The sequence below is a fragment of the Hyperolius riggenbachi genome, chromosome 6 (assembly GCF_040937935.1).
Source record: "Hyperolius riggenbachi isolate aHypRig1 chromosome 6, aHypRig1.pri, whole genome shotgun sequence".
NCBI classification, from domain to species: Eukaryota; Metazoa; Chordata; class Amphibia; order Anura; family Hyperoliidae; genus Hyperolius; species Hyperolius riggenbachi.
Window position 1 is genome coordinate 81,871,906 of NC_090651.1, and position 285,846 is coordinate 82,157,751.

A 285,846-nucleotide genomic window follows, 5' to 3' on the forward strand; every position below is an offset into this window, starting at 1 on the left:
ATTGATTTCCTTTTAAGCTATACCAGTTGCCTGGCAGACCTGCTGATCTATTTGCCTGCAGTAGTGTGAATCAAACCGGAAACATGCATGCAGCTAATCTTGTCAGATCTGACAAAAATGTCAGAAACACCATGCTGCATGCTTGTTCAGGGTCTAGGGCTAAAAGTATTGGAGGTAGAGGATCTGCACGCTAGCCAGGCAACTGGTATTAAAGAAAGAAATTGTATGGTGTTTGCGCTCCCCTGGAATGTGATCCTAGTATTATCTGGGACAAGTGTAACACTGTCTAGATGGCCCGCTATACTGTGGGAGAGGTATTACCGCCCTGTAACAGTTGTAATGTAGTAAAGCGCTCAACACCTATCAGTGATTCATACAATATATAGATAAACAGTATAATATGCAGTAAACAGCAGCATATGACTACTTTTCTTATAGATCATATAGTCCAGCATAAAAATTCCACTGCGCTGACACCAATCCAGACACCAAAGTAGTGTAAAATCCGCTCACCAGATCCTATTGCTGATTGGTTACGATCAGCAGAAATAGCTCAATGACAGAACGAATCCTCACGATCCTTAGCACTTCTTCCCAGTGATGACTCAAAACAAACACAGAAATGCACATAGCGTAATCCTGTTTCTTACTGATGACACTTTTTCCTTCACCAGTGTAAAAGTCACTGTGCTCACACTGTGCAGTAACTCTCCTTAGTGTGCAAATTTGAAAGCTTACACGCTCACCAGATGCATTTGCTGACCCAGCGACAGACCAGCTTCAAACACTTTTTATCTATGCAGTCTTCAGCCTTATCTCTCCTATGTGCGATACAGCTTCCTTAAAAACTCAAAGCACAAGCAACCATAGCGTAATACCGTTTAATAGCTAAAACAATTGTACAGTAGTGCACTCACATTGAATAAAAGTTAATGCACATATAAAAGTCCATAGGACGTCCTCACCGCTGCTGCTCCGAGATCAGCTTCTCCACCACCAAAGTACAGTGCATTTAAACCACATATGTAATTTGAGACGGATTATCTACGTCCCGCAGCGAGTGGACGGCGCTCGCCGCTCGCTCCTGCTCGGGTACTTGTCGCTGCCCATTAGCGACGCTGTTCCCATTAATTGATCTAAGTCCCTGTTTCAATGGTCAATGATCGCCGGCATCAATAAGATGCCTGTGGTCACTGTAATACTGAAAGTTACACAGCCACTCATAACTTCCTGTTAGTGTACTAATAGTATGCGCAGGAAGATTATGCTCTAGGACAGGGGTCAGGAACCTTTTTGGCTGAGAGAGCCATAAACGCCACATATTTTAAAATGTAATTCCGTGAGAGCCATACAATATGTTTCAAACTGGGACAGTAGGGCTCACGTCCCTGTTGCCATGGTGATGTGTATACAGTTGATCCTCCGGGCAGCAGAAGTGTCAGACATCTTCAGCTTCTCTTGGGTTTCAGCAACATCAGCAATTTCCTGAGAGCCAGGCAGGAGAAATACCGACTAACAGCTTGTACAATTACCTAGCTGACTTGGGGGTTGATTCACTTTGAAGGACTAGATCCCCACACTTTGGCCCAATAGGCTGCCTGTCAAGTGACAGGCAGCCTATTTGCCCAATCAAAGTGCAGGGATCTCGTCCTACAAAGTCACTGGACCGGACAGGGTCTAGAGTGGGACAATTGGAGCAGCTGTTTGTTTTGGGGTAGGGTGAGTAAGTAGTGCATGCTACAGCAGTAGCGTGCCTACTTTGAACATTTTACGTGTGCTGTCACACTAAGCTGTGCTGCTTAAGTAGTGTAGCTTAGTAAATCAACCCCTGCTGATTTGTATGTGAGCCAGATGTAGCCATCAAAAGAGCCACATCTGGCTCCTGAGCCATAGGTTCCCTACCCCTGCTCTAGGACATCTTGCTGCCAAATAGTAAAATTACACCTACATACATTTTTCAAATAAAAAGACCTAAACATACCACACATATACCTCTAAAATAAACCCCTTACCTCCCACACTCTCCCATAGTTATCCAAATAAAATATGTTCATTAAAAAAAGACAATAAAAATATACATAAAAAGTAATCTTAGGGACTGAACTTTTTTTAATATGTATGTGAAGAGGTTATATTAACCTCCCCGGCGTTCTATTGAGATCGCCAGGGAGGCTGCGGGAGGGTTTTTTTTTAATTAAAAAAAAACTATTTCATGCAGCCAACTGAAAGTTGGCTGCATGAAAGCCCACTAGAGGGCGCTCCGGAGGCGTTCTTCCGATCGCCTCCGGCGCCCAGAATAAACAAGGAAGGCCGCAATGAGCGGCCTTCCTTGTTTTGCTTAGATCGTCGCCATAGCGACGAGCGGAGTGACGTCATGGACGTCAGCCGACGTCCTGACGTCAGCCGCCTCCGATCCAGCCCTTAGCGCTGGCCGGAACTTTTTGTTCCGGCTACGCTGGGCTCAGGCGGCTGGGGGGACCCTCTTTCGCCGCTGCTCGCGGCGAATCGCCGCAGAGCGGCGGCGATCAGGCAGCACACGCGGCTGGCAAAGTGCCGGCTGCGTGTGCTGCACTTTATTTGAAGAAAATCGGCCCAGCAGGGCCTGAGCGGCAGCCTCCGGCGGTGATGGACGAGCTGAGCTCGTCCATACCGCTCAGGAGGTTAATGTTATTTTTGAAATTATGGGCTTGTAATTAGTGATGCAAAACTGAAAAAAATGCACCTTTATTTCCAAATAAAATATTGGCACCATACATTGTACTAGGGAAATATTTTAAACATTGCAATAACCGGGACAAAGGGGCACATAAAATGTGTGGGTTTTAATTAAGGTAGCATGTATTATTTTAAAACTATATTGGCCAAAAATTGAGAAATAATTATTTTTTATTTTTCCTGTTAAAATGCATTTAGAATAAAATAATTCTTACCAAAATGTACCACCCAAAGCAATTTATTGGCGAATGAATGGGAAAGGTGAAAACTGCTTTGGTACAGAAAGGGAAAAACCCTCAGTAGTGAAGTAGGTAACATTTTTTTTTTCCTGTTAATGGAAGCCACAACCATGCATTAAACTACCCTAACTCCCCCCCCCCCCCCCCCCCCCCCATGCACAATAATGTTTGCGGTGAACAGAGCCCATTTGCAGAGCACATTGTGATTTTACTGTGAGCCAGTCTTTTGCTGTGTTGGTGTTTGACTATTGAACATTGTTCCGAATCTTGAACATTACCCGAACAACACACTTCAGCACCGTTCAACAATGAATCTGTGGACAGTGTCTGCGGGAGTTCGCTTCATGGCGTATTTTACATGGCTCCGAGACTTCCTCCGTCCGAAAGCTGAAAGGAGGAAGTATCGGAGTCACGTACAACACACCGTGAAGCATAAGTAAGTACATACATAGTGCTGAATGGTGCTGAAATGTGGCATTCAGGTGAATTCGTAACAATGCTCCGAATCCAAACACCAACACCAGCTGTGTGAGTTGCTGCACATGGTATGCGATAAACATAGTAACATGAAAGTCCATAGACTTTCATTTTAACATTCACAATACAGCAGTGAGTTGCTAAGCAGTTCATTTCAACGCACCGTGAGTGATTAAAACACACTGCAGCAAATAGTAATGCATGCTATGTGCATTCCAGCTCATGGGTCATGCAGATAAGCCCCATGAATCAGCTGGTTTCTTTTCCTTCTACATCATTTCACAGTGGTTTGAAAATGCAGTAAAACACATGGAAATGCATGGAAATGCGCAATAAAATACACAAAAAACACTGACAATGCATGTGTTTTACATGCATTTTAATGCATTTCAAACGCATTTACTAGTGTGAATGAGCCCTTAGGGATTCAGCTGCAGCAGCATGGGCACAACGTAACGACTGCTAAGGTTGTGATGTAATAACCAAGGCTAATGAAGCCAGGACAAAATCTCCTACCTTATGTGTCCTGACCATGTAGCCCTGTTTCTGCTGAAAGCTGAATGATTTATTCTTTGATTAAAAGCTTACAAGTAACCACACTTGAAGCTCTAGTTGAGCCTCCCACTTTTAATGCATATCATAGTAAATTTATATTAATTAGTATTGCATGTATTGCATGTATGTACTCTTTTTTTCAGTGGATATGTTGAAAGTAGCTGGATTAATTAATCCTGGAGCTGTGTTTTTTTGCCCAAAAAGGCAGAGCTGCTTTACTAGCGCAGGGCATATCACCTGACTCCACCCACCTCCTCCCTGTGCTGCTGAGAGATTAAAGTTAGCCATACATCTAACAATTTGGCTGTGCGATCGACTATTCGATTTGAGGGAATCAAGTGTTTTCCAGAATTCCCAATTGATGAAAAGTGTCTGATTTCATGTTGAATCGACCAGCTTAGTCGATCGAGTAGGATGCAAGATATCGGTCGATCGCACAGGAATTGACTACTGTTGATATGTCATTAGATCGACTCTGAATCAATTTTTACATTCAGAGCATGGAGACACAACATTGGTCAAATCGAACGTGAAGGTGAATCGCATAGGATATCGTTTGTAGTGTGTGGATTACTAGTCGATCGACTTTCGATCAACCATACTGTAGTCGATTCCTTAAAGGATACCTAAGGTGACATGTGACATGATGAGATAGACATGGGTATGTACAGTGCCTAGCACACAAATAACTATGCTGTGTTCCTTTTTTTCTTTCTCTGCCTGAAAGTGTTAAATATCAGCTATGCAAGTGGCAGTCCTCAGTCCTGACTCAGCCACTTGACTACAGTGTGACCCTCACTGATAAGAAATTCCAAGTATAAAACACTTTCCTAGCAGAAAATGGCTACTGAGAGCAGGAAAGAGATAACAAGGGTCAATAGTTCATAGATTTTAGCTCTGGCATACTTCAATGAATGTGGCATTGAGCAAAAACAATAAAACAGTTTAAACTTAAAAAGTAGATTTAAACATAAAATAAAACTGTGGAATATCTTAAAAAGTCATTGTTAGGAGAAGGAAGATAGATAAAATCATTTATTTCATTCGTTTATTATCGCCTCGGGTGTCCTTTAATAAAGTTGATCGCTTTGTCGATTGAATCAGAATCACTAGATGTATGGCTACCTAAAGGGCTCTTTCACACTAAGACGTTGCATTTGATGCGACGTTAAAGTCGCACAACGTGCCCCTAATGCAACGCCTGTTGGTTTTGAAGTTGGACGTTATTTTAAACTGCGTTATGTGTCTCTTGGTGCGCCATTTTCGTTGCATACTGATGGAACTAAAACGGCGCATGCGTCACATTTTTTAAAAAAAAACGCATTGCTGAGCATGTGCAGTCCAACACAGCTAATAACGCTTATAACGCACAGCATGCAGCACTTTCTTTTATTGCTACACGTCTTTTTGACTAGCATTGTAGCTCAGCAGTCTCACCACTTTCCTCAAATGTTTTCCTATTTAGAGCTATTTCACACTGCAAGCTCTATATGTGATTTTCTGATAGCCAGTTATTTAAAAATTGCTTTGGCTATGTGATCTATGTCAGCTGTGTGTAAGGTAAAGACACGCTGTCTGTAAAAAGCAAATTTGCTGTAAAATCGCTTGCTGAAAAATCACTACAAAATCTTTCAGCAATTGCAATTGTGTTTGGCGATTTTCAGTGTGAAACAGCCCTGAGTGTGCAATAAAACTTTTAACTAAACTACTTAGGAGCTGCGGCAATGACAAGACTAGTAAAGTCTAATTGTCACATTTATATGTTCATATCGGATTCATATCGGATTCACCTGGGGAAATATGATGCAAATTGTAATCATGAAGTGGGAAACCACATCTGCACTGGGCCATCAAGAGGAATAAAACACTGTTTCCTAATTATGCCTATGCCTTCCAAGGGCCAGCCTTTGAAGAGCAAAAATGAACACAGAACAGTCTGCAGGTTTCATGGAAGAGAAAAAAGAACATAGAAGAGGCCAGGGGCGTTTCTAGGTTCCTGGAAGATCCGGGGTACCCCTGGGCACCAAGAGGGAAAGACCGTACGGCAAAAAATGGGCGTGGTCATTCTGTGGGAAAGGGCCAAATGTACATGAACATAGCAGTGGTGTAACTTAAATATATTCAATAGGTAGTATTTCACATAAATAAGCCCCTCACCTGGCTTCTGTCTTATATTCGGCTGGCTGGCCTATGTGCTGTACTTGGCTGGCGGTTATGCTGAGCTTGCTGGTGGTGATGCTGGGCTGCCTGGCTGGTGGTGATGCTTGGTGCTTTGCTGGGTGCTAGGCCTGGGGCTTAGCTGGGTGATTTGCTCGGGGCTTTGCTGGGGTGGGCAATTTGCTGGGGGCTTCACTGGGGTGAGGGCATTTTTGGGCGCTTTGCTGGGCTGCGGGCTTTACTAGGCTTTGCTGAGCTGGGAGCTTTGTTTGGCTGTACGATTTACTGGGCTGGGGCCCGGAGGCTTTGCTAGGCTGAAGGGTTTGCTTTACTGGGGGCTGTGCTTTGCTGGGCTGGGGCCCTGGGGCTTTGCTTTGCTGGTGTGGGGTTTTGCTTTGCTGGGCTAGGACCCTGGGGCTTTGCTTTTCTGGTCTGAGGGCTTTGCTTTGCTGGGCTGAGACCCATCGGCTTTGCTTTGCTGGGACCGGGGGCTTTGCGTTGCTGGGTCTTCAGTATAGGTAGGTAGGTATAGGGGCCTTCAGTATAGGTAGGTAGGCATGGGGCCTTCCGTATAGGTAGGTAGGTATGGAGTCCTCAGTATAGGTAGGTAGGTATGGGGCCTTCAGTATAGGTAGGTACAGGCTCGGACTGGCCCAGCGTAGGGTCGAGGGAAATCCCGCTGGGCCTTTTAAAAACTAGGTGATGGCACCGGTCATGTGGTGATGGCCTCCTCTCTGCACTCCTCCGTCCAGTGGCAGAGATAAAGCTGCAGGGGGGCCCTTACACGCGCACAATCTGTGGGAAACATTGCAGGCAGTGCACAGCTCTGTGCTACTTCCTGATCCGTGGCACTCCTCCCCCGTCCGGCTGCAGAGCGGCAAGTTTGGATGTGAGAGAAACACACAGCTTCTCATCCAGCCATGGATCTGCACAGCAGGGGGGAGAGAAATCTGAGTGCTGCAGCTGGAAGCTCCTCTAGCAGGGAGAGGTGACAGCAGAGCTGATCGCTGTGTGTATCAGAGAGAAGTGCTCCCTATTGAACTGCAACTTGTTTCACAGAGTGCACATCAACAGCCCAGCACAGAGATCGGCAACTTATTATGTCTCTGTCTAGCCCTAGCCCTGGGTAATAGGTTCAAGGGCTACAGCTTGTAAAAGTGTACATTGTGTACATGTAATTTTTATCCGTTAATATTCACAAAAGGTGGTCCATTTGTGGCCAGTCCTCAATACTAGCATACCTATGAGGTACGCAGAGCAAAGTGACCCCATTCTGTGCAAGTAAAGGATGTCAAAATAATGCTGGCTGTAATTTTTTTTTTTTTACTGAATTTCCCTCAGTGTGAACAGGTATGTATCAGTAATAGAAAGAAGAGTCAGACATGATGAGGGAATGATGCAGAGTGTGCTTCACTCTGTTCAACTTCTAGCCTGAAAAAGCCCTTAAACTGCACCTAACATTTTACAGCCATGGGCACACCATTCTGTTGGCAATTCTTGTTATTTCCCCAGCTATTACTGGGGAACATGCCTGACTTTTCCATGGGGCATTTTTTTTTTTGGGGGGGGGGGGGGGGGATGTCTGCATCAAAATATTAAAATTGTGTGAGTAATGACTGTATCCTATTTCATTTACTGACAATTAAAAATCTGAAGGGGGAGGCCCTCAATGCTTTAACCCCCCCTGGCGGTAATCCCGAACTGAACTCGGGCTCCCTTTTAAGAGCTGGAAGTGGTAAACCCGAGCTCACTTCGGCCTGGCCAAATCCGCTGCACCTATTGGCTGAATTGGTCCCGTGCGCCATCAGTGCTGCACAGCGGGACCCAAGCTTCTCCCCCCCAGCTATTAGTCTCCTCTTTGGCCGCCGGGATCCCCATATCTCCGCTCTGATTCCGGGGACGCGCCGGCCAGGTTTCTACCTGTGGCAATTATTGGTTGCTATGGCGACCATTGCCATGGCGACCATTGTTTGCTATGGCGCCCTTTGCCATGGCGATAATTGGTTGCTATGGCGACCATTGGTTGCTATGGCGACTGTTGCCATGGCGAACAATGACATGACGTTTATTGGTTGCTATGGTGACCATTGCCATGGTGACTATTGGTTGTTATGGCGACCGTTGCCATGGCGACCATTGGTTGCTATGACGACCATTGCCATGTCGACTATTGGTTGCTATGGCGACCGTTGCCATGTTGACTATTGGGTGCTATGGCGACCGTTGCAATGGCGCCTATTGGTTGCTATGGCGACCGTTGCCATGGCGACTATTGGTTGCTATGGCGATCATTGCCGTGGCAATTATTGGTTGCTATGGTGACCGTTACCATGGCAATTATTGGTTGCTATGGCGACCATTGCCATAATAATTATTGGTTGCTATGGTGACCATTGCCATGGCGACTATTGGTTGCTATGGTGACCGTTGCCATGGCAATTATTGGTTGCTATGGCTTCCATTGCCATGGTGATTATTGGCTTCTGTGGCGACCTTTGCTATGGCGATTATTGGTTGCCATGGCGACTATTGGTTGCTATGCCAACCCTTGCCATGGCGACTATTGGTTGCTATGGTGACCGTTGCCATGGCAATTATTGGTTGCTATGGTGACCATTTCCATGGTGATTATTGGTTGCTATGGCGATTATTGGTTGCCATGGCGACTATTGGTTGCTATGCAAACCGTTGCCATGGCGACCAATGGTTGCTATGGTGACCAATGCCATGGCAATTATTGGTTGCTATAGCGACCGTTGCCATGGCGATTATTGGCTGCTATGGCGACGGTTGCCTTGGCACTTATTGGTTGCTATGGTGACCGTTGCCATGGCGACTATTGGTTGCTATGGTGACCATTGCCATGGTGATTATTGGTTACTATGGCGACTGGTGCCATGGTGACCATTGGTTGCTATGGCGACCGTTTCTATGGCAAATATTGGTTGCCAAGGTGATTATTGGTTGCTATGGCGACCGTTGCTATGGCGACCATTGGTTGCTATGAAGATCATTGCTATGGTGACCGTTGCCATGGCGATTATTGTTGCTATGGCGACCGTTGCCATGGCGACCATTGGTTACTATGGCGACCACTGGTTATGACGACCGTTGCCATTGGTTGCCATGGCGATTATTGGTTGCTATGGCGACCATTGCCATGGCGATTCTTGGTTGCTATGGCGACCATTGCCATGGCGATTCTTGGTTGCTATGGCGATTATTGGTTGCCATGATGACTATTGGTTGCTATGCCAACCATTGCCATGGCGACTAATGGTTGCTATGGTGACCAATGCCATGGCTACCATTGGTTGCCATGGTGACCATTGCAATGGCGGCCTTTGGTTGCTATGGTGACCGTTGCCATGGCAAATATTGGTTGCCAAGGTGATTATTGGTTGCTATGGTGACCGTTGCCATGGCGACCATTGGTTAATGTGGCGACCATTGGTTGCTATGAAGATCGTTGCTATGGTGACCAATGCCATGGCGATTATTGGTTGCTATGGCGACCATTGGTTGCTATTGTGACCGCTGCCGTGGCAATTGTTGGTTGCTATGGCGACCGTTGCCATGGCAATTATTGGTTGCTATGGCAACCATTTCCATGGCGACTATTGGTTGCTATGCCAACCATTGCCATGGCGACTGTTGCCATGACGACTAATGGTTGCTATGGTGACCGTTGCCATGGCGACCATTGGTTGCTATGTCGACCGTTGCCATGGTGATTATTAATTGCTATGGCGACCATTGGTTGCTATGGTGACCGTTGCCATGGCGATTATTGGTTGTGATGGCAATTATTGGTTGCTATGGCGACCATTGCCATGGCGACCATTGATTACTATGGTGACCGTTGCCATGGCGATTATTGGTTGTCATGGCGATTATTGGTTGTCATGGCGATTATTTGTTGCTATGGCGACCGTTGCCATGGCAACCATTGGTTGCTATGGTGACCATTGCCATGGCGATTATTAGTTGTCATGGCGATTATTGGTTGCTATGGCGACCGTTGCCATAGCGACCATTAATTGATATGACACCTGTTGCCATGGCAATTTTTTCCCCCCTTTTAGCTAAAGTTCCTATTTAAGCGCTTCACCTTGAGCAATTTTCATCTGTCAGCACTCCTTCCATTAATTTGCCTTTAACTTTATTACTACTTATCATACAACAAAACAATCTATACCTAGGTTTTTTTTGCCACCAATTAGGCTTTCTTTTGGGGGTACTTTTTGCTAAGAATTATTTTATTCTAAAAGTGTTTCATCAGGAAAAAGAAGAAAAAAAATTGAAAAAAATCATTATTTCTCGGGTTTTTGACCATTATAGTTTTAAAATAATACATTCTACCATAATTAAAACTCACACATTGTATTTGCCCATTTGTCTAGGTTATTGCAACATTTAAAATGTTTCCCTAGTACAATGTATGGTGCCAATATTTCATTTGGAAATAAAGGTGCATTTTTTTCAGTTTTGCGTCCATCGTTGATTACAAGCCCATAATTAATAAAGTAATATACTGTCTTGACATACATATTAAAAAAGTTCAGTTTCTAAGGTAACTAATTATGTATTTTTTTTTAAATAAATTGCTAACTATTGGGGAGTGTGGGAGGTCAGGGGTTAATTTAATAAGTAAAAATAGGTTGTTTATTGAAAAAAAATGCAGATGTAATTTTACTATTTTGTGGTGTGATTCATACATTACTGCAGCCAAATAGATCAGTAGTGCTGCCAGGCAACTGGTATTGTTTAAAAGGAAATAAATATGGTAGCCTCCATATCCCTCTTGTTACAGTTGTCCTTTGAGGACCTCATATGTAGAGTGTAGAGTGACCTGAGGGACTGAGTGTGGGAAGGCCATACTCCTTGCAGACACCAGCTCCTCTCCACAGGGGAACATTAACCACTCTGCGACTGCCTAATGCCGATCGGCGTCAAGCCCTGGGGGCGATGATTAGCAGTCTCTGCTCCATAAACAGCCTACCAGCCGCAATCAGAGCTGACAGGCTGTAAATTTAAAAAAAAAAAGGCCCGCAAATACTTGTACAGCGCTGCAATCTAGTGCAGCGCTGTAAGTGGGACAGCTCTGTCAATGAGCTGTCCCCATGAGAGGCTCACAATCTGATCCATCTCATAGGCTGATGCCTATGAGAGGTGATCACAGGGATTGGTTCATTGGTTTATAAAAAAAAATACAATAGAATTAATAAAAAAAAAAATCGCAGCAGCAATCAGATGTCACCAACAGAAAGCTCTGTTGGTGGCAAGAAAAGGAGGCACGATTCGAAATCGCAATTTTTGACAGAAATCGTGCAATTCAATCTTTTCCTAAAATCGTTCAGGCCTAGTAGGTAGGTATGGGGCCTTCAGTATAGGTAGGTAGGCATGGGGTCCTCAGTATAGGTAGGTATGGGGCCTTCAGTATAGGTAGGTAGGTATGGAGTCCTCAGTATAGGTAGGTAGGTATGGGGCCTTCAGTATAGGTAGGTAGGTATGGGGCCTTCAGTATATGTAGGTAGGTATGGGGTCCTCAGTATAGGTAGGTAGGTATGGGGCCTTAAGTATAGGTAGGTAGGTATGGGGTCCTTAGTATAGGCAGGTAGGTATGGGGCCTTCAGTATAGGTAGGTAGGTATGGGGTCCCCAGTATAGGTAGGTAGGTATGGGGCCTTCATTATAGGTAGGTAGGTATGGGGCCTTCAGTATAGGTAGGTAGGTATGGGGTCCCCAGTATAGGTAGGTCGGTATGGGGCCTTCATTATAGGTAGGTAGGTATGGGGCCTTCAGTATAGGTAGGTAGGTATGGGGTCCTCAGTATAGGTAAGTATGAGGCCTTCGGTATAGGTAGGAAGGTATGCGGCTTTCAGTATAGGTAGGTAGGTATGGGGCTTTGTATAGGTAGGCAGTTAGGTATGGAGCCTTCAGTACAGGTCCTTCTAAAAAAATTAGCATATTGTGATACACTTCATTATTTTCTGTAATGTACTGATAAACATTAGACTTTCATATATTTTAGATTCATTACACACAACTGAAGTAGTTCAAGCCTTTTATTGTTTTAATATGAATGATTTTGGCATAAAGCTCATGAAAACCCCAAATTCCTATCTAAAAAAATTAGCATATTTCATCCAACCAATAAAAGAAAAGTGTTTTTAAAACAAAAAAGTCAACCTTCAAATAATTATGTTCAGTTATGCACTCAATACTTGGTCGGGAATCCTTTTGCAGAAATGACTGCTTCAATGCGGCGTGGCATGGAGGCAATCAGCCTGTGGCACTGCTCAGGTGTTATGGAGGCCCAGGATGCTTCGATAGCGGCCTTAAGCTCATTCAGAGTTTTGGGTCTTGCGTCTCTCAACTTTCTCTTCACAATATCCCACAGATTCTCTATGGGGTTCAGATCAGGAGAGTTGGCAGGCCAATTGAGCACAGTAATACCATGGTCAGTAAACCATTTACCAGTGGTTTTGGCACTGTGAGCAGTTGCCAGGTCGTGCTGAAAAATGAAATCTTCATCTCCATAAAGCTTTTCAGCAGATGGAAGCATGAAGTGCTCCAAAATCTCCTGATAGCTAGCTGCATTGACCCTACCCTTGATAAAACACAGTGGACCAACACCAGCAGCTGATATGGCACCCCAGACCATCACTGACTGTGGGTACTTGACACTGGACTTCAGGCATTTTGGCATTTCCCTCTCCCCAGTCTTCCTCCAGACTCTAGCACCTTGATTTCCGATATGACATGCAAAAGTTGCTAATGTTTATCAGTACATTACAGAAAATAATGAACTTTATCACAATATGCTAATTTTTTGAGAAGGACCTGTATAGAGAGAGGGGGGAGAGAGAGTGAGAGAGAGGGGGAGAGAGATCATAGCTCTGGAGTGATTAGTGAGGGGGAATGAAACAGCACAAAAGATATTCTCTTACCTAAAAGAATGCCAGGCATGTGTGCACTGTGCAGACAGAGTCCCCATCCTGTGACCTGTTCTGCCTGGCTGCATCTCTCCTGCTTTTAAATCTTCCCGGGCTGGGAGGAAGAGGAGACAGACAGACATGTGGAGGAGAGGAAGCTGCCTCTCCACCAATAGGAAGCCTGCAAATCCATCCTGTGTGGCCAATCGGAGGATGAGGCAGTGCACTCTGTATAAGGCAAAGTGCCTGTGATGTTACAAGATGCCGCCAGCGTTCTCTTAATCATCGGCTGCCAAACATTCGGGGCACTTGCGTCGGCACCCCAAAAGGTTAAATCCGGGTACCATTACGTGAGGTTCTGGAAAGTGCCCAGAATAAACCCCCCTAGCGACGCGGACTGTCACACGCCTGGAAGAGGCTGCAGGTTTCATGGAAGAGGAAATGAAACATAAAAAAGACTGCAGGTTTCATGGAAGAGGAAATGGAACACAGAAGAAGCTGCAGGCTTCATGGAAGAGGAAATGAAACATAGAAAAGACTGCAGGTTTCATGGAAGAGGAAATGGAACACAGAAGAGGCTGCAGGTTTCATGGAAGAGGAAATGGAACACAGAAGAGGCTGCAGGCTTCATGGAAGAGGAAATGAAACATAGAAAAGGCTGCAGGTTTCATGGAAGAGGAAATGGAACACAGAAGAGGCTGCAGGCTTCATGGAAGAGGAAATGAAACATAGAAAAGGCTGCAGGTTTCATGGAAGAGGAAATGGAACACAGAAAAGGCTGCAGGTTTCATGGAAGAGGAAATGGAACACAGAAGAGGCTGCCGGTTTCATGGAAGAGGAAATGCATAGCTGTCCCTCTTTCGGAGGGACTGTCCCTCTTTGGGAGCCTTGTCCCTCTTTCCTCCTCATTTGTCCCTCTTCCAGGACTTTGTCTTTCTTTCTATGTAAATATACAGTATGTATTTCTCTACTGAAAAATGTGTTTAATTGCCTTTAAACTTTATTCCCATCTTTTAAATTGATATATCTCTTATTTTCAAATGTTAATACGAAGGGAAATGCACCAGGATAGAAAGGACCAGTGTGTATTGAATTATTATACAACATATTTTTCTTATGAAATCTTTATGGTATGCGTGACTAAGGGTGTGCTGGGGGTGTGATCAGGGGTGTGGCAGGGGCGTGGTTTAAGTGTCCCTTTTTCTCATCTCAAAAAGTTGGGAGGTATGGAAATGGAACACAGAAGAGGCTGCAGGCTTCATGGAAGAGGAATGGAACATAGAAGAGGCTGCAGGTTTCATGGAAGAGGAAATGGAACACAGAAGAGGCTGCAGGTTTCATGGAAGAGGAAATGGAACACAGAAGAGGCTGTAGGTTTCATGGAAGAGGAGATGAAACATAGAAGAGGCTGCAGGTTTCATGGAAGAGGAATGGAACATAGAAGAGGCTGCAGGTTTCATGGAAGAGGAAATGAAACATAGAAGAGGCTGCAGGTTTCATGGAAGAGGAAATGGAACACAGAAGAGGCTGCAGGTTTCATGGAAGAGGAAATGGAACACAGAAGAGGCTGCAGGTTTCATGGAACAGGAAATGGAACACAGAAGAGGCTGCAGGTTTCATGGAAGAGGAAATGGAACACAGAAGAGGCTGCAGGTTTCATGGAAGAGGAGATGAAACATAGAAGAGGCTGCAGGTTTCATGGAAGAGGAAATGGAACATAGAAGAGGCTGCAGGTTTCATAGAAGAGGAAATGGAACACAGAAGAGGCTGCAGGTTTCATGGAAGAGGAAATGGAACACAGAAGAGGCTGCAGATTTCATGAAAGAGGAAATAGAACACAAAATAGGCTGCGGGTTTCATGGAAGAGCAAAAAGAACACAGAATAGGCTGCGGGTTTCATGGAAGAGCAAAAAGAACACAGAATAGGCTGTGAGTAAAAAAGAAACAGAGGCGCCAGTAGGATAAAATACACTAAAAAGTGTATAAGTTGCAACGCGTTTCGCGGGCAAATTCCCGCTTCATCAGGCAATAAATCACCGGAGCAAACAACAGCACGGGGTCGAGACCGAGCTTGGCACCTCTGTTCACAGAGGTGCCAAGCTCGGTCTCGACCCCGTGCTGTTGTTTGCTCCGGTGATTTATTGCCTGATGAAGCGGGAATTTGCCCGCGAAACGCGTTGCAACTTATACTAGGAGTATGTGATTAAAAATTTTTTTCCTTTGACCAAGAATTGACAGTACCTGCGTCTGTTTTTGGGATTTGCTGGTCCACCACCGCTTCCCGAGATTTTTAAACTTTTTAGTGTATTTTATCCTACTGGCGCCTCTGTTTCTTTTTTACTCATTAAGATTCCACCCTGGGTGGAAGGGTGATATACCCTATTTTTCCTTCCGTCTACAGAGAGTGACGTTTTATTCCTGAGTGGGGACAGGCTTGTTCTCCCCACCTGCCTTCACAGTGGTTGCCTTGGTGGTAACCCTGGTTTGTGAGTATAACACTTATACTTTTCATTTAACCCACTAATTCCAGTGCATACTACACTATATTGGGCTCTCGGTTATTTGTTTTACAGAATAGGCTGTATGTTTTATGTAAGAGCAAAAGGAACACATAAGAAGCACAAGCAGCATAGAGCAGAGTGAGGGGAACAAACAAGGTTCAGCAGATGACATGGAAGAGGCTGTAGGAAACACAATACAGAAGAACAGAAAACACAGAAGAGATGACAGGGAACATGGAAGTCACAGCAGGACAGTGAAAGAGGCAGCAGTGAACACATAAGAAGCAGAAGGTAACATTAGCACAGCAAAGACAGTACAGCACACATAAAGGCAGTGGGGACCTTGAAAAGATACTAGACCAGTGTACATGATAGTCTGAGGAATGTGGAAGGGACATGCAAGAGGCAACTCAGCAGAAAACGTGAAAGAAGACTGAAGACAAAATTGAAGCAACTGCAATAGGAAGCATGAAAGAGAGATAAGAGAACAGAAGAGGGCAGAGGCAGTGAGGAACTCAGAAAAAGAAAGATGATGAAAGAAATAGGATAAAACTTTGGAACACAAGTAGAACAACAACCACTGAGGCTGAGTTATACATGCAAGGCAAGCAAAAGTCAAGCAGTCACCCAGGGTAAGCAATTAGGTTTCAGCTGTTAAAAGAAACTAAACAACAAGGATTCTGATTGGAAGATCTGGACCATTGTCCAGATCAGTGGTTGGAAAATGATGAAAGAGACAGCAGGAGACACAGAAGACATGGGAGGGATAATAGTGAATGGAAGAGAGGGCAAGGAAAGGTCAGAGGTGTTATTCATCCAATTTCTTCCTCTTCAGGAACAGTGGTCTATTTCTGGTCTCTTTAGCTGGGCATGGGACATTCTCTGCATTCCTGCAAAAAGCTATGGAAAATCAATCATTTTATTTCAGTGAAGGGATCTGATATAGACTAGACTGACTAGACCCTGGAATTTGCGCTCTAAACACAATCCAATATTCCAGTGTGAAGGTGAAAGCATCCATCTGTAGGTGTGATTTAGGCCCAATTCACACAGTCAGCAGGCAGTGAATTCACTGTCAGCTGCTCCCATGCACTAGCCAGGCACTTGCTAATACTCCTCATGGGCAGTGGAGAAACATCTGCCACACAGAGTCACATCTGACTGGGTAACTGCCCTGCGTATCCAATGCTGACACTTGTGGAGTTACAAACACTGCCATTCAACTACATTGCATTGGTGGTCTGCAGATAGGTGGCTGAACTGCCCAACAAGGGTGCACTTCAGCTTAGGGATTACAGATTTCAATCCCTTGGCTTGTTCTTGTTGTAACTGCCTAAACAGTAATATGGCATACTGACAGTGTAAGCTGTTAAATGATTCTGTATACTTGGATACTATGAGTTGCGCCCAATCACTACTGCAACTGTGCACTGCTCCATTGAAATGAATAAGGTGAAAGTACATGCACACTTTTCTCTGTACATTGTTGGCTATTGAACAGCTGTAATTATTGGCCATCTGCACATTCGTCAAATAAACATGCAGTGCAATAGCCAGCAATGACCACTGATGACGCTACTGTGCATAAGAGTTCACATGTGCGGTGCAATGTGTCAAAATCTGGACTTAAAGAGGAACTCCAGTGAAAATGTTATAAAAAAAAGTGCTTCGTTTTTACAATAATTATGTATAAATGATTTAATCACTGTTTGCCCATTGTAAAATCTTTCCTCTTCCTGATTTACATTCTGACATTTATCACATGGTGACATTTTTACTGCTGGCAGGTGATGTCAGTGGAAGGAGATGCTGCTTGCTTTTTTGGCAGCTGTGAACAGCTGTTATTTCCCACAATGCAACAAGGCTCCCACAGTGTGATGTCAGCACCATGGTACTGACGTCACACTGTGGGAGGGGTTTCAACACTATCAGTCACTATCAGTCATACAGAGCCCCCTGATCCTCCAGCCTCTGCTCTTCAGATGCCCTTTTAATATTAAAGGGGACCCTTCAGGTTTCACCTTATATCCCCCATACTGTCACCCGACCTCAAATTGTTCATATCACTGGACAAGAGTATTTGCTAAGTGGGGGGAGGCTTTACCCCCTGATGTTATGGACCATGTGGGCTGGTATTGTTCAGAGGGTGGAGCTTCATGCTTGTGGACACTGAATACCAACGTGAATGGGAGATAAGGAGTCAATGTTATCAGTGGGGGGACAGTGTTTTTCTTATTTATAACAAAAAACAATCCCCTAAAATTGCAGGGTTGTTTTATAAACATTTTCTGTGACAAATCATGTTAGAAGATGTTTAAAAAACATTGCTTCATATGTCAAATAGGATTGTGCAGCAGCCTATTGACAAATATATTCATTATACTTATAGGGTCCCAGCTCTGGAACGGTGGGCCACAGGACATTAGGGGAAGCCTCTGGCCACACCAGAAACAAGCATGCAGCTCATTTTGTGAGATCCTACAATAATGTCAGAAAGACCTGATCTGCTGAATGCTTGTTCAGGGGCAGTGGCTAAAACTATTAGAGGCAGAGGATCAGCAGGATAGCCGGACAACTGGTATTCCTTAAAGGGAAATAAATATGCAGCCTCCATATCTTTCTCGCTTTAGGTGTCCTTTAACCTATGATTTATCTTTCCTTAGGCCTGATGCACAAAGGGGTAGTAGCCATAGTAAAGTAGTTTTGGTAACATTACATTACTATGCTAACGTGCCTTACAGTAGCAATGTGCATATTACCCTGGTAACACGCATATCGCTAATAGTGTAACGGGTGCTGCTTCCTGGCGTTATGGAATATACTCACATAGGGATCTTCCAGGGATCTCTGTCACCCAAGGGATCCTGTACCTATTCCTGCCAGGCGACTGATGGCGCTGTACAGACACTTTAGAAAAATGAGTAAGCGCTTCAAATAATGCTTGCATGTCATAATGGAGTCTTTCAACCTGCATAAGATGCAACAAAATCCCCCCTTCAGGTGGGAACTCACTGGATGTGGCGACCTTCAAGGCCCGTAATCACCCCTGGGGTATAGGCCACCCCGCATCCTCACTGGCAATCCACCATCAGTGTTTCTCCTTAAGCAGACAAACTGTCGGTTTCAACAGTGAAAAGTTTTATTTATACACTCCAAGAAATTGTGCAACGTGTTTGACATGCGTAACCCTGCTTCATCAGGTAGTAAAAAACGGAGTATACAACAGATCCTATGACTCTTAGAATCAAACACGCTGTGGAAGGTTTAAGCCCCTTTTCCGGCTGCTTGTCCTGCAGTCACGTTGTACCAACGTAAAGCACAACAGAGACTCTTCTACCTCCGCCAACTGAGAAAGTTCGGCATGACTCAAGAAATTCTAACCAACTTTTACTCCGCCACCATTGAGTCGATCCTCTGCTCTTCCATCTTGGTGTGGTATGCTGGCGCCACAGTCAATGATAGGAACAAACTGCAGAGGGTCATCAGGTCAGCAGAGAGGATCATTAGGTGCCCCCTCCCCTCACTTGCCCTACTTCACAGCAAAAGACTAAAAACCAGGGCACTGAGGATTGCAAATGACTCCTCACAACCTGGCCACCGCTATTTCAGCATCCTGCCCTTGGGACGGAGACTACGAGCCATCTCCACTAAAACCACGAGACATAGGAACTCGTTCTTCCCCTCGGCAGTCAACCTCCTAAACTCCCTCCACGTTCTACCATCAAAGCAAACGTCGACGAGCGGCGAGGCCGGCGGCGCTACGGCTGAACAGCCTACCAGCCCACAAGACTAACGGACTTTCGACATCGTAGGGACACACTGGGATTGAAATGTTTTTTACAATGTTGTATTAATCTGATTTTGCCTTCTATGCACTCTCTCTTTCTCTTTCCTCCTTCCTCTTTCTATGCACTCTTCCGGAGCCATTGTATTGTATTGTGCCAAAAACAATTCCAGGCATGTCCCCTCATGCTTGGCGAAATAAAAGGATTCTGATTCTGATTCTGATCTTCCACAGACTGCTGTACAGACACTGCATCAGCCCTTGGCTAGCGATGCATCTGTTTGCTATGGAGAGGGGTGCAGGGACGAAAATCAGAATGAGCAGAGTGGTTTCCGGTGGGCGGAGGAACGAGGAGAACAATGCGGTTGTGCGGTGTTCGGGAGTCAGGCATAGTTAAAGAGCCGACATGCCACTGTACACATGCTGGTGTGATGCCTGCCACTCAGTTAATGCCCACCACGCTCGAGGTCAGACCAGCGTGGGTATGCAGCTTTCATACTAGTATTATGTACCATCTTTTCCTGCATCAGGCCCCTTCATTATTAATCTCATCAATTAGCCTTCATTATCTGTTTATCTAATAAATAATTTGAGATGAGGAAACTTTGTGAATCAACCCCATAGTATCTGAATAGGGAATATGGGCAATGGGCACTTGAACAGGCCACGCATGCAAAGTCGCGCACATCGGAACTGCTAGCAGTTGAATAGAAGAAGTCCAGAGGACGCCGAGGAGCCTCACAGGTTTGGGAAAGCCCCAGGTAAGTTCAGTTTGCCCCAGGTAAGTTCAGTCTATGTTCAGAATCCGATTCAAGATACTGTGTCTGGCCTACAAATCTGTCCACAATGACTTCCCCCCGCATCACCCAATCCCATGCACGCCTCCAGGACTTCTCAAGAGCTGCTCCAACACTATGGAACTCCCTACCTCCCCCCATTAGGGTTTCTCCCTCCTTCAACATCTTCAAGAAGGCCCTCAAAACCCACCTTTTCACTCTGGCCTACCCCCCTCACTAGTGCTCTAAACCCGCAGCTGAACTCTGGTCCCCTACCTTTTGTGTCCCCACCTCTCCCTCTAGATTGTAAGCCTTCGAGCAGGGCTCTCCTCCTTGCGTCTACCTGATCACGCACACCCATCCTATGGATCTGAGTGAACTCTTGAGTAAACTCGACTTGCCTAATCTCCATGCTCCCATCCAGTGACTAAGAATTACCTTGTACTCATACTGTGCTGCGTGACCTGGTTTGCATGTATTCCTGTATTGTCTTATTGCTGTATGTCCCCCCCTAAATATTGTCTGTAACCTTAACTAATGTACAGCGCTGCGTAATATGTTGGCACTTTATAAATACAATAAATAAATAGTTAACATTCTGCAGTACAGTTATCTGTCAGTGTTTTGATGCTGAACAGAAGTTGATGCTGCTGGAGCTGTCCTTACATTGACCTTTGTTTTTTATATTTTTGTGCTGTTACGTGTCAGTAATACAACAACGTGCATCACTCATGCTGATGGATTAATATCTTTTGGCATAAACTAGCGCTTTAGGGGGGTGCATGCACTTGAATGTGGTGTCGCTGGAGAGTGTATTGGCACTAGTTTGATATGGAAGTGTTGTCATTTTAATTAAACACCAGTTGAATGATGTCACTATAATGTGATTTTAATTGGCGTATAAAACAAATGTTTAATTTCATACTGTAAACACTGAGCTGAGGTCATACTATTTTATTTTTTTCAACAGAAGTTGTACTGTTCCACATAGCAGTGATCAAAACACAGGAAAGAGTCAACTAGTGATGGTCTTGGACATGGTGAACAGGGCCGGGCCGAGGCATAGGCTGGAGAGGCTCCAGCCTCAGGGCGCAGTGTAGGAGGGGGCACACAATTCATTCAGCTGTCATTCCTAATTGTGTTTGAAGCAGAAAGAAATAAGAAAAGGAGATACATAGAAGTGACTACAAGTCAGATAACTAGAGATTAAGGTGTTGGGGGCCCTGGGGTGCCTCTTAGTCTAATAGCAATCAGTGTGTGACGGCTGGGGTGGAGGGATGGAGGGGCGCACTTTGGTGTCTCAGCCTTGGGTGCTGGAGGACCTTGTCCCGGCTCTGATGGTGAATGATATTAGATGGCAGAGTTAGAGCCTTGACCTCAGATGTTGTGAAATTCTGTGTCATGATATAAAGCAGGCTGCTACGGCCTAGTTCACAGTGCTCAGTTGTGTAGCAGATTCAAGCAGAATAATTCTGCATGTCCACTCACTGCCCATGCAATTCTATGAGCCTGTTCACAGTAATGCATTGCAACCGATCGTGTTATTTTAACTCGCTGCATGCAGGCTATGTATTAAAGGGACCCTGAACAGAAGAAACAAATAGCATACTGAACTTACCTGGGTCTTCCTCCAGGCCCTCATAGCCCGTGAGGTCCCTCTGCATCCTTTTGGGTCCCTCCGTTTGACCCCTGGGGGCTCCGTTAGCACGTGTTTTCGCCAGGAGTCGTGCGCATGGTCGGCCCTTCCGCGCAACCGTCTCGCTTTCACGTCCATCGCCTTGACTGTTCTGTGCACTTGCGGGTTATTCTTCAAGAACTAAGCATGCGTAGAACACTCGAGGCTATGGACATGCACACGGGCCACGTATGCGAAGTCATGCGCTATCGGAGGCTGGGGAAAGCCCAAGGTGAGTTCAGTTTGCCATTTTTTTCCTCTGTTCAGGGTCCCTTTTAAAGTCTATGTCCAGTCTCCATTGCAGTTCACACATATTTTAACATATTGCAACTGACCACTGTGAACCCAGCCTGACAGCTTCGGTAACATTTTGGCTGAGGGTGCTGCCGATAAAGGAGGTGCTGAAAAGTATTGAGTGGAGAAATGTCTTGACATGCAAACCTCCCGACTCAAGAAGTGTAAATGGTGTGAATAAATAAATCCCACTATCTGCAGATCAGTTAGCCTGCGGCTGTGTAAAGCTGCTTACATACGCACAATAGTTTTCACTCAGTCATCAGGACTTGATCTCTTGGGCTGAGTCCTGTACAAATGCCTCACTCTGCTAGTGCTGAGCAACGTGTCTCTCCCTGCGGGGAAAAACCCAACAGCTTTGGTCAGCACCACCAAATTCAGATAATTTTGAATATTCAGTTATATGACCACCCTGTGCAAAGGGCCACTGTGCAATTATGGGAGAAATAGTAGTCAAAAAGTCCCAAAAGGGTGGATGTAGTCAACAGTCCTTTATTAAAAATACAGAAGACACTTAAAAGGGGGGAGGCGTGACTGGGAATGGGAGCTGCGTAAACAATGTGCTAATGCTGCATACTTAATGAATGGTTACAGGTGATCCCCAAAATAGATACATTCCAGCAGGAGGGATAAGGAGCAGGGGCTTAACTAGACTTAATAGCCCCCCCCCTGCAAAAATGTTAGCACGGGGCCCCCTTGGTCCCTGAACCCCATGCAGGTCACGTGATCGGCGTCATCACACTGAAGAAGCCCACGTGATGTGGGCGTAACGCGTATGTGGGCGTGGCTAGCTGCGGATGGCTGACAGGACGCTGCCTTGCTGCACACGTGGGTGAGAGCTCGGCGTCTGTCTCCTGGCTGCTGAGACCGGGTACCTGGCTGTTGCGGGACGCCGCAACATTGCTGTAAGCATTTATACAATTGGAGAAGGTAAAGGCATGTGTCACCGCTGTGCGGATGTCAGAAGACAAATCCTTACTGTAAGTGGTTGTGGTTGCCGCACTGAGGCCGTGCATGGCTGTTCTTGATCTTATAGCCATCGGCTTACAATACAAGGGGACTTTGTATTACAGGACTGTGTCTGAAGTTATGGACAGTTGGCTATTGATGAAGTAGCATCTGATGTTGAATTCACTGACCCGTTGGAAACAGTTGTATCAGAAGAGTCACATTAGCAGGCCTGGAGAGTCTGGACATTTAGACGCAATCCCACAGTTTCTACACAAGTGCAATCTGAAGAGATCGGCCGATCTTGATTGTGTGGATGTGGTATAACTGTTCGTGTGTGTGTGCTCAGGAGCGCTCCTGTGATGATAGCCTATGCAGTCTTTTATGGGGACAGGTTTTTGGGTTAGGGGATACTAGTTGGTTTCGGGAAGTGTCACAATTGATCCAAATAAAGTTTTGTAATTTTATAGTTCTATGAGTGGCGGTCACTCTTTTTTGTGCCAATGGCAGCAGAATGTTCTGCTGTGTGTGAAGCAGTGTCTGGAAGCAAAAAAAAAATGACACGCTCCCCCTACTCTGCACGGTAGGGCAGGTTTTGTGAGCAAACGGGGAGGTTTTTTTTTTTGCCAATTGGCGGCACTTGTGTTTTGGGAGAGGGGGGAGGAGGAGGAGGCCCCAAGCATCTGGGCCCCCTGCGTTGGGTGATTGTTACACCTATGATAAGAAGGTAAACCATGCACTCAGGGTTTTTACTTGAAAAAGATCCAGTGTTCTTCTGAATTTTAACAACATTAAGTTTTCCCCAACCTTGTTGACCTCTGTAGGGATCCTCCAGTCAGATCCTGGTTCCCTAGGCAAAGGGACGTCCCACAGTGGCTGGAGAGTGTACTGGTTAAGGGCTCTGCCTTTGGCAAGGGCGACCAAGGTTCGAATCCTGGTTAGGGTAAGTACTTAATCAGTAAGTCCTTGAGCCAGACTTCCTAACACTGCAGGGTGGCCCTCCCTTAGTGGCTGCAGCTCTTGAATGCTTTGAGTCCAACATGAGAAAAGCGCTATACAAATACTAGGATTACACAGCGGCTTCACTCTTTTCCCCCTCTTTTCTCCATAGTGAAGTATACACTGCATGGCTGGGAACAAAAAAGCATGTCTGTACAGGATTCATTCCAAAGCTGCCTCACAATTCAATCAGTGAACATTGTTTCGGGTGACAGATGGAGCAGACGTGTACTTGGCTTTAACTAATCAGCTGCCAGATCATAACTAGTAGCTGCCATTTGCCAGAATGGCTTCTTCTCCCTACATCAGCTGAGGACTTTCTGCTCCTCACTAGACTAAACAGGAGGTTCAACAAACTTTTGCTGTGATTAATCTTGCTTGTTTAAAACATTTATTCAATGAATACGTTGATATGTAAGACCACCTTTATACTATTATGGCTTCAGTTGGCTATCTATGGAAAGATGCGCCACCTTGGATGAAGACACGTCTGCCCATCTTTAAGAATAAATGCCAGGTGACCTGTGCACGTGACACGTCAATACATGGTATAGCAGGAAGGCTATCATAGTATCTGCACATGTAAATGCTGGGTGACCATGTGACTTTGAGTGAGTTCCTCACTTACTAGAGGAAAATGTATACCCTTAAAGAGATACTGAAGCGAAAAAAAATTATGATATAATGAGTTGTATGTGTAGAACAGCTAAGAAATAAAACATTAGGAACAAAGACAGAAGTCTAATATTTTTTTCAGTACAGGAAGAGTTAAGGAACGCCAGTTTTTATCTATGCAAAAGAGCCACCGAGCTCCACGACTTTCAAAGTCGCAGAGAGCTCTGTCTTCTGAAGCTTATTATCTCAAGTGTCTGTCAATGTAATCTCTGCAGAAAAGGGTTCAAAAGTTCACTGGCCTGCTCTGTAAAATCATTTAGAATGCCGAGTAGTGTGTAAACTGCAAATATTAAAGAATGATGCAATGTTATAAAAAAAAACAACAACTATATAACTGAAAATAAAACATGAGACTATTTTCCGCTTCAGTGTCTCTTTAAAGCAGACCTGAACTCAGAACTTCCTCTCTGCTCTAAAAGATAACAAACAGCATAATAACATTAAAAGAAAAACACGTCTTTGCTACAGCTGATAAAAATCCTGCAATAAATCTGCAGTGTGTCTACTTCCTGCTTTCATAGAAGTAAACACAGAGTTAACATCCTGTGTTTACAAATTAGCTGCATTGACAAGGCAGCAGATATTCCTAAGCTGACACAGCTGAGAGATCAAATTACAGTTGTGATTAGACACAGGTGAGGGGGAATTAAGCTGGCTATACTCTTTAAATACATACAGGGTGCATTTCTCTAGGTTTCCTTCTGTTCTGTGCAAGAGTTCAGGTCCACTTTAACACCCCCATCCCCTCTCCCACAGTCACTTCCAGTCAGGACTGAGTGAGCCACTTACATACCTGATATTTAACTCTTTCAGGCAGAGAAAGACAAAAAGGAACACAGCCTAGTTATTTGTGTGCTAGGCACTGTACATACACATGTCTATCTCATCATGTCACATGTCATCTTGGGTCCTTTAAGATTTGCAAAACTGGCTCCTGTGTGAATGGCATATGTAGCTTGGTTGGACTGAATAGCAGTCCATAAATCGTTCATTCTCCCCCATTCCATCATCACCCGCAGGTGGTAGTCAGGGATGAGCTGAGAAGGGGCAGCAGCCAATGCTCTCTGCTGCTGACAGATTAGTGGGAGGTGTACTGGCTCAGGTGATCTGCTTAGTCCCACTATTCTGGCAATGAGGAGCTACTGGAAGCAGCCTGCCAGAAACCACCCAGGTACTTTCAATAGATTTATGGCAGACAGTACCTGACATGCAGTGCACAAGACATCATCACTGGTAATTAATGCAACTTTACTATCATAATCATTAAATAAACGGGAAGCTGAGCTGGGGCTGGAGGTTTTAAATGTTCTGCGGTGGCTGTAATTACAGCTTTGTTCACACTTTATGATCCCTCTGTGATGATTTGAAAGAAAAGGTGTCATTTATGTAGTGACTATAGCTGTTGACACACAGCTTTCATGACCAGCCTTGTGCTGCCCACTAGACACAGCCTGCTGCCCTTCCTTGCAGGGACAGCCGATGCAGAATCCATTCACAACAATAACACTCAAGGCATTTTCATCTCCATCTTTTATGTATAAAAATAAGACAATACACAAGTAATTGTCGCAAGTACGTCTCGTTCTAAAATAAAAAACAGATTCTCAGGCTCAGACGCTGACAATGGAAACCACTGAAAGAGAATATTTTTAAAGTTTGCTATTCAGAGATTTCAGTCTCAAAATAAATTCGATCCGCAAGTCCCAAAAGACAGAATATTTTCCTTGCTCTGAATAATCTGCAGCATAAATCCAGCTGGAAAAGGAATGAAGCCATCGAACGCTGGACCAGATGCTGCTGTTATTGGGCCAGCCAGTCTGACGTTAACACATTACAATCCTGCATCCAGAGTGCTAATGCATGGCGTCATGCTGGAACGGTATACAATGTGGAAAACAGACTCCTTTCCTTCAGCATTCCTCCTATTTTACTCCTCATTACATTGGTATAAAGGGATCTTCATAGTGCTTTTAGGGGATATTTCTGTGTGATCATGTGACGTGTGCTTGAGGCCCCCTCCACATTACGTAGCTCATCAGAGCATCTCATAGTGCTGCTTTTCACAGTACCTGCAGGGATAATATTTGGGTGATCATGTGACATGCCTTCTCTCATCATGTAGTAGGTTGCAGCTTTTCACAGTACCTGCAGTGATAAGGCTTGGGTGATCATATGGCCTGTGTCCAAGTGACACTCCTGCCCTTATGCTCGAAGAGCAATGGTACATGGTCATGTGACTTGTGCGTCTTACAATTCATTACATAGTATACCGGAGAAACAATCACAGTACCAGCGCATGTAAAGGTTGAGTGATCTCTTAAAGGATACCCGAAGTGACATGATGATATAGACATGGGTATGTACAGTGCCTAGCACACAAATAACTATGCTGTGTCCTTTTTTCTTTCTCTGCCTGAAAGAGTTAAATATCAGGTATTTAAGTGGCTGACTCAGTCCTGACTCAGACAGGAAGTGACTACAGTGTGACCCTCACCGATAAGAAATTCCCCTTTTTATCCCTTTCCTGCTCTCAGAAGCCATTTTCTACTAGGAAAGGATTTTATAGTTGAAATTTCTTATCAGTTAGGGTCACACTGTAGTCGCTTCCTGAATGAGTCAGCCACTTACATACCTGATATTTAACTCTTTCAGGCAGAGAAAGAAAAAAAGGAACACAGCATAGCTATTTGTGTGCTTGGCACTGTACATACACATGTCTATCTCATCATGTCACATGTCACTTTGGGTATCCTTTAAGAGATCACTCAACCTTTCCATGCGCTGGTACTGTGATTGTTTCTTCATGTATCCATTAACCACTTGATGATCGCAGTGTTAAACCCCGCTAAAGACCAGGCTGTTTGCAGCACTGGGCTGTGCAGGCTTTTCAGCCTCCTGCACAGCCCAGCTAAGAAGTATGGCGATCAGACTCACCTCCTATTTTTGTCCCTAAGGGGACATGCTGCCGGAAGTGTCCGATCGCTGTTGTCACCATTTTTTTTTCTCAGCCTGTATCAGCCTGTTTTTTCTCTCCCTCCCTCCTCCCCTCCGGGCAGAGAGTTGAACAGGATGTCGATCCGACCTGTTCTCCACCTCTCTTAGGGATAAGCCTATGAGAGGACGGCGATCCCTGGCCAATCAGAGGCCGGGGATCGCCGATCTCGTACAGCACTGCCGGGGACCGCAGCGCTGTACGCTTGTAAACAAAGGGGATCGGCGGCTAGCAGGCTACTCAAGGAACTCCGCTCCGTGAACGGGCAGGGAACAATCGCGCATGTGCGTGGCCGTTCCCTGCCAAACTGCTGCTCCAGGACTTGACGCCAATTGGCGTTGGGGCGGTCCTGGGGCTGCCGCTGTGGTCACGCCCATTGGCGTGAGGCGGTCATCAAGTAGTTAAAGGGAAGGTCCAAGCAAAAAAAAAAAATGAGTTTCACTTACCTGGGGCTTCTACCAGCCCCATGCAGCCATCCGGTGCCCTCGTAGTCACTCACTGCTGCTCCAGTCCCCCGCTGGCAGCTTTCTGACCTCGGAGGTCAGGGCCGAATTGCGTACATTTTTACACATTCCCGCTAGTGCAGGAACATTAACGCATACATTTTTACGCGTTAGTGGTGCAACGAGTAAATTTTTGTTCCTGCACTAGCTGGAATGCGTAAAAATGTACGCAATGTGGCCCTGACCTCCGAGGTCAGAAAGCTGCCAGCGGGGGACTGGAGCAGCAGAGAGTGACTACGAGGGCACAGGATGGCTACATGGGGCTGGTAGAAGCCCCAGGTAAGTAAAACTCATTTTTTTTTTTTTGCTTGGACCTTCCCTTTAAAGAGAGTCTGAAGCCTTAAAATTTCCCCTTTTTAATAGCCAGTCCTCTTTAGCATTAATGCCATAGCTTAAATGCCGCATCGCTGTGGCAGAATAAGGTTTTATCCCCCAAAATCCTGGGGCAAAAATCCACGACTTTCCGGATCGTGGATTTTGCTGCCAGGGGGAGGCAGAGCTTTGCGCTCCGCCTCTCCCAGCGGACTGAGAGGAGCGGGAGGAGGTGGAGATTGCCACAAGTAGAGGCAGAGTTACTGCACAAAGCTCTGCCTCTACCAGGAAGGAGCCCTGAATTTTGCCCCAGGGATTTCAGGGTGATTATGGCCTCGTTCTGACGCGGGTATTCGGCGATTCCGCTATGGCATTAATGCTGAAGAGGACTGGCTATTAAAATCAGGTAATTTTTTAGGCTTCAGATTCCTTGCCATCTAGAGCATACATGTCAAACTCTGACCCGCAGAGCCATCAAATTTAGCCCACAAGTGGGTTCCCCACTTTGTATTATGTTTCGCCCACTGTAGACAACCAGGGAGACTATATTGGACTTTATCACCAGGGAAGCAAAATTGGGAAGGGAGGGGGAAAGCCCTAGACTCCAGGAAACTGTATAGGGAAAGGAGTGGGGTCACTAGGCAGCAGGGGACTGTTTAGGGCTCTTACACACTAGGAGCTGTTCTGTCTGTTTTGACAGAATGCCCTTAGGATGCGGTAAGAAAGGTAACATGAAAGTCTGTTGACTTTCATGTCATTGTTCACATTAGACAAGAGTGTTGCATTGTAACTAGAACTAGTGCCACTGATACACGTCTAACCACAACTTCCCAATGCCATGCCGTCAGGTTCGTGCACGCGTTAGCTAGTGTGAAAGAGCTCTTAGAGGTCGACCACTAGATACCAGGGAACTATTTAGAGGTGGGAGAGGGACCACTAGACACCAGGGAACTGTATAGGGGAGGGAGGAGGGCCACTAGACATCAGGGAACTGCATAGTGGAGGGAAGGGGCGAATAGACATTGAGGTTGGCCTGACATTTGGTCTAAGTGTTCAGTTTTGGTCCACTTTGTGTTTGACACCCTTGATGTAGAGTCAAATGTATATCCTGTCTTCCCTGTGCTTCAGTCCTTTTTTCTGCAGCAGCCCTCTGATTTTATGTGCTTCCCCCCTATAATCACCTCCCCTCATCCATGTTCAGCAGGTACCCTCTTACATCTCTATTGCCCCTGCCGTGTTCAGGAGTTCTCTTTTTAGGCCATGGCAATGGGGCCTTTTCCACGAGTCGAGTCCTATCACTAACCAGAAACCATGACTTTTCTGCTTTCCTGGGTAATGATGCAAATGTTTCACAACTTTGCGCAAACAGACCTATCAGGCATTGCCCGCGTTACGTTATAAAATAGAATGCCTGTTATCATGCTGACTAGAAATATCAGAAGTGCGTGGTGAGAAAGTTTATTCAGCTGCCGTTTCCAGGAAATGACCGGATATTCACAGGAGGCCCGATAGCAGCTCTGCAAGTAAATCTGTATCTGGATGGACATGGCAATACACTGTGCTCCAGTCCAATAAGCTGACCACAGGCCAACACATGCCCCACAGCAAGCTAACAAATGCCCCACCGCAAGCCTTTCTTCACCAGCCTTTTTAGGTAGCCACCGGGGCTTTTAGAGCTCAGGTCCTGGAAAATAAATAGAATGAGATGCTGGTGTCTGCAGTCCGAGAGGAGAAGGACAATGTGACAGGTCCTGTGGAAGACGTTTCTGCAGGTTCCTGAATACTCCATGTTCCTGAATGTTCACATTGGGCCCCGCATCAGTGGCAGATCCTCTCTGTCATTTCTCTCTATAAAGGAAACACAAATATTTTGTAATTATCTATTCTACACCCTCTATGGCTACAATAAGATATCTGAGCTACTATTATTATTATTTAGCATTTATATAGCGCCGACATCTTCTGCAGCGCTGTACAGAGTTTATCATCTTGTCACTTGACTGTCCTTTAGAGGGGATCACAATCTAATCCTTACTATAGTCATATGTCTATATGTATCGCAGTCTAGGGCCAATTAACTTATCTGTATGTTTTTGGGGTGTGGGAGTAAACCGGAGTGCCCGCACGAAACCCACGCAGACACGGGGAAAACATACAAACTCCTTGCAGATAGTGCCCCGGCTGGGATTCAAGCCATGGATACAGCACTGCAAGGCGAGAGTTTTAACCATGACGCAACTAGATGAATTGTAGCGAACAAACAAACATTTCACATTAGAAACAGACCCCGTATGTCTGGCCACAGCTACTCACTGAAACATTATTATTGATTTATGTAGCGCCAGCATCTTCTCATACATCACTGTCTCTGCATCTCAAGACTTGAATGCATCAACATATTTGTTTTAACACGTGATAAGCCACCTCTGTCCAATTGTCGCCTTTTGCCCCTTACACACACTAGATAAAACTCAGTAGTGGTCAATAATAACTGTGTCTGCCAAGAATCCAGCGTGTGTTCAGCAACCCCCACCCCTCTCAACCACACAGCCAATGACCCCAATGACCCATCTGGTGGCCAAAAGCATTGTTCTCTACACCTACTCCACCCACCGCATGACATCACTCCTGTGCCGATTAGCTTCACCCTTTCATTGCATAGGAACAGAACATGTTGCTAGCCTGCTGGCTAACAACAAATCTGTCAGACTCCGCCCTGCCATGTCACAGAGGGATCGGGTACAGCTGTACAAACACTAGATTCTTAACAGAGGCTGCCCCGACTGACTGCCTCGGCTGAGCACCTTCTAGTGTGTGCACAAGGCTTTGGGCTATTTTTAAATGTAGAGATAGTTATACATGCATTAGTGAATAGATCAAAAACAGAAGTTGGAGGAGCACTCATCCATAGGAAGGAGCTGTTGTGTGCCCAAGCCTTGGATCCCTGTATCCTCAGAATCCTCAGTAGTCAAATGTAGAAAGGAGGCTGGCACCACCAGAAGTAGAAAAGTAAAAATTAGCTCTTTATTGATCAGTCATAAAATGATAGCATGGTCAAAAATAACATGCTATCATTTTATGACTGATCAATAAATAGCTAATTTTTACTTTTCTACTTCTGGTGGTGCCAGCCTCCTTTCTACATTTGCATTAGTGAATAGAAATGTGGAGACCACAGGTGTCAAACTCATGGCCCCCGGACCAAATTTCTCACTATTACTATATAGGCCCCTCTCACTATTGTATGTGGCCCTTAATTCAAACGAGCATCATTGTAAGCAGTTGAAGAATGACATCACACTGTCCTCTCATCCAAAGGAGCACACCAGTGACAGTGTTTCTGGTTTAAACCGCTTGAGCCAGCAACAACTGACGGGACCCCCAGCAAAATTAGCACGGGCCCCCTCCTTGAAACCCCCCCCCCATGTGGCTGGTAAATTGCATGCGCACACACAGAAACGCACTCCCTCCCCTTTTCTGTTCTACCTGGCAGCTGCACACACTGCTTGCATACCTCCAGCTCCCGATCATGTGATATGCATTCAGAACCAGAGGTATGCAGCATAGAGCAGGTGGCTATCAGGAAGAACACAGGAGACCCGAAGCAGCGCTGTAGAAGGTAAATATTAAACTGCTCCACTGCACTACTCTGCAGCAGGGGGAGGAGCGAGCTCCCATATCTCCCCGGCCCGCCCGTCACTATAGTTACGCTACTTAGTTTAAGACTGTTTAATAAATGTTAAATCTTAATAAGCAATTTGGCCCACAACTTTGACCATGTTTTAGATTTTGACCCATTACGTGATTGAGTGCGACACCCCTGGTGTAGACGGATGAGGTCTGATGCGTGTGCAGCTTGCTAAGCTAGGGGAAATATCAATTAGCTGTGTTGGATTTTCTGGCCAATTAGTACTGCAGCAGGAGGCTTCCTGATCCTTCTCTCCCCCTCCCTCATTTCCATAGCATAGAGCTGAGCTTCTGGCTGTATGAGGATCGTTATGTAGGCTGAACAGGATAGTCATGTCATGCTTTGCATGGGTTTAACTGTTGTCTTCAGTCTATAAATAGTTTTACAGCAGCCTGTCCATATTATCTCTTTGCCCAATACATACACAGCACAGCGAGAACCTGTTACATCAGCAGTGTCTGTTCTGCAGATAGCTCAGTCTGTGTCACTATCTCTGACCAGCTGAATGTATGAGGAATGTGTGAGGAATGCGGGATGTCAGGGACACAGCTGGGTTCTTTGTAGTGGACAGGCTCAGTTGCACAGAATGGGTGCAGGAAAGCACGTAAGCATGGGGCAGAAGGTAGTGCTGTAGCACAGAATGCTGAGGAAAGCTGGGTGAAGGGAAAACGGGCTGGTGTGCTTTTTGCAGTGTTCAGCATGCTTTAGTTACTGCACAAAATACATCATTTCAGCCAAAACCTTCTTTCTGTTGTGGATAAATTGGGGTGAGGTTGGAACTAGCGGTCGAACCTGAATACTACAGTAAGTAGGTTACCACTTTGGAGAAGAGGGCTCTGGGAAATAAAGTAAGATGGGAGGAGTCAAAACCTGATAACCTGTCAAAATCTGATAACCTTTCCACATTGATCTTATGCCTGGTACACACACGTGAGATTTTCTGGCAGATTTACTGTCAGATCGATTATTTCCAACATGTCCAATCTGATTTCCAATCACTTCTATTGAAAATTGATTGGAAATCAGATTGGACATGTTGGAAATAATCGATCTGACAGTAAATCTGCCAGAAAATCTCATCATGTGTACCAGGCATAAAAAGTGTTTTTATTTTTAGTTTACGTCGCCACTGAAGGGCCTTCCCTTACTTCCTGTACTTTTAAACAAATTGTGTGACACTTAAAGGATACGTCCAGGCAGTTTAAAAAAATCAAAAGCCACTTACCTGGGGCTTCCACCAGCCCCTGGCATCCGTCCTGTGCCCTCGCCGCAGCTCAGGTGGCTCACGGTGTCCTCAGCTGCAGGCCGGCTTCCTGGTCAGCTTCTTCTGCGCTCCACAGCGCGGGTCACATGGTCTGGCCGACGTCATCAGGACTGTACTGCGCAGGCGCATAACTACTGATGGGCCACCTGAGCTGCGGCGAGGGCACAGGGAGGCTGCCAGGGGCTGGAGGAAGCCACAGGTAAGTGGATTTAGATTTTTTTAAACTGCCTGGATGTATCTTTTAATGCTGTTCTCCTGCCAGAGTGATACTGAGTTTGAAATACAAACATTTCTTCCAAGCCCATCTGTAGTTAAAGAGTAACTGTAGGGAAAATAACGTAAGAAATACAACTGCTTCTTCTTTTTTTTTTTTTTTTTTACAATATTCATTTATAAATTTAGGCAGTGTTTGTCCATTGAAAAATCTTTCCTCTCCCTGATTTAATAGAAATTTATCACAGGTGACAACATCTTTAGCCCTGTCAGGTGATATCTGCGGAATGTTCCAATTCCAGTACAAAATATGCCTGGTCTCCCAGAATGCTCTGAGGGGGAATTCAACATACTGTAGCTAATCAGCCTAAGATAAACATTACTGGGAGGGCAGGGCTACATTCAATATACAGCAATATATAGGGTCTCTGATGCTGAAACCAGAAAAAGCAGACTGGGGTACCTGTTCATGCATAACCATTATAACTTGGAACAGCGTTTTTCAACCAGGGTTCCGTGAGAATCCCTCAGGGGTTCAGCAGCATTTTGCCTCTTCTGCGGGACAGATTGGTCCCGCTTTCCCCTTCCGTGGGGCAAAAAATAGTCCCACTGATGCGACCGGCGGATTGATTCAATCCGCAGCACATCACACCGCTCTCTTTCATGGCAGTTTTTGCGCCCTTCATTGTTGAGAACAGCGAGCGTGGTGGAAGTAAGGAGGAGAAGACGGATGGAGGAAGAGATGGCTGATGCAAAGAGGAGATGGAGACCGAGGTGGTCACTGGGTGAGCATCTTCTCTCGGGGTGTCAGTGTGCACTGTAGTGTGTCAGCGCTTTGGGTGCTGATAGCCGACACCTGGAGTCCTGTGCAGCTGATGGACACTTGAGACTGCACAAGACTCCGGGGGCCGGTTGTTACTTCCCCCGCACGCTGACACATAGAGACTGAGGGCCCCTATTCCTGCCTACCTATACTGGTAACAACTATGCCTAGTTTCCTATACTGGGGTCCCTATTCCTGCCTACCTGTACTGGAAACACCTATGCCTAGTTACCTATACTGGGGGCCCCATTCCTGCCTACCTGTACTGGGAACACCTATGCCTAGTTACCTATACTGGGGGGCCCTATTCCTGCCTACCTATACTGGGGGACCCTATTCCTGCCTACCTATACTGGGGGGGGGGGGCCTATTCCTGCCTACTTATACTGGGAACACCTATGCCTGGTTTCCTATACTGGGGGCGCTATTCCTGCCTACCTGTACTGGGGGGCCCTATTCCTGCCTACTTATACTGGGAACACCTATGCCTGGTTTCCTATACTGGGGGCGCTATTCCTGCCTACCTATACTGGGGGACCCTATTCCTGCCTACCTATACTGGGGGGCCCTATTCCTGCCTACTTATACTGGGAACACCTATGCCTGGTTTCCTATACTGGGGGCGCTATTCCTGCCTACCTGTACTGGGAACACCTATGCCTAGTTACCTATACTGGGGGGCCCTATTCCTGCCTACCTATACTGGGGCCCTATTCCTGCCTTCCTATACTGGGAACACCTCTGCCTGGTTACCTATACTGGGGGCCCCTATTCCTGCCTACCTATACTAGAAACACCTATGCCTAGTTACCTATACTGGGGGGCCCTATTCCTGCCTTCCTATACTGGGAACACTTATGCCTGGTTACATATAATGGGGGCCTTATTCCTGCCTTCCTATACTGGGAACACTTATGCCTGGTTACCTATACTGGGGGCCCTATTCCTGCCTACCTGTACTGGGAACACCTATGCCTAGTTACCTATACTGGGGGGCCCTATTCCTGCCTACCTATACTGGGGCCCTATTCCTGTCTACCTATACTGGGAACGCCTATGCCTGGTTACCTATACTGGGGGGCCCTATGCCTGCCTTCCTATACTGGGAACACTTATTCCTGGTTACCTAAACTGGGGGGCCCTATTCCTGTCTACCTATACTGGGAACACCTATGCCTGGTTACCTATACTGGGGGCCCCTATTCCTGCCTACCTATACTGGAAACACCTATGCCTAGTTACCTATACTGGGGGGCCCTATTCCTGCCTTCCTATACTGGGAACACTTATGCCTGGTTACCTAAACTGGGGGGCCCTATTCCTGTCTACCTATACTGGGAACACCTATGCCTAGTTACCTATATTGGGGGGCCTATTCCTGCCTAAAGGTACAGGGAACACCTATGCCTAGTTACCTAAACTGGGGGGCCCTATTCGTGCCTACCTATACTGAGGGCCCCTACTCCTGCCTACCTATACTGGAAACACCTATGCCTGGTTACCTATACTGGGGGACCCTATTCCTGCCTACCTATACTGGGGGGCCCTATTCCTGCCTACCTATACTGGGAACACCTATTCCTGGTTACCTACACTGGGGCCCCCTATGCCTGCCTACCTATACTGGGAACACCTATGCCTGCCTACCTATACTGAGAACACTTATTATTATTGATTTATAAAGCGCCAACATATTCTGTGGTGCTGTACAAAGTAAGAAACAAGATACAAAATACAAAAATGATACAAAATACAGAATACAAAATTATGCTTATTTTGCCTGGTTACCTATACTGGGGGCCCCTATGCCTGCCTACCTATACTAGGGGAGGGGCCCCTATTCCTGGCAATTTTTCTCGGCATCATTTTCATGCAGGGGTTCCCGGAGATTTGAAAAAAAAGGTAAGAGTTCCTCGGCTCAAAAAAAATTGAGAAAGGCTGACTTAGAAGATATGAAGACTACGACCCTTGAGTAAACTGAAGATGTGCTCTGGCTTATTTGTATTTATACTAGGCAACACACTTTTTTTTAAGGCTCTTTCTGGACAAATAAAAAAACATCTGATCTAGCCAGCACAAGTCTAGTCTCTCTGAGGAGTGTCTCATGTAACAAGTGGTCTAAACTCTAGCTCAGCTGTATCAAGTTAAGTGACACTGACCCTTTCCACTGTCTCCAAAACTTTAAACAAAAGTTTGGTCTGGAATCTTAGCAGAACAGAAATGGATGGCAGTGTTTTGACTTTGCCATCAGTTAGTGATTGTTATGCACAGTATTCCTGGACTTTGCAATGCATTTATGATTCAGATAATTATATAACCATACAGTGACATATTGACAGCTGTGATGTCGCCTCTGTTCTGCATTGTGTATTACTGTTGTTTTTCTAAGTACCAACATAGTCTGCTGCCATTTGAAAACTCTCCTAATGCCTGAGACCTCTTGAAGGTAACCTATCATAGCAGTGCTACCACTGGTGACTTTTATTGATGTACTGTATTTTTCAGCATATAAGACAGAAATTTTCTCTCCCAAGAATGGGGAGATAGAACCACTGACCTGCCATGATGTCGGAGACTCCCTGTATTCTCACCATGCCTCCTGCACTCCGTGTCTTCCTGCGCTCCATATGAATAAAGATAAAGCAGCAACAGCACAGCTCACCTAATCCAGCGGAGCCCACAGCAATCAGAGAGCTCTCCTATCTCTCACTGCTCCCCTAGTGTTCTGCTGGTGGGTATTATGGGGTTCATTTACATGCTGCAGGACTTTGCACATGCTCAATAGCATTTGTATGCTATTTTGATGGGTATGCTAAAATGTTGGAACACCTGCTTCTGCTGATAACGCAATCAGCAGAAGCCGGCACTAGGGGGGGCCGTGAGGGAGAGCAGAGGATCTCTGTTTGCCGCTGGATTAGGTAAACTGTACTGCCGCTGCTTTCTATTTATTCATGGGGAGTGCAGGAGGACATGGGGAAGCAGAGAAGACACATGGGGGACAGAAGGGGAAAAACGGGGGAGCTGAGGAGACACATAAGGAACAGAAGGGGACACACGGGGGAGCTGAGGAGACACATAAGGAACAGAAGGGGACACACGGGGGAGCTGAGGAGACCCATAAGGCGACACATGGGGACAGAAGGGGTGTCAGGGTCATGCGGCAATGATCTCACTTGGTCTGGGGGTCCTTGAGCTATCCTCCGTGCAGCCTGGCCGGATTGCTGCGGGGGAATCGGAGCGCCGTGGTTTGCCGCGGGTCGCACTTCCGGGTCGGGCTCTGGGCGGAAGCATCTGTACGTGCGCATGCGTCCCTGGCGATGGTTTGGTCTCTGTTGCCAGGAGACGTGTGGGCGGAAGCGGCGTCTGGCATGTTGTATGCGTGCGCGGCGGCAGGCGTACGTGATGACGCATGCGTGGCGCCAAATCCAATTCCAGAGCCGGCCCCCCTGCAGTATAAAAGGCAGCTGCTCACAGCACTCTGCGCTGATCTGTCTGTCAGCTAGTGTGTCTGTTCGCCAGTCCTGTTGTTATATTCCTGATCCTCCTGTTGCTGACCCGGATTGTCCTGACTACTCTTGATCTCCACTCCTCTGGTTTGACCTCGGCTTGTTTCTGGACCTCCCTGTCTGCTGCCACCCCCGACCCGGATTGTTACCCGTCTTGACCCTTTGCTGCCTGCCTCTGACCCGGATTGCCTAAACGTGCTGAACCTGTGCTGCCTGCCTCTGACCCGGATTGCCTAAACGTGCTGAACCTGTGCTGCCCGCCTCTGACCTGGATTGCCTAAACGTGCTGAACCTGTGCTGCCTGCCCCTGACCCGGATTGCCTAACACTCTGAACCTGTGCTGCCTGCCTCTAACCCGGATTGTCTAAACACTCTGAACCTGTGCTGCCTGCCTCTGACCCGGATTGTGTAACTACTACATCCTCCTGTTATCTTCCACTCAGAGACATTTCAAGACTCACCTCCACATCGGGGTGTCCCCTGTTCTCCTATCCACTGTTAGGGAATTCTGGAGTGCAACCTGGTGAACAATAGGCAGCTGAAAGTCCATCGTCCCTTGCGGGGCGCTCTGGTGAACACCCGTGGGCACTTAGACTCTGCACTCTAAGGGTTCTCTCACCTCAGTGGAGTGGTCAACAGAGCACCACCGTAACAAGGGGACACATAAGGTACAAGAGGGACACAATAATTGGGGGAGAACATCTATGAGACGCTTTCGGACCATGGACGCACCAGGTTTAGTATATTTTTTTCCCTGGCTTTTGCCCTCTAAACCGAGATGCATCTTATAGTCCGGAGCGTCTTGTATGTCGAAAAATACAATAGCTAGTTGGCCTTGGTATTGTGCTTATCCTGTAGTTTCACTACTAAAACGCTTATTAGTAGCATGTTGGACAAGGGCAGATATATACTTGTTCCACCTCTAGGCCAACGTTCTTGTGGCTTTCCGATCTTCATTAGTCCTAGCCTATTCTGTGTACAGCCCCCTTTTCCATGTGTAACAACCATGCACAGTAGACCGGGTTTCATTTTCATCTCTCTTGGGTAGCATCTCTTCTCTGCCATGTGCTGCTCCCCACATGCAGGCTCCCTTTTCTATTTGCAGCCTTATCTCCCTTGTGCAGCAGCCCCTCTTTCATGTCCAGCTGCCCTCTTGGACAGCAGCCACCCAAGACCTGGGCCTTTGTACACTTTCCAGAATTCAAGGCCTGGTGCTGGAAATGGGAACTTTCAACATAAAAAATGCTGGCAGGGTAATTGTATGCTGTCCTGAGGCACATCACTACCCCAACATCACAGCTCTGTGTAAGAACAGTTTCAATACCTTAAAAACTGGCAAAAACTACTAAAGTCTATAGGGCTGCATAGAAACTTGTGATTTTCTGTAACTTTTTCAACAACATGATTTATGTATTGCAGCAGTATTCAACAATGCATCAGGCTTTACAAATAGGCCAGTTTTTCTTCATGTGATCTACAGCAATGAAGTTATATGAGGCAAACTTTAAGGCAGTGCATGTTTAGCAACAGATATTTTTATTATTATCTCACATGATGAAGCTGGCTACTTTGGCGATACTTGTTGGGATTAAAATAATAATTAAAGAGAACCTGTACTGAGTAAAATTATTTAAAATAAACACATGAGGTAACTTCAAATGAACATTACATAGTTACTTTGCCATCAGTTCCTCTCAGAAGCTCACAATTTTCTTCTTACAGTGATCCCTTCCAGTTCTGACAACATTTTGTCAGAACTGAAATATATCAGTTGCTGTCAGTTATATATCAGTTGCTGTCAGTTACAGCTGAGAGGAGAACTGATGTGTCCATGTTTCCCTATGGCTCAAGTGGGCGATGTTACAGTTTAACAATGTACTGACCAGGAAGCTGTTATTGGGTAATAGCCATTTTCAAAATGGAGGACGGAGAATTCCATTGATCACAGTGGACAAACAGGATGCAGGAGAGGAAAAATAGATTGAGGAGTAGAATAAACAGGAGGTAAGTATAACTTGTGTATGTTTATTTTGACTTTTAATGTTCAGTTCAGGTTTTCTTTAAAGAAATAAAAATAAACTTACAGAGTGTCATCAATGAAGTGGCAAGGTAGTTACCTCAGACTGAACCCAAGAGGGTGCCTGTCAATTTTACTCTAGCATGTCAAACGCGGACCAAATCTGGCCCTCAAAGGCATACAATTTGGCCCTCAAGTGGTATCCCCACTTTGCATTATGTTTGGCCCACTTTAGACCACCAGGGAAGCTATATTGGAGGTGAAGCCCTAGAACACCAGGGAAGCCAAATGGAGGAGGTAGGGGAAAGCACTTAACACTAGGGAACTGTATAGGGGAGGGGGAGGCCTCTAGACACCAGGAAACTGCATAGGAGAGGGGGGTCACTAGACACCAGGAAACTGTATAGGGGAGGGAGGGCCCCTAGACACCAGGGATCTGTATAGGGTGTTGGAGGTGGCCAGTAGACACTGAGGTTGGCCCGCGACTTCGTCCCAGTGTACAGTTTTGGCCCACTTTGTACTTAAGTTTGACACCCCTGCTCTAGCTAGAGTACTCATCCCCCACCCTAGCAGAAAAGGCAGTCAGCCCCATCTCTTACACCCACACATCTGGTGGTGACCAGGGAGAATGCTAAGGCAGGTTCATACTTAATCACTGTGTAAAACTGAATGTTTTTTTACATTAAAATTTACGTTCACATGTCAAATTTTTGCACCCCTTTTTTACGGTAGCTAATAAAAGACAATAGGAATTCACATGCTATGTGTAAGAGTTTTTTTTTAATGCGTTCGAAAATATTAATGCAGTTGTAACAAAAGTGTGATTCTCCATTGACTTTCATTAGATGTGTGGCGAACATGGTTTCTTTTAGCACATTGGCAATTCACATGCGTATTTTCATAAGTATGAAGCCTACCTTAGAGTGACCAAGTGAATTCGTGCTGAATAGACGTAAGGGGACGACCTACAAGAAAATATGCCTGAAGCTCTACCAGTGGTTGTCTTAGGGACAACTCAACCTTGTGAGTAATATCCTAATGCAGGAGTGACATAACAGTATTACACTAAGTCTGGCTCCCTGGACTTTTTGTTTTGTTAGCCTGGAGTTTAGCTTTATTGTGCTGCTGGGCTGAAAGCTTGTGCCCTCCCTTTATTCTATTAATCACTCACCATGTGTCTGAATAGGGAGAATCAGGAAGGGTGGATTGCAACAGCTGACACAAAGCTTCCCCATTCATACAAGCATTCATATCATTTATTTGGCTACACAGTATGATGCGGGCTATTAGTGGTTAATGTACATCCTGGGAACAGTGCACATGTGACTCACTGAACTGTGCAGGTAAAAGCTATTACTCACTCAGCACCTGATCAGAATGAGTTACACAATCAGCTTGCTACTCTTTCTCATCTGCTGACAGTGGACTTCTGGTCAAAACTTTTTAGGATTGAGTGGAAAAAAGTCTCATCACTCTACAACACTGGGATTCCTTCTCAAGCGCAATCATTATAAATATAATTAGAGTAAACGGCAGATAAAATATCTATTTCAACATAAGTTAAAAAAAAATGCACCACAGGGTGCTATTTGAAAACAAAATGTGTTCGGAGCATGTGCACCAAAAAAGTTATTAAGGACATTGCAGAGTTCTGAAAAAATGTGGCGTATAAATCATTCAGTGTTGGACTGGGAGGTGGGAAAGCTGAGGAAATCCACTTGCTGGCCCAGCCGCAGTAATCAGGTGTTGCTGCTCACAGTGAAGACTTGCTGCAGGCTTCTATTGGGAGTGATAACACAGGGTAAGGGCTGGGCCACACTAGCTCCGGGTGCGGGACGCATCCGCGGTCCGGGCTCCGATTTTCAAAACCCGGAACGCAAACGGATCCGTGCTGCCTTTTTTGCAGCACACGTTTTGGATCCGCTTGCGTGTTTTTTGTTTTTTTTTGCTAGAGGGGGTAGCAGCCAGGACGGGGGGCTGCGGGCAAAGCGGCGGCCAGGGGGGGTCACATCCCCCCCCCCTTGCTCACCTGGGTGCCCCCCGTCCCCGCTCCCCCTCCAGCTCGCATATAATGTAATAATTTGTACCTAATGAAGTTCGGCGAGCCGGGCACTTCCGCCCACACCGCTCGCCGTCACTTCCTGCAATGTCGCCCTCTGTATTTCAGTGAGCGGCATCGCAGGAAGTGACGGCGAGCGGTGTGGGCGGAAGTGCCCGGCTCGCCGAACTTCCTTAGGTACAAATTATTACATTATATGCGAGCTGGAGGGGGAGCGGGGACGGGGGGCACCCAGGTGAGCAAGGGGGGGATGTGACCCCCCCTGGCCGCCGCTTTGCCCGCAGCCCCCTGTCCTGGCTGCTACCCCCTCCAGCATGGCGGCCCCCTCCTTCACCATGGGACACTGGAAACTGATCCGTTTCCAGTGTCCCAAAATGTCAGTGAAGAGGGAGGCCCGTTTCCCCATTGATTTTCACTACCCGTACGTGTATACGGGTCCGTGAAAAATGCTGCAAGTCCGGACTCAGCGTTCCGGGTTTAAAAACGTATTCCGCGGATCGCACGCGGATACGTTTTTAACTTGAGTGTGTACTGTTCCTATTTTTAACATTGGTATCCGTGGCTACGTTTTTCGTCCGGGACAAAAAACGTAGCTACGGATACGTTTTTAAATCAAGTGTGAACTAGCCCTTACTGCTGCTTGGCCAGCAGGTGGATTTCCTCAGTTTTTCCATTCCCAGTCCCACACTGTAAGCATTCCTTCAGTGAAATGCATCATCCTTTAAGTGTCCAATAAATTGAATATTTCTTACTATTATTTCACACTGTTCACAGTTAATAATTCTAACATTTGTATAGCACTTTTCTCCTGTTGGACTCAAAGCGCTCAAAAGCTGCAGCCACTAAGGGCACACTCAGGGGGCCACTTCTTACCAGGGCTGTGGAGTCGGTACAAAAATCCACTGACTCCGACTCCTCAGGTTAGGATTCCACCGACTCCGACTCCTCTAATTTGCATATTACAATTTTGTTGATTGAAAGTATGTAACATGAAATGCATCTCTTAACTGCCAAAGCTTAGGAATTTTAAAATACAACTGAAGTGAGAGGGATATGGAGGCTGCCATATTTATTCCCTTTTAAACAATACCAGTTACCTGGCTAGTCAGCTGATTTTCTGCCTCTAATACTTTTAGTCATAGACTAAAACTAGTCCTTGGTAAGAGTACTTGTAGAAGACAGGAACAAAGAACATCTATCAGGCCCTAGGCAATGTGACTGTGGGTACATGTAAGAGTGATGTGCAGGTACTCTGCAGGAGAATGAGGCTATTCTTCCTCTATTACACATTCTTCATGCACAATCTGAACCAGGTTTATGGGTGATAGACAACACCTCTATGTTCAATGTGCACAACATTCTCAGTGGATTCCCTGCAGCTCTGTGGGGAGTGCATATGTAGAGTATAGTACTACTGTGTAACAAAGTAAACCTGAGACAGATGAAATTAAAGTTTTATACATACATGGGGCTTCCTCCATCGCCCTTCAGGCTAATCAGTCCCTCGCTGACCTCCTCCGCCACGTGGATTTTCTGCTATGGGTCCAGGTACTTGAGCCAGTCGTGTGTAGTGCGCATGCACACACTCCGCCGCTGGGAGCATACTACACCTGCGCAGCACTATTGTGCAGGTGCAGAATGTTCCTGGCTGTAGGAGCGGCACACAGCCGGACTGCGCTGACTGGCTGAATTACCGGGACTCATAGCAGAAGATCCAGGTGGCGGAGGAGGACAGCGACTTGATTAGCCTGAAGGGGGCTGGAGGAAGCCCCAGGTAAGTATTAAACTTTTCTTTTCATCTGTATTAGGTACCCTGTAATTTGTAGTCACTAAACCACAACATATCAAATGATTTGATTTCATGAGCAAAGGGAGTGCATGCATTTGCATAAACCAGCATCAATGCAGAATTATTTCCATCTCATTGACCATCTCTATTAGTGACACGGCTACACATCAGGCTTTATTCTTACAGCATAGATATTATTCAGTATAAGTATATATATATATATATATATACATATATATATATATATATATATATATATATATATATGATTCCTGTGTACACATCTCATATATACTGTACAGTCACAATCAGATATGTACTGTATATCTAACTTTAAAAATACGAGGACTGCTTTATTGAAGCAGCACAAGTAACTATTTTTGATAAGTTTATTTCATTTTTGTGGACTAAGCACAGCTATTACTGTATATATAAATTATTTATAATGACTATTATCTGAGAAATAGAACATAATAATAATAATCCAAACATTTGTATAGCGCAGTGGTTCCCAACCTTTTCCAGGTCGTGACACATCACGACAAATATTCAGATATCCGTGACACGTCACATCATGCCAAACATTCAGATATACATGACACGTCCCGTATGATAGAAAAGATTCAGTAACAATCTGCTGATGCTGCAGGCACAATGAGGGGCTCAGTAACAATCTGCTGATGCTGCAGGCACAATGAGGGGCTCAGTAACAATCTGCTGAAGCTGCAGGCACAATGAGGGGCTCAGTAACAATCTGCTGATGCTGCAGGCACAGTGAGGGGCTCAGTAACAATCTGCTGATGCTGCAGGCACAATGAGAGGCTCAGTAACAATATGCTGATGCTGCAGGCACACTGAGGGGCTCAGTAACAATCTGCTGATGCAGCAGGCACAATGAGGGGCTCATTAACAATCTGCTGAAGCTGCAGGCACAATGAGGGGCTCAGTAACAATCTTCTGATGCTGCAGGCACAATGAGGGGCTCAGTAACAATCTGATGATGCTGCAGGCACAATGAGGGGCTCAGTAACAATCTTCTGATGCTGCAGGCACAGTGAGGGGCTTAGAAAATCTGCTGATGCTGCAGGCACAATGAGGGGCTCAGTAACAATCTGCTGATGCTGCAGGCACAATGAGGGGCTCAGTAACAATCTGCTGATGCTGCAGGCACAATGAGGGGCTCAGTAACAATCTACTGATGCTGCAGGCACAATGAGGGGCTCAGTAACAATCTTCTGATGCTGCAGGCACAGTGAGGGGCTCAGAAAATCTGCTGATGCTGCAGGCACAATGAGGGGCTCAGTAACAATCTGCTGATGCAGCAGGCACAATGAGGGGCTCAGTAACAATCTGCTGATGCCGCAGGCACAATGAGGGGCTCAGTAACAATCTTCTGATGCTGCAGGCACAATGAGGGGCTCAGTAACAATCTGCTGATGCTGCAGGCACAATGAGGGGCTCAGTAACAATCTGCTGATGCTGCAGGCACAGTGAGGGGCTCAGTAACAATCTGCTGATGCTGCAGGCACAATGAGAGGCTCAGTAACAATATGCTGATGCTGCAGGCACACTGAGGGGCTCAGTAACAATCTGCTGATGCAGCAGGCACAATGAGGGGCTCATTAACAATCTGCTGAAGCTGCAGGCACAATGAGGGGCTCAGTAACAATCTTCTGATGCTGCAGGCACAATGAGGGGCTCAGTAACAATCTGATGATGCTGCAGGCACAATGAGGGGCTCAGTAACAATCTTCTGATGCTGCAGGCACAGTGAGGGGCTTAGAAAATCTGCTGATGCTGCAGGCACAATGAGGGGCTCAGTAACAATCTGCTGATGCTGCAGGCACACTGAGGGGCTCAGTAACAATCTGCTGATGCAGCAGGCACAATGAGGGGCTCAGTAACAATCTGCTGATGCTGCAGGCACAATGAGGGGCTCAGTAACAATCTTCTGATGCTGCAGGCACAATGAGGGGCTCAGTAACAATCTTCTGATGCTGCAGGCACAGTGAGGGGCTCAGAAAATCTGCTGATGCTGCAGGCACAATGAGGGGCTCAGTAACAATCTGCTGATGCTGCAGGCACAATGAGGGGCTCAGTAACAATCTACTGATGCTGCAGGCACAATGAGGGGCTCAGTAACAATCTTCTGATGCTGCAGGCACAGTGAGGGGCTCAGAAAATCTGCTGATGCTGCAGGCACAATGAGGGGCTCAGTAACAATCTGCTGATGCTGCAGGCACAATGAGGGGCTCAGTAACAATCTGCTGATGCTGCAGGCACAATGAGGGGCTCAGTAACAATCTACTGATGCTGCAGGCACAATGAGGGGCTCAGTAACAATCTTCTGATGCTGCAGGCACAGTGAGGGGCTCAGAAAATCTGCTGATGCTGCAGGCACAATGAGGGGCTCAGTAACAATCTGCTGATGCTGCAGGCACAATGAAGGGCTCAGTGACAATCTGCTGATGCTGCAGGCACAATGAGGGGCTCAGTAACAATCTGCTGATGCTGCAGGCACAATGAGGGGCTCAGTAACAATCTGATGATGCTGCAGGCACAATGAGGGGTGCTCAGGTGTATAGTGGCCCCAGTATATGTACCCAGGTGTATAGTGGCCCCAGTATATGCAGCCAGGTGTATAGTGGCCCCAGTATATGCAGCCAGGTGTATAGTGGCCCCAGTATATGCAGCCAGGTGTATAGTGGCCCCAGCATATGCAGCCAGGTGTATAGTGGCCCCAGTACATGCAGCCAGGTGTATAGTGGCCCCAGTACATGCAGCCAGGTGTATAGTGGCCCCAGTACATGCAGCCAGGTGTATAGTGGCCCCAGTACATGCAGCCAGGTGTATAGTGGCCCCAGTACATGCAGCCAGGTGTATAGTGGCCCCAGTACATGCAGCCAGGTGTATAGTGGCCCCAGTACATGCAGCCAGGTGTATAGTGGCCCCAGTATATGCAGCCAGGTGTATAGTGGCCCCAGTATATGCAGCCAGGTGTATAGTGGCCCCAGTACATGCAGCCAGGTGTATAGTGGCCCCAGTACATGCAGCCAGGTGTATAGTGGCCCCAGTACATGCAGCCAGGTGTATAGTGGCCCCAGTATATGCAGCCAGGTGTATAGTGGCCCCAGTATATGCAGCCAGGTGTATAGTGGCCCCCCAGCTGGAGCGGAGCAGCGCAGCAGAGAGGAGCATTGGGCAGAGCAGCGGGGAAGGGCGGACGTTTCCCCCCTACTTCCCTCACCTTGGGGCTCCTCTCCCTGGCTCTCCCCTCCATAACATGGCGGCGGCGGTGGCTGGCAGCGGTGGGCGGGACTTACCTCCTCCAGTGTTTCGGCGAGTGGACGCTGTGCCTATGCGTGCAGCTAGTCTGGTCTAGTGAAGACCAGACTAGCTGCAAGCACGCACAGCGTCCACTCGCCGGTACACTGGAGGAGGTAAGTCCCGCCCACCGCCGCCGTTGCCAGCCACCGCCGCAATGTTATGGAGGGGAGAGCCCAGACGAGCAGGGGGAGCAGAGAGCCGCGACACATAGCTGGTGCTGCCGCGACACATAAATGTGCCGCGGCACACCGGTTGGGAACCTCTGGTATAGCGCTTTTCTCCTGTTGGACTCAAAGCGCTCGAGCTGCAGCCACTGGGACACGCTCAGGAGGCCACCCTGCAGTGTTAGGGAGTCTTGCCTTGAACTCTTTACTGAATAGGTACTGACCCTAGCCAGGATGAAACCCTGGTCTCCCATGTCAAACATTTTATCATATTTTCTATTTTCATTACAGTTTAAATTCATTAGGAGTCGGTGCATTTTCTCCCGACTCTGACTCCAGGTACCCAAAAATTGCCCCGACTCCAACTCCTCAGCCCTGCTTCGTATTGAAGAGGTACTGACCCTAGCCAGGATTTGAACCCTGGTTTCCCATGTGAAAGGCACAGCCCTTAACCAGTACACTATCCATGGGTTTTTTGTATTCCTCAGAGTGAAACCCACCATACTGCAAGGAAGATTCCTTTATGTCTGCAGGGGAGACGGAGTTCTCCAAAAGCATGTTACAGGGGTTGACTTTCAGCATCTCAGCCTTTTAAGTAGCATTTCTTGCACCAGCTATCCAAGTCTCTGGAATATTACACTATATTGGTGCTCCTGGTTTCTCTTTTTTTTTCTTTTTCATTTCCTGGAGTCAATTTGAACTTTATTCACTAGATACACCTGTTTTCCATAATCTGAGAAAATGTAGTGATTGAAACAGTCACACCAGATTAGTTGTCCTTTGTAGCTGTGAGGTATTTGGCCTGCAGTCATCCATTAGTCTCCTGTAATCACAAGTCCATACAAGTCAGCCAGTCTCACTGGTCACACTGGCTTTCCCAAGGCTGTTGATATGGCCACATGATCGCAGCTATTAATGATCATGCACAGTGGTATAGCTAAGGAGCTCTGGGCCCCGATGCAAGTTTTACAATGGGGCCCCCCAAGCTATATATAACAATTGATACGACCAAAACCTGCCAATGACAACCACAGTGTCAGAGGTGCAAGAGGGGGATGGGAAATAGTTTGTTAATGATTACTACTATTCAAAGTATCTATAGAAGTGATTATTATGAGCACAGGACCAATATTGAGCTAATACTGCAGTTGACGGAGGGCTCTTCAGGGCCCCGGTGCCGTGGCAACCTCTACAACCCCTATTGCTACGCCCCTGATCATGCAGCCATACTAGCAGCCTTGATGTACCAGTGCACTGACCAGTGTATTTGAATAAAGACATCTAATTTGGTGAGACCGCTTCAGTCGCATCAGGTCATATGTGATTTAATAATGGCAATGTAATCCCTGGCAATGAATAAGAAAATGTACATTTGTCTGCATTATTCCAGGGCTGTGGTGTCGGAGTCAGAGCAATATTTGGCTACCTGAAGTCAGAGTTGGGAAAAAATGCACTGACTCCAACTTGTAATAAATTGTAAAAATATGATAAAATGTTCACTATGTGAGATAACAGTCATCATAAATAACTTCCATATACAATAATAGCAGAGCTTGATCCACAAAAATGAAATAAACCAATCAAAAACAAGTGACTTGCACTGCTGCAATAAAGTCATAAAGTCAAGATATACATATCAGGTTGTGACTGTATATGTGATACATACACAAGCATCCTTTATGTATAGTAAATAACATCTTTGTTGTAAGAATACAGCCTAATGTGTAATTGTGTCACTGGTAGGGATGGTTAATGAGATGTAAATAATTCTGCGTTGATGCAGGTTTATGCAGATTTTGTATAAAAATGTAAGCACCCCTTTTGCTCACGAAATCAATTAAATTGATATGTTGTTAAATGTGGGGCTTGAGACTACAAATTAAGTTATACAGTTGTACTATCCATATACACTCCCCACAGAGCTGTTGTGAATCCACTGAGAATGTTGTGCACATTGAATGCAGAGGTGTTGTCTATCACCCGTAAACCTGGTACAGCTCGTGCATGAAGAATGTGTAATAGAAGAAGAAGGGATACGGTAGTTTTCAATTCTATTTAGTAGCTACTCTACAACTATATCCTACTTTAAGTTAAAGTGTATCTCTGCTGTACATAAATAACAATTATGCTTAAAAGTTAGAATGTCCCAATACATTGTCTGTTTAATACATATCACTGTACCCCGTATGAGCTGGGTTCCAGTGCTTAGATCTGCCCCCTTGCGGAAAATGGCCTTGGCCTTTTATATATCTGATCTGGAAAAGGCAGAGGTCTTTTTTGCCAGGTGGCAGCAGGGCTACACGCTTGAACCCGGCTGATAAGGAGCCCAGGTAAATCTTAATATATAGACGACATGCTGGAGCATTCACGTTGGCAATGACAGGCTGGGATTTCTTACAGGTTAGTGTCAGCTTCCTGGCCAGGATCTTTTTGTTCTCAGAAAAGAGCAGATGCCAACTTAAAGTCTATGGGAATTGATTATAAAAAAAATAAAAAATCAGCCAGATACTTACCTAAGGAGAGGGAAGGCTCTGGGTCCTATAGAGCTTTCCCTCTCCTCTCACTGTCCCCTCCACTAAGCACTGGCTGCCCCGTTTTTAATTCCCTGTCGCAGAGGACTTCGGAAGTCTTCGGGAGACAAATCCTCCCGAAGACAGACAGCTCTATACTGCGCATGCGCAAGTGCGCGTGAGAGGGCGCTCGCATGTGCGCAGTATGAAACAGCCCATCTTCGGGAGCACCTGGGCTCCCTAAGACTTCAGAAGCGGCAGAGAGAGAAGTATTTGACCAAATTGGTCAAATACAGCTACAGAGGGAGCCAGCGCTGGAACAGGGACCAAGAGAGGAACGGGAAGCCTCTATAGGACTCAAAACCTTCCCTCTCCCTAGGTAAGTATCTGGATGATTTTCTAAATAATCAATTCCCATTGACTTTAATATAACTTTAAAATTCCTAAGCTTTGGCAGTGATTAAATGCCTTTCATGTTACATACTTTCAATCAATAAGATATATGCAACTTAGAGGAGTCAGTGGAATGAATCAGAGGACTTTTGTACCGACTCCACAGCCCTGCATTATTCCCCAGCTCCTGATGTGCAGACACCTCTGAGAGTCCATGGTTCTCTGCACATTGAAGTCACATGCCTGCCTGGGAATTGAGGCTGTGGAGGTGTACTAAACCAAAAGACTGCAAATTGGTTTGGGTGAATGTACACATTGACTTGTGTGTGAGGGTCTTGAGATGTCAATGAATGAAGGCCCAGAGGAATAATTGTGGCCATGAACAAGCCTCAGTATTGGGCCAACCTTCCACAAGCACCTTCATCAGAAGAGCCGTCAGATATACTCACGTGGCTTACTACAATGGAAACAAACATTTCTGCCTCACTCTTTCCTTACCAGCGGCTCCAGTTCCCGGTGGTCAATCAGGCTGAACTCTGTGATGAAATAGTAGAAATGTTTATAGCAGGTGTTGACATGTGCTTCTGCTCCCACACTGATAATGGCATCGAAGTGATGAATGTACACGTGGACAAAAACCCGGAACAGGCGCGTCAGAATCTTGTTACAAACTTGCTGGAAATTTTTGGGAAAGGGCACCCCTGTGAATGTCACAAGAAACAGAGACTTATGAGCCATTGTTTAAGTGTCACATCATTTTCCCCATGTAAGATCGCCTTCAAAGCCAGAAGGTCCCAATATTATAACATCAATCTGCTGGATTCTTATGTCTTCAGACAAATGTGAGCTTTGAATGTCTGTGGGAATGCTACATGCTACAGAGCTAATTATACAAGCTGATAAGGTAAGAAGCAGAGCTCCAAAGATTTACCTTTTATGTCAAACAAGGATCTAGCTGATATGAATTCTATTTTAAAGCGGACCTGAGCTCTTGCACAGGAGACAAGGAAACACAGAGAAGTCCACCCTGTGTGTGTTTATAGAGAACAGCCTGTCTGAATCTCCCTACACAGCAAGTAATGAGCTAGTGTAATTTGAGCTGTCTGCCGATTCTGAAGATACTAAGAAGTAACCAATCTGCAGAATCTCAGTAGTAGTTCTATAAGCCTTTTCTCGTATTACTGTATATTAGGTTATTATATTGTTGCTCATCTTTTAGAGCAGAGAGGAAGTTTTGATTTCAGGTTCACTATAAATATCCTGGTTTCTGCATCATAAACACTTCCTATAGCTATATAGTGCTGTATGTTGGAATGTGGCCACGCCCTCCCACTGAGGCTTAGCCTAGTCTGTTTATGTGGAATTCTCCCCTCAGAGCATTCTGGGAGACCAGAAATCTTTTCTACTGGCTTTAGAACTCTCAGTAAACAAACATTCTGCAGAGATCACCTGTTAGTACTAAAGATGTGACCAAAGATTTTACAATGGGCAAACACTGACCAAATAATGTATAAATAAATATTGATAAAAAAAAATAAGCAAATCTATTCATTACATTATTTTGACTACAGTTCATCTTGAAATTAAAACTATAAATCGGTTTTACCAGCAATTAATATCACTAGTTCTTAATATTTTGTCCTACAGAACATTTATTTTTGAAGGGTTGCTCTACACATAGTAAGTGTGCAGCACAGACAGAGCGGCCTTAAAAAACAGCTAGATATAGCCATGGAGGTCTGTATAGCAGAAAACGATGAATGCTGCACAGACTTTGGATGTTAAAGTGTACCAGAGGCAGAGCTGTCAGTATACTAAGATTCAATACTTATCCAGGGCTTCCTCAAGCCCCATAAGCACGTGTGAGTCCCTCGCCGTCCTCCCGCGGTCTGCCGTTCATCCGCAATCAACCCCGGTTACTGGCTGTGTCATGGCAGTCGTGGTCTTCTGCGCATGTGAGGAGGTCCCGCGCATGCGCAGAAGACCATGACTGAGCCCGTTATGGAGGATGATCGTGGCTGAACAGCAGACCGTGGGAGGACGGCGAGGGACTCACACGTGCTTATGGGGCTGGAGGAGGCCCCGGGTAAGTATCAAATCTTAGTTTACTAACAGCTCTGGTTTACTTTAAGCTGCAGCCTGTTAAAATCAATAGGCTGAGTCTGAACCGCATGGGGGGGTGGAGATGAAGAGTGATAAGTGATTCTCCTGAAGACTCGTAATGCCACATCTGATTGAGAAATGGATGCGGCAGCCCAGTGGAGAAATGTGCTGAACTGCCTCCAAACACAGCAGCAAAGGACAAATTGCATTAGGAAAAAAACAAATGCAAGGTGCATCAGAAGTGCAGTTCAAATGTAAGGAGACAGACCCATGTACTCTAGTCCTTACAGCTAATCCAGCAGCCTATTCCGATCAGCCAAAACATGTAAACCACCTGCATAATGTCATGCAGGTCTCCCTTATGCAACCACAAAAAGCTCAGACCCATGGGACATGAACCCTCCCAGACTATGCCCTGTGGTATCTGACACCAAGATGTAAGCAGCAGATCTTTAAACTCCTGTAAATTGTGAGGTGGGGCCTCTATGAGCGCAGCACATCCCACAGATATTCTCATTGTCAGAATTATTTCATCTTCTAAACCAACACATGAGTCATTAGATTAAGCCACTTCTTCCATTGCTCCATAGCCCAGTTCTGATGCTCACCTGCCTATTGTAGGTATTTCCTGCAATGGATGCAATGGACAGGGGTCACCAGTGGCTCTCTGACTGGTCTGAAGATGCACAGACCTACAGTATATACACTCAGCTAAAGGATTATTAGGAACGCCATACTAATATGGTGTTTGACCCCCTTTCGCCTTCAGAACTGTCTTAATTCTACGTGGCATTGATTGAACAAGGTGCTGAAAGCATTCTTTAGAAATGTTGGCCCATATTGATAGGACAGTATCTAGCAGTTGATGGAGATTTGTGGGATGCACATCCAGGGCACAAAACTCCCGTTCCATCACATCCCAAAGCTGCTCTATTGGGTTGAGATCTAGATACTGTGGGGGCCATTTTAGTACAGTGAACTCATTGTCATGTTCAAGAAACCAATTTGAAGTGATTCGAGCTTTGTGACATGGTGCATTATCCTGCTGGAAGTAGTCATCAGAGGATGGGTACATGGTGGTCATGAAGGGATGGGAATGGTCAGAAAAAATGCTTAGGTAGCCCGTGGCATTTAAACTATGCCCAATTGGCACTAAGGGGCCTAAAGTGAGCCAAGAAAACATCCCCCACACCATTACACCACCACCAGCCTGCACAGTGGTAACAAGGCATGATGGATCCATGTTCTCATTCTGTTTATGCCAAATTCTGACTCTATCGAGACTCATCAGACCAGGCAACATTTTTCCAGTCTTCAACTGTCCAGTTTTGGTGAGCTTGTGCAAATTGTAGCCTCTTTTTCCTATTTGTAGTGGAGATGAGTTGTACCCGGTGGGGTCTTCTGCTGTTGTAGCCTATCCGCCTCAAGGTTGTGTGAGTTGTGGCTTCACAAATGCTTTGCTGCATACCTCGGTTGTGACGAGTGGTTATTTCAGTCAATGTTGCTCTTCTATCAGCTTGAATCAGTCGGACCATCCACCTCTGACCTCTAGCATCAACAAGGCCTTTTCGTCCACAGGACTGCCGCATACTGGATGTTTTTCCCTTTTCACACCATTCTTTGTAAACCCTAGAAATGGTTGTGCGTGAAAATCCCAGTAACTGAGCAGATTGTGAAATACTCAGACTGGCCCATCTGGCACCAACAACCATGCCATGCTCACAATTGCTTAAATCACCTTTCTTTCCCATTCTGACATTCAGTTTGGAGTCCAGGAGATTGTCTTGACCAGGACCACACTCTTAACCACTTCGGGACCACAGTCTTTTCGCCCCTTAAGGACCAGAGCCTTTTTCTCCATTCAGACCACTGCAGCTTTCACGGTTTATTGCTCGGTCATAAAACCTACCACCTAAATGAATTTTACCTCCTTTTCTTGTCACTAATACAGCTTTCTTTTGATGCTATTTGATTGCTGCTGCGAGTTTTACTTTTTATTATATTCATCAAAAAAGACATGAATTTTGTCAAAAAAATGACTTTTTTAACTTTCTGTGCTGACATTTTTCAAATAAAGTAAAATTTCCTATACATTTGAGCGCGAAAGTTATTCTGCTACATGTCTTTGATAAAAAAAAAAACATTCAGTGTATATTTATTGGATTGGGTAAAAGTTATAGCGTTTACAAACTATGGTGCCAAAAGTGAATTTTCCCATTTTCAAGCATCTCTGACTTTTCTGCGCACCTGTCATGTTTCATGAGGGGCTAAAATTCCAGGATAGTACAAATACCCCCCAAATGACCCCATTTTGGAAAGAAGACATCCCAAAGTATTCAGTGAGAGGCATGGTGAGTTCATAGAAGATTTTATTTTTTGTCACAAGTTAGCGGAAAATGACAGTTTGTGACAAAAAAAAAAAAAAAAAAAAAGTTTCCATTTCTTCTAACTTGCGACAAAAAAAAATGAAATCTGCCACGGACTCACTATGCTCCTCTCTGAATACCTTGAAGTGTCTACTTTCCAGAATGGGGTCATTTGTGGGGTGTGTTTACTGTCCTGGCATTTGGGGGGTGCCTAATTGTAAGCACCCCTGTAAAGCCTAAAGATGCTCATTGGACTTTGGGCCCCTTAGCGCAGTTAGGCCGCAAAAAAGTGCCACACATGTGGTATTGCCGTACTCAGGAAAAGTAGTATAATGTGTTTTGGGGTGTATTTTTACACATACACATGCTGGGTGGGAGAAATATCTCCGTAAATGACAATTTTTTTATTTTTTTTACACACAATTGTCTATTTATAGAGATATTTCTCCCACTCAGCATGGGTATGTGGAAAAATACACCCCAAAACACATTATACTACTTCTCCTGAGTACGGCGATACCACATGTGTGGCACTTTTTTGCACCCTAACTGCGCTAAGGGGCCCAAAGTCCAATGAGTACCTTTAGGATTTCACAGGTCATTTTGAGAAATTTCGTTTCAAGACTACTCCTCACGGTTTAGGGCCCCTAAAATGCCAGGACAGTATAGGAACCCCACAAATTACCCCATTTTAGAAAGAAGACACCCCAAGGTATTCCGTTAGATGTATGGTGAGTTCATAGAAGATTTTTTTTTTTTGTCACAAGTTAGCGGAAATTGATTGTAATTGTTTTTTTTCACAAAGTGTCATTTTCCGCTAACTTGTGACAAAAAATAAAATCTTCTATGAACTCGCCATTCTCCTAACGGAATACCTTGGGGTGTCTTCTTTCTAAAATGGAGTCATTTGTGGGGTTCCTATACTGCCCTGGCATTTTAGGGGCCCTAAACCGTGAGGAGTAGTCTTGAAACCAAATGTGGCAAAATGACCTGTGAAATCCTAAAGGTACTCATTGGACTTTGGGCCCCTTAGCGCACTTAGGGTGCAAAAAAGTGCCACACATGTGGTACCGCCGTACTCAGGAGAAGTAGTATAATGTGTTTTGGGGTGTATTTTTACACATACCCATGCTGGGTGGGAGAAATATCTCTGTAAATGACAATTATTTGATTTTTTTTACACACAATTGTCCATTTACAGAGAGATTTCTCCCACCCAGCATGGGTATGTATAAAAATACACCCCAAAACACATTATACTACTTCTTCTGAGTACGGCGATACCACATGTGTGACACTTTTTTGCAACCTAGGTGCGCTAAGGGGCCTAACGTCCTATTCACAGGTCATTTTGAGGCATTTGGATTCTAGACTACTCCTCACGGTTTAGGGCCCCTAAAATGCCAGGGCAGTATAGGAACCCCACAAGTGACCCCATTTTAGAAAGAAGACACCCCAAGGTATTCTGTTAGGAGTATGGTGAGTTCATAGAAGATTTTTTTTTTGTCACAAGTTAGCGGAAAATGACACTTTGTGAAAAAAAAAACAATACATATCAATTTCCGCTAACTTGTGACAAAAAATAAAATCTTCTATGAACTCATCATACACCTAAAAGAATACCTTGGGGTGTCTTCTTTCTAAAATGGGGTCACTTGTGGGGTTCCTATACTGCCCTGGCATTTTAGGGGCCCTAAACCGTGAGGAGTAGTCTTGAACCCAAATGTCTCAAAATGACCTGTGAAATCCTAAAGGTACTCATTGGACTTTGGGCCCCTTAGCACAGTTAGGCTGCAAAAAAGTGTCACACATGTGGTATCGCCGTACTCAGAAGAAGTAGTATAATGTGTTTTGTGGTGTATTTTTACATATAACCATGCTGGGTGGGAGAAATATCTCTGTAAATGACACATTTTTGATTTTTTTTACACACAATTGTCCATTTACAGAGAGATTTCTCCCACCCAGCATGGGTATGTGTAAAAATACACCACAAAACACATTATACTACTTCTCCTGAGTATGGCGATACCACATGTGTGACACTTTTTTGCAGCCTAGGTGCGCTAAGGGGCCCAACGTCCTATTCACAGGTCATTTTGAGGCATTTGTTTTCTAGACTACTCCTCACGGTTTAGGGCCCCTAAAATGCCAGGGCAGTATAGGAACCCCACAAGTGACCCCATTTTAGAAAGAAGACACCCCAAGGTATTCCGTTAGGGGTATGGTGAGTTCATAGAAGATTTTATTTTTTCTCACAAGTTAGTGAAAAATGACACTTTGTGAAAAAAACAATAACAATCCAATTTCCGCTAACTTTTGACAAAAAATAAAATATTCTATGAACTCATCATACACCTAACAGAATACCTTGGGGTGTCTTCTTTCTAAAATGGGGTCACTTGTGGGGTTCCTATACTGCCCTGGCATTTTACGGGCCCAAAACTGTGAGTAGTCTGGAAACCAAATTTCTCAAAATGACTGTTCAGGGGTATAAGCATCTGCAAATTTTGATGACAGGTGGTCTATGAGGGGGCAAATTTTGTGGAATCGGTCATAAGCAGGGTGGCCTCTTAGATGACAGGATGTATTGGGCCTGATCTGATGGATAGGAGTGCTAGGGGGGTGACAGGAGGTGATTGATGGGTGTCTCAGGGGGCGGTTAGAGGGGAAAATAGATGCAATCAATGCACTGGGGAGGTGATCGGAAGGGGGTCTGAGGGGGATCTGAGGGTTTGGCCGAGTGATCAGGAGCCCACACGGGGCAAATTAGGGCCTGATCTGATGGGTAGGTGTGCTAGGGGGTGACAGGAGGTGATTGATGGGTGTCTCAAGGTGTGATTAGAGGGGGGAAATAGATGCAAGCAATGCACTGGCGAGGTGATCAGGGCTGGGGTCTGAGGGCGTTCTGAGGTGTGGGCGGGTGATTGGGTGCCCGCAAGGGGCAGATTAGGGTCTAATCTGATGGGTAACAGTGACAGGTGGTGATAGGGGGTGATTGATGGGTAATTAGTGGGTGTTTAGAGGAGAGAATAGATGTAAACAATGGATTTGGGAGGTGATCTGATGTCGGATCTGCGGGCGATCTATTGGTGTGGGTGGGTGATCAGATTGCCCGCAAGGGGCAGGTTAGGGGCTGATTGATGGGTGGCAGTGACAGGGGGTGATTGATGGGTGGCAGTGACAGGGGGTGATTGATGGGTGATTGACAGGTAATCAGTGGGTTATTACAGGGGAGAACAGATGTAAATATTGCACGGGCGAATTGATAAGGGGGGGGTCTGAGGGCAATCTGAGCGTGTGGGCAGGTGATTGGGTGCCCGCAAGGGGCAGATTAGGGTCTAATCTGATGGGTAACAGTGACAGGTGGTGATAGGGGGTGATTGATGGGTAATTAGTGGGTGTTTAGAGGAGAGAATAGATGTAAACAATGGATTTGGGAGGTGATCTGATGTCGGATCTGCGGGCGATCTATTGGTGTGGGTGGGTGATCAGATTGCCCGCAAGGGGCAGGTTAGGGGCTGATTGATGGGTGGCAGTGACAGGGGGTGATTGATGGGTGATTGACAGGTAATCAGTGGGTTATTACAGGGGAGAACAGTTGTAAATATTGCACGGGCGAATTGATAAGGGGGGGGTCTGAGGGCAATCTGAGCGTGTGGGCAGGTGATTGGGTGCCCGCAAGGGGCAGATTAGGGTCTAATCTGATGGGTAACAGTGACAGGTGGTGATAGGGGGTGATTGATGGGTAATTAGTGGGTGTTTAGAGGAGAGAATAGATGTAAACAATGGATTTGGGAGGTGATCTGATGTCGGATCTGCGGGCGATCTATTGGTGTGGGGGGGTGATCAGATTGCCCGCAAGGGGCAGATCAGGGGCTGATTGATGGGTGGCAGTGACAGGGGGTGATTGACGGGTGATTGACAGGTGATTGACAGGTGATTGACAGGTGATTGACAGGTGATCAGGGGGGATAGATGCATACAGTACACGGGGGGGGGGGGGTCTGGGGGGGGTCTGGGGAGAATCTGAGGGGTGGGGGGGTGATCAGGAGGGAGTAGGGGGCAGATTAGGGACTTAAAAAAAAAATAGCGTTGACAGATAGTGACAGGGAGTGATTGATGGGTGATTAGGAGGGTGACTGGGTGCAAACAGTGGTCTGGGGGGTGGGCAGGGGGGGGTCTGAGGGGTGCTGTGGGCGATCAGGGGGCAGGGGGGGGGGAAATCAGTGTGTTTGGTGCAGACTAGGGTGGCTGCAGCCTGCCCTGGTGGTCCCTCGGACACTGGGACCACCAGGGCAGGAGGCAGCCAGTATAATAGGCTTTGTATACATTACAAAGCCTATTATACACTGTTGCAGCGGCGATCCGGATGCCAGTAACCCGCCGGCGCTTCCGAACGGCCGGCGGGTTACGGCGAACGGGGGGCGGAGCCAGTCCCCGGCGGCTGATCGCGTCACGAATGACGCGATCGCCGCATAGCCACTCCCGCAGCCGCCCCCGCCGATGGGCGTATTGCGGTCGTTTGGGCCCAGACTTTGCCGCCGCCCATCGGCTGGGGGCGGTCGTTATGTGGTTAAATGCATTGAAGCAACTGTCATGTGATTGGTTGATTAGATAACTGCATTAATGAGAAATGGAACAGGTGTTCCTAATAATCCTTTAGGTGAGTATACTGTATATGCAGTAAGCTGCTCTGCACTGTGTGTTCTGACCTCCCATAAACAACATTAAAGTGACCCCAAGGTGAAAAAAACAACAGATTCTTAGCTATTTAGAGGGAAGGCTCTGGATAGTGCAGAGGCGTCCCGTGTCCTCCTCACCCCCACTGTTTCCATGCACGGACCTCTTGAACATATCAGACAAATGTGGTATTGCACAAGTGCCGCAGTACTCCCGCCACTTTCATACACATCAAGGAGCGCAACCATGAACTAAAAGCGGGTTCCGGCCAGCGGCACTAGAGTGGAGGAGGACACGGAAAGCATCTCTACCATCCAGAGGCTTCCCTCTTCTTAGTTAACTATCTGCTTTTTCTGTACATCACTGAGCCTTGAGAATCAATGACTTGCTTGTTCACCAGTTGTCCTTGTTTAATATGTACTAACCACTGTTTACAGGGAGCACCTTATAAGTCCTGCCCTTTGGGAGATGTTTTGACCTAGTTGCTTGGATCCTTATGCGTGCCCAATTTTCCTTTCCTGCTTCCAACACATCACCTTTAAAAGGGCCTATTCAGTCTGTGTCATGATATTTCTCACCCCTTGACAATTGTCATTATAATGAGATAATCAATGTTTTTAGCCTGTCAGGGGTTTAAAAGAGGAACTTTTGCGAAAGGGGAAAAAAAATAAATTAATACATTGCAGAGAGGAAACGAGATCGAGAAATGGATATTTTCCATGTAATTTGTTGATGTTGTTTGATCCACAATGAGCCTGCAAGTCATCATCTTTACTACTGGCAGACAAGAAAAAAAGACAGCACCAACTGCCATTATTTATTGCCATACCCACTAACATTACCATAGGCTATTTTTTTTTAATAGATACACATATTCACAAAGGGAGATACTCATTGCTTGGCAGTTGGAAACAGCTGCTATTTCCCACAATGCAACACGGTTCACAGACAGGAAACTCCCAGGACCTAGGTCCTGACACCACACTGTGGGAGGGGTTTTACCACAATATCAGCCATACAGATGACCCTGATGATCTATTTGAGAAAAGGTAAAGATTTCTCGGGGGAAAGGGGGTGTCAGCTACTGATTGGGATGAAGTTCAGTCCTTGGTTACAGTTCTTCTTTAAAGAGGAACTGCTGCGAAAATCTTAACAATTAAAACACATACAAATAAAAAGTACATTTCTTCTAGAAGAAAATGAGCCATACATTACTGTACTTTTCTCCTATGTTGCTGTCACTTACAGTAGGTAGTAGAAATCTGACATTACCGAAAGGTTTTGGGTTTGTCCATCTCTTCATAGGGGATTCTCAGCATGGTCTTTATTCTTTATAAAGACATTCCCTGAAAAAGATTTATACAAAGATGCTGGCCAGCCTCCCCGCTCGCTGCACACTTCTTTGGCAGTTGGATGGAGCAACTGCAATTCACTAAGTGCTTTTAAAAATAAAGAAAACCCTGGGAACCCCCCATGAGAAGATGGGCTACTCCAAAATCTGTCGGTAATGTCAGATTTCTACTACTTACTGTAAGTGTCAGCAACATAGAAAAGTAATTTATACTTTTTATTTATTTATACATTTTACTCTGGAAGAAACATACTTCTTATTTGTATATGTTTACATGTATTTTAAATTTTAACATTTTCACGACAAAGGTCCTTTACGTTGTGGATGATCCTTGTATACAGAAATAAAATGATAAGCATTGTCAATGAATGCCTATATATGGCTAAGAAAACATTAATAGAACGTCTGGCTTTAATAAACTATTTTGGGTGAATTGTTTTATACAGTTGTTAAACCATTAATTAGTTTCACTTGTATAAGTCAGTTATTAATTAGTATATTGTCCTATATGAATTGCATTAGAAATGTGTAAGGCTTTAATGAACAACAAATGCTTTACAAGCTTGAAGTTGAACTGATGTGGCTGGTAATACCCTGTCTATGTTTAGGGTTATGTTATCATTATTATTGCTAAAATGCTAATTGTAACTGCGTCTTCTCATGCTGGTGCATCCCCCACCAGCTACACAGGATTTCCTCTCTGACATCCTCCTCCTCCTCAATAAGCAGATAACATGTATGTAGAAACACACAGAGAGCTGAGCTTGCATGTACATCTAATACACATAATCCAACTGCAGGATTGGATACAAAATGCATTAGCATGGAGTTTGTCTCCTGATGACATTAGTGTGATGATATGTGTGTTGTAGTCTTTGCGGCAGATGTGTGATGAGTGTTTCATAATACAAAGACGGGCCAAAACTGGAACTGTGCAGTGAAAAACATGAAGCTACAGTATTTTGTTCCTCTCAAGTGAAAATATGGTGGGTGTGAAGGATAGGTGTCCTCTAATGCAGAGACGGATCATCCACAAGGCAACCCCAGGCAGTTGTCTACGGCTTGAAGAAAGTCCAGGGGCCTAGTGGATGCTACCCCCCTCCCCCCACCACCAAATCTTACTAAAAAAGCCAGGTGACAAAAACATGCTAACTTTGCGACCCATTTCGTCTTAATCCTTTTATGCCCTAATGTTGTTGGGCTTCCCTTCAGCGATCCAGTGTGTTGAATTATTGCTGAATTAATGCTAATACACACGATGCAATTTCCAGTCTGACTGACAGGGATTGGATGATTATTTCCAACATGTCTGATATGCTCCCATTCCATAACGGCATACCTCCCAACTTTTTGAGACAAGAAAGAGGGACACTTAAAGGGAACCAGAGATGAACGTTTCACACAAAATAAACATATCAGTCGATAGCTTGTAAAGAATAAATGCTCTACCTGATAATTTCGCCGCTCTGGTGTGAATTTTTTAGTGTTTTTTATCCATTATTGCTCCAGGAAAAATCAAATATGGCTGCCGGCTCATATCCCTTCTGCTTCCGGGTTATGAGTTGTTCTGGATGTGCTGTCTAGGCTATATGAGACTAGGCTGCTATCTAGGCTATATGAGAGAGGCTGCTGCAGCCTTTCATCTGTGTGCTTTCATTTTGGTATGATGTGCAGCTGCCTGTAGGAAGTGTCTCTCATAGGAATGAAACTGCAGTCATCATCATTATCTATGCAGACAGAATGCACACAGAGCACACAGATCCTATTGCAGCCACACTTGTCTGTTTCAGAGATTCTCTCTCAGCAGCAGCAGCCCCTCCCATGTCATCGCAGCTCTCAGTATGCAAAGCAGGAAATCTGAGCCAGGAGGTGGCAGGCTTGGGCTTGAAAAGACTCCACAGAAGAGTGACTCAGCTATAATGATTCCAGGTCAAACCTAGACTGAGACAGTCGGGGATTCTTATCACAGCTAATAGACTAATTAAGCAGATAAGAATGAAACTAAAAGCAGGGTAGGTGTTTACTGTCATGTTCCCACTGATAAATGTAATAAAATACATGAGGGTGCTTCGTCTCTGATTCTCTTTAAACCTGCCACACCCCTGCTCAACCCCCTGTCACACCCCTAGTCCCGCATACCATAAAGATTTCATAAGAAAAATATGTTGTTTTATAGTTCAAACCCTTTAAAATTAGTAATATATCAATTTAAAGAATAGGAATAAAGTTTAGAGTCAAGCAAACACTTTTTTAATAGAGAAATATATATATTTACATAGAAAGAGGGACAATGTCCTGAAAGAGAGACAAATGAGAAGGAAAGAGGGACAGGGCTATCAAGTTGGGAGCTATGCATAACGGGATTGATTTTGCAGATTTATCACAGGAAAATCGATCCGTTATCGATCGGTAGCAGTTTGGACAAGTACACATGATACAACTTCCTGTCTGATTACCTGTTGATCGGACAGGAAATTGAATTGTGTGTACCCAGCATTAATGTCCTTGCAGCATTGCCTCATGCTTGTCCTCCCCCTCTCGCCACAAGACAGAAGAGGCTGCTTGGCAGATAGCTTATCAGTGTGTCTCTGTCCCTAAACTGTTGTCTGGAACAACTACTATCTATCCTATCAGGAGACATTTATTTAGAGTGTGTACGTAGTGGACCTAAACTCAAAACTTCCTCTCTGCTATAAAATATAAGCCACAGCATAATACCATTAAAGAAAAACATTTCTTTTTTACAACCTATAGAAATCCCCCCCGCCCCCCCAAAAAAACCCTGAAAAGTTAACTTCCTGGACATTCCTGGGAGCACAGAAAGTGTTAACCTTCAGTGTTCACATATTATCACAGAACCTGGCACACCACAGCACAGCTCACAGCCCTCATTAAGGGCCAGTGCACACCAAAAAGCTCAGTGCTTTCTGAAGTGATTTTTTCTAGGCAATTCTAAGCATGTACCTAGCAATTTTCTAATCATGCCTAGTAATTTTTGGAGCGTTTTGGAGTAGCGATTTTATTTTGTTACAGTAAAGCTGTAACTGTACAGCTTCTGTAACAAAAACGCTTGGAAAATCGCTCTGATCTAGCACTTTTCAGAGCGATTTTCCACTTTCCTATACTTAACATTGAGGCTGAATTGCTTCAGAAATCAGCAGAAATGCTGCAGGTCCTGCGTTTGCGTTTGGGAGAAAATCACTGGTGTGATCCATCCTATTCAAATACATTAGCCAAGCGCTTTGAAAGCGCAAGCGTTTTTAAAACCGCTCAGAAGCGCTCTTGGTGTGCACCAGCCTTTACACTTGCTGATAAGGAATAATTAGACGGGCTGATCTCTCTAAACACAGAGTTAATTTCTTAGCAACTACATGTGCTTTTATTGTATGCTATGCAAGAGTTTGGGTCTGCTGTAAAGGGTACCTGAACTATATGTTTAGTCCTCATCCTAATTAGAACTAGGCTGTTTTCTTTTTTCTTACTTCAAGGGTTGAGAATCCAGAGCTGTAAATAACTGCTTCTCTGCAGTCAGACTGTTATGTAACGCTCTCTGACAACTAACTAAAGGCCGTAAAAAACTCTGTGTAGGTGAGAAAGACGTAGCTGAGTGTAGGTAACAGATTATAACTTCAGTAATCTCTGGTGAGCCTGGACTAACAACTCATTTAGGCCATGGATCAGGTCAATTGGGCATGGGGATCTGCAGGTACCTAATAGATGCCTGTATAAACAACTGGAAGTCAGGCGCCCAAGCAGGGAGTTGAACATCCGAAGCGGTTAGTAGCTGATTGGCTACTACATAGGAAATAATGGTTGTGGACTATTGGCTACAACTAGAGGTTGCTTGGGCACCGGGGACAGTTTTAGGAATGAAAAGAGGGAGGTTAGTTTTAGGCACTTCAAGCCGGGTTTCACACTGCGGATTGGTGGCAGCAGTTCGGTCCGGGGGCTGCACCACCAAAACCTGGCCATCGGGGATTACCATAGTATAGTATGCCGACAAGCAGGAATTGATACTCACTTCCTGTGGCCAATGCAATCACGTCTGCGGAAGCATATTGCAAAAAATACGCTTCCGCGCATGCATGACATGTAAAACCTGCAGCAGGTTTTCACACTGACACGCGTCGCCATAGATTTAGTTCATGTAAGATTCCTCCTCTGCATACACGTGCGCCCCATGTGGTTTCCTGGTAAGGGCACACGTGTGTGACATCACATGCACACCCTTAGTAGGAAACCACGCGGGGCACGCGCGTGTGGACAGCGGAGTGCGCCTGGAGCAACAGAGGGACAAGCGGAGGCCGCGGACAGATAATGCATACCTTGCACTGGGCACCGGGGGACATTTATCATTAGGGGAAACAGCACCGGGGGTTGCACTGCGTTCATCGATTGTCACGAAATTGCATGCCGTTCCCACGGTGCACCTGATCAAGCAAGTTGACCAAACATCTTGCAGCATGCGTGATTGAAAATACAACCAATTTTCGCCACTTGGTGGCACAGATTTTCATCCAATTCGATTATAATGATCGAATCGGATGATCGATTGGCCGCCAATTCGCCTGATGTATGGCTACCTTGATATTTCATAGCAGTACCCGTGCTCTTACATGAACTACCCATTCAGGAAGTGGAGTACTGGTGCACTGGCTGTATTTCCTGCTCTGGTCAGCATTTCTACCGCCTCATTCTCAAGATCAACAAGCAAGCTTTTTCTTTCCATTTCCTGTTTATTTGGAGCAACTGCCAGCTGAATAGTAACCACGGATATTAGTTTATATGTGAAAATATTGTTCATACTTTAACGCTTAGCACTTGATGTTTGAAAAGCTTACCTCCCCGTATTACATTACTTTGTATTATGTATACCGTAATCCCAAAAGAATGTTTCTGATTTGGCCAAAAATCTGAGAAAGACTGCATGTACTGAGGTCATGGTGTTTTCATAGTAACTGGTCATATCTTTGTGTTTTAAGCACTCAGAACCACAAATAGCAATTCTGCTCAATCACCAGGAAAATGCTGCATGCAGTAAGTTTGCAATCAGCGGAAATCTTAAACGCGCCACAATTGCCACAGTGTGAGCAATCCCATAGGATGACATGTGCTGCAGCGTTTTGCTGATCGCAGGATATCAGCAAAGCATAAAATGCGGCCTGAAAGAGGAACTCCAGTGAAAATAATATAATAAAACAGCTATTTCACACAATGCAACAAGGTTCACAGACAGGAAACTGCCAGGACCATGGTCCTCACAGTTTCCTGTGGGAAGGGTTTCACCAAAATATCAGTCATACAGACCCCCCTAATGATCGGTTTGATAAAAGGAATAGATTTCTCATGGGAAAGGGGGTATCAGCTACTGATTGGGATGAAGTTCAAGTCTTGGTTACGGTTTCTCTTTAAAGCAGCCGAGTGTGAATGAGGTTGCCGCATATTAGGCGATCTGCCCCCAGATGGAACATCTATTGCCTGGTCACACACTGCACACCGTTTTTGGAAATCGTCCTGCTATGACCTCACTATATGCGGCAGTGTCATGTGGTACAGGCGTTTGCGGTGACGCCGGACACAGGAGGAGGACACTAGTCAGGGGGTCCATCGGTCGGACACTGAATGCTGTTACCAGGTCGAGCCCTTGCGACACAGATTTTCCATCATCCCCAATTGATCCCTTTGACTGATTTTGGCCAAAATATCAATAGAAGATCGATTGGGTGGCTGTTAAGCTTGGGGGTGTAATCTCCACAGTCAGCATACAACACATAAGCTGACGTGAAGGAGGTACACACACCAGCACAAGGAATCAGGATATCCCCAGTTTAGTGGAGGAGAGGACTGACTCCAATAGGAGATTGTGGTGCACAGAGCCGGTGCAGATCTGAACAGCCACAAACACTTTCGTAATAACGTCTCAGCGCAAAGTAGCGCTGAGCGCATAAACCAGGACTGAGGAGATCAGGAAAGGTAGACAGAATGAACGCTTGCTAGCTAGCGATTACTTAGCGACAGCAAGCGTCCAAAACCAGACAGACTGGAATGAGGCAGCCAATGCGTTGCGGCGATGGCGTGCCTCACAAAGACAGGACAGGAGAGACAGGAAATAGCAGGATCGAGATAGATGAACGTAACACAGATAAATATACAATAAGTATGTTTTCCTAGCGTATTACAATTACAGCTATCAATGAAACTATTCGTAACGTCTGACTAACATATGTATATATTGGCAATGAACCGATATATGACATAAGCAGGAACTCTGACTAAGACTGAAGTAATACAGGGAACAGGACTCAGAAGGATTCGCTATCTCTTCGCAGAGATGAACGCAATCCACAAACAGGACCAGGAACAGGATTCAGAAGGATTCGTTATCTCTTCGCAGAGATGAACGCAATCCACAAACAGGACCAGGAACAGGATAACTAGCTCAGCACGGGTGTTCACGATACGCGCAAACTACCAAAACGTGCTGGAAAACTGACTAACTGAACATAGGAAATAAACAGTTCGTGTACGTATATATCAGCGACACTGATATATTAACGTAACACAAATACAAGGAAAATAACAAAATGCGCAAGTATGCGTATATATTGGCGATGAACCAATATATGACACAAGACAAGCAAGTAGCAATTTCTAGAACAAGAGCAGAACTAGGAGGACTCGCTGACCCCTTCGCAGGAGTCAGCGCAGTCCACACGGACCAGGAACGAGGTGGGGCACGAGCAGAGTAACAGATAGTCTGAAACTATGATAGCCCATGAGGCATTGCAGGAAGCAGTTCTTTATACTGAGGTCATCCAATGGGAGCAGACCTGCAGATTCCCACACAAGTGAATGGTAATTAATCACAGGCTGATAGCAGGAAAAGGCAGACAATGATATGCAGCCTGCAGGAAAGGGACCGCCCCTCCACTGCAGCAGACAATGTTTGTTTACACAAAAGCATATTAAACTGTCATAAACTTCAGAGCGACTGCAGATGGAATCAGCAACTAGTTTAAGTGCAAACCAAACTATGCAAGCAAATGCATGTAATGACATTAGAACTGCTTGGTTTGCAATACCAGTGCAGTCAGCAGTAAACGCTGCAGAAGCGATCATAACAGTACCCCCTCCCTTAAACGCGGCCTCTGGACGCCTATGAAAACTGACATATTTCTCCTGAACCACCCAAACCAAAAAATCAGAAGTGGGAAATCCAGCAAACTGATCTGACTGAAAATTCATGAAGGTCGGATCCGTCCGACAAAACCAAATTCCCGAATCAGTCTCACCAAAACTAGACCAATTGGAACCAGAACCTACCGAACCATGCCCGTCAGCACTACAAGCCTCAGTGTGACACCCATCAGAACCACGACTTCCAGAAAACAACCCCAAGAAACTCTCTGCGCGATACCCACCGCCTTCCAAGGACTGTCCAAAAACGCCAAAGCCTTTGCAATGCCCACCGGAACTGTCCCTACCAACACAAAACCCACCGTTGAACCAGTCCAAGGTACCAGGACAAGTTTCCTCAGAGATCTCCCAGAACACTTGGAAGCTCCAAAGAGATCCCCACAGGTCAGAACGCCCCTTAGGCTCACATGGAGAACTATCAAGAACCCCTATGGAACCCAGGGCAACTCCAGAGTCAGGGTCACAAGGACAAACATCAAGATCAGGGCTTTTAGGGACCAGAACCATCTCCGGGCATGCAGGCCAACCGGCAACATCAGAACATGTCTCCACTAGGGAAGCACGTGAGCACGCTAACACAGACACATCTGGGCAGTCTGGCATACGAAGCACATCTGGGCACACCGGCACAAGAGAAACCTCTGGGCATGTCAAGGAACTGCGAACCTCAAAGTCAGTCAAGACAGGACCGAAACCAGAACTGGGCAAAAAAAATTCATCATGACTAGACTTCATAGTTACTGGATTCTCACTAAAAACTGCAGGATCAGACTTAGATGTCGCTGATTCCAGCAGGGTTATTAACAAATCATGTTCAGGGGCATTTACAAGACAGGGCAAATCTTCTGATGTATGCACTGAACTAGACAGGGTTCCCATAGCTTCTTCTGGACTAGACAGAGACTCATCAAATACACTGGACTGGAGCTCATGAAGGGCAGCAAAACAAGTCAATATTGCAGCAATCCCCACTGAACTAGGCAAAACTGAGTAACTCACTGGACAGGAAGGGGGCTCTGGAACTTCTGCCACACCGGCCAGAGAACCAGAATTTTCCAGGATACAGGGCTGGGTTTCAGAAACACTCATTAACCCGGACTGAAATTCTGAGATTTCTATTATTTTTTCCAGCGAGTCAGAATTATCCATGTTACAGGGCAAGACTTTTGAAACATTCAGAGGACAGGGCTGGAGTTCCTCGGCTGTTACAACACTGGAGAGGGACTCAACAACATTGGTTAAATCAGACTGTGTACAGGGCAAGGTATCTAACACACTTGCTGACAAGGACAATATTTCAATGACCTCTGCTTCGCTGGGCAGAAATTCATCAAGTTTTATTAGAGCAGACTGTAATTCCAAAACAGCTGCTAGACAAGTGAATATTACTGCAACACCAACTGAGGTAAGCAGTGCCTCAGACTGTTCTGCTAGAGGGTTTGAAGTATCCAAAGTACTGGGTGAAGCATAAGACTCTGTGACCACAGCTTCACTGGACAGGATCACCGAACAGTCCACACTGCAGGGCAAAACCATGGAAGCACCTGCTGGACAGCATAATGATTCTGTGACCTGAGTTTCATTGGAGAGATCTACTGCACAATTCATGGTACAGGGCAAGTTCACTGGAACATTTTCTGAACACGGTAATAATTCTGCGATTTCGGACTCACATAGCAGACGCTCTGAGTTATTCATGAAACTAGAGTGAGGTGTAGAAACAGGAAGATCAAAACACAATGTTTGCGCATCTAAATCACCATTCAATTGTGAAATTGGAAAATTCAGATGCTGGGGTTCTGAGATTTCTGGACAGGATTGTTGGGACTCAGAAACTGATGTAGTGCATCTATTGGCATCTGCTGGATCAGACAGGAGTTGAACTTTATTAACACAGGTAATTTCTGCAGAAGTGTTTGCAGAGACAGGTAAGATTTTTCTGGTGTCTGTTTCACTGAACAAAGATTCATGAGTACTGGCTAGGCTGGACTCAGAAGTCAGCAGGACCTCTGGGTCCTCTGCTGAGAAAATTGTGCAGGGCAAGATTAAGGAAGTATTAGTAATTTCTGTTTTACTGGGAAGTAACACTGAGTTATCCATGGTACAGGGTGGAATTACAGGAACTTCGATTTCACACAAAAGGAGCTCTGAATCACTCGCTGAATCAGCCAAAGGTGCTGAAGCAGGCGAGTCCTCAGGAACTGAGGAAGTGGAACAATCTCCACTTGACAGTGTGTCTTCCCTGGTATCAACTGATTGAATCGCATAAAAATCGTCCAGAATCATTCTCCACACATCGATCAATGGAGCCACAAAGTCATACCCACACACACCAGTTTTTATTAGGTTATAGGCAGACTTAATGCATGCATTCAATACTAATTCACTTTTTGCACTGTAAAACTGACAAAATGAACTTGCATCTTTCTTCCATTCATAGACCAGAGCTTCCATCTCTCCTTTCTCAAATGGAGGATCCCATGCATATTTAACAGCTGAGCATTCCGGCTGATCATAGTTTGCAAATGTGTTAGTGGCAGAAACATACATTGGGTTATTTAGCAGGTGATTGGCCGATTTCTTATTCCTAAGGATCTCCAATACCTGTAGCAAGTATTGAACTGTAGTGTATGCAAATTTCCCTTGCTGCACGAATAAATTGATCTGTTCAATACTCTGTAATATATCTTCATAATCATATTCAGATAATTCATTTAAACAAGAACTTTTATTTTCCCTGGCTAGCAATGAAAGTTCATTAGTAGTTTCATAGGTCCATTTGACTCCCCTGAATGGTGACTGAATTTCATTATCTACTACTGGCGGAGTCTCATTACAGATCTGATGCGCAGTCGCCAAGGGCAACGACTCCGCTGATTGTAACGCTTTTCTTTTGGAGCGTTTACGTTTGGCTTTAGACCCTGCTGCCTTAGCAGAAGAAAAGTTATCAGAACAATTATCTGCTTGCTGATTATTTTTGTAGGCAGTAGAAGGAGCAGCTGATTGACAAGCTGCCAGGAGCTTATCAAAAGGGCTAGGCAAATCGGTTTTGCGCAGCCAGTTATGGATCACAAACGCTAGAAATTCCAGTGGTCTTTCTTTTAAATTGGTATGATCCAAGACATCGTAGGCCCACTGAAACAATCTTCCCTTAAATAAAACATAAACTAGCTGGGGGGCCCACGTTGAAACAGGAGTAGCCTGGAGCTCAGGATTGGCCAGGAACCTGGCACATTCAGAAAAAAACTCATTTTCTGTTTCAGAATTGAGCTTCTCAAATTTCTTAAAGGAACAGGAACCATAACAAACAGTGTCATTTTTGCTGGGAACCCCCCCCACAATGGGGATTGGTAATGGGGCTATCATAATGTTAAGCTTGGGGGTGTAATCTCCACAGTCAGCATACAACACATAAGCTGACGTGAAGGAGGTACACACACCAGCACAAGGAATCAGGATATCCCCAGTTTAGTGGAGGAGAGGACTGACTCCAATAGGAGATTGTGGTGCACAGAGCCGGTGCAGATCTGAACAGCCACAAACACTTTCGTAATAACGTCTCAGCGCAAAGTAGCGCTGAGCGCATAAACCAGGACTGAGGAGATCAGGAAAGGTAGACAGAATGAACGCTTGCTAGCTAGCGATTACTTAGCGACAGCAAGCGTCCAAAACCAGACAGACTGGAATGAGGCAGCCAATGCGTTGCGGCGATGGCGTGCCTCACAAAGACAGGACAGGAGAGACAGGAAATAGCAGGATCGAGATAGATGAACGTAACACAGATAAATATACAATAAGTATGTTTTCCTAGCGTATTACAATTACAGCTATCAATGAAACTATTCGTAACGTCTGACTAACATATGTATATATTGGCAATGAACCGATATATGACATAAGCAGGAACTCTGACTAAGACTGAAGTAATACAGGGAACAGGACTCAGAAGGATTCGCTATCTCTTCGCAGAGATGAACGCAATCCACAAACAGGACCAGGAACAGGATTCAGAAGGATTCGTTATCTCTTCGCAGAGATGAACGCAATCCACAAACAGGACCAGGAACAGGATAACTAGCTCAGCACGGGTGTTCACGATACGCGCAAACTACCAAAACGTGCTGGAAAACTGACTAACTGAACATAGGAAATAAACAGTTCGTGTACGTATATATCAGCGACACTGATATATTAACGTAACACAAATACAAGGAAAATAACAAAATGCGCAAGTATGCGTATATATTGGCGATGAACCAATATATGACACAAGACAAGCAAGTAGCAATTTCTAGAACAAGAGCAGAACTAGGAGGACTCGCTGACCCCTTCGCAGGAGTCAGCGCAGTCCACACGGACCAGGAACGAGGTGGGGCACGAGCAGAGTAACAGATAGTCTGAAACTATGATAGCCCATGAGGCATTGCAGGAAGCAGTTCTTTATACTGAGGTCATCCAATGGGAGCAGACCTGCAGATTCCCACACAAGTGAATGGTAATTAATCACAGGCTGATAGCAGGAAAAGGCAGACAATGATATGCAGCCTGCAGGAAAGGGACCGCCCCTCCACTGCAGCAGACAATGTTTGTTTACACAAAAGCATATTAAACTGTCATAAACTTCAGAGCGACTGCAGATGGAATCAGCAACTAGTTTAAGTGCAAACCAAACTATGCAAGCAAATGCATGTAATGACATTAGAACTGCTTGGTTTGCAATACCAGTGCAGTCAGCAGTAAACGCTGCAGAAGCGATCATAACAGTGGCCATGATTCTCCTTTGATCCAATAAAAGGTCAATTGGTCAAATAATGTATGGGCACCCTTACTGGGAAACTCAGTTATGATAAAAGTGAATACCAAGATAATAATGGGAATGTGTATAGTATGTGAATCCCCTGTACATAATCCTGTCTGTGTATTTCTTTCACCTTCTTAGGGCCCTTTTCCACGAGCAATCCCAATTGCTAAACGCTAGCGATTGTGCCTTGTCACTATTTTTTAATGTGAACGCGATTTTGCATACGCAATGCACTTGCAAAAATCGCTGTAAAAATCGCTCCGAGATGCGATTGCGCTTTTGTAAAAATCGAATCGCGGCAGTGGAAAACACCTACTGCAATTCCTGTGTTAAAGTGGCAACCCTAGCAATTAAAAAATTGCTAGTGATTTGCAATTTTGCGATTCAGCATCACAATCGCTGTAAGTGGGAAAGGGCCCTCATGCCCTGTACACATGCCAGACGAAACTCAGCTGAGGTAGCCGATAACGACCACCTCTGAATTTAATCCAGCATGTGTACGACAACCCACGACCCCTCTAGACTGCTCGGCTGAGACATGGCCAAAAGCACTGCTCTCCCTGCGTACCCGATCACACGACATTACAATAGCGATGCTCCATCATACCCATGCCCCCGTGCATAGCAACAGTACAGATCGCTAGCCTGCAGGCTAGTGATACGTCTGTCAGCCTTGTCCCTGCCATGCCACCCAAGGGATCGATCACTGATCCCCTCCGGGCGACACTGATTTATCGTGCACGGTCATTTAGAAGTGTAGCATTTGCTCAGTTAGAGAGTGACAAAAACCTCTTCTAAGAGGGAAACCAGAATCCAGCTGAAGCTACATTATGTTTTCTTTCTATACGGAGCTGTGTTCTTGGCTGGCTGAAAAGTTTGCCATGAATCCTAACTTTCAGACAAGTACTAAGTGGTGGCAGCACTTTCTCATTAAATGGCTTAACATATTACCAGTCGCTTGGTACTCGTTATTTCACAGTCCATTAAATAAATTGATTACAGAATGTGTCAGTGGAATAGATGTCAGACAGCCAGTCATAAGTATGGAGCGTGATTTAGAGGCCTCCAAGACTGCATAACAGATGTTGCCTACGTATAGCTCTGCGCTGCGCTCTTGGCTTCCTGTACTGTACTAGAAGGGACCTCTCTCCTATTTTATCAGGGTTTTCTTGAATCGTTTCAACTATCACAGCCATCCATTGCCTAACTTCATGCAAGGACACACCTGTACCTGACCATACTCATACTACCTGACTGCTGCACAATCTCAGCAACATCACAAAATAAAAGCACAAGTGACTGTCTATGAGCGGATGTGCCAAGAAAAGTAAGTCTGGACTTGTGGGCAGAGCCCAGCAGGCCCTTCAGCAAAACTGAGCTGGCCGGGCCCGCTACACAAGCCTTCATTCCCCCACCCCACCCCACCCTGGATTAAAATTCTGTCTGGGCCCCCCCTGCACTAGCTTATCACCGCCACCCCCTTCAGAGCGAGCAGAGCAAGGCAGCAGCGTACATTACCTGTTGTCTCCGAAACTAGCTACATGTCCTCTTCACTCCTCTCTTCAGCCACGCCTACTGTGCAACTCTTTCCGGCTCCCTGATGCACATCACATGACATACAGAGAAGGAGTTACACTGTACAGTGCAGCTGAAGAGAGGAGTGAAGAGAAGTGTAATAGCTCCACCAACAACAGATAATGTATGCTGCTTCTGCTGCCACACTCTGCATCTCACAAAGGCGGACCCCCTAAGCCCCTGGGACCCCTGCAATGGTGGGAATGATGTATTGTTTTCCAACTGACAGACTTAAGTCTTGTACACTATTAATGTCTCCTTTAACGGTTGTTGCTTGATTACAAGGTCAACAGTTCTGAGAACGAATGCTGTGCAGACACGCTGTTCAGCTATAACCGAGCAGGATGTACTGTCAGTGGTAATAGGAGGCCTCATGACGTAGGCATGGGATGCGTGGCGGGGATGCGCCGTTTTGAGCACTCCTATAAAGTTTAGAGATGCGGTTTTCTCGGCAATATAGGTATGCACATTGGAGGTTCAGGAATTGCCCTAAGTACCCCATGATATATTTAAATGACATTTTTTATCGTAACAACCAACGATTTATACAGGAAAATCATGATGATTAACAACGTTGCCCAAACTTTTGCATCCCACTGTATATCCTTTAGCGTTTTCCATCAGGTCTGCTCTTATTTCCAGGATCATGGTTGGTAGATACCCCTCTCACTCTGTTCCATTCGTTCTGGGATGGTTTCCAGTGTGTATAAATACTAGGAGGGTTTCCTCTGTCTCATTTGCACAGCTCCAAAGTTTGATAAAGTGCTGTCGCTGGACAAGCTGGCTTATTTCTTCTGCTCTGGATGAACTTTTAAAGGACCACTATGCAAAAAAATTTAAAATACATGTAAACACATCCAAATAAGAAGTATGTTTCTTCCAGAGTAAAATGAGCTATAAATTACTTTTCTCCTATGTTGCTGTCACTTACCATAGGTACGGTAGTAGAAATCCGAAGTAGGAGAGTAGTAGAACCGACAGGTTTTTGGCTAGTCCATCTCTTCATGGGGGAGTCTCATCATGGCCTTTATTCTTTATAAAGACACTCCATGAAAAGGATTTATATAAAGATGCTATCCAGCATGCCTGCTCACTGTACACTTTTTTGGCATTTGGACAGAGCAACTAACTACCAGTAAGTGCTTTTGAAAAATAACAAAAACCCTGAGAATTCCCTTGAAGAGCTGGACTAGCCCAAAACCTGCCGGTTCTATCAGATTTCTATTACCTATTGTAAATGACAGCAACATAGCAGAAACGTAATTTATGGCTCAATTTACTCTGGAAGAAATGTACTTTGTATTTGTATGTGTTTACATATACTTAAAATTTCATGATTTTCAGGATAGTGGTCCTTTAAAAAATTTCCCATGGATTGGCAACAGAGGATTGGATTGATATCCTTCAGAATGTCCCCTTGGTCTCTACAAATGCCTCCCAGAAACTTTCACAGCTTAACATCTTGCATAGGAACTTTCTAACTCCCAAGAGGCTTTTCTCTATGGGTTATAGAGGCGATCCAATATGCCCCAGGTGTTGTAGAGATCATGGGGACTTACTCCATATGTTATGGCGATGCCCAAAACTTTATAGATATTGGGGGCAAGTACTAGACATCATTGATACTGTTTCTAAACAACGGATGAATGGAAGTGTAGAACTTTGTATCCTGGGTTCATTGGTGGGTTTAAGTATAAAGGAAGATGTGCAAATTATGATAATCCGTCTACTATTCCAAGCAAGGAAATTAATTTTAATACATTGGAAGGATTCAAACCCCCCGAATGTTGAAACTTGGATTAAACAAGTAAATACATATTTAAAGTTGGAGAAATAATATACCAACATAGGAAATCTCGACAGAAATTTGACAAGATTTGGTCGGGTTGGCTGGATACCCCGGGCTTTTCTTTAATCCACGATAGATTGTTTGCTGGTCTTAATTGAAATCCCTAGTATAATACAGCTGCAGAAAGCAGCATTATGAAGGGATATACTAATTTTTTCAGTATCCTGTATAACCTTGTTATGAAAACTGCTTCATGGTCAATTTAATGATTAACATTACAATGCTGTACTGGATATGTGATATATCTTTATGTTGATTGTATTATTTTATTATGTTTTATAAAGGCTGTTTAAAAAAAAAATTCCCATAAAATAGGTTCTGACCCACACCTATTTTTGCTTCCTTTACTCAAGTACACCTCTGATCCCATGCCCCTGTCTTTGTTGTGAGACACTAAGAGTTAGTCCTCAATTTACCCCCTTTTTACCATTCTAGACCCTAAGAGAGGCTAGTATGCATTACACCCCACTGAGGACACAAATAATTAATCACAAACTGACTAATCACAAAACTCCATGCATGTGTAAATAGACCCTTAATCTACACAGTGCCTGTAGGTCTATCTTGCCTATGCATGTTGTATAACTTCTATTTCTGTTCATTCATTCACAACCACCCATTACCTGTTCTAGTGGGAAATATATCTTCATTGTTTATCAGAGTTTCAATCCACTCCATTAGCATGTTCATGTATAGAGGAGCCGAAACTTTAGTGGGCTTCTTATACCTCAGTTCATCTTGCCACCTGTACTCATACTTTGAACCCCCAGACATAACTGGGCAACTCCTTTCATTGCAGAACTCAGACATGGTGCCATATATCAGGTTTATCCTATTGAAAAAGTCCACCACATGAACTGCAATCCAATCATTGATGTTTTCCCCAGGAGGAAGGTGGACCACTGTCTTCAGGTCAAGGCCGGACTTCAGGGAGGCTTGGGCCTTTTTGTACAGCTCAAATCGTTGTGTTCCTGGCTCAAACTTCTTTCGAGGACGAAATGTCCTGTCCTTATTAAACACCTGGGTAAGGCATAGAGCCATTTCCACTAAGGCGAGACACCATAAGTCTAGGCTAGAAGCAATGAAGGAAGTATGCTATGGGAAGGTCGATGATGTTAAACTCAAGAGGAACTGTGAAAGCTTGTTTTTTGAAATTCAGTAGAGGAAGTCCGGGTTGAAGTCTCTGGAAGCGATTTGACAATGCGAAAAATAAAGGATCTGGAGGTCAATAAAGGATGGGAAGGCCTGTGGCTCAGAGGTTTATAGACAGAATGAGGAGTGATGGCTCTAGAGTTTAGTAGATGCTGTGAAGAGTAGTACTGTGGAAGTAAGTAGCCTGCATGAAGGATTATGGTCTATAGTTCGGTGGAGGGTGTGAGAGAAGATGGCTCAGAGGTAGAGCATCGAAGGGAGACGTCTCTGACCATACAGACAGAAAAAGGACAGATACGTTTCTTCTACATTCTGGAATAAGTCATTTGGTCACTCTTGTGCAGCATTTGTCTTTATTCTTCCCCATATAGAAGCCGTTTTTCTGAAAGAGAAGAAATACAATTTCAGAATTGATGTCTAAAAATAGATTATCATCAAGATGAGGTTTCTTGCAAATAACTGAAGAATTATTTCCAGGCATGCAATATATCTACATGTAGGTTTTTTTGGGTGTGCTTAATTACACAAGATGTAAGGGTTACCACCAAGTAAGACAAGGGGGAGAGAATAGAGACTGTTATGGCTTCAGCTGCAATAGTTGTATCTTCCATTCCCCCCCCCCCCCCCTGGAATATGTGCGGCAGCAGGGTGAGCTGTCTTTTGGCTCTCCCTGTGCCATAATGATGGGAACTCACAGTGTGTTAGTCACAACGAATATATAGGTGGGTTAGACAGGCTAAACGCCCTAACTACATATAGGGTGCATTTCTCTCTGTTTTCCTTCTGTCATGTGCAAGAGTTCAGTTCCACTTTAAGTCCAGAAAGAGGAAATCAGTTGCCTTACCTAAAAATGCTGTTCCAATAGTCAGCATTCCTAAACCAGTGTATATAATTGATAGGCATTGCCTAGCAGACAGATGCCCCATCCCTTCAATACCTATTTATTGTACTCTACAAAGCAGTGTGGAAAATGTGTCAGTGCTACATAAATACATAATAATAAGTGATGACTGAATCTGTAATAGTATATACTACAGCAAGACTGTCACAATACAGCTGTCACTGTTGTGCTACAGACTTCAATGACTCCACTGATTTCCCCATGTTTTCTTGACATGAATCATTACATATATCACCTTTGTCACCAGATGACTCAATACAGTACTACTATATATACATATTGCTCCACTTTCCAATTGCCTTTGGCCTGGTTCACACTAGCAGAAAACAAAGTTCCGTTTATTAAGAACTGCACGGATCAGCAAGACTGCAAGCAGATGCTATGCAAAGCAATATAATCCGTTCACATTGGTCTATTCATAACAGATCTGTTCATTCCGCTCCAACAAGCTGAACATGCAAGGCTGTGTGGTCCGCAATTTCTCCGGATTGGACATGCGAAGAGAATGCCTACAGAGTGAATGGACGCCCAGTTTCGAGATGAAAAGCAGGTCGGGCACCAGTTAATCCTTCAGTGCAATTTTAATCCATGAAGATACAATAAATGACATCAAAAAGGGGTGAACAGGACGGCCTGACAGCCGTTTTGCAGGTATCCCTGCTTCGCCAGAGGCCAATTTATTGCAGGGAGACCAACCAACTAAATGACCAACTCATTTACATACTGCGCACGCAAGGGGAATGGCGGACTGCATGATATGGCCGCATTCAGAACAATTGCACGTTGTTCAAAAGACTTGTACACACATGGCCAACTTCACAATATCAGTCCAACAGTCGTGTGAGTTGATCTGCTGGATGGATCAGACAAACCGCCTCTTATTTACATAAATAGATTGTCTCGCACATACTATGGTATCAAACAATATAATGTCTTTGGAGTGCTGCAGCAGGAGAAAAGGGGATGGCGCCCCTACAGAACATATACATACAGAAGCTGCCACATCCTATGAAATTCTTTACTGTCCCATGTAAAATTTTAAGACAACGTTTTGTAACCATGTAGGGTCCCTTTATCAAGGCAATGTGTGCTCTAGGACAGTGTTTCTCAACATTTTATTGGTATGTACCCCTTTTAAAACCCTGTACTCACCAAGTACCCCCTAGCATAGTACACTTTATCACAAGTACCCCTTGACAAATATATATTTAATCGTAGTACATTATAATTGGTTCTAAACAATTTCCAAGCATTTCCTATTGCTTTTAATTAGCTAAAATACTTATTTGGTGGTGTTTAAATAAGATTTATCTTTTTCTAAAACTCTAAATTTGTTATTCTTGGTTTAGTATATAAAGCCCGAGTACCTCCTGAAACCATCAGAAGTACCCCCTGGGGTACGCGTACCACACGTTGAGAACCAACCATCTGTCCGCTGCAGAACTGGCAAAAAAATAAGAGTTTTACTTACCTGCAGGGGGCTGGCAGAAGCCCCAGGTAAGATAAACTTTTATTTTTTTGGATACCTCAGTTCCGCTTTAAGCACTCAAGTGAAGTGATGCCCACTAAGTGAGTGGCCCACCACAGCAAACCACCTGTTATCAGTCGCTTGTTCCTTCATTTACCACATGTACAAATGTCCAACAGACCAAATTCAGATGATTTGTTGGACGCGTTTGTACAAGCCTTGAAAACTGTACATTACAGTATACAGATCTCTGCAGATTACATCAAATTACTGGCGGCTTTCCCAAATTCTTCTCATATCTGAGTGACTCATTTTAAAGGGAAAATAAACTTTTATTACTCTATTATTAGGGCCCGTTTCCACTATTGCGGTGCGGAATCGCCGCATATCACCGCTGACAAAATCGCATGTGGATGCGATTCCGCATGCGTTTTTGCCGCGATTTCGCATGCGATTTTGCATAGGCAGGGTATAAGCGATTTTAACCAAGTCACTGCCTGTGTCAATTTACATTACTTTTAATGCGAAATCGTGGCAAAAAATGCATGCAAAAAACGCATGCGATTTCCCTATTAAATACATTGCCTGCGATTCTCCTGCATTCCACACGTAGGCGAATTCTGCAGGGTCTACCGTGCAGAAAAATCCTGCACAGAAAAACGCAAATGAAAACTGACAAGTGGAAACAATCCCATCCACTTGTATTGCTTATGCGAATCCGCATGCGTTGTCTGCATGCGGATTCGCGCTAGTGGAAACGGGCCCTTACACTTGTGTCAAGCAATACACGTGTTTCTTTCTCTTGATACTGAATATGTCTTTCAATAAATAAAACCATAGTGTTACACGGTTAATTTCACATCAACTTCACTGCCTGTGACACAGGAGACCAGAATTAGAATCTCAGCTCTTCCTGTTTAGTAAGCCAGCACCTATTCAGTGAGGAGACCTTGGGCAAGACTCCTTAACACTGCTACTGCCTATAGAACGTGTTCTAGTGGCTGCAGCTCTGGCGCTTTGAGTCCATCAGGAGAAAAAACGCAATGTAAATGTTATTTGTCTTGTGTAAACTTGACATGCTCTTTAGCAAAAGTAATATTCCACTAGAGGTCAGATCAGGGCTGTGGAGTCGGTACAAAAATCATCCGACTTCGACTCCTCATTTTATGAAACCACCAACTCCGACTCCAGGTACCCAAAATTACTCCGACTCCTCCACTCCAACTCCTTAGTCTAATTTTTACAAAGGCTATGGATTGGTTCAAAAATCATCAGACTCCGACTTCTCAGTTTACTGAAACCACCAACTCCGACTCCAGGTACACAAAATTGCTCCGACTCCTCGACTCCGACTCCACAGCCCTGGGTCAGATTGCAGTAAAGGTGGCCATACAAACATAAATGTGGCAAAACAATCAATCACTCTCTAATTGGAAATTAATCAGAGAGGTATGGATTCCTACCACACACACATCAATTTTCAAAAGATTTCAGCAGGCAATCTACAGAAATCTATGGAAGCGCAGCCTTGCTCTGATCGATGCAATACAACACCATAGGCTGTCAATCTACCGCCGCTCGTGCCCCGCCCCCTAACAGTGGAGATTTTCTGCCGGATTGATTTTAATCCAAAATCAATTAGAATCCCGATCAATGGGACATGTCCTTCTATATATTCCCAGCTGACACTTTTGCACGGGGTGGATGAAGCAGGATAGATGGGACCAGTGCCAGGACAAGGCTCTCCAGCATCCGACACAGAGATGCTAAAGTGCACCTCCCTACATCCATCAGATAAGCTTGCATGCTTACTTGCTTTGTCCTCAGGTCCCTTCCCCATTACTTGAAAGTCATTGGCTCAAGCTGATATAACTCCACCCCTCTTTAAAAGTGATACTTAAGCCAACTAAAAAAAAGATTTGCTTACCTGGGGCTTCTACCAGCCCCCTGCAGCTGTCCTGTGCTCACTCTGATCCTCAACGATCCTCCGTTCTCCCGCCGCTGTGCAGTTTTGGGTTTCGCCGACTGGGAGTATCCTTGCTCCCATTCCCTTCCTCAATAGCGCTCTGCGCAGGATGCTATTGTGGATGGGAACCCGGTGCAGGCACAGGACAGCTGCTAGAAGCCCCATGTAAGTGAATCTCTTTTTTTCTAGTTGGCTTACATATCACTTTAAATCAAATTCTGCCTGCAACTGTTTCACCTACCCAGCCAGACTCACCGAGAGTGGTGCTCCCTGTTAAAGCACACCTGAAGTGAGAGGAATATGGAAGCTGCCGTATTTATTTCCTTTGAAACAATGCAAAGTGCCTGGCATCCTGCTGACCTTTTCTTGCATCAGTAGTGTCTGAATCACACACCTGAAACAAGCATGCAGCAGATGCCGTCAAACTTAAAGGACAGCTATAGCAAGAGGGCTATGGAGGCTGCCATATCTTTTTCCTTTTAAACAATACCAGTTGCCTGGCAGTCCTGCTGATCATCTGCCTCTAATACTTTTTGCCATAGACCCTGAACAAGCATGCAGCAGATCAGGTGTTTCTGACATTATTGTCGGATCTGACAAGACTAGCTTCATGCCTGTTTCAGGTGTAATTCAGACACTTCTGCAGCCAAATAGATCAGCAGGGCTGCCAGGCTACTGGTATTGTTAAAAAGGAAATAAATATTGCAGCCTCCATATTGCTCTCGCTTTAGTTGTCCTTTAAGTCAAACATCTGATCTGCATGCTTGTTCAGGGTCTATGGCTACAAGAATTAGAGGTAGAGGATCAGCATGATAGCCACGCAATTTGCATGGTCTAAAAGGAAATAAATATGGCACCCTCCATATCCCTTTCACTTCAGGTGTCATTTAAACTACCTCCTGCCCCGATCTTCCATACAGGATTACATGTCTACACACTCAGCAGTCCATCTGACAACACCACTAGTATTAGTGAGATGCAAATAATGCCTGCATGCCTGAAATTTGCATCCCATCAGCCATCTCTAGTGAACAGTGATGTGTCAGCTCAGACTCCACCTGTCAGCACCAGCCATTTCTATTGGTCAGCATACTGACAGCACGGAATGACAAAGTGGCTGGGCTGTGCTAGGAATGGCATGTCTGTGATGCACAGTTGTTTCTGGAGGCTCTGATTCAAAAGCATCCCCCTAACCTCTCCTCACTGCTTCACGCAAGGCTGATGCCTCTGTTGCCTGTGCTTTGGCCTGGGCCTGGGCAGGACACTATGAGGGCACAACAAAAAGGACAGACTCTGAAGAAACACACCTAGAACAACCGACAAAAGGAGGACACTGTACAGAGAGCTGATAGTGTAACGACACTGTGACAATCACTCTAACACGGCAGCGCTGTGTCATAGCGGATAGCACTGTCGCCTTGCAGCGCTTGTTCCCACCCAGCCTATCTGCACAGAGTTTGTATGTTGTCTATGTTGGTTTCCTCTGGACACTCTGGTTTCCTCCCACACTCCAAAAAACATACAGATAGGTTACCGGTAATTGGCTTACCCATAATTTGGCCCTAGACTTCAATGGACATTTGACTATGCTAGCGATTAGATTGTGAGCTCCTCTGAGGGACAGTTAGTGACATAAATATGTACTCTGTAAAGCACTGCAGAAGATGTAGGCGCTATATAAGTAATAATAAAGAGATACAGTAAGGCGCACAAAATTGGAGGAAGAATCTTGGGCAAATTTGGGTATCGAGTGGAGCAACAACTTCGAAGAGGTAATGCTGTGAGAAGTAATATACCAGTACTCCAGAATGACTGTGGGTTACAATATACTGCACCACCAGATGGGGGTTTTGTTTGTACAGTGGCAACACAAAGAATACACTTCTCCTTTCTGAGGAAACTTTTTAGAATACAAATAAGCTACTCATCAGAAAAGTGGAACATTCTAGAGCTTCATTGTTGCTGGATGATATTATGTGTGCATCCCCATGTGGCTGCAGCTATCCTGAACCTTTTACTGTTCACCCCCTGCCTCCTCAGCTGTGTCTGACTATTACTAAAAGGGAGAAATGACACAACTGACATCACTTTGTTCAGTCTCGATATTACACATCAAAGGACCAGTGATGTCACATGATTTCACTGATGTCTGACAGAGCTTTACTGTGCATAAATAGGTGTCTGTAATGCAGAGTGGGTGTAGGTTTCTCAGAAGGTAGTTGCATTGGTTATAGCTGCTAAATGGTTATCTGTGAGATTCTTCAACACTTTTGCAGGGAAGAAATGTTTTCTTGTGATTCATTTCATACATTTACAGTAGTTACCCATGAGATAAAATCTAGGGTCATCCACCTACGGTACTCACGCATCATTGTGTCCAGTGGAGCTCCTCTCAGAATCACCTGTGTGAAAGTAAGGTAACCACTAAGGATACAATTAACCGAACGTTTACGAACAATTCTTCATATGAACGATCGGAAATTAAATGGAAAAAAATCACCTAACCAATCCAATCAGAATGACGAGATTGATCCGAAATTCTGATAGATTTAATTAATCTGATCGGATTGGTTAAAAGATTTTTGTTCATTAGTGGTCCCAAATGAACATTTCCGATCGCTCATATGAAGAATCAATCATAAACGATTGTTCGGGAAATTGTATAGTTAACAGCCACCTTTAAGCCGCATCTACACGAGTAGATGCGGCCGCGATGCTCCTTATCAATCGAGCCGCTGATGCGGCTCGATTGATAAGATCCGACAGGATGGATCTCCGCACCGCCGATTCCCTGCTCGCTCCCCGCGAGGGGACAATGGCAGGGAATCGAGCGGAAGATAAGCGGCGCCGGCGGGGACGAGCGGGCAATCGAATGCGGTGCACGCGCGGCGAGCGGGGACGCGGCGGGCACACGGAAGAGGCGATCTGAGGCTTTAGGATAACCAGAGACACACTGTAGCTGTCATTACAGATCCTGTTATAGGATTTCGGCCTGGTACCCACTACAAAAAGCTTTCGCTAATCGCAATCACTAGTTTTGTGTGAATAGTTTGTAAGTGATTTCATGAGCGTTTTCTGTAGCGATTAAGTGTAATCAATTCGCCAGTGGTTGTGTAGCGATTAGCATTTTTAATTCCGATTGGTCCTTTCAATTGATTTTAATTTTGTTAGTGTGCAGTAATGTAAAAATGCTAGCAAAATCGCTCTGTACAGGTTTTGATGAGCGATTACGCCAGTGTTTATATACTTTACATTGCAGAAAAGCTGAAGCTGAACACGAAAAATGCTGCATGTCCTGCGTTTTGGTAATCACAATCGCTCCAGTGGAATTTGGCCCATCCATTAACATTAGCTGAGCGTTTAGGAAAATCGCTAGCGGTTTGAATAGCTTCCTAAACGCTCAGAAAATTGCTCTAGTGGGTTTGAGCCCTCTCTGTGATCTCCCCTGTCACCCCAGGGGCAAAAACTGGGAATACATTCCATTAGACTCTGTATGTAGCTTCCCTGTGTGCTGTGAGTGGTTCTGCCCCTCCTGAGGGTGACAGATGAGGAGGAAAACATCAGCACTGGCTCTAACTTCCCTGTTTGTGTCATCTGAGGTTCTGCCTTTCCCCAGGCGACAAGGTAAACCAGCAAACCATATCTACTGTAAATGTTGTGTCCTGTGACTGCCCTGCCCTTTCTGGGGTACCACAAGGGGAGAGAAACGGGCAGACTTCTTAGTTGCACCCACTGCTGCCTGTGCTGACTGAGGCCACGCACTCGAGGGTAATAGTGAGAGAACCCTCCACATCTTGTCTGTACTTACTTAGGTGTATCTGTTAATTGCCTCCGCTCCTCCTCAGAAGATGCTGTCTGCAGATTTCCCAGGGAGCCCCGAGAATGTCTGACCCCTCTAGAAGTACGAGAGAGTGAGGGAAGTAACGTGGTTCCAGTTCTGCTCTCTGCTGCTCTGAACTTCTGCGAAGTTCACTTTAATCCACCTCAAGAGTTTTCTCAGCAAGTGACATCACATCCTCCCTATCCTCCCCACACAATGCGCTGTATATCACTGCATGTTACATCCTGCCCGTCTTCCAGCTCACTGCACACACTCCATCCTTCTCTCCATTCAGCACAGGACATGCTACATACTAAGCTTCATGCTACATACATTGTACCTATCAAACTCTGCATGCTGCATCCTCCTCTCTATTCAGCACAGGACATGCTACATACTAAGCTTCATGCTACATACATTGTACCTATCAAACTCTGCATGCTGCATCCTCCTCTCTATTCAGCACAGGACATGCTACATACTAAGCTACATGGTACCTATCAAATTGCATGCTACCTCTTCCTATCCATTCAGCACAGTACATGCTATATAGTAAGCTTCATGCTACATTCTCCCTCACACCCTGCATGCTGCATCCTCCTCTCCATTCAGCACAGAACATGCTACATACTAAGCTTCATGCTACATTATCCCTATTACACTCTGCATACTACATCCTCCTCTCCATTCAGCACAGTACATGCTACATCCCCCATCCTCCTATATGCTACATTCCCCATCCTCCTATATGCTACATCATCTCCTCTCAAATACAATACACACAAAACACACTGCTACATACACCACATCTACTCAGCACAATACATACTCCATTCTACGCCTACTGAACTAACTCTGTCTAATCAGAACAATAAATACTCCATTCTTCTCATGCTGAACACTACACCCTCTCCATCCACTCAGCACAATAGACACGGAATGGTACATTCTCATCATCTCCCTAATGCTCTACACTGCATGCTACATCTTCCCCAACCCCCATACCTGTACACAGACAGCATGCTGCACAGTGCATGCTATGCTCCCCCACCCCCCCTCGCCAAACACAATACACACTAGGCACATTGCATTCTATATTCTCCCCAACACAATGGCAGCTTACACAGTCCATGCCACATTCTACCCCCAACACAATATGCGCTACGCCTACACACAGTACACAGTGCATGCCATATTATCCCCCAAGCACAGTACACACTATGCGCATTGCATGCCACATTCTACCTCCAACACAATACAGCCTACACATAGTGCATGCCACATTCTTACCCAACTCAATACACCCTACACACATTGCATGCCCCATTCTCCCCTGAATAAAATACACACTATGCACACGCCTGCCACATTTTTAGGCAACACAATACACACAATGCAGCCTACACATAGTACATGCCACATTCTACCACCAACACAATACACCCAATACAAATTACACCCCACTTTCTCCCCTGAATACAATACACACTATGCACACTACTTGCCACATTCTCCTCCCCCCCCAATACAGCCTATGCATGTTGTATGCCACATTCTCCCGCAACACAGCCTATGTGTAGTGCATGCCACATTCTTCCACAACACAATGCAGCCTACACTTTTGCATGCCACATTCTCCCACAACGCAGCCTACGCATAGTGCATGCCACATTCCCACAACGCAGCTTACGCATAGTGCATGCCACATTCTCCCACAACGCAGCCTACGCATAGTGCATGCCACATTCTCCCCCCAACACAATGCAGCCTATGCATAGTGCATGCCACATTCTCCCCGCCAACATAATGCAGCCTACACATAGAGTATGCCACATTCTCACACAACACAGCCTACGTGTGGTGCATGCCACATTCTTCCCCCAACACAATGCAGCCTACACATAGTGCTTGCCACATTCACTCACAACACAGCTTACGTGTAGTGCATATCACATTCTCCCCCCAACATAATGCATAAAGTGGCTGCAAATAACAATTTTTTTTCTCGTGTATAATCTCCCGTTTGCTATAAAACCTCCCCTTTACCTCCATTAGCTTCCTGTGCTGTAGCACAGACTTGGCTAACCCTGAGGATACAGGACTAGTTCAGGGGTGCTGAGGAAAGGACACAAAAGAGTTCTGGATTCCAGAGTCCAGCAGAGATTACTCCTCCTCCCCTTCCTTAGTGACCTCACAGTCCGAGCCAAGAAGAGTCACCAGGGCTCCAGGAGTCCTAGTGAGAGAGTCCCAACTCCAGGAATGCACCAGTTGTCAACACTTTTGAAAGACTTCTCTGACAACCAGGCGGGAATGGAGGTATGCATCTGGTGGCTCATCTTCTGGTCTGCATGCATGAGCGTAACAATCACCCCTGTGAGCCCTGCTATCACAGGGGGACCCAGAGGCTTTGGGGGCACCTCCACCTACCTCTCCCCAACCCTAAGTGCAGCCAATTTGCAAAAAAAACTCAACGTTCGCTCACAAAAACCATGTGCAGGAGCGTGTGTAATTTTTCCCTGCTTCCAGACGCTGCTTCACAGCAGAACACCCTCTGCTGCCATTCACCAACTTCCGATCACGTGACCTGCATGGGGTTCGTGGACCAAGGGGGCCCCATGCTATCATTTTTGCAGGGGGCCCTATTAAAGAGACACTGAAGCGAAAAAAAATTATGATATATTGAATTGGTTGTGTAGTGCAGATAATTACTAGAACATTAGAAGCAAAGAAAATATTCTAATATTTTTATTTTCAGTTATATAGTGTTTTTCATAACATTGCATCATTTTCTAATATTTGCAGATTACACACTACTAAGCATTCTACATTTTTTACAGAGCAGGCTGTGAACTGTTGACCTGTCTTCTGCAGAAGAAAAAACAATACAGTCACTGACAGTTGAGATAACAAACTTCAGAAGACCAAGCTCTCTGTGACTTTGAAAGTCCTGGAGCTCAATGGCTCTTTTGCATAGATAACAACTGCAGTTTTTTTTTAACTCTTCCTGTACGGGAAACAATATTAGACTTATGTCTCTGCTCCTAATGTTTTATTTCTTAGCTGTACTACACATACAAATCATTACATCATCATTTTTTTTGTCGCTTCATTAAGTCTAGTTACGCCCCTGTCTGCATGCTGACTGCTTTCAATGCCACCTAAAAGTTGGAACTTATCCTAATGATTCACATTTTATTACCCAAGAAGTGGCATTCAGTTCACCCTGTTCTTCTGTGGACAGGCAAAAGAGCAGTTCAACTGTCCATGAAAACAAGGCATCAGGAGAAAAAGTGAACCGAATAAGGGCCAAAGAATTTATCAGCAAAGAGGCTCTGTTGGGACCTATGATTCCATCAATGCAACACTGCACTTCAATGCAGGCTATATTCCCTATCCACCTACCATAATACACACAACATCAGCCCCGTTTCTATGGACGTGCGGAGCATGCAATCGCCTGGGGTGCTGGATTGAGCAACAGGGGGGCGCAGCTGCAGGGAGAGCGGGCATAGTAGTCATAACTCACCTTCCTTCAGCCGATCCCCCACAGCTTCAATCTCCTTCCTCTCCCAATGTCCGTCGCATGGTAACAGTGCCCCCTGTGATGACGTGACCGCATGTCATCATGGAGCACTGTTACCAATGAGACAGATGCCGTGAGAGGAAGGAGATTGAGGCTGCATGGGATCGGCGGAAGGTGAGTTATTCCTGCTATGTCCGCTCCCCTCCGTTGCGGGGCACCTACCTATCTAACCTATACTGCAGGCACCTACCTATCTAACCTATACTGCAGGCACCTACCTACCTAACCTATACAGAGCACACCTACCTATCTAACCTATACTGCAGGCATCTATCTATCTAACCTATACTGGGGGCACCTACATATCTAACCCTAACTGGTGGCAACTATACAGGCTACCTTATACTGGAGGCACCTATGTTTTTACACCCTCGCCCTGGTTAAAATTTAGCCTAAAAACTGCCCTGCACTACATGCTACATTCATTACATGCTACATCTTGCCTCTCTCACCCAACACATTACACACACTGCAAGCCCACGTCATGCCTTTCAGTTCAAACAATATCCACCAAATACTATGCATGTTACATCCTGTTGCTCTCAAGCTGTATTACTACAACTAAGGAAAAGGTAGCAGCCACACTGCAGCCTAATCCTGGCCACAAATGGGTTAATTGAGACTTGCTGGTACAAATTGATCAGGAAATGGCAATCAATGCGGAACACTGCAGCACTCCTCACACTACCTTGCTACAGTTGAGTTGCTTTATGCAATACATGACTATAACTCAGCCTTCGAACAACCCACCTCTCAATTAATCACTGCCAGTCATATGGTATGACTAACAAACTATTAGCCAGTAAGATGGGGGTAAACACATTGCTAGCAGATTCAATTCAAGTGACTGAATCTGGCAAAATGTTTGATTCCTGTACTGTGTAGCTACCATAAAGGATAGGTGTGACAGATCTGATTCTCAGCCAACCTGTGACTGTTCAGCCTGCTGCCCCCTACTTAAGGTGCCCATACATCTAGCAATATATAGTCATATGGACCAAGAGACAGATATCGCTAATTGAATCTGCCCATACACTGCAAGCCGATTCCTAATCGATTTCAGCTTGGAATGTTTTGGGTATTGGCCTTGTGTGGTATTGTTTTGGGTATCACCACCGATGTTGCTTGGCCACTGCTCCCACAAATGTTAATGTGCACGCCTGATGCCCGTGCATTCAAATCTCACCTGCCCCAGCTGTCACGACTGTCCAGCTGCTCCCGGTCTTGTACACTGCTTCCCCATGAGCGCTGCCGTCACAAAAATGTATGTCTGTCCTAGCTTTGACAAAGGGGACCAGACTGGCCCCAAAACGATCGTTGGTGTACAGTCAGATGCTTGTATGTGTGTGATGGGACAATAAACAATACACAGTCCCTGCTCAAGTCTGTGTATGGTTCTCTCCTTCGATTTTGTGGATCAGCATCCGCTGGATATAAGGTGTGTGACACAGAAGGAGATGCTGGGCAGTAGAACAAGGAGTGAGCAATGAGAGGATGGATGGACGGACAGGTGAGGACAGATAGAGGGGAGCACAACAAAAGATGAGTGCAGCACAGTACGGGGAGCAGTGGAGTACAGCACAAGACCAGGGGTAGCACAGGATGGGGGAACACAGCACAGCACAAGACCAGGGGTAGCACAGGACACAGGGAATACAGGACAGGGGAGCAGTGGAGTACAGAACAGGGCCATGGGTAGCTCAGGAAGGGGGGAACACAGCAGAGGATGGGGGGCACAGGACAGGGGAGAACAGGACTGGGGGTGTAGCACGGGGTGGGGAAAATGGTTGGTGACAGGGGGCCTTGGGCAGAAAAATGTACAAACCAGCCCCTATAAAGCTGAGCGCCAAAGAATTGACACCTTCAAGCTGTGGTGCTGGAGAAGACTTTTGAGAGTCCCTCATTCATCTTTCTCCCCGCTCTTCCTTTGCTGCTCCTCTCTGTCAAGCTCTTCATTGGCTACCAATTAACTAGAGGATCCAGTTCAAACTCTTAACTCTAACTTAAAAAGCTCTCTACAATCTTCTTCCTGTGTACATCTCCTCACTAGTTTTCAGATACCAACCCAATCACAATCTCAGATCTACACATGACCTTCTATTTTCCTTCTCTAGAATCACCTGCTCACATTCTATACAAGATTTCACATGTGCTTCACCCTTCCTCTGGAATCCTCTGCCACAACACATCCATTACTCCCCAACCTTTAAACATGCCCTCAAAACTCACTTTTTCCATCAAGCATACGCTCTACCTTAGGCCAGTTCACCTGTTCACCTCTGGCCAAGTTGTACTTCCTACCAGATAACCTAAAACACACTGCCTCTAGGTACGAATATTACATACTACCCAACCTCTTGTTTCCCCCCATTCCTTTATATTGTAAGCTCACAAGGACAGGGCTCTCTCACCTTTTTGTGTGTTGGATTTTGTTACACATTTATTCATATTAATTATGTTTATGTCATATTCATTATGTCACTGTAGTTACCAATTCTGTACTTTGTACCGATTCTGTATTTTATGCATTGGTGTACACCATTGTCTGTATTATTTTGTACCCCACGTTTGTTTTTTCACTTTGTACAGCACCACAGACAATGTTGGCGCTTTATAAATCAATCATAATAACCAGGATGAGGAAAAAGAGGTAAGGAGAGCACAACCTAATACTTCAGAGATCAGTTTTAGTAATTAAAAGGATGCACGGATCTTTTTGTGACCTAATTTCTGTCTCAGGCACAACATCCTGTCACTAGCCAGTCACAGGTTAATAAATACAAACTGCAAAGAAGAAAGACACCCACATGGCTTACTTACATATGTACACACATTTTATTACTTATCAACAAACATCTAATGTCAACTTAATTGAAGTTATTAAATACACAATGCAAGGTGTAACTCATTATAACCATAACATACAGCCACCACCTGTGCACCTCCAGGTACGTAAAGGAAAAAATGTGTAACAATACATGGCAAAAATAATAATTCTGGGAGTGGAAAAAGCAATACATTGCTGCTGATACCTTAGAAATAGAGAACAGGCTCACTCCTGCTTTTTGCTATGTGCATTGAACCACTAAAGTACTGGAGTCTCCTGATTCATGGGATAAGGGGGGCAGCGAAGCAGTGAATCAGGGCGCATACGGCAAGTGGACTTTGCCATAGGTGCCAATGTAATATATTGGTATTTGGGCACAGGACCGGAGTGGAAATATAGGTAAATAGCGAGTGTTGATACAGCGCCCACTATACATTGGATACCCAAATGCCGAAATGTATAGGTGGCTATATTGGCACCTGAGAATTTGCAGGTTTTTTTCTATTTTATCTCGTACGTGTGTGTGCGTGGGGGGGGGGGGGGGTTTGGGGGTTATTAAGGGTTACGTAGGTAGTTTTTTGTGCAGGGGTGGTGGGTTCAGGTTAGGCGCTAGGTAGGTAGTTTGTTCAGGGGGGGGGGGTGTTAAGAGATCAGCATTAGATAGGTAGTTTGTGTGAGGGGGGGTTCAGGGTTAGGCATCAGGGGGGAGGGTTCCGTGTGGGAGTAGGCTTACCTTTGATCATAGTAAAATATTGGTATTTAATACTTTTGAGTGTGGGGGGGGGGGGAATTCGTGTTGTTAAGGGTTAGGGGTTTTGCAGGGGGTTGGGTTGTTAGCAGGGCTGTGGAGTCGTGGAGTCGGAGTCGGGACAATTTTGGGTGCCTGGAGTCGGAGTCGGGAAAAAATGCACCGACTCCGACTCCTAATAAATTTAAACTGTAATTAAAATAGAAAATATGATAAAATGTTCTATTTCTAAGATAATAGTCATAAATAATTTATACATACAGTAATAGCTGTGTTTAGTCCACAAAAATGAAATAAACCAATCAAAATTAGTTACTTGTGCTGCTTCAATAAAGCAGTCCCCGTATTTTTAAAGTCAGATATACATATCTGATTGTGACTGTATATATGATGTGTACACAGCAATCTCATATATACTAAATAACATCTATGCTGTAAGAATAAAGCCTGATGTGTAGCCGTATCACTAATAGAGATGGTCAATGAGATGGAAATAATTCTGCGTTGATTCTGATTTATGCAAATGTATGCACTCTCTTTGCTCATGAAATCAAATAATTTGATATGTTGTTAAAATTTGGTTTGGTGACTACAAATTAAATGGTACCTGAGAAGGATGAAAAGAAATGTTTTATACATACCTGGGGCTTCTACCAGCCCCCTTCAGGCTAATCAGTCCCTCGCTGTCCACCTCCACCACCTGCATCTTCTGCTATGAGTCCTGGTAATTCAGCCAGTCAGCGCAGTCCGGCCGCATGCCGCTTCCACAGCCAGGAGCGTTCTGCACCTGCGCAATAGTGCTGCGCAGGTGTAGTACATTTCCGGCGGTGGAGTGTGTTCATGCGCACTATGCCACACTGGCTCAAGTACCTGGACTCATAGCAGAAGATCCAGGTGGCGGAGGAGGACAGCAAGGGACTGATTAGCCTGAAGGGGGATGGAGGAAGCCCCAGGTATGTATACAACTTTAATTTTATCTGTCTCAGGTTTACTTTGTTACACAGTAGTACTATACTCTACATATGCACTCTCCACAGAGCTGCAGGGAATCCACTGAGAATGTTGTGCACATAGAACACAGAGGTGTTGTCTATCACCCATAAACCTGGTTCAGATTGTTCATAAAGAATGTGTAATAGAGGAAGAATCTCCTTATTCCCCTGCAGAGTACTTGCACATCACTCTTACATGTACCCACAGTTACATTGCCTAGGGCCTGATAGATGTTCTTTGTTCCGGCCTGTACCTTTTACAAGTACTCTTACCAAGGACTAGTTGTAATCTATGACTAAAGGGAATAAATATGGCAGTCTCCATATCCTCCTCACTTCAATTGTCTTTTAAAATTCCTAAGCGTTGGCAGTTAAGAGACAAATTTCATGTTACATACTTTCAATCAACAAGATTGTAATATGCAAATTAGAGGAGTCGGAGTCGGTGGAATCTTAAACTGAGGAGTCGGAGTCAGTGGATTTTTGTACCGACTCCACAGCCCTGGTTGTTAGGGGTTAGGTAGGTAGTTTGTGTGGGGGGGGGGGAGGGGGGGCAGTTCACGTTAGGCGTTAGCTAGGTATTTTGTGTGTGTGCGGGGTGGTTCAGTTTAGGCTTTAAGTAGGTAGCTTGTGTGTCTGGGGGGGGGGGGCAGTTTAGGCATTAGGTAGTTAGTTTGTGTGTGTGTGTGTGTGTGTGTGGGGGGGGGGGGGTGTTTAAGAGATGGGCGTTAGGTAGCTAGTTTGTATGGGGGGCGGTTTCAGGGTTAGGTGCCAGGGGGAATATTCTGTGTGAGAGTAGGCTTAGGTTTGATCATAGTAAAATCAGGGCCGGCGCTACCATAGAGGCAAAAGGGGCAATTGCCCCAGGGCCCCAGAGCTTGTAGGGGCCCCCAAGGTGTCCCTCCCCCTATTTTAACTGTTGCTCCCCAGGGCCTCTGTAGAGTCTTTGGCAGAGTAGCGTCTCATCTGTGCTGGCGGGGAGGTGAGACCCTACACTGACATAGACTCTGCAGGGCCCCAGGGAGCACAGTTAAGTTGGGAGGTGATTGGGGGAGGGTCAACAGCCAGCTCAGGGGCCCAGGGGGGAAATTTGGCTGCAACAAAGGGCCCTTAATGATGCTTTTTGGTCAGGGGGGGGGGGGGGTGTCTGTTGGGGCTAATTGTGCCCTAAGGCCTTATTGTTACTTGAAACAGGCCTGAGTAAAATATTGGTATTTAATATTTAAGTACTGATATTTTACCCTTTTATAGTAAAATATTGGTATTTAATACCGATATTTTACTATCAGCTTTACTGGACGACCAAAGTTCCAGGCGCCTTTATGCATATGACACTGTTGCCGCACTGTGATATAGCCTCATATCTGCGGTGCTCCCAGTCCCATCACATCACATAAATCAAGTGTAAAACCACCCTCAGCCACCCTTACTCTGTTATGATATTACGCAGATCACAATAGCAAGCCCTTGTCACGTAATGGAACACTAGTTTTCATAAATCAAGTCCAGTTTTGCGTTATTATTATCACTTATAATAATAATCGATAGTAAGTTAGACTTGAAAGCTAATCTAATGTCTCCAACCAAAAGAACAAGACTGCCACCTGGTGCTGAAATAGAGAACTATAACTGCATGCTGCTGTCAGAAGTTCATTTACCTTTACAGTTTATACAGTATATTATATGAAATTACAGATTATAGGACTTTCACTTGACAAATATTCACCTCCTACAAAGGAGGAAGATTGCTTTTCACACCAGCTCATATTAAACATACGTGTTGCAGCAAACATGGATTGGAGTTTTAAACATTGCATATTATGTGGCAAACATGCACAACTATTGCCTATCATATCCTATCCAGTGGCGGACATACGGCCGTGCAAGCGCACAGGGGCCCCTCAAGCTCCGTTTTTGAGGGGCCCATTATGTATTGCAGGCGTTTTTTTTTTTGGTTTTTTTTTAGTTTTTTTTTATCCCCGGGGGGCCCGACTCTTATCACTCCCTCACCTCGGCGGGCCCCCTCCTGTTATGCTCGGCGCCTAGCGGGAGATACAGCTATTGTCTCCGGGCTGCAGCAGACACTAGAGCACCAGCCGCCTGTCCACTCCTGTCTCCTCCTCAGCAATACCGCTCTGCACTACTTCCTGATTCAGTGCGTGCAGAGCGGTATTGCTGAGGAGGAGACAGGAGTGGACAGGTGGCTGGTGCTCTAGTGTCTGCTGCAGCCCGGAGACTAATAGCTGGCTGTATCTCCCGCTCGGCGCCGCGCATAACAGGAGGGGGGCCCGCCGAGGTGAGGGAGTGATCGGGCCCTCCTCCCAGCCTCGGCAAATAGTCCACCCACCAGGTAATCTTATCTTTCACCCTCCCAGACCGACCAGCCCGCCCCCCAGGTAATCCTACAGCCCGCCCCCCCAGGTAATCCTACAGCTTCACCCCCCCAGGTAATCCTACAGGCCCCCCCCCAGGTAATCCTACAGCCCCCAGCCCAGGTAATCCTACAGCCCGCCCCCCAGGTAATCCTACAGCTTCCCCCCCCCAGGTAATCCTACAGCCCGCCCCCAGGTAATCCTACAGCCCACCCCCAGGTAATCCTAAAGGCCCCCCCAGGTAATTCTACAGCCCCCCCCCCCCCCCGGTAATCCTACAGCCCACCCCCAGGTAATTCTACAGCCCCCCCAGGTAATCCTACAGCCCACCCAACCACCCAGACCCAGGTATTCCTACAGCCCACCCACCCAGACCCAGGTATTCCTATAGCCCAAAGGACCCAGGTATTCCTATAGCCCAAAGGACCCAGGTATTCCGATAGCCCACCCACCCACCCAGACCCAGGTATTCCGATAGAAGACCCAGGTAATCCTATAGCCCACCCACCCAGACCCAGGTAATCCTATAGCCCACCCACCCACCCAGGTAATCCTATAGCCCAAAGGACCCAGGTATTCCTATAGCCCAAAGGACCCAGGTATTCCGATAGCCCACCCACCCACCCAGACCCAGGTATTCCGATAGCCCACCCACCCACCCAGACCCAGGTAATCCGATAGCCCACCCACCCACCCAGACCCAGGTAATCCAGAGCCCACCCACCCACCCAGACCCAGGTAATCCTATAGCCCACCCACCCAGACCCAGGTAATCCTATAGCCCACCCACCCAGACCCAGGTAATCCTATAGCCCACCCACCCAGACCCAGGTAATCCTATAGCCCACCCACCCACCCAGACCCAGGTAATCCTATAGCCCACCCACCCAGACCTAGGTAATCCTATAGCCCACCCACCCACTCAGACCCAGGTAATCCTCCACCCACCCAGACCCAGGTAATCCTCCATCCCACCCTCACAGGTAATTTTATTAGCCCACACACCCACCTACCCTCCCGACCAGATAATCTTTTAGCTCACCCACCCTCCCAACCAGGTAATCGTTTAGCCCACCCACCCACCTGCAGCACTTTACAGAGTACATCGTTATGTCGCTCACTGTCCTTTAGAGGAGCTCACACTACTCCTACCATAGTCATAGTTGAATGTCTTATATTTTATTATGTATTTATATAGCTCTGACATTTTCTGCAGCGTTTTAACAGAGTACATAATCACGACACTGACTGTGCTCAGAGGAGCTCACTATCTAATATCTTCTATATGTATAGTAAATAGCGCATAATTTTTTATTAGGGAGACAGGGCTTTACTCAAAGTTCCCTGTTGATGTCAACTGCTGAATTAACTGCTGCTAAGTTCATGTACCCGTCATCGCACGTACGATTGCACGTATTTTCTGGGCATATCTGTCGACTTGCTTGCACGTATTTTCTGGGCATATCTGCCGACTTGATTGCAACGTATTTTCTGGGCATATCTGCCGACTTGATTGCACGTATTTTCTGGGCAGATCTGCCGACAAGATTGCACGTATTTTCTGGGCATATCTGCCGACATGATTGCACGTATTTTCTGGGCATATCTGCCGACATGATTGCACGTATTTTCTGGGCATATCTGCCGACATGATTGCACGTATTTTCTGGGCATATCTGCCGACATGATTGCACGTATTTTCTGGGCATCTACCAGCCCCCTTCAGGCTAATCAGTCCCTCGCTGTCTACCTCCACCACCTGCATCTTCTGCTATGAGTCCTGGTAATTCAGCCAGTCAGCGCAGTCCGGCCGCATGCCGCTTCCACAGCCAGGAGCGTTCTGCACCTGCGCAATAGTGCTGCGCAGGTGTAGTACATTTCCGGCGGTGGAGTGTGTTCATGCGCACTATGCCACACTGCTCAAGTACCTGGACTCATAGCAGAAGATCCAGGTGGCGGAGGAGGACAGCAAGGGACTGATTAGCCTGAAGGGGGATGGAGGAAGCCCCAGGTATGTATACAACTTTAATTTTATCTGTCTCAGGTTTACTTTTGTTACACAGTAGTACTATACTCTACATATGCACTCTCCCACAGAGCTGCAGGGAATCCACTGAGAATGTTGTGCACATAGAACACAGAGGTGTTTGTCTATCACCCATAAACCTGGTTCAGATTGTTCATAAAGAATGTGTAATAGAGGAAGAATCTCCTTATTTCCCCTGCAGAGTACTTGCACATCACTCTTACATGTACCCACAGTTACATTGCCTAGGGCCTGATAGATGTTCTTTGTTTCCGGCCTGTACCTTTTACAAGTACTCTTACCAAGGACTAGTTGTAATCTATGACTAAAGGGAATAAATATGGCAGTCTCCATATCCTCCTCACTTCAATTGTCTTTTAAAATTCCTAAAGCGTTGGCAGTTAAGAGACAATTTCATGTTACATACTTTCAATCAACAAGATTGTAATATGCAAATTAGAGGAGTCGAGTCGGTGGAATCTAAAACTGAGGAGTCGGAGTCAGTGGATTTTTGTACCGACTCCACAGGCCCTGGTTGTTAAGGGGTTAGGTAGGTAGTTTGTGTGGGGGGGGGGGGAGGGGGGGCAGTTCACGTTAGGCGTTAGCTAGGTATTTTGTGTGTGTGCGGGGTGGTTCAGTTTAGGCGTTAAGTAGGTAGCTTGTGTGTCTGGGGGGGGGGGGGGCAGTTTAGGCATTAGGTAGTTAGTTTGTGTGTGTGTGTGTGTGTGTGGGGGGGGGGGGGGGGTGTTTAAGAGATGGGCGTTAGGTAGCTAGTTTGTATGGGGGGCGGTGTTTCAGGGTTAGGTGCCAGGGGGAATATTCTGTGTGAGAGTAGGCTTAGGTTTGATCATAGTAAAATCAGGGCCGGCGCTAGCCTACCATAGAGGCAAAAGGGGCAATTGCCCCAGGGCCCCAGAGCTTGTAGGGGCCCCCAAGGTGTCCCTCCCCCTATTTTAACTGTTGCTCCCAGGGCCTCTGTAGAGTCTTTGGCAGAGTAGCGTCTCATTCTGTGCTGGCGGGGAGGTGAGACCCTACACTGACATAGACTCTGCAGGGCCCCAGGGAGCACAGTTAAGTTGGGAGGTGTTGGGGGAGGGGGTCAACAGCCAGCTCAGGGGCCCAGGGGGGAAATTTGGCTGCAACAAAGGGCCCTTAATGATGCTTTTTGGTCAGGGGGGGGTGTGTCTGTTGGGGCTAATTGTGCCCTAAGGCCTTATTGTTACTTGAAACAGGCCTGAGTAAATATTGGTATTTAATATTTAAGTACTGATATTTTACCCTTTTTATAGTAAAATATTGGTATTTAAATACCGATATTTTACTATCAGCTTTACTGGACGACCAAAGTTCCAGGCGCCTTTATGCATATGACACTGTTGCCGCACTGTGATATAGCCTCATATCTGCGGTGCTCCCAGTCCCATCACATCACATAAATCAAGTGTAAAACCACCCTCAGCCACCCTTACTCTGTTATGATATTACGCAGATCACAATAGCAAGCCCTTGTCACGTAATGGAACACTAGTTTTCATAAATCAAGTCCAGTTTTTGCGTTATTATTATCAACTTATAATAATAATCGATAGTAAGTTAGACTTGAAAAGCTAATCTAATGTCTCCAACCAAAAGAACAAGACTGCCACCTGGTGCTGAAATAGAGAACTATAACTGCATGCTGCTGTCAGAGGTTCATTTACCTTTACAGTTTATACAGTATATTATATGAAATTACAGATTATAGGACTTTCACTTGACAAATATTCACTCCTACAAAGGAGGAGAGATTGCTTTTCACACCAGCTCATATTAAACATACGTGTTGCAGCAAAACATGGATTGGAGTTTTAAAAACATTGCATATTATGTGGCAAACATGCACAACTATTGCCTATCATATCCTATCCAGTGGCGGACATACGGCCGTGCAAGCGCACAGGGGCCCCTCAAGCTCCGTTTTTGAGGGGCCCATTATGTATTGCAGGCGTTTTTTTTTTTTTGTTTTTTTTTTAGTTTTTTTTATCCCCGGGGGGCCCGACTCTTATCACTCCCTCACCTCGGCGGGCCCCCCTCCTGTTATGCTCGGCGCCTAGCGGAGATACAGCTATTGTCTCCGGGCCTGCAGCAGACACTAGAGCACCAGCCGCCTGTCCACTCCTGTCTTCCTCCTCAGCAATACCGCTCTGCACTACTTCCTGATTCAGTGCGTGCAGAGCGGTATTGCTGAGGAGGAGACAGGAGTGGACAGGCGGCAGGTGCTCTAGTGTCTGCTGCAGCCCGGAGACTAATAGCTGCTGTATCTCCCGCTCGGCGCCGCGCATAACAGGAGGGGGGCCCGCGAGGTGAGGGAGGTGATCGGGCCTCCTCCAGCCTCAGCAAATAGTCCTCCCCACCAGGTAATCTTATCTTTCAACCCTTCCCAGACCGACCAGCCCGCCCCCCAGGTAATCCTACAGCCCGCCCCCCCAGTAAATCCTACAGCTTCACCCCCCCAGGTAATCCTACAGGCCCCCCCCCCAGGTAATCCTACGCCCCCAGCCCAGGTAATCCTACAGCCCGCCCCCCAGGTAATCCTACAGCTTCCCCCCCCAGGTAATCCTACAGCCCGCCCCCCAGGTAATCCTACAGCCCACCCCCAGGTAATCCTACAGCCCACCCCCAGTAATTCTACAGCCCCCGGTAATCCTACAGCCCACCCCCAGGTAATTCTACAGCCCCCCCAGGTAATCCTACAGCCCACCCAACCACCCAGACCCCAGGTATTCCTACAGCCCACCCACCCAGACCCAGGTATTCTATAGCCCAAAGGACCCAGGTATTCCTAATAGCCAAAGGACCCAGGTATTCCGATAGCCACCCACCCACCCAGACCCAGGTATTCCGATAGAAGACCCAGGTAATCCTATAGCCCACCCACCCAGACCCAGGTAATCCTATAGCCCCACCCACCCAGACCCAGGTAATCCTATAGCCCAAAGGACCCAGGTATTCCTATAGCCCAAAGGACCCAGGTATTCCGGATAGCCCACCCACCCACCCAGACCCAGGTATTCCGATAGCCCACCCACCCACCCAGACCCAGGTATCCGATAGCCCACCCACCCACCCAGACCCAGGTAATCCTAGAGCCCCACCCACCCACCCAGACCCAGGTAATCCTATAGGCCACACCCAGACCCAGGTAATCCTATAGCCCACCCACCCACCCAGACCCAGGTAATCCTATAGCCCACCCACCCAGACCCAGGTAATCCTATAGCCCACCCACCCAGACCCAGGTAATCCTATAGCCCACCCACCCACCCAGACCCAGGTAATCCTATAGCCCACCCACCCACCCAGACCCAGGTAATCCTATAGCCCACCCACCCAGACCTAGGTAATCCTATAGCCCACCCACCCACTCAGACCCAGGTAATCCTCCACCCACCCAGACCCAGGTAATCCTCCATCCCACCCTCACAGGTAATTTTATTAGCCCACACACCCACCTACCCTCCCGACCAGATAATCTTTTAGCTCACCCACCCTCCCAACCAGGTAATCGTTTAGCCCACCCACCCACCTGCAGCACTTTACAGAGTACATCGTTATGTCGCTCACTGTCCTTTAGAGGAGCTCACACTACTCCTACCATAGTCATAGTTGAATGTCTTATCATATTATTATGTATTTATATAGCTCTGACATTTTCTGCAGCGTTTTACAGAGTACATAATCACGACACTGACTGTGCTCAGAGGAGCTCACTATCTAATATCTTCTATATGTATAGTAAATAGCGCATAATTTTTTATTAGGAGACAGGGCTTTACTCAAAGTTCCCTGTTGATGTCAACTGCTGAATTAACTGCTGCTAAGTTCATGTACCCGTCATCGCACGTACGATTGCACGTATTTTCTGGGCATATCTGTCGACTTGCTTGCACGTATTTTCTGGGCATATCTGCCGACTTGATTGCACGTATTTTCTGGGCATATCTGCCGACTTGATTGCACGTATTTTCTGGGCATATCTGCCGACAAGATTGCACGTATTTTCTGGGCATATCTGCCGACATGATTGCACGTATTTTCTGGGCATATCTGCCGACATGATTGCACGTATTTTCTGGGCATATCTGCCGACATGATTGCACGTATTTTCTGGGCATATCTGCCGACATGATTGCACGTATTTTCTGGGCATATCTGCCGACATGATTGCACGTATTTTCTGGGCATATCTGCTGACATGATTGCACGTATTTTCTGGGCATATCTGCCGACATGATTGCACGTATTTTCTGGGCATATCTGCCGACATCATTGCACGTATTTTCTGGGCATATCTGCTGACATGATTGCACGTATTTTCTGGGCATATCTGCCGACATGATTGCACGTATTTTCTGGGCATATCTGCCGACATCATTGCACGTATTTTCTGGGCATATCTGCCGACATGATTGCACGTATTTTCTGGGCATATCTGCCGACATCATTGCACGTATTTTCTGGGCATATCTGCCGACATCATTGCACGTATTTTCTGGGCATATCTGCCGACATCATTGCACGTATTTTCTGGGCATATCTGCCGTCATCATTGCACGTATTTTCTGGGCATAAGGAAATAAATATGGCAGCCTCCATATCACTCTCACCCCGGGATCACTTTAAATTACAGTTAGCTCTGCCCTTATCCGGTCATTGCCACGCCCATTTTTTGCCGCGGCGCTACGTGCCGCAGGTTCTATCCACACCCATTTTTTGCCGCAAGTTATAGCCACACCCATTTTTTGCCGCAGGTTATAGCCACGCCCATTTTTTGCCACCTCCTAATATTAAAAACAGCCACTTACCTTAACGTCCATTGGGTTCTGCTACATGCACATTAATTTTCTCATGGAAAGCATTTTGTGCAGTTTGTATCCTTTGGAGGCAGGTGGTGGATGGCTTGCTCCGGTGGTGTGAACCCTGGAGTGAGTGCGCCTGTCCTCCCTCCCCCCCCCTCTGGAGTGCTGTATGTGAGCCAGCCCTGAGCTCTAAAGCTCGGGGTGATCCATGCTTCTCTCCTTTCTCATGTGGTGCCCCCAAATTAATGCGCATGTAGCAGAACGCAATGGACGTTAAGGTAAGTGCCTGTTTTTAATATTGGGAGGTGGGTGCAGACGGCTCTCCCCGGCGCTGGCCACACTTGGGGGGGGGGTCGTCCACGCCACCCAGCCTCCCCCTCCGGGGTGCCGCTGTGGTTTCCAGGCAGTGAGAGAGCCTGGGACCCTGCGGTCCTCCCAGTTGTATAAAAAGGGGGCGTTGGGAATCCTCCCCGTGGCGCTCCTGGAGGCCTGGAGCACACCAAAAACTGCTAGCAGATCCGCAAAATGCTAGCAGATTTTGAAACGCTTTTTCTTATTTTTCTGTAGCATTTCACCTAGCATTTTGCGGTTTTGTAAAGCGTTTTTGGTGTAGTAGATTTCATATATTGTTACAGTAAAGCTGTTACTGAACAGCTTCTGTAACAAAAACGCCTGCAAAACCGCTCTGAACTGCCGTTTTTCAGAACGGTTTGCGTTTTTCCTATACTTTACATTGGAGGCAGAAACGCCTCCGCAATCCAAAAAATGCCTCACCTCGGGAGTATGCGTTTCAGCAAAACGCCTCCCGCTCTGGTGTGCACCAGCCCATTCAAATACATTACCCAAGCGTATCCGCAGCCGCAAGTGGATCGCAAAACGCTGCCGAACCGCTCTGGTGTGCACTAAGCCGGATAGTGCTAATGTAGCATGTAGCAGGGTGACTGCTTTGTGGTATTGGTTTGTGCATGCATTTGCATGAGCATTGCCTCATGAATAGCCAATTAGGCCAGATTTGCAATGTCAGACTTGCTAGGGTAAGGCCTCTTTTCCATGGACTGTGAATAGGCAGTGAAATGGCTCTCAAACTCTCACAACTGCTCACTGCTGCCGGGTAACTGCTCACTGCTGCCTGGTAACTGCTCGCTGCTGCCTGGTAACTGCTCGCTGCTGCCTGGTAACTGCTTGCTGCTGCCTGGTAACTGCTTGCTGCTGCCTGGTATCTGCTCACTGATGCCTGGTAACTGCTTGTTGCTGCCTGGTAACTGCTCACTGCTGCCTGGTATCTGCTCACTGCTGCCTGGTAACTGCTTGCTGCTGCCTGGTAACTGCTTGCTGCTGCCTGGTAACTGCTTGTTGCTGCCTGGTATCTGCTCACTGCTGCCTGGTAACTGCTTGCTGCTGCCTGGTAACTGCTTGTTGCTGCCTGGTAACTGCTTGCTGAGCACACAGCTCAACAGTCCGTGGAAAAGAGGCCTTAAACTTGGTGTTTGAGCACGCATAAATGTTCTCATGCAAAGTACTTCTTCTTCTTGTTTGAAGGTTGAGGCACTTAGTCTATTATATATATAGATAGATATCCCGTCTGTTATTTCTCTGTAGTCACAAGTCTGCTCTTACTACAGCTTATCTATGTGCCTTTAGCATGGGATGCCATCACCATTCAAGATCCTTCATAAACTAGCAACTCTCACTGACTGCTGTGTACCATTAGAAGGAGCTCTAGTCTCTGAGTCATGTGTCAATACATTTATCAGAATCATTTTATTTTCGCCAAGCACGACTGAGTCGTACCAGGAATTGGGCTTGACAGAATGCAGGGTGTAAGTATAGGAAAGGACACACAATAGAGATAACAGAGATAACGGTAGCATAAAACAAATACAGCAATTACATAATGAAAAAATTATTCACAAAATGTATAGAATTCGACAGTGCAGACGTGCTTAAAAGACGATTTCAGCTAGTAGGGAAAGAACGGCCTAAGGGGGAGGCAGATGGAGAGCTAGGGGAGAGGGTGTCAAGAGAGTCAAGAGAGTTCAGTGAGTTGACCGCTGAGGGGAAGAAGCTGTACCTGTGCCTTGAGGTCCTGGTGGAGATGCAGTCAATAGTGTTTTACAGTACGGCTCGCATCATACAACTAAAACTAAAAATAACATCCCACTTGGACAATTCATTAGGTTGAAACGTAACTGCTCTTCTATTGAAAATTTAGAACGAGAGGACATGCTGCTCAAGATGAGATTACAACAAAGAGGGTACATGCAGGTGTATAGAAGTAGCCATGAGGAGGACTAGAGCAATACCGTGCACCCAACTAACCCCCAAGAGAAAACAGACATCATACTACTGACTACACCCTATAATACTAACTGGCAAAACTGTATAATATTGTACAGAAACATCTTGGATACTTAGGAGTGATCGAGATTTGTGCCCCTATTTGTTGGAAAATCCAAATATAACTGCAAAAAGATCGCCCACTCTCAGGAATATTTTATCTAGAAGTCACTTCCAGAGACCTGAGAGGTACCTGAGCATAAAAGGGAGTTATCCCTGTGGGAATTGTTCTGTGTGTCTGTGATGATCCGCTCAGCTGGCTGCACAGGCAGACAGCTGTTTGTCCATTCCTCTAGTCTGTGGGCTGCAGGTCTCTGGAACAGAGACCTGTCTTTCCATTGCAAGTTTCTGGTCTGTTCTCTTGCTGGGGAATTTGCATACATTCGTTATGCAAATCCCCTACCTGCCTTCTTTGATGACTGGCACTATAAGAGCTTTATGTTTCCCAGAAGGCTTTGCTGGTCATTTCCTTTCCATGGTCTGTTCCTGATGGACACTGCTGGAGTGTCAGCCATTGCTATCTAGTATAGATAATTCCTGGGGGTTGCTTTAGGCTCCCCTTCTAGCCCAGTCAGGTTGTATTATCTGTATTGCCTGTTCTGTCTTGTCTTGCCTGTTGCCATTGTCTTGTCCCAAAGGTGGTCGACAGGAAATGGTTCTGATCTCTGTTCTTGGAGTATAGCTGGTGCAGCGGTTGCTACCAGCTATCTCTTCTGTTCTGTCTCCTGGGATCGCGCCAGCTACTTTTCGCTAGCGCTGGGGATCCTTCTGTTCTGTCTTCTGGGATCGCGCTAGCTACTTTTCGCTAGCGCTGGGGATCCTTCTGTTCTGTCTCCTGGGATCGCGCTAGCTACTTTTCGCTAGTGCTGTGGATCCTATCTCTCGTTTGTCCCTGTTTTCGTGTGTCTGTCTTGTCCGCTACGCTTGCTGGAGGCTCGGTGAGGTAACCGTTAAGCAAGCGCTCGCGTCCTCTGTTTCATGTTTGTCTGTTAATGGTTAGTTAGGCGTGCTTGTCTCTATTGTGCTTATCACGTGGAGATCGCGCATAACCGCGTGCACTGTTGCGAATGAGTGCGGTGTTCGCGGTTAGCTAGCGTTTGTTATTTTCCGTATCTTCTCATTGTATTATTTGCTGTGTCTTTGCTACCCTCGTATTCTATTCTGATCTGCCTTGTGTCACGTCTGGCGATCGCACCTCTCGCGATCGCGTTCCTATTTCGTATCTGCTGTTGTGTGTGCGCGGTCGTGGAGTGGCGACTGGATTGGCGCACACACATACAACCTGTCCCTTTGCTCGCTCTCATTCGCAATTGCCTCTCTTGCGATTGCGTTCTGCGCTTCGTACAATTCCTGTCTGGCACTTGTGGAGGTACAGAGGATTGGTTCCTCTGCACTCCCCAGCGCCATCTGCCGACAGGAATTTCCCTCTACAGGTTCGTAGCACCTTTTGCTGGGTGCCTGCAAATATACGCTTGTGGAGGATTTCCGCCGTGTCAGCGCACGCGTTGTGCGCTGATCACGGAGAAAGTTCCACAATCGTTACAGTGTCGTTTTATGATTCCTACTAAGGAGATACTCCGTACTTCCAATCAGAAAAAAAATCATCATTTATGATTTCATCAATTGTAAATTAGAGTTGGGCCGAACCTCCGATTCGCGGAAGGTTCGGTTCGCGTTAAAGTTCGCGAACCGCAATAGACTTCAATGGGGATGCGAACTTTGAAAAAAAAAAATAATTATGCTGGCCACAAAAGTGATGGAAAAGATGTTTCAAGGGGTCTAACACCTGGAGGGGGGCATGGCGGAGTGGGATACATGCCAAAAGTCCCGGGGAAAAATCTAGATTTGACGCAAAGCAGCGTTTTAAGGGCAGAAATCACATTGAATGCTAAATGACAGGCCTAAAGTGCTTTCAAACATCTTGCATGTGTATACATCAATCAGGTAGTGTAATTAAGGTACTGCTTCACACTGACACACCAAACTCACCGTGTAACGCACCGCAAACAGCTGTTTGTGTAGTGACGGCCGTGCTGAACTGGTGCGCACCATGGCGAGAGTGCAGGTTTTGGTGGCTTTACAGCCCATATGGTCGCCTGGCTGATGTAGCTGAATGACAGAACAGTGACTGTCCAGCTGATCAAATTTGGTCTGACCACAATGAGGCAACAACCTTATTATCGTGGGTGTGCCCCCCGAGACACTCATCTAGGCGCCGGAGAGAGCTGCTCCAGTGTGACTCTCCGCTTTGAGACAAGACATGTCTAAGATGGCGTGACAGCGTCGTACCTGGCATGCAGCATAGGCCCTGCGGAGCTGGGGCTGTGTAGCTGGAGAGGAGAACTGCCACTCAGCCAAGGAGGAGGAGGACAGCGAAGAGCATGTAGCAGGAGGAGAGGAGGTGGCAGGAGGCCTGCCTGCAAGCCGTGGAGGTGTCACAATTTGGTCCGCTGCGCCCTGCTTGCCATCGTTCACCACCAGGTTCACCCAATGGGCTGTGTAGGTAATGTAGCGGCCCTGCCCGTGCTTGGCAGACCAGGCATCCGTGGTCAGGTGTACCCTTGACCCAACGCTCTTCGCAAGAGATGACACCACTTGCCTCTCAACTTCACGGTGCAGTTGGGGTATGGCCTTTCTCGAAAAATAAGTGCGGCCTGGCATCTTCCACTGCGGTGTTCCGATGGCCACAAATTTACGGAAGGCCTCAGAGTCCACCAGCCGGTATGGTAACAGCTGCTGAGCTAACAGTTCCGCCACGCCAGCTGTCAGATGCCGGGCAAGGGGGTGACTGGCCGAAATTGGCTTCTTCCGCTCAAACATTTCCTTCACGGACACCTGACTGCTGCTCTGGGCAGAGGAGCAGGAACCGCTCAAGGGCAGAGGCGGAGTGGAGGAGGGTGCCTGTGAAGGTGGAAGGGAGAAAGCGGCAGAAGCAGATAATGCACCTGATGGAGGAGGAAGAGGAGAAGGAGGGTGGCTTTGCTTTTGTGTGCTGCTGCTGCTTTTGCTCACGTGGCCATCCCATTGCTGTTTGTGCCTTTTCTCCAGGTGCCTTCGTAAGGCACTTGTCCCTACGTGAGTGTTGGCCTTTCCACGGCTCAATTTTTGTTGGCAGAGCGAACAGATGGCTTTGGTCCGATCTGAGGTACACACATTAAAAAATTTCCACACCGCTGAGCCACCCTGGGATGTGGGCACTATGGGGACCTCAGCAGCTGATGCTGAAGGGCAAGTTGGCTGGCTGTACATAGGTGGCGATACATGGTGCCGGACTCTGCCACCAGCTGTTTCTGACGAAGAGCTGCCCCAGCTTCTTTCAGCAACTTCTCTCCTCCTACTACTCTCTGACTCCCCCTCTGAACTGTCCCCCTCTTCATCTCCTCTATTGGGAACATACAGAGGATCCCTATTACCGTCATCATCATAGTCATCCTGCCCAGCTTCGCTTGCCTCAGACAAATCCAAACTTGCACCATCAGTAGGTCCTTCATCCTCCTGACACGTTACATCCATAGTGTTGCCGCGTAACTCAGACATATGAGCTGGTGAAAATTAATCTGGCTGTAACAACAATGGTTGTGCATCAGTGATTTCACCACTAAATAATTCTTGCGAAGTGTCAAATGCAGCGGAAGTGGTGCTAGTAGTAGCGCTGGTGGCTGAGCAAGATGAGGTGTTCTGTGTCGCTAAATACTCAACCACGTCCTGACAATCTTGGGAGGTGATGGGACGTGCCTTCTTCCGAGCACTGTACTGTGGGCCAGGTCCACACGAAATTACATTTACACGACCTCGCGCAGACCTGCCGGGTGGCCTTCCTCTGGCTCTGGCACTACCTCTTCCTCTACCTGTTTTGTCCATATCGGGTATGCACGGAGTGGTATATCACACTGCGTGCACTCACATAGGTAGGTGGGTTCACTTAACTGCACAGGTATGCGCACTGATGCGGTGGGTTCACTGAACAGAACAGGTATACAGTGGCGGGTTCACAGAACAGGTATGCAGTGGCAGGTTCACTGAACACAACAGGTATGCAGTGGCAGGTTCACTGAACACAACTGGTATGCAGTGGCGGGTTCACTGAACAGGTATACAGTGGCGGGTTCACTAAACAGAACAGGTATACAGTGGCGGGTTCACTAAACAGAACAGGTATACAGTGGCGGGTTCACAGAACAGGTATGCAGTGGCAGGTTCACTGAACACAACAGGTATGCAGTGGCGGGTTCACTGAACAGGTATACAGTGGCGGGTCTACTGAACAGAACAGGTATGCAGTGGCGGGTTCACTAAACAGAACAGGTATACAGTGGCGGGTTCACTAAACAGAACAGGTATACAGTGGCGGGTTCACTGAACACAACAGGTATGCAGTGGCAGGTTCACTGAACACAACAGGTATGCAGTGGCGGGTTCACTGAACAGGTATACAGTGCAGTGTTCTCCCCAGAAATTTTTTCCAGCCGGGTGGCATGAAAAAGTAGCCGGGTGGGGCATAACCGAGGGAATGCAGGGCCAACTCTGCTTACAGCATAGGAGGAGAATGAGCAGGAAACGTGACAAATCAAAACCTGGAAAATGTACTTCACTTTGAGGTGGCAAACCTCCACTCAATCCATTGCTGTGTACAACAAATGCTAGATCTGGCATAAGACTGTTAAAAAATTGGCGTTAGATCTAAACAGAGGAGCATGGCACTTTCCATCATTATAAAAACTGAAGTAGTCCACTGACAAGGCATGATCCTCAACAGATTACTGGTGGTTCCCTGTGTACAAAACAGGGTGGGGAGATTGTACAGCAAAGTCCCTAGTAACCGGCGGGGATCACCTGATGCTGGTTACATGTGCTTGCTGGTTGCTTGAGCAACCGGTCGAAATGGCACAAACCTCCCCCTGCAAGTACTTACCAAGCCTCCAGCGATCTCTGGCGATCTCCCTCTATCTCCCCGCAGGCTCAGAGCAGCTTCCGGCTTCCGTGGCTTTCTCTGTGCACGGAAGCTGGAGTGTCAGCTGACCTGCATCAGGTCATGTGACAGGCTGGCTTCCCTACACAGTGGGCTCTATTCATAAAAAAGATGTGGCGAAAAAACTCCTGGAGGGAAAATACCGCAGCGGTATTTTACACTTCTGGGTGGTCATTCAAAAAAATCTTGAAAGCTGCGATGTAAGAGCGGAGATCTCCCGCTGAAAGCTGGCGGTAAGCTGTCGGAAGGCATGCGGAAACACTTCAGCCGGCAGAGTCCCTCCGTGCACTGCTCTCTCTGGGAGGTCTGTCCCATTCACTTGTATGTAATCCGCAAAATCAGAGGAAGCGGTATTTCCCGTCCACATACCGCTTCCTCTAATCTTTATGAATGGCCATTTTGTTACTTTTTTCTAGATTAATCTAGAAAAACACTGGAGAAGGCGGAAATTTCTCGCTCTGCTGGGGGATTGTAGATTTTCATGCGGGAACAGCTTTTATGAATGCCCACTTTGCTAAATGGACGAGAAAACCCGCTGTTTTGAGCGGAAAACTTGCGGTAATGGTTTATGAATAGAGCCCAATGTTGGAAGCTGATTAGAGCCAGCAGGGAGATAAAGGGAGACTGCCAGACATCACTGGGGCCTTGGTAAGTCTTTCAAAGCCTGCCTGCACTCACAAAAAGCCCCCCAACAGAGGTCCCTGTTATCACTCAGGCAGGACGGTTAGATGAGACTTTTGGTTGCCTGAATTCCAGATAACGGGGACTGTGCTGTATGTTGAATTTGTAAGTTGCGTCGTGTGTTGAACTTAGTGAAATGTGAATAATCCTTTCGGACAACTTGGTATTTGGACATTATAGAATAAAACCGGTTTTGTGGTTGTTTTCAGAGTGGTATTACAGTGCTTTTTATTTTATTTGCAGCTACATAAATCCCGCTGACAGTGCAGGTGAAAGACCTCATGTAGTCAACACATGTCCAGAGTTATATGTATTGGGCATTGTTAATGGTACTGATTGACCACAATCATTCAGTTAATGTTTTTGGGGTCAACTCCGCTACCAATTATCTGATGGTAAAGTTTTCCTTGCTGTTTGTGGACCCCATTGTTTCCGGCTGAATGCATTAATTAGATCAAGAATCATTGTGGAACTACAAGGTTCAGTGTGTCCTACAGATCAGATCACACTGAGAAGCTGCAAATTCCCACACAGATATGAACTGTTTTTGTTTTTTTGTGAAAATGCAAAGCACAGCATGGTCTGAAAGGACATGCTAGCCCTTGTGATTTCAGAGGTTTATTAGTGTAAGGGTTAAAATAGGTGGGGGGAGGGGAGAATAAACGTCAGGACAGAGCTTTATGAGTGCAAACTAACCTTACTCTACTGAGGTCACTGCTGGGCTGCCAGCTACATGCCTTTTGCCTGTACCTTTCAGATCAGAAGGTTTTTTTCCCCTTCAGTGCTGCTGTCCGTGAACTCCGTTCTCCAGGCACTTAAAACATCTCGCTCTCTGCAACTAGCCCCGGAGCTGCTCCGTGTCTTGTGACAGCCGGGGGAGGAGGCGAGTGATTGCCGGCACTTCCAAACTCCTCTCTACACTCCTCTAAACACAAGTGCAGTATTTTACAGAGACGGGCAAGTTAGTACGCAAGGTATTTAGTGGGGAGGGTGAGAGAAAGAGAGACAATTGACCTAGTGACGCAACTGTGAGGAGGAAAGGAGGCTCCGAATTACAAAACCAAACGATTATAGTTTGCCCAGCCCTGCCTTTGCCACACAGGCACCAGAATCCTTTCTCTGTCACAGACTGCATGTAATATGCCTCGTTCCTGAAGAACACTCTGCAGTCAGTAGTAGAAATGGTCCCGCCTACTGCCGAGCCAATGACTGTACGAGCCCGCAGGAAAGCAGATCTAGCCCAGCGTGTGACGCAGCTGGGCGGGGGCGTATCTTACCCGGGCGGCCCGCCCACCTATTTGATCCTAGGGAGAACACTGCAGTGGCGGGTCCACTGAACAGAACAGGTATGCAGTGGCGGGTTCACTGAACAGGTATACAGTGGCGGGTCCACTGAACAGAACAGGTATGCAGTGGCGGGTTCACTGAACAGGTATACAGTGGCGGGTTCACAGAACAGGTATGCAGTGGCAGGTTCACTGAACACAACAGGTATGCAGTGGCGGGTTCACTGAACAGGTATACAGTGGCGGGTCCACTGAACAGAACAGGTATGCAGTGGCGGGTTCACTGAACAGGTATACAGTGGCGGGTCCACTGAACAGAACAGGTATGCAGTGGCGGGTTCACTAAACAGAACAGGTATACAGTAGCGGGTTCACTAAACAGAACAGGTATACAGTGGTGGGTTCACAGAACAGGTATGCAGTGGCAGGTTCACTGAACACAACAGGTATGCAGTGGCGGGTTCACTGAACAGGTATACAGTGGCGGGTCCACTGAACAGAACAGGTATGCAGTGGCGGGTTCACTAAACAGAACAGGTATACAGTGGCGGGTTCACTAAACAGAACAGGTATACAGTGGCGGGTTCACAGAACAGGTATGCAGTGGCAGGTTCACTGAACACAACAGGTGTGCAGTTGCGGGTTCACTGAACAGAACAGGTATGCAGTGGCGGGTTCACTGAACAGGTATACAGTGGCGGGTCCACTGAACAGAACAGGTATGCAGTGGCGGGTTCACTGAACAGGTATGCAGTGGTGGGTTCACAGAACAGGTATGCAGTGGTGGGTTCACAGCACAGGTATGCAGTGGTGGGTTCAATGAACAGGTATACAGTGGCGGGTCCACTGAACAGAACAGGTATGCAGTGGCAGGTTCACTGAACAGGTATGCAGTGGTGGGTTCACAGCACAGGTATGCAGTGGTGGGTTCACAGCACAGGTATGCAGTGGTGGGTTCAATGAACAGGTATACAGTGGCGGGTCCACTGAACAGAACAGGTATGCAGTGGCAGGTTCACTGAACAGGTATGCAGTGGTGGGTTCACAGCACAGGTATGCAGTGGTGGGTTCACAGAACAGGTATGCAGTGGTGGGTTCACAGCACAGGTATGCAGTGGTGGGTTCGATGAACAGGTATACAGTGGCGGGTCCACTGAACAGAACAGGTATGCAGTGGCAGGTTCACCGAACAGGTATGCAGTGGTGGGTTCACAGCACAGGTATGCAGTGGTGGGTTCACAGCACAGGTATGCAGTGGTGGGTTCACTGAACAGGTATGCAGTGGTGGGTTCACAGCACAGGTATGCAGTGGTGGGTTCACAGCACAGGTATGCAGTGGTGGGTTCACAGCACAGGTATGCAGTGGTGGGTTCACAGCACAGGTATGCAGTGGTGGGTTCACAGAACAGGTATGCAGCCAGACAGGAACAAGTTAAGCCTAACTAATCTTTCCCTGAGAGACAGTCTGCAGCAGCTCGCCCTACTCTCACTAACGCAGGCAGCACACGAGTGACTGTAATGGCCGCCGCTGCCTGCCTTATATAAGGGGGGGTGGGGCTCCAGGGGCTAGTGTAGCCTAATTGGCTACACTGGGCCTGCTGACTGTGATGTAGAGGGTCAAAGTTGACCCTCCATGTGCATTATGGGGCGAACCGAACTTCCGCAAAGGTTCGCCTGCGGGACGCGAACGCGAACCACTGAAGTTCGCATGGAACCGTTCGCAGGCGAACCGTTCGGCCCAACTCTATTGTAAATCTACTGATTTATTTGTTGCAATGTCCATGCCATAAACAATACATAGGTCAGACCAAAAATCAGCTGAAACTGCGGCTACGAAAACACGTTTCAACAGTCAAGTTAGCCCAGAGAGACTATGAACATGGGAAACGCCTCACTCCAGTGGCGGCACATGCCTTACATAGTCACAATGCATCCCTCAAGGGATGTAAGTTTTTTTGGAATCCAATAGGGAATTAGAGGAGGTGATTTGGTCACCAAACTCCAAGTCCTCAAGAATAAGTCCAAAAGATTTTTGCACTTATGAACTTAGATGGATACATGATATGAGGACTCTTAGTCCGCATGAACTCAATGAGGTATTCTCATTTGGTTGTTTTTTGCCTCAATGAACGACGGTCTCTTTGTCTCTATCTTCATGCTCTCTTTCTTGTTTCTTCTATATATATTCTTTGTACTTATTGATGGAATTGCTCCCTAGTCCCTAGGTCAGGTGGACTAGTTTCTAGTCAATCCCTTTTTATTACAAACATTCTGATGTTGTTTTTTTCCCTTTCTAGAAAGATATTTTTGTCTCAAACTCAACTTGATATATTTTGTGGACATGTTCCAGCCATTAAGACTCAGTGCAACTGCAGAGTATTTGTTGTAATTTGTTGTTACCTCAGTGTCACTTTCTAATATTATGGCCTTCCATCTGGTGTTACACACTTGTGTGGTTCACTTTTTATGTTTCACTATGTGTTATGTTGAGTGTTTCTGGTCTGGTTGAGTAGACCGGTTCACTTTACTATGCATCACAGGTTCACATACGTGTGTAAGGAGCAGAAGTGAGTACAGTCCCCACACATTTGCACTCAGAATGGTTTTTGGTTCATTCACTGATTTGACTTGGTTGGACATTGTGGTTTATTTCACTGCAGTGTTGGTCGATGGAAGTGATTTAATCGATTGACATATTAGTATGACTTTACTTACACTTCTGTATATATTTTTATATTTGTTCATTTTTCATTAGATTATGGTTATCTATAATGTATTTGACACTTTAATTGGCACCGGACACTTTTGCAATGACACTTTTATGTTGAAATTGATGAAGCACTTTCATCATGAAGAATTGAAGATTTTGGAACAAAAAGAAAAAAGGAAGACTACCTCAATATTTAAATGTTTACAAACAATTTTTGCACTTCACTTTTTTTTTCACTGTGTTTGTTTTGGTTGTTTTTTTTACTTATTTTTCATATTTTTTTGGATTAAATAGTTGATTTGCATTATTTGCACAAAAAATGTTGTAAGCACTATGCAATTTATCTGTAAATATTTTCATTTTCACAGTATTACCTTGAATACAGAGCAGGTATAATATATTGTTCAACACTAGATGGAACTAATATAAATTATTGTTTTATCAGACACCTACAGATCTGTTTTTCTTGTTTTTCTTTCCTTTTTGTTTTATATTTTTTTATATATTTTTTATATTCCTTAAACACTGTGCTGTCAAGATTGTTCTTTATATAAGCATTACTTTATTTTTCTTTATCGATTTAATTGTCTGTGTGGCCAGCGCTCATGTCTATATTCCTTCGCTCTGCGCTGTCCTCTATTGGTAGTTATCTGTCACATGATCCGCTAGAACGCTCTGTCAGAGAGTCCTGCGGCATCGCATCAGGTTGCGAAGGACTACTGGGTAGATCGCGAAGGACTTTTGAAAATAGTACGCCGGACGCTGACTATGCAGCATTGGCGTATCATCTACGCTCTACGCAGAGCAGCACACAGCCTATCAGAGGAGGCGAAGGGAGAGCCGGGGGCGGGCCTTTTACCTCGTTACTTTCCGGGCCCACCCACTTCCTCCCCAGCCACTGCTCAGCCTCCCTCTTCTGCACTCTCGTCTCGGGATTAGAGATGCGAAGTTCGGATCTTTTCAATGAACCGGATGATTCGAATCGGATCATTGAAAAGATCTGGTGGTGGTTTCACAGAACAGGTATGCAGTGGTGGGTTCACAGCACAGGTATGCAGTGGTGGGTTCAATGAACAGGTATACAGTGGCGGGTCCACTGAACAGAACAGGTATGCAGTGGCAGGTTCACCGAACAGGTATGCAGTGGTGGGTTCACAGCACAGGTATGCAGTGGTGGGTTCACTGAACAGGTATGCAGTGGTGGGTTCACAGCACAGGTATGCAGTGGTGGGTTCACAGCACAGGTATGCAGTGGTGGGTTCACAGCACAGGTATGCAGTGGTGGGTTCACAGCACAGGTATGCAGTGGTGGGTTCACAGCACAGGTATGCAGTGGTGGGTTCACAGCACAGGTATGCAGTGGTGGGTTCACAGCACAGGTATGCAGTGGTGGGTTCACAGCACAGGTATGCAGTGGTGGGTTCACAGAACAGGTATGCAGCCAGACAGGAACAAGTTAAGCCTAACTAATCTTTCCCTGAGAGACAGTCTGCAGCAGCTCGCCCTACTCTCACTAACGCAGGCAGCACACGAGTGACCGTAATGGCCGCCGCTGCCTGCCTTATATAAGGGGGGGGGTGGGGCTCCAGGGGCTAGTGTAGCCTAATTGGCTACACTGGGCCTGCTGACTGTGATGTAGAGGGTCAAAGTTGACCGTCCATGTGCATTATGGGGCGAACCGAACTTCCGCAAAGGTTCGCCTGCGGGACGCGAACGCGAACCACTGAAGTTCGCATGGAACCGTTCGCAGGCGAACCGTTCGGCCCAACTCTATTGTAAATCTACTGATTTATTTGTTGCAATGTCCATGCCATAAACAATACATAGGTCAGACCAAAATCAGCTGAAACTGCGGCTACGAAAACACGTTTCAACAGTTAAGTTAGCCCAGAGAGACTATGAACATGGGAAACGCCTCACTCCAGTGGCGGCACATGCCTTACATAGTCACAATGCATCCCTCAAGGGATGTAAGTTTTTTTGGAATCCAATAGGGAATTAGAGGAGGTGATTTGGTCACCAAACTCCAAGTCCTCAAGAATAAGTCCAAAAGATTTTTGCACTTATGAACTTAGATGGATACATGATATGAGGACTCTTAGTCCGCATGAACTCAATGAGGTATTCTCATTTGGTTGTTTTTTGCCTCAATGAACGACGGTCTCTTTGTCTCTATCTTCATGCTCTCTTTCTTGTTTCTTCTATATATATTCTTTGTACTTATTGATGGAATTGCTCCCTAGTCCCTAGGTCAGGTGGACTAGTTTCTAGTCAATCGCTTTGTATTACAAACATTCTGATGTTGTTTTTTTCCCTTTCTAGAAAGATATTTTTGTCTCAAACTCAACTTGATATATTTTGTGGACATGTTCCAGCCATTAAGACTCAGTGCAACTGCAGAGTATTTGTTGTAATTTGTTGTTACCTCAGTGTCACTTTCTAATATTATGGCCTTCCATCTGGTGTTACACACTTGTGTGGTTCACTTTTTATGTTTCACTATGTGTTATGTTGAGTGTTTCTGGTCTGGTTGAGTAGACCGGTTCACTTTACTATGCATCACAGGTTCACATACGTGTGTGAGGAGCTGAAGTGAGTACAGTCCCCACACATTTGCACTCAGAATGGTTTTTGGTTCATTCACTGATTTGACTTGGTTGGACATTGTGGTTTATTTCACTGCAGTGTTGGTCGATGGAAGTGATTTAATCGATTGACATATTAGTATGACTTTACTTACACTTCTGTATATATTTTTATATTTGTTCATTTTTCATTAGATTATGGTTATCTATAATGTATTTGACACTTTAATTGGCACCGGACACTTTTGCAATGACACTTTTATGTTGAAATTGATGAAGCACTTTCATCATGAAGAATTGAAGATTTTGGAACAAAAAGAAAAAAGGAAGACTACCTCAATATTTAAATGTTTACAAACAATTTTTGCACTTCACTTTTTTTTTCACTGTGTTTGTTTTGGTTGTTTTTTTTACTTATTTTTCATATTTTTTTGGATTAAATAGTTGATTTGCATTATTTGCACAAAAAATGTTGTAAGCACTATGCAATTTATCTGTAAATATTTTCATTTTCACAGTATTACCTTGAATACAGAGCAGGTATAATATATTGTTCAACACTAGATGGAACTAATATAAATTATTGTTTTATCAGACACCTACAGATCTGTTTTTCTTTCCTTTTTGTTTTATATTTTTTTATATATTTTTTATATTCCTTAAACACTGTGCTGTCAAGATTGTTCTTTATATAAGCATTACTTTATTTTTCTTTATCGATTTAATTGTCTGTGTGGCCAGCGCTCATGTCTATATTCCTTCGCTCTGCGCTGTCCTCTATTGGTAGTTATCTGTCACATGATCCGCTAGAACGCTCTGTCAGAGAGTCCTGCGGCATCGCATCAGGTTGCGAAGGACTACTGGGTAGATCGCGAAGGACTTTTGAAAATAGTACGCCGGACGCTGACTATGCAGCATTGGCGTATCATCTACGCTCTACGCAGAGCAGCACACAGCCTATCAGAGGAGGCGAAGGGAGAGCCGGGGGCGGGCCTTTTACCTCGTTACTTTCCGGGCCCACCCACTTCCTCCCCAGCCACTGCTCAGCCTCCCTCTTCTGCACTCTCGTCTCGGGATTAGAGATGCGAAGTTCGGATCTTTTCAATGAACCGGATGATTCGAATCGGATCATTGAAAAGATCTGGATCTTTGATCCAAATCTCGGATCATTTTACTATGGAAGCATTCGGGAGTGAAATGAATAGCAGGACAGGTCTTTCCCTGCGGTGGACAGAGAAGGGGAGGGGGGTGGACACACAGAGAAGAGGAGAAGATGGACAGAGAAGGGAGGAGGGACGAGCAGAGAGCAGAAATGTTTGTTTGCACACAATACCCACATGCTGCAATCATATGCTTTACATATATTTCACCTATATGTTCATCTGTATACTTTGAAAGCAAACATCGCACAGTGAAAGAAAGCATTCCCAGAAGTGAAGTGCAGCTGTTTAGAGCAATGCAGGAGGATCATATTGCCCTGCAATCACAGTGCCTGCAAAGTTACTGAGCTGTGCTGAGCCAAAAGCTTCCAATGTGTTCACTGTGCACAACTACGGAACAGACAGCCTATAATGAGCAGCACATTATAGCCAGTATGTGTGCTCTACACACATATCTGGCAGTGGCACCCATGTCTCCTCTCTCTCATCTACCTGTCCCTGGCTCCCCTCCAACAGAGCGATCCATCTCTGCTCTGCTTCCAGGACCCCGCTGCCCGCTGAGAGGGGGGCGTGTCGCTCCTGGCCCCGCCCCTTTTGCGATCCGAATCACTCATTTTGATGATTCGGATGATTTGACTCACAAAAGAGATTCGGATCAAAGATCTGAATCGTTCATGATCCGGACAACACTACTCGGGATCCTTCTCACTGTTGCTGATTGCTGGGCTCTTAGACCTTAAATCAGCTGATGCTGTTAGGTCTCTGAGCCCGGTATGCAGCCCCAGCGAGAGGGATCCCAGTGTGTGGAGGAGAGCAGCGGCTGCAGAGGAAGGGGACAGCCGGTAGAGGGGGGTGGGGGGCACATGCCTGGCTATCTATACTGGCCACATGCCTGGCTATCTATACTGGCCACATGCCTGGCTATCTATACTGGCCACATATCCCTGGCTATCTATACTGGCCACATGCCTGGCTATCTATACTGGCCACATGCCTGGCTATCTATACTGGCCACATGCCTGGCTATCTATACTGGCTGCATGCCTGGCTATCTATACTGGCCACAGATCCCTGGCTACCTATACTGGCCACATAACCCTGGCTACCTATACTGGCCACATGCCTGGCTATCTATACTGGCCACATGCCTGGCTATCTATACTGGACAGATATGCCTGGCTACCTGTACTGGCCACATATGCCTGGCTACCTATACCGGCCACATGCCTGGCTATCTATACTGGGCACATATCCCTGGCTACCTGTACTGGCCACATATGCCTGGCTATCTCTACTGGCCACATATGCCTGGCTATCTCTACTGGCCACATGCCAGGCTATCTATACTGGACACATGCCTGGCTACCTATACTGGCCACATATCCCTGACTACCTATACTAGACACACATCCCTGGCTACCTATACTGGACACATATCACTGGCTACCTGTACTGGCCACATATCCCTGGCTACCTATACTGGACACATATGCCTGGCTACCTATACTGGCCACATATGCCTGGCTATCTATACTGGCCACATATCCCTGGCTACCTATACTGGCCACATATGCCTGGCTACCTATACTGGCCACGTATGCCTGGCTATCTATACTGGCCACATCCCTGGCTACCTATACTGGCCACATATCCCTGGCTACCTATACTGGACACATATGCCTGGCTTGCGCAGAAAAAGTGGGATCAGCGCATCACCAGGCCGCCTCTGAATGGCCTCAGCTCAGAGATGCGCTGAGCCCCCCCAGAGACTACAAACGCACCTTGAACCCAAACAGAGGCTCTGCATATACACCAAAGAAAAACTAACAAGTGGGAGCAGCTGACCAGAATTAAATCAAACATAGCAAAGAAATGAACAGCGCTACTCAAAAACAGATGAATGCCCACCTGCAAAAAAGTGCAGACCCCACTCAGGGGATACAAATACACAATGAGCACACATACAACCTGTCTACCACTTGGAAGAATTGCGCAGAAAAAGTGGGATCAGCGCATCACCAGGCCGCCTCTGAATGGCCTCAGCTCAGAGATGCGCTGAGCCCCCCCCAGAGACTACAAACGCACCTTGAACCTTGGTTCCCACTTTTTCTGCGCAATTCTTAATTTTACTGGTAGCGCGCCCAGGCTATGCATATGCATAGGTAGGATTTAGTTAGTGTTAGGTCCCCTCCCATGGAGGAAAGACTTCTTCGACAGTGGGAGGGACGAGTACCTAACAAATTGCATGCAAGCTGTTAGTGGAAACTAACATCCTCCAAGTGGTAGACAGGTTGTATGTGTGCTCATTGTGTATTTGTATCCCCTGAGTGGGGTCTGCACTTTTTTGCAGGTGGGCATTCATCTGTTTTTGAGTAGCGCTGTTCATTTCTTTGCTACATATGCCTGGCTACCTATACTAGCCACATGTACCTGGCTACCTATACTAGACACACATCCCTGGCTACCTATACTGGACACATATCACTGGCTACCTGTACTGGCCACATATCCCTGGCTACCTATACTGGACGCACATCCCTGGCTACCTATACTGGACACATATCACTGGCTACCTGTATTGGCCACATATCCCTGGCTACCTATACTGGACACATATGCCTGGCTACCTATACTGGCCACATATGCCTGGCTATCTATACTGGCCACATCCCTGGCTACCTATACTGGACACATATCCCTGTCTACCTATACTGGACACATATGCCTGGCTACCCATACTGGACACATATGCCTGGCTACCTATACTGGGGGCACCCATGCCTGGCTAGCCTATATTGGGGGCACCTATGCCTGGCTACGTATACTGGGGGAAGGAAAGTCCGCTTGATATTGTGGTAGTAGGGGGAAGAAATCTTCCTTTGCCCAATCATGACCCAAGCATCTGAAACATGAATGCAGCTATACATGTTACAGTGCCACATCAACCCAACATGAAGACAGCGTGTTTCGGACTGTTGGTCCTCACCAGTCCATGGCAGGGATAGATGTGGCTCTATGGGATAGGAATTGGACCAGTAAAACAGAATACCCAAGTATCTAAAACAAGCAAGTAGCTATACATTTAACAGCGCCACATCAACCCAACATGCAGACAGCTTGTTTTGAAAAAGGTTGTTATAAGCTATAGGCTTGCAATACACCATCTCTTCTGTTTTAGGAATGTAAATTATACTCTATATTTAGGAACCATTTCCATTTGAGAAGCAGTTTTTGTCCTCCTAGTTGTTAGAGGCAGAGATAAAAAAAAAAAATCTGACGACATTGGGAAATGGAGTACCATATATACATTTGTATATGGTTAATGGACTTTGCCAAGTTACTGAACTGGTGAGCAGATAAAGAAATAATTCTATAGTTGAGGCAAATTGCTGTTGACCCCATGTTATTTTAGGTATCAAAATAACATGATTATTCATATTTACCATGGAAGCCAGTGAAGAGTAGGGATTCTGGAGGAGATTCCATATTTTGGGCTGCCATCTTCCTCTCCAGCTGTAATCTATTCTTCATGTGTTGATAGGAAGCTGCTGATCTTCAATCTGTGTGGCCTCTTCCCAAGAGGAGAAGTCCTCCATGACTTGGGACTTGTTGATCTTCAGCTAGCAGCAATGACACAGATGAGTGGAGTTTAGTTCCCAGAAGTTCAGTTCCTCCATAAGCACTGCCTTACACATATTATCTGAGCAGTGGAGATGTTTTGTCCTGTAGTGGTCTAATATATACCCAAATACCTTGGGGTGGCAATCAAAGAAGAACTCATTGAGCTGATGGTCAAAGTTACCAACCTCATTGGGTGACAGTTCAGCCAGGGTGGCCAATTTTATTCCAGGGAAAGAAAGCAGTGTGGAGGCATAAGTTTCAAACCTGATCCCTCCAACATTAATTACCAAACGCCTGGATGAAGAATCCATATTAGACAGTCAGCTCACCTTCTGTGAAGAAACGTCAAAAGCAATCACTGCATAGTCCATAATAACATGTTAGTAACAACAAAAAACAAATCTCAGCAATTTCATTTGCATTGAAGGCCATTCTTGTCATCAGGTGTCTTTGAGGTATACTGTATTAAGGTAAATGTGATGTAACTCGGAAAAACAAAAAACGAAAAGCTATTACGGAAAATATTGATCTTTCAACCAATTATACAAAACATGAACAGATATGCCATCTACTACTTTCTTTTGGCCATGTACTTCTTTCTTTTTATGCCTCCTTAATGGCAAACATAGCCTCCTGTGGCCAACACAATACCATTTGTATGTAGGTCAGAATCAATTAACCCTTTGCACATTAAAATGCAAAAGCATTCATGCAAATCAAGCATCCAGGAACCATTGCTATACCAGAGCTAAGTTAAAAGCCGCTGTCTTTGTTACAAGAGAATACTGTAACGATCGGTGTCAGCACACAGAGAGAATCTGATTATTGATAATCTGCAGAATCATCAACAATACAGATGTATACCTGATTATGGATGATCTGCAGAATCACCAATAATACAAGTATGACTAACCTCTGGACACCTAATAAAGTGTAAGTGTTTGGTGAAACTGTAGGCTATCTCCCGAGAAACGGGAGATATAGGCAGCTCGGCCAAGAACCACCTGAGGGGCAGGTGTCCCTGGGCAGTCTCCTTGATAGTGAGAACCTGGCAACCAGGGATAACAATAATCAGATGGTAGACTGTACTGTAGCCAGGGGACTCCAGAGGAAGAGTCCACTGGCTGCTAACAGGCCGGACTCTCTGAGGAGCGGGAGTCCTGGTTGCAGCTGACACTTGGTGGAATGGTGTCACTGCTAGTACAGATAGACTGAGCACTCAGGGTGAGTGACAGCCTGGAAGGTCAGGCAGGCCAGGTCGGTAACACACGAGCAGATGAGGTACAGAGACAGAAGACTGATTCTGTAACCGGGTACAGGCAGGGTCTGGCAACAGGTAGGCAGATATGCAGAGGTACCGAATCAGAGAGCAAGAGAGAGGTCGAAAGAGCAAATAGTCATAACATACCCTGTATATAATAGAGTCCTAGCCTGGGGTGTGAGGTCCTTGGTCTCGAAACCCAGGAACTAGTCTAGAGTATAACACAGCAATTACACAGTATCCCTAAGCTTGGGTGTGAGGTCCTTGGTCACAACACCCTGGAACTGGTCTAAAGTATAGCACAGCAATGACACAGTATCCCTAAGCTTGGGTGTGAGGTCCTTGGTCACAACACCCTGGAACTGGTCTAAAGTATAACACAGCAATGACACAGTATCCCTAAGCTTGGGTGTGAGGTCCTTGGTCACAACACCCTGGAACTGGTCTAAAGTATAACACAGCAATGACACAGTATCCCTAAGCTTGGGTGTGAGGTCCTTGGTCACAACACCCTGGAACTGGTCTAAAGTATAACACAAGCGTAATCTGGCTAAGTGTGAATTCCCAGGTCCTCCGGGTTCTAACACACTGTGGGATCTGACTGGTCTGAGTGCTCACACGTAAGTATTCGCAACGGCAGACAACCAGCAACTGACAGGCAAGATGTATATATAGTGCATCGCTCCTCAGCACCGCCCAGCACCACTCAGCCATTCACCCACTGCGCTGGGATCAGCTAATCGTCCTGATCCCGGGACCTCATGCAGCCTGGGACAGGCTGCGTTAATTTTCTGGTGAAATGTTTGCCCGCATTGCGTTAATTTTCTGGTGAAATGTTTGCCCATATTGCGTTTATTTTGTACTGACATGTTTGCCCGCATTGCGTTTATTTTGTACTGACATGTTGGTGAAATGTGCTCCCATTGCGTTTATTTTCTGGTGAAATGTTTGCCCGCATTGTGTTTATTTTCTGGTGAAATGTTTGCCCGCATTGCGTTTATTTTCTAGTGAAATGTTTGCCCGCAGGGCGTTTATTTTCTGTTGAAATGTTTGCCCGCAGTGCGTTTATTTTCTGGTGAAATGTTTGCCCGCATTGCGTTTATTTTATGGTGAAATGTTTGCCCGCATTGCGTTTATTTTCTGGTGAAATGTTTGCCCGCATTGCGTTTATTTTCTAGTGAAATGTTTCCCACATTGCGTTAATTTTCTGGTGAAATGTTTGCCCGCATTGCGTTTATTTTCTGGTGAAATGTTTGTCCGCAGTGGATTTATTTTCTGGTGACATGTTTGCCCGCATTGGGTTTATTTTCTGGTGAAATGTTTGCCCGCATTGCGTTTATTTTCTGGTGAAATGTTTGCCCACATTGCGTTAATTTTCTGGTGAAATGTTTGCCCGCATTGCGTTAATTTTCTGGTGAAATGTTTGCCCGCATTGCGTTAATTTTCTGGTGAAATGTTTGCCCGCATTGCGTTTATTTTGTACTGACATATTTGCCCGCATTGCGTTTATTTTGTACTGACATGTTGCCCGCATAGCGTTTATTTTGTACTGACATGTTGCCCGCATTGCGTTTATTTTGTACTGACATGTTTGCCCGCATTGCGTTTATTTTGTACTGACATGTTGCCCGCATTGCATTTATTTTGTGCTGGCATGTTGCCCATTGCGTTTATTTTCTGGTGTCCGGGGTAACTGCTACTGCAGTTATTATTTAATGGTCATAGATGGCTATGTTTTCTGCTTTGTTGTTATGGTATACTATTAGCATCACACAGTTTCTGCACACCCATGATGCAAAGTCTCGTTTGACCACATCATGGCGTAAACACTGCTTTCTTATGCCTCGCTGTTACATCATTACGTCAGCCCCGCCCATACAATATCATGACCACACCCATTTTCCGCCGCTGCACGCTGAGCGCGCCGCAACCCCCCACCCCCAGTGTTCGTCACTCCTCAGTCCCCCCACTCCCCCCCCCCCCCCCCGTCCCAGGTTGGACCCACAAAAATCTGGTCACTCTAACTAAGGCAAATTACAGCAGAGGTCAGCTGCTTCTATACCCCAATCTAAACCACACCCTTCACCTAAACACCAAGCCCCCATGTGAATGGGAGATGACAATTTGCGCCTATAAGAGAGGTAATCAAGTCTTGTGAGTCAGGCATCTGTTGTCTCTACTCCTCTTGTTGCATCCTGCTTAGACAGGCAGCGTCCAGCTGCATCAAGGGAGATAACAGGATTTTCTTCCTTGTAAAAAATTTAATAAGCAGCCACACTAGATGAGGCCTGAAAAATTGAGCAGTTACCTACTAAAAAATTGAATAAGCAGCCACACTAGGTGAAGCCTAAAAAACTGAGCAGGTACCTGACCAAAATCTTGAATATGTAGCCATACTAATTGAGGCCTGAAAAATTGAGCATCTATCTGCCAATTAAATATTGGAATTTAAGCATCTGTATGAGACAGAGGCCAGAAATAAGGGCGATAATTTGAGGGGGGGGGGGGGGGGGGGTACAGCCAATAGAAGTAGGAACAAACGCCATGCTGAGTGGTGGCAGACAGTACAGGATAGCTGTGCCTGTGGCAAGGGCAGACATGAGGCTTGGAGTAACTGACGTGCCAGGATAATAATGTGTAAAAATCCAGTTACATTAGTAGCGTATTACATGTGCGTGTTGTAACCTTCTAGTATCCACGACTCGGTCATTTTTATAAATGTCAAGTAATCGACTCTGCTGTGTGTTACGCTACTTCACTTGTCTGTCACAATCCCTCCAGATGCACTGAATGTCCCTTCTGACAGGACACTTGAGGCAGGGAAAGCGAAAAGCTCCATGGCAAATGCGACAACTCAGCCCACATGTCAAGACTGCACACTTATAAGTCCAGTGGCTTTCCGAGGGTGGATCCAGAAGCACCCTGGTGAGGCATTATACAGACGACGGACCTAATATCGGACACATCATCAGCCACATCATCAGCAGCAGCAAATCGCCCTGTTCCTGACAGAGGGGGAGTGTTCCTGGCATCACTTTGGCTAGAAATGGCTCTTCTTGTGCTACTACCACCCTGAAAAGCAGAATAAAGCATGTGTTTTAGCTTGGTGTACAAGTGCTGCATTTGGCCACCCTCAAAGAGTCTGATAGCATGTCCCTCATTTTCTGCTAGTACCGAGGGTTGCCACCCTGTACAGGTACGGTTCCTTCATGGATTTGATACGGTGGTCCATCCTTAGACACTACTGCATGAACTGCCCCATTCTAATTAGGTTTGAAGCAGAGGACTGACTGCAGCTCATGTTCCTCATCTAGGACAACATCCCCCCCCCCCCCCTGAGAACCCTGCTTCTCTTGCTCTGCCTCACTGACACAGACGTCATCCTCTTCCCCCCTCAGTCTTATCTTCAGACTACTCCCTCAGCCCATGTACAGCCATTGACATTGGCCTCTCTTCAAGTGGCAACAGCATAAGCTCATCTTCCTCTTCTTTAAGGATACAACACATGACGCGCTCCCGAAAAAAATGTTAGACATGATGTCACTGATGCGGCCTTCACTGCGACTGACCAGATTAATGGTCTCCTCAAAAAATGCAGCAGTCTGCAGACATTGCAGATGAACACAAATTGCTTCATGTAAAAATACCCCATCTCCTCAGAGACTGTCTCTCCCGCACAGTTGAGTTTAAATTAAATGTACAGGACACTGTAAATTATTATTCGTTTTTTATCACACAATGGGCTTGATTCATAAAGCGGTGCTAACTGTTAGCACGCTTGTGAAAAGCCGCTTAGCTTGCCTAAACATACTTTGCGCGTGCTAATTAGCGCTCGCGCACTAAGTTTCACGTTCTAAGTTTAGCATGGGTGCGACGTTTTAGGGCGCATCCAATGTGCCGCTTTGGGCGCATCGGGTGCGCCGTTTTCGCCGCACCCGGTGCGATATTACTAAACTTAGCGCACAAATGCAAAACTTAGCGTGCGAACTGATTTAGCTTGGTGTGTGCTAACTACTTAGCACCCTAGATAGCACGCCCATAATCGCCATGGCAACCAATAATCGCCATGGCAACCAATAATCGCCATGGCAACGATCGCCATAGTAACAAAGGGTCATCATAACAACGGTCGCCATAGCAACTAATAATCGCCATGACAACCAATAATCACCATGGCAACGGTCGCCATAGCAAAAAATAATCACCATGGCAACCAATAATCGCCATGGCAAAAGCCGCCATAGCAATCAATAATCGCCATGGCAATTGTCGCCATAGCAACCAATAATCGCCATGGCAATGGTCGCAATAGCAACAAATAATCGCCATGGCAACGGTCGCCATAGCAACATTTAATCGCCATGGCAACGGTCGCCATAGCAACCAATAGTCGCCATGGCAACGGTCGCCATAGTAACCAATAATCGCCATGGCAACGGTCGCCATAGCAAAAAATAATCACCATGGCAACCAATAATCGCCATGGCAAAAGCCGCCATAGCAATCAATAATCGCCATGGCAATTGTCGCCATAGCAACCAATAATCGCCATGGCAATGGTCGCAATAGCAACAAATAATCGCCATGGCAACGGTCGCCATAGCAACATTTAATCGCCATGGCAACGGTCGCCATAGCAACCAATAGTCGCCATGGCAACGGTCGCCATAGTAACCAATAATCGCCATGGCAACGGTCGCCATAGTAACCAATAATCGCCATGTCAACGGTCGACATAGCAACCAATAATCGTCACAGCAACCAATAATCGCCATAGCAACGGTCGACATAGTAACCAATAATCGCCATAGCAACCAATAATCGCCATGTCAACGGTCGCCATAGCAACCAATAATCGCCATGTCAACGGTCGCCATATCAACGGTCGCCATAGCAACCAATAATCGCCATGGCAACGGTCGCCATAGCAACCAATAGTCACCGTGGCAACGATGTATTTTGACATCCTTTAGGCAATCTTGCACACTGCAAGTGATTCCGATTCAGATTCCGCTTTTTAATCAGTTTTTACATCAGATTCAGATTCCGATTTGCAGTTTGCTCCATGCACACTGCAAATCGGAATCTGAATCGGATGTAGAAACTGATTAAAAAGCGGAATCTGAATCGGAAATGCATGCAGTGTGCAAGAGGCCTTATTTGCACAGTATGGGGCCACTTTGCTCTGCATACATCATAGGTATGCTAGTATTGAGGACTGGCCATAAAAGGACCACCTTTTGTGAATATTAACAGATAAAAATTACATGTACACAATGTACACTTTTACAAGCTGTAGCCCTTGAACCTATACACAGGGCTAGGTAGAGGCATAATAAGTGACTTAGCAACCAATAATCGCCATGGCAACGGTCGCCATAGCAACCAATAATAGCCATTGCAATGGTCGCCATAGCAAGCAATAATCACCATGGCAAGGGTCACCATAGCAACCAATAGTCGCCATAGCAACGATCGCCGTAGCAACCAATAATCGCCAAGGCAACGGTCGCCATAGCAACCAATAATCGCCATGGCAACGGTCGCCAGAGCAACCAATAATCGCCATGGCAACGGTCACCATAGTAACCAATAATCGCCATGGCAACGGTCGCCATAGCAACAAGTAATCGTCATGGCAACAGTCACCATAGCAACCGATAATCGCCAAGGCAACGATCGCCATAGCAACAAGTAATCATCATGGCAACGGTCACCTTAGCAACCGATAATCGCCAAGGCAACGATCGCCATAGCAACCAATATTCACCATGGCAACGGTCGCCGTAGCAACCAATAATCGCCATGGCAACGGTCGCCATAGCAACCAATAATCGCCATGGCAACGGTCGCTATAGCAACCAATAATCGTCATGGCAACGGTCACCATAGCAACCGATAATCGCCATAGCAACCAATAATCGTCATGGCAACGGTCGCCATAGCAACCAATAATCGCCATGGCAACGTCGCCATAGTAACCGATAATCGTCATGGCAACGGTCGCCATAGCAAGCATTAGTCGCCATGGCAACGGTCGGCATAGCAAACAATAGTCGCAATGGCAACGGTCGCCATGGCAACCAATCGTCATGCACCGGCCGGCATAGCAACCAATAATTGCCATGGCAGCGGTTGCCATAGCAACCAATAATCACCATGGCAACGGTCGCCGTAGTAACCAATAATCGCCATGGCAACGGTCGCCATAGCAACCATTAATCGTCATGGCAACGGTCACCATAGCAACCGATAATCGCCATGGCAACGGTCGCCATAGCAACCAATTATCGCCATGGCAACGGTCGCCATAGCAACCAATAATCGCCATAGCAACGGACGCATAGCAACCAATAATCGCCAAGGCAACGGTTGCCGTAGCAACCAATAATCGTCATGGCAACGGTCGCCATAGCAACCATTAGTCGCCATGGCAACGGTCGGCATAGCAAACAATAGTCGCAATGGCAACGGTCACCATGGCAACCAATCGTCATGGCACCGGCCGACATAGCAACCAATAATTGCCATGGCAGCGGTTCCCATAGCAACCAATAATCACCATGGCAACGGTCGCCGTAGTAACCAATAATCGCCATGGCAACGGTCGCCATAGCAACCAATAATCGTCATGGCAACGGTCACCATAGCAACCGATAATCGCCATGGCAACGGTCGCCATAGCAACCAATTATCGCCATGGCAACGGTCGCCATAGCAACCAATAATCGCCATAGCAACGGACGCATAGCAACCAATAATCGCCAAGGCAACGGTTGCCGTAGCAACCAATAATCGTCATGGCAACGGTCGCCATAGCAACCAATAGTTGCCATGTCAACTGTCGCCATAGCAACCAATAATCGTCATGGCAACGGTCGCCATAGCAACCAATAATCGCCATGTCAACTGTCGCCATAGCAACCAATAATCGTCATGGCAACGGTCGCCATAACAACCAATAGACGCCATGGCAACAGTCATTATAGCAACCAATAGTCGCCATGGCAACGGTCGCCATAACAACCAATAGACGCCATGGCAACAGTCATTATAGCAACCAATAGTCGCCATGGCAACGGTCGCCATAGCAACCAATGATTGTCATGGCAACGGTCACCATAGCAACCAATAATCGCCATGGCAACAAATAATCGCCATGGCAACCAATAATCATCATGGCAACGGTCGCCATAGCAACCAATAATCGCCATGGCAACAGTCGGCATAGCAACCAATAATCGCCAAGGCAACGGTCGTCATAGCAATCAATAATCGCCATAGCAACCAATAATCGCCATGGCAACGGTCGCCATAGCAACCAATTATCGCCATGGCAACCAATAATCACCATGGCAACCAATAATCGCCATGGCAACGGTCGCCATAGTAACCAATAATCGCCATGGCAACGGTCGCCATAGCAACCAATAATCGCCATGGCAACTGTCGCCATAGCAACCAATAATCGTCATGGCAACGGTTGCCATAGCAACCAATTATCGCCATGGCAACCAATAATCGCCATGGCAACGGTCGCCATGACAACCAATAATCGCCATGGCAACGGTCGCCATAGCAACCAATAATCGACATGGCAACGGTCGCCATAGCAACCAATAATCACCATGGCAACGGTCATCATAGCAATTAATAATCGCCATGACAAAGGTCGCCATAGCAACCAATAATCGCCATGGCAACGGTCACTATAGCAACCAATAGTCGCCATAGCAACCAATAATCGCCATGGCAACTGTCGCCACAGCAACCAATAATCGCCATGGCAACGGTCGCCACAGCAACCAATAATCGCCATGGCAACAGTCGCCATAGCAACCGATAATCGCCATGGCAACGGTCGCCATAGTAACCAATAATCGCCATGGCAATGGTTGCCATAGCAACCAATAATCAACATGGCAACGGTCGCCGTAGCAACCAATAATCACCATGGCAACGGTCATCATAGCAACTAATAATCACCATGACAAAGGTCGCCATAGCAACCAATAATCGCCATGGCAACGGTCACTACAGCAACCAATAGTCGCCATAGCAACCAATAATCGCCATGGCAACTGTCGCCATAGCAACCAATAATCGTCGTGGCAACGGTCGCCATGGCAACAGTCGCCATAGCAACCAATAATCACCAAGGCAACGGTCGACATAGCAACCAATGATCGTCATGGCAACGGTCGCCATAGCAACCAACAATTGCCATGGCAACGTTCATTATAGCAACCAATAGTCGCCATGGCAACGGTCGCCATAGCAACCAATGATTGTCATGGCAACCAATAATCGCCATGGCAATTGTCGCCATAGCAACCAATAATCATCATGGCAACGGTCGCCATAGCAACCAATAATCGCCATGGCAACAGTCGCCATAGCAACCAATAATCGCCAAGGCAATGGTCGCCATAGCAACCAATAATCGCCATGGCAACGGTCGCCATAGCAACCAATAATCGCCATGGCAACCAATAATCGCCATGGCAACCAATAATCATCATGGCAACGGTCGCCATAGCAACCAATAATCACTATGGCAACAGTCGGCATAGCAACCAATAATCGCCAAGGCAACGGTCGCCATAGCAACCAATAATCGCTGTGTCAACGGTCGCCATAGCAACCAATAGTCGCCATGACAACGGGTGCCATAAAACCAATAATCGCCATAGCAACCAATAATCACCATGGCAACGGTCACCAGAGCAACCAATAATCGCCATGGCAACGGTCGCCATAGCAAACAATAGTCGCCATGGCAACTTGCACAGAATGGGGCCACTTTGCTCTGCATACATCATAGGTATGCTAGTATTGAGCCATAAAAGGATCACCTTTTGTGAATATTAACAGATAAAAATTACATGTACACAATGTACACTTTTACAAGCTGTAGCCCTTGAATCTATACACAGGGCTAGGCCGAGGCAGAGGCATAATAAGTGACTAGGGCAGGTGGCCGATCTCTGTGCTGGGCTGTTGATGTGCACTCTGTGAAACAAGTTGCAGTTGAATAGGGAGCACTTCTCTCTGTTACACACAGCGATCTGCTCTGCTGTCACCTCTCCCTGCTAGCTGCAGCACTCTGGTTGAGAAGCTGTGTGTTTCTCTCACATCCAAACTTGCTGCTCTGCAGCCGGACGGGGGAGGAGTGCCACGGATCAGGAAGTAGCACAGAGCTGTGCACTGCCTGCAATGTTTCCCACAGATTGTGCGTGTGTAAGTGCAGAGAGGAGGCCATCACCACATGACCGGTGACATCACCTAGTTTTTAAAAGGCCCAGCGGGATTTCCCTCGACCCTACGCTGGGCCAGTCCGAGCCTGTACCTACCTATACTGAAGGCCCCATACCTACCTACCTATACTGAAGACTCCATACCAGCCTACCTATACTGAGGACCCCATACCTACCTATCTATACTGAAGGCCCCTATACCTAGCTATCTACTGTATACTGAAGGCATCTATACCTAGGTACCTATCCTGAAGGCATGTATACCTAGCTACCTATGCTGAAGCAAAGCCCCCCGGCCCAGCAAAGCAAAGAACCCAAGCCCCAGCCTAGCAAAGCCCTCAGCAAAGGTAAAGCCCCTGGGCCCCAGACAAGCAAAGTCCATAGCCCAGCCTAGCAAAGCCCCAGCAACACAAAGCCCCCGGTCCCAGAAAAGCAAAGCCCCTGGGTCTCAGCCCAGCAAAGCAAAGCCCCCGGCCCAGAAAAGCAAAGCCCCAGGGCTCCAGCCTAGCACAGCACAGCCCCCAGCAAAGCAAACCCTTCAACCTAGCAAAGCCTCCGGGCCCCAGCCCTGCAAAGCGTACAGCCAAACAAAGCTCCCAGCTCAGCAAAACCTAGTAAAGCCTGCAGCCCAGCAAAGCGACCAAAAATGCCCTCACCCCAGTGAAGCCCCCAGCAAATCACCCAGCTAAGCCCCAGGACCAGCACCCAGCAAAGCACCAAGCATCACCACCAGCCAGGCAGCCCAGCATCACCACCAGCAAGCCCAACATAACCACCAGCCGAGTACAGCAGCACATAGACCAGCCAGCCGAATATAAGACAGAAGCCAGGTGAGGGGCTTATTTATGTGAAATACTACCTATTGAATATATTTAAGTTACACCACTGCTATGTTCATGTACATTTGGCCCCACCTATGACCACGCCCACTTTCCCACAGAATGACCACGCCCAGGTCTTTCCCTCTTGGTGCCCAGGGGTGCCCTAGATCTTCCAGGAACCTAGAAACGCCCCTGCACAGCATGCTCATTTTCTTACCAATCTGAGCATTCTCTCTTCCTTCCTTGTTTTGTCTTCTTGAGTAGGGATGGTCAAAGAGATACAAATCATTTTGAGTTGATGCAGGATTATGGAAAGTTTTGTATGCAAATTTATGCGGTTTGAAAATGGACCAGTCAAATATTACCTCAGCAGGATTTGATTGGTTGAAGGGACTCCGAGAAGTAGCTAAAAACAAAATCGGAACTTACCTGGGGCTTTCTCCAGCCCACCGTAGGTCGGGAGGTTTACACAGGCATGCGCAGTACTGTCACGCCGGCCGCCGTGATTACGCTTGGCGGGCAGCGTGATGACGAGCATCATCCTTCAGGAAGTGTCAGCCTGACATTCGGCCCCGGTGTCGCCCATCGTGATTTCTTCGGAGGGACCAGGAGAGGAGCCAAGAGGACGCCCAGGGACTTCCCGACCTACGGTGGGCTGGAAAAAAGGCCCAGGTAAGTTCCAATTTTATTTTTAGCTACTCCTCGGAGTCCCTTTAATGTTTAAGCTGTATACATTTGCATAATGCTGCATCAACTCCAGTGCCAGTTGCCTGGAAGCCCTACTGGTCTCTTTGGCTGCAGTAGTGTCAGAATAACACAAAAAAACAAGCATGCATGCCTGTTTAGGGTCTATGGCTAAAAGTATTAGAGGCAGAGGATAAGCAGGATAGCCAGGCAACTAGTATTGCCTAAAAGGAAATATGTCAGCCTCCATATCCCTCTCACCTCGGGTTGTCTTAAACTACCTAACGGCCGTGTCACGCGTGAACGTGGCGGCTCCCCCAGGACTGCGCAACGCCAATTGGCGTTAAGTCCTGGGGACGTGATTTGCACGGGATCGCACACACCGTTGCGCACGCATCCCCGCTTGAATGCTCTGCTATCAGTGGCGATCGCCGCTAGCAGACTGTTATAGGGTGAAACCGCCATCTATTTACATTGTACAGTGTTGCGATCTACGGCAGTGCTGTACTGGGGACAGCCATGTCACCCAGCTGTCCTCTGGGGAGGCACAAGAGCGATCGGCTCTCATAGGCTGATGCCTATGACAGCTGATCTCTGTCATTGGCTGGCGGGAAGAGATTGGATGAAAAAAATAGAAAAAAAAAATTATTGAAAAAAACAACAACAAATGTATACATAAAACAAACAAACAAACGCCTTTATAGTTTTATGAATGGGTGGTTCCTGACTTCTTACATAATAGTCCCACCTCACCAAGGGCGTAACTAGAAATCACTGGGCCCCCCTGCGAAAATTATGATGGGGCCCCCCTCCCCCTCTGCACAGGTAAACTGAAAACCAATCTTATTCAAGTGGCTAGTGCACACTTGAACGTGTTTTCCCCATGCAGAGAAACATCACTACTGAACACTGAATAGGGACTGTCTACAAATCTTTGTCTGCAAAACTTCTTTGTCTGCTGGGCAGATGCAGTCATTAGAATAATTGTGCAGAGAGCATAAAGTTTTTTTTCCTCTCCGTGTCCTTCGTTGTCAGTATCTCAGGACAGGGAAAATAAACTTTTACCCCCATGGGGCCCCCTGTGGCTTCTGGGCCCCCTGCAGCTGCTTCCCTTGCAGAGTCTATTGTTACGCCCCTGCACCTCACCCAATTACAGTGGAAGATAAGTGACGACTGCAGACTTAAAAGTTTTGATTTATGCAACTTTTGATTCATCAACCTACAGTCTTGGTAACTTTCATGATTATACTTGTCTACACGGTGTTTATACTCTGTATTTTACATTGAGACAATGTTAATAGTTTCTCATCTTATGATGCTGATGTTCGCAGACTATTCCTACAAAACTTCTTGTTACTGTATGTTTTATTACTCTCAACATTAATAAAAATGATTGGAACACAAACAAACAAACATCGCAGGAGCTATCAGAGCTCACCAACAGCAACAGGTAGAAAATAATTCCAATTCTATAAGCATTGTAACTAGCTAGAAGGAGGCAAGCTGTGCCCAGTCACAGGTAGCTGTAGACAGTTCTAACCTGTGACTACATTTCCCTCCTCACCCTCCATGCAGGAGCCGCCTCTGGCAGGGAGAGGGTTAATCTCTGCCAGCTGCTGGGAAGAGCCACAGAAAAGGATTGAATTAGGAGTGGAGGGGACCACCCAGTGGCGTAGCTAAGGAGCTGTGGGCCCCGATGCAAGTTTTACAATGGGGCCCCCCAAGCACTCTATACATAACAATTTATACAGCGCACCAAAATCTGCCAATGGCAACTACAGTGTCAGAGGTGCAAGAAGGGGATGGGGAACAGTTTGTTAATGATTACCACTATTCAAAGTATCTACAGAAGTCATTATTATGAGCATAGGACCATTAGAGAGCTAATTCTGTAGTTAAGGGAGGGCCCTTCGGGGCCCCTCTGGCCCAAGGGCCCTGATACGGTCGCTACCTCTGCACCCCCTATTGCTACGCCCCTGGGACCACCCAAGCAGCAGAGGAGCAGACAGCCACCCTCTCCCGGGAGTCTGTGTATGTTTGTGTGATAATCGCCATGGCAACGGTCGCCATAGCAACGGTCGACACAGCAACCAATAATCGCCATGGAAATGTCGCCATAGCAACCAATAATCGCCGTGTCAACGGTCGCCATAGCAACCAATAATCGTCATGGCAACGGTCGCCATAGCAACCAATAATCGCCATGGAAACAGTCGCCATAGCAACCAATAATCGCCATGGCAACGGTCGCCACAGCAACCAATAATCGCCATGGCAACGGTCGCCACACTAACCAGTAATCGCCATGGCAACGGTCGCCATAGCAACCGATAATCGCCATGGCAACGGTCGCCACAGCAACCAATATTTGCCATGGCAACGGTCGCCATAGCAACCAATAATCGGCATGGCAACAGTCGCCATAGCAACCAATAATCACCGTGTCACCGGTCGCCATAGCAACCAATAGTCGCCATGGCAATGGTCGCCACAGCAACCAATAATCGCCATGGCAATGGTCGCCATAGCAACCAATAATTGCCATGGCAACGGTCACCCTAGCACCCAATAATCGCCATGGCAACGGTCGCCATAGCACTATTTACAAAAAGAGGTATGCACACCCAATATACCATTAAAGTTTAAAAGCGACCAAAACAATTATTGGGTGCTGAGTCAATAAACCGAGCCACCAGCGTGGCCCTACACAATCCAGTTTAAATATAAATAACTCGCACACCATGCAAGAAGTGAATGCAAAAAAGTATGTATTAAATACAAAAATGTCACAGTAGTTAGTAACAGCTGGTTACATAAGACACAACATCACAGAAAATGACAATTACAATGGAACTCTTATGGAGTCAATGTGCAGCATAAACAGGGCTATACATTTCATACAATGAGCAGATATGTTGCAAACAGAACAACACTGCAGCTAATCAGCACCCAGCATGGAAGCGGCATCAGCCATGAAGCTATAAGGCTATGAAAAAATGCAGTGTCAATACAAAGACTCCATAATGTGGATATACCCTGACAGCGCGCTGTTTCGGTACCACCCTTCGTCAGAGGGTATATGCCAGTATACTCCTTCCAGTTGCTGCACCATATCGTGCCAGTTCCAAGTTTAAATACCTGCTAAAGTGGAAGACGCCCGTCCTGGACACCTGGGGCGCGCCCATCTGACTTGCAGGAGGCCGCACGTCGATCGCCGTGCGCTTCCTGACGTCACTTCCGCTCCCAAGCACCCTCGCTCTCAGCCCAACCAGCCATACAGGGATAACCGGCCATCCCCAACATGGCCGCCGCGCATGCGCAAGCGGGAGCCCTGAGTCGGGACATCGCTATTAGTTACATAAACAGAGGCAAGGAAACAGATAAGCAGTGATGAAGCGATATAGTAAAGTCCATGGAGCGGGTCTTTATCTTTATTGCAGTCTGGTGTCCAGGAATCAAGGCTTCATATACCAAAAATAACAAAGTATCTAGAAAAAATAAAAACAATAAATTATTACTACAACCAGAGCAGTATATCACTAGTACATCAATTAAAGGGGAAGGTCCATATAAAATGAATCTAGTCAAAAGTGATAAATTGTAAAAGTCAAAATCCCGAGATCAATAAGTGGTCCCCCAATAACCCAACCCCTATCTCAAAAAAGGTGATAGGTCCACCTCCTCATTCATAACGCTTGGTACTTTACTATTAAGCTTATAGATCCAGTATAACTCCCTCTGAAGCAACTTCTGCTCCAGGTCACCTCCCCTGAACGACGGGGTCACCTCCTCTATCACCCTTCCTCTATCACCCTAAACCTCAGCTGCGTAACATTGTGTCCTGCCTCTCAAAAATGTCGAGCTACTGGAGAGTCCATCTCACCGCAGCGTATATTGCTGCGGTGTTCACTAATCCTGGTTCTAACATCTCTTGTTGTCTGCCCCACATATAACTTCCCACATGGGCAAAAGAGACAGTACACTACATTCTTAGTTGAACAATTGGCAAAGCCTTTTAAAGTGAACCGCTCCCCTGTAAAAGGATGTGGAAAGGAGGGCCCTCTCTGTACATAACTGCATTGGGCACAATGGCCACATGGGAACATACCAGTGGGTCTGGGTAAACTGCTGAGCCAGTTGTCTTGACTGCGAGTCGGAATGCTGGTGTTCCTAGCATGAACCAAGGAATCACATAAGTTCCTAGAACGTCGAAAAGCGCATATGGGTTGGTCACGAAATACCTCAACCACAGCTGGATCACTATGCAAAATGTGCCAGTGTTTCCTGACAATGTCCCGGGCCTGAAGAGATAAGGGAGAGTATGTTAGAACCATAGGAATTTGTGAGGACCGTGTTTTAAAGTTACTAGCAAGCAAAGAAAAATGCTCTCTACTAGCAGCCCTATCAAGTGCCTGCTCGAGGACCTTGGTATCATACCCCCTCTCTTTAAAATTAGAGAACATAACCCTTGCTTCCTGAAAGAAAGCCTCATCTGTAGAGGAAATACGTCGCAACCGCAAGAATTGGCTATAGGTCGCCATAGCAACCAATAGGTCGCCATAGCAATTAATGGTCACCATGGCAATGCTTGCCATAGCAACTAATGGTCGCCATGGCAACGGTCACCATAGCAACCAATAAACATCATGGCAATGGTCGTTATAGCAACCAATAATCGTCACAAGTCTATTGGTTGCTAATAATCGCCATGGCAACGGTCGCCATAGCAACCAATATTCGCCATGGCAACCAATAATCGCCATAGCAACGGTCGCCATAGCAACCAATACTCGACATGGCAACGGTCGTCATAGCAACCAATAATCGCCATGATAAAGGTCGCCATAGCAACCAATAATCGCCATGGCAACGGTCACTATAGCAACCAATAGTCGCCATGGCAACGAATAGTCGCCATGGCAACGAATAGTCGCCATAGCAACCAATAATCGGCATGGCAACGGTCACCCTAGCACCCAATAATCGCCATGGCAACGGTCACCATAGCAACCTATAGGTCGCCATAGCAACCAATAGGTCACCATGGCAACGGTCGACCTAGCAACCAATGGTCACCATGGCAACGCTTGCCATAGCAACTAATGGTCGCCATGGCAACGGTCACCATAGCAACCAATAAACATCATGGCAATGGTTGTTATAGCAACCAATAATCGACATGGCAACGGTTGTCATAGCAACCAATAATCGCCATGACAAAGGTCGCCATAGCAAGCAATAATCGCCATGGCAACGGTCACTATAGCAACCAATTGTCGCCATAGCAACCAATAATCGGCATGGCAACGGTCGCCATAGCAACCAATAGTCGCCATGGCAACGGTCACCATAGCAACCAACAATTGCCATGGCAATGGTTGCCATAGCAAACAATGGTCACCATGGCAATGGTCGCCATAGCAACCAATAATTGACACAGGTAGAATCCTGGCCGGCGCGTCCCCAGAATTAGAGCGGAGACATGGGGATCCCGGCGGCCAAAGAGGAGGCTAATAGCTGGGGGAAGAAGCCTGGGTCCCGCTGTGCAGCGCTGATGGCGCGCGGGACCAATGCAGCCAATAGGAGCAGCAGATTTGGCCAGGCCGAACTGAGCTCGGGTTTACCGCTTCCAGCTCCTAAAAGGGAGCCAGAGCTCAGTCGCCATAGCAACGAATAGTCGCCATAGCAACGGCCGCCATAGCAACCAATAATCGGCATGGCAACGGTCGCCATAGCAACCAATAATCGCCATATAGGGTAAATATGGACATTCCTTCTGACGATCACTGCATGATTGTTTGATCGCTGCCAGAGCTTTTAGTGTCACTAGATAGATTATATTCAGTGTTTGCTCTTTGCACGTTTTCTAGCTGCTGCTAGCTTGAGGCAGTGATTGTATGTTTTATATGTAATGATCCACGGATTGTACTTGCCTTTGTTGTTCAGCTTTGTACTATCATTGTAACCACTATCATTGTACACACTTACTGGGCTGTGATCTGCTGTCCACAGCCCATTGTATTTTGTGACAAATCTGTGTTTTTTGTGATTATATTATACAATACAAGATTTAAGCAATACAGCAACTTGGTGTGGCGGTCATTTTTTGTATGTTCAGCACTGTTTACCATGTTTCCTGCATATTGTCACTTTAAATTGCCAATGGAAAGTCAGTTGGCCACATACTACCACTTTAAAAATAATAGTCATGGTTCATATTAATGACTGACAAGCAGTGGTCCAAACAGGTGAACAGAACTTCTGGCAATCAGAATTTCAGAAGAGTACAACAGTTTTCAGTTCTCCAGTTTCCTCCAGGCCACCAAGAGGTTGATTTACTAAGTTCCTTTTGAGAGGAGTGGAGAGTGCAATAATTCAGGAAACCTGGACTGAGTTCTGTGATGCCCCTCTCCAGGCTCAGTGTTATTGTGCCCTTGCCTTATTCCCATTCTGACTAGTGGAATAAGACAAGAATGAAGTCAGGCAGCATGGTCATGTGACTGATCCCCTTAGGCTACATCACTGGGCCGAGCTGCACAAACAAGTGTCAGCTGTGTAGCTGATTACGCGCTGTGTTGCTACAGACGACAGAGGGACGACATCTGGTGAGTATGTTATGTCACATGGTGGGCGGGGGAGCAGCACAAACAATGGGATTGGCGGGGGAGCAGCGTTGCTGCTGGGTTAGTAGATCCGCCGGGCAGATCGCTCACTGGCTGGGCATCGTCGGGTGCTGTACACGCGCCTGATTTTTGGCTGAGGCGGTCGTTATCGGGCGCCTCAGCCGACTTAAGTCAGGAATGTGTACAGGCCTTTTCTCCAGGAAAGCAGCAATGCTTTCTGGGATGCATTCAGCCCCTCTCCCATTGTGCTGAATGGAGGGACAAATTAGTCTACAGGGGTGGGGGATTGAAAATTAAGAAGAAATAAAAAGATCAACTTATTCCACCACTGAGAGGTGTAAAGAAGCAGAAACACAATTAAAACTGGGAGAGAGATTTGGTAAAAGCTTTGTATGGGTCATATTAGAACCCACTGGGATTGCTGAAAAGCTAGAAGGTTATTAATTGTGGTGCTATAGTCATCTGCATACACTCACAGCTGGAATTTTTTTAGGAGAAGAATCCAGGCCTTCCTGACTGCTGTGGTTGGTTGGTTGGGAGTTTGTGAGTGCTTGTGATTACAGCAATATAAACACCAAAGCTACATACAGACGTTAGATCTTCGTTAGGCAAGATAATCATTCATGATCGTCTCAGTCAAAAATCTGTTGTACCTGACGTTGCTTAATTATCAACCATGTAGGATCACTAAACATCTGACATGAATGGTCATTAGTACATAGCAAGGAAATGAGCAGCGCTACTTAAAAACAGACTAGTGCCTACCTGCAAAAGCTTGCATGAAACCTATTAAGTACTCGTCCCTCCCACTGCGAAGAAGTCAATCCTCCATGGGAGGGGCCTAACACTAACTAAATCCTAACCTATGTATATGCATAGCCTGGGTGCGCTACCAAGTAAAATTGAAAAATCGAAAATTGCGCGAAAGGTGGATCAGCGCAACACCAGGCCGCCTCCGAATGGCCTCCAATCAGAGATGCACTGAGCCCCCCCTCCCCCCCCAGGAACTACAAACGCACCTTGAACCCAAAACAGAAGCTCTGCCTATACACCAAAAGCATGGCTGTTAAGTGGGAGCAGCTGACCAAAAACGAATTAAATGAGTATATAGCAAGGAAATGAGCAGCGCTACTTAAAAACAGGCAAGTGCCTACCTGCAAAAGAGTGCAAACCCCACTTATGAGATAAAATACACACCGAGCATACACATGACCTGTCTACCACTGGAGGATGTTGGTTTCCTGTAACAGCTTGCATGCAACCTATTAAGTACTCGTCCCTCCCACTACGAAGAAGTCATGTGTATACTCGGTGTGTATTCGACCCCACAGGTGGGGCTTGCACTCTTTTGCAAGTAGGCACTAGTCTGTTTTTAAGTAGCGCTGCTCATTTCCTTGCTATGAATGGTCATTATTGTTCCAGGCCTCCCTCTCATCACCTCCTTCCCGCTTCATACAGTGGACATGTAGAGCAATTATTCCTAAAACTGTCACCTGAAATGATCACTGTTATTCCAGGGGACAGTTATTGAACATCTGCATGCAGCTTAACTTATGAATCCTTCTGCAGTCATCATCATGTTTTGATGTTATGCAGGTGAGGGTTGTAAACTTTGAGCACATGATGGCAGAGAATCGTTTTACTAAAGTTCTGGTTTATTGGGCCACTTATGCTTAGCTTACTCTCCCGCCCCATCGATTCCCCGCTCGATTCCGCAGCCGATTCTCTTATCTTCCACTCGTTTTTCTTATCTTTTTCCATTGTCCTCAATGCGGAATCGAGTGTGGAAACGATCAGGCGGGAGGATTGGACATATCGGAAATGATCTATCGAGCCATCTAAATGGCTCAGAATTGAGCCGTGTATTCCCAGCATTATGCTTTGCTATACACCAAGGGCCATATGCAATTTGCTTTTTCTCCTAAGTTTTCTCCTAGGTGGTATTCTCAAACTCAATAGATTGCCTTTCAAACCCCCAGCAAGCAAAAAAATACTTAAAATAAGTTTTCTGAAAAGGTATTTTAAATCAAAGATGAAAAATGATCTCCTAGGACTCAGGAAAAACAGTTAACTGCATATGGCCCCGTATGAGAAGCAGTTTTGTCGTCCTAGTTGGTAGAGCCAGAGATTTAAAAAAAAAAATCTGACAGCACTGGAGTACAATATAAATTTTTATAAGATTAATTAACTTCACTAAGTCACTGAACTGGTGAGCAGATAAGGAAATAATTCTATGGTTGAGGGCATTGCTGGTGACCCCATGTTATTTTAGGTATCAGAATAACATGATAATTCATACTTACCATGGAAGCCAGTGAGGAGTAGGGATTCTAAAGGAGATTCCATATTTTGGGCTGCCCTATTCCTCTCCAGCTGTAATCTATTCATCCTGTGTTGATAGGAAGCTGCTGCTCTTCAACCTGTGTGGCCTCTTCCCAAGAGGAGAAGTCCTCCATGACTTGGGACTTGTTGTTGATCTTCAGCCAACAGCAATGAGACAGATGAGAGGAGTTCAGTTCCCAGAAGTTCAGTTTCACCATAAGCACTGCCTTACACATATTATCTGAGCAGTGGAGATGTTTTGTCCTGTAGTAGTCTAATATGTACCCAAACACCCAGGGATTGCGATTAAAGAAGAAGATGTTGCGCTTATGGTCAAAGTTACCAACCTCATTGGGAGGCAGTTCAGCCAGGGCGGCCAGTTTTGTTCCAGGAAAAGAAAACAGTGTGGAGGTATATGTTTCAAACCTGATCCCTCCAACATTAATTACCAAACGCCTGGATGAAGAATCCATATTGGACAGTCAGCTCACCTTCTGTGAAGAAACGTCAAACGCAATCACTGCATAGCCAAATGTTCAGCAGATCAGCAGATATTTAGTCTACAGTACCAAAGGAAAACAAATTGTTTAGCAATTTGATATGCATTGCAGGCCATTGTTGTCATTGGCTGTCTTTGAGTGATGAAGATAAAGGCTCTTTACTTAGTACCTAAGGGGAAAATGACAAAGCCTGTCAATTACAGGCTCTGTCTTAAGGCTCGTACAAACGTCGGATTTTTCCAAACGACCGGTCGTTTGGACGTTTACTTTGAACGTCCGGTCGTTTGGACATCAAATCGGGCGTGTGTATGATCGGACCGATCGTACACATGCCCGATTTGACGTCCACATGACCGGACGTTCAAACGTCCAAACGACCGGTTGTTTGGAAAAATCCGACGTGTGTACGAACCTTTAAGGAGGATGGATGGGGGAAGTTACGGGGTTAAATATACACCTGCTCTGATGTCTTCTAGGCACAGCTGACTGCCAAAGATGTCTTCAAGGCACAGCTGTTTGTCCCCCAGCTCGGCCTCCTCCAATCAGACCATGGCTGCCAAGCTGGGGGCAGTCTGTGGCCACACAGATGGGCGTGACCAGAGCCTTAGTGAGAAGTTTAAAATAAATTGCCAGGGCCGATCTCTGGGGAGGGAGGGAAGGGACGAGCTGCATGGAGGGATGACGCCCATACAGGTATGTTTTTAAACCTACAACCCCTCCATCCTCCATCATTTTCACCTAAAGTACTCTTTAAAGCCTTGTACGCAAGTCCTCCTGGTCCCTCACCATCATTCAACACCTCTCTGTTCAGCAGCAGTGCCCTTCTGAAAACTGTCCGGGACAGTCCAGGACACTGCAAATGTGCAATGCAGGCCGTGCACCACCTTGGGCGCTTTCCCGTAGCCATCACTTTTACATAATGCGCAAGCATCCACAGGAGCGCGATCAGGAGGTAAAACTGTCAAAAAGTCACTGCAGCTGAAGAGTGGATCGCAGAATGATGGCGTGGGCATACAAGGACTGCAGGGGGGCTGGAAGAAGCCCCAGGTAAGTTAAACTGGCATTTTTTCACATTAGGTTCCCTTTAAATAAGGTACTATTGGAGTGCCAAGGGGAGTGTGGCCAATAAAACATCAGAATCAATAAACCCTTTGCACACTCACATGCAAATGCTATGAAGTTAACCAAAGATCCAGGAACTACCGGCTGTCCTGCTGATCTTGTGTCTCTAATACTCTTAGCCATAGACCCTGCACAAACATGCAGAACGGATGTTTCTCACTGAAATCTTAGGGCTTAAAGCGTGACTTTGCATTGTGTTTGTGAATGCATACTGCTAAACAGGCACATTAATATGTACAGTGAAGCTTACTTTTCATTGACAACATGCACTGTATGTGGCACTAATGTGCAGTGTGACTTTTTAGTTCTTTTGTCTTGTGTCTCTGTTATACAGGGAACTCAACACAACATCCAACTGTGATTGTGGCCTGAGTGAATTGACATTTGACAAGATTCATAAAGCAGTTTTCTGCTTTAGTGTGAAGAAAAAGTGCATCTAAAAAATTAAATAGCTGAGTTTCAGGTGACTCGCTGTGTATGAGAAATGCTGAGTGGGGTGTGTGTTGACCTTGGAATCTACTCCTCAAGAGCAGCCATCCCCATGAGCATGCTGGTCAACATGACAGCTGCCAGGCACAGTGCCATTCCAACACAATTTTTATATTTGATTCAGCTGTACTAGAGAAATTTCCTTTGGAAAAATCAGTGAAATGACCCAGTGACCTGTGCACAATGTATAGAGCTGCACAGCATTGTGGGAGTTTGTTCCTTTGCAAAGTCATCACCTGACTGTCGCCCTCCCCCTTCCTCTGCTCCCTACTATGGAGCGCAGGGAGGAAGTGGGCAGGGTCAGGTCTGTTTTCACAGGAAAGCTCATCCCTGCTTATCTCATGTGGGTGATGATGCAAAGGCATTCATAGACTGCTGTTTGGTCCATCCAAATCTTATCTGACATTAGCACAGGAAGTCAGCACTGCAAAAAGAATTTGTGCATTATACATGATTGTTCCACACAATATGCATTATGAAGATGTAAGCCTGCAGGGCTTTACAAAGAAATACAAGTATTTCCTGATAATAGAAATATATGGAGAGTCATATGCAAGATTTAGAGCAGGGTTGCCAAATCATCACTTTAAATAGTGAACATCTAATTTATGAAGTTTCTGGAGCTACCTACACATAATCTACCTAGCCAAAAACCTATATAATTTATATGGGTTGGTAATTAAACACTGACTTGGAGTGAATCAAACATGTCTGTGATGGTTTAGGCTGGTTTTAAACCTGGAGTTAGCATTGCATTGCCGTGCAGGCACTGAATTGCACCACAAAAATCAGCCTACATATGGCCCAGTGCCGCGGTGCGGTGTCAGGGTCATATGCACAGTGGAAAATAGCGGTAAGAGCAGTAGAAATACCAGTAAGAGCAGTGGAAATAGTGGAAAGAGCAGTGGAAATACCGGTAAGAGCAGGGGAAATAGTAGTAGGAGCAGTGGAAATAGCGGTAGGAGCCGAAGAAATAGCACTAAGTGCAGTGGAAATAGCGGTATGAGCAGTGGAAATAGCGGTATGAGCAGTGGAAATAGCTGTGAGAGCAGTGGAAAGGAGAAACAAGGACGGGGAAGAGATATTTTAGCTTGCGGCATAATTATTGTGTTGGCGCAGACTTTGACAATATTTGCATTGGTGCCTATGATGGTGCCGTAATTAACAGGTCCAGCAGTGCCCCATAATTAACTGCTTTGACAAATGGTTCCCCTCTCCCATAGCTCCCAACTGTCCCTCTTTCTGAGGGACATTCCCTCTTTGTGAACCAAGTCCCTCTGTGCCTTTCTTTTCCTCATTTGTCCCTTTCAAGACTTACAGATCAATGAACCTTAAATACATGGGCGTAACACTAAACCCTGCAAGGGATGCATCCGCAGGGGGGCCCAGAAGCCACAGGGGGCCCAGTCCTAACAGACTGACAACTATGGACAAGGAGAGAAAAAAACTTTCTGCTCTCTTCACAATTGTTCTAATGACTGCATCTGCTCAGCCACTGATAAGGAATCATACAAAGTTTTGCAGACAAAGATTTTTAGACAGGCCCTATTCAGTGTGCAGCAGGCTCTTATGTACAGCGCCCAGCCTCCAACATCTCTACCTCTCCCCAAGTGCTCTGTACTGTAGTGATGCTGGAGAAAGCTGCAGAGCCAGTTCTGCTCCACCAGAGATGGACAAAGTCAATGTAATAAGCTGAGGCTGGGAGCACACTCACCTGTTGGGTTTCTGTATGCATCTTCTGCACACCATGCGCTTGATCACTAAACCGTGATAACTCATAGCACGGCCGGAGTCGCACGGAATCACACATTTTTTAGCCGTGATTACACATGTAAATTCGCGATTGCGTGCAAAAACGCACACAAAAACGCTAGCGCGGCCGTGTTATGAGTTATCACAGTTTAGTGAATCAGGACCCATGTGTGTCTGTATGTGTGAAAACATGCACGTTTTATCACAGAAGCTAATGTAATTGATAGAGAAAATACATGCAGTGCTTCACTGCTGTCTGTTTCAAGTGTGTACTCGCTAATTGAAGGGTTGTCGGGAGAAATCCCCATCCAAAGTTTCGCAGGGGGGCCCAGTGATTTCTAGTTACGCCCCTGCTTAAATATATGTATTGTTCTGCTGAAAAATGTGTTTTACTGACACTAAACTATTCTCACCCTTTAATCACTTAACGACCGCCTAACGCCGATAGGCGGCGGCTGGTCGTAAGTGGGTTTCCATGTTCCATGTTAGTTCACGGAGGGTGTCTCCGTGAACAGCCTGTGAGCCTCCGTTCGCGGCTCGCAGGCTAATTGTAAACACCCGGGGAAGAAATCCGCCGGTGTTTACAGCAGTGCCGTAAAGGAGATTGGCGATCCCCGGCCTCTGATTGGCAGGGGATCGCCGGCATCTGATAGGCTGAAGCCTATCACAGGCGGTACAGGACGGATCGCCATCCTGTGCCGCCCACAGCGAGGAGGGAAGGAGAGGGAGGGCAGAATATCGCTGCGGAGGGGGGCTTTGAGGAGCCCCCCCGCAAGGCACAAACAGGCGGCGGCGATCAGACCCCCCCAGCAGGACATCCCCCTAGTGGGGAAAAAAGGGGGGAAGTCTGATTGCCCTGCAGCAAACACGATCTGTGCTGGGGGCTGAAGAGCCCACCCAGCACAGCGCAGGAAAAAATCCCCTGGTCCTCAAGTGGTTAAATTGATAATTTTCCGACATTTTAACATTTTAAAATAAGAAAAATAATGATGATATAAAAGACCAGTGTGGTTTGAATGATAAAACTACATGTTTTGCTTCTGAATCCTTTGTAATATGCATAATGATGGGTGTGGTGGGGGTGTGTCATAAGGTGTCCCTCTTTCTTATCTCAAAATGTTGGGGGGTATGCCCTCTCCTGCTACATCTCTTACACTGAAGATGATTTTGGCAGATTTGGTGGATCCATATCAATAGTGAGTACTGTACTTGGGAAGCCCATGTAAAACTGACAGAGAAAATTAATACTCAAGAAAGAGTCACTGGAGCAGAATAAATGACTGAAAGAAACCCTGTACTGAGAAAAACCTCCCCTGGGGGGTACTCATCTGGGGTGGGGGAAGCCTCCGGATCCTATTGAGGCTTCCCTGTCCTCCTCGGTCCCACGGTGGCGGAGATAAAGCTCCCCGAAAAGCAGGGATGTAAATATTTACCTTCCCCCTTCCGAGATGAGTACCCCCAGGGAACTTATTTTGATACAGGTTCTCTTGAAGGAGAGACAGTGAGACAGCAGCAGAGCATAGAGTGGAGGACTTAGGACAGCATAGATGCTGCAGCTACAGGAAGTCATCTGGAGTGGAGAAAGTGTAAGTGTTTTGGAGCAGAAGATGTGACCACAGAAGAACGAGATGCAGCAGAGGATAGAGTGGAGAACAGCATAGATGCTGCAGCTACAGGAAGTCATCTGGTGAGAGGTGGATTCTCACATAACCAGGGCCGGGCCGAGGCAGAGGCTGGAGAGGCTCCAGCCTCAGGGTGCAGTGTAGGAGGGGGCGCACAATTTATTCAGCTGTCATTCCCAATTGTGTTTGAAGCAGAAAGAAATAAGAAAAGGGGATACATGACAGTGACTGCAAGCCAGATAACTAGAGATTAAGGTTTTGGGGAGGTTGGGGGCCCTGGGGCACCTATTAGTCTAATAGCAATCAGTGTGTGAAGGCTGGGGTGGGAGGGATGGAGGGGCGCACTTTGCTGTCTCAGCCTTGGGTGCTGAAGGACCTTGTCCCGCCTCTGCACATAACACATTGGGATCAGAAAAAAATCTTTCCTGCCTCTAACAAACTTCACGCTCAAAACATCTGTTAGTAATTAGTAAAGTTGGATTCTGTCCCAAGTACAGTATTTTCCTTTTTGTTTAAAAAAAAAAAATCAAAACAGCATTTAAAAGCACCACAAATTGTTTCTGTTTAAACGCGGTAAATATAAGAGACGGTGAACAGCCAGATGCAAGAGAGGGACTTCTAGTACAAAATACACTTCAGGAAATTCTGTATAGTGTCTATAAAGCTTTCCATGTGGAGACTGGCAGAGAGAGTTCTAGGAAAGACTTTCCTGTTTTCTGTCAGCCTGTTGGGGAATCTGGACGTTACTAAACAACTGATATGGATAGTTATCCTTCACACGCCACATGAATTCATACAGCTATAGGGGTGCTTCTGTGGTCCCTGATGTCACTAACAGCTTCCAGCTTCCATAGCTGGCCTTTGACCTGTGCGACCGGTCGCTCAGGGCGCCGGCTTCCAAGGGGGCGCCCATAGCTGGTTACCTATACTGAGGGAACAGGGGTGTAGCAATAGGAGGTGCAGAGGTTGCAACCGCATCGGGGCCCTTGGGCCTGAGGGGCCCTCCCTCAACGGCAGTATTAGCTCTCTATTGGTCCTGTGCTGGTAGTAATCACTTCTATAGATGCTTTGAATAGTAATTATCATTTACAAACGGTTCCCCATGCTTTCTTGCACCTATGACACTGCGGTTGTCCTTGGCGATTAATAATAGTTATGTAAAGAGTGCTTGGGGGCCCCATTGTAGAACTTGCACAGGGGCCCATAGCTCCTTAGCTACGCAACTGATCATCTACATCTGATTTCCTATAATGGGGACACCAATACCTGGCTACCTATACTGGAGGCACCTACGCCTGGCTGCCTATGGGGGCGATGGAGACCTTCAACTGACTACCTATACTGGGGGCACCTATGCTTGGCAACCTATATTGGAGGGCACTTGCCCATGAGATCTTATACTGGGGGCACCTATACCTGGCTACCTACCTATACTGACTCTGAGGGCGTTTTTTTTTTTGGGGGGGGGGGGCGCACGGCGGCTATAGCACGTGGTGCAAATTGTCGGTGCTGTGCTATCATTCTAAATGAGGGAGAGGCGGGGGGGGGGGGGGGGGGGGGTCGGGGAGGCTAACTGTTCCACTGATTGTTTTTAATAATATTCCTGAAAGGTTCTAGCCTTCATTTTTAAGTATATTCAGGATAAAGCACTCTTTCCATCCATTTGTGGTTATTAACAGTATATTTTTCTATTATACATATGTGATGTTTCACAGAGATCTGAGCATTTGACATGATGTGTCACAACGTCAAAAAGGTTGGGAACCACTGTTCTAGGAGATATCCCAGGAGAAAAGGTGAATTGCATATGGGCCTGTGTATGTGTGCGTGTGTGTGCGCACGCGGGAAGAGGATGAAGGGGGGGGGGGCACAAAAATCAGGTTTCGCTCAGGGCGCTGTGAAACCTAAGGCCGGCCCTGCCAGAAGCCTCCTCCAGTAACTGCAATCTATGTCGCTGGAGTATCAGTACAAATATGCAGCGAGAAGAGACTTCTTACCTTCCGTCAGGATTCCAGCATCTGGGTGAGGCAACAGAGGGGCTGGCTGGGGTGATGGAGGAGCCACTACAGGAAACAGGAGGATGGACCTCACCACACACTACCAATCCAATCCCACTGACCGCATTATCTCTTGCAGTATGGAATGCCATCTGACCACTCAATCTCTCATTACCACATTATTGTAATGTTTATTTAACATTCATGTTTGGTGTTACTTTTACATTTTATTGTTTGCTGTTCCATCTTTTCATGATTTTTCCATGTAGATGTCTGTAGCCTCTTCCTGTAAGGTGCCTGTAGTAAATTGGAGGTGTTTTTCAGATCAAAAGCAGAAGTGAGACATTCCAAAATTAATGCACTAGAGCAGTGATAGCAAACATACAAATTGTGTCCTCCAAGCTCGCGCAATTGTCTGTTTCGCTGCAGCAACTATAAAATGAGCTAGTACCTGTAGATGTTTGCTTAACCACTGTATGACAAGCTGACTTATTAAAACGTCCTGTTTGAGCCTGTTAACGGCTCCAGGATGTTTTAACAAATCGCTCGCTCCCATCCCGCTCTGCACGTGTGCGCAGTTTGCCGACGGGACACCACGATCTGTGATTGGGGAAGAGGACCGAGTGGTCCTCTACTCAATCACAATGCCTGGAATGAATGGGCATGACCGCGATCAGCGGCCACGTCCATTCATAAAACAGAAAACAGTCACAATTTATTGAAAAGTAAAAAAAAAAAAAAAAAAAAAAAAAAAAAAAGTGATTAAAACAGGAGAGTGTTCACTAGTGCCGTCTAGTGGCCAAAAAATAAATTTACACATACAGGCACATACATACACATACACTTATTAAATATTACTAAAATTAATAACTTACACTTCCAAAGCCCGACACCCCCCCTCCAAAGAAAAAAAATAAATATTACATAAATAGTTGCCTTAGGGGCTCTCTATTTTATGAGGGAATATTACTATTATGCTAGGTACACACTATGATATTTTCTGGCCGATTTACTATCAGATCGATTATTTCCAATATGTTTGATCTGTTTTCCAATCGACTTCCATTCACTTTAATAGGAAATCGAATGGAAAATGCTCGGAAATCGATCAGAAAGCAGATCGGACATGTTGGAAATAATCGATCTGACAGTAAATCGACCAGAAAATCTAATAGTGTGTACCCAGCATTACTTTACTACATAGGGGCTTGTAATTATGGACCGGACAAAAAAAAATAACACCTATATTTCCGAATAATATATTGTCTCCATACATTGTGATAGGGACATAATTTAAATGGTTTAATAATTGGGACAAGTGGGCAAGTAAAATGTGTGGGCTTTATCCACAGGAGAACGTTTTATTTTAAAACTATAATGGGCGAAAACTGAAAAATAAAAGGGCGAATAAAAGGGATGAGCACTGATAGGCGAAAATTGCTATTGTCTGTTAGGGTAAAACCCCCTACGGGGTGAACTGGTTAAAGAAAGCCTGAGGTGGGCTCACATAATAAAAAAAAAACCTAGGCTACCTGATCCAGAGGGATGAGGGGTGACGGACCTCTCTGGGTCATGACACTGGAAGGAGATCTCTCTCAGTGCGCGGGGAGGCAGCGGACCCGGCCAGGGATAGAGAGCTGCCCAATGGCAGCTCTTGAAAAGCCTGCAGGAACGCCCCTAGTGACAGAAGCAACAGGTTTTGGACTAGTCCATTTCTTCATGGGGGATTCTAAGGGATTTATTTATTTTCAAAAGCACTTAGTAAATGGCAGTTTCGCTGTGCAACTGCCAAAACACTGTGTCGCGAGCAGGGGAGCTGGCCAGCATCATAGTTTTAAACCTTTTTTAGGGAATATCTTTATAAAGTATAAAAGCCTTGCTGAGAATCCCCTATGAAGAGATGGACTAGTCCAAAACCTGTCGCGTCTATCAGATTTCTACTACCTACTGTAAGTGACAGCAACAAAGGAGAAAAGTAATTTATGGCTCATTTTACTCATTTTTTGCCATAGTGCCCCTTTAAGGTCTGGAACAATTTTTTTGACCATTTTAAAAAATATTATAAATGAATTGCAGATAATTTTAGATACAGATTATACATTAGAGTTTCATAAAATTAAAAGAGAATACACCTGCTGTACCAGTTAGTGGAACCTCATCTCCTCCTCATTGACTTAAAGGAGTTATCAGGGAAAAATGAATAAAATAAGTGCTACTTACCGGGGGCTTCCTCCAGCCCCAAGCTCCCAGCATGTCCCTCGCCGCAGTTCCCCCCGCAGCTGTTCGCCGCAGCTCGCTCCCGGTTCCCGGCGATGACAGGTCGGCCTGTACTGCGCCTGCGTGAGCGGCGCTGTCAATCACCACCACGTGGGCCGGAGCGCACTGCACAGGCGCCGGGGAACGGGAGCGAACTGCGGCGGACGGCTGTGGGAGAGCTGCGGCGAGGGACATGCTGGGAGATTGGGGCTGGAGGAAGCCCCTGGTAAGTAGCACTTATTTTATTCATTTTTCCCATATAACTCCTTTAAGCCTTGTACGCTAATCCAATTTTGGTTGGCAATGATTGTACGCTGCACAGCACTGCATCCCCGCAATGCACTGCTGCATGGGTTTCTGTGCACTGAGCATTGCCATCCCATTTAATGTACCATATTTTTTGCTGTATAAGACGCTCCTAGGTTTAGAGGCAAAAAACCAGGGAGAAAAATGTATATAGTAAACCTGGTGCGTCCATATTCCAGGAGCATCTTGTGTGTCCCCTTCTGTCTTCACTGTGGCCTCCTCTGTCCCCCCCCCCCTATGCCTCCTGGGACCCTGTTTTGCCTCCTCTGACCCCAGTGTGGCCTCCTGTGCCCCCGTTATGCCTCCTGTGCCCCCCCTTATTCCTTCTGTGTCCCCGCCAATGGCTCCAGCGGGGAACACAGACCTTTCATCTCCTGCACAGCTCCCCCTAGTGATGGCGTCTGCTGAGGATGCTTCTCCTACATACACACAGGGGCAGAGCAGGCTAAACGGGGGAGCGAGAAACACAGGAGACACAGTACAGGGAGTCCCCACGGCTGGTCAGCGGTTTGTATCGGCAGATGTTTGTAAGTCGGGGACTCCCTGTATTCGGCAAAATCGGCATATAACTATTTTGCCCTATTTTGGGGGGGAGAAAAAGTGTGTCTTATATGGCTGCAAGTACGGTAATTTCTTGTTGTAAGGCACCACAGCAGCCAGGAAAGGGGTGACAGCTCACTGTTTCAGGCAGTCATCCTTTCATAAAGCAGAACAGCCCAGTCTAAGCATCAGGCTACCATAGGATTGTAACAGAGCAAATCCTCTGTCCCCAGGGTTCATTGGTTCAATGTGGAACCAATGAGAATTCTCCCTGGTGCCCCAATGGTAGCTGATGCTTCTGCAGGGCTCGGATCTGTTTATGCCGGTGATTCTACCCCGCAGTGGACTGAGGACCCAGTGGCGGTGACAGCAGCGGTGGTGGACAGTAGGAGATCAAGCTTACAAGTGGCAACGCGAGTGGAGCAGATGCACAATGGCAGGCATTCTGAACAACGCAGTGTGGACATGTAACGGAACACAGCCTATCCTGAGCGGATAAACTGTAAAAGCACCATTGTGCATCCAGTCTAGTGAGCGTGAATCAGCCCTAAGCTAGTTTCCCTTCATAAAACTGGCCACTGTTTCCAAGACATAAAGACACATTTCTTTCATCCCCCCCCCCCCCCTAACCATACACAAAAGTTCAGTGTTACTCCTCCCACCAACATCTAATTCCAATGTGAAGCGGGCCTAGACTTCTTATCCCTGTCCCCTTCAGGTGTGCAGCTCCCTCCATAGCTGCGCTGTGTCTCCTTCTCCTTTCCACAGCAGACCAGCGCATGCGCAGGGTGTGTTTAGCTCACCTGATCCCAGCAACTCCTCTCTTCTCTGCACTCTCCTACAACCCTCCAATCCACTAGCTCTGGCTCCATCTCTGCCCCGGTCTTCCTGCATGTTGGGTAACCTCACGTGACATTCAGAGTCGGGATCCAGACAGGTCCAGAGCTAGAGGATTAGATGGCTGCAGGAGAGTGCAGAGAAGAGAGGACACCCGTGTGGGGATACTCCTTACTAATCTGCTGATGTAGAGCGCGTTAGGGGGTAGCAGGAAGAGGACAAAGGATTTGCGTTATCACAGCTGGGGCCCATGTGGAGTTCCCCCATACTGTGTGCTATCCCCATATGGCTACTGTACTGGTGTAATACTTCAGGAATACTCTGCCTGCAAGGAATCCACCAGACACTGACTCAGAAGTTGCAGAATAATAATTGTATTAAAGTAAAATATACAACAAAGTATGAAGACAATGACTAGGAACTTTAGTGAATACTTTCACAAGTATACTGAACAATTGAAATAAATCAAAACAAATTGCAATCACTTCTCCTCTTAAGCTGTAAAGTTAAAAAGTTATTCACATAGATTTTAAGAGCACGAATTCACTTGCCTCAAAACAATAATACTGACTATCAACCATTACAGTATTCACTTGCTAGACATTCAATCAGAGAAAATGTTGCCATGCAATCTGTATGCTGCACGTGACCGATGATGTCACTTCCTGCATTTGAATTCACCGCGCGGCTGCTATGCGCCGGTCTGGCTGGCTCCTATCTCCTGTTCGCTGCTGATCTGAGGTGTGTTAGCGGCGGCTGTAAATATGTGCATTACAGCAGCCACAGCAAGGGGGTTTATGGTGGACTCGATTGACGGTAGTTGGGTAATTTTGCTGTATTCCGGCTGCCAGTCAAAATGCATTTTGTGGGGAAATCTGCTGCCAATCTGATTGCATTTTGTGGGGAAATCTGCTGCCAATCAGATTGCATTTTGTGGGGAAATCTGCTGCCAATCTGATTGCATTTTGTGGGTAAATATGCTGCCAATCTGATTGCATTTTGTGGAGAATCTGCTGCCAATGTGGTTGCACTTTGTGGGGAAATCTGTTATCATTCTAATTGCATTTTGTGGCGAAACTGCTGCTAGAGTTTTTTTCTTCTTTGGGGGGGTTGTCTGCCGGCCCTCCACCGTGTGGAACAGCGGAGTGGGCAGCACTGTTATACAGGATTTGATCATGATGACTTCACATTCACATAAGCAGATGTTATCAGGGCAAAAAAGATCCACAGTCCCTTTGTATATAAAAAAACGCTTGACTGGCAGCAGTACAACATCAATTATTAGGCTATGTGAGTTCTCCCTCTGTGCCTTCTTGAGATTTCACAGTTTATTTCTCTCAGCTATTTCTGCTTATGACACATACATGACTTTCTGTTCATTTTTCTTACTACCGATTACTCCCTCTCTCTTTCCCATAAACACTTTGTGATCTCCTGGCTCCACCTTCCTACAACTTTTCTCTGTTATAGTTACTTTGCCTTCACAGCACTCCGCTGGTTGCCACCTGTTCAAATCAATACTTACCCGCGGCTTCCTCCAGCACCATAAGCATGTGTGAGTCCCTCGTCGTCCTCCTGCGGTCTGCCGTTCAGCCGCAATCAGCCTCGGTAACAGGCTCAGCTGCGTCAGACGTGACCTTCTGCACATGCACAGACCTCCCGCGCATGCCCAGAAGGCCACAACTGACGAGACTGAGCCTGTTGCTGGGGCCAATCGCGGCTGAACAGCAGACCCGCGGGAGGATGACGAGGGACTCACACGTGCTTATGGGGCTGGAGGAAGCCCCATGTAAGTATTGATTTTTCATATTCACTCAGCTCTAGTACACTTTAAGAAATACCAGAGCTGAACACACTTGGAGAAACGTAGGGGAGCAGGCATGTATGGGAAGCTGTGCTGATGCCCACCGCTCCCCGATTTCCTCCCACCCTCTTCTTTCCTGCCTAATTGCCCCCTGATACCCTCTACCAGGTTGGCCTAGTCGGGCATTAGTGCGTTGGCGCAGCTGTGCTCGTCCTACACCACATGCTCGCGGCTGGGAGCGCACTGCACATGCAAATGTCATCATGATTACATCATGCACATGCGCAGTGTGCTCCCGGCCGCGGGCGCACAATGTAGGACCTGAGCAGCTGTGCCAGGGCCTGTGCACTAATGCCCGACCAGGCCGACCCGGAGGAGGGGGTCGGAGGAGAATGGGGGGAGCGGTGGTCATCAGCACAACTTCCCATACATGGCTGCTCCCCAGATACCAGAGCTGAACACCCTTTCTCCAAGTGTGTTCAGCTCTGGTATCCTTTAAAATGTACCAGAGACGTCAGCTATTAAAGATTTTTTACTTACACTGGGCTTCCTCCAGCCCCATAAGCATGGATGCGTCCCTAGCCATCCTCCGTTAAGCGGCAATCAACATTTGGTATTCGGCTCAGTGACGTCAGCAGGTGGCCTTCTGCTCATGCGCAGACCTTCTGCGCAAGCGCACAAGAGCCCAGCTGACGTCACTGAGTCAGACTGGACCCGACTAAGCCAAATACTGGAGCTGATTACCACTTAACGGAGGCACGCAGGAAGATGCTAGGGACGCATCCATACTTATGGGGCTGGAAGAAGCCTCGGGTAAGTAAAAAATCTTTAATAATTGATATCTCTGGGCCTCTTTAAGCTTTCCTCACGGCTGTCTCCTCTGTATCCTGTCTGTCAGCTGTTTTGTTGCACAATCTTTCCAAGCATTGAACTGTGTTTTCACTCTTTTCTTTCAATCCTGCGACTTGTTTCTCTGTTTCACACTTGTATGCTTTGCTGTCTTTGCACTTACTTAGTCTGTTTTTCTTTACTCTTATATTGCATCTCTGCCTGCGGTTCATACTTTCTCTTTTTGCTTATTTTGTTCTTTACACTTGCTTTCTACCGTTCATCTTGTCTGCCTCTCTCTTCCTCTGTATAACTTACATTCCACTGTTTTTTGTGCTGTCTCTCTCTCTCTCTCTCTCTCTCGCGCTTTCAATACCTCTCCATTGTGGAAATCATTCTCTGACTCTAGTTTCCTCTTAGTCCCGCTGCCAGGGCTGGATTTACTATAAGGCACTGTAGGCACGTGCCTACAGGTGCCTGATTATGGAAATGAGGCTCGCTTCCCTCACTCCCTATGCAGAGTCCTGATTAGAGTGTAAATGAGAAGTTACTCACCCTGCTCTCGGCACTCCACTGATTAGCTCTCCCTTCAGTCAGAGGTACCTCTAACTACTTAATACTGAGGTTCTTTTAGCTACCTAATACTTGGGGACACCTCTAGCTACCTATGATGAGCAAGGGTAATACGGCAGAAGTGACAGCTGGGCCAGGCAGCACGCTTGCGGTGCGGTTCGGTTGGGGTTTGTAGGTTCATGAAGGGTGAAGTCTAAGATGTCAGGATATCTGTGCCTATAGCCTCCTGTGAGGTAAATCCAGGCCTTCCTGCCACTCTGTCTGCCTCATATTACACTGCTTCCAGCCCCTACCCCTCAGGGATAGACTAGGGTCATTCTCAGCCACCTCAGCTGAGTTTCATCTACCATGTGTACATATGTGCCTTTACCATGGCTATCTGTAGTCTACAGACAGATGCCATCACAATTCAAGATCCCCTATAAACTAGAAACATCTCACTGATTGTTGTGTACCACTAGAGGCAGCTCTAGTCTTTAAATCATGTGTTGATACATCTAGATCAGGGGTCTCAAACTCGCGGCCCGCGGGCCATTTGCGGCCCTCGATACAATATTTTGTGGCCCGCGCCAGCAAAAGCTTCCGTATAGTTCGCTTCAGTGCTCCCAAGTAAGCCGCCGCATCCCCGCCGCTAAACGATGGCTGCAGAGCCCCCAAATCGCCCAGGGGGCAATCCACCGGCATTTCCTGGAAGGGGCAGAGCTTTCAGCTTCAGCTCTGCCCCTCCTGACGTCAATCGCCGCACGGATCGCCGCCTCTCCTCGCCCCTCTCTGTGAAGGAAGAGTGAGAGGGACGGGCAGAGGCGGCTCCGCGATTGACATCAGGAGGGGCAGAGCTGAAGCTGAAAGCTCTGCCCCTTCCAGGAAATGCCGGCGGATTGCCCCTTGTTTTGCAGCGCGGACACGGCGGATTACTTGTAATGGGGGCTGAAGCGAACTATAAGGTAAAATAGGCAAAATAGTTCGCTTCAGTGTGAATTTGATTTTGAAATAAAAATCAATGCAAGGGATGTGTGTGTATGTGGGGAGGGGGGGGGGGGGGGGGTTCGCCTGGGAGCTACTGATTGTGAAATCCCTTATGCGGCCCAGCCTCATCCTGACTTTGCCTCCTGCGGCCCCCAGGTAAATTGAGTTTGAGACCCCTGATCTAGATCTTTGTTGTGGTTGTTTCCCTTTATTGATCAAAAGGTTAGGTTGGCACCTTCATGTAATGATAAGCTCTTTACTAAAGCATAGCTCTTCATTTCAAAAAGTTGAGTATAAAATGAAGGCGACTGCTTCTCAGTAGCTTCCCGCTGTTTCAGGCAATCAAGCTGAACAGCCCTTTGCAGCGGGCTGTCACTGAGACACAGTGCAAATCTTATCAATTAGCTTCTAAGTGAAAAGTTTGCGTATTAACCCTTCCAGTAACTTGGAAACCAATAATATGTTTTTAGCTATTCATTTTTACTGTGTTTAATGCCTAAACTCACAGATGAAATCTGAGCTTCATCCCAATTTGAAGGGAATCTGAAGTGAAAATAAAGTTATGAGATAATGATTTGTATGCGTAGTACAGCTAAGGAATAGAACATAAGTAGCACAGATATGAGTCTCATATTGTTTCCAGTACAGGAAGAGTTAAGAAACTTCAGTTGTTATCGATGCAAAAGAGCGTCTCTGAGCTCGGTGACCAAACGTGGTCGGCTACAGTGCTATTTTCTGGAGCACTTATACATCAAAGAAACAGTGAAAGGCAACTTCAGATAAGATTTTTACTGCAGGAAAGTTCAAAGAGTACTGTAATTAGCTCTGCTCTGTTTCAATAGTTTAAAATGCAGAGTGCAGTTTGTAAACTGCAAATATCAGAGAATGATGCAATGTTATAAAAAAAGCTATATAACTGAAAACAAAAATGACTAAACATACAATTCATTATATCATAAGTTTTGTCGCTTCAGTATCACTTTAAGGTGGTTGTTTTGAGCCTCACAGAATACAGAATAAAGTCAATAAAGTCAACTTAAGTAACAAGTAACTGTACCTGGTGTTTCGGGAATAGTCCCAGTGCAGAACCCAATGGCCATGGTATGATAATGCCTCCTGTTCGTTGAGCAGCACAACAGCAGACGGTCATACAAGGAGCAAAGCTATCAGACAAACTGGGACAGATAGAACATTTTGACTTATGTGACACTCTCCTTGGAATTTATATAAAAAGCCTCTCTCCTATTTTAATCAAGCTAAGAGTTTGAGCCACACTGGAATTTGTGCTCTTCCAATTCCCATCTTGTCCCAGAGCTACCAACCTGATTTCCAGGGATTTACGGTAGATGAATAAAAAGTCAAACGTATGTGTAATGGTAACTGGTGAGTCCCTACAATCAGGATCATGTTCTTGCTTACACTACAGTGTGTGATATAGGTAGAGGAATAGCATAATATGTATATGAAACATATCGGCAAGATCTCTTATCCGTCTGGAAATCTATGGCTTCTGACCACTGCGCTGCAGTTTCAGCTTCTCTTTGGCTAGAGCAATGGAATAATAGTGCTGAAACTTAATCATTAAAATTGGAATGGGTAACACAATGGTCAAAATACCACAAATGGCAGTTAGGCTGGTTATGACTTTGCCAAAAGTACTCTGGGGATAGAGATCACCATAGCCCACAGTGGTTAGGGTAATTATAGCAAACCAGCAACAGCTATAAATATCCCCAAAGAGAGGAGTTACTGCATAATGTTCCGCACCAACCCATTCTGCGTAGTAGGCCAATGTAGCAAACAGAATTGTTTCCAAAGCTAAGACCAGTAGTAGGATGATGATCTCACGGGTGATAGCCCTAAGAGTTCCTGAGAGAACCCTCAGAACAAGACTGCCTTCTATCAGCAGGATAAGTCTGAATAACTTGAGGATGTAGACAGTTCTCATAAAGCCAAGAATCTGCCAGAGAATATCCATTCTGTGCATCTGGCCTTCAGCAATTAGCTCAATAAAGACTGGGAAGAGTGACAGGAAATCTACCCAGTTCAAAGGATGCTTCAGAAACTTTTTCCTGTTGGGACAGAAAAATAATCGGGCTCCAAACTCAATCAGGAACCAGATAACACAAAGCAACTCCAAGTAGATCAAGTAAGGCACTCCCTCATAATCCATCTCTTGGTGAAATGTGTGGTAAGAGTCGACCTCTATTAGAACTGTTTTGTTCACCACGTAGGCAAAATGCCGCTTGGTTTCTTCAAAGAAGATGATGATGGCTGCAATGGTGAAGAGCAGGGAGATGGCTGCAACACACTGGAAGAACAAGACTACAGTTATCAAGATTGTTGATTATTCTCTTACCTACTTCATCTGTGGGATGTCAAACCAGTAGTGATGGTCATGTCTAGGGGAGCTCATGGAGACGTTTGGTCAGGCGATAGATTTGCAAGACTCAAGACTCTGATTTGCTCGTCATGATCCTGTGCTAAAGCAGGATGTGATCACTGCAAATCAGAACTTTTGCAAATCTATCAGCAAATCTATCAAGCTGATCACATGCTTTTCCATGAGTTCTCCTAGATATGACCATCACTAATCCAGAGTGACAAGCAGTTGCTCCATTCAAGGGGCTTGATTCACAAAAGCGTGCTAAGTGTTAGCACGCCAGTGAAAAGCCCCTTAGCATGTGCAAACTGCCTCTTCCCATGCTAATATGCGCGTAAGAGTTTGCGTGCGTGTTGCGCACAGCTCTTCGCGTGAAAAATCAGCCACTTCGTTTGCTACGTACAGTGATAAGCATACTTTGCATGCGAAGTGGCTGATTTTGCACGTGAACGGAGCGTATGGCGTAACATGGTGCTCGCGCTAACACAGCAACAGCTTTGCCAGTGCAAACTACTTAGCACCCTAGTTTGCACGTGCAAAGCCTTAACACATGCTAACTGAGTTAGCACTGGTTAGTGAATCAACCCCAAGGTGAGTGGAACTTCTGGCAATCAGGTGTTTGGAAAAGTACAACAGTTTTCAGTTCTCTCATTTCTTCCAGGCCCCCAAGAGGTTAACTTAGTTAGTTTCTTCCGATTTGGAGAGCAGTGGAGAACACAATAATCCAGGCAACCTGGATAGGATTCTGTAATGCCCCTCTACAGGCTCAGTTTTATTGTGCCCTTGCCCATTCTGACTAGTGGAGTAAGACAAGAATAAAGTCTTGAAAATCTTTCAGCATTCATCATAAAAGGCCAAGCAGCAATGTGTCCGTGGATGCATTCAGCCAATTGCACTTAATGGAGAGACAAATCAGTCTACAGGGGAAGGAGGTCTATGAACGGTGCGCGTGTGCGTGCGCTCCCTATTTCCATTGCTGGCCATTAGATCTTAGATTGGGGAATAGAAACATAAGTTCCCAAACCCAATCAAAGTGCCTATAAATTATGAATGACCAGTGCTGTAACTGAAAGCACTAATTATTCAAGGAAAGAAGTGTAAAAGAAAAACTTTCATTTTGCTTGAAATGCTTCTGCATTAAAAATGTATATTGAAGCAAAAAGAAAATTTAAAGAAAATAATATAAAGTCCATTAACTATTTATGTCCCCTACACTGCCCCCATATTAAATTTTAAAAAAAAGAGTGACAGAATTTTTAAAGAGATAAATTGTTATGTTAGGGACTTAGCTTTTTGTGTATGTATGCCATGAGGATATATTATTGTTATTATTTTATTACAAATTAGGTCTTAGAGTACAATGAGAAACTCAAAAACACAAAATGGATAAAATACACCTTTATTTCCAAATAAAATATTGATACCATACATTGTACTAGGGACATAATTTAAACGTTGTAATAACCGGGACAAATGGGCAAATAAAACGTCTAGGTTCTATTTACAGTCGCACGTTTTATTTTCTATCCATTTCCATTTTATTTTAAAACTATAAAGGCTGAAAGCTGAGAAATAATGATTGTTTTGCCATTGTTTTCTTATTATTCCTGTGAAAATGCATATAAAATAAAGTACTTCTTAGCAAAGAGTACCACCCAAAGAATGCCCAATTTGTGGTGAAAAAAAAAAAGATGTATAGATCATTTAGGTGTTATAAGTAGTGATAAAGCTATTGGTGAATGAATGGGAGGAGCACTGATATGTGAAAATTGCTCTGGTCTATAATGGGAAAAAATCCCTTAGTGGTGAAGTGGTTAAAAAAGATCATCTTATTCACCACCGAGGTGGAAGGAAGCAGGAGCACAATGAAAACTGAACCTGGAGAGGGACTTGGTAAAAAGCTGACGAAAGGATCATGGAGATGGCACAGGATGAGTGCAGGGGGCTGCATGAAGCCCCAGGTAAGTTAAATTGCTTTTAGGCTTAAGATTCCCTTTAAAGCTGAATTATTGCAAATACCTTCTGTCTTAAAGAGAACCCGAGGTGGGTTTCTGCAATCAATATTAGGACACAGAGGCACATTCTGCATACTATCATCAGCCTCTTTGTCCTTATAGTGTGCCCCCCAGACTCCCCCCATGCTCTGCTGTCCCCCCTTATAAAAACCGCCACATTAGCGACACACAGATTGTCGCTAGTCGGCTGTTTACATTCAGGCTGCCACTCACCGCCGCTCCCCCGCCTCCTGTATAGCGCCGCTCCCCACCTGCATCCCTTCCCTCCCCTGTAAGCCGATTGGAGGAAGCTTACAGAGACGGGGAGGGAAGGGACACAGACAGGGAGCCACGCTATACAGGAGGCGGGGGAGCGGCGGTGAGTGGCAGCCTGAATGTAAACAGCCGACTAGCGTCAATCTGTGTGTCGCTAGCGTGGCGGTGTTTATGAGGGGGGACAGCAGAGCAGGGGGGGGGGAGCCTGGGGCACACTATAAGGACACAGAGGCTGGGCATTGTATGCAGAATGTGCCTCTGTGTCATAAAATTGATTGCAATATTACATTTAGCATTGCTTTTTAATAGGGCTTTTTGGTCTCTTTTAGCTCTTCTATACTATTCTATACCTAGTGGTTTTGGGTCACCATGGGCTCTCTGGGTATTCCTTAAAGCCAAGCAAAGTAACCTGTCCCATGCTACGAACCAGAAAGCAGGAAGTGCTACTTCTTATCAGAGGCCTCAGCACTTCTGGGGAGGAACCTTTCTGTTTATCGTCATTTATCATGTTTTCTTAGAAATTGTACCGATGTAAGATAAGCTATATTTAGGAACCATTCCATGTGAGAAGCAGTTTTTGTCATGCTAATTGGTACAGTCAGAGATTAAAAATCTGATGGCATTGGAAAATGAAGTTTGTGTATCGAGAGAAAAATGTCGGCACTAGATGCAGTTAGGAACCTTACATGAAGGTGCCAATGGGCTAGGTGACGTGCTCTCAAATAGTAGTCAATCCAATAGAAACAGAGAAGATAGCGAGGCACAGCTTACCTATAAAAAGGTTTTTTATAGCAACCTGGGCAGATACAGTGGCATTGGCGGTGGGGGGTGACAAACAAGCCTGACAGCTGTTTCGCTCTACAGGTGCCATGTCAGAGGGTGTTATGCCACTGTATTTGCCCAAGGTGCAATAAAAGGGTCTTTTTTTAGGTAAGCTGTGCTTTGCTGTCTTCTCTATTTCTATTGGGAAGCAGAGTATACATTTTTTAATAAGATTAATGGACTACACTGAGTTTCTGAACTGGCGAACAGATAAAGAAAATAACTCTATGGTTGAAACATATTGCTGGTGACCACGTTATTTTCATTGTCAGGTATCAGAATAACATAATTCATACTTACCATGGAAGCCAGTGAGGAGTAGGGATTCTGGAGGAGATTCCATATTCTGGGCTGCCATCTTCCTCTCCAGCTGTAATCTATTCTTCCTGTGTTGATAGGAAACTGCTGCTCTTCAATCTGTGTGGCCTCTTCCCATGAGGAGAATTCTTCCATGACTTGGGACTTATTGTTTATCTTCAGCCAACAGCAATGAGACAGATGAGAGGTGTTCAGTTCCCAGAAGTTCAGTTCCTCCACAATCAATGCCTTACACATATTATCTGAGCAGTGGAGATGTTTTGTCCTGTAGTAGTCTAATATGTACCCAAACACCTTGGGATTGCGATCAAAGAAGAACTCGTTGCGCTGATGATCAAAGTTACCAACCTCATTGGGAGGCAGTTCAGCCAGGGCGGACAGTTTTGTTCCAGGGAAAGAAAGCAGTGTGGAGGCATAAGTTTCAAACCTGATCCCTCCAACATTAATTACCAAACGCCTTGATGATGAATCCATATTGGACAGTCAGCTCACCTTCTGTGAAGAAACATCAAAAGCAATCACTGCATTGTCCAAGGTTCAGCATATCAGCAGATATTTAGATCGCAGTACCAACAGAAAACAAATCGTTTAGTAATACGATTTGCATTGCCGGCCATTCTTGCCATCGGCTGTTTTTTAGTTTTACTGATGAATCACAAAGAAAGAGTAATGTAGATTGGCACAAGATGCTCCAGACTTTAGACAGGTAGGGGGTAACAGGTCACTCCAGCTGTGCCTCCAGACAATTAGAATCGTAATCCATAAACATTAGAACACAAAGTATTCGGGCACTAGCAGCAGCAGTATGCTTAGTAAACCTTTAATGCATCCCCAAACCGCATGACATACAAAGTGAAATGCCTAACGTCGTTACACAGGACAAAACCTGCTTCTTCAGAGGCAACCAGTAATTACTGGTGCCCGGATACTTTGTGTTCTAAAGTTTTACTGATGACTATGAAGGCCTTGTAGCCACACTGGCTATGAATGTGAAGATCATGTGGGCCACACTTGTTTTATGACCCTTGCAAGATGGGCCACCAGGCCGTGATGGCCATCAAAGGGAAGCCAAGGGAAGGGGTGGAACGTTGGGGAGAGGGGTCCCACCAAAGTTATGCTTGGAGACCCTATGATTTGTAATTGTGCCCCTTTAACCTAATACACATTGTCTTTTAATTACTTCACAGCTCCTGTTCCACCTACACTATCGGCTTCATACAGAAAAGGTAAATAAACCCGAAGAGCCCTCTTCACTATCCAATTACAAACTAATAATTTCCTAACTACTAACATCTTCATATAGAGCTTCCTCTCACTCCTTGCTACTACCTTTAACATGCATCAAAAGGCCCTAAAAACCCACCTCTTCAAACTTGGTTAAAGTGAACCTCCGGACTAAAAATCTACTCAGCAGCACTGAAAAGGCTTGGTGTTTATTTAACAGTCTCACAGCATCAGAACTTTGTTTTTCTTATCCAAGCTTCATTTTTAGATGCACAGAAGAAAACTGCCCGGGCATTTTTCCCCTGATGCTGTGCAAAGCATGATGGGATTTCTGATGTTGTTCTTCTTGAAGCCTAGCTCACACAGCTGAGAGGGGTGATCAGGACACAGAACAGTTGGAACTGTGTTTCATGCTCCCTGTCACCTCCTTTTAACCAAAAAGGTGGCTGCCCCCATGAAAAAGATGGCAGCCCCCATGAAATCACAAACATTTGCCTGTTCGTGTAAAACAGGGTGGGTAAGAGATTATATTAACTATCTATTTTAATTAACATAACTAATGTAACTTAATGACAGTATGTTTGTTTAGGCTGAAGTTCCCCTTTAACCAGCTTCCTCTCTGTCTGGACTTCATGGCAGCTGAAGAGAGTAGCCTCTGTATTCCTCTCACTTTCAGTTCCCTTTAAATACTAACACATCTAATGCTGGGTACACACAATGCGATTTCCCGCTCGATCCGGGGATCGATAATTTCCGGCATGTTCGATCGGGTTTTGATCAATACAGCCGTCGATTTTGCATACTTAGCATGCAAAATCGACGGCTGTATTGATCGAAACCCGATCGAAGATGTCGGAAATAAACGATCGATACCGCGGATCGAGCGGGAAATCGCATTGTGTGTACCCAGCATAAGTTATGCAGTTTCTGGGGCTGCTCACACATAATCTACCTAGCCATAAGACCTGTATAATTCTTATGTACTGTATCAGTAATTAGGATTAGGTTGGCAAATTAGTATGAGTTGCCAACACTAATTTAAAGTACATGTCTGTGATGTTTGAGAGGTATTAGAGGATGATGAATGTCTGGGATGTCTGAGCACATCAGCTATGGAATCAACCCTACATCAGGACAATGTTCCAGCCCATGAACTTAAAGTGTACCTGACGGGAAACAAGTTCCCCAAATGGGTACTCACCTCAGTAGGTACTCACCTCAGTAGAGGGAAGCCTCTGGATAATCCAGAAGTTCCCCCATCCCTCTTCCCTCTACCGATACAGTGTTGGGACCCCCGGATCCCGCTCAACAAGAGCTTTGTCTAGCAGGTACTTCCATAAATGAGTGTGGCTACACTGCAAAGAACACTTCACGCCACTGCAGTAGCAAAAGAGCCAATTAGGCTCTGTGCTATTGCACAGGCATGAGGCATCTGGCGGCTGGGCAATGTGGCCACACTCGTTAATGGGAGTGCTGCCACAAACTGCCAGGAGGTCCCGGTATCCAGTGGTGGGAGGATCCAAAGGCTTCCCTCTACTGAGGTAAGTATCTAACTTTTTGCCCTTACAATCTCACAGGTTTTGATGATATACACTATGTATATACACTACTCATAAATTACTCTGCTACCCCTGCCAGGAACATCGCTACAGATTCATGGGCCTGTTTTGTTCTGGGGCTCCCCTGAATTGCCCTTTCTTCTCCCCCAAAGGCTGCTCCCGAAGGGCGCGGAGGTACATATTTTGTCTGTTCATGCCTTTACAAAGGGGACCTGTTCTAGGCCCTGAAGCGATTGTCGGTTGGACGATAATTTACTGCACATGTGTGCATTGGGACAATAAAAAACACATTGTGCCCAGAAGTCAGTGTTCGGACTCATCTCTTGGATTTTGTATTATCTGCTGCTACGGGTTCCAGCACCAGCATTGCTCCACAAACAGGTGTGCGGTTTTGTCGGTTCCACGCTCCCGAAGGGCAGCCACAATGAGAGATGTCTGAGCACACAGTTGGAAAAAAATCCACTACTGATTAACAGTATGTAAAACATATACTCCACTAAACATTACCACTAAAATACAGATGCAGAGCAGGGGTGTAACAAGAAATCAAGGGGCCCCCTGTGAAAATTTGGATGCCCCCCCCCCCCCTCCATGGGGGCAGGAGAGGTTGCAGCATGAGGGAAAAGCATGGCCACCTACATCGGTGTGTGGGGGGGGGGGACAGTCCTCCCCCTCCCTCACCTCGGGCTTTCCCCTCATCGTTCCCCCCCAGCATCAATCATTGGCAGCAGCGGTGGGCAGGAACACATACCTCCATGTGTTCCACCACAGAAGTCCAATTTCTAAGTGCCTCACTGTGAAGGATTGCGGAATGGCCGTCACGTGCTCTGACCAGTCCGGCGGTTTACGCGCGGCGACATGTGTCTGACCTGGTACAGCCTTCCTGTGCACATAGGCTGAGGAATACACGCGTGCGCGCGGCGAGACAGAAGCTTTATGGGAAGCAGAGAGGGATCAGCTGGTCAGCTGATCCAAGGATGTATGCGGATTGGCTGGAAGGGACTGGCCGGCGCTGGCCAGCGCTGCACTATATAACCACTCGTCCCTCAGTCTCACATCATCTGCCGTTGCAAATGCTTTATGTGTTAGCACACAGACCTCAGTCAGATCCAACAGTGTGTTTGAACCAGGAAGGACCTGGGAATTCACACTAAGCTAGAACACTTTCTCATGTTATGCTATAGACTAGTTCCAGGGTGTTGTGACTACGGACCTCACGCCCAAGCCTAGGAAACTGTGTCAATGCTATGTTATGCTCTAGACTAGTTCCGGGGTGTTGTGACTACGGACCTCACACCCAAGTCTAGGCTACTGTATCATTCTATGTTATGAGATAGACTAGTTCCAGGGTGTTGTGACTACGGACCTCACACCCAAGACTAGCACTGTGTACCTGTATTACCTTGGCCCGCCACTAGGGTGTAGAGAGCTAGGATCTCACATCCAGTAAGGGCAAATCTGTTCATATTAGCAGCAGGGCATCCTGCAACCAAGCCTAGGCCCCTCTCCTAGGGAGCCTTTGGCCTAAGGGATTCACCCACAGTCTGGGGTGAAATCCCTTCTTCTCCCTACCTCCAGTTCCACTGGCGGTTCTCTCTCAAAGTGCTACTGTTACACTGTACACTCATATCTCAGGTGTCCAGAGGTTAGACATACCTGGATTATTAGTGATTCTGCAGATCATTCATAATATCTGCATTACTGGTGAATATGCAGATCACCAATAATCAGATTCTCTCTGCGTGTTGACACCAATCGTTACACTCACGCTACTTCCTGATAAACAAGATGTAGCGCCAGACACTTAGAGAGTGGAACCTCCGGCTCATGGAGGTATGTGTTCCATGATTGATGCTGGAGGGGGGGGTGCTGAGGGGAGAGCCCCAGGTGAGGGAGGGGGGGAGTGGCCCCCCTCACCGTTGATGTAGGTGGTCATGCTCTCCCCTCATGCCCCCAAAAATGGCCCTGGGCAGGTCCCAGGGGAGCTCCGGACCCCCCGTGGGTGCAGAGGCTGCAGCCCCTATTGTTACACCACTGATGCAGAGGTTGCAACCATACCAGGGCCCCAGGACCAGAGGTGCCCACTAGGGGTCCTCCTTCATCCATCATATTAGCTTTTCATTAGTGCTGTGATGATGGCAATGATCACATCTATATGTGCATTGAATTGTAGTATTCATCATCAAATGGTTCCCCTCTCCTGCTACACCTCTTATACTGAAGATGTCCTTGGCAGAATTTGGGAGCTCCATATCAATAGGAGTACTTGAGGACCCAATGGAACACATTTTCAGTTAAGATTGGCCAATCACTGACCAATGTTACCACCTCAAAGTAATAGGAGGGTCAACACATATGGAATACTATGAGCAGATTGTGTAGGTAAACCCTCATACTATGCGGAGGTGGTAAAATTGGTCAGTGATTGGCCAATCATAATTGAAAGTGCGTACCAGTCTTTAGATTGTAAGCTTTTTGGGCAGGGTGCAGCACTCTCTGTGGTATGTGTTTGTAAATCATTATCTTAATTATGTATTCAACACCCATTAATTGTTGTGCAATGCTGCACAACATCTTGCCAGCTAGTAAAGGATGATAACATTAATAGTAAAATATGCTTTATTTTATCATTTGATATGAAATGGATGCAAATTTAAGCTGGTTAGAAAAGTTTGTAACAAATATATTTGTAATAAATGATACAAAAAGTTATAAAAACACGTTAGCTGCCTGTCCTGATTATGTTTTTACAACTCCACCATATGAAATCATTTTAAAGCAGTATAAAAGCAGGCTTCAGACATATGGGCATTGGGCACTATTACAAATCACTTTTTTCTAGCAATGATTCACAAAGCTTATCTGTTTTCACCTTATCTATGTTACTTTTTTAAGTTCCCAAAGAGCAAAATAGTAGCAGTAGGGTACTGAACTGTGTTAGCCATCAGTAAAAGCAAGAAGTTTAAAATCAGGATGATACCATTTATTGGATAATTTAAAAGAATAAGAATAAGCAAGCTTTTGGCTGTACAGCCTTCGTCTGGCTTCTAAACAGGATTGAAGCCAGATGAAGGCTTTACAGTCGAAAGCTTGCTAATTCTTATTCTTTTAACCACATAACGACCACCTAACGCCGATAGGCGGCGGCTGGTCGTTTGTGGTTTTACATGGAAACGGCCACTCGAACGGTTCCATGTCAGTTCACGGAGGGTGTCTCCGTGAACAGCCTGCGAGCCTCCGATCGCGGAGTTTACATGCTGTTTACATCAATACGGAGCAGCGCCGTAAAGGAGATCGGCGATCCCCGGCCTCTGATTGGCCGGGGATCGCCGCCGTGTGATAGGCTAAAGCCTATTGGAGGCGGTACAGGACGGATCGCCATCCTGTGCCGCCCATGGAGTGAAGGGGAGGGAGGGAGGAATCGCGCTGCGGAGGGGGGCTTTGAGGAGCCCCCCCCCTCTCGGCCACACGCAGCAGCGATGATCAGACCCCCCCAGCAGGTCATCCCCCTAGTGGGGTAAAAAGAGGAAAAGCCTGGTCGCCCTGCCTTATTCCTGATCTGTGCTGTGGGCTGGAGAGCCCACGCAGCACAGACCCTGCACCCTGGTCCTTAAGTGGTTAAGTTAGCTAATAAATGGTATCATCCTGATTCTAAACTTCTTGCAAAGAGCAAAAATATAATATAATTAAGGTAAGAAAAGTAATATTGAGATGAAATTAATCAGGAACAACTTGTTTTGAGCGATTATTTTGCTTGTAAGTGTGCTGATTTGTTATTTTTTATCAATTAGGTAATGTCATTTATGTGAAGTTTTGTCAATAGAGCCACATTGGCCTCGATTCATAAAAGTGCTGTCAGTAAGGTAAATTCGAGCGGGGAAACACCGCTGTCGGTATTTCAGCCTTGTGGGTGGTCATTCATAAAAATGTTTCTAGTTGTGATAGGAGTGCGGAGATATTCCGCTGTAGGCTGGCGTTAGGCTGTCGGTACGCATGCGGAAACAGGAGAAGCTGGCCGAGTCCCTCCGTGCGGTGTTGTCTCTGCTGCTGCTTGGGAGGTCTGTCCCATTCACTGCAATGTATTCCGCATGCTTCTCGCCACATCAGAGGTAGCGGTAATCCCCGTCTGCATACCGCTTCCTCTAATCTTTATGAATTGACATTTGTTACTTTTCTTAAGATAATCACCGCGCAAGGCGGTGATTTATCACTCTGCTCGCGAATGTCGGCTTTTCATGCGGAAAAAGCCTTTATGAATACAAATTTTGCTATGTGGTCGGTAAAGTGAACTGTTTTCAGCATTTCCGCATGCGGGAATGCTTTATGAATCGAGGCCATTGTGAATAAAAAGCCATTTAAAAGGAACCTGAGCAGGTGATAAAAGCAAAATTTACAGTTACCTGGGGCCTCCTCCAGCCCACCATAGGCTGCAAGGTCCCCCGGTGTCCTCCTGGCTCCTTCCCCCTTCGTCACGGCTCCGATTACAGGACGACTTCGGCCTGAAGTCATCAGGTCTGGTTCCCGCTTCTGTGTATAGCGCCAGTACGTCAGTCGGCAATGCGTCATCACACCAGCCGGCGTGAGAGTCCTGCTCATGCACGGTTCAATCTTAGAGAACCGCGCATGCGCAGGACTCTCACACCGGCTGGCATGATGACACATAGCTGGCCGGCGTAATGGCGCTATACACTGAAGCGGGAACCAGACCTGACGACTTCATGCCAAAGTCGTCCTGTAACCTGAGCCGGGACCGGAACTAGGGAAGGAGGCATGAGGACGCCAGGGGACCTCGTGGCCTACGGTGAGCTGGAAGAAGCCCCAGGTAACTGTAAATTTTATTTTTATCACCTGCTCAGGCCACCAGCAAGCAAGAGAATACTCAGTATAATTTTTCCACATACTGTTTGGTACTGTATCATTTACAAAGTGCTGAAAATGTATTTTAAACAGAAGATGAGAAATTATCTCCTGGGCGAAGTCTTAGGAAAAAAAGTGAATTGAATAAAGGCCATTGATGTGATGTCACTGGCATTGTTTATTAGAGAATGAAGATGGCAGCCTTTGTATTCCTTAAAGGGGATCTGTGGAGGAACCAAAGGATCAAAACCGCCACTTACCTGGGGCTTCTATCTGCCCCATGTAGCAGTAATGTCCCACGCCATCCTCCTCCGATCCGCCGTTCCCCGCCGCCAGACGCGGTGTAGCGCGTCACGCTGTCCAACTGCGGCTGCGCGTCCGTGGCCTGCTGGCTCCTGCCCGTGTCATCAGACACGGCGCACTACAAGAAAACCTCATACTGCGCCTGCACAGTAAGCTTCTGAGGACACGAACGGCAGCACGCATTATTCGGCGATGCCAGACGAATAATGCCCGGGGCCGGCGGCCTGGAACAGCTGATCGGAGAAGGACGGCATGGGACATTACTGCTACATGGGGCAGACAGATAGAAACCCCAGGTAAGTGGCGTTTTTTATCCTTAGGTTCCCCCACAGAACCCCTTTAATTAAATTCCATAACTACCCATCAGCATACAAATCCTTAACATGTTGTGTGTGTTCTCTGTTCTTCACCATAACTGTGTGCATTAAATCTGACACAAATTTAGAGACTATTCGTCCCTAAAGAAATGTATACCGTCTGCAACTTTTACACTGTCCACAAAGAGTTATGAAACAGTGTGCTGGCATTACGCAGTGCTCTCAGGGCCGGATTTGTACTCTTTACCACCAAAGGCCACTGTCACCAGCTGACCTCCCTTCAGTATAGGTAGCGAGATGACCCCTTTCCCCTAGTATAGGTAGCATGATGACGACCCCCCCCAGCATAGGTAGGCAGTTGGCCCCTTCCTCCTTTCCCTCCAGTATAGGTAGCTAGATGACTCCCTTAATCCCTTCTTTTACCAAACGACCTTTCAGTATAGGTAGCCAGCTCGCCTTCACACCACAGCAGCCATCAGTGTCACTCATTTCTCCGCTAGTCTCCAGTGCAGAAGCTTCCTCTTTCTTTCCGTTTCCAAAGTTGCCCAAGTCCATAGCAGCCAGCCACAATGCAAACTTGCAGAGAGCAAGGAGGCTGCTGCACAGGCGGCTAGCAGCAGAGTACCACGGTCAGCCGCTCGCCTGATCTCCCTGCATTGCAGCATTTGCAAGCTTGTAAATGCTGCACCAGTTTAGCCTGCTGCTTTGGTGCCCTTGCTCCTGTGGTGCCCTAGGCCATGGCCTAGGTGGCCTTGGCGTAAATCCGGCCCTAAGTGCTCTACAATGCCCGTATAAACCCCAATACTTCCAAGAGCTTACCATCATAGCTCTCAACTGTCCCTCTTTTGGAAGGACAGTTCCTCTTTTGGAGCCCTGTCCCTCTTTTCTCCTCATTTGTCCCTCTTTCAGGACTTTGTCCTTCTTTCTATATAAATATTGGTATTTTTCTACTGAAAAATGTGTTTGATTGACTCTAAAGTTTATTCCCATCCTTTACATTGATATATTTCTAATTTTCAAATGGTAATATGAAGGAAAATGATCCAGTATAGAAAGGACCAGTCAGTGGCGTAGCTAAGGAGCTATGGGCCCCGGTGCAAGTTTTACATGGGGCCCCCCCAAGCACTCTATACATAACAATTGATACGGCGCACCAAAACCCGATAAGGACAACAACAGTGTGAGCGGTGCAAGTAGGGGATGGGAAACAGTTGGTTAATGATTATTACTATTTAAAGCATCTATAGACACAGCCGTTTCAACTACCAGGCAGGTATAAATTCTTGCCTAAAGCGGCAGGAGGAGGCAGGAGTGCTGCTGTACTGAGTAGTGAGAGAAGAAATGCGTCTCAGCTCACTCAGGTATCAGTTTACAGCAGCAGCAGCTAACAGCAGCGCCTGACTCGACTCAACTGATTCATTCAGTTCCTTCAGCTCAATGATTCAAAGAACCACAGTAATGAATGAGTCAGTGAGAGAAGGCACTCGTCCTAGCTCACTCAAGGATCCATCCGAGTACAGCATCAGCTCCTGAGTCCTGACTCTTCACTCTTAACTGATTCACTGATTCATTCAGTTCCTCTCTCTCTGCTACTGGTAACTGCGTGGATGTAGACTGAGTGTAGCAGCCAGGCATGGACTGCCCCCCAGGCCTCCCTTTTATTCAGTGATTTAGGGCTGGTCCTGTGTCTGGTGTATTCAGGTTTGTTGTTATAAGGCAATGTGAAACACTGGGCTAGCTGATAAAAGTGCAATTAGAGGGCAGTCAAGCTGGTAAATATACACAGCATGATGCAGAGAAGGGTCCGTGGGAAAAAAATCTGTCTGGTCTCTCCCCATTGTTAAAATGACTGCATGTCTATTGCTACGCCACTCGGACCAGTGTTGTTTGCGTTATAAAACAACATATTTTCTTATGAAATCTTCATGGAATTTATGACTAGGGGTGTGACCAGGGGTGTGGCAGGGGTATGGCTTAAGTTTCCCTCTTTCTCATCTCAGAAAGTTGGGAGGTATGCTTACCATGGTCAGTCAGACGGAAAGGTTTGGTATGCAACCAATCAGATCTCACTGCTACTGATCGAGCGCAGAGATTGGCCCAATGATTGTAGTCCCACCTGTGAGACTATTGGGACAGGTTAGAAAAAGGAGCAGTGGGAGGCTGTGATTGGCTGGTCTGGTTGGTTGTGGAAGGTGCCACCGGTCAAATGAGGATAGGGATGCTTGGATGTAGAGGGTAGTGTGCATGCCAGAAAGGCTGGCAGGAGAGCGGAGAGGAGGCAGGGGCCAGGTAGCCCAAACTGTTTAAACGCTGCCCCCTTGATTTTGCCGCCACAATCACACGATTCAGGTTGCTTCATAGTAGGTCCACCTCTCTGAACAGTTACAAAGAATAGATTTGGAAATAGAGTACAGTGAAGTGTGCACTGTGCAACATGTTAAAATGCAAAGCAACTAGAACAATGAGAATGGGCCTTAAACCTTGAAGCAGTGGCGTAGCTAAGGAGCTATGGGCCCCGATGCAAGTTTTACATTGGGGCCCCCCAAGCACTCTATACATAACAATTGATACGGCACACCAAAACCTGCCAATGGCAACTACAGTGTCAAAGGTGCAAGAAGGGGATGGGGAACAGCTTGTTAATGATTACCACTATTCAAAGTATCTATATAGAAGTGATTATTATGAGCACAGGACCAATAGAGAGCTAATACTGTAATTGAGGCAGGGCCCTTTAGGGCCCCGATGCAGACGCAACCTCTGCAACCCCTATTGCTACGCCCCTGCCTTGAAGACAAAATCGATGCACAAGGAAAAGTGACTGGAGCAGAGAAAGTGTTTGGAGCAGAAGATGTGACTGAAGGAAAGACAATGAGGCTGCAGCAGAGGATAGAGTAGAGGACAGCATAGATGCCTGCGGCTACAGGAAGTCATCTGGTGAGAGGTGGATTCTCACATGACACATTGGGATCAGAAAGAATCTTTCCTGCCTCTAACAAACTTCACTCTCAAAACATCTGTTTGTAATTTCTGAACTTGGATTCCATCCCAAGTATTTTCCTTCTTGTTGTTTTCAAAGGGGGGAAAAAAACAGCCTTTAAAAGCACCACAAACTGTGTCTGTTTACAAGGTAAATGTAAGAGGCCCTGCCTGAGCAGCCGGATGCAAGAGAGGGACTTTTAGTAAAAAACATATAGATCAGGAAATTCTGTATAGAGTCTATAAAGCTTTCCATGCGGAGACTGGCAGAGAGAGCTCTAGGAAAGACTTTCCTGTTTTCTGTCAGCCTGTCGGGGAATCTGGACGTTACTAAACAACTGATATAGATAGTTATCTTTCACACGCCACATGAATTCATACAGCTATAGGGGTGCTTCTGTGGTCCCTGATGTCACTAACAGCTTCCAGAAGCCTCCTCCAGTAACTGCAATCCATGTCGCTGGAGTATCAGTACAAATAGGCAGCGAGAAGAGACTTCTTACCTTCCGTCAGGATTCCAGCATCTGGGTGAGGCAACAGAGGGGCTGGCTGGGGTGATGGAGGAGCCACTACAGGAAACAGGAGGATGGACCTCACCACACACTACCAATCCAATCCCACTGACAGCATTATCTCCTGCAGCATGGAATGCCATCTGACCACTCAATCTCTCATTACCACATTATTGTAATGTTTATTTAACATTCATTTATTAAGCTGCACGCCAAAGCTATCTACATTTGTATTGTGTTTATTAAATAATGTCTTTCCAGAATCTACAACTACATGCACCAATGACCACATAATTCAGAAGGGGTGTCATTGAGGTGCAAATACATTTGAGATGATTGAGAATTATGGTAATTATGATTCAGAATGGACTAATGAAATCTTGCAGTGACACCATTTCATTGGTTCCTTTTTCAAAACGGCATAAATTACATTTGCATAATGCTACACCACCTTAGAATTATTTGCATTTTCCCTGTAAACTAGAAAGTTGGCACTGAGCCAGAAATTTGTATTAAACGCCTTTTAGACATCCATGGCTCAGGAATATGGGGAAACCGAAAAATACCCATAGACATCCGCTGTAGGAAGAAGTAGTTCTACACTAAGATGCTTTTACATGTCCGTGGCATATGGATGAGAAAACACAAAACACCTATAGATGTCCGCAGCAGTCTAAGGGTTAAAATGATAAAACTGACCACAGGTTCACTTAAACCAGTTCCTGCAAACCGGATGTATTTGCGTGTCCAGTTTGCAGACTGTTGCCACAAACAGAATGCACAGGCGCATCCTGTCACTCAATGGCGGCTGTTCATGTGCATGCACACTTCCACGGTGCGTTCATGGCGGGACTTACTACTCAGCACTAATTGGTGAACAGGAATATGTGTACCCTGAACCAATCTAAGGCTTTCTGTAAATAATGCACATGGTTACAACCACAACAATGTGCATTCTTAAACAAGATAGTAAACAAAAAGCAAAGTCTCTCCCCAAGCTCATCCATCAGCTCAGATTGCTGTCTATATGGGTGCTTCTGTGGTCTCTGATGTCTAAACAGCTTTCAGAAGCCTCCTCCAGTAACTGCAATCCATGTCGCTGGAGTATCAGTACAAATAGGCAGCGATAAGAGACTTCTTACCTTCCGTCAGGATTCCAGCATCTGGGTGAGGCAACAGAGGGGCTGGCTGGGGTGATGGAGGAGCCACTACAGGAAACAGGAGGATGGACCTCACCACACACTACCAATCCAATCCCACTGACCGCATTATCTCTTATCCACTCAATCTCTCATCACCAGCACATTATTGTAATGTTTATTTAACATTCATGTTTGGTGTTGCTTTTACTATTATATAACTGTAGCACCACATCTTCCGTATCAATGTACACAGTACAAAAACAAATAGTGGGGGCATAGATACATACAGTACGAAGTTCAAACCGCTGTAGAATCAGGACATCCAGCAATACAAGTATAAATACATACAGTGGGATGTGGAAAGTTTGGGCAACCTTGTTAATCGTCATGATTTTCCTGTATAAATCATTGGCTGTTACGATAAAAACATGTCAGTTAAATATATCATATAGGAGACACACATAGTGATATTTGAGAAGTGAAATGAAGTCTATTGGATTTACAGAAAGTGTGCAATAATTGTTTAAATAAAATGAGGCAGGTGCATAAATTTGGGCACTGTCGTCATTTTATTGATTCCAAAATCTTTAGAACTAATTATTGGAAGGAAGAGGAGGAAGCCGGAAGCACATGGAAGCTGTGCCTGCGGCGATCTGAAGACAGGTGAGTTTATAACTGCCCACTGCCCGCTCCCCCCGCCGCTCCGCCCAGTGCCCCCTCCTGCACTAGGGGAAGCTGCCTATCTAATCTACGCTGGGAGAACCTACCTATCTAATCTATACTGGGGGAACCTACCTATCTAATCTACGCTGGGGGAACCTACCTATCTAATCTATACTGGGGGAACCTACCTATCTAATCTATACTGGGGGAACCTACCTATCTAATCTATACTGGGGGAACCTACCTATCTAATCTATACTGGGGGAACCTACCTATCTAATCTACGCTGGGGGAACCTACCTATCTAACCTATTCTGACGGAACCTACCTATCTAACCTATAGTGCCGGAACCTACCTATCTAATCTATACTGGGGGACGCTGCCTATCTAACCTATACTGAGGGAACCTACCTATCTAATCTATACTGGGGGAACCTACCTATCTAATCTACGCTGGGGGAACCTACCTATCTAACCTATTCTGACAGAACCTACCTATCTAACCTATACTGCCGGAACCTACCTATCTAATCTATACTGGGGGACGCTGCCTATCTAACCTATACTGAGGGAACCTACCTATCTAATCTATACTGGGGGACGCTGCCTATCTAACCTATACCGAGGGAACCTACCTATCTAATCTTTACTGGGGGAACCTACCTATCTAACCTATACTGAGGGAACTTACCTATCTAACCTATACTGAGGGAACCTACCTATCTAATTTATACTGGGGGACGCTGCCTATCTAACCTATACTGAGGGAACCTACCTAATTTATACTGGGGGACGCTGCCTATCTAACCTATACTGAGGGAACCTATCTATCTAATCTATACTGGGGGACGCTGCCTATCTAACCTATACCGAGGGAACCTACCTATCTAATCTTTACTGGGGGAACCTACCTATCTAATCTATACTGGGGTAACCTACCTATCTAACCTATACTGAGGGAACCTACCTAACATACGCTGGGGGAACCTACCTAACCTACTCTGGGGAAACCTACCTATCTAATCTACGCTGGGGGAACCTACCTATCTAACCTATTCTGACAGAACCTACCTATCTAACCTATACTGCCGGAACCTACCTATCTAATTTATACTGGGGGACGCTGCCTATCTAACCTATACTGAGGGAACCTACCTATCTAATCTATACTGGGGGACGCTGCCTATCTAACCTATACCGAGGGAACCTACCTATCTAATCTTTACTGGGGGAACCTACCTATCTAACCTATACTGAGGGAACTTACCTATCTAACCTATACTGAGGGAACCTACCTATCTAATTTATACTGGGGGACGCTGCCTATCTAACCTATACTGAGGGAACCTACCAAATTTATACTGGGGGACGCTGCCTATCTAACCTATACTGAGGGAACCTACCTATCTAATCTATACTGGGGGACGCTGCCTATCTAACCTATACCGAGGGAACCTACCTATCTAATCTTTACTGGGGGAACCTACCTATCTAATCTATACTGGGGTAACCTACCTATCTAACCTATACTGAGGGAACCTACCTAACATACGCTGGGGGAACCTACCTAACCTACTCTGGGGAAACCTACCTATCTAATCTACGCTGGGGGAACCTACCTATCTAACCTATAGTGTGGGGAACCTACTTATCTAACCTACGCTGGGGGAACCTACCTATATAGTAGTGGTTAGCTCTCTCGCCTTGCAGCGCTGGGTCCCTGGTTCGAATCCCAGCCAGGGCACTATCTGCAAAGAGTTTGTATGTTCTCTCCGTGTCTGCGTGGGTTTCCTCTGGGCACTCCGGTTTCCTCCACATTCCAAAAACATACAGATAAGTTAATTGGCTCCCCCTAAAAATTGGCCCTAGACTACAGTACTTACACTACATAATATAGACATATGGCAATGGTAGGGATTAGATTGTGAGCTCCTTTGAGGGACAGTTAGTGACAAGACAATATATATATATATACACTGTACAGTGCTGCGTAATATGTTGGTGCTATATAAATACTAAATTATAATAATAATAATAATAATATAACCTATACTGGGGGAAGCTGCCTATCTAACCTACACTGGGGGAAGCTACCTATCTAATCTATACTGGGGACAGCTGCCTATCTAACCTACACTGGGGGAAGCTGCCTATCTAACCTACACTAAGAGGAAGCTGCCTATCTAACCTACACTAAGGGGAAGCTGCCTATATAATCTGTACTGGGAGAAGCTGCCTATCTAACCTGCACTGGGGGAAGCTACCTATATAACCTACGCTGGGGGAACCTACCTAACCTATACTGGGGAAACGTACCTATCTAACCTACACTAGGGGAAGCTGCCTATCTAACCTACACTAAGTGGAAGCTGCCTATATAATCTATACTGGGGGAAGCAGCCTATCTAACCTATGCTGGGGGAAGCTGCCTATCTACAGCCAAGCAAAGCCCTCTCACCAGGTGGGGGAGCAGCAGGAGGCATGGCCAGGGAGAGAGAGCTGCACAATGGCAGCTCTGGAGACCCTGTAGGAACGACCCTGGTGGGCGTTTCGAACAGGGGATCCCTCTCCCGTATTTACCTCTGAGATAGCGATAAATATTGTTGCTAATTTTGGGGGGCCATAGCAGGGGGGGGAGAGCAGCGGTGTGAGGACACAGAGGCATGCCATGAGGTAGAGAGATGCTCTGTGTAAATGGAACTGCCTCAGGTTCTCTTTAAGGGACAACTGAAGCAAGAGGTATATGGAGGCTGCTATATTTATTTCATTTTAAAGAATACCAGTTGCCTGGCAGTCCTGCTTATATGTCTGGCTGTAGTAGTGTCTGAATCACACCAGAGACAAGCATGCAGCTAATTTTATCAGATTTGCCAAAAATGTCGTAAACACCTGATCTACAGCATGCTTGTTCAGGGTCTATGGCTAAAAGTATGAGAGGCAGAGAATCAGCAGGGCAGCCAGGCAACTGGTATTATTTAAAAGGAAATAAACATGGCAGCCTCCATATACCTCTCTCTTCAGTTGTCCTTTAAGTTGGTTGGTCAAATACATATTTATATCCTTGGAACCTGGTAACTGGATCAACAAATAAGCAAATGTTCAGCAACCTGCAAATGTTCAGCACCAGCCAGACCTGTGATGATCCCAACTTCCAACATAAATGTACTATACCCTCATCCCCCAATATGCCCAACAGTAACTTTAACCACTAACAAGCCACTACCCTCCACCCCTTCCTTTAACCTTGCACCACCTGATTTTTTTTTCCAGATGCTTCCTGACCTTTTACCTCAGCCTAAAGGTGCCCATACATGATATATTTTTTTTCGATTAGATAATTTCGTTTGATTATTCCATTAGATCGAATATAAAGATTTTTTCAACATGTCCGATCGGATTTTTATAGGAAAAAAACGGGATAATCATTTGTTTTTCTTGATCGAAAAAAGATTAAGACTTTCGTCGAATAAACAGGAAAAATCGAACATTTTTATTGTACCATGTATGGATACCATAACCCTAACCTAAGGGCCGTACATAGGCATACTGTTGTAACACGAAGGGATCAGGACTTTGGGAAAGGTTGGGGCAGAGCGCTGTACAAATACCTTGCTCTGCTATAGCAGAGAAACACACCTGTTGCTATTGAGGGAGGAGGAGGGACTACATGTGTCATATGTAGGTGTGGCTTCTGGCTGGAGGGGTAAGGAGAAGAACAATATGCTCGGGGATTGCTGTTGTTTAGGCAGAGGTCACACTTGAGCTAATCCGCAGTGTTTTGCCGCAGACATAAAAACGCATGCAAAATAGTGTATAATGATGGTCTATGGTGCTGCTGCGTTTTCCTGGAGACATATGCGATTCCGCATAGCATTAAAACAAACATACAACTTTTGCGCACAGCTCATGCTGTCTTCGATGGAAATCAAGGGCTACTGAAAAGATATGCTAGTGAAAACGCACAACTGTGCATCAAAACACTTGAAGGGAATCGTCTGTGATTGCCACGGATGTAAGTATGATTCCTCCCTGAAAGACACAGCATTTCCGATCATTAAACAAGCTCAGGAAACACCTGTACATATACTTCATTCTTGGCCGAAGAAGCCACCAACAGGGCAAGCAGAGTCTTCTTCTACCCTGTATACGCACCTTTATTTTGATATTATTGGAATCTGTACATGATTAGATATAACATTTTTTGTTTAACCACTTAAGGACCAGGGGGTTTTCTAATGATCGGTGCTGCGTGGGCTCTACAGCCCGCAGCACCGATCAGGTATGTGCCAGGGCGATCAGACTTCCCCCCCCCCTTTTTTTTCCTCACTAGGGGAATGTCCTGCTGGGGGTTTCTGATCACCGCCCCCCTCTGCAGCGTTTTCTGCACTCACCTTGGATCCCTCCCTCTCCCTTCCCCTCTGAGCGGCTGATGGGATGGGCTTCTGCCTATCAGATGCCGGCGATCCCCGGCCAATCAGAGGCCGGGGATCGCCGATCTACGTCACGGCGCTGCTGCGAAGCAGCGCCATATGATGTAAACAGCGGGGATTTCTTCCCCGGAGACAGTCTCCGTGAACTGGCATGGAAAGGCCGCTCTATCGAGCGGCCGTTTCCATGCTATACCACTAACGACCCGCCGACGTTAGGTGGTCGTTAAATTAAGCAGGTTTTCTTCATCCACTTTTAGGACTTGTTTGAAAAACAATTGATATTTTACATCACATTCATATCAAAATATAAAAACATTTGAAAGAGTTGCCAAACTTTTAAGCTTTTCTCCCTGTTGAGGCCAACTACTGGCACCCTGCAACAGGCAATTCACTAACCAATCAGGTTATATGGTATGGGGGTTGATCACAGAGGGATCAGAGTTATCTGGCAAGCATCTAAAAAAGCTGGAAATTTAGACCTCCTGGTCATTCTGCCCAAAGCATAGCTTGGTTCCCCCCTAGTACCTCTTGTGTCTCTCTGTGTCCTCCTGTGTCCCCCGTGTCCTCTATGCCCCTTTGTGTCCACCTACAGGGAGTTCCCGACATTGTAGTGGGTTGGAGGTTCGTATTGGCAGGCGTTCACAAGTCAGGAACTCCCTGCATTTGGACTATAAGACACAGTTACTTTTTCCCTACTTTTGGGGGAGAAAAAGGGAGTCTTATAGTCTGAAAAATACAGTAATTAGAAGGCAATCCTTTCAAGTAAAAGTCACTCAAGAGACATGAAGAAAATGAAGTGGATTTCTACTTTTCTCACTCCTGTGAGAATAGTAACCGTTTATTCAAAAATATGCAACTCGTCTGACATTTCTCCATTTTGCTAACACATCAGGTAAAATGTGTTTTAGATGAAAAAGAAATAACAAGGTGGGTAATATTGTTTCAGTTTATTTATAGAAAGTGATACAGTAGCTCAGGACACTTGTTCAATAGATTTGTCATAAAATCTGAATTCACACTGCACCTCGCTGATTCAAGGCGTAAAAGAAAGTCATCCCAAATTGGTTCAACAGATAGGCGAGTGATCGGGTCTGTGAATCAGTATGGGTTCCCTTGAACCTGTTATTAGGTCACTTAATGGTGCTCCCAATAGCACTTCAGAGCCGACATATCAATGCTGCACCAGGCTTCATAAACAGTCAAATGTTATAATAATTTTTCATGTGAACTGGTAAAGGGTTCCATGAGGACACTTATTAGTTCAACAGTGTCACCATGTGAAGAGCAGTTGCACTTGCTGTGAGCACCAACCCCTCTCGATTCTGAATCACGTTCAGTCACATGGCATCCTCTAATTGGAGATGCCCTTTATAATGTCTACTAACATCACATGATCTACTGAAAAAAAATATGGTGGAAAATTCTCCAATCATTATAAAGAGAAGGAGCTGACAGGAGCGTACCAAATGTCTAAGTACCCTAGACCACGTCATCTGAATGAACAGCAGGCAAACTGATCATGTAACCAGATTGCTTAGAGATCAATACATGTATGTATTGATTAATATAGGCTTTAACTTATCTGAAATATGTTTTAATAAATTAGAGAAATTGCCAGTGCACATGAAGCTTATTCAATTAGTTGCTTAAACTGTATTCTTTAAATGATGTGTTCTACAACAGTCCATACATTATTAGATATAGGGAGTCAAAGTCAATACCCAACAGAGAAACAGCACCTAATGAATCAGCAAGGGGAGGGATCTACCGAGGTTCCCTTTACTAGTTCACAAATATAAAAAATGACAATAGAGCGAATGTCACCATTTTCACTCAACCCAGGAATTTTCCTCTGTGGTTGTTTATGGAATCAGATGGACATTCTCCTTCAACAAATACCTAAACACAGCAGCTGGGAAGGACACCTGGTGCAAAGAGCTGGCAGGATCAATAAGCCCTGACACAGGGTATCCAGGTAAGTACTGCACCTGATAACAGGTGAACTGCTCAAAGGTGGTAAAGCTATATTTACAGCAACCTTACCACAAAGGGGACTTTGTCACCATGACATACAATCATATTTATAATTAATGTAAGGATAAAATTCACTTCCTGAACTGGACTTAAATGTCTCACCCATTACAGAGCATGATTGGACGTGGGACTGTTAGAGATAACTTGTCATGATAGGAATACGGGAGCTGACACTTCATACAAGAGTTGCCATTTCCCTGTTAGTCATATTCATCCTAAGGCAGACACTCGAGAAAGCCTTTAGCCAGTGGAGCCAGAAATCTCAACCACATGCTTGTTCTCTAAACCCGGCTCAGTAAGTCATGAAGTCATTGTGTTGCATGACCATAAAGGAGCTACAAACGTAGCCAGAGATAGCAGCTCTGATATATCTGGTAACTCCGTTTCACGGTAACATTGTGCCTTCATCCTCCCTCTGGAGCAGCAATGTACGGGCTTTCCTACAGTCTGCAGATCATGCTGTTGCTGTAATCTCGGAGTCGGAGAGCTCACTTCTCCCTTTATATGTTGTCCTTACAGCCTAACAAGCCTCTTCTCTCTTAAACAGTCCGCTCTGCTCCAGGGCTGATATCACAAACATGTACTTGAAGCCACTAGGGTTGTGATTGAACGTTTCTACTAGGTGGAAGGCTTCACCAGTGTAGAAAAGCTGCACCTGATTGGCCAAGCACTGTGCTTCCTGGACAGTCTGCAAATAAGAAATAAAAAAATAAAAAAAAGACATGATTATATAACAGATGGCAAGTCAGTGAGCTATCACCATCCAGAACATCAACCTAAAGAGGAGGAGGATTTTAAGGAGAAATATTATTTTTTATTTAAATAGCACCAAAATCTTCTGTAGCACTGTACATAGTAGTACAAAACAAATAGTGGAAGGAAACTGCACAAAACACGCAGGGAAATTTGGGCGCACCATGCATCTCCATAGGCCGTAATGTGAATGATGGCTTTAGTGGCTCTTGGACATTAGTTTACTTTAAAAACAGCGTAATTCGGCCACCAACAATAGCTGGCAGCGGAATGACATCTTACCCTTTTAGCCCATGGCGGCCTGGAGGGGGAATAGTAATAAACGCCGCCGGTACTTTTGCAGTCGTTTTGCAGCTTCACCCTGTGCCCAAATTTCCCAGCGCTGTTTTTGCATGAATGCATAGTGGGGAGCATATATACACGAGAAGTTCAAAACTCTGTACAGCCAGGCCATCCAGCAATACAAGTACAAATACATATATAATTAACAATACTGGTGCATATTCATGTGATAAATTACATCAGAATAAGAAACACTAGTAAGAGGTTCCATCCCTTAAACGCTTACAATCTAGAGGGAAGTGGGTTGTAGACATTGGAGGAGACACAGGGGTTAGCGGATAAGGCAGTGAGTCTCCAATGCTACCTATACCAAATTATAGGATTGTTTGTATAGGTGTGTTTTGAGAGAACCTTTGAATGTTTCTAGGCACTAAACATAATTGACTGGCTGTAGGAGAGCGTTGCTAAAGGTGCCCATACACTCGTCAGATTGGCAGCAGATAGATAAGAAATGCATCTGATGATCTATCTGATGCGTTTTTAGAACATTTTTTACCAGGATAGAATTCCAATAGATTTCAGTTTGAAATCTATTGAAATTCGATCTGATGGCATTTTTTTGCCATCAGATTTCCATTAAAGAGAACCCGAGGTGGGTTTGAAGAATATTATCTGCATACAGAGGCTGGATCTGCCTATACAGCCCAGCCTCTGTTGCTATCCCAAACCCCCCTAAGGTCCCCCTGCACTCTGCAATCCCTCATAAATCACAGCCACGCTGCTGACAAATAGCTTGTCAGAGCTGGCTGTGTTTATCTCTATAGTGTCAGTCTGCTGCTCTCCCCGCCTCCTGCAGAACTCCAGTCCCCGCCTGCATCCCTTCCCTCCCTGCTGATTGGAGGGAAGGGACGGGGGCAGGGACCGGAGCTATGCAGGAGGCGGGGGAGCAGCTGAGACTGACACTACAGATGTAAACACAGCCTCACAGCACGGCTGTGATTTATGAGGGATTGCAGAGTGCAGGGGGACCTTAGTGGGGTTTGGGATAGCAAGAGAGGCTGGGCTGTATAGGCAGATCCAGCCTCTGTATGCAGATAACATTCTTTAAACACACCTCGGGTTCTCTTTAAGGCCAATGCAAACTGATAAGCAATCTCATCAGATCGACCTAAATTTTCCACCCTGCCAGTTCGATGGAAATCCATCGAAATCGGCCGTCGATCGGTCGATTGGCCAACCGATTTGCAATCGATCTATCTATCGATCGATCGATCGGGATCGATCGGTCGGCCAGAAAATCGGCTGAGTGTATGGGCCCCTTAAAGATTAGTGAGGCTCATGAGGGAGTGAGGGGAGGAGACTAAGCTAGAGTACAAGAAGGTCTCCTGGGAGGAGCGAAGGTTCCGGGTAAGACGTTATCGGGAGATTACTCAGGAAATGTAAGGAGGTGACAACTTATGTCGTGCTTTCTATGATAGGATGAGGAGTTTAAACTGGATCTTTTGGGTAACAGATAGCCAATAGAGATTAGCAGAGAGGGGCTGCAACAGATGAGTGGAAGTAAAGGTGGATGGAGGTAGGCAGCAGAGTTAAGTAGAACCTGGCCGGGTGCCGGTCTGGTTTTGGAAGGCTGGTAGGTAAGGTGTTAAAGTAGTCAAGAAGATGGGAGATGATTAGAGCATGTACAAGCATTTTGGTTGCCTCTTGAGAGAGGAAGGCACGGTTTCTGGAAATGTTTTTAAAATGGAAGTAGCAGGAGGTATCTAATGTGTTAATATGTGGTTCAAATGAGAGTGCAAAGTCCAGAGTTATTCCAGACTGCAAGCTTTAGGAGTTGAGGTTATTGGGTCATTTTCTGTATTGAATGTCACTATGGGTGGAGGAGCAGAGAGAGAAGGTGGAAATATCACAATCTCTGTGTTATGGTTCAAGGTAAGGGGCAACAGTCAGCCTGCTGTTACCTCACCTTATACACAATGGCCTCCAATCTCAATATCATATGCGGTAAAGAAATTTGTAATGAAATACTACCGACAGCGGTAATGAAAAATTATCGACAACAAAATTACTGATGGTTTTCCACATTCACAAAAAAAATTCAGAGTGCAAGAAAAGATTGGTAAAACAGTGCAGTAACATGGTGGTAATAGTGAAAAAGGTTGTTAGACGTTCATTAAAAATGCAAAACAAGTGCGTAAAATGTAATTTGAAAGCAAACAGCAAACCGCTCAAAAAGCTCTAGACTACATGTAATTGGGTGTAAAGTGAAAGATAGCACCAGGTACTTACAGGTGATAAAACAATCGGTAATTAATCATTTGTTTACGGAATTTAAGTCTAAATTAACGATTTTTTACCAACATCTTGCCACACTTATCTGCACCTTTCTGCAAATGGTAATTTCAGGCGGAAAACATTGTGGAAGTGGACATGTTCATACTTAAGTTGGTGATTTTCTGACATTTTGTTACCCATGCTGTAACTCACTGTGAATGGAGGCCAAAGTGCTGGTGCCAGCAACATGGTGTCCCTTATACACAATGGGCTAGATTCACTAAACTGCGCTACTACAACTGCTATGTTAATTAACATAGTTACTATGTTGATTACATAGTAACTATGTTCATTGACATAGTAGCGGCCGCACTAGTGAAGTATCACGGTCGCGATACTTCACAGCAGCACCCAGCATTTAAAGGGCCATGCGTTGTTATGTAAGCAGTGCGCGTAACTAATGAAGGCACGATACGCTGCACGACCGCGAGTAGTGTGCATAGCACTGCTGCGAATAGCAGTGCAGGTAATGAATCTAGCCCAATGTGCTGAATCCAGGAATCTAATGTCCCTATAGACCAGGGGTCCCCAAACTTTTTCAGTCAAGGGCTGGGTCAACATACCTCAGATTGCCAAGGGGCCGGAACACACATAAAATGATGCTGAAAAACTTTACATTGAATCTAGGTATTGATTTCACTAATCATGCCTGGAGGAGAACTCCCAGCAGCAGCTATTCAGTCATGTGGCACCCGAAGAACGTCTTTGTGCACCAGACAGTGAAGCATACCCAGGTGACAACCTGCCGTCCAGTTGGACAGCAGTGTCACCTGATGCAGAATCGGATTGGAAGCCAGCAAATTACTGCTTGCTGGCTTCTACAGTATGAGGACGGGTGGTTCCAGCACTAGATGGGGCAGCCGAAATTTAAAGGAGCAGTGGTGCACATCGATTAGGTGTACATTTTGTGTTTGGGGGCCAATGAAAAAGCCTGGGGGGGGGGGCACATTTGGCCCGCGGGCCGTAGTTTGAGGACCACTGCTATAGCCAATGTGCATGTGCCAGGAATCTAGTCTCCCTCATACACACTGTGCTGGTGCCAAGAATTTAAGATTCCATTTAGAAGAACGTGCTGGAAACTTACCAGGAATTTGTTGTCCAGCTCTGAGGTCATCAGTACAACCCCCTTATCCTCCTGGAGCTCGCTGTAATGATATAGGATCAGCTGGCTGGGTGCTGCATCTCCAACACTCTGTGGAGGAGAAGGGAAAAGATTACAGCTATTAAACTAACTCCATTAACCAGAAGTCTCAAGCAACCTGAAACAAATTCTGGCCTTGCAGGATGCATAAATCTACTTTTACACTTCTTTATACAGTAATAAATCACAGTTACATTAAGTTAAGTCTGTCCTTTGTTCGAATTTGTCTTTAATTACTGTATTTTACATTAATACAGAGTTTATGCTAAGTATACAGTGCGGGGCCCAGTACTGTTTTTTAGCTGGGCCTATTTTTAACATTCACTCTCAAGCAACCAGAAACTACACTTATCCGGCATCAGCCAATCCCTGTTGGTGCCAGATAATGGGGGTTTTACTGTGATTCTTCTAAGTTTAGACATAGGTGAAAGACATGTTGTGCCTGGTTTACAAAGGTTTCCCAAGGCTGGAAACATTTTCTGCAAAGAAGCCAGGCTGTCCTGAATTTAGTGGTCACTGATGGGTTGTGCACATGATAACAATGCCATGTCATTTATTAACCGTTTAGCAATTCTCACCACGATCTCCTATAATAGCGAGATAGAAGCTTTTGTCATTTAATAGATGTTTTCTTCTATACTACCCTACATGGAGAACCATTATCCATCCGGCCCAACGTGTCACCATGTACAATGCATATACCGTGCTACACACAGTGCAGAGATGGTGGAATGGGCTCAGGGTGAGGCTGCCTGACTAGCTCTGTTATGGGATTTTACTATTTTAGAGGATCATTTATATAAAAAGCCTATCACCAGATGATGTGGCTAATCATGTGGTGAGAGGCTTTATATAGATAACTGCATGAAACTAGACGCTGGGTGAACAGTGTTTGCTGGGAGCACTGGTGTTGTGGAGGCTTGCTGTGTAAGTAATAAACAGTTTTACATTACTATTGCTGCTTGTCTCCATTTTTATGAGCGCTGGAGGACAACTTATTGGATCCGTGTGGATTCTGCTGGCTGGGCCAAAAGTGTGTTTGCTGATAAACTAAGGTTGGCCATGTTTTCTGGTGAGTGCATTCTATTTTATTATTTTATTTTAATTGAAGAAGCACTTTGAAGAGTGTTATGTGGGACTCTCTGGCATATGGAATATAACGGACTTGAGCTATTTTATCTGATTTGACTGCTGAGTGCCGTACCACTCCATTATTTGATATTTTAAAGGGACATATTCATCCCAGGAACTGGCGATCCAAGCAAATTGATCTGTTACTCTAGTATTGCTTGCATATTGTTGTCTGTGGATTATACACTCACCTAAAAGATTATTAGTAACACCTGTTCAATTTCTCATTAATGCAATTATCTAATCAACCAAATGTAGAAGAAAGGATCCGCAAACCAAGACAGGTTGAAGTGAAAAAAGGCTTGAAAAATTTATTTGAAAAAATCCACAAGATATGCAATAAAAACAGGATCAACTGACACGTATCGGGCCTACCATCTGCCCTTAGTCATAGTTAAAAGTGAACCTGCACAGGAGGAAATTTATATGAGACCGGGGAGGGAAAACCCCACCCCCGGAAACACACAAACCACCTCTTAAAGGAACATACATCCATAAGAAATGCAATAAGAAAATTACAATAATAGCATTGGAAATATCATATATAAAAGATGTAAAAATGTTGTCACTGAAAACTGCTGGGGTAAGTATAAACATACCAATGAGTATATACAAAGAAAATAGTGCGAACTAAGAAAACAGAGGCAGCAATGGTAATACATACAAGTGACTAGGTACATACAGTGTATATATAATCCAATAGTAAAAATAAAGCTTCAATATGTATAGACTAGACTCAAGTCCCACTTTTTATTTAAACCATGTGGTACACGAGTGCCCAGTCTATGAATCCAGAAAGCTTCTCGTTTCAACAGCAACCTTTGCATATCACACCCCCTAACTGGACACACCACCCGCTCCACCCCCTGAAAGACAAAGGATATATCTTCTAATGACACTGTCTATAATGAAATTGCAACAGTTACTACCACATCAGAGCCCGCACAGATGATTCATACTGATGAATCCAAATATGGTTTTGATCCTGGTGCCAACCTGGATCTGTTTGGTGGTTTACTGCATGACACTGACCGCAAGAACAAATTTATATCAGTGTTTTCAGGCAATCTCAATGCAGCTAGCCTGCAGCCAGAACTCACCTTGCATTCTCTGCAAACCACTCTGGAGTGTTTGATGGATAAGGAAGTGCGTCTGTGGTGGGATGTAACTAGCTTAACCTCCTGAGCGGTCTGGACGAGCTCAGCTCGTCCATCACCGCCGAAGGCTGCCGCTCAGGCCCTGCTGGGCCGATTTTTATCAAATAAAGTGCAGCACACGCAGCCGGCACTTTGCCAGCCGCGTGTGCTGCCTGATCGCCGCCGCTCTGCGGCGATTCGCCGCGAGCAGCGGCGAAAGAGGGCCCCCCTAGCCGCCTGAGCCCTGCGCAGCCGGAACAAAAAGTTCGGGCCAGCGCTAAGGGCTGGATCGGAGGCGGCTGACGTCAGGACGTCGGCTGACGTCGATGACGTCACTCCGCTCGTCGCTATGGCGACGATATAAGCAAAACAAGGAAGGCCGCTCATTGCGGCCTTACTTGTTTATTCTGGGCGCCGGAGGCGATCGGAAGATCGCCTCCGGAGCGCCCTCTAGTGGGCTTTCATGCAGCCAACTTTCAGTTGGCTGCATGAAATAGTTTTTTTTTTATTTAAAAAAAACCCTCCCGCAGCCACCCTGGCGATTTAATCAGAACGCCAGGGTGGTTAAAACATTATATCAGCAAGGGGATTATACCCAGAGGTTTACGCATTAAAAAGATTCCCACCACAGTGTACTCCGACAGTTTCATTTTAGAGTGGAACCACATTTTGTCCGACTGTTCTCTAAAACTTATGAGACTCATAGTGACGTATGAGGAGCAAAAACTTACGGATTTGAAATTGCAGATAGACAAAACCAATCAAGATCTGAAGGCGTTTGACACTTTGTCTCTCTATGATGAATTGCATTCCAAATTGAAGACAAATATTAATAAGTTGGAGACAATCATCATGGAGACCAAGTGTGTCAAATTCCTTAGAGATACAAATGATTATAACAAAAATGTGGTATACGAATGGGGCAGATGGGAATCCTTTTACAGGTCACCTAAATCCATTCTTAAAAAATTTACTCCGAAAAAGAATGTGAGTTTTAGTTCATCGGATAATCTAGGCTCCCTATCTGATACCTCAGAAGTATCTGATACACACCGTACTAATTTACAATCTGTTTTTCCTACAGTTCCCCACACATCAGGGGTCCCCCCAATACTCCAGACATCAGGTGTTCCCATTCCTTCCACACCTTATTATCAAACACCCAGGAGCACAACCAAATCAAAAAAACGAAGACAAAAGAGAAACGCACCCGCCGAGCGGGCCGTAAACATAACAAATTTAAATCATCACTAGGGACTCCAGATCTTCCTTTCCAGAATGTTGTTAATCTTTCCAGTTGTACCCTTTCTTCTGATCAGATTAACCTTTTGTCCAGGGGTCTATCTTTTGCTCCCTCATGTCATTTCAATTTGTTTCACACCATCCTGGATCTAAACAAATTTGTGAGAAATCTAGTGGTGAGAAAACATTTCCTGTCGGATAATTTTGACTCTGCGGAGTCCGGTGATGCACTGCCCTTGTCCCGGAATCATATTGGGGATGTTTCCCCGTTTCGGGACATCAGGACCCTTACTGCATTGCGGGACCTCGACGAACATACTTCTGGCAGGGTAGATTTACAGCAAGTTGTCCCTGTCAAAATCTCCAACCCATCTTTTTATCCTGTGAATGCTAGATCTCCTGAGATAGATTCATTCCAGGATCTTATAGAGAGGGAGCTGACCGTCTTGTCCAGGGCGTCCAGGGCCCCTTCCGACCTCACAACATCCGAGCAACAAGCTTTAGCCGCTCTTGAGAGCAACAATGACATTGTAATACGCTCGGCTGATAAGGGGGGTTCGGTCGTGGTCCAGGATGCCCTGGACTACCGGGCAGAGGCCCTTAGACAATTAGGGGATGTGAATGTATATCGGCCTTTACTTCGGGATCCTACGCAGGCTTTCCTTCAAGATCTTCGGGCGCTGCTGGACTTAGGGCACAGCACGGGTGTCTTAACCAAACGCATGTCTGAATTTTTGTGTCCTTTGCACCCGGTTGTGCCCGTCTTCCACCATCTCCCGAAGATCCATAAACCGGACGTTCCCCCGCGGGGCCGGCCGATTGTGGCCGGCATTGGCTCCGTGGGTGAGCGTCTGGGGGAATGGGTCGACGCTCATCTGCAGCCCTTGGTTGTTAGACTTCCTGGCTACCTGCAGGACACCCGCCATGTACTCTCCAGTTTGGATGGTTTCATCTGGGAGGACGGGTTTCTGTGGGTGACCATGGACGTCACATCACTTTACTCTTCGATTCCACATGATCTGGCTTTGGAGGCTATGGACTTTCATCTCCGCAAGTATTCCTCTTTTGATGTGTCCTTACAGGCTTTCCTTGGGAGGGCTGTGAGGTACCTCCTCACGCACAATTATTTTATGTTTGATTTGAGGTTTTTTCTCCAGAGATGCGGAGCTTCTATGGGGGCGAAATTTTCCCCCTCCCTTGCCAACCTCTATATGGGATGGTGGGAGGAGCTCCGCATCTTTGGGGAGGACAACCCCTTTGCCTCCCATATTATCTGGTATGGCAGGTTTATAGACGATCTACTTTTAGTGTGGGGAGGTCCTCCGGCCCTCCTGGAGGATTTTCTGATCTATGTCAACACTAATAATCTTAATTTGAACTTTACAATGTGCTCGGATCCGGTCAAGATTGACTATTTGGATCTTACTCTTAGGGGGGACCCTTCATCTCATTCAGTTTCCACCCGTACTTTCCGTAAGCCCACGGCAGGGAACTCCATCCTACTTGCCAACTCATGCCACCCTAGACACACCATAAATGCCATCCCCACAGGTGAATTTATTAGGGCGACGCGTAATTGCTCAGACCCGACTGATCTTGAACAGGAATGTAATCTAGTTGAGGCTAGACTCAAACAGAGAGGCTACACTGGAAGACAGTTGACAGTGGGGCGCCAAAGGAGCAATAGGCGACCGCGCTCGGACCTATTGAAAAGTAGGTTGGGGAGTGGAGCCGGAGAGGACCGGGTTACTTTTGTCACTGGTTACAGCCTTGAGTTCAACAAAATTACAAACATTATTAAAAAATATATCCCTGTGCTGTACCCTGATACAAAACTTAAAACCATCCTTGACAGAGGGTGCCGGTTTTCTGCCAGGAGGGCCCGCACCTTGGGGTCCATTCTCTCACCCAGCCTTTTCCGGTCTCCCTCCCTCCCCCGCACTCCCACATGGTTGGCGACAGTAGGTTCCTACCCTTGTGGGTTCTCTACATGCAAGTACTGCCAGTGCCATAGAACTAATAACTCTATATTCTCTTTTGCACACAATAAGAGCTTTCCAATTAAGCAGTATGTAAATTGTGATACTAAAAACACAATCTATGTCATTTCTTGCATGTCATGCCGTGTACAATATGTGGGGTGTACCACCCGTCATCTTAGAGCCCGCATAGCGGAACATTATTGTGGTACAAATTGGAACACATTCCGCAAATCTGCGGTTTCTAAACATTTTGAGACGGTACATGAGAAGGATCTATCCTCCTTTGTCTTTCAGGGGGTGGAGCGGGTGGTGTGTCCAGTTAGGGGGTGTGATATGCAAAGGTTGCTGTTGAAACGAGAAGCTTTCTGGATTCATAGACTGGGCACTCGTGTACCACATGGTTTAAATAAAAAGTGGGACTTGAGTCTAGTCTATACATATTGAAGCTTTATTTTTACTATTGGATTATATATACACTGTATGTACCTAGTCACTTGTATGTATTACCATTGCTGCCTCTGTTTTCTTAGTTCGCACTATTTTCTTTGTATATACTCATTGGTATGTTTATACTTACCCCAGCAGTTTTCAGTGACAACATTTTTACATCTTTTATATATGATATTTCCAATGCTATTATTGTAATTTTCTTATTGCATTTCTTATGGATGTATGTTCCTTTAAGAGGTGGTTTGTGTGTTTCCGGGGGTGGGGTTTTCCCTCCCCGGTCTCATATAAATTTCCTCCTGTGCAGGTTCACTTTTAACTATGACTAAGGGCAGATGGTAGGCCCGATACGCGTCAGTTGATCCTGTTTTTATTGCATATCTTGTGGATTTTTTCAAATAAATTTTTCAAGCCTTTTTTCACTTCAACCTGTCTTGGTTTGCGGATCCTTTCTTCTACATTTGTCCTGCTGGGGCCTGGCTTGCCTGATCCTGCACCGACTGGTATGATGTCTGGGGGTAGAGCATTATGAACTCTCTTGCTGTATCTAATCAACCAATCATATGGCAGTTGCTTCAATGCATTTAGGGGTGTGGTCCTGGTCAAAACAATCTCCTGAACTCCAAACTGAATGTCAGAATGGGAAAGAAAGGTGATTTGAGCAATTTTAAACGTGGCATGGTTGTTGGTACAAGATGGGCCAGTCTGAGTATTTCACAATCTGCTCAGTTACTGGGATTTTTCATGCACAAACATTTCTAGTGTTTACAAAGAATGGTGTGAAAAGGGAAAAACATCCAGTATGCGGCAGTCCTGTGGTAAAAAATACCTTGTTGATGCTAGAGGTCAGAGGAGAATGGGCCGACTGATTCAAGCTGATAGAAGAGAAACGTTGACTGAAATAACCACACGTTACAACCGAGGTGAGCAGCAAAGCATTTGTGAAGCCACAACACTACAACCTTGAGGCGGATGGGCTACAACAGCAGAAGACCCCCACCGGGTACCACTCATTTCCACTATAAATAGGAAAAAGAGGCTACAATTTGCACAAGCTCACCAGAATTGGACATTTGAAGACTGGAAAAATGTTGCCTGGTCTGATGAGTCTTGATAGAGTCAGAATTTGGCGTAAACAGAATGAGAACATGGATCCATCATGCCTTGTTGTTACCACTGTGCAGGCTGGTGGTGGTGGTGTAATGGTGTGGGGGATGTTTTCTTGGCACAATTTAGGCTCCTTATTGTCAATTGGTCATCGTTTAAATGCCACGGGCTACCTGAGCATTGTTTTTGACCATGCCCATCCCTTCATGACCACCATGTACCCATCCTCTGATGGCTAATTCAAGCAGGATAATGCACCATGTCACAAAGCTCGAATCATTTCAAATTGGTTTCTTGAACATGACAATGAGTACACTATACTAAAATGACTCCCACAGATCTCAACCCAATAGAGCATCTTTGGGATGTGATGGAACGGGAGCTTCGTGCCCTGGATGTGCATTCCACAAATCTCCATCAACTGCAAGATGCTATCCTATCAATATGGCCCAACATTTCTAAAGAATGCTTTCAGCACCTTGTTGAATCAATGTCATGTAGAATTAAGGCAGTTCTGAAGGCGAAAGGGGGTAAAACACTGTCTTAGTATGGTGTTCCTAATAATCCTTTAGGTGAGTGTAATTGGTGTGGCAGGAGCGCACTACTTCGAATAAGTGATATTCAATATGTATACATATAACTGTTTATATGCTTGATTACAAGTATGTAGGTTTGAATGATTCCACTTGTATAAAGGTATGTTATATGGGGCCTTGCTGGTGGGAAAATCCCTCTGGTATTATTGAACTGGCAGATACATATGCAGAGGTGTTATATGGGGCAAAACTGGAGGGAGGATCCCACTGCTATAACTGGACTGATTTTGCCACTCATGCAGAGGTCTTATACAGGGTCATACTTGTGGGAGGAGCTAGCCATCTTTTTTCAGATTAGAGGTGGGCTTATAGGTCTGGCAGAGAGATATATAACTGAAGATGAGCTTCCTGCAATAATACAAACATGGCTATATACAATACAAGGATGAAAGCACAGACATCTGTTTGGTATGTGACCACACCTGGATATTAATAAGAGAAGTGAAGTGAAGTTCCATTCCAGACCACTGGCCCACAAAAAACTCATAGCCTTCTGCCCTGGGTACTGCATAAAGGAACTGCAACAAGAAAAGAACGGGCAATGAATTATTACATGGGGAACGTAATACTGACACAGAATAACATACTGACAGAGCAGAGCATTGGCTCTGAGCCAGAAGAGCGCACTGATACACATAAGCATACTGACACCATGCTGAAGGAGCATGCTGACACAGCTACAGAGACATAATGACTGCCTTGACAGGGAAGCACTCTGACACAGATGTGTACTAAAACTGACAAAAAAGAAGGCTGACACAGACACAATGACAGAGGAGAAGGCCAACAAAGAAGTATACTAACATTCTGAATGAGGAGCATACTGACAGACACTGAAGCATACTGTCACCCTGACAGAGAAGCAGACTGACAGAAGCATACTGTCACCCTGACAGAGAAGCAGACTGACAGAAGCATACTGTCACCCTGACAGAGAAACACACTGACAGAAGCATACTGACAACCTGAAAGAGGAGCAGGCTGACAGACACTGAAGCCTATTGACCTTGACATAGTAGAAGGTTAACAGACACAGAAGCACACTGACACCCTTACAAAGGAGGAAACTGACTGACACAGAAGCATACGGACTACCAGCGTTTGATTTTAACTCACTGCTCAGGGTACCTTTAAAGAAAACATGGGATGGGTAGATGGGTAGAGGGGTAAAATTTAGACACTTATCTCAGTAGTGAGAAGCTTATTGATGATACAAAGGCTTCCCCCATCCTCTTCTAGAGCATAATTCCTCTGCAGGACCCTCTATACCTTCTGGTTGCTCTCTCAGCCATGCACATGCACGAGTACATCCATACTGAGTATGCAAATGTAAGGTCCATGCAAGCCCAGTAGGACGAGACCGCTTGTGCATGTCTTTTTTTCTGCTGAATGCTTAATTCTACTGGGCATGCAAGGACCTAACTTGCACATGCCCAGTCTGTATGTGCTCGTATAGCAGGGGAGTAAACTGACACAAAAAAAGAGGTGCATGCTAACACACTGACATCTAAGCACTCAGTCATACAAAGCTGTACATTTTAACAAAATGAGAATACGGACAACACTCACAGAAGAGCATTCTGCCTCACAAATGGACAGACTAACACCAACACAGAGGGGCATAACTACAAGTCATGTCCCCCCCCCCCCCAATTACAAGAAAAGCCACAAAAAGACGCGAGATGAAGGATGGACCCCTTTACTGGAGAGAGGGAAGGTTATTAGTTAGGGCCCTTCTAGCGCTCTGGGCCCCCCTGTGGTTGCAGTGGCTGCTCCCCTATAGTTATGACCCTGCTGACACACTGATAAAGGAGCACATAGACAAGCTGATAGAAAAGAACACTGAGACACAGTAGAGCTCACTGATGAGGACACACTAATGAACTGACAGAGGAACTTACTGCAGGGCAGCTCTGTGCTTTTGTCCAGATTGTCTGAAATACCTCCCCCTACACAAAAGACATGAGATGAGTCAAAGCTTGAAGACAATCTATATCCTGTAAGTGTCAGGAGAGTGGCTGCACGCGCACAAACATACACACTGAGGCCCCTTTCACACTGGGACGTTGCGTTACCCTGTTTTTATTGCAGGATAACACAACACCAATGAAAGTCTACGGTGCCTTTCATACCAGGACGGTGTAAAATGATGCGGCGCAAGACACATTTCTCTTCACTGCCAGCTGACGCTCGGGAAACAGCATGTTGGGGGGCAGCTTGCGCGGGGGAAGAGGAAGTTATGCAAGTCTATGGCGACAAAGATAAAAGTGTCTGCCGACATCGCGCATGTGCATAAGCGTATTTTGTCAATCCACTTCCGCACAATTCGTCTTTTTCGGCCACAGGAAGTGAGCGCTAGAGAGCCTCACTTCCTGCTTGGCCTGATGCCAGAACGGGGATTACCGCGTATTTATGCAGAACTCTACGATGACTGGTTTTGGTGTTGTGGTCTGATGTGACCCTGGCATTGGCAGTGTGGAACCGGCCTGAAACACACAAACGCACACACTGGGAATACAAGTGATGCAAGCCAAAATTAAGCCACAGTGTGGCAGGAGAGCGATACTCACTGGTATTACAGCGTACACTGTGTCCTTTGTAGAGAAGAACTGACTCCAAATCTGAAAGACACATTCACTGGTTAGGAGAGGAAAGCATTCTGCATGTCCCACTACAACCATTTCTACTGGTGCGAGTCTGCAATGTGCCCCTTTCTTCCCTGCATCACACAAACTCCACCTGTTTAATCTCATCAGCATTTTTGTCTTTCACCATTTCCAGGTTCAGGATGGAGCTCAGCGTCTGTAAAAAGGAAGAAATATAAAGAAGTTAGGAATATGACTCTTCACCTTGCTGTGTCCTCAGCTGCCACTAGGGGAAGCACAATCCAGCCTACAAGCTACCATATTATAGGCCTGATCCAAGAAGCAGCAGTAAAACTACTACCTATTAGTGGAATGCACGTCACTCAGAGATGGGACAAGGTCCTCCAGCACCCGAGGCTGAGACACCAAAGTGAGCCCCTCCATCCCTCCCACCCCAGCCGTCACACACTGATTGCTATTAGACTAAAAGGCGCTCCAGGGCCCCCAACACCTTAATCTCTAGTTATCTGGCTCGCAGTCACTGCCATGTATCCATTTTTCTTATATCTCTCTGCTTCAACCACAATAGGGAAATGATAGCTGAGTGAGTTGAGGCTGGAGCCTTTCTCGCCTCTAACTAGGCCTGGCCCTGACGTCACCACAGCAACGTTGTTTGTTCTGGTAAAAATGCTGTGCGTGTTAATTTTACCACCGCTTCATGCATCAGGCCCCAGTGTTCTCCCCAGGCTCTTTTAGCCGGGTGCTCCACCCGGCTAGATTTGGTGACCACCCGGCTGTCATCGGCTCACCTCCTCACCACCTCCTATGCTGTAAGCAGAGTTGCCCTGCATTTTCATCTCGACCCACCCGGCTACTTTTTCATGCCACCCGGCTACTATTTCATGCCACCCGGCTGGGAAAAAATTCTGGGGAGGACACTGGGCCCTATATGTGATAGCTTGTCTAGCATTTTCCTTTAGCAGAAGCTAAATAAAGCTTGCATTCTTGCTGTCAGATAACACAATGGCTATCATTTATAAAGCACTCCCGCATGCATTCCCGCATGCTGAAAACAGCTGACTTTACCGAGCACTTAGCAAAATGTCAATTCATAAGAGCTGTTACCGCATGAAAAGCTCAAATTACCGGGCAGTGAGATAAATTACCGCCTTGTGCGGTGATTATCTCAACACGTCACTAAATGTCAATTCATAAAGATTAGAGCAGACGGTATTGAGACGGAGAATACCGCTCCCTTGGAAGAGGCGATAAGCATGCGGATAACAGCAAAGTTAATGGAGACAGACCTCCCAGGCAGCAGCAGTGAAAACAGAACAAAAAGGCTTTCCAGAATACCCAGGCTGTGTTTTTTAACCTCCTTGGCAGTATGCCCGACACTGTGTCTGCCCAGGAGTCCCCCAGCATAATTTTAACAGATTGCATGGCTGTAATAGCTTCAGCTAGCACTAGGCTAGCTAGTAGTGGTGGCCGGCATCCCCCCGATTACTGTTCATCCCCCCAATCGCCTGCTAAATACATTACCCAGCCTGGATCCAGCGATCGCGCAGCCTCCATTCCTTTCTATGGGGAGGATCGGGTCTGCGCATGACGTCGCCGACGTCATGTTCGATCCTTCCCATAGAGAAGAGCGGAGCTGTCCGGGGAGGCTGCGCCGATCGCTGGATCCAGGTTGGGTAATGTATTTAGCGGGCGATCGGGGGGATCAACAGTAATCGGGGGATGCCGACCACCACTACTAGCTAGCCTAGTGCTAGCTGAAGCTATTACAGCCATGTAATCTGTTAAAATCACACTGGGGGACTCTCGGCTGCAAACCCTCCTGAGCGGCGTAACGTTCAGGAGGTTAACCTCTTGGATACCTGTTTTCATATGATTTTTACATCAGAAAGCCTGCATGTGTAACATTTCTTTAAGTTCTTCTAATCTGTGGCAATTAAATAGGTTGTTTAGAAAGACTAATAGACAGATTCAGCGCAGATTCAGGGCAAACAGAGACAGTTTTAAAAAAAAGGCACATCTAAAGGGAAGTTGGGGATGCCTTTTTTATTGTAACTCTGTCTCTGGAGGGGAAAATGTATCAACTCAGGCAGCTTCTCATGTTACCGCAAGCCTAGAGCCAGCCTAGTTCGGGAAATCCCCGCACTTCTATCGCAACTGTAAACATTTTTATGAATTAGCACACAGAAGTCTAAAATACCAAATGCGGTATTTTCCCGCCCGGATTTTTTTACCGAACATACTTTTCTGAATGATAGCCAAAGTCTATAAACACCTCAGCTAGCGTGCAGGAAACCCTGAGACACACAGTAGAGATATGCTGCATAATATGAAGTAGCACTCCATGTTTATTGGATATTATCATTTATCAATCTCCCAGTTCAATTCCTTTCAAGGACAACAACACACTATGTAAAGTCACATCAACTATCCACAAATAAGAAAGATAAACAACCTCTGAACAACACACAGCTGCTAAAGGGGCCCATACACTCAGCCGATTTTCTGGCCGATCGATCCCGATCGATCGATCGCAAATCGGTTGGCCAATCGGATGGCCGATTTCGATCGATTTCGATCCATCGAACTGGCAGGGTGGAAAATTTAGGTCGATCTGATGAGATTGCTTATCAGTTTGCATTGGCCTTAATGAAAATCTGATGGCAAAAAAATACCATCAGATCGAATTTCAATAGATTTCAAACTGAAATCTATTGGAATTCTATCCTGGTAAAAAATGTTCTAAAAACACATCAGATAGATCATCAGATGCATTTCTGATCTATCTGCTGCCAATCTGACGAGTGTATGGGCACCTTTAGTGAGATCACATTGTTACTCGTGACATGATAAATACACAGAACCTCATTTACTGGGCTGGAGGGCAGAACATAAGATATCCTGAAAACCTGACCTGGATTCATTTAAAGAGAACTTAAGAAAACACATATTTACCGAACTTAAGAAAACACATATTTAACGCAGAAGAGGGAAGAGTCTGGATACTGTAGAAGCTTCCAGTGTTCTCGTCGCCACTGCTGCTCACCAGAACCCACCAGAAAATCTGGGCTACGTTCCTCTTTAAGCATAAATGTGGCTAGATTGTGTAATGGTTAAGGGTTCTGCCTCTGACACAGGAGACCAGGGTTCGAATCTCGGCTCTGTCTGTTCAGTAAGCCAGCACCTATTCAGTAGGAGACCTTGGGCAAGTCTTCCTAACACTGCTACTGCCTATAGAGCGCGTCCTAGTGGCTGCAGCTCTGGCGCTTTGAGTCCACCAGGAGAAAAGCGCAATATAAGTGTTCTGTGTTTGTTTGTTTGTTTGTGTGCTGACGTGCTGCACCGGTGTGAGCAAAGCCAAGTAGCCCAGTAGCACCCAGGCTGCTTGTGCACTAGCGGCTCCAGTTTACTTTGCAGGCACGGCCATGATCTGCTACGAACAGGCACAGTTCAACCGCACTTGATCCTGAAGAGGAGCACAGACCCGATTGTCAATCCAACAAGCTTTTGTCGGATTTCTTCAGGTGGTCCGCAAGCGGCAATGGAGGTCCAGAGGATGCTGTGGGAGGCCTCTACAGGATCCACAGGCTTCCCTCTTCTTTGGTATGTGTTTTCTCACCTGAGGTTCACGTCAAGCACACTTTAACATACAGTGGAATTCATTTATAGTAAATTTTTCGGGGGACCTGGCCAAGTAGTTTACTAGATCAGACGTTTACTATATCAAGATTGGTCATATATTGTATATTCTTACAGGCGCATGTTCGGGACCTGGGATTCCGCTTACTATAGTCAGAGGTTTACTATATCAGAGTTTACTTGAGCGGGATTCTACTGTACTATTTTTCACTTTGGGTGTGCGCACACGAGTGCACGAGACTTCACTAACCTTTCAGCAACCTTCTCTTTGCTCTGATATGGACTCAAGTTGCCTATAAACTTTACAGAGCCATATAATCCAACTTGCATGTATTGGGAGGCTTTTTTGCACTTTCTCAGTGCAAGATGTGGTTGTATGATTTGGGATGATGGACTTGTGGGGTGGGGGTGTTGCTGAGTATCAAAATTAGATGTAGAACCAGAAGCGCTAACATTTTTGTGGAGGGCCCAAAAGAACCAAAGGCCATCTACTCAGAAACGATGCTAAGCACAATTTTGCTTTCCTAAAGATCTCACTGCGATCATTGACTCTCCCACGCCTGTACAGTGTATACTATGCATAGGAAATGTGTTATATCAACTTATCTAGCCACAGGATTTTTACGGTAATCAAATGGAAGATATGAATTTTAGTGGATATTCTCCTCTATGCAACGTTGGATTATTGCTATATATTTAAGGAAGCACTCTACTACGTGACTCTTCTACACATAGTACTGTGGACTAAGTTTGCTTGCTTGGAGACCCTATAGAGTTGTTGTGTGACGGTACATCTACTATTTATAAGTGAAGAAGATAGACAACCTGGTACCCATAACTAGGAAGTGTATGAGGCTTCACCTCTCCGCTAAGTCAGATCACATTTGCTATCCGTAGCTCAAGATGATCAGCAGCTTCTGAAACTTACAGTGCTGATATCAAAAGTCACAAAGGTAGATAAGCTACCTTGGAACTGACTGCAATGTACGAGTGACTCAATTTACCTTATACACTGGTGAATATTACACAGACATTGCCCACACTAAAGTAGATTTTTTTTTTTTGCATATTGAAATATCATGACTTGGTAAAGCAGGTCACACTCACCTTATTCTTTGTAAACCCTTCTTTCACCAAGCCAGATCCAACCTAGAGAAGGAAACACAGGGACACTCTTGTAGATGAGGCTTTGTTGTAAAGATCAGCAAATTTGGACTTGGTCATAACAATGCTCTACAACTTAAAGCGGACCTGAACTCAGAACTTCCTCTCTGCTCTAAAGTGTAAGCCACAGAATGATAACATTTATGCATAAAACATTCCTTCATGACAGTTTATGAAATCCTTAAAAAACTAAACAAAATGAAGTTTAACTTGTTTTTACTTTTGCAGAGGGCATTGAAATGGTAAGCCTCAGTGTTTACTGCATGAGAGCTGCCTTGGCAGGGATCCTCTTGTCACAGCTGCTGATAAGACAGTTTAATTTGGCTAAACATACACAAAACACAGAGAAGTGAATGTAATAAACAACTATTTGTGGAATAAAGACTTTTCATTGTGTGCTGTGCAAGAGTTCAGTCTGCTTGAAGTTCTTAGAATGGGATATTCGTAACCCATGGGTCAGTATGTTAGAGTCATGGGGATTCAAACTTGTTGCAGTCAATTCATTTTTAGATGAAATGATGATAAAATCATCTAAAATCACACTTGAACAATATTTAGATAATATATAAAGAAAGTGTAGATAGCACTCGTACACAATTATGAAGAACTGCTAACAAATATAATGACTTCAAGGAGGTACTTTGGATCATAATAAGCCACAAAAGGGCATACTTAAATACCACTTTCAGAAAGCGGAACGTGCTATAAAACTTTTGATTGACACTGCTCTACAACACCACCTTGTTAGGGGTATTTTATAGAACACACCCTCTCCTCCACCCTGTGGGCGAACTCGGCTTGTTTGGAAGAGCCCAGAGGCTGCTGCTTAAACTCTTTCCTCTTCTCCATGCGTGCTTCATATGCCTCTGGGTCAGACCTGCATGAGAGGAATGAATATTAGATCTAAAGCATCTTATACACCTTGAGGAATCAATCTGCTGCATAGGTTTGACAGAAGGGTTTCAATGACGTATTGTTCTAACGATCCTGTACACATGCAAACGATCGGTTCCTGCAAAAGACCCAAGAAATGCTTTTGTAGTCCATTTACTTCCTTCTTCACGCTTGCACTGTGCACACAAGAGTAATATCTGACAATCTCATACACACCTTGCAGAACAAACAATTGTCAGCAGAACTAATCCACCAGGATGGACTTGAAAGATTGACAAGTATCTTGTGTAGCTATCGTTCAAGATCTTTTACAACTACCGTATTTTTGGGTAAGATGCACTTTTTCTCCCCTGGCGCGGGGTCCTGCTTCTTGTGTGGTCCTCTCCCGCTGGCAACGCGCTCCTCTTTTGTTGCAGTGGTAGGCATGGACACCGGTCGCCTACCGCTATGCGGAAACGCCGGGTCCTCCACACTGCTAGTTCTATGCACGCTGTCCCTGTACATTAGCGGTACATGTCCCACGTGCACCCGGAGTCATGCATGACCCCTGACCCAAATGCACCGCTAGTGTAAAGGGACAGCGTGCATAGAACTAGCAGTATGGATGACCCGCACAAGAAGCAGGACAGTAGGAGAGGATTGCGGCGGCAGGAGCAAGTATAGTATTAAGGTGAAAGTGTACTGCAGTGTAGTGAAGTTTAGTTAAGTGCAGTGAAGTGTAGTTTAGTTAATTGTAGTGTAGATGTAGTCTAGTGCAGTGTAGTCAGGGCCAGATTCACTGTAAGGCACTGTAGGCTCGTGCCTACAGGCACCTTACATGGAATAGGCGGCCCCTCTTCCCAAACTTCCCCCCCCCCTCCGCGAGTCAGTCATATTAGGTGCCACTTCTGCGTTCCCCTCTCTAATTGTGTCCCTGTGATGCGAGTGCGCTCCCCTCCCCCCAGATGCATAAGTAGCACTCACCCTCCGTCCAATTGGCAGCGGCTCTGCTTTACACTACACCAGCGGCATCTCCGGTATCCATGTTGTCAAGGGTCCTCACTTGATGACCTCATCAAGGGAGGACCATTACATAACTGGAGATGCTGCTGGTGTAATGTAGAGAAGAGCCGCTGCCAGTGGGGTGGAGGGTGAGAGTTGTTTCTGCCTGCATCTGCAAACATATGCATCGGGGGGAGCATACTCACAGCACAGGGACGGAGGGAGGGAGGGAGGGGAGTGCTGCAGCAGCACAGGGACACTATTACAGCTAGAGAGGGCATCAATTGGAGCCAAGTGTTTCATGTAAATCTACTGAAAGAAACAGAGGGAAATGTGAAGAGGAAGAATATGAAGGGAATATGCCTCCACATGCTGCAAACTATGCATGCCATAATATGCCTCCACATATTGCGCTTGTTTGGGAATGACAGAGATTTGCCTAGGATGGTGATGATTAGAAAACGTGGGAAGAAATTTGGCATTGCCAGTTAAAATTTGGAGAGTTCCCAGGTATGGCTATACATTTAGCACTATGGGCTTGATTCACAAAGCGGTGCTAACCTACTTAGCACGTCTAAAGTCTTTAGACGTGCTAACCAGGGTGCTAAGTAGGTTAGCACCGGATTTCTCAATCAGATCGTGCGCTAACTTCGCGCAAAGTTTTACGCGCGCTAAGTCCCATAGGCTTTAATGGGCACTTCTCGCGGTGCGCCATGTGCTCTGTGCAGTACGCGCGTAAAGTTTTACGCGCATAAAGTTTTGCGCGCGTAAAGTTTTATGCGCGAAAAGCTTGTTTAGACGTGCTAAGGGGGTTTTCACAGGCGTGCTAACAGTTAGCACCGCTTTGTGAATCAAGCAATATGTGGTTTCTATTATGGAGTGATAAAAGCTTTGGATGCTTCACCTGTCAGGCATGAGTCCTATTTAAGGTCAGAGTAGAGAGGGGTCAGGTGTCCCGATGTGTTGTCCTGGTGACCTCCCTCCCGTATATGTGAGTATTTAAAGCCAATGGGTACCGGTTAAAAAAAGAAAAAGTCAGATACTCACCTAAGGAGAGGGAAGGCTCGGTCCTAATGAGCCTTCCCTCTCCTCTCCCGGTGCCCTCGGTGCTGCGCTGGCTCCCCCGTTCGCGTCCGCCGCCGCAGGAACTTCGGAGGTCTTCGGGAGCACTCGGGTTTCCGAAGACGGGCCGCTCCATACTACGTACGCGCGAGCGCGTCATAGAGGGCGCTCGCGCATGCGTAGTATGGAGCGGCAGCGTCATCGGGAGCCCGAGTGCTCCCGAAGGCTTCCGAAAGGTCCCTTCGGCATGCGGAAGTGGCAGTATTTGACCGAACTGGTCGAATACTGCCACGGGGGATCCTGTGCGGGACCGGGCACCGGGAGAGGAGAGGGAAGGCTCATTAGGACCGAGCCTTCCCTCTCCTTAGGTGAGTATCTGACTTTTTCTTTTTTTAACCGGTAAACATTCACTTTAAAGCCTTAATATATGTTAAAGTGATGGGGAAAAAAATGAATAGCAACGTGTACAGGATCTTCTAAAAAAATTAGCATATTGTGATAAAGTTCATTATTTTCTGTAATGTACTGATAAACATTAGACTTTCATATATTTTAGATTCAAATACACACAACTGAAGTAGTTCAAGCCTTTTATTGTTTTAATATTGATGATTTTGGCATACAGCTCATGAAAATTCAAATTTCCTATCTCAAAAAATTAGCATATTTAATCCGACCAATAAAAGAAAAGTGTTTTTAAAGTGAATGTTTACCTATTTAAAAATCGAAAAGTCAGATACTCACCTAAGGAGAGGGAAGGCTCGGTCCTAATGAGCCTTCCCTCTCCTCTCCCGGTGCCCAGGATCCCCCGTAGCAGTATTCAACCAGTTCGGTCAAATACTGCCACTTCCGCATGCCGAAGGGAGCTTTCGGAAGCCTTCGGAAGACGGGCCGCTCCTTACTACGCATGCGCGAGCGCCCTCTATGACGCACTCGCGCGTGCGTAGTATGGAGCGGCCCGTCTTCGGAAGTCCGAGTGCTCCCGAAGACCTCCGAAGTCCCCGCGGCGGCGGACGCGAATGGAGGAGCCAGCGCAGCACCGAGGGCACCGGGAGAGGAGAGGGAAGGCTCATTAGGACCGAGCCTTCCCTCTCCTTAGGTGAGTATCTGACTTTTCGATTTTTAAATAGGTAACCACTGGCTTTAAAACAAAAAAAGTCAACCTTCAAATAATTATGTTCAGTTATGCACTCAATACTTGGTCGTGAATCCTTTTGCAGAAATGACTGCTTCAATGCGGCGTGGCATGGAGGCAATCAGCCTGTGGCACTGCTCAGGTGTTATGGAGGCCCAGGATGCTTCGATAGCGGCCTTAAGCTCATCCAGAGTGTTGGGTCTTGTGTCTCTCAACTTTCTCTTCACAATATCCCACAGATTCTCTATGGGGTTCAGGTCAGGAGAGTTGGCAGGCCAATTGAGCACAGTAATACCATGGTCAGTAAACCATTTACCAGTGGTTTTGGCACTGTGAGCAGGTGCCAGGTCGTGCTGAAAAATGAAATCTTCATCTCCATAAAGCTTTTCAGCAGATGGAAGCATGAACCCACTTTTGAACCAGAAACAGCGGCAGAAGCGCCTGACCTGGGCTACAGAGAAGCAGCACTGGACTGTTGCTCAGTGGTCCAAAGTACTTTTTTCGGATGAAAGCAACTTTTACATGTCATTCGGAAATCAAGGTGCCAGAGTCTGGAGGAAGACTGGGGAGAGGGAAATGCCAAAATGCCTGAAGTCCAGTGTCAAGTACCCACAGTCAGTGATGTTCTGGGGTGCCATGTCAGCTGCTGGTGTTGGTCCACTGTGTTTTATCAAGGGCAGGGTCAATGCAGCTAGCTATCAGGAGATTTTGGAGCACTTCATGCTTCCATCTGCTGAAAAGCTTTATGGAGCTAAAGATTTCATTTTTCAGCACGACCTGGCACCTGCTCACAGTGCCAAAACCACTGGTAAATGGTTTACTGACCATGGTATTATTGTGCTCAATTGGCCTGCCAACTCTCCTGACCTGAACCCCATAGAGAATCTGTGGGATATTGTGAAGAGAAAGTTGAGAGACGCAAGACCCAACACTCTGGATGAGCTTAAGGCAGCTATCGAAGCATCCTGGCCCTCCATAACACCTGAGCAGTGCCACAGGCTGAATGCCTCCATGCCACGCCGCATTGAAGCAGTCATTTCTGCAAAAGGATTCACGACCAAGTATTGAGTGCATAACTGAACATAATTATTTGAAGGTTGACTTTGTTTTAAAAACACTTTTCTTTTATTGGTCGGATGAAATATGCTAATTTTTTGAGATAGGAAATTTGAATTTTCATGAGCTGTATGCCAAAATCATCAATATTAAAACAATAAAAGGCTTGAACTACTTCAGTTGTGTGTATTTGAATCTAAAATATATGAAAGTCTAATGTTTATCAGTACATTACAGAAAATAATGAACTTTATCACAATATGATAATTTTTTTAGAAGATCCTGTATATGTCCAACACTATTTATACTGACGTTTGGATATTGGGTGTTTCCTGCCAGATATCACTAATTATCCTCAGAAGCTTACAGTCCAATCTCTGCCTCATCACCGACTTCAGGAGCCTATACCCTAATCCTTTTTTCAGGTCAGTAAAGGTGCGTACACATGCACTACCGCCGGCAACGACAGGTCCGATGGACCCTCCCGCTGGGCAGGCATTCCAGCGACAGTAGTGCGTGTGTACAGTCTGCCAGGCAGACTGAAAAGGCTGTTTGTGAACGATCCGCTGAGCAGATCGTTCAGAAACAGCCTTATCAGTCCACCGACAGCGCGTGCACACGTGCTACTGTCGGCTGAAAGTTCGCCCAGCGGGAGGGTCCGGCAGACCCGTTGTTGCCAGCAGTAGTGCATGTGTACGTACCTTAAGAATGACATGAGACAGTGATCAGATTGTAAGATTTTAAGATCAGTTAGTGATATGATACATAGATTAGAGTTCAGTATATTTTTACTTGGGGGTGTGGCTTATTTTGGGGGCAGAGTTTAGGGCACCAGAAGGCCTGTGCCTACAGGCTCCTGAGTTGTAAATCCAGCCCTGAGTGTAGTGTAGTTTTGTTTATGTGTAGTGTATTGTTGTGTAGCTTAGTTGGCAGAGCAGCAGGGACAAGTGTAGTGTAATTGGTAGGGGCAACAGGGATAAGCGTAGTGTAGAGTAGCTTAGAGACAGTTTTGGGGTGTAAAAGTTCCATAAGACGCCACTGCACTATTGACACACTTAGGTTTAGTAATTCTTTCTTTTTTTCCTGATTTTTGCCCTCTAAACCTAGGTGCTTCATACATGCCGGAGCTTCTTATATTCCGAAAAATATGGTATTTTATGATTTGTCTCTTATCATCAGTATATGTTGGTGAAATTTTCTGTGAAACTGAATGGTTCTGATTTACTTTTATTGCATTTACAGTGTTGAAAAAATAGGAAGCAGGAAGATGCTATTCCGGACAGTTAAGGGGCCCATACACTGGTCAATTTCAGCCACCAATCGATTCTATAGAATCTTTAGATCAGATATCGATTCTTACAAATCATACACTCGATCGATTTGGTCTGACAGGATGATAAATCTATGTTGATCTGCTGCTGGCAGCAGATTGATGGCCCATAGAGTTGCATTGGATCTAATGCTGGGCATACACGGCTCGTTTTTGCCGCTCGATTCTCCAATTCGATCGTTTTGCTGCTCTATTCCAGTCAATTCTCTTTTCTTCCACTTCTTATCTTTTTCCATTCACTGCAATCCGGAATTGAGCGGCGAAACAATCAAGCAGGAGATCGGACATTGTCGGAAACGATCTATCGAAGCCATCTTAATGGCTCAAAAACGAGCCGTGTATGCCCAGCATTATGGTGCAATAATGCATTTAGATCGATTTTCCGAAATCTGTTCCTAGTGTGTGGCACACATTAGATAGATTCCTGTCAGATTTGACTTGACAGGCATCTGACAGAAATCTATCTAATGGTCGAATCTGCTGCAAATCTATAAGTGTATGGCCACCTTAATGTTGTTAGTAAGAGCAACCAACACAGACAGATTTCATTCACCCACCGGCGCAGCTCCTGGATCTTCTCGCGATATTTGCTGAAGAATGGATTTTCCTCCACAGAGAAGACCCTGAGGGGCCCCAACATCCCACCCAGGGGCCCGGCGAGCCCCACTCGGCTCCTCACTGCTAGAAGGCCTCGGTACCCCAAACTCATCTGCACTAAGGCGGCCGCCATCTCCCTTTCCAGCGACATCCGCCGCCCGGGAACAAATCCCCTTCACAATCGTTCCGTTTGAAGTTCTATAAGCTGCGTGAGAATTTTTTTTCCTTGCCGCTAGAGGTCGCCGATACCGTCTATTCCGCCAGACAGCTAAAGCACTTCATATTTCTCCACAAACGTTCGCCAGAGGGCGGCGAGAGCGCAAGTTCCACTGCAGGCAGCAGAGGTCGGCAGGAAGCAGTATGTACTTCCGCTTTTATATGTATTATTACACGACTCCTGTACAGGCGCCAGAAAGCGCAGATAGCAAAAGTATGTACTTCCACTGACCCTCAAACATTTGGAGCGTCATTGCTATGGGGCAGTGATCTGCAAACGTGGCTCTCTAGGTGTTAAGGAACTACAAGTCCCACAATGCATTGGAGATTATGAATCATGACTGTGGCTGTCAGACTCCTACAGTGCATTGTGGGACTTGTAGTCCCTTACCACCTGGGAGCCAAGTATGCAGATCGCTGATTATGGGGCGCTTGGCTACTTGTTTGGGATGGAAACTAGTGGCATAGGGTTGGAGATGATAATAATTGTATTGTTAGGGGCGGGGAGGGACTCCGCTGTCAGATATGGTAGGTTTGGCTCCGCCCCACCACAGTCATCACGTGATAGGTGGAAGATGATCTGAGGACGCCTTGCTCTGTTGTCGCGACGTCCTAGCCACGCCCCGCCATCTCCACAGTAACGCATTCAGCCAACCGCCAGCGGCCAATTAGCAGTAGCTGAGAGTTCCGAAATGTCCAATGAGGAGCGCCCCCCGGGAGATTTAAATCCTGGGCCGGAAACCGTCAGCTATAGCCTAGCCGAGAGCTTGGAGACACAGCTGTACGACTTAGTCTCAGCATCGAGAGCAGACCCTAGCCCGAGCAGCGCCATGTCTCTCCGCATCACCCGGGTGAGAGGCCCTTCCGGCTCCTGCTGCCACTCTGCGGGACACTCTCTCCTATGTACTGTCTGTGTGTGATCTCTGCCCACCACTATCTACTCTGTGTGTGATCTCTGCCCACTCCTATGTACTGTCTGTGTGTGATCTCTGCCCACTCCTATGCAAGCTCCTTGTGTTTATATGTGGTTCTCTTTATTTATATTTCCTATATGTGTATATCCCTTTCCCCATTACGTTACCAGTGTCCCGATTCCCCCCTGTGCAGGATGTATCTCTGTGTATGCAATGGTGGATGGAATGTAGGGGTTTGTGTCCCGGTGTATACTGTTGGATATAGGGGTGTATTGACGGGAGAGCAGCTTCTGTAACTGCTGGGTGGCCCAGCTACTTCAGGGCAGAGAGAGGCTCCAGCCTCGGTGCAGTGTAGGAGGGGGTACACGACTCACTCAGTTATCATTCCCCTATTTGTGTTTTGAAGCAAAGAGAAATTAAAGGGGATGCATGGCAGTTACTGAAAGCCAGATAACTAGAGATTAAGGTGTTGGTTGGGAGCACTGGTGAATCTATGTGGGGCTACATGGTATGTCTGTACTACTGGATTGATTCCCTGCTTGTTCCTGTGGGTGATTTGCATCTTCTGCCTGGGTTCCCCCCCCCCCCCCCCATGTTGAGTGTGGAATTAATCTGGTGGGTGATTGGACGTGTTGGAAATTATCAATTGAGTATATTCACAGCATTAGTCTAATAGCAATCAGTATGTGATTGGGGGGGGGGGGCACTTTAGCATCTCAGCCTTGGGTGCTGGGAGGACCTTGTCCCCGCTCTGCTTCACTCCCTGATCTAGGGACCAATCTGTCAGGTCAGGGTTATTTGGGGGTACACTTATTGATGAGATCATGTGGGCCACACTTTGACCATGTTGGCTGGAAAGGGGTATGACCATGGGGGGGGGGGCATGATTTTTATAGTTACACTCCTGGTTGAATGTGATCAGTACAGCAGCTTTGTTTCTCAAGTTGATCATTGTTCATTATTACTGTACACAATGATATATGTAATCACCATAATTAGTGATTCATATGTCTAGCATGTGTTGCCATCAAATCCTCCCCACCCTCAAAGATTTTATCCTTCATGAGAGCTATGTATTATCATGGTGACCTCTCCATTGCCCTCTAATGCTGTCTGTTCTATAGGTATTTAATACTGGATTTTCCCTGCTAAAACATGGCTTTATTTGTTTTCTGTTAAAACAAAATGTCTTCATGTACCAAATGTACTATGCTCTTATACTTTTATTGTTGTATTTATAAAGTGCCAAAACATTTTGCAGTGCTGAACAAATCCATACAATGATATAAAGGATAGATGAAATGTAACAAGGCACATGGTACAAAATACATGATCATGTGATATTTTTGGGCTGGTTAGGTAGGCCCAATAATACAAGTATGGTATGAAGTGATCAGAGGAAAGGGGCACATGATCATGTAGAATTCACTAAGGAAGGGAGGACCCTGCCAAAGGCTTACAATATTGCAACTTGTAACAATATGTAAGCAAATGAAAATTACTTATGTCTAAATCCATAGCTGTGACAATAAATCACTTATTGATTTTGCACTGTGTAACACAACTTACACATTCAGCTTACAAACAACCTCCTAGAATAGATGGGGGACAACTCTGTATTCTGTTTGGGTTATGCAGTAGTATGATGCAGTGCTGGTTTCTAATGTTCCTATGTGGAGTTGCAGTCAACCTCCATGTTGGTATCTAGAATGTCTTATACACTTACAACACACATCATCCTAGGACATTAGAGAAGGCACCCCAATTGAACCAGGATGCTTGTTGCTTAATTTGTATTTACAAATGTGCATTTGTGTTTACAAATGACAATTTGAGCCAGTGATTGCTTTGCAGGTCTGCTGGAGTGACTGAGAATTTTATCCTTGTTTTGTTTGCCTGTTTGGGACTTGCTCTTCAGTATAAATGAGACATGTCCAATGAATCAGTGCTTATAGTACAGCTGTAATGACATGAGGTTTTTTCCTAATGTGTGGTACATAGAAACTATTGCTAATGATCAGACCTGTCAATTGATTTGGCTCATCTGATGGGAAACTGCATAATGTACTCTATGCAAGGTGCCATCAGATTGATGGGTTGAATTGATATTTCTGATAGGTGTTTTTTTTTTTTTTTTTTTTTTTTCTGATCAAATTTGTACTGAAGTGGTAAAAAATAATTGGTCCTGCTGGAAATCCGCAATTTGACAAGGAATAGCATGGTGTGTGAGCCAGGCATAAGGGCCAACTTCCACTAAGACTAAATGCATCCTGAACCTGCAGTGGTTTCCTGTTTGGGGAAACACTGCCTATACTTGCAATAGTTTGCTGTCCAAATCACAAGGCCTACATTTACACAATGTGCAGAAAAGAGATTTGTGTGCTAAGCTACTTGGATATAGACTCCTGCGAGGCTCCCGGGTCTACAGGCTACCCACACTTCACCCAATACCGCAGCACCACAATGCCAAAACCTGCCTCCCCAGACCGTAAATGAATCGGACGTGACGTGCCACCTGTCCAGGCTAAAGGCCAGGAAAGCCTCAGGACCTGATGGAGTGTCACCAGCCTGCCTGAAAGCATGCGCTCAGCAGCTCGCTCCTATCCTTTCCTCCATCTTCAAGTCCCTTCAGTGTGGCATAGTACCGGCATGCTTCAAGAGGTCCACAATCATCCCTGTTCCCAAAAAACAGGGCGCGTCCGACCTCAATTTCAGGCCTGTCGCCCTCACATCGGTCATAATGAAAACTTTCGAAAAGGCAGTCCTGCCCCTCCTGAAACACAAAACAGAAACCCAGCTAGACCCGTACCAATTTGCTTACAGGGCAAATAGGTCAACCGACGACGCCATTAACATCTGTCTGGAGCTTGTCAACAATCACCTTGACAAACCAAAATCATATGCCAGGGTTCTCCTCCTCGACTTCAGCTCGGCATTTAACACCATTAGCCCCCTGATACTACAGGAGAACCTGGCTGAGCTCGGGGTCCACCCCACACTCCAACTGTGGATCAATGACTTCCTTACAAACAGATCCCAAGTGGTAAAGCTGGGCGCAATCTCTCCTCGCAACCAAAGACCACAAACACAGGGGCCCCACAAGGCTGCGTCTTGTCACCATTCCTGTTCTCCCTTTACACGAACAATTGCAGATCTTCGGCAAGCTCTGTCAAGGTAATTAAATTTGCAGACGACACCACCATAGTCGGCCTGATCTCCAACAACGACGAGCAGGCATACCGCCTCCAGGTGGACAGGATTTGCCACTGGTGCAAGGAGAACAAGCTGGTCCTCAACAATGCAAAAACGGTGGAGATTATCATTGACTTTAGGAAAGATGCCTCCACCCCACCTCCACTGCACATTGGTGGAACGGAGGTGGAGAAAGTGCCCTGTGTCCGCCTCCTCGGCAACACCATCTCCAACACCCTGAAGTGGAAGGCAAACACTGTCTCCACCCAGAGGAAAGCTCAGCAGAGGCTTTACTTCCTCCGCCAACTGAAGAAGTTCGGCATGTCACGGAAACTCCTGGCGAACTTCTATTCCGCAACCATTTAATCCATCCTCTGTTCTTCCATCACTGTCTGGTATGCTGGCTCCACCGAAGACGACAGACGCAAACTACAGGGGGTCAGCGGAAAGGATCATTGGGGACACACTCCCTGCCCTAGACTCCCTCTATAATGCCAGACTACGCTCCAGAGCTCTGAAGATCGCCAAGGATCCCTCCCACCCTGGCCACCAGTTTTTCAATCAGCTCACCTTAGGTTGGAGGTACCGGTCCATCTCCACAAAGACCACAAGACACAAACAGCTTCTTCCCCTCAGCTGTAATTTCACTAAACTCTATAAACTCTGCACATGCTCTGCCCCCGTAGGCCCCACATGTTGTCTTCCTGCCTGCAAACCACATGGCAGATGTATTTGGAAAAGTATTATGTATGTACTTGAGATGAAGTGTTGTCTACTATGTTCTATGCTCTGTTTGTCTCTTATGTTTCTATGCATATGCCCTGTATTCATGTGCCAAGCCCAATTCCGGGCACGACCCAGTCGTGCTTGGCGAAATAAATGCGATTCTGATTCTGATATGCACTCTAACCAGCACTTGTAGTGATGAATCTGCTGCATAATCCACAGCACTGCACCACAGGCAATTTTTATCATGTACTCTCTGCCTAGTCTGTCGTTTGGCTTTGCCATTTGAATCGCATGCCAGCACAATGCCAACCGTATGCTGCAGTTTACTGCAGGATGCACCTGAATCCCTATACCTGTGCATGGCTCAAGCAAGACTAGGACAATATAAACTCTGTTCTCATCTACCAGGCCAGTTACTAGGCTGCAAGCTTGATGCTGGCTCTTCACTTGCTGCTATTTGTAGTGCTGACCAATGATTCACCCTCTACAAAAACTATTGTATAGTTCTGTAGTTACAGGTGGTACAAAAAATTCAAGTGCCAGGAGGCTCCACTCAGTGCTAGGAATTTCTTTCATATTGAGGCCTTTTAGGGCTTGCTAGTACAGCTGTTCCATGAGGTTTCTAAACATTCTGGCACACTGGACCTTTCATGTAAAAGGGGTTGGGGTTGCAAGACTCATTCCAGTTGCATACAGCTTCTGGATGATCCAGATGTTTCTGCAGTTGAGATGCTTGTTGGGCCTCTTCACAACTTCCCCTTAGCTCCCCTCCCATATGTTTATGAGCATGACTGCAGATGTAGTAGCAGTTCCATGCTGCAGTGCAGCCCCTCTTATGCTGGGAATACACAATGAGATTCAGTTTTTTTTTTTTTTTTTTTTCTACACTTCTATGAGAAATCAATCTGACAAATGATCAGACATCTTGTAAATTATCGAACCATCTGCCAAAAAAATCTCATGGTGTGTTCCCAGCATTAGTTTGTACTTTTTCTTCTATTGGTGGCAGCAGTGGCTACCCAGCTTGTGTTCAGCTCTTTATCTTTTATGGTCAGCAGGAAACCTCTGGCTGGGTTCCTGATAACTTGGGCATGCTGCCTACCCAGATGCATGAGCAGAGGCCTCACCCAGTCTCCTAAAGCACTGCAACATAAGTCTTGTTACTACAAGACACAGAACATTTATATTGCACTTTTCTCCTGGCAGACTCGAGAGCTGCAGCCACTAGGGCATGCTCTATAGGCAGTAGCAGTTTTTAGGGAGTCTTGCCCAAGGTTTCCTCACTGAATAGGTGATGGCTTATTTGAACCATGGTCTCCTGGGTCAGAGGCAGAGCCCTTAACCAGTACACTATCCAGCCACTGCTCAACCAGCAAAAGAATACCTGAAGTGAGAATTGGATAAATACAGGACAACTTAAGTGAGGCCACTTTTTTTTTTTTTTTTCTTGTTTTTTTTTTTGTTTTTGTTTAAACAATACCAGTTGCCTGACAGCTCTGATCTTATTTGGCTGCAGTAGTGTTTGAATAACAGAAACAAGCACGCAGCTAATCTTGTAAGATCACTGGCATACCTGATCTTCATATGCTTGTTCAGGGTCTATGGCTAAAAGAGGCAGAGTATTAGCAGGATAGCCAGGCAACTGGTATTGCTTCAAAGGAAATATGGCAGCCTCAGTATCAATATTGCTTCAGTTGTTGTCTAAGTCAGTGGTGGACAGTCTGGATCAGCTTACACCCTGCTGTTCCAACACTGGGTCCAGCTAAACATATTCAACAAGGGCTTGTCATGTTTCTCCTGAGCATGGTCCTGCTTTGTGCAAGCTTCTCCCCACTAGGCATGCACAAGTAAGGTAAAGTGCTTCAGTCCATTGGGCATGTGTGAAACTTATTTGTGCATGGCCAGTACATATACGATTGTACATGGATCACCATGTAGCAACAGAAGGCTGTTAGAAGATCCAGGAAGCCCCTGGAGAATCCAGAGCTTTCCTACTATCAGAATCCTTTTATTTCGCCAAGCATGACTGGGTCGTGCCCGGAATTGGACTTGGCATACAGGGCTGAGAAGACACAATGTAAATGTTATAGGTATATAAATCTCCATCCCTGGAAGCATTTTAAGTCCAAACTGAAAAGCCACCTGTTGGCATTTATGAACAGCTATTTCCCCTGTAACAGTCCAGCCTGCCACCCTGTAATCAGAGGCATACCATATCTATGCACTTTGATCCTTATGGGAGAAAAGCACTTCACAAATCTTTGTTTTGTAAGACTTCAGTCATGCTTTTGGGTTTAACAAATTGTTCAAACCTTTTCAGATGTGTAGGCTAGTAAGGGGCCATACAGGCTGATAGCAAACCACTGGAAGCTCAGACAAAACCATAAATCAAGCATTCCTTGATTTTGCATAAGGCATCAACTGTCAAATGTTGGTTCTAAATGCTCAAGTTGATGTATTTGACAGTAGACATCTATTGCCACTCACACTTCCTTCCTGGTTGGTATGAGCGCATGGCTCATCTCCTATCCCTAACATCACCTTTTCCTCATGGTAATAGCCACTTGACTGTCCATGGGAATGTCAGTGGGAATTACAGGGAGCAGATTTGGTCACATCTCTGGCATGGTTCGGGGTCCTTTAACATTGCATATTTTGCATTCTGTTGCAACAGACTATCTGCATTGCAATTTCTATGGTACATTATCCATCTGGTGTGACAGGTTCTGATGCATTTACTTGTTGTGTGCATTTAGTGGTAGTAAAGGCTGCTTTCAATGTACTGTGCATCATACTTCTAATGTACAATACAACATGTATGGTGTGAAAGGACCACTAATAAACCCAAAATTTTTGGGCCCGATGCTGGAGCATACAGCAATTTTTATGGTTAGCAGCATGGGTAGCGCTGGCCATTAACCATTGTCACCATGTGCACTTCTGCATGGTATTAATGGGTTCATGGCCATTATATACTGTTGGGTTAATGGGGGAAACCACACGATTCTGTACAGTGTTTGTTTTCCATAATTTTCTAAATGGATATTGTCTTGACAGAACATGCTGTCCAATGCTGAAAACGTAAAGACTGGAGCTGTTGGAAAGATGGCCTCAAAGCAAGGACTGCGGCCTCGGACTGCTCTGGGGGATATTGGAAACAAAGCTGAAGTAAAGGGGCCTCAGAAAAAGGTAATTTTGCAGTATGAGGGGAGCTAGACTATTAGACTATCTGCAGAATCCACATCGTAAGCTGCCTCTCTGAATCTCTTGGACTGTATCTGACGTTCACCACTTTTTTTTTTTTTTTTTTTTTTTTTTTTTTTTACAGGAGCAGCAGAAACCTCCTGTGAAAGTTGTAAAGAAAGTGAAGGCAGATAAAGTTCCTGTGCCAAAGAAAGTGGAGGAGGTTTGTCCCAAGCCAGAGCCCATACAGGTATAAGATGTTCCATGGTATGTGATGTAGCTGCCAGGCCAGCCTGTATTGCATGTGGTGGGAGGGAGATGGCCTTCTTTCTCTGCTATACAGCTATGGCTCCACTAACCCTCAACATTCTTCTCCCTACAGATGGAGGCACCCAGCTCACCCTCTCCTATGGAAACATCAGGGTGCATCCCAGATGAGCTGTGCCAGGCCTTCTCTGATGTCCTCCTTCAGGTGAAAGATGTGGATGCAGATGATGATGGAAATCCCATGCTGTGCAGTGAATATGTGAAGGATATCTACAGTTATCTGAGAAGTCTGGAGGTGAGATGGGGTAATTGTAGAGCCCTAAGGGGGTGGCAGGCCAAGAGTGCTGACCAGCTCTGCACATTAAGCGGTAGTTGTGGTGCAACATTAGTTTAGTGCAGCTTCCAATTGCTGGGAGTAGAGATGGTCAATGAAATTGTGAGTTTGTGTGGGTCACACGTTCACAACTTGGATTTTTTTTTTCTTCCCTCTAGGAAGCTCAGGCAGTGAGTCCAAACTATCTCCAAGGCCAGGAGGTGACTGGGAACATGCGGGCCATTCTCATAGACTGGCTGGTTCAAGTGCAAATGAAGTTCCGTCTGCTACAAGAAACAATGTTCATGACTGTTGGGATTATTGATCGTTTCTTGCAGGTAATCTTCTGAACTAAATTTGGGGTCAGGAGGGTGATGTCACTGCTGGTACTGGCATGGGGTTGACTTGTCAGCTCAGTCACAGCCTGTCCTCCATCCTGATAGTTCAGCCTTCAGAAGGCGTTGCTCCTACACATCATCCGACGGGAGTAGAGCAGTCAATGAGATACATTTGTGTATAGCTTGGAACTGGGCTAGCCAAAATCATGGCCTACCACTGTTGGGCCAGTGTTTGAGCATGCATTAAACTTTACATCAGCTGGGACATGCATCTTGTGGACCATGACTACAGCAAAATGGTTTCTTTCAAACCACTTTACACCTGGAAACTGACTCCACAATATTTTCTTCCCATCCATTTTGTCCACTCATCTGTTAGACACTAACTCAAAAAACCCCATCTGGGAGATGCTGAGGCTTCCCTGTACTCTCCTCCATTCCAGCTCTGGCTCCTCTGAAACCACAGCTGACAAGCATGTCTGATTGGAAATTGCAGTCCAATCAGGTCTGCCCTACTTGTGCAGGCACCTGCACAGTAGAACAGACCCAATCGGGCTCAGCTATTTCTGCCTGAATGGAAAGCTGCTACTGCACTGGAACTTGGGACAGAAATCTTCTGGAGCTTCAAGTGGTCCAACAGAAAGGGGAATCATTAGGATCCAGAGGCAAGTATCCCCTGGTGGAATGTTTTAATTACAGGTTTTTCTTTAACCCACTTAAAGAGACACTGAAGCGAGAATAATTCTCGCTTTAGAGCTCATAGTTAGCAGGGGCACGTGTGCCCCTGCAAAAAACACCGCTATCCCACGGCTAAACGGGGGTCCCTTCACCCCAAACCCCCCACAAAATCAACGACCAAATTGGTCGTAGATTTTGCTGCTCCTAGAGGCAGGGCTAACGGCTGCAGCCAGTTGGGGGGGGGGGGGGGGGGGGCTGCTTTTATTTTCCCTTGACCATGTCTTATCAATGTAAGCCAATGGGAGATGCATACAGTGATGGGGTCAGGAGCCAATGAAATTAGCTCCTGACCTGCTCACAGGGCTCTGTTATAGAGGTGGCAGGGAGATGGTGGTAACATGCAACATCAGTGAGTTGAAAGCCATGCCAGCCACAGCAGCGTCAAAACAGCATAGATATAATTTAGTGCCTTTAAATGGTTAAGATGGTCCAGTAGAGAAACTTGTCATTCTGAGCTCTTAAATTGGGAAAGGCATAGACTAGTTCTATGTAGACTTGGGACTGGACATGCACATGTGTCTGACTTCAGGTATCCATTAATGCTTCTGTACTCATGGGTTTAGGGATAGAGCAGCTAGATTGGTCCAGACTTGGCTAGACACAAGATCTAATATGTTGTCTCAAATTTCATAGCGCTAGTCTAACTCGAGATTCAGGAAGCTTTTTGTAAATCATGGTTTAGTTACTGAAAATAGGAATAGTTAAAACCACCTATGAAAAGGACACTAAAGATGTGGTGAGGTGTACTTGACAGATGTTGACCTACACAAGGCTAAAAATGTCAACTTTTGTTTACAGGCAAACCCAGTTCCTAAAAATCAGCTCCAGCTTGTGGGGGTGACTGCCATGTTCCTTGCTTCCAAGTATGAAGAGATGTACCCTCCAGAGATTGGGGACTTCACATTTGTGACAGATCACACCTACACAAAGGCACAAATAAGAGAGATGGAGATGAAGATCCTTCGTGTCTTGAATTTTGCTTTTGGCCGACCACTACCCTTGCACTTTCTCAGAAGAGCCTCAAAGATTGGTGAGGTAAGGTGTGCTTGCAGCATACCTAGGCAATAGCCACCAGAATTGGGTGTACGATACAGCTAACCCTGCTCCTGCACAAGTCCTGGCAACACTAATTACTGTAATTCTTATGGCCTATGGTGGCACCACAGGACCCAAATCTCCAGCATGGTTTACAGCACTTGGTGCTTACATCATGTGACTAGTAGCTGGCCACCTTCAGCCTGTAGGGTTTCACTTGCAAATAGGCATAGAGTACCAGGCACTGCCTGTCCAGATACTCTGGGGTAAACTTGCAAAAGTGAGCATGCTTTAGCTAATACAACTGAGCTATGGTGTGCTGGGCACAGCTTCTAATTTCATGTAATGCTGTATGCATGTTGCATATGTACTTCCACATCGCCTTGTGAATATAAATCTTTAGCTGAGCAATGTGATCTGAAGATTGCCATGGCACCATTACCAGGAGCATTTAATGGAACAGTTACAAAATACCCCACTATGCAGGTGCAGGAAATTGTATCACTCATGAAGCCAGTGCTCAAAAGTAATACATAACAATAGTTGACCAGTACTACAGGAAAAAAAAATTGATAACTATTGGACTTTTTGGACAACCAATCAGTTGATATTGAACACTGAACTGCCGTGGGTAGCTCCACTTCAGGTAAGTGTCTTCCAAAAGGAAAGGTGCATGTGGTATGACTAGCCCGAGGAAGGAACATGTCATGGGCACAAATGTGGTTCTTTGAGAAAAGGTGCCTGTTCAAAGAGCATCAAACCTTTTCCAGCTCCATGTTCTCTTGGCCAGGATCTGGCTTTCCAGTGCCACACCCTCTGGAAAAACTTATTTGAAAATTGGTCGGTTAGTGAGATGTGAAATGCAACAGTTTGAGTACATGCTAAACTTCTCTATACTTTTGGGTAAATGGTGGTTTATTTCTCCCTATAGGTGACAGCAGAGCAACACAATCTGGCCAAATATCTGATGGAACTGGTCATGGTGGACTATGACATGGTGCATTATCCCCCTTCACAGATCGCTGCCGCTGCATCTTGCCTGGCAATGAAGGTTCTGTCAGCTGGAGACTGGGTGAGTGCCAGCACTGGTTTCTGCAGTAGCTTCATTCATAGGTCTTCAGTAGTTTAACTTTTGACCTGTCTATTTTAGACTCCAACCATACAGCACTATACATCCTATTCAGAGGACTCTCTGCTCCCTGTCATGCAACACATGGCCAAGAATGTAGTGAAAGTGAACAAAGGACTCACCAAACACGTGGTAATATACTCCTTCTTCTGTCTGTAGAATAAGCTGATCTTAAAATATCATCCTGAATAGTTTCCTTGGAAGGCCATCTCAAACTATTGTGGTTTTAAGGCCCATTCACACTAAAAGCACAAACAGTAGCGCTAACCTTCACGGTTTTATTTTCTTCTCTCCACAATTAGCTAGGTTTAATCACTGTATAGTCCATTCCAGATCAGTGCTTTTAAGCACTGTTTCGTGATTGCTCCTGAAACACAAGAAAATGCTGCAGGCAACATGTTTTGCAACTGCCATTAACTGCAAAACAATTAGCAGCAATGAGATCACTGCCGTAAGGTTAACGTTGCACTAGCACTTCAGTGATTAACATGAATCGCCTACTAATGGCTCCAGTGTGAATGGCCAAAATATTCAAAAGACGGATTTTTTTTTTTTTTAACCAGAATTCTCTTATTTAATCTTCATACGAAATTTCTTCAGATTGCAGGAAGTACAAATAGATACAAAACATCAGACTTTCACTTCACATCAAAGAATGCCATTTGGGATGAGAGCACAAATATTTCCTAATGATAATGGGCTTAACCCCAGAATTTAAGTTGGATTGGGGAAAAACTTAAAGGGATACTGTAGGGGGGTCGGGGGAAAATGAGCTGAACTTACCCGGGGCTTCTAATGGTCCCCCGCAGACATCCAGTGTTGGCGCAGCCACTCACCGATGCTCCGGCCCCGCCTCCAGTTCACTTCTGGAATTTCTGACTTTAAAGTCAGAAAACCACTGCGCCTGCGTTGCCGTGTCCTCGCTCCCGCTGATGTCACCAGGAGTGTACTGCGCAGACACAGACCATACTGGGCCTGCGCCGTGCGCTCTTGATGACATCAGCGGGATCGAGGACACGGCAACGCAGGCGCAGTGGTTTTCAGACTTTAAAGTCTGAAATTCCAGAAGTGAACCGGAGGCGGGGCCGGAGCATCGGTGAGTGGCTGCGCCAACAAAGGATGTCTGCGGGGGACCATTAGAAGCCCCGGGTAAGTTCAGCTCATTTTCCCCCTACCCCCCCTACAGTATCCCTTTAAGATTGTTCCACAATGATAACTGTATATGAGACCAGGCTTAAGGAAGTTACCACCAAGATAGGGAATTTGGGAAGTAAACTACAGGTTCTTAAAGATGACCCAATATTTATTCAAAAGGAAATTAAAGAATATATAGAAAACTTAATCAGGAAATTGTCACAAAGAGAGAACATAAATTGAATAGAGACAGGATGGCCTTTCACCATGGGGTGGCAAACAGATAAAGACAAACACAGGGAGGAAAGCCATCTAGACCCATGACACACCACACACCCACCACATCCTAATGTCTCTATGGCTAGTAGCTGGTCTAGTGTCTCTAGCAATGGATCCAGCAGACCTGATTATAGATTTTCAAAACCCCATGCCCATAAGAGAAAAGGTATGGAAAGAACGGGGGAGGGGGGGGGGGGGTGCGCGCTTTTGTTCCAAAAAAAAGAGGAAACAATGGGGACCTGCAACCCATCAGAGGTGGTAATGGAACATTTCTATCCCAAACTAGCTTAATTGTCAAGGAATGCATCCCTCATGAGGCAATCTTTGGTGTGAAAGTCTGATGTTTTGTATCTATTTGTACTGCCTGCAATCTGAAGAAATTTCGTATGAAGATTAAATAAATTCTGGTTCAAAAAAATCCCCGTCTTTTGAATATTGAATTTTGGTGTATTGTATATTTAGGGGTCGAACCGCACTACTTTTTTATCTTGTCAGTATTCCAGTGTGAATGGGCCCTTATGGTCTAAGTTTGCAGTCAAACTATAGCATAAGGTGCATTATAGCTGTGTATTAACCCTTAGTGAGAAGCAGCCTTGCTCTAAGTAGGCTTGGAACTTAACATGTCTTGTCACGTGTAATTTTAGGTTCCCTTTAAAGTGACAATTGAGAAACCATTGTATGTTAACATCCTAAAGACATGGTTTTATTTTTAAAACCCTTACAAAGTAGATTGGCTGCCACTGAGCAGAGGCAAAACATTCAGTATCCCAGAGTTCATATACAGGAACTGACTTATCTCCTGCTCAAGTTGTAATCTGCCAGGAAAACTTTTGGTTTCCTATATTCCCAACCAGGTACAGACAAGACAGAGGCTGTCACTTGCATTTTACTGCCTGAAAGGGGCAGGTAGAATTTAAGTAAAACGGCCTGGTTATTTTAGACAAGTACACTGTAGACAAGTTTATCTGTCACATCTTGCCTTAGGTACACCTTAAAGACAGACTACTTCTCCAGTGGAGCCTGGATGGCAACTCCATGTGGGATGTCACAGGAGCCCTCAGTGGCTGACCGCACTTAGCCTTCTAAACGGTGCCAGCGCACAGATCGTGCGAACTCTGGTCGCAGTCAATGCGCAGGAACCGTTAAGAATTAGCCGCAGACAACTCAGAAGGAGCCTGTGAGACACGGGTGATTACAACGTCACCTACTGGTTCAGAGTAAACTGCCACCACCGCGGTTACTATGGGACCGTGGGGCCCACTAACTGACTGACTAATCCTGCGAATAAAACGGTTAAACACACGATATTCTGTCTAGCCAACAACAAACAGTAGCGTATCTTCAGAGACCCGGGATCATTTCTGTGTGTGCTGATAAGCAGGGTAGCGAAACAGTGAATGACTTGGGGAAGTCGTTTATTCACGCAATATAAATAATTAATATATACAGACAATTATGAAAATCAACAATTATGAAAACAGTAATAGCCAGTATGAAAAATAAAAGGGAGAAAAATACTTAGTTCCTGGAAAGATGTCCTTTATTATGGGAAGAATCATAAAGTCCTTGGTTTCAAAGTCCAGAGTTCAGACCAGGTGGATGCCAGCATATCCTCAAGCTGGCATCTGATGAGTGCAAGATGGTTCAGTGTGGAGGACAAAAGCCCGCCTGCTGGCTCTGTGCTTTTGATGAAGCTGGTTTGGGGGTGTGGCAATGCCGGCCCCCTCTGAACTACCAGCAAATGACAGTTCATTCCCTCTCAGAGATTTTAGAGCTAAACTTATGAATTGCTGTAACTCCTGAACCATACACGTTACATTTAGGGGGGTAACAGCTTCATACTTGGAGGAAAATACAGATTAATATGATACCTGACATGGCTAGTGCATCAGATCAGGGTCCTGAGTAGATTCATACCTGGGTGGTAGGGGCCCCGGGCCCCTCTCGACTGGTATCAAGAGATCCAGCATGACCCTACGGATCCAATGATACCGCTCTCATAACCACCCTATTTATTGTATTCTGTAAATGGGCAAAAGATTATATTGCACATTCATTTCTTCCTGCTAAGGCCGGAGTCAGCCTGACTGGAGTCCAGCTGTGTCTGCTTCTTGTCTATGAAAGGCCCTGTTGGCTCCTTCAATTAACATCTGAATGTGAAATCTGCTTAGACAACTTTGAGTTTACACCTCTGGCTTGATCAGCAGTCACAGGGCCAGTCTTCCTGCCAGCTGCTTGTCACCTTATACCTGATGGATGGGCCATCAGCACAGCTTGAAGCCAGGGACTCTCCAGTGCAGATTAGGCTCAGGCTCATTAGCATATCAAAAGAGCCAACCAGCATTGGGAATGGTGCTCTCTTTGCTAAGAAAAGGACTTTAGCTGTCCCTACACACTCAACCCAGATTGTACCGTTTTGAAGCGCAATCGATGCAGGAATCGAGTGCGATCGTTCTTTTCTTCACGGGCGGTTCCAGGACGCGCCTGCGTCCCCGCAATCGTCCGTGACATGGGATCTTTTCTTAGATGTAATGTGTGCAGTTTGACTTGCGTTCTAATGGATCCCAATAACAGAACTTTCTCCTTGCAGACTGTGAAGAATAAATATGGCAGTAGCAAACAGATGAAGATCAGCACAATTCCTCAGCTGAGGTCAGAAGTCGTCATGGGGCTGGCCCGAGCTGTCATGCAATAGAGGACTCTATACAGCTACCAGTTTTTAAGTGTTGGCACCATGTGCTCTTGTAAATATTTTTGTTTTAATAAAGTTGATTTTTACCTTGCTAATGTAAACCTGAGTGATGTGGTGCCTATGAAGTCTCTGCTGCCCCAAGTGCTGAATGGGAGGATCTGATGTGCACATTGATCTGTATGAAGCTTGGGATGCTGACTGGTGTCTGCTGGAAGCTAGAGGTCCTGCATCTATCTGCTGCGAGAGACTCAAGCACCAGAAATTCCACCTTATCTCCAAGACTAACATTATCTTTGTGGCCTGGGCAAGGCCATGTTGTCTCTATACTCAAAAGGACTTGATTCACCAAGACAAATGGCATGCCTTATCAAAGGGAACACGCCTTATCAGAGTAGCATAGTGAGTGCTACAAACTCACAGGGGCTCAGCAGGACAAGTGGAGCTCTCATCATTGCCAATTAGCAGGCATAAGTTAGCTATGCTACTCTAAGGCATGCTATTTGTCTTAGTGAATCAAGCCTAAAGTCTTCTGTGGTGCACAGGGCTTACACTGTAAGATTCCTCCATTTCTGAGGCTATAGCCACATCAGTGACAGGCAAACATTTGTATACAATTTAGCCTCAGTTACAAAAATTGGGTAACTCCTGACATGTTTGAGACAGCTGCCAGTGTGGGCATGTTATAGTAGGCCTTGGGCAGCAAAAAGTGTATATAGCCTGGTCCCGATGAGGTATTTGCCTATATATGGGGTTTGGCATAAATTGGCCACCTCCCTTGAAAGGCCTTGATTACAGAACATGAAATTGGTAGTGAAACACCTGGCCAGGAATCCATACTGGCTGTCTTGTAATGCGTATTGCTATAGGCTGAAATCCTAATTTCGCATGCATATACAGTGATGTGAAACTATTTGCTCATTCCTGATTTCTTCTTTTGCATGTTTTGTCACTTGTTTCTGCTCATCAAAAACTGTTAACTATTAGTCAAAGATAATTGAGCAGAAAATGCAGTTTTAAATGATTTTTAATTAGTGAGGGAACAAAACTCAACCTACATTGCCATGTGTGAAAAAAAATTGCCCCTGAACCTAACTGGTTGGGCAGTATTAACTGCAATGACGCATTTGCGATAACTTGCAACGAGCCTTTTACAGCGCTCTGGAGGCATTTTGGCCCACTCATCTTTGCAGAATTGTAATTCAGCTTTATTTGAAGGTTCTCTAGTATAAACCGCCTTTTTAAGATCATAATAGGATTCAGGTCAGGACTTTAGGCCACTCCAAGTCTTGTTTTTTTTTTTCTTCAGCCATTCAGAGGTGCGTTTGCTGGTGTGTTTTGGGTCACTGTCCTGCTGCAGCACCCAAGATCGCTTCAGCTTGAGTTGACGAACAGATGGCCGGACATTCTTCTTCAGGATTTTTTGGTAGAAAGTAGAATTCATGGTTCCATCTATCACAGCAAACCTTCCAGATCCTGAAGCAGCAAAATAACCCCAGACCATCACACCACCATATCTTACTGTTGGTATGATCTTTTGCTGAAATGCTGTGCTTCTACACCAGATGTAACGGGACACGCACCTTCCAAAAAGTTCAACTTTTGTCTCGTCGGTCCACAAGGTATTTTCCCAAAAGTCTTGGCAATCATTGATGTTAGCAAAATTGAGACGAGCCTTAGTGGGGTTTTTTTTATGCTGCTAGCTGCTTGTAACATCCGATCCGCCGCCCCCTCCGGATCCCTTGGGCAGCCTAGCCAATCAGTGCCAGGCAGTGCTGAGGCATGGATTGGGAGTCCGTCTGACGTCTGGGACGTCAGTCCGATCGTCGCCATGGCGACGGGAAGCCCATACAGGAAATCCCATTCAGAACGGGATTTCCTGTTGGGTAATAGCGCCAGAGGGGTGGGAGGGATAGCGAAGGAAGGGGGGGAAAGCATGTAGCTAGGCTAGCTACATGCTAAAAAAAAACCTCCTGCTGCCGTGTGCAGCAGAAAATTAGACCGGCAAGGAGGTTAAAAGTGGCTTGCGCCTTGGATATCTGCCATGCAGGCCGTTTTTGCCCAGTCTTTCTTATGGACCATAAGGTGGAGTCATGAACACTGACCTTAATTGATGCAAGGGAGGCCTGCAGTTCTTTAGATGTTGTCCTGGGGTCTTTTGTGGCCTCTCGGATTTCTCTGCGCTCTTGGGATAATTTTGGCCGGCCTCTCCTGGGAAGGTTCATCACTGTTCCATGTTTTTGCAATTTGTGGATAATGGCTCTCGCTGTGGTTCGCTGGAGTCCCAAAGCTTTAGAAATGGCTTTATGACCTTTACCAGACTGATAGATCTCAATTACTTTTGTTCTCATTTGTTCCTGAATTTCTTTGGATCATGGCATCTAGCTTTTGAGGTGCTTTTGGTCTACTGTCAGATAGCTCCTATTTAAGTGATTTCTTGAAACAGGTGTGGCAGTAATCGGGCCTGGGGGTAACTACAGAAATTTAACTCAGGTGTGATAAACCAGTTAATTTTTTTTTTTTAACCAGGGGGCAATCACTTTTTCACACAGGGCCATGTAGATTTGGATTTTTTTTTTCTCACTAAATAACCATTTAAAACTGCATTTTGTGTTCAATTATGTTATCTTTGACTAATAGTCGTTTTTGATGAGCAGAAACATTTAAGTGTGACAAAAATGCAAAAGAATAAGAAATCAGAAAGGGGGCAAATGTTTTTCACATCACTGTACACCCTTGTGGGCGATGCAGTGAGTATACACTGGATCCACCAAATGCAGTTACTGCTTTTGTCCAAATAGCATACAATCAGCAAAAGTTGGGGGACTCCATGTTTTACTACATATGAATGCTATCATGGTTTGGAATCAAGTAATGCAAAACTTCCTGTCAAAGTTGGTTATGTCCAGCCTATATGCTCAAAATGCAAATTCTGGCTTATTTGTAAACACTAAGTATGGCCAATAAGATGCTATATTTTTCCCATCTTCTGGATGGATTTTTTTTTTTCACTTAACAACCCAATGCTCTTCACACAGCTTGTAATATAGCCTCTACAAACTGTGTACCCAAGGTACAAAATACAAAAAAACAAGTGGAAAATGCATGCAAAATGTATTCAAACATGCTCATGCCTTAACCACTTGATGACCACAGTGGTAAACGCCCCTAAAGACCAGGCTGATTACTAAAATGGCCACTGCAGCATTAAGGCCAAGCTGCAGGGCTGCAAAACACAGCAAGGGTTTTTTGTTTTGTTGTTTTCCCCACCAACAGCTCTGAGGTCTGGTCGTCCCCTTTTTTTTTTTTTTTTTTTTTTGACAAATCTTTATTTCTATTGTGTAGCTTTTGTTTCCTGTCCTTCCCACCAGCCAATCACAGCAATCGGCTGTCATAGGCTTCAGCCTATGAGCTGATCACTGTTGTCCCCAGGAGGACAGTACAGCACTACTACTGATCTCCGTCTTTACATGTGTGGTTTTGCCATCCAACAGTCTCCCGAGTGGCAATCGCCGCTCAGACAGCAGAGCTCTGCCCCTGAGCTGGAGATGTGCATAATCTCCTGCAAAGTGCAGCCCCAGGACTTGACGCCAATTGGTGTTAGGCGGTCCTGGGGCTGCCACCACGTCACGCCCATTGGTGTGAGGCGGTCTTAAAGTAAAACCATGTTTTTCTGCAGAAAAGTATCCTCCCAACTTAAGTTGTCAATTCCGCATGCACCAGCCCTTAAAGGGATACTGTAGGGGGGTCGAGGGAAAATGAGTTGAACTTACCCGGGGCTTCTAACGGTCCCCCGCTGACATCCTGTGTTGGCGCAGCCACTCACCGATGCTCTGGCCCCGCCTCCAGTTCACTTCTGGAATTTCAGACATTAAAGTCTGAAAACCACTGCGCCTGCATTGCCGTGTCCTCGATCCCATTGATGTCATCGAGCGCACAGCGCAGGCCAAGTATGGTCTGTCTGCGCAGTACACTCCTGGTGACATCAGCGGGAGCGAGGATACGGTCGTGCAGGCGCAGTGGTTTTCTGATTTTAAAGTCAGAAATTCCAGAAGTGAACTGGAGGCGGAGCCAGAGCATTGGTGATGTCTGTGGGGGACCATTAGAAGCCCCGCCCCGGGTAAGTTAAACTCATTTTCCCCCAACCCCCCCCCCCCCCCCCCCTACAGTATCCCTTAAGTTTTGTGTAGGTTTTTCTATTCTAGGCAAATGTAAAATAGAGCTGGAAGTGAACCGCATGTGTTTAAAAAAAAAAAAAAAAAGGCTATTTCCACTTTCCTATACTTTGAGACTGCATTGCCTCAAATGCTGCAGGGCCCATGTTTGGGGAGGAAGAAATTGCTCTGGAGTGATTCATCTGATTCAAATACATTAGCCATTTGCTTTTGAAAGCACTTTAGGTGTGCATCAGCCCTAAATCTGAAAGTTGGGAAATTGGCCTCTGAAATCTCTACACATGGTCAATGAGATGCAAATCTGAGCTTCTGCATACATTAATATAAAACTGTCACTTTTTTTTTTCCCCACCAAGACAGTATGGAGGGTGCTTTATTTTTGACCAGCTACTTCGGAGAGAGTCCTGCTGATCTCTAGCTGCAGTAGGGCTCATTCACACTAGTCAGTGAGTTGAAATGCATGAGAAACTCATGGGTTTGCATTTCAACTCACTGGGAGTTAAAACTTGTACTGTACAGCAACTCACTATGTGAAGTCTATGGACTCTCATTCCCATGGAAACTCACTGTGCAGTCAAACTAACTGCAACTCTTAATGTGAGCCTGTACATAGTCATGTTCCACAGGTCAACTGCCTGTGGAAATAAGCCCTTGAAGAGAACCTCCCCCGGGGGTACTCTCCTTGGGTGGTGGAAGCTTCCCCAGTCCTCCTGTGTCCCACAGCAGTGGTGGAAAAAGCTCCCGGAACACCGGGGCTGTAAATGGTTACCTTCCCGGCTCCAACGCAGTATCGGCTCTCCACTCGGAGATTGGCAGAAATGGCCAATCGCTGTCTGGCCGCTCTACTGCGCAGGTGCAAGTCTCCTGCATCTGCATAGTAGAGCAGACCCAACAGCGATCGGTTATTTCCACCTATCTCTGTGCTGAAAGCCACAACAGTGTCCCCGCTGGAGCGAGGGAAGGTACATATAGCAAGGCTTGTTGAGCACAGATTGGGGGACTCTTCAGGGAGCCAGTGCTGGCTTGCCTGCAGCTACAGGGGAGGGGGGAGCCTCATTGGGACCCTGAGACTCCCCCCCCCCCCCCCCCCCCCCCTCCTGAGCTGAGTACCCCAGGGGAACGGTTTTAAGAGTCTCTTTAAACCAGCTTTTTTTTTGGGGGGGGGGGGACCTGCTTGGGGATAAAAATTGCACAATTCCCCTCCGCCCCGGGGAAAAAAAGCACAACTGACTCATTTGCTAGCAGTGAATGGGGTCAGCAACATGCAAATGCAGGTGGTGTGTGACTGCACGGCCATCTGCATGTGATATGTGCATGAGGTCTAATAGAAAGATGTGCGTGTTTGAATCAGGTTTTTTGTGTCAAATTGGAAAATGAATGCTTTATCCTGTCTTCCAATTAAAAATAAAAGACAGAATAGGAGTTAAATTATCTATACTAATTGTCCTTGTATCATATTGTAACTGGATTGGCACAGGCAATGGAGTGTGTGGGAGTTACAAGCCATATTTACATGCTGGATGACTTATCTTCCACTGGCAGGTCTTTTGGGTCCTGATCACGATATAATTGTGATCCAGGAAACCGTGTCACCTTTAGTGCCACCCAGTGGTGAAAGGGGTAATGAGACTGCCATCACCCTTCTTCCACCACCAAGTGGCGCTGTAATGCAGTCTCCTAGATCTGATCATATGTGATCAGAACAGAGACCTCCTAGGAGTACGTCGCCACAACAGTGGAGAAAGATGAAGCCGATCATACAGGCAGCTCTCCCTGCCACTACCTCATACCCTGTCAAGCTGGGGAAGGCACCGTTTCCCAGCAGCAGGAAAAATTCAGCCCTGAAGCCAAATAGTTTACTGTAGCTTTTATATGGCTGCTAAGGAGTTAAAGGACACCTGTACTGAGATGTGTGGAGGCCGCCATATTTCATTTTTAAACCATACCAGATGCTTGGCATCTCTGCTGACCATCTGCTTCTAATATTTTTAGCCATAGACCGTAAACAAGCATGCAGATCAGATATTTATTTGACTGAAGTCTGACCTGATTAGCCCCATGCTCGTTTCAGGTTTGTGATACAGATACTACTGGAACCAAAGATCAGCAGGACAGCCAGGCAACTGGCATTGCATAAGAGGAAATATAGCAGACTCCATATTCCTCTCAGTTCAGGTGCCCTCTAACAATGCACATTGCCTGGCTGATTTAGCATGCAAATCAGGTATTTCTGACAAAAATGACAAGACTAGCTGCATGGCTGTTTCAGGTGTGTGGTTCAGACACTGCTGCAGCCAAAGAGATCAGCGGGATAGCCAGGCAACCGGTAGGGCTCAGCCACACTATAAGCACTTTGTGCAGTGGAGTAGCAATAGGGGGTGCAGCGGTAGTGACTGCATCTGGGCCCTCCTAGCCACAGTATTAGCTCTTTATTGGTCCTGTACTGATAATAATCACTATAGATGCTTTGAATGATGATTAACAAACAGTTCCCCAGCTCCTTTTTGCACCTCTGACACTATGGCCTCGATTCATCAAGACTTATCGAATTGGTTAACGACAGTTTGGTAAAATACCGCATTCGTTAAAGGGGAACTGAAGAGAGCGGTATATGGAGGCTGTCATGTTTATTTCCTTTTAGACAATACCAGTTGCCTGGCAGCCCTGCTGATCCTCTGCCTCTAATACTATTAGCCATAGCCCCTGAATAAGCATGCAGCAGATCAGGTGTTTCAGTGGTTCAGACTTATAAGTCTGATCTGACAAGACTAGCTGCATGCTTGTTTCTGGTTTTAATCAGATACTACTGCAGAGAAATAGACCAGCAGGGCTGCCAGGCAACTGGTATTGATTAAAAGGAAATAAACATGACAGCCTCCATATACCTCTCTTCAGTTCCCCTTTAAGTTGATTTCAGGATTCATCAAATTTATCTACAGCTGTTAGCGAGCATTCAGTAATAATTCGTTAGTGATGCGTTAAAATGGAAGAAAGTGCAATTCATGAAAATGAAAGTGGGTGTGGTTTATCATTAAATTTAGGATTGGTTATCTCCTTCACTGCTCTGTCGTTATTCCTGTCAGATCATTGCTGACAGAGAAGATGGAGCCATTTGAAGTGGTTATGTATCAGCTGAGAGTGATTCAAAGGTGCAGAAGGGCAAGAATAATAAGGTCAAGAACCATATCAATTTGCAAGAGAATAGATTTATTTGCTATAACAGGACATCTTCATTTCTCTTGAATCATCTTGTAAGAGAACACAGGCAGTGCCAGGGTTAACTAATTTGCTAGCTGCACTATATTTTTTTTTTTAGAAAAGGCTCCTAGCAAATTGTGGGATTGTCCCAAGCCACTTCCAGAATCCTGGTCCAGGTGTAAAGCCCTATTCAGAATGTTGCTACGTAGTGCTCAAAAGACTGCCTTTTACCCACAATTCCATGGGAATCTTATGGCATTGTGTTAAATTACCGCTGTAAAATAGAAATATCGACACGTTACTGAATTGTTATCGAATTCACACTGAATGAGGAAAAACCTTGATGAATATAACTAGAAATCGCTAAACTTCGAGTTCGGTAATTTAACAAACTGGAAAAAGTTATCTCAGAGAATGATGAATCGAGGCCATGGCCTCGATTCATCAAGACTTATCGAATTGGTTAACGACAGTTTGGTAAAATACCTAATTCATTAAGTTGATTTCAGGATTCATCAAATTTATCTACAGCTGTTAGCGAGCATTCGGTAATCATTCGCTAGTGATGCGTTAAAACGGAAGAAAGTAATTCATGAAAGTGGGCGTGGTTTAGCGTTACATTTAGGATTAGTTATCGCCTTCACTGCTCTGTTGTTATTCCTGTCAGATCATTGCTGACAGAGAAGATGGAGCCATTTGAAGTGGTTATGTATCAGCTGAGAGTGATTCAAAGGCACAGAAGGGCAAGAATAAGGTCTAGAACAGTGGTTCCCAACTTGGGGGCGATTTAGGTTCTAAGGGGGGCGGTAAATTTGTGGGGGGCGACAGGGGGGCGACAGGGGGGCGATAAGTATGAAAAGGCAGGAAAAAAAAGTGTTGCAGTGTCACTCGTTTTTAAGAAAATTATGGGCAAAAAATATGATCTGTATAAAATATGCAAGTGTGCATGATAGAGTTGCGTAATTCCTCAGGGCTCGTTGGTCATGCACCGGTGTAATGTCAGATATTGCAGCCCAGAAGCAGCCTTCCTCACTGAGTATCGCGCATGCTCAGTGGGAAGTTAGATATTATTTACCTGAAATATCTCCACTTCCGCACCACGTACACTCCCGAAATTTTCAGGGGAGGGAGGGGACCCCCAGATCTAGCTGTGTCGAATTGCAGCCCCCGAGCCCCGCTAGTTCCCGAGATAGGTTTGCTGCAATCAGTCTCGGGAACCAGCGGGGCTTGGGGGCTGCAATTCGGCACGGAGCTAGATCTGGGGGTCCCCTCCCTCCCCTGAAAATTTCGGGAGTGTACGTGGTGCGGAAGCGGAGATATTTAGGACGTTTTATGTGGCTGCACAATTTAATGGGACGCAGGCTCCTACTGCGCGTGCGGGGCTGCAATAGCTGACATTACACCGGTAAGGGAATTGGCGCAAAGTAGTTGAGTCACCGGCTATTTTTAGCTGGCAAGGTCACAGCGCTACCTCCTCCACTGGCACCACCACCTGGCGTAAGGGTATACTGTACTAAGAGAAGGGGGGTGACAGGGGTGAGTCGTCTTCCCCTAAGGGGCGATACCTCATAAAAGGTTGGGAACCACTGGTCTAGAACCATATCAATTTGCAAGAGAATAGATTTATTTGCTATACCAGGACATCTGCATTGCTCTTGAATCATCTTGTAAGAGAACACAGGCAGTGCTAGGGTTAACTAATTTGCAAGCTGCACTATATTTTTTTTTAGAAAAGGCTCCTATCAAGCCACACCTGGCCAATAGTTAGAAAAAAAAAAAAAGTTGTAAAAGTAAAAAAAATTTTTTTTTAAAGTGAAATGAGCCCAATAAACATTTTTTTCACTCCATTACTTTTTAACCCAAAATTAGCCTATTAAACCCTGCAATACCTATGCCTGTTTTAAAACATTTAATGACGGCAGTAGCGATCTGATGCAATCGCTAGGATTAAAGTTTTAGACCCCAATGCTCTACAGATCTAACGCTCTGCCATTGCCTAGTGATGCATCTGTACAGCTCTATGCCCCCTGAACTCGCATTCGATCGCTAGAGACGCGCAGACTGGGGATAACAGTCCACCACATGCTCAGCTAGAAGTAAAACAGGGCATATGGGGTATCATTTTAATTGGGAAGGACCAAATAATTTATTTGTACATGTTTTATAACTGTGATGAGAAAATTAGGGAGTGGGAAAATGAAAAAAGTTTGTTTTCTGCATTTACGCCTAATTTTCCCCATAAATGGACAATAAAACAAAATAAATTTGGGAGAAAAAAAATATTACCCCAAAAAAGCCTAGATTGTACTGAAAAAAAAACAAGATATGAATCACTAGGATGGCATAGATAATTAGTTACTGCTTTATCACAATAACATAGCTATAGTGTCAAAAGGAACTTTGTTGTAAAAACAGTGGAACACGAAAGGGTTAAAGACCAGAGACTGCTGCTACGGTAAATGCCGCCTCCTGATAAATCACCACCCACCACCTTCTCTATGATGGCAGAGTGCTGACAGCCAGTCAGGAGCTGCTTTCATTGGCTCCTGTCTATCAATGGGAGCCAGTGTGATTGGCTCATTGTGATCATGCGGTCAAGAGCCAATGAAAGTGGCTTCTGACCTGCTTAGAGCTCTGCCATCTTATACACAGCAGAGCAAGCGAATTGCGGTATGTGGGACGTGCGATCCATTGTGATGTTGAATCTACGTCCAGTCAAAGCCGCAGCACCACCTGAATTTGTACTGTGTTGGTCCAGAAGATGTTAAGGTGTACCAGACACTGATTACTACAAAGATTTGTTACTTACCCGGGGCTTCTTCCAGCCCCATGAGCAGCGATGCATCCCTGCAGTCCTCCAGCTGCAATTACTCCCGGTAAACTAGCACAGTTGCGCTAGTCGGCTCTTTTGCACAAGCGCAGACCTCCTGTGCGCATGGGTAGAAGAGCGTGATTGAGCTTGTTACCGGGGCTGTTTGCGGTGTGGGACGCCGTCAGTGCATATTTAAGATTCTGTTTTCTTTGAATTAGGAGGAAAACAGAACTCCAGAAAAACAAGATCCAATCCCTACCTGACAATCTTCCACTAGCTGCACCACCAAACACCATCCATGGACAACACTCTTTAAACAAATAACTTTATTATTTCAGAAAAGCACATTTCTTAAGCTGAACATTTCATCACATTTATGGATTGATGAGGTTTTTTTTTTTTTAACTACAAGTAGAGCTGTCATTACCTTAAAAACAAAAAAAATAATTTAATGAGATGTTTGGAAGACCAATATCTGAATATGTTTCCTACCTCAGAACCAAATCAGGGATCAATTTATGATTACAGAGTAAATAAATCATAATTTCTAATTCTGGTGGAAGTGAGTGAAACCTTAAAGAAAACCTGAGAGAAATATGGAGATGACATTTTTAACCCCTTAAAGAGGAACTGTAGTGAAAATAACAGATTAAATACATTTTTATAATTCATAAATAATTTAGTCAGTTTGCCCGTTGTAAAATCTTTCCTCACCCTGATTTACATTCTGATATTTATCAACATCTTTAGTCCTGCCAGGTTATATCGGCAGAATGTTCATTAACTGACAGTTCTATGCACAGAGGGATATACTGCTTGCTTGGCAGTTTGAAACAGGGCTGTGGAGTCAGTACAAAAATTCTCCGACTTCTCAGGTTAGGATTCCACCAACTCCTCTAATTTGCATATTATTGATTGAAAGTATGTAACATAAAATGAATCTCTTAGCTGCCAACGCTTAGGGCTTGTTTCCACTTGTGCTGCACGCGTCTGAGATGCACGGCAGTACTTTCGGGTCTGCGGGTACGCAGAGGAATATCATCAGCCGTGCCATGCATGGCTATGGGATTCGCAGCCTCCCGCACAATTTCCGATTGAAAAGCTGGCCAAATTGCTAGCGCAAACGATTCGACCGGCGGAGCTATTACTCCCTATGGCAGAGTTTCCCCGCGCGATTTGCCAGCGGGGAAACTGCAGAAACCGCGCAAGTGGAAACGGGCCCTTAGGAATTTAACAGACAACGGAACTGAGAATAGGGAGGCTGCCATATTTATTCCTTTTTAAGCAATACCAGTTACCTTGCTATCCTGCTGATCTTCTGCCTCTAATACTTTTAGTCATAGACTTAGGCGTCGCAGCAAGTTCCCAGACTGCGCTGACTGGCTGAATTACCGGGACTCATAGCAGAAAATCCAGGTGGTGGAGGAGGACAGCGAGGTACTGATTAGCATGAAGGGGGCTGGAGGAAGCCCCAGGTATGTATAAAAATTTTTTTCATATGTCTCAGGTACCCTTTAGTCACCAAACCAAATTTTATCAACATATCAAATTATTTAATTTCATGTGCATAAACCAGCATCAACACGGAATTATTTCCATCTCATTGACGATCTCTATTAGTGACACAGCTACACATCAGGCTTTAGGCCTGTTACACATCTACAACGCGTGCAGGAGCCATTCTCCTGCACGTTTTACTAGCCTGCGGCTGTCGTCAGGAACCTGCGGTGCGACGCTGAGTGGCGGCGGTAGTATCAATTAACCCAACGGGGAAAGGCCGATTCCCGACGATAAAATGCGCCGGGATGCGTCGTACCGCAACGCATCGAAACGCAGCATCGGGTGTGAAAGGTAAAATGAAAGTCTATGGACTTTCCTTTTACCTTGGTTAACCCAAAGTATAGATTTTGCGTTAAAACGCTGAAAAAGGAATCTGGTGTGAAAGAGCCCTTATACTTCGAGCATAGATGTTATTTAGTATATTTAAAAGATTTCTGTGTTCACATCATATATACAGTCACAATCAGATATGTATATCTGACTTTAAAAATACAGGGACTGCTTTATTGAAGCAGCAGAAGTAACTAATTTTTGATTGGTTTATTTCATTTTTGTGGACTTAGCACAGCTATTACTGTATATATAATTTATGATGACTATTATCTGAGAAATAGAACATTATCATATTTTCTATTTTAATTACAGTTTAAATTCATTAGGAGTCAATGCATTTTTTTTCCCCGACTGACTCCGGATACCCAAAAATTGCTCCTCAAATCTGACTCCACAGCCCTGGTTTGAAACAGCAAATATTTCCCACAGTACAACAAGGTTCACAGACCGTAAGTTGTGACATCACACTGTGGGAGGGGTTCCACCACAATATCAGCCATACAAATGTCCCTGATAATCTATTTGAGAAAAGGTAAAGATTTCGAGGGAAAGGAGGTATCGGCTACTGATTGGGATGAAGTTCAATCCTAGGTTACAGTTCCTATTTAAAAGGAAACCAGAGACGAGCTTATTTAAAAGTTTTATATATTATACCCGAGGCTTCCTCCAGCCCCATCCGCAAGGATCGCTCCCACGCCGCCGTCCTCAGTCTTCTGTATCACCGGTACAGAGTCCCGTAACTTTAGCAAGTCACAGCTAGTCTGCACAAGAGAAGTGCGCCCTCTACGTATCTTTCCGACAGCTGCCAGAGAGATACATAGAGGGCACACTTCTCTTCACTTTTAGTTTGATGTCTAGCTATTGTGCTGATCCTTTGACTTCAGCATTTTGCATATCACAATCCTGCAACAAGTATTTGGCTTCTGGAGTTGGTTCCCTGATCTAAAATGCTCTTGCTGGCTCAGTGATTATTAAAGTGGCAAAAATTATTCTGATCCAATATCCCCACATCATTTATTTAATATGGACAGCAAAACTTTCACCATAGAGTTTCTGTAAAAATAATATATATAAAAAAAAAAAAAAGCTTTAGAGGAACACTAATCAATACCCAAGTGTTCTAAAATGATGATGTATAAATAATGTCTAAGTAGCAGTGGAAACATTTTCCTACTTTTCATTTTAAATATCAGAGGCAAAAGCTTTAATGTATCGAGTGTAGGATTTAGCTTCAATGCACAGCCAGTGTTGCATAGCAGACTACAGTGCATTTTTCTCCGAAGGGAAAAAAAAAAAAAAGCTGTGGTGTCACAAACCATTACAAATGTTTATAACAAGTTACATTTCCTCTGCTCTCTTCAGAGACACAGGACACAGCAGCTGCTGAAAGCTTTCTCTCAGACACACAAGGTTAACAGATGACGTGTGAGGGGAATTCCCCTCCCCTCATGGGTCATTCTGCATCAGTAAAGTGTGAGTATTTTGATAACAGTAAACAGAGGTTGCCATGTTAATCCATAGCGTTCCTTTAAAACATCTCTACCTTCCTACACATCTGAGCTGCGTCATTAGTGATAAGAATCTGAGGGACTGGCTCTCTCTTTAACTGCTGCTGACACTCTACAGCTGATTTTCAACACGGGCAGCTCAGACGCTACAGACAGCCTGCTATGTAAATAAATAAATAGGCTGCTAAGTAAAGTAACTAATTAGCAGCCTATTTACTAAGCTAGTTACATAGCACAGCTGTCTGTAGCATCTGAGCTGCCATGTTGTAAATCTGCTGTAGTGTCAGCAGCAGTTAAAGTGGATCCGACAAACTTTTACTCATTGCATAATTGTGTTCCTTTCATATAGTATATATGGCATTCCTCAAGCCAAATTTTTTTTTTTGTTAATACTATAATTCCCTATAAACTAAACAAGCCTCGGCCACAGCTTCTCCAGTGCCTTGGCACTTTGAGCCTTAGTAGCAAGTGTTTATGGGAGCTCAGTCTGGGCAGAAGGAGGAGGAGGTTACTAACCAGAGATTTCAGAGGCAGAGGGAAGGAGAGGGGGGTGAAGTTTTCACATGCTGAGGGTTGGAGATGCTATCAGCTTACCTGTGTGTAATGTGACAAACAACATGGCTGCCCTCATTGTATCACAGGAATAAATAATCAAACTGTTGAAGTTGTTTGCAGATAGATATGCTGTGTAAACTATCTAAACTTTAGATAAGATATATAGACAAGTTACTTGTTATAGTTAGTTTTTAATCTCGGATCCGCTTTAAGCAGAGAGCCAGTCTGTTGGATTATTATTAGTAATGACACAGCTCATGGTAAAAGTTATGCTGTCCATATTCAATAAATGTGGGGATAATGGAACAGCATCATTTTTTGCCACAGTGCCCATTGATCCAGTAGCTGCAGAAAATCAAACAGTATCTTTTTAAAGGATCTGCACAATGGTAGCCTACATATTCCTCTCACTTCAAGTTTTCTCTCAAGCTACAATCTAGAGAATATCGTCATCTTCATGCATCTCACCTCAGCCACATTAGCAGTAGAAATAAAGTTAGAGCTATAAAATATACATTAAATTAGGAGTAATATGATAGCCTCTCCCTCTGAATTATCAGCCTAAATTGGAAAAGGGTTAAGAGGAGGAGGAGATGACAGGAAAGCAAGTGGTAGTTATAGCCACACCTCCCTACCATTGGCAACAGACGAGCTAACAAACAGAAAAAAGTGACAATCATAGTTAGGCCCCTCCCCCCCAGAAGGAAGCACTGACACTGATCCATCTCTAGTACTAAAGGGGCAGGAAGGACAACCCACGATTACATTTCCCATGGTCTCTAGTAGAGTAGAGGTTAAGGATTCCAAGTTGATACACGATTATGCTGTTTTTATGCATACATTTGCATAGACAATTTGCATAAACCTGCATGAAATCGGAATTCACAGACCATTCCTGGTAGTAACTTTTAGCTGTTAGTACCCATCTGACAACCAAATTCCAATGGCAATTTGTAGTAGACTATTGGGTGATGACAGATGTAGAAATCATTGCGATCATACTGATTTTTTAGTATCTTCTAATGAAAAATGCAAAAGAAATACAGGCAAATAGCTACATTTAAATAGACAAATATGGGTGACCCTTTACAGGTTACCAGAGTTCCTCTTTAAATTTTTTGACCTCAAGCAGGTAAAATTGTAGCCCAGACCTTAAAATAGCCATCCACTGTTCCAATTTTCATTTTCTTTTTAAACAATTAATTTTATGGAATGATCATACAAAGTTTTCTACCATGCCCTCAACAAAGATGTATCAAGTGAAAAACATCCCTTTCCATTTTACAATTCTTTTTTTTTTTTTCTTGAACAAACAAAACATCAAATGATTTGGTTGCATCACATATGACCACCTTTAAACCAAATACCTTCTAAACCAGCCTTTTTTCAACCATTTATCCTGGAGGAACCCTGCAAATAACTTTTGGATCTCAAGGAACCCCTGCAAACAATGTTTTGATCTCAAGGAACCCCAGCATTTATTTTGCATGGTCTAAAAGTAGGTGTGGCTATTTATTTCACCACCCCCTATTACACTGCCACTCATACTGCCTCCTTACCCCCAATTTAGTGCTGCTTTTTACAGTACCCCCTATTAAAATGTGCTCTATTATACTTCCCCCACAATGGGGAAAAATGCTGAGTAACCCTGGTTGAGAAAGCCTGTTCTAAACCCATTCTTTACAGTCATGCGACTACTACTCAGCTCTTCTTCCATTCACTTCTTTCTTAACCTCCTGTAGTGTATTATGGAAAGAGGTGTGGCTCTGACTGCCAGGCCACCTTATCTATTACGCTACCAGATGGTAAGGGGGCGTGTCCCAGACTTTATAGGAGCCTCAATAATTTTAACCGATAAGGAGATCCTGGCAAAAGTCAAGCATGTGAAGACCAGATTTAGTTGTTTAAGAAGAAATGAGAGAAGAATGGATTTTTTTTAAATCTGAAAATGAACATTAAAAGTAAAAATGGATGTCACGTTTTTTTTCCTGTTTCCCTGCATTGGAGTAGGAAGCTGAAGAGAGCAGTTTTAGGTCACTAGGCTTAATTCACTGCCAGGGATAAAATAGGCAGAGACTACTCTTGTAACAGACAGCTGTAATGTAAGGTTCTGTCTATACCAGTATTGCATCAAGAAGAGGTGAAAGATCTTTTCTTTTGCTATATACCTTTGAGGAGGAGGACAAAATGGCTGCCTAAGTCAGAAATTCAATTCTCACCTACTAGTTAAGAGAAGCTATCAGAGACCACATACGATTCTGGGCTTAGAAAATAAAATCTACCTTTTATTTATAGTTTAAAAATATCTCTCTGACTCTGAAGTTTATATTGCAGCAGTGGTGCCACCTTGTGGCACAAGAAAGTCACTGCTAGCTGTAAAATGAATAAAATCTCATACACTTTTTTCATGCGCCAACACAAGGGTTATGATTAGAATTCCATGCCCCTATGTTCTAGTATGATAGGTGCTATTAAAAGCGCATCATGCTTCACTCACACTACAGTTAACTAATGAAACACACAAAGTGCTCAATCCATTCCTTAACCCTTTTCCTCCCAGGTGAGCCTGTGATGGCAACTGGAAAATGTGTTGGTTATGGGGAACTGTCCTGTGTAGCCGTCGGATACATTATGACAGACCGGTTATTCCCACACAGGAGGGCAGCAGGAGAGTCATGACCTTGAGAGGCCCTATTCTCATTGTCTGGATACAAGACACAGGGAATTCCAGAGCCGCATGGAAGGTCAGTGTGATCAGGAGGTTCAAACGAGCCTGGGGAATAGTCCTTTCCTTTGCCACACGGGAGGGTAATAACATTTAGGAGTATGGCATTTTAAGGTAAGGGATTAGGGTGTGATTCTATGGAAGGACACAGTCACAGTGATATCAAGAAGATGCTACGACAGAGGCTAAACCTTTGCTGTGTGGGAGATTCCTGGTGATTTGGAAGATACCTACACCCTAGGTAAATGGGGGCAGGAGGTCCCTCTGCCACAGGAAAAGCCATTGATGGAGGCGTGGAGAGGAAAGATACCACTCAGGTGAGTGGAAAGGAGGACTCCAGTGCCAGCCTTGACTTCAGAACAGGTCATGGTGATCAGAGAGGGGTGCTACACCCCAAGGTAAGTGGCTGACGGGTTTCCAACACCTGTTTCAAAAGGTGGCTGTGATCAGGATTGGCGCTATGCTCCAGGTAAGAGACAGAGGATTCCAGCGACCACCTCTGCTTCATGGGAAGGGCGCTATACCCCAAGTAAGTGGCTGGGAGGGTTCCATTGCCATCCTCTGCTTCACGGAGGGTCACGGGGATCAGAAGAGATGATACACACCAGGTAAAGTGCAATCCTCTAGCTTTAAGGCAAGCTCATGTAAACTCTAAGACAATAAGATCTCGTCTCTGTCACACAAAATAAAGTCAGTTATTGTGTATGGCTCCAGAGTTTCTGCATCCACTGCAGCTGGTAGATGCAGTGAAGGATCCATGTTCTATGGTGACCTTGGAAGCTGTGAAGGGATTGGATGTGGGACTGGATGAAGCAGCGATTACATAACACTCGCTATACTTTCACTAGTGGAGTCAGTTCTGTGAAAGAGAAGAAACCGTCTTCATCCTCATCATATCCCTCCATAGACTGCTTCTCCGGCAGCCTCGGACCAAAATAGTCCTTCAGCTTCTCATAAGTCACTTTACCACCAACAGCCTGCGGAGACTTTCTGAAAGCTTCCTCCAGCTCTAAAAGAACAAAGAAGACCATTGATAAAACAGAAACACCAACACAGTGCAGGAAATGTGAGAAGGGTCAGCATGTTACACAAAGGAACAATACAGAGCTCAACAAGAATCTCAGCCCAGAAACTTCTGTTATCTACCAACAAAACTTCAGCATGCAGACAGTAACATGGGGAAGGGTACTGAAGCTGGGACTCCAGTGCTGCAAGGCCAGAATGCTTACCACTTAACATGCACATACATCTCTTGACTTGGTGAGCGATTGACCATCCGATTCGATAATTATCCAATCAGATGAAAATCAGTGCCTATAAAGAGCATGCCTGATTGACGATGCAACCAATTTCAGGCCAAAATTGCTTGCAGGCCTCGATCAGACATGCTGCGTTGTGCTCGATCAGGTGCATGGCGGTAACAGCGAGCTATATCAGGACAAGCGCCAAAAGCCCCGGCGCTGTTCCCCCTAAGTGTATGAATGTGCTCCCCATTGTGTGTATTTATCCATTACCTGTCCAATGTCGCCCACTGTGCGGTGCTCATCTGTCTTCGGAATCTGCTGCTCCTTTAATGGTAAACACGCAGCTGGTGGATGGATGAGCACCGCACAGTGGGCAAGATTGGACAGGCAATGTATCAATGCACACATGGGGGCACATTTATAGGGGGGGGGGTTCGGGGCTGGAATGGGGGCGACTCCCGAGAGATTTCATGCTGAAATTGATCGAGAATCTTTCTGCAGTGTATTTGATCAGAGAGAGATTTGTCTCTTGGTCGAAACTGGCCATCATTGCTAGATGCATGGTCACCTTTAGCCACCGTGTCACCCCCTATTAGACATATGTTCGTGCTGTAGAGAATCTCTCTTCATCAGGAGTGCCCAGTCCAGCATTTCCACCCCAGACACAGTATTAGATTACTACTTACACAGCGCTCAAGTATTCCAGAGCTGTATGTAGTTTACTGAACCAGCCACACAAATCTCACCAGAAAAGCACACAATCTAATTTATCCTCCACAGACCCCAACATGCACTGTTTTAATACATTTATGTACCTATTCCAAATGTAGCAACTGTATTCATATCGGCATCTGCACGAGAAGTACTTGCCATCTTATGTACCCAAACCAGTGTCACATACTATTATCCTTCTACAGTATATCTTGGCTGACATTCTCCACAGTACTGTGCCTCTTCCCTGAGCTGCTCATGTTAATGTCCTCACTGGCATCTCTTGTATACAGATAATGTATAGTTCGGTTAGATGCAATAATGCTTCTAGTAGATTTTGGGTGATGAGAAGGACACTATACACAGAGAGGATCCTGGGACAAAACTGCACCTAGAATCCTGGAACTATAAGGCAAACTTGTGTACCAATCCACACGTATGTGTCACTACGCCTCCCCCAATCGGCTTGGAGTAGGGCGAGCCGAGTGATGGCTCCCCCTGCTGAGGCTAGAATTCCTGCTCCCTTTAAATACTATTCCTCCTCCAAGTCATAGCAGCTCGGAGGGAGAAGTAATTTGGGGTCCGGAAATCGCCAGATCCCTGAATTACCCATGCCCGGGCCATGGACTACAGCACTACTGCAAAACAGCACCCAACTCAGGTGCTACATGGCTGGCGCTGTGAAGAGGCGCTTTGCCAATCCACTCCCCTATCAAATGGTTCTGGAGATTCTGTTCTTTCTGTAGAATAAAGACACATTAGAAGATCCTTCCTAGTAGGAGTTTCTATCAGTGCAGTAAAGTCACACATTGCAAACCCAGAAACTGTGCCAAGATGGCTTCCCAATAGTTCCAGGACACACACAATGTCATCATCCAGCTCCACAAACCATGCCATATGAGCAGCCACAGTTACCTAGTGGCAGCCCATAAGCTGGTTTCACAACAATTTCAAATTGACAGACACACAAACAAAGGTATATCAGCAACCATAGTCATTCAGTCATTCAGCTCCAACTCAGAAGTTGTATCTAGCTGGCTTTAATGGTCAGATACAATACCGAATCAACAGTCATACCAGCTAATAGCCACACAAAACAGCCAAATATTCTTGATCAGTTCCAGCAGTCAATGCCAGTCTTGAAGCTGTAATCACCTTGTCGCGTTATTGTCCCAGGAAATGGTGGATTCTTTTGCCGTCGTCTCCTCACAACAGACCTTGGATACTTTTTGGTAAGAGGAGTTCGTGCTGTTACAGTATCACTGTTATCTGTATAAATAAAAAAAAAAAAAACACACAACAAAATGTTTCTACCAGGGAAAATCAGATTATTAATATCTAGATAATAATGATAGGACTCTCGGAAAACAAAAGAAACCCATCCATACACATGGGAGAATGCAACCTGGTGGCCAGAGATAATGAGGAAGTGATGGGTGCTAATACTAAAGTCTTGCACACATGCTAGATACAGGGAGTGCAGAATTATTAGGCAAATGGCAAATGAGTATTTTGACCACATCATCCACTTTATGCATGTTGTCTTACTCCAAGCTGTATAGGCTCAAAAGCCTACTACCAATTAAGCATATTAGGTGATGTGCATCTCTGTAATGAGATGGGGTGTGGTCTAATGATATCAACACCCTATATCAGGTGTGCATAATTATTAGCCTTTCCTTTGGCAAAATGGGTCAAAAGAAGGACTTGACAGGCTCAGAAAAGTCAAAAATAGTAAAATAGTGAGATATCTTGCAGAGGGATGCAGCACTCTTAAAATGGCAAAGCTTCTGAAGCGTGATCATCGAACAATCAAGCGTTTCATTCAAAATAGTCAACAGGGTCGCAAGAAGCGTGTGGAAAAACCAAGGCGCAAAATAACTGCCCATGAACTGAGAAAAGTCAAGCGTGCAGCTGCCAAGATGCCACTTGCCACCAGTTTGGCCATGTTTCAGAGCTGCAGCATCACTGGAGTGCCCAAAAGCACAAGGTGTGCAATACTCAGAGACATGGCCAAGGTAAGAAACGCTGAAAGACGACCACCACTGAACAAGACACACAAGCTGAAACGTCAAGACTGGGCCAAGAAATATCTCAAGACTGATTTCTCTAAGGTTTTATGGACTGATGAAATGAGAGCGAGTCTTGATGGGCCAGATGGATGGGCCCGTGGCTATATTGGTAAAGGGCAGAGAGCTCCAGTCTGACTCAGACGCTAGCAAGGTGGAGGTGGAGTCCTGGTTTGGGCTGGTATCAAAGATGAGCTTGTGGGGCCTTTTCGGGTTGAGGATGGAGTCAAGCTCAACTCCCAGTCCTACTGCCAGTTTCTGGAAGACACCTTCTTCAAGCAGTGGTACAGGAAGAAGTCTGCATCCTTCAAGAAAAACATGATTTTCATGCAGGACAATGCTCCATCACACGTGTCCAAGTACTCCACAGCGTGGCTGGCAAGAAAGGGTATAAAAGAAGAAAAACGAATGGCATGGCCTCCTTGGTCACCCGATCTGAACCCCATTGAGAACCTGTGGTCCATCATAAAATGTGAGATTTACAAGGAGGGAAAACAGTACACCTCTCTGAACAGTGTCTGGGAGGCTGTGGTTGCTGCTGCACGCAATGTTGATGGTGAACAGATCAAAACACTGACAGAATCCATGGATGGCAGGCTTTTGAGTGTCCTTGCAAAGAAAGGTGGCTATATTGGTCACTGATTTGTTTTTGAATGTCAGAAATGTATATTTGTGAATGTTGAGATGTTATATTGGTTTCACTGGTAAAAAAAAAAAAAAAAGATAATTGAAATGGGTATATATTTGTTTTTGTTAAGTTGCCTAATAATTATGCACAGTAATAGTCACCTGCACACACAGATATCCCCCTAAAATAGCTAAAACTAAAAACAAACTAAAAACTACTTTCAAAAATATTCAGCTTTGATATTAATGAGTATTTTGGATTAATTGAGAACATGGTTGTTCAATAATAAAATTATTCCTCAAAAATACAACTTGCCTAATAATTCTGCACTCCCTGTAGTTCTCAGTTGTGTAGGGGAAACCTCTACCGAGAATGTGCACGGCAGCCCTAATGCATTGGCAAGAGATCTGGCCTAACACATGCCAAGACCCCTTTCCATAGCAACAGAACATGTTGCTAGCCTCCAGACGGGCAACAGTAATTGTGCGTGTTAATACTTTAAAAGGGATATTCCATCTTTTATGGAAGAACGGGGAAGGTGAGGTTTTATGTGCCCCAAGAACATCTTTTGCAGAAGCTCTGTGAAACAATGTATGTCAGTAGTCCTCTTATATATAGGTCTTAAAAATCAATGGAGTAGCGCTTGCGTGACATTGCGGCGGGGGGGTGTCAACAGCAACAAAGGAATTGGCGGTCGCTCGGCCAAAATTTTCCACCTGGCAGATTGCAGCGACCGTAGGCTAATGTACACCTGTCGGATTATCAGCTAAAGTGGTAGTTACGCCCACCTTAGCTGACTTTAATCAAGTGGGTGTACGAAGATTTACAAATGTCAAACTTTTTCAATGTCCAATCCAATTAAACCTCCTGGAAATCTCTTAATGAGCGATATCCTACAGACCTAGTCCATTCTTCTGTTGAGCACAGTAGATACTCTTTCTTTGCTTTGTTTAGCAGAACGTTGTAGTTTCTTGCTTACCAGTCTTTGCACTGTTGGCGACTTTCTCAGTGTCAGGCTTGTTTGTCAAGGCGTGAATGAGCTGCAGCTGCTCCTGGATATCAGAAACCGGCGTTTCCTCTTTCCTGGATTTCTGCAAGAAGATACAGAGGAAAGGAGTGAACTGGCTGCTTTGTATAGCCGGGGTCCCGTCTCAGACTAAAGAAACCAGCTGTGCTGCACTAATGTCAATGCAGCCAATCTCCCCCTCCAGAAGTGGAACAGAGGGCAAGGATGAGACTCCCCTCCCCCCACAAACAAGGGAAACTGAAGTACATGAGGCTTTGCTTGGGCTGTTCATTAACACGAATATGACATCTGATTTCATGCCATTTACACAACTTATAAGCTCAGAAACTTCTGCTTCATTTGAGTGAAATATGCAAGTAGGGGAAAAACAAAAAATATGTAAACATTTTATTTTAAAGGCTAGCTATTGAGGAAAAAAAAAAAAAAAAAGTGTGACCGGCGGATAATTGCAGCGATTCGTCGGGCGGCGGCATTTTACCATGCCAGCAGTCTCTGATCCTTAAAGGGGTTCTGTAGATATATTAAAAAACAAACAAACAAACAAACAAAAAAATTTTTTTACCTTGGGCTGCTACCTGCCCCCTGCAGCTGTCCTGCGCCGTCCTCTACAATCCTCCATTCCTCTGCCGCCGGTCACGGTCCAATTATTCGTCTAACTAGACAAATGCAACTGCGCCTGCACGGCCGCGTGCGTCCTAGCTCCCGCTTGCATCTCCGGGAGCTTACTGCGCAGTACGAAGTTTTCTCATACTGCGCTCGTGTAGTAAGCTCCCGAAGACGCGAGCAGGAGTGAGGCCGCACAGGAGCAGTTGCATTCGTCTAGTTAGACGAATAATTGGGCCGGGACCGGCAGCGGGGAACGGAGGACGCCGAAGGACAGGACAGCTGCGGGGGGCTGGTAGAAGTCTCAGGTAAGTGTCAGTTTTGTTTTTTTGTTTTTTAAGATATATCCACAGAACCCCTTTAAGGGGGCAGAGACTGCTGTAACGGAAGTAGTTAAGGTTCAGCATCTGGGGGGGTGGATTTGGGGTTAGGCATCAGCAGGGGTGTGTTTAAGGTTAGACATAGGTAAATAGAGGATTCTGTGTGAGAAAAGTGTTATGTTTAGTTGAAGAAAAATATCTGTATTATTTACCAATATATTACGATTGTAATTTCTTCTTTCAAAAAACATAGAATATCAGTACATTTTTTTTTTATATTCTATTAACCGAAATTGGGCGCTCAAATTGCCTATGGCTCTCTTTCATGTGAAATATCCGTTTCCTACCACAAATACAGAAGGACTGACTAGGTGTAAACAAAAGGCTTGTATTATTTACAAAACAAATAAATACACAAAGATCAATATTTACCAGCTGTCAGATAAGCTCTGCTCATTACTAACCTGGGAAGAGTCCACTTTGCTAGAATTGAGCAGCTGGTTGCCATTCACATCTGCTGAGTTTTCCACCTGTGAATAAATACACGTCACACAGTAAACTACAATACCAAACAAACCAGCTCAGGGAATGGCCAGGTCGTCTTTTATAGGATTAAAGATACGTGGCTTGTTTGTACACACTGAGGAAAGACAGATATACACACATACATTCATTTATATATAAAACTGCAGCATATCATGCAGCATTGTAACAAGCAATAAGGGTTCATAATACAAATTCAAGTGCAACGGTCTTAAAGTGAACCAGAGATGAAGCACCCTCATGTATTTTACCATATATATCAGTGGGGACATTAGAGAAAACACCTATCCTGCTCTCGGTTTCATTCTTCACTGTTCAGCTTGCTTCTTATCAGCCCTGATAAAATCCTCGACTGAGCATTCAGTCTGCCTTTGCTATAATGACTCAGCTATTATGATTCCTGAGCAGAGCCAGAAGGGGGCAGGCTTGGGCTTGAAAAGACATCAGAGAAGACAGACTCCGCTATAATGATTCCTGAGCAAAGCCAGACTGAATGCTCAGTCCGGGATTTTATCAGGGCTGATTAGAAGCAGGCTGGGCAGTGAAGAATGAAACAGAGAGCAGGGTAGGCGTTCTCTAATGTTCTCACGGATATATATGGTAAAATACACGAGGGTGCTTCGTCTTTGGTTCACTTTAACTACAATCACATTCATTATCTAAAATGTACCAGAATATCATGTACTGTAGTAGCTTACATAATTAGGGGTGCACCCTACAAGGCTGAGTCCACTGCATCGCTGCTGCCCCTTAGTATATAAATGTACCCCCTGTGTGTCCATTTATACATTACCTGTTCCTTGTCGCCCACCGTGCAGTGCCCATCCGTCTTAGGAACCCCCGGTGGCGTGTGCGGCGCTAACGGAAGTGCAGGGGATTCTGAAGACAGATGGGCACCACGCGGCGGGTGACACAGGACAGGTAATGTATAAATGCACACACATTTACATTTATACACTAGGGGGGCAGCACCAGGGGTTTCATTGCGTATGTCGTTCGGCTGGATATCACTCACTGCTACCACTTCGCACCCAATCTAACACAACAGCCTGACATCTTGCAGCATGTCTGATCAATACATGTGACCGATTCGGTCCGAAATTGGTTGCATCATCGTTCGGCATGCTCTTGGCGGCAGTGATTTTTAATGCCATTTGATAATTATCGAATTGGATGGTCGATCGGCTGCCAAGTTGATGTTTTGGCACTTTTAGAACTTGTGTACCCAGACAATTTCCTAGAAATTTCATGCCAAAATCAATCGGGAATAGGCCTGCGGTATATGGGCAAAACGACAGATCTTTCTAATCAGAGTGAGATTTGTCTCTTGGTCGAATCTGCCCATCACCGCTAGATGTATGGCTACAATATGGAATATCTGGATAGCCTTTAGGGGATCCCCAACTCCACCCACAAATAACACTACCGATGTCTAGATTCATGTTCGACAGAGATCTTGTGTTAGATTGTAAGCTCGTAAGGGCAGGGCTCTCTACTTTTCTGTCTTGTAAAATGTATGTTTTGTTAATCGCTTATGGACCATGCCCTGTTTGGAACTTGTTATTCCTGCCAGGGCATAAATTTCAATCATCACTGCTGCACGCTCCCACCCCTCTCTTGTCGCTGCAGCCCCCTCGTTCTGCCAATGGCAGAGCTTCCCTGAGCTGTTCAGGAGCAGATTTCTTTGGCTACTTACCCCCCTGTGATCACTGTGAGCCAAACACATTGGCTCCTGACCGGCTCAGGGAGCTCTGCCGTCATAACGATGGCAGAGCGAGGGGGCTGCAGTGACGGGTGAGCGACGTAAACAGCTGTAGCAGAGGGTCAGTGCGGCAATTGTTGGTAAGCGCCATTTTTCAAACCAGCAGAGTCTCTGGTCCTTAAAGAGAGCCCAATGTGGGAAAAAAAAAAGTAGGCTCCCTGATCCGCAGGGCTGAGCGGATCAGATGGCCGCAAAAACCGATGCTCCCTGCCACATCTGTGGGCCGCAATGGCCCACTTTCACTTTGGAGACCTATAGGTCACAACCCTGCACTGAGAGACTGTGTGTCTCTCATAGCGTGCATGGAGGCGGGGAAGCGGCAGGGGGCGCAGCCAGGAAGAGCTGCCCAATTGCAGCTCAGGAAGCCATGTTTATTGTTGCTAATCCCCGAGGGGGGGGGGGGGGGGGGGCGGCTAGGGGGTTGGGTCTATAGCACGCGCGCCCCCCCCCCCCCCAGAACCACCTCGGGCTCTCTCTACGGGGCCAAAGACTGCTGGTATGGAAAAAGTTAACTTTATCTGTCACTATTTCTGTCATCATGTTCTCCAAGTCTGTATTTGATTGCATTGTCTGTATTTTCATGTATACCAATGTCTACATATCATGACATGTACCCTTGACTGCTTCTTCCTTTGCATAATGCCACGGAAGATGATGAAGCTATATAAAATCATCAATAATAATCAGAAGCTAATGGTGGCCATACATGGTACGATTTTTTCATACAATCTTACCATTTCTATGTAGTATAAGGGTAAATTAGGTAAATATACTGAGGATAATTTAGGCAGTTCCCTTATATTACATAGAAATGGTAAGATTGTATGAAAAAAATTGTATCATGTATGGCCACCATTAAACTGAGAACAACAGACCTTCTCGTGATCCTTTGTGCTCTATGTCACACTATATTATGCATTCTTACATCTTGTATGCTTTACAATAAAAATAATTAAGGGTGCAAATGAGAGCGTGCGTCATTCTATGCCAAATCAACAAAACTTTTCAGATGGATCCTCTCAGATTATTGGCGATTTTATTTTTTTTACACGTTGTCAACATGGCCAGATTAAGTCATATTAAAAAGGACAGTAAGCTCAGTAGGATTTGCGCTACGGCCTTTCAACATTACCCTCAGGCCCGGTTCACATTAGCGTTCCCTGTCCGGATCAGCCTGATCGGATCCGGACCGTATACTGTACAAACGGAACGTACGTTCCGCATAGTGATGCAAAGTCTATGCGGACGTTCACATGCGTACGTTCCGTACAGTACGGAGCCGGACTGGATCCGGACACTTTTCCAACATGCGCTATTTTTTGGTCCGGCTCACGCACCCGGACCGGAGCCTGACTGCACCATCCGGATATAGAAAACCAATGGGAAACGGAAGCACAGAACACACTGGAGACAACACCGGACGTTCTACCCCACTTCCTATGCGTATCATAGCGGCCATTTCGGATGGGGACACATGGGCCCAGCATATCTGGAGTGGAGCAGCACTGACACACGTGCTGGAGCTGTTTTGGCAGTATGTCGGAGGTGGAGGTGAGGCCTACAGCGGAGGACCTGATTCTACAGGTGCACCAGGTGCACCTTCTGCAGACCTCAACAAATTTTAAGGTATTTTGTTGTTGTTTTTTTTTTTTTCCCCCCCACGGATCCGGATGGCAGCCTGAAGCAGTCCTGATGCAAACGGACCGGATCCGGATCGGAACCGTACGGTTCCAATCCGGATCAGGTCCTGATACGATCCGGATCCGGTCCGTTTGCATGCCAAAACGCAAGTGTGAACGGGGCCTTAGGAGGTATAAACTAGTTTTACATACATTGTCTATTTTTATTTTCACATAGGCTTTCCTGTAATATGCAAATCAGGCTTTATCTATATTTTCAGGAATCAAGTTCAATATTTTTGTTCCCCATACTAAATTCATACTGCTATGTAGTTACCATGTAACAATTTGTGTCCAGGAGATGGTTATGATTTAGAATTTATATAGAGCTGACATCTTCAGTAGCGTTGTACAGAGTATATATAGTTTTGTCACTTAACTGTCCCTACCATAGTCATGTCTATATTGTGTAATGTATGTATAATAGCGTAGGGCCAATTTAGGGGGAAGCCTGGTCTGTATGTTTTTGGGACGTGGGAGGAAACAGGAGTGCCTGGAGGAAACCCACACAGACATGGTGAGAACATACAAACTCCGCACAGATAGTGACCCGGCTGTGATTCGAGCCATGGAGCCAGCGCTGCAAAGCGACAGAACAAACCACTACGCCACCCGTGCTGCCAGAGATATACAAATAAAGATCTGAAATGTCACCGTTTGAGAGAGGTGGGAATATAAAAATTCTGACATGCTGCAAAAACATGACCTTTAGCCTGTTGTCCTGACAAGAAATAACCATAGACAGAGATATACACACACGAGCACGCACCATGCAACATTTTTTGCATCAGATGTACACACAGGCTTTATCTTATTTTGTATATGCTTTTACTACTTTTGCACAGCGTAAAGCCTTAGGCACACATGGATGTAGAGTGAGCACGCACCAGTCCAGAGATATTCTCCTTCTCATTCCTGGTGACAGGCTGGTTAGCCTCCAAGGTGGCAACTCTTTGGCTTATATTAGAGGCAGCGGCCTCAATTTTATTGAGACGCAGATCATTGTGTTGCTGATAAAACACAAAGGTTGTGTTCAGATCCTCCAGGGAGCTCTCTACCTGCAGAACATAAAGCAATGGGAGAACACAGTCAGAGTATACTTTAAAATGTGCATATAGATGCTGCCACTTTTTGAAAATGAAAGTTCAGCTTATTCATTACAGGACAACATTACAGCCCACATGGTATTCTGCAGACTGGATCATCGTCATCTGTAATGTATAAAACAACAAAACAGAAGAACTAAACTGCAATCAGGAGAACAGTTTCAAAAACTTTACTGAAAAGCTGATCATCTAATCAGAAAACACATTAAAAGAAATTGTTTCACAGTCCCTTTACTTCCTATTGGGGGGGGGGAGGGGAAGACGACGACTGGATTGTGTTTTCCTATGGCACCTTTCACACTTAATGCGGTTTAACTGTAATCTTTTTAACAATGCACTGCTATGGAAAAAAAATGCGTACTAACATACACCAACTGATTAAGTGTAAATGGGCCCCAACAGTGTTTCTGATCAGCACTGTGATCGACATTATGATCAAGATCACCAAGGACCAACATTGCTGTTCTGTATATCGATCCTGATGGCGATCATGATCCCATAGAACAAAGATGCTGGGTCTCTACCTGGATTTAAGGCCGGCTGGCCAATTTTAATGCAAGTGCCACAGTGCAGAGCACAACGTTTCGACCGCAGAGGTCTTTCTCAAGTGCTTGAGAAAGACCTCTGCGGTCGAAACGTTGTGCTCTGCACTGTGGCACTTACAATAAAATTGGCCAGCCGGCCTTAAATCCAGGTAGAGACCCAGCATCTTTGTCCTATGTGTGGAAGTAACCCTATGGTGGATGAGGGGCTTTGCTGGTTGACTCTCTGGTGCTGTTAAATGTTGGGTTGCAGCGTTGGGATATCTGTATTGCTTTGGCGATCATGATCCCCCCCCCCCCCCCCCCAAAAAAAAAAAAACATCAACAATTGGCCAATAAGATGTTTTGGTCTAATTGAATGTCTTCTTGGCCAAAAATAAAAAAAATTGTATGGTGTATGATCGGCTTTACAGCATACAAACAAAAGGCTTGTGAAGGGAGTGAATGGTGTCCTTATTACAGACAAGTTCTTCGCTCTCTTCGACATATATTTTGCTTCTTGCTTATTGCAGTATACTTCAGAATGAATGCAAATATTAAAATATGCATTGACAGAACGCCAACTTGCATCTGCAGTGCGAAAAACACAAATCTCTAAATGGGATGCATCTGCGTGAATCACACATAACTGCGTCTGCCTGCTGCTCAGCCTAGGCCCAGAACTTTATGCAAGCCCCACATTTTGCATTCACTTCACACACATGGGCTGAGCAGCACTCTGAAGAAGATGGAGATCTTTAGATTGTGGACACCAGGAACATAATTTACTTTGGAACACCCTTCAGCAGCTCCCAATCCAGAGATCAGTATAGGAACACCTTATAAAGCAACCCCCCCCCCCCAGGGTGGCCTCCCTGCACATGCGTGGTAGCTCCATTCCACTCGGCTTTCTTCAGTAACAGCCGGTAGGGATCAGCACCTGTGCAATAGCATGAACATGATCCGGATGTTGCCAATGTAAGTCGAGCGGGTCGGAGATAGCGCACATGTGTGAGGCTCCGACATGTGGACTTTTGGGGTCCTGCCACTGGAATGACACTGTGGAGGACAGGGGAAGCCTCTTTAGCATGCAGAGGCTTCCCCCATAGGTGCATTTTTTTTTCTGTTACAGGTACTCTTTACACAACATCAGCAGAGCTTCACATAAGATTGAATATATAAATATCTGCATTATAGTTCAGATTAGCAGCATTACCTGCGTCAGGCTGTGTGTTCCAGTAGCTGGAGGACCTGTTGGCGATAGTCTGGATGTGACACCAGCCTAGAAGGCATGAATGGAGGATTGATACATTGTACAGGACAAGCACACACTTTCAGTTATATAGCTGGAGAATATCTGTTTATCAGAAAGGTGAGCTAGCTATACAGTACAGAGGAGAGTTCCTGCAGCTAAACAATGTCTAATCATTCTATAGAGGCACAGAAACTTCTACGGCAAAATATAAATTCTAGGATATGGGACAAACATACCACATCCTTCTGCAGTGCCTCCACCTTCTTCTTCTGCTCCTCAGAGGCGGCCTGAAGTGTTTCAACATCATGGTGGACGCTGGTCAATGTGCTGCCCAAGGTGGCCACACTCTGGAAGGGCAGAAAAAAGAGACGAGTGAGCTGACAGAGGTGGAGGAAGAAGAGATGGGTAACAGATCAAGCTGTGATAGAGGGAAAAAGAGAGAATTAAGCCTCATCTACATGGAACAATTTTCCATCAGATAGACAGATCTATTAGATAGATCTAATAAGAAATTGCATGGTGTGTGTTGACGTCCAGATTGTTTTAGATCAATTTTGCGATAGATTTTGCTTTGATAAGTACCCAAAATCTATTGCACATCTAATGCTGGGCATACACTGCTCGAATTTGCCGCTCAATTCTTCCACTCTAATGATTCCCCGCTCGATTCTGCAGGCGATTCTCTTATCTTCCGCTCGTTTTTCATATCTTTTTCCATTGTCCTCAATGCAGAATCGAGCGGCGAAACGATCGGGCGGTAGATCGGACATGTCGGAAATTATCTATCGAGCTATCTAAATGACTCAGAATCGAGCCGTGTATTCCCAGCATAACGCAATCAGATTGGAAATTATCTAATAGATCCTATCCAAAGGAAAATTGTACCGTGTAGATGAGGCTTAAGGTGGCCACACACACCATACAATTTTTTAAATATCTGTTCAATGTAAGAATTGCAATACATTTTTCTGACTGATTGTAACATTTCAAAAATATGACCAATGTAACACACACGCATGTTAACCACTTCAGCCTACAGCTTCGAAAATCTTATGCATCCGAGCAATGTTCACCTCCCATTCATTCGCTAATAACCTTATCGCTACTTATCAAAATTAATTGATCTATATCTCGTTTTTTCCGCCACTAATTAGGCTTTCTTTAGGTAGTACATTTTGCTAAGAGCCCTTTACTGTAAATACATTTTAACAGGAAGATTAAGATAGAAATGGAAAAAAATCATTATTTCTCAGTTTTTGGCCATTATAGTTTAAAATTAATACATGCTACAGTAATTAAAACCCATGCATTTTATGTGCCCATTTGTCCCGCTTATTACACCATTTAAATTACATCCCTATCACAATTTATGGCGCCGATATTTTATTTAGAAATAAAGGTGCATTTTTTCAATTTGCGTCCATCACTATTTACAAGCTTATAATTTTAAAAAATTTAATAAGATACTCTCTTGACATGTATATTTAAAAAGTTCAAACCCTTAGGTAACTATTTATGTAGTTTTTTTTTTTTTAATTGTAATTTTTTTTTATTTTTTTTTTAATAGAAAAATGTATTTGGGTAATTTTAGTTTGGGAGGTAAATAGCCAATTTTAGATGTAATATAATGTTTTTTTTTATTCAATACAGGTATGTGGGTGCAGTTTACTATTTGGCCACAAGATGGCCACATTCAAAAAATTCCTAGATGCGAACGATGTCGCATCTAGGAACTAAAATGAAGAGAAGAAGTTTCCTGGGGGCAGAAATACCACGCTCTCTGATGAGAAAGCGTCGGTATTTCTGCCGGGGACTTAGATCGGTGAATGGGAATTATATTCCCATTCACTGATCGGGAGGACAGCGGGAGGCAGCGGGCGCGCGCCCGATCGCGCGCACCACACGGCTGCAGCACCACTGCCTATCTGGACGGATATATGCGTCCAGATATGGCGAAGTGGTTAAATTTTTCCCCAATTATGATAAAAAATTATTGGAAACTGACAAAATTACTAGGGTATGTATATAATAAATTGACAATCCAACAAACACCATATAATCTTTAGAAAGATTGAAGAAAAATCTGGCATTCTGGATCGATTAAAATCGAAGAAAACGGGAAATCCGATCGTATTTTTCAGTCGAATGCAAAAAAAAAAAAAAAAAAAAAAAAAAAAAAAAAAAAAAAAAGCTTTCAATTTTTTTCAGGAAATCCGATAGTTTTTATCGAATTAACGTAAAATCGGATCATTTTATTGTATCTTGTGTGGCCACCTTTAACAGGACAAGGTGAAAGAGGAAGATGTGGTAGAGTATGTAAAAAGCATGTCTAACATGGGGGTGGGGCATGGATTAAGGATTGAGGTGCGTACACACATGCGACTATAGTCGTTTGTAACGATCGTTCCCCGATCTTTACCAACGACGATCGTTACAAAAAACAAACCACCGACTATTAAGGCAAACGACGAACGAGCCAAATCGCTACAAAAGAAAGTTCTGTCTCGGCGGATTTTAACCAACGACGATCGTTTGCAAAAGTAGTACATCGTTGGAAACGATCGTTCGTACTAGGCTTGACATGCGCATTTCACTATTTCTCCATGGAACTTCTCATTTTTATGCGCAGGCGCAATAGTTGCTTTCTGTGATGTAACGTTCGTTCTAACGATCAGATCGTTACACACATTTTAAAACTATCTTTACTTAGGTCGTTCTTTCATCAATTAAAAGTTCGTTCGTCGTTCTTAACGAACGATCGTTGTCGCATGTGTGTACGTAGCATTAGGGTTAAAGAAGAAGAAAAGGACAAGCAGATGGGTAACAGAAACGGGTGAGAGAAGTATAGAGAGAGATTAGTAAAGGCAGCCATACACTGGTCGATGTGCCATTAGATCGACCAGCTGACAGATCCCTATCTGATCGAATCTGATCAGAGAGGGATCGTATGGCTGCCTTTACTGCAAACAGATTGTGAATCGATTTCAGCCTGAAACCGATTCACCATCTGCTGAGCTGCTCCTGCCGCCTGTCCCCCCCCCCCGTATACATTACCTGATGCTGGCTCCCGGGCATCTTCTCCGCATTGCACGGCTCTGTTCCGGCTCCATTACGGCGCTTCCTGTGTTACTCCGTGACCAGGAAGTTCAAATAGAGCGCCCTCTATTAGAACTTCCTGGTCACTGCAGTGACACAGGAAGAGCCGGGATGGATGGAGCCGGAACAGAGCCGTGCAGCATGGAGAAGACGCCCGGGAGCCAGCCTCAGGTAATGTATACCTGATCGGATCGGCCGCCGCTAGCGACGCGCACTTTACCCGCGGGCGATCAAGGGCAATTTCCCGCACGGCGCGATCGACTGACCGATCCGATTCCGGGAGGGAATCGGATCGGCGGCTGCATTTACCGCGAACGATTGGCAGCAGATCTGCTGTCGAAACGGCCGGGAATCGAGCCAGTGTATGGCTACCTTAACAGATTGATGTGAATGGAAAGGAGGAACTGATGGATAGAGGATTAGGTGCTATGGAGAGATAAGAATCAGATTGTGACACAGGAGGAGAAGAGATAAAGTACATAAACTGGGGTGGAGGAGGTGATAAAAATGGACTGAGAAAGAGGAAAGAGATTGGCAACAGACTGAGGGAAGAGGAGATGGGCTATCATATGAAGGGATGGGAGAAATGAGTGATAAGGCTGCCATACACTGGTCGATTGCCACTAGATCGACTAGCAGATAGATCCCTCTGTGATCAAATCTGAGCAAAGAGGGATCAATTGGCTGCCTACACTGCAAACAGATTTTCAATCGATTTCACTATGAAACCGATTCACAATCTGTGGAGCGGCTGCCCCTCCTGCATACATTACCTGATCTGGCCGGCGCCAGTCCCCCGGTCTCCGCTGTCTCTTCTCTGCTCTGGGCTCTAGCTTCACTTTACTTCCTCTCAGGCGAAGTTTAAACAGTAGAGTGCGCTCTACTGTTTAAACTTCCCCCAACAGGAAGTGAAGCCAGCCAGAGCCCAGCGCGGAGAAGGGACAGCGGGGACACGCTGGCGGAACAGGTAATGTATTGCCGCTAGCGGCAGTCGGACATTTCGAACGCAGCTATCGACGCACTCCCGACCCGCCAGCGATCGAGCTAAATCTTCATCACGGACAGATAGACGGGATAGATTTCGGACGGAAATCGGTCGTTCGCTCAGCGTTTGCGCATCGATTTCACAGCAGGTTCGATCACAGTGATCAAATCTGCAGTCTATCGGTGGAAAATAGTGTAAGTGTATGGGCACCTATAGTTTGATGAACCTCCTAACAAAGGGAGGTTCTAAACCGAGCTAGTCGTTGAGGGAGTGGGCCTTGGGGAGCATCATTCCTTACCTACAGGGTACTGCTCCTCTGGTCACCCCGTCCGTTTGGGGTGCACCATTTTCTCTTCAGACCGGCCGCAGAACTGCAGTATGTATTTCCCGGCAGGGTTGGGAGCGCACGCCGCAACGCGTGCCAGGAGATGTAGCAGTTGATGCAAATACATTCTCTGTATTCGCATCCACAGACTACATCTCCCGGCATGCATTGCGGTACCTGCACTCACAAGACTGCAGAGAGATACAAACTGCAGTTGTTGCAACCAGTCTGTAGAGAAGACAGCACTTCCAAACGGATGGGGGAAGGTGACCAGAGGACCAGCACACCATAGGTATGTAATGGTGCTCCCCCCAACCCCTGCTTCCAGTTTAGAAACTCCCTCGATGAAACAGTTGATAACAAGAGACTGATGTACAAGAGGCAGATTATAGAATGTGGTGAAGGGAACAGTGACAGACTTACATGGGTAGAGGAGATGGGCGATCACCTGGGATGTTATACTGGGTCGGAAGAGATGGGTTACAGAACTGAGAGGCAGAAATGGGATACACTAGAAGTGACAATTTCCTAAACCCTATTGTGTCAGATTGGGGTGGACATTTTCTGGCTAAAGAGGTAAAAGAGGTAAAATGAAGGTAGAGACAACCATAAAGAATAAACAGAGGAAGGTGACACGTGTGTCTGTCAGCTCTAAACAAATGGGGCTCATTTACCTTCTGAAGCTCCTCCATGGTCTTCGGTAAGTTGATGACATCTGAAGCAGATTTCAGATTGGCTTTTAGCTGATTGACAGCACTGCTGAGCTGGATAATCTGAGAAATTCAACAAAAATATAAAACAATAACATCTGGCAGGATTTTACAACTCAGTCGACCAATTATCACGTGTATGAGTAACAGCCAATCTTTTCCAAAGGGACAGGCGGTAAGTGAACAAGGCTGCCAACATCTGCCCCGAAATATGAGCCCCTGCTCTCCCCTCTCCGGTGACCTCACCCCTCTGGTGCTTATACTCCTTTTGTAAATACAGTAAAACCTTGGATTGAGAGTAATTTGTTTGAAAGCGCTTTGCAATACAAGCAAACATTTTCTGAAATTTTTACTTGATATACAAGCAAAAAAACATATACGGGTGTCATGACATCACAACGGAGCCAATGGTTCATCTCCCTATGATGCTGCAGGATTTTACTTAATCTGAATGAAGGGGGGGGGGGGGGGGGGGAGGGGCGCGGGCATGAGGGAATGGGGCGAGCCTACAGATGGCAATGATTCTGCTACAGTGAAAGTCTTGTTCACGTTTTTAATTTTATACAGTACAGTGCTTCGTGTTAAACATCATTCTATAACTGTTTTTGGATTGAGGAACGAATCATCTGAGGTTCCATTAATCTTTATGGGGAAATTTGCTTTGATATAAGAGCGCTTTGGATTACAAACATGTTTCCAGAACTACTTATGCTCGCAAACCAAGATTCCAATGCAGAACTGCCATAACAACAGAGACGATTGACATTATGACAGTGTTAAAACAAGAATGTACAGGACAAAATACCTACAACTTCCATGCAAAATCTGGGAAGACTGCACACTAAAGTGAGAACGCATATCTCAGTGAAAATTGGCCCCGCTTTAGACAGTAAAAGCTGACTGACCAGTGGCTGCCGTTAAAGCTTTCTGTAGTATTGGGAAACACTCTGCCCATCTCACCTGCCGGTTCATGTCAGTGAGGTTTGTCCAGAGCTTATCGAGGCCATGCTCTCCACTAACAAACTCGTCCAACTTCTTCTGCTTCGCAAGCAGGTCTTCCTTTATTCCTGGAATGTCCTGAGCTGAATTTTGCTGTTTGGATTCCACTATATGGAAATAAAAAAAAGATTTTAGCACGAAGCAACCCTTGTGCAATAATGAAATCTTCTACTGAAAAAATAAAATCAGATATGGGATTTGGCAGATGGGCCAGTCTTTTAAGCAGAATATCAATATTCTAGGTTCACCATTTTCAATTATGACAATCCCCTCGGGAAAAGATGCTGCTTCACTGTTCAAACCACAAATTCCCCAATTGTACTCTCTCTCTCGACATTTCTTGGGGGTACAAGGAGACCTACATGCGGCGTCCCTGTTGAGATGCAAAGCATTTTGCGTGGGCTAACGCCTACGGGATACAGCATTGATGTAGTTTAAAGCCCAATCTACACGATACGATTCTTTGTACGATTTAATTACGATTCTATTACGGTAAATCCGACATGTCCGATCAGGATTCGATTCGATTCAGTTAGACAATGGCAAATCAAATTGCATCGAATCCTGATCGGACAAGTCGGATTTAATCAAATCTTAAATAGAATCGTACAAAGAATCGTATCGTGTAGATTGGGCCTTAGATCCGGCATATTGTGGCAAGCAGATGCAATTTGCAAATGCTATGCCATTTTAATTAATGAGTCAATAGACATAAGGCAGCCAGTATACAAGTCAGATCTGAGCACACATCCCGTTTTTATTTTTGTTTGCCGTTCCCCAATTGTAGGAAGGCAAGGTCCATGCAGCAGTAGGATAAGCTGTTTATAGGCCGCTTTGCTACAACCTTAATCTTCTCAAAGAGAGGATTCTCCTCAGATGTCCTGCACTGAGCAAACATGACTTCTAAATGACTCGCCAAATTCTGCAACGTCAGCAATCCCACATGCCCTAGATGCATTATGCAGGCCCTTACATCTTCCATAAAATGTAGGATTATCCTACTATCATAGCATATTGAAAGCAGTTCATTGATTTCCTATATGATGAAATGAGAAGCCCAACCATGCTACACCCAAAACTCTGTCTGCTGCGGATAAGTGAGCCCTTTAAAGCGGCATTGTCACCATAAAAATCAAATTTCAACAGCAACTGGTCCAGTGTTCTCCCCAGGCTCTTTTAGCCGGGTGCTCCACCCGGCTAGTTTTGATGAGCACCCGGCTGTCATTAGCTCACTTCCTCCTATTCTGTAAGCATAATTGCTCACGGAAGCCCTGGCCCTGCATTCTCTCATCTCACCCACCCGGCTACTTTCTCATGCCACCCGGCTACTATTTCATGCCACCCGGCTGGAAAAAATTTCTGGGGAGAACACTGTGGTCTAAGTGTAAGAAGTGATAAAGGTGCTAATCCTGCATTCAAAACTTTCTCTGCCGTTATGGTTTGGAGTTATCACATACCTTAGGAGCACTGGCCCTTTAAGTGCCATTGCCATTATGCCAATTATCTATAATATTATTCCTACTCTTCCCTTTAGTTCCCTCCTAGTGACATAAGACAGTGCACTTCCTAGTATAAACCTCAGTGGGAGTGTCTGAAGACTCTGGGAGGAGGGCGGGTAACGAATACACAATTAGCAAGAGGAGAAAAAAAAAGTGAGGGAGGAAATGTCAGGAGGTCAAATGTAACAAAGATGGAAACTGCCTAGAATAGGATGCTCTACTTTTCCTTTATAAAAAATTCACAGGGATCATAACGTGGACAGTGCAATACATCTCTTATGTAAGTAGAACTAGTATTTATATATGTGTTTTTTTTATTTCTAGGTTAGCAGGGGTGTCACTGGTTCTTTAAAGTTATGTTTAAGTACGGGAAGGGGCTGAATTAAACTGATGGTGGGCTAGATTACCTAATCCTCCTGATGCTGCTCTTGGGCTTCAGGGTCCCCCCTCGTTCCCAGTCCTCTTTGTACTCGGTTGTATGCCTTCATCAAATATTCTCTCAGAGGTTTCCCCCAGTGTTGACAAGCGACTAACTGCTCATGTGTACGTTCCAAACTATGTGTGCACAGCATGAGGAAGTCTGAAGGCTAGAGACACATCTGTATAGTGTCAGTCCTGCAATTTCGCCTGAGGGATCGCGATCCAATCCTTGCCGGGCGACATGCCTTGTATGTGCGCATGAGGCTTTAAGTAATCTAGCCCACCATAAGCTTAATTCAGTCGTTTGTATCCTCGCTTTAGGGGCAGGGCTGTGGAGTTAGAGCAATTTTGGGTACCTGGAGTCTGTGGTTGCTTAAACTGAGGAGTCAGAAGATTTTTGTACCGACTCCACAGCCCTGTTCAGGGGTGCTATAATAATGTATGCAAGGAGAGAAACTACATCCCAGAGGCTGTCAACTGTAAGGATTATCCTCTCCCTCCAATACAAAAATCTCACATATGCCCATAGAAGCGGCCCATCTAAAACTCACAGTATAGTCACTATGGACTACTAACCAAATAGCAGCAGAATTTTTATTTAAAGATTCTTTTTATTGAATTTGGCACAGTGCACATTTAAAAGGACATTCATCATCTCCTCACCACACACACAGGTGGGGAAAACAAAACAAGAACAGCTCAATGGACATAAAAGTACATTCACCCCCCTCAACCCACCCTCTCCAGCCCCAGCAACCAATAGCAGCAGGAAAATAATTAGGTGAAAATAAAGAGAAAAGATCAATCAAACTAAAATAAGACTTTTCTTTTTCTTAACAATAGGAGTGACATTGGTGTCAACATGCAAAACAATTGACAAGTATATTTGCACAAGCTTGTTCAAAAGGTGTAAGTCATGCAAGACTCAAGTTGTGCAGAATAGCCCTATTAAATATCACTCAGGCTAGGAACACAGTTAGCAGAAACGCTTGGGAGGCCCTTTGCCTGACTAATAGTGCTGGCCCTGTTCAGAGGGAAGCCCATAAGACTATCAATAGGTTTGTAATACATGTGGTAGGAAACCGGAGAGTCCAGAAGACACACATGCGAACATGGAAAAAGCATACAAGCTCTATGCAGATGGTGTCCTGTCCAGGGTTAGAAAGGCTATCCACTATGCCCACCTCCATGGTCTATACCCCAATGCAAGAAATACCTGCAGAACATCTACCTCAATACTAACTGGTTTCCTGCAAGGTAATACGAGGAGTGTACTCTGTGACAAAATAAAACTTTTATGCTGCTCCTCTTACCTGGCTGATTCAATGTCAGAAGCTGTAAACTGAGACTTCCTACACAGCACATGCCTTTGGCAAAGAAGTTTGAACTACTAAAATACAGAATACCAAGAAAAAAGTGCAACATGCACCCTCAGCATAGGGCTTATGCTAGGTACACACCATACAATTTTCTGGCAGATTTTCCTGCCAGATCGATTATTCCCAACATATTTGATCTGAATTTTAATCGATTTTCCAATTGTTTTTTTTTCGATCAATTTTCATTCAGTTCTATGAAAATCGATCGGAAAAATAAAATGGATCGGAAATCAGATATGTTGGAGATAATCGATCTGGCAGAAAATTGTATGGTGTGTACCTAGCATAACTGATCTCTGCTAGCCAATCAGGATCTTCACTGAAAAATGCATGTACAGCTAAAAGGATTCCGAGATACCTTCTTAGATAAAACAAATAAACTCACGGTAGTGAAGTCCTTTTTCTTCTGAGCATTCTAAATACATTTTACTCCCTTCAGGTTGTAGGATAGGTCGCAAAGGGGGGGGGGGGATTAGTACACACATGCGTATGGGCAATTTTGAGAACAGTAACATCTGTGTTCCCCTCCATGTACTAGCGTGGCCCCACTGCGCAGGTGCAGAGTACGGCTCCTGTCTGTGCTGAAAGCACAGAGCTGCTCGGTACACTCGTGATCAGACTGCCCAGTTAGGGCCCATTTCCACTACATGGAAAACTGACTCCAATGAATGCCTATGGGATATCTGCATTTAGTAAAAACAGCCCATAGACATTAATTGGAGTCAGTTTTAATGCATCCAGGATCCGCGTGTAGTGGAAACAGGCCCGAAGTAATATAAAACAAATATTTTAAAAAGGATGTAATCAGCATATAATCAACAGGCTGCAGTCAATTAGTGTACAATTATTCCATGCAGAAAACAGGTGGACGATTACACAATGCAACAGTTTGGAAAGTCTGAAGGTCAAACTAGAAATGATCCACTGCTGCTTATCTCAATAAACAGCAAAGGTCGCATGGCCACACTAGCATGTTTTGTCAAAGAGTTTTATGTCCGTGCACACAAGCCACCCCTCGTCAGAGTGATACACAGAAAGAAATACTGCAATCTGGTAGTGGACAGAGATAGCCAGGATGCGATCTATGTAAAGGGGCCCATACACTGGTGACTCAGCCATTGATCGATCAATTCTATGGAATCGATCGGAAATCGATTCTATCAATCGATTTCGATCTACTTCAAATCGATTTGATCTGACAGGATGGAAAATCTAGGTCGATAATGCATTCTGAAATCTATTTGAAATCTGTTCCTAGTGTGTGGCACACATCAGATAGGTTCCTGTCAGTTTCGACTTGACATGCATCTGACAGAAATCTATCTGATAGTCGAATCTGCTGCAAATCTATAAGTGTATGGCCACCTTATGCACACCTGAAGTGAGAGGGATATGGAGGCTGACCTGCCCAATGATGATCCCTAAAGATCTGGCATGCAGGACCTTTAGCTATGCCTAAGCAGGACCCAATACTATTGTGCTATGCCGGGCATTGCTAAAAATCTAACACGCCGCATCTTCATGCAATCGTTGTGCGCCTGATGTAGTCACGCTGGTCTGACCATAATGACCACCCCCGCCATGGCAGTCGTTATGGTGCACCACTCAGGGTGCAGACCAGCATGTGAGGTCCATTCACATGCTGGTCTGCACTCTGAGTGGTGCATGTGAATGGACCTTTAGGGTTGTTTCAGGCAGATGTCTCAATCACCTGCCCAGAGTCTCGATCCATGGTTATAGGAAGTTGTCAGGAATCATGACTAAGCTGTTACTAGGCAGATTATGTTCTATTTAACTAATGCAAAGTTTTGCATATGAAAATTTGTATAAAAAAACGCGTCAAAATTTACAAGCAAATTTTCACCAATCAGAAAAATCTTAAATTATTTTTTGCTGGCGAAAGGTCACGCTACAGTGGAAAATTAGCCTAACAGAAGTGCAAGTGTGCGTGTGAACTGGCCCTTAGTTGTTGTACCACACAAGGGAGATGTTTTAGGTAAACACTGGACAGTATTTATTTCTACATCTGTAGATTTATTTCCTCATCTATATTTGAGGAGGATATATCTGTGATTAAAGGGCCCATACACCTAACGATTTTCCCGCCGATATACAGCAGATTCATTCGATCACTGATTGAATCTGCTGTGAAATCGTTGTGCAAACGCAATGTGCTCCGTGCTCGGCTCCTCCAGTTTCACTCAACTTCCTGTCCCAGCAGGAAGTTTGAACAGTAGAGCGCCCTCTCCTGTTTAAACTTACCTGGCAGGAAGTTCAGTGAAGCTGGAGGAGCCGAGCACGGAGGAGAAGACAGCGGAGACCAGGGGACAAGCGACGTCCGGAGCAGGTAATGTATGCGGGGGAAGGGGGCAGCGGCAGCTTCACAGACTGTAATTGGTTTCATGCTGAAATCGATTCACAATCTGTTTGCAGTAAAGGCAGCCATACGATCCCTCTCTGATCAGATTCGATCAGGGAGGGATCTATCTGTTGGTCGGATTTGAAGGCAAATCGACCAGTGTATGGCTACCTTTGAAATTTTATTTTAACTTTTTGACATGATTTTGTATTTCAAACTTTTATTATACTCAAAATGGTTACTAGACCCTTGCTTGACGGATTTTATTAAGTAAATACCAAAAATTTCACGAAAATTAATTGAACCACTTTTTGCACAGAAATCCTGCAGAAATTAAACGCTAGGGAGGTTAACAAAACAATAGGGACTGTAGGTTTGTTTTTAACCAGAACCTGCTTGGGAACACTGTGCCTCTAGTGTCTCCAGTGTCTCCCTCTGTGCCTCTACAGTGCTCCTAATGTTGCCCAGTGCTTCTACTGCCCCATTGTGCCCCCCCCCCCCTTGCTCCCTCTGCGTCATCCCTCACCCTGGTCTTCCTCTATGCTTCCTTCGCACCCTCTCTATGTCCTCACTCTCCCCCAGTGTTCCTCTATGTCCCCTTCTCGCATTCCTCTCAAGCACTTGGCAATTTGCATCACAGTCATGGAAATGATGTCATCATGCCTGCAGCGTTCATAACGGTTGGTTATTTGTATGTCAAATGTACTTAATTCGAAGACAACCTGTTCTAATTTGGTGGCAAAATCTTTTGTAGAAAAATATTGACCTTTGGGTCATGACCAAAATATTTTGGTCCTTGGAAAAAAAAAAAAAAAAAAAAAAAAAAGTGTCATTAAATCAAAAAGCAACATATGGATTAAACAATTTTTTTTTTAAATTATGGGTTCAAACATTTCAAAATGTGGAAAAGTCCAAGAGTGAATACGGTACTTGTTTTAGAGTCAGAGGTGCTCAGTACAGACCTGGACAGCTTTAGCTGTAAACTCCGGTCTTAATGCCTGATGAAGTGGGGTCAAGCCCGTGAAACGTGTTGCAAAAATTGTGCCGTGTATAAATAAACCTTGTGTTATCTTTTAACACGTACCTTTTGTCATGTCCTTTGGAGTGGGTAAGAGTCCACCTCCACCACTTCCATGTTTTTAAATTTTTCTATCCTGTTGGCGCCTCTGTTTGCTTTGATACTTGTGTTTTAGATTGATAATAATTCACTTCATCTACACTTCCACACAGGTAAGAAGCTGGCTGACCTATGGTCCAAGGCATGGCTAAATTATGTCAGACAGGTTCCAGAGATCAAAAAGATAATATGTAGGTTTAATCAGGGCTAGCCCTACCATGAAGCCACCTAAATCAAATAATTGAGTCGGCAAAGTGTAGGTGGTGATCTGGTGACAGAATTTGCAGGGCAGCCATCACGAATACCTGGTCCAGTGCTGGGTTTTCTCATTCTGCATTGCAGCCTACAACTGTGTAGCAGAATTTCTCTGCAAACGCCGATGTCACAGTACATGCAATGGGGGCATATGAAAGGATGATTCTGCAGTGCAGAAGCAATAAGGACCCGACGCTGGACCAGGCATTTGTGGTCCACTGACGATCTAGAGGCCTCCCTTTACTAAAGTAAGTATCTAACCTTTTTTCAAATAGTCTCCTAAGGTTTACTTTAATGTAACCAATTTTCAATTCAGGAAAAAGATACATAGTGGTCTTATTGGATAAGCAGAAATTAAAAAGCAGTCAGGCATTTCCAGATGTACCATTGAGCTCTTCTGTAAAATGTAACCCTTGTAAACAGATTAGATGGTTGTTGGCCAAGGTGGCCGCCTCAGTTGATAATCTAGTATGTAGAGTGGTCCCCAAACCCCCTAGAGGCATTGGCAAGAGATCAGACTCAGCTGAGCACAGGCCGGGGCATTTGTTCTCCTACTCAACCCGCCCTGTCTGTCATGCGCCACACCGTTGACCCTTCTTACCCCTATATAGCAACAAAAATGTCACCTCCAGGCTAGCGATATGTCTGTACAGGTTTGAGAGACTATGGCCCAATCCCTGAGGGCAATAGTCCTGGTACATGTGTACAAAGCTTTAAACAGATTAGTTTCACATGAACATATAAAATTACCCACTAGCTATATAATATTGCACACTAGCTAACCCACACAGTGCATTAACTCCAACTCAGACTTGTATTTGCCACATCCAATTGCAGAGGGTGCTAATACAGAATTATATAAAGGCCCCACTAAGTGGTTCTACTAACAGCTCTTAAATACTGCTCCATAGACAAAGGTGCTGCAAAGGGCTTTGTATCCATGACGGGCTTGTCTTGCAACTGTGACATTGAGAGGCATGTGCCACAAGGTAGCCACAAGCCTGACAGCTAAGGTGTCTAGACATATTTAGTTGACTTACTGCTTTTAATCTGCTCTTTCAGTAGGTCCAGGTTCTCCTTCAGGACAATCTGCATCCAGACAAGTCCAATACATGCCATGACACAACCGGCCAGAACGATGAATGCACACACCGGATAGCAGACTCGGCAACACTGTAAAATTCCACCCCTGATGGAGAAACAACAACTAATCTTATAACCAAACCCCCAGAAAATTCATACAGCTCTTTTCAATCACACCAAGCAATATGGTTTACTAGTACTAGTAGCCAAAATCAGCAGTGCATACCCACAGGAAAAGGGAAGACGTAAGGCCCGACCCAACGAGAAAGGGAAGACGTAAGGCCCGACCCAACGAGAAAGGGAAGACGTAAGGCCCGACCCAACGAGAAAGGGAAGACGTAAGGCCCGACCCAACGAGAAAGGGAAGACGTAAGGCCCGACCCAACGAGAAAGGGAAGACGTAAGGCCCGACCCAACGAGAAAGGGAAGACGTAAGGCCCGACCCAACGAGAAAGGGAAGACGTAAGGCCCGACCCAACGAGAAAGGGAAGACGTAAGGCCCGACCCAACGAGAAAGGGAAGACGTAAGGCCCGACCCAACGAGAAAGGGAAGACGTAAGGCCCGACCCAACGAGAAAGGGAAGACGTAAGGCCCGACCCAACGAGAAAGGGAAGACGTAAGGCCCGACCCAACGAGAAAGGGAAGACGTAAGGCCCGACCCAACGAGAAAGGGAAGACGTAAGGCCCGACCCAACGAGAAAGGGAAGACGTAAGGCCCGACCCAACGAGAAAGGGAAGACGTAAGGCCCGACCCAACGAGAAAGGGAAGACATAAGGCCCGACCCAACGAGAAAGGGAAGACGCAAGGCCCGACCCAAGCGAAAAGGAGGGCCCCAACAAGAAATAGATGAGGGGTGGGTCAGCTAACAGAGAGGGATAAGAAAGGTTTGATTCACCAAGAAACAACCGAGAAACAATGGTGAAGGAAAAAAAGATCATATGAAATCAGTAGGTAAGGGGGGAGGAGACAGAAGAGAAAACAGGTTGGAGAGGATATTTTCAAAAAAAAAAATAAAAAAAAATAGTACAGTAGGGGAAAGGACAGGCAATGCCCCTGCAGTAAGTAGGGGGCAGACAGGATGGGTAATTAAGCGGCAGTTGGTAGGGAAGAGGAGACAGGATAGTGAGGTAAGATAAAACACTGCACAAAAACGAACTGTGGGAGAGCTGACAGGTAATTCAGGGGCATCAGTGAGGCTCAGGGGAAGGAAGGAGGGGATAGTGTGTACAATGGATCTGTGGGGGAGAGGACATGTAATTCAGAGGTATAGGATGGTGCATATAGTGGATCTGTGGAAGTCAGGTATTTCAGGGGCACAAAGTGGGGCTCAGGGGTAGGAAGGCGGGGATAGTGTGTACAGTGAATATGTGTGTGTGTGTGGTCCGGTAATTCAAGGACAGTAAGAGGTGCTCAGGGTATAGAGGGAAAAATTAGTACAATGGATCTGTGGTGAGGGGGGCAAGTAATTCAGGGACTCAGGGGTAGGAAGGAGGGGATAGTCAGTGGCATAGCAATAGGGGTTGCAGAGGTAGCGACCGCATCTTGGCCCTTGGGTCAGAGGGGCCCTCCATCAAGCACAATATTAGCTCTATATTGGTCCTGTGTTGGTAATAATCACTTCTATAGATGCTTTAACCACTTGAGGACCCACCCTTTACCCCCCCTTAACGACCAGCGCTGTTGTAGCTGATCTGTGCTGGGTGGGCTCTGCAGCCCCCAGCACAGATCAGCGTGCAGGCAGAGCGACCAGATCGCCCCCCTTTTTTCCCCACTAGGGGGATGATGTGCTGGGGGGGGGTCTGATCGCTCCTGCCTGCGGGTGTTGCGAGGGGGCACCTCAAAGCCCCCCTCCGCGGCGAAATCCTCCCACTCCCTCTCCTACCTGGCCCCCCCTGGAGATCCGGGCTGCACAGGACGCTATCCGTCCTGTGCAGCCAGTGACGGGACGTCCCCTGTCACATGGCGGCAATCCCCGGCCGCTGATTGGCCGGGGATCGCCGATCTGCTTTACGGCGCTGCTGCGCAGCAGTGCCGTACAAATGTAAACAAAGCGGATTATTTCCGCTTGTGTTTACATTTAGCCTGCGAGCCGCCATCGGCGGCCCGCAGGCTATTCACGGAGCCCCCCGCCGTGAATTGACAGGAAGCAGCCGCTCGCACGAGCGGCTGCTTCCTGATTAATCAGCCTGCAGCTGGCGACGCAATACTGCGTCGCTGGTCCTGCAGCTGCCCCTTTGCCGACGCGCGTTATGAGTGCGCGGTCGGCAAGTGGTTAAATCAGCTATGTCAAACCGGTCCTACGAGGGCTGAGATCCTCACACATTTTTTGATACAGCTCATATGAATTGATGGGTCTGAATCAGGAAAGGTGTGGTCCATCAGGTAGAACACATTCCTCTCTTTCTCAGTCCATCCTAAACACTGGCATGAATCTGGCCCTCCAGGCCTGGAGTTCGACACATATGCTTTAAAATAGTAGTAATCATTAAAGGGGCACTACAGCGAAAAATTGTAAAATTTAAAATACGTACAAACGTAGACAAATAAGAAAAAAAAATTCCAGAGTAAAATGAGCCATAAATTACTTTTCTCCTATGTAGCGGTCACTTACAATAGGCAGTAGAAATCTGACATAAGTGACAGGTTTTGGACTAGTCCATCTCTTCATAGGGGATTCTCAGCAAGGCTTTTTTTCTTTATAAAGATATTCCCTAAAAAGGATTTATACAAAGATGCTGGCCGGCTTCCCTGCTTCCTACACAGTTTTTTGGCAGTTGGACAGAGCAACTGCCATTCACTAAGTGCTTTTGAAAATAAATATATCCCTGAGAATCCCCTATAAAGAGATGGAGTAATCCAAAACCAGTCACTTCTGTCAGATTTCTACCGCCTACTGTAAGTGACAGCAACATAGTAGAAAAGTAATTTATGGCTCATTTTACTCTGGGAAAAAAAATGTACTTTTTATTTGTAGGTTTGTACATATTTTAAATTTTACAGTTTGTCACAGTAGTGCCCCTTTAACAAACTGTTTCCCATCCTCTACTAGCCGGAGCAGTGCTTTTCAGCGCTGCTAGCTTTGGGCGCAGCCAGCGCCGCCATAGACTGTAATGGGAATCAGTCTATAGCGGCGCTCAGTGAGGAAGGTCGGCTCCGTCAGAAGACGGAGCCGAAGTTGCTTAAAAAACACAATAATTCGGCCTCCAGCAATCGCTGGAAGCCGAATTATTTCATTCCCCCACTATCCATGTCGGCCTGGAGGGGGAATAGTAATTAAAACGCCCCGGACTTGTGCAGAAGCAGGACCAGCCATTTAACAGCTGGATCCTGCGCCCAAGTCTACCAGCGCCGTATTCAAATGTATGCCTACTAGCACCTCTGACACTGGGGTTGTCCTTCGCAGGTTTTGGTGCGCAATATCAATTGTTACGTATAAAATGCTTGGGGAACCCAATGTAAAACTTGCACCGGTGCCCAATGGATCTATGGTGGAGGGGGGCATGTAATTCAGGGGCACAAAGTGGGGCTCAGGGGTAGGAAGAAAGGGATAGTGTAATATACAGAGAACCCGTGAGGGAAGGGGTCAGGTAATTCAGGGGCAGTAAGTGTGGCTCATGTGTAGGGAGGAGGGGATAACATATACAGAGGGCGTGTGTGTGTGTGTGTTCAGGTAATTCAGGGAGAGTAAGTGGGGCTGAGGTGTAGGAAGATGGGGTCAGGTAATTCAGGGAGAGTAAGTGGGGCTCAGGGGGGAGTGTACAGAGAGTACCAGTGGAGGACGGTATAACGTAACATAGGAGCAGTTGCAGGAAAGAAGTCAAGCGGGGGGTGGGGCTTCTAGGGGGGGGGGGGGTCACTGACCTCCCACAGCTGGCATTTCTCTCGGTGACCGCACTGTAGTCCTCAGTCTCGGTGTCAGTGTCGCTGTCGGGGCGTTCAGTACGCAGTAGCCGGTGGTGCCCTCCCTTCTTCTTCCCGTCCCCGGCCAAACCAATCAGAGCATTGAGTTCCTTCCTCTTCTTCATCTTCTTATGGGGAGTAGAGGGGGCCGGGGGCCCGGAGGACAGAGCACCGGAGCCCATTACCTTCCGGCCGGATCCTCTACTGGTGTCACTCACGTATCTCCGCCCATCCTCCTTCCGTCTACAGGGTCACCTGGCTTCCGTCTATACAATGCCCTCCCATCTCCGCCTCTACTAACTCGTGTAACCCCACCCACTGTATTCTGTATGTACTGTACAATTCCCGCCCATCTCCCGCCTACTGCTTTCTGTCTATACAGGGTTCACCAATCTCCCGCCTCTATTAACTCGTGTATCTCCGCCCACTCCATTCTGCCTCTACAAGGCCGCCCATCTCTGCTACTGTGTGCAACCAATATCCACGCCCACTCCATTCTGTGCCCGCCCACCGCATTGTTTCTACAAGGCCCACCCATCTCCTGCTTTTGTTACTGTAACGTGTAACCGCGCCCAATGCGTTCTGTCTATACAAGGCCCGCCCATCTCTTGCTTCTACTACTGTACTGTGTCACTTAGTGATCCCCGCCCACTACTTTCTGTGTCTATACAACATCTTCCCATTTGCCTTCTGTAGACTGTAGTAACTAGCTAGAGAGTTCTCGATGACCCAGCCAGAACCACTAGGAGAGTTATAAAAGGTAACAGTAAAAAAGGGCGCAGGAGGCTAGTGGACAAATCGGGCGCCGCCATTCACTCCTATAATAAATATCGTTTAATGGGCGCCCGATAGGAAAAAAGGGCGCCGGAGAAAAATAACGTTTTAAAAGCGGCGCCCGGAGACTTAATGTTTTATTACTGCTTCTCATGATTACACATTATTTAATGATTTATACATTTTTAAATATTATTTTTAAACGAAAAACAGTACAATATTTTTTTTCAAACATTATTTTTAAACGAAAAACAGTACAATTTTTTTTTTAACATTATTTTTAAACGAAAAAACCAACAGGGGGGTCTTAGGTTTAGGCACCAACAGGGGGGTCTTAGGTTTAGGCACCAACAGGGGGGTCTTAGGTTTAGGCACCAACAGGGGGGTCTTAGGTTTAGGCACCAACAGGGGGGTCTTAGGTTTAGGCACCAACAGGGGGGTCTTAGGTTTAGGCACCAACAGGGGGTCTTAGGTTTAGGCACCAACAGGGGGGTCTTAGGTTTAGGCACCAACAGGGGGGTCTTAGGTTTAGGCACTAACAGGGGGGTCTAGGGGTTAGGGGTAGGTACAGGGAGGGTTACTTAGTAATTTTTTTTTTTAAACGTTATTATATGTTTCACTATTTAAACGAAAGATTAACGTTTTTACAATTGCCGATTTAATGCACATTATTTAATGATTTATAACTTTATAAAACATTAATTTTAAACGAAATACAGTACAATACATTTTTAAACGTTATCCATGCTTATCGTTTAAAACCCCGCGCCCTTTTTTCCCAGCGCCCCTTTTTAACGTACGCGTTATAAAAGCCCTTTTACTATATCTGCCTTCTGAATCAGTTTGCAGCTCCTAATCCTCGAACGTTCTGTCTAGTTTCGTATCAATTATTGTATCACTGGATTTGCTTCCGCGCCAGAGTTGGACTGAAAAGAGACGGGTCCTAGGCAAGATAGCAACTTTGGCCCTCCCCTGATGGCCAACTGGCTTTTTTTTTAAAGATTTTTTGGGGGGTAAAAATCAACTAGGCCCCTGTTCTTTCTCCAGGTCCTAGGCATCTGACTAGGATGTCCTGTGCATGATCTGGCTATGTTCTGCGCAATAATGCCAGCTCTCTACTCGCTTCTGAGTCTGCAACTAAAGTTCTAATCAGAAGTTTGCTCTGCATAGCAGAAACAAGAGGCTGGCTGAGTTGAGATCTGCACTTTGAACTTATCCCATGGTATTAGGGCTGGAACCCACTAGAGCGATTTTCTGATCGTTTAGGGAGTGATTCAAAACGCTAGCGATTTCCCTAAACGCTCAGCTGATGTTAATGAATGGGCCAAATTTCACTGGAACGATTGCGATTACCAATATCACAAACGCAGGACATACAGCATTTTTAGCGGTTAGTGTTTCTGCAATGAAAAGTATATAAACGCTGGCGTAATCGCTCGTCAACACCTACACAGAGCGATTTTGCTAGTGTTTTTGAAATTACTGCACACTGTAAAAAAATAAAAATTAATTGAAAGGATCAATCAGAATTAAAAACGCTAATCGCTACACAATCGCTGGCAAAACGCTTACACTTTTTAAAATCGCTATCAAAATTGCCAGAAAAAGACTCATGAAATTGCTTACAAACCGCTCATACAAGACGCTAGCGATTTTGTAGTGGGTTCCAGGCCTAGACCGGTTCTCACATGAGAGATTTTAGGAAGGGTATCAGCGTTTTGGGATCATTCTCACTGCAGCGCTTGCAATTTGCATTAATCGCAAACATGCTGCATGCAGCATTTTGGCGATCTCTTGAACAGGAATCACAAGTAAAAATTTGTGCCTCGCAATTGTTAAATGAAATGCTGTCCTTACCCTCCCTCCAAGTAGCTAGTGATGCTTATTAGGCCATATTCCCACTTCAAGTAGTCAGTGACCCTCTATCAGGCAGCATCCACCCAAGTTGTCACTGACCCATCCACCACAGCATTCCCTTCTCCAGTTAGCCAGTGACCTCCTATTAGACAGCATACCCCACATGTCCCCTCCAAGTAGTCAATGACCAATCACCCCAAATAGGAACCTCCCCCCCACCAAATAGTCAGTGCCCCCCCCTCCCCCCATGTTAAGCAGAATTACTCCCTCCAAATAGTGATTAACTCGTTAATCACTATTTGGAGGGAGTAACGTTAATCACTATTTGGAGGGAGTAATTCTGCTTAACATGGGGGGAGGGGGGGGCACTGACTATTTGGTGGGGGGAGGTTCCTATTTGGGGTGATTGGTCATTGACTACTTGGAGGGGACATGTGGGGTATGCTGTCTAATAGGAGGTCACTGGCTAACTGGAGAAGGGAATGCTGTGGTGGATGGGTCAGTGACAACTTGGGTGGATGCTGCCTGATAGAGGGTCACTGACTACTTGAAGTGGGAATATGGCCTAATAAGCATCACTAGCTACTTGGAGGGAGGGTAAGGACAGCATTTCATTTAACAATTGCGAGGCACAAATTTTTACTTGTGATTCCTGTTCAAGAGATCGCCAAAATGCTGCATGCAGCATGTTTGCGATTAATGCAAATTGCAAGCGCTGCAGTGAGAATGCCAAATAGTCAGTGACCTCCCATTAGGCAACATTCCCCACTCCAGTTAGTCCCCAAAATAAGCCAGCATTCCTCCCCATTATGCAGCATCTCTCCTGAAAGAACATGGCAAGGATAGGTAATAAGTAGGATGGATGCACCCAATGTGTGTTCTATTTTAGTAATTTAAAATACAATTTAAAAATTATACAATTAAAAAAGAATGGTAATTGCTTACCTCTCCAGAAGATATAGACACATCAGTTCAACTGGAAAAAAGTTTTTATTCAAAAAGCAATCTGACAACGCGTTTTTCGGGTCATGGCCCTCTTCTTCGGGTCCATACAAAATGCTTTGATAGCATAGGGGATAGAGTACAGGTGCCTTTACACTCTATCCCCTATGCTATCAAGGCATTTTGTATTGACCTGAGGAAGCGGGCCATGACCCGAAAAACACGTTGTCAGATTGGTTCTTGAATAAAAACTTTTTTCCAGTTGAAGTGGTGTCTGTAAGCAATTACTTCTCTTTTTATTATATAATTTTTTATTTGTATTTTAAATTATTAAAATAGAACACACATTGGGCGCAGGGGCGTAACAATAGACCCTGCAAGGGATGCAGCCGCAGGGGGGCCCCGAAGCCACAGGGGGCCCTGTCTTGACAGACTGACAACTAAGGGCAGGAAGAGAAAAAACTTTCTGCTCTCTGCACAATTGTTCTCATGACTGCATCTGCTCAGCCACTGATAAGGAATCACAACATTTTGTAGACAGTCCCATATTCAGTGTTCAGCAGGGTCTTGTGTACAGCGCTGTTCTACCCCCAGCCTTTCTGGGGGAGGGGGTTTGGCGAGAGGGGGCCCATCCAAAGTTTTGCAGGTGGGCCCAGTGATTTCTAGTTACGCACCTGATTGGGCGCCTCCATCCTACCCATTACCAGTCAGACCTCCTTTGGAGGTAATAGCTTTGCAGTTTTTCTGGAAAGTCTATAGTACTACAGGAGAGCGACCATCCAGTATCCAGCAGGACCTGGAGTACCAAGCAGAGACAGTTAATTCCCTGCAGCCCACCTTTGTGAGTACATATATCTATATAATTTTATCCTCCCTATACCTGACGATACTGCACCATTGGGTTCCCAGTCTCTCCCTACTTCTCACCTAAGTATTCTTGGCCCTTACAAGAATCACAAAAAAAACAGAAAAAAAAACCTATGACAAGGATAGAGAGTTCATTAGCCACATTAATCCACTGCTCCCTCCCCATACTTCTGATGTCCAACTTCAGCCGCGTGTATACAGGACTAAAGGCCAACCGTTGGGTGACGCAGCAGCATTGTATATCAAAGTGTGGTTGCATTACCTGATGGCAGTGCACAAAGGATGGGGATGAATGCCGAGGCACCCTTGGCAGGTGCTCGAGGCGCACCAGGGTGCTGCAACAGCCAGTTTGAGAACCCCTGCGATAGGCTAATTAAAGTGTGGCTAAAAGCACTGTAATGAGCTATAGCCCTCATGCTGATAACACTGCATCCCACAGTGTCCCCTTTCTAAATGCTACGTTAAGCCTCCGTAGAAGCACGGTCAGTGCAAAACGGCCGTCAGGCTACCAGTGCCCCGAAACCACCCACCCACTGTCTGCTCACCAAGACCAGTATGTGTATATCAACTTGTTTGAACCACCTATGCTCACAACAATTGTTTATTGCTTGTTGCTTTTCATATCTACTAATACTGAAGATTGCAGTGCCGACCTTCACTTCTTTTTTCCACTGAATACCCTTTCTAAATGCTCAAAGGCATACTGTATGTTTCGACCAGTGGCGTAGATAAGGAGCTATGGGCCCCAGTGCACGTTTTATATGCCCCCCCCCCCCCCCCCCCAAGCACTCTATACATAACAATTGATATGGCGCACCAAAACCTGCCAAGGACAATCATAGTGTCAGAATTGCAAGAAGGGGATGGGGAACAGTGTGTTAAGGATTACTACTATTCAAAGCATCTATAGAAGTGATTATTACAAGCACAGGACCAATTGATATCTAATACAGTCATAGAGGGTGGACCCTTCTGGGCCCCTCTGGCCCAAGGGCCCCAATGCGGTGGCTACCTCTGCACCCCCTATTGCTACGCCACTGGTTTCAACCTTGCTTCCTACTTTCCCTCAGTTTTTCCAACCCCCAGCAGGTGTTGTTCCTTGGGGTCTCATATTAACCACACTTGTATGAAGGAGATGGCAGTGAAGCTGGAACTCAGGCTGTGTTTCCATGTAATTGAGAACATTTATGAACTGCATCCTTCTCAGAAATGTACATTTTGTCAAAATAACAAAAAGTTGCTATAAAAATACTTCTATTGATTAATTGCAGATAGCGGTGTATTGCTAGCTTCCAGTGTTCAAGTCATCTTCTTCAGGCAGTCCTTCTGTGCCTGCATTACCATGCCCCTCTGCTAATTATACCCATACGCTCTACAATAATTTTTTCCCCTTTTAGATGTTAGATTCAACAAGAATGTCTAATTGGGCAGAAATTGTGGTTAGCCATGGGTTACATTCCATGATCAGTATAGGCAGTTGTTGCAGCGATCGATTCGCAATCTCGTTCGTAATGTCGATCATGGAACAGTTGGGGGTTGATCGACACTGTGGTTGAATGATGTAGGAATAGCTTAAAGAGAGTCTGAAGCGAGAATAAATCTCGCTTCAGACCTCATAGCTAGCAGGGGCATGCGTGCCCCTGCTAAAACGCCGCTATAGCGCGGCTTAACGGGGGTCCCTGTCCCCCCAAACCCCCTCCGTGCAGCGGGGGAGCGCTTCCTGGTTGGGGCAGGGCTAACCGCCGCAGCCCTGCCCCATGCGCGTCTGTCAGACGCGTATCTCCGCCTCTCCCCCGCCCCTCTCAGTCTTCCTTCACTGAGAGGGGCGGGGGAGAGGCGGCGATGCGCGTCTGATAGACGCGCTGGGAGGCAGGGCTGCAGCCGTTAGCCCTGCCTCCAGGAAGAGACAGCCAGCGACCATTTTACGACCAAGTATTGCGGGGGTGGGTTGGGGGTGAAGGGACCCCCGTTAAGCCGCGGGATAGCGGCGTTTTAGCAGGGGCACACGTGCCCCTGCTATATATGAGAGCTGAAGCGAGATTTAGTCTCGCTTCAGTGTCTCTTTAAAGGACAACTGTAGGGAGAGGTATAAGGAGGCTGCCATATACCAGTTTCCTGGCAGCCCTGCTAATGTCTTTGGATGCAATAGTGTCTGAATAACACCAGAAACAAGCATGCAGATAATCTTGTCAGTTCCGACATTAATGTCGGAAACACCTGATATGCTGCATGCCTGTTCAGGGTCTATGGCTAAAAGTATTAGAGACAGAGGATCAGCAGGACAGCCAGGCAACTGGTATTGCACAAAAGGAAAAAAAAACATGGCAGCCTTCCTACAGTTGTCCTTTAAGAGCCTCTGCACCTTATTACTGCTAATGTAAGGTCCAGAACGCAATGTGAAAGCCACACCAGGCTTCTCCTGCACTGTTTATTAGGTATGGTTGGAAATGCCCATTTACAATAACGCCGAAATTCCAATTTGCGTTTTTCCAATTTCGCATTTTCTATTTTTTCCGATTTTCTTTTTTTCTGATTTCTAGTTTTCGAGAAGTATTTCTGATTGGTCCAATACTTCCGAATTTGGTGATTGGGCTATAATTACCGAGTTGCGGTAAATCGGATTCCGAAATCCATTCCGAAATTGGTCGCTTTGTCAATAGCACATGCAGCAAAATTTCTGGCCAAAGTTCATTGGTTGGAAAGGCGTGCAATTTCCCAATGATCGACACAACAATCCGCCGCCTCGCCGCTGTGCCCCGCTGTGCCAAAGTGTATACATTATCTGTCCGCGGCCTCCGCTTGTCCCCCGCTGGCTTCTGGGCGCACTCTCGTCTTCAGCATACACACACGCCCCATGTCGTTTCCGTGGCGAGGCGGCGGATGGTTGCGTCAATCGTCTGTGAGCCTGACCGGCTCACAGGGCTCTGTCGTCGCATAGCGCTTGAAAAAACGCTTTGTATTGCGATTTCTCCAGCGTTTTTATGAATAAAATAGTACAATGTAGAACAAAAAACACTTGGCAAGGACGCGAGCACGTGAGCAAGCGCCAGCTGGGCGCGAAACGGCTGTAGTGCCGTCCATCTACCCCTGGTCACCCGTACCCCGCACTCCCTGAACACCCTCAACAATGCAGGTTTGATCCATCCGTTTGTGACCATATATGAATGTATCACTGCAATATTCTTTCTGGCAAGATGCTGCAATAAAGAAACTTAAAGGGACTGATGCCCGGTCTGCCTTCGTGTACGCATTTTTATGAATAAATTAAATACATTGTATTTATTCATTTCCGGGTTAAAGAGTTCACTGCCTGACTGACGTCAGGAAGAGAAAAAATGGAATCGCTCTGCAAAAGCGCTTAGAAAAGCGCTTTATAAAAATTTGCATTGCGCAGGTAAGCGCCAGGAGACACAAACATTGAAAAACACTGGCAACAGCTATTTCGATTTTAGATGTGAACAAAGCCTTAGGGACAGGGCAGCCATCAGGGGGGGACAACTGACACTGCAGTGAGGGGCCCAGGACTTCTGGGGGCCCTGGGCACCCCCAAAACACTGGAAGGGCCGCATGTGTTGGCTGCGGGCCCGTGGCTCACTCACCAGCACACCACATTCCAGCACTGAGAGAAGAGTGACATCAGCGCTTGAACGTGGGGAGCACATGAGTGAGCCCGCTACAGCGGACTTTCTATACTGAGGCACCACCTATATCTGGCTAAAGGCTACCTATACTGGGGCACCACCAATACCTGGCTACCTAAAGTGAGGGCACCACCTGTACCTGGCTACATATACTGGGGCACCACCTATACCTGGCTACCTATACTAGGGCGCCTATAGCTTGCTACCTATACTGTAGGCACCTGTATCTGGCTAACCTATATTGGGGCAACTATACCAGGCTACCTATACCAGGGCACCACCTATAGTTGAATACCTATACTGGGGGCACCTGTATCTTGCTGGCCTATACTGGGGCACCAGCTATACCAGGCTACCTATACTGGGACATCTACACCAGGCTACCTATACTGGCTCACCACCTATAGCTGGCTACTTATACTGGGGGAACCTATACCTGGCTACCTATACTGGGGGCACCTATGCCTGGATACCTATACTGGGGGCACCTATACCTGGCTAGGGCAGGGGAACGAGCTGAGACAGAAGGGGACAAGAGGTAACATAGGGGGATAAAAGAGGCACAGGGGGAACAGAGGCAGACAAAAGAGGCACAGGGAAAAGAGATGAGATGGGAACATGAGGTCACACGGAGGGGCACAAAAGAGGCACAAACTGAGGTGAGACAGAGGGGGACAAAAGAGGCACAGGAAGAAAAGAAGGGAACAAAAGAGAACGGATAAAGGATAAGAACGGACCTACAAGTCCCTATCTCATTTGTTAACTGGGGATTACCTGTATTTTGCTAGTATTTGGCTCTACCCACAACATGCCATGGTCACGCCCACTTTTTGCCATCACGCTGTGCATGTCACTTTCTTCAGTGTTGGAGCCATCCACACTTTTCTCCGCAGCGCACTTTGCACACAGACACGGGAGTGGGGTGGCTAGTGGGCGGGCACAGCAACCAGTGGGTGGGCCCAGGGAGGGGGGGGGTTTAGGCCTGATGATATGTGAGGGGCCCCAAAATTTCTGATGGCGGCCCTAGGGAGGTGGAGAGATATAGGCCCAAGTGGAGTGGGGGTCATAAAGTCAGAGGTTTGTCACAACTGGAGCTAAAGTGGATAGGCAGCGGAGTACCCCCTTGGTCCTTCCCCTGGGTCCATCTTTTTTATATTTCTAATCTCTCTCTCTCTCTCTTTTTTCATGGACCTTATAGGCTCCCGAATAGCTGCAGAGCAGTTGAGCGCCGCTTTTATAGGGGCAGCTCCTCTCAACATAGCACTCAGGCTACCCCTCTGGTCCTCCTCAGCTACGGTTATATTTATGGTGTTCATATACTTTGTATACCCATACTTTACATTAACTGTATGCATTTGTACTGTACCATTACCGACCCTGTATGTGCCAAAAACCATTCCAGGTACAACTTCGGTTGTACTTGGCGAAATAAACGAATTTTGATTCTGATTCTGAATAGGTTATCACTGAGGGGGTTGAATATTGAAATTTATATTAACTGTTTCTTATCAGATGATTACTTTTATGGAGATTTTATAGCTCTTTTAAATTAATATGCACTATATGGACAAAGTAAGAGGAGATGTATCATAAGGGAAAATAAACTCCTAATGCAGGATACCACTGCATACCATGCATTACAAACGAAATGGACAACTGATTCTCTATTAATTTTATTTCGTGTGTGGTATATGCATATTAGGGTGTGTCACATGATTTATATGGAATATTGTTTGGTATTTTGTCGGGTGTTTTGATACATTCTGGGGATTATGACATGGTATGGGTAGTTATAAGGATGTAATGATATTCCATATGATGTACAATTGAATGGCAGAAAATTCGGAGAGTAATAAGGGTTAATGTATGCACAGAGGAGATTATGCACAATAGATGCAAAC

The 285,846-nt window shown here is 45.6% G+C and overlaps 5 protein-coding genes and 1 long non-coding RNA gene across 9 annotated transcripts; 2 read left to right on the plus strand and 4 right to left on the minus strand.

Moving 5' to 3' along the window:
- Nucleotides 1-29,450: 29,450 nt before the first annotated feature.
- Nucleotides 29,451-85,695, minus strand: MOB3C (MOB kinase activator 3C). The gene is made up of 4 exons (XM_068239602.1): nt 85,513-85,695; nt 76,841-77,751; nt 50,791-50,993; nt 29,451-30,387 (listed from the first exon to the last, which is right to left on the minus strand). The coding sequence occupies exons 2-4, from the start codon at nt 77,256-77,258 to the stop codon at nt 30,358-30,360; spliced, it is 651 nt and encodes a 216-aa protein (XP_068095703.1). The 5' UTR covers nt 77,259-77,751; nt 85,513-85,695; the 3' UTR covers nt 29,451-30,357.
- Nucleotides 85,300-167,585, plus strand: LOC137520970 (uncharacterized). Its single transcript, XR_011021979.1, has 4 exons — nt 85,300-85,328; nt 91,697-91,757; nt 165,800-165,838; nt 167,475-167,585. It is a non-coding gene; the product is annotated as an uncharacterized lncRNA (long non-coding RNA).
- Nucleotides 158,756-176,422, minus strand: LOC137520966 (voltage-gated potassium channel KCNC1-like). Its single transcript, XM_068239600.1, has 3 exons — nt 176,355-176,422; nt 164,595-165,107; nt 158,756-161,130 (listed from the first exon to the last, which is right to left on the minus strand). The coding sequence occupies exons 2-3, from the start codon at nt 165,084-165,086 to the stop codon at nt 160,321-160,323; spliced, it is 1,302 nt and encodes a 433-aa protein (XP_068095701.1). The 5' UTR covers nt 165,087-165,107; nt 176,355-176,422; the 3' UTR covers nt 158,756-160,320.
- A 7,109-nt stretch (nt 176,423-183,531) lies between these two features.
- On the minus strand, nt 183,532-211,714 carry ATPAF1 (ATP synthase mitochondrial F1 complex assembly factor 1). Its single transcript, XM_068239607.1, has 9 exons — nt 211,206-211,714; nt 204,959-205,067; nt 204,134-204,175; nt 199,524-199,586; nt 199,355-199,405; nt 198,686-198,733; nt 197,207-197,302; nt 189,087-189,194; nt 183,532-185,321 (listed from the first exon to the last, which is right to left on the minus strand). The coding sequence occupies exons 1-9, from the start codon at nt 211,394-211,396 to the stop codon at nt 185,154-185,156; spliced, it is 876 nt and encodes a 291-aa protein (XP_068095708.1). The 5' UTR covers nt 211,397-211,714; the 3' UTR covers nt 183,532-185,153.
- LOC137520971 (G2/mitotic-specific cyclin-B1-like) lies at nt 211,492-227,505 on the plus strand. 3 transcript variants are annotated; one of them, XM_068239605.1, is made up of 9 exons: nt 211,492-211,603; nt 219,354-219,485; nt 219,625-219,729; nt 219,862-220,041; nt 220,239-220,397; nt 221,934-222,170; nt 223,102-223,242; nt 223,321-223,431; nt 227,303-227,505. In XM_068239605.1, the coding sequence occupies exons 2-9, from the start codon at nt 219,357-219,359 to the stop codon at nt 227,405-227,407; spliced, it is 1,167 nt and encodes a 388-aa protein (XP_068095706.1). In that variant the 5' UTR covers nt 211,492-211,603; nt 219,354-219,356; the 3' UTR covers nt 227,408-227,505. The 3 variants fall into 3 exon arrangements, with proteins under 3 accessions (XP_068095706.1, XP_068095707.1, XP_068095705.1); XM_068239606.1 differs by lacking the exon at nt 211,492-211,603 and adding an exon at nt 211,630-211,675; XM_068239604.1 differs by lacking the exon at nt 211,492-211,603 and adding an exon at nt 212,092-212,312.
- Nucleotides 227,506-234,953: 7,448 nt separating this feature from the next.
- EFCAB14 (EF-hand calcium binding domain 14) lies at nt 234,954-276,153 on the minus strand. 2 transcript variants are annotated; one of them, XM_068239609.1, is made up of 11 exons: nt 275,826-276,152; nt 271,920-272,068; nt 263,812-263,957; nt 262,816-262,914; nt 257,972-258,082; nt 257,697-257,762; nt 255,741-255,911; nt 251,334-251,399; nt 249,899-250,010; nt 247,378-247,491; nt 234,954-235,048 (listed from the first exon to the last, which is right to left on the minus strand). In XM_068239609.1, the coding sequence occupies exons 1-11, from the start codon at nt 276,044-276,046 to the stop codon at nt 235,038-235,040; spliced, it is 1,266 nt and encodes a 421-aa protein (XP_068095710.1). In that variant the 5' UTR covers nt 276,047-276,152; the 3' UTR covers nt 234,954-235,037. The 2 variants fall into 2 exon arrangements, with proteins under 2 accessions (XP_068095710.1, XP_068095709.1); XM_068239608.1 differs by lacking the exon at nt 234,954-235,048 and adding an exon at nt 237,898-245,276 and having other exon boundaries at nt 275,826-276,153.
- Between the last annotated feature and the right edge of the window lie 9,693 nt (nt 276,154-285,846).

Bases quoted from the DNA above. Each gene is read 5' to 3' on its own strand.
- MOB3C (XM_068239602.1), bottom strand. From the start codon at position 77,258: ATGGCTCTATGCCTTACCCAGGTGTTTAATAAGGACAGGACATTTCGT. The intron at 50,994-76,840 runs GTAATGGGTGGT...TGACATTCACAG, and splicing joins TATATTTCCCACTAGAACAG to GGGTGCCCTTTCCCAAAAAT. The intron at 30,388-50,790 runs GTAAGGAAAGAG...TTTCCTTTATAG, and splicing joins ACCGGGAACTGGAGCCGCTG to AGAGAAATGACAGAGAGGAT.
- LOC137520966 (XM_068239600.1), bottom strand. From the start codon at position 165,086: ATGGATTCATCATCAAGGCGTTTGGTAATTAATGTTGGAGGGATCAGG. The intron at 161,131-164,594 runs GTAAGTATGAAT...TTGTTCTTCCAG, and splicing joins ACTCCTCACTGGCTTCCATG to TGTGTTGCAGCCATCTCCCT.
- ATPAF1 (XM_068239607.1), bottom strand. From the start codon at position 211,396: ATGTCGCTGGAAAGGGAGATGGCGGCCGCCTTAGTGCAGATGAGTTTG. The intron at 205,068-211,205 runs GTGGGTGAATGA...CCTCTCATGCAG, and splicing joins AAGATCCAGGAGCTGCGCCG to GTCTGACCCAGAGGCATATG. The intron at 199,406-199,523 runs GTGGAGTTTGTG...TGTGTCTTTCAG, and splicing joins ATGCTGATGAGATTAAACAG to ATTTGGAGTCAGTTCTTCTC.
- LOC137520971 (XM_068239604.1), top strand. From the start codon at position 212,154: ATGTCCAATGAGGAGCGCCCCCCGGGAGATTTAAATCCTGGGCCGGAA. The intron at 219,730-219,861 runs GTATAAGATGTT...TTCTCCCTACAG, and splicing joins CCAAGCCAGAGCCCATACAG to ATGGAGGCACCCAGCTCACC. The intron at 223,243-223,320 runs GTGAGTGCCAGC...TGTCTATTTTAG, and splicing joins TTCTGTCAGCTGGAGACTGG to ACTCCAACCATACAGCACTA.
- EFCAB14 (XM_068239608.1), bottom strand. From the start codon at position 276,046: ATGGGCTCCGGTGCTCTGTCCTCCGGGCCCCCGGCCCCCTCTACTCCC. The intron at 263,958-271,919 runs GTAAGTCAACTA...ATTTCCATATAG, and splicing joins GAAAGAGCAGATTAAAAGCA to TGGAATCCAAACAGCAAAAT. The intron at 258,083-262,815 runs GTAAATGAGCCC...CTGCCCTTCCAG, and splicing joins CCATGGAGGAGCTTCAGAAG to AGTGTGGCCACCTTGGGCAG.